General features: G+C 38.1%; 6 protein-coding genes and 1 long non-coding RNA gene across 16 annotated transcripts; 4 read left to right on the top strand and 3 right to left on the bottom strand.

The window, feature by feature from the left end:
* Positions 1-2,118: 2,118 nt before the first annotated feature.
* On the bottom strand, positions 2,119-5,800 carry LOC111193895 (uncharacterized). 7 transcript variants are annotated; one of them, XR_007439134.1, is made up of 4 exons: positions 5,206-5,800; positions 3,639-3,919; positions 2,331-2,496; positions 2,119-2,253 (listed from the first exon to the last, which is right to left on the bottom strand). It is a non-coding gene; the product is annotated as an uncharacterized LOC111193895 (long non-coding RNA). The 7 variants fall into 7 exon arrangements; XR_007439131.1 differs by lacking the exon at positions 5,206-5,800 and adding an exon at positions 4,468-5,136 and having other exon boundaries at positions 3,639-4,288; XR_007439133.1 differs by lacking the exon at positions 5,206-5,800 and adding an exon at positions 4,468-5,136 and having other exon boundaries at positions 2,331-2,461; positions 3,681-4,288.
* A 15,044-nt stretch (positions 5,801-20,844) lies between these two features.
* LOC103030782 (mucin-5AC-like) lies at positions 20,845-29,609 on the top strand. The gene is made up of 5 exons (XM_049479649.1): positions 20,845-21,177; positions 21,644-23,097; positions 23,203-24,109; positions 24,502-24,647; positions 25,450-29,609. Exons 1-5 carry the CDS (start codon positions 20,857-20,859, stop codon positions 28,811-28,813), a joined length of 6,192 nt encoding a protein of 2,063 aa, XP_049335606.1. The 5' UTR covers positions 20,845-20,856; the 3' UTR covers positions 28,814-29,609.
* Positions 29,610-39,414: 9,805 nt separating this feature from the next.
* LOC103022474 (inactive rhomboid protein 2) lies at positions 39,415-99,588 on the top strand. 4 transcript variants are annotated; one of them, XM_015606582.3, is made up of 20 exons: positions 39,415-39,737; positions 47,278-47,479; positions 51,704-51,820; positions 65,081-65,239; positions 67,067-67,194; positions 68,349-68,535; positions 68,821-69,042; positions 69,791-69,928; positions 70,171-70,286; positions 70,685-70,894; positions 71,620-71,731; positions 72,910-72,984; positions 73,378-73,539; positions 77,489-77,574; positions 78,040-78,103; positions 78,315-78,409; positions 78,741-78,816; positions 82,271-82,371; positions 84,808-84,961; positions 96,123-99,588. In XM_015606582.3, the coding sequence occupies exons 4-20, from the start codon at positions 65,099-65,101 to the stop codon at positions 96,540-96,542; spliced, it is 2,487 nt and encodes an 828-aa protein (XP_015462068.3). In that variant the 5' UTR covers positions 39,415-39,737; positions 47,278-47,479; positions 51,704-51,820; positions 65,081-65,098; the 3' UTR covers positions 96,543-99,588. The 4 variants fall into 4 exon arrangements, with proteins under 4 accessions (XP_015462068.3, XP_049335234.1, XP_049335235.1 ...); XM_049479277.1 differs by having other exon boundaries at positions 39,415-39,742; XM_049479278.1 differs by lacking the exons at positions 39,415-39,737; positions 47,278-47,479; positions 51,704-51,820 and adding an exon at positions 62,449-62,898.
* Positions 99,589-100,443: 855 nt separating this feature from the next.
* On the bottom strand, positions 100,444-106,359 carry aanat1 (arylalkylamine N-acetyltransferase 1). The gene is made up of 3 exons (XM_022675598.2): positions 106,025-106,359; positions 104,423-104,577; positions 100,444-103,118 (listed from the first exon to the last, which is right to left on the bottom strand). Exons 1-3 carry the CDS (start codon positions 106,185-106,187, stop codon positions 102,813-102,815), a joined length of 624 nt encoding a protein of 207 aa, XP_022531319.1. The 5' UTR covers positions 106,188-106,359; the 3' UTR covers positions 100,444-102,812.
* A 2,894-nt stretch (positions 106,360-109,253) lies between these two features.
* Positions 109,254-117,733, top strand: LOC103023085 (ADP/ATP translocase 2). Its single transcript, XM_007252142.4, has 4 exons — positions 109,254-109,401; positions 114,661-115,147; positions 116,431-116,571; positions 116,973-117,733. Exons 1-4 carry the CDS (start codon positions 109,300-109,302, stop codon positions 117,128-117,130), a joined length of 888 nt encoding a protein of 295 aa, XP_007252204.2. The 5' UTR covers positions 109,254-109,299; the 3' UTR covers positions 117,131-117,733.
* A 1,354-nt stretch (positions 117,734-119,087) lies between these two features.
* On the top strand, positions 119,088-175,224 carry ube2o (ubiquitin-conjugating enzyme E2O). Its single transcript, XM_022675599.2, has 20 exons — positions 119,088-119,679; positions 146,376-146,435; positions 146,688-146,798; positions 147,919-148,016; positions 148,255-148,318; positions 149,364-149,507; positions 150,789-150,898; positions 154,195-154,345; positions 155,193-155,301; positions 156,778-157,105; positions 160,843-160,997; positions 161,109-161,221; positions 162,592-162,714; positions 162,831-162,920; positions 163,693-163,969; positions 165,196-165,666; positions 166,404-166,540; positions 166,716-166,919; positions 167,448-167,505; positions 167,742-175,224. The coding sequence occupies exons 1-20, from the start codon at positions 119,155-119,157 to the stop codon at positions 168,503-168,505; spliced, it is 4,092 nt and encodes a 1,363-aa protein (XP_022531320.2). The 5' UTR covers positions 119,088-119,154; the 3' UTR covers positions 168,506-175,224.
* Positions 175,225-175,839: 615 nt separating this feature from the next.
* Positions 175,840-218,976, bottom strand: LOC103023393 (sphingosine kinase 1). The gene is made up of 5 exons (XM_007252143.4): positions 218,426-218,976; positions 197,052-197,201; positions 186,799-186,893; positions 185,948-186,063; positions 175,840-182,947 (listed from the first exon to the last, which is right to left on the bottom strand). The coding sequence occupies exons 1-5, from the start codon at positions 218,835-218,837 to the stop codon at positions 182,095-182,097; spliced, it is 1,626 nt and encodes a 541-aa protein (XP_007252205.3). The 5' UTR covers positions 218,838-218,976; the 3' UTR covers positions 175,840-182,094.
* Positions 218,977-231,804: the final 12,828 nt, after the last annotated feature.

Here is a 231,804-nt window from a genome sequence, read left to right as displayed (position 1 = left end):
ATGACGTGTCCACACGTAAAAAAATCACGTGTACAGGCGGTAAAACTGTTCGTGTATACACGTTTTGGCATCTAACATCCAATCGGTAAACGCGCCTATGCATACATTTGCATTGTAATAAGGCAGCCTGACAACACATGATGTCATGCAACGTATTGTATTCCATATTCATAAGACGCTTACGTGCGTTACAACGCAGTGTCTACGTACCGTGACATAGCCCCATACATACTCATACACACTCTGCACGCAAGGTCCACATAACTGAAACGTTGTAATCATGTGTCTATGATGTACCCCCTATTTCACATGATGTAACCCCCGCCATTTTATATCCATAGTGTTTACCCTGCCTTTAGGTCAGTGCAATCATGGCTCTGCAAAATTTTCTGTTGATTTGCTTTAGGACAATAAAAATGTAAAATAAACTAATAAAAGATACAGAGAAATTGTGACTCTAAATTTACTAAATTCAGTGGCTGAACACCGAATGTTGTTTACTAGGGCTTAAAAAAGCAAAATTACAATTTAAAAGTATAACATTTTAAAAGTTAAGACTTTAAGTGTGGACAGTTAGGACTGAAATATTGTGTTTATATTGATTGTAGTTCATTTTTAAAATTTTTTTTTAGACCTAACATTTTTAATAACAGCCTTGCTTTAGTGTTAATTGTGCCGCTATAATACGACTTGACTTAATATGACTTTCCCTGTGGGATCTGTCTTACACCTAGCAATAATAGTTATATTTCTTGTGTGTTAATGTAGGGAATGTTATGTTCCCTGAGTAGGGCACTGTGGCATTAAAAATACTTGTTTATCCACATTTTAATCTGTCCTAGCAGATATGAGGTGTTGTACAGGCATATTAAGACTGCTTCTACAGCTCAGTAAATGTTGCCATCTACAGGCTGCATATTGCAACTGCGGCTTTTTGAGATGGACAGTAAATCCCAAGACGTTAATTTTTTACGTCTGTACACGTAATATATCTATGGCAAGCCAACTAAGCCAAAACGTGTGGGAAAGAAACGCCTCCACGCGTAAAAATATGACGTGTCCACACGTAAAAAAATCACGTGTTGACAGATAAAGACGTTATCTTTTTACGTGTACAGACGTAATCTTTTTACGTGTGGAGGCGTAAATTTATGCCGTCTGTACATCACGTGCTTTTTTTCACCTGTACAGACGTGGATATATTACGTGTACAGCATACCTGTCAAGTTTTAGATTTAAAAATAAGGGATATTTTCCTCTGTACGCTTTAAGCCGTCCCACCAGCCCAACGAAGGTTCAGTATCCCTTACATTTTAAGACAGGTTTACAAAAAAATCTAAAATAACCACAAGTGAACCACTTACACACTACAATTAGATTATCAGAATCTAAAAAAAAATACGATTTCATATCTTTTTTGTAATAAATGCACTCTTTTATATGATATATTTTTTATTTATTTAATGGATTTAAAATTGAACAAAGGGTGCACAAATTCTGCAAAATTACTGTTGGTGACCTAAAATAGTATCATGAGCTTCCCACTAAACAAAGAGACGTTGAAACGACGTCTTTTCTAGGTCATTTTTGCACGTCCAATTTTGGTCTCCTGAAGTTGCAGACTGTGACGCCAGACGACGTCTTTTTTCTGACGTCTTCTGCACGTCCAGTATTGACGTCCCCCAGACCTCCGGATAAGGGCTAATTCTAGTTTAAATTAAGTCGTTGTGGACGTCTTTTCTACGTGAAATTTACATGTATACGTTTTATAGACCAGCTACTTTGAGGCTCCCTGCATAACTGTAGTGCCATTTCAGACGGTGGCAACTGTTCCATTGTTCCAGCTTCAGCAGTTAACTGGAAACGCATACAAAGCTAAGCCAAACAATTACTGGAACAGGTTCTGGAACTAGTTATGCATGTTAGTTATACACAATATGCTTTAGAAATAAATTGCATTTCAACCCTCTCATTTTTTCCAAAACATGTCAACCTGCAAAGAACCAGTAAAAGCAAGGGATAAATTAATTACCCCCATCTTACCACTGTTGATTTTAAATTGACCCTTTCTGTTTGGGGAAACATTAATATAATAATAAACATAATGAGTAAATCTCATTTGGGGTTAATGCCTTTATTTTACATCAACATAACATACACCTTAGATTCACACCATAACAATTTCACTAAACATTTACCTTCCCTTAAAACTATTACAGCTTTACATTACACCTTCCCTTAACAATATTATACCTTCCCTCAAAACTATTACACCTTTAACATTACCCCTTCCCTTAACAATATTACACCTTCCCTCAACACTATTACACCTTCCCTCAACACTATTACACCTTTACATTACACCTTCCCTTAACAATATTATACCTTCCCTCAACACTATTACACCTTTACATTACACCTTCCCTTAACAATATTATACCTTCCCTTAACACTATTACACCTTCCCTCAAAACTATTACACCTTTAACATTACACCTTCCCTTAACAATATTACACCTTCCCTCAAAACTATTACACCTTTAACATTACACCTTCCCTTAACAATATTACACCTTCCCTCAAAACTATTACACCTTTAACATTACACCTTCCCTTAACAATATTATACCTTCCCTCAACACTATTACACCTTTACATTACACCAGGGGTCTCAAAGTACCGGCCCACGCGGTTTCATACGGCCCCTCACGGGTTAACAAAATAAACATACATCTGGCCCGCAATTCAATTTAATTATTTATGCTTTATTATGTTCGTTTTCATATTTTATCTTAACTTGTATTTTGGTGTGTGTGTGTGGTTTTTGTTTTTTTTGCTTACGCTGCGTTGCCTGCTTTAGTAGTCTTCAGTAGCCTTCAACAGTCTAACCTTGCTGCCGTGGTGTGTCCACTAAACTCCGTAGTTATAAACATCCTGAGGTTAGCAGCGCGCTAACTGACCTGTTTATAATGTAATCCGAGCAGTGACTCCGTAACGCTGCTCTAAACTGCTGCTGTTAGCTGCTCGGGCTGAAAGATGAACTGTAGAGAGCTGTATTATCCGGTTGTTATTTTATTTCATACACAGAAGAACTTAAAAATTTCAAAACGCTCCAGACAGGCTCAGCTGAGTCCTGTAGCCCGTGGCTGGGCTGTAGCTCTGACTAAGCAAAGACTGCGGGCTTGTGGTGCTGCAGCTGCAGCTCCAGCTCCGACTAGTGGTTGGATGAGGAAATGCTAAATCTGTCACAGCTCACAATTTTTGATTTTATATTTATTAAGCCTTATTTCAGTATCAAACGTTTTGATCAAAGTTAATATAACTTGTACTTGATGTAATTTCTATTCACTTGAATAGTTTGGTTCTTGATTGATGGAGTTTTTGGATTTCATAACATGACAAATTAAAAGGATTTATGTTAATAGAGCAACAAGCAAACATTTTTCCATGCAACTGTAATATTTGATTGAATAAATAGTATATTGAGAGTTATTTAACATTAAGGAGTAATTACATTCATTTTATATTACATCTGGTTACATTTTCTTATATTTATAAGTTACATCTGGCCCTCAGAGGACAGCCAATATGTCAATGTGGCCCTCGGCAAAAATGAGTTTGAGACCCCTGCATTACACCTTCCCTTAACAATATTATACCTTCCCTTAACACTATTACACCTTTAACATTACACCTTCCCTCAACACTATCACACCTTTCCACTACACCTTCCCTTAACACCATTACAACTTTACATTACACCTTTCCATTACACCTTCCCTTAACATCATTATACTTTCATTAAGATTCTAGGTCCTGAGAGACAGCGGTGTGTCCTCCACGTCTTTGTGGTGCATGTTTGAGATGCTCCGAAGTATGAAGTCCTCGGTGGCTGTCCCGTCACATTTCATGACTCCATCTGCACAAGTAGAAAAAGACAAATTAGAAATCTCAGAAAATGTTGAAGATGGCCATTTATTTTTGTCCCACAACAAACTATTTTAAATTGCCTTATTTATGTAATATTCACATAAACTTACTTCTTCACACTATGGCTTAGCTAACGCTAAGCTAACGGCGGGAATACACATTTAACACCTGACGAGAATTATCGTGCTGTTTTAATTCTCACACATCATATTAAGCTATTTTAATTATTTTTTTCCCACAACAAACTATTTTAAATTGCCTTATTTATGTAATATTCACATAAACTTACTTCTTCATGCTATGGCTTAGCTAACGCTAAGCTAACGCTAAGCTAAAGGCGGGAATACACATTTAACACCTGACCAGAATTATCGTGCTGTTTTAATTCTCACACATCATATTAAGCTATTTTAATAAATGTTTTCCCACAACAAACTATTTTAAATTGCCTTATTTATGTAATATTCACATAAACTTACTTCTTCACACTATGGCTTAGCTAACGCTAAGCTAACGGCGGGAATACACATTTAACACCTGACGAGAATTATCGTGCCGTTTTAATTCTCACACATCATATTAAGCTATTTTAATTATTTTTTTCCCCACAACAAACTATTTTAAATTGCCTTATTTATGTAATATTCACATAAACTTACTTCTTCATGCTATGGCTTAGCTAACGCTAAGCTAACGATAAGCTAACGCTAAGCTAAAGGCGGGAATACACATTTAACACCTGACCAGAATTATCGTGCCGTTTTAATTCTCACACATCATATTAAGCTATTTTAATAAATGTTTTCCCACAACAAACTATTTTAAATTGCCTTATTTATGTAATATTAACATAAACTTACTTCTTCAGGCTATTCAAAATGCACTTGATATTGCCCCCAGTTGCCTAGGTTAATTGTGGGTGCCACAAACTTATATAACTTAACGCTAGCTTAGCGAATTTAGCCAAAGACGGTTCTTTGATTTAGCTTAGATTGGCTTATCAGCCTAGCTCTGGTTAGTGCATTGACTTAATGACCGGACAATGCTTCTACGTTAAAGCTTCGGTTACAGTAAATATTATTTGCATTACGGTCGTTCTCAAAAGTAATTCCAATTCCATTTTAACTATGGCCACTGTTTAGCTATCGTTAGCAAGCTAGCTAGTTAGCTAACTGCCTGGGAAGAGAGGCAACGCCAGCAGGTTCAGATGATTTAAGACCACAGAGCTAAAACTACTAACACTACAAATACATGAACTTATACATATCGTCTTACCTTATAGCTTGGCAGCTGAGTCCGGTCCGGAGCGGAGCTGAGCTGAGCGAGCTGAACTGAACGAGCTGAGCTGAGCTGAGCTACTGCAGCAGCCAAAAAATGTTTAGCGTGTTTTGCCTCGGCATATCAGAGTGGAGTTTATGATGACGTGCGGTCTCAGCAAATCAGAGTGGCGTTGACTGGTTGAAATCAACTTAACAATTTTCCACATAAATTGCATTTCCAAATAAAAATAAAAACATACGTAAATAAATACCTACATTCATTAATTAATTAAATAGATAAAAAAATATAATACTCAAATAAATAATTAGAAATAAATGATGCTTAATCATAAATAATCTATATTCATAGTGATTAACAATATTGATAACAACAATTTTGACATACATTTAAAAATAAATATATTCTTAAATAATGTTAATTTCCTGCACCTGTATTAGACGTCCCCATGACGTCCAAAAAAGTGACCTAGTCCGACGTTCAAATGTTTAACTGCATATTGACGTCCAAGTGGGGTCATAGTTAGACGTCCAAATAGCGGACCTAGTTTGCACGTCGTGTAGACGTACAGAATTGGTCTTGGACCGACCGACGCAATATAGACATGATCTTCACGTCCATAAGACGTCTAATGTTTAGTGGGTTTTACTAAAAGGACAAGGACCAGATATGTTTCATCAGTAAAAATTAGTCCTAAGGGGCCTACACAATAATTTTTAATTAATACTTCTTTCTTTTGATCACTCCACCCCTGATTAGTTCAGTTAATTTCGGTCCTCTCCACATTTCTCCACTCATTTTAAAAGGTTTAATCTGTGTGTTTTATTTCGGAGACGAGTATTTTTAAGCAGCTATCAGAAAAATATCATCACAGTTTACATGATTAGCCTACCGTTACCTTTCTTTTAGAAAAATCGCTGAATATCCAGATATGTTTTAACATCAGCAGCTCCAACCAGCTGCCTGAACTCACAGCGACGGGGGGGGGGGGGGGGGCTTCCCCACACTGACCCTCCTTTGCAAGCTGATTGGCTGTTTCTCCTGAAAGGCGGGACTTTCTCCTTGAATCGGCTCCACGATTGGTTAAGAGACACAGAGCGGTCAGTGCTCTGTCTCCTCAATAATATATATTTTTTTATTTTAATAGAATACGGGAAATTTACGGGAAAATACTAATACGGGAGGACGGCGGGAAAGAGGAGTAAAATACGGTAGTTTCCCGGCCAAAACGGGAGACTTGACAGGTATGCGTGTACAGACGTAAAAAATTAACGTCTTGGGATTTACTGTCCATCTCAAAAAGCCGCAGTTGCAATATGCAGCCTGTAGATGGCAACATTTACTGAGCTGTAGAAGCAGTCTTAATATGCCTGTACAACACCTCATATCTGCTAGGACAGATTAAAATGTGGATAAACAAGTATTTTTAATGCCACAGTGCCCTACTCAGGGAACATAACATTCCCTACATTAACACACAAGAAATATAACTATTATTGCTAGGTGTAAGACAGATCCCACAGGGAAAGTCATATTAAGTCAAGTCGTATTATAGCGGCACAATTAACACTAAAGCAAGGCTGTTATTAAAAATGTTAGGTCTAAAAAAAAATTTAAAAAATGAACTACAATCAATATAAACACAATATTTCAGTCCTAACTGTCCACACTTAAAGTCTTAACTTTTAAAATGTTATACTTTTAAATTGTAATTTTGCTTTTTTAAGCCCTAGTAAACAACATTCGGTGTTCAGCCACTGAATTTAGTAAATTTAGAGTCACAATTTCTCTGTATCTTTTATTAGTTTATTTTACATTTTTATTGTCCTAAAGCAAATCAACAGAAAATTTTGCAGAGCCATGATTGCACTGACCTAAAGGCAGGGTAAACACTATGGATATAAAATGGCGGGGGTTACATCATGTGAAATAGGGGGTACATCATAGACACATGATTACAACGTTTCAGTTATGTGGACCTTGCGTGCAGAGTGTGTATGAGTATGTATGGGGCTATGTCACGGTACGTAGACACTGCGTTGTAACGCACGTAAGCGTCTTATGAATATGGAATACAATACGTTGCATGACATCATGTGTTGTCAGGCTGCCTTATTACAATGCAAATGTATGCATAGGCGCGTTTACCGATTGGATGTTAGATGCCAAAACGTGTATACACGAACAGTTTTACCGCCTGTACACGTGATTTTTTTACGTGTGGACACGTCATATTTTTACGCGTGGAGGCGTTTCTTTCCCACACGTTTTGGCTTAGTTGGCTTGCCATATAAATTTACGCCTCCACACGTAAAAAGATTACGTCTGTACACGTAAAAAGATAACGTCTTTATCTGTCAACACGTGATTTTTTTACGTGTGGACACGTCATATTTTTACGTGTGGAGGCGTTTCTTTCCCACACGTTTTGGCTTAGTTGGCTTGCCATAAATTTCTGACGTGTTTCTATCTTGGCGGCTGAAAAACGCGTTGCGCGATTGATCCTGTGAAAGGACGTCGATATTCAGCTGTCTCTGGCGCACACCAAAAACTGAATCACAATCACCCTGCACTCCAAAATACCCCATACCATCACTTCCTTACCACAGTAAAAAAAAATCTTACCCAGAGCCTTCAGCAATCAACTATAAAAATAAAATATACTTAAAAATCTGCACGACAGTTATTGGGAGTTATATTTATGTTCAATACACAGACTGTGTACAACTGTAATTTAATTTCAGCAGACACATGCATTCTGCTGTTTGAGAATTTTAACAGATGCTTATTCTCACTCAAATGCTGGAGTTTTAGAAATAAAAAATAAACATAATGGACAAATCGACTAAACATTTATTTCACTTCGCTATTACTTAACTAAAAATTCACTTTTATTATTATTTATATATATATATATATATATATATATATATATATATATATATATATATATATATATATATATATATATATATATATATATATGGAAAATAAAGCACATTGTCACCCTGGCCTCTGGGTCTGTCCTTCAATTATATACAACTTAAAACTTTTAAAATGCACAGAAATATAAAGCTATATAAAGCGTTCGTTTCTTATCATCAGGGCAAATTTATAAAGATATTAAATATATTAATTCATTAACGAAAATCTGGTCCAGGGCTCAAAAAAGACCGCAGGCGCGAGTAGGGTTTGGCAGCAAGCGCGATGCGGGATTACCTCTGTTTTCTTAAAAAAAAAAGTCTTTTAATAATAAGGTCGTATCAAGTGTAGTAAAATTAATGGTATGAACTCACTACAACAATTAATCAAAAGAAATCAGGCAAAATGCGCTGCGTTCCTCTCTCTCTCTCGCAGCGCAGAGCTGAATTCAGCATGAGGCAACAAATAATATAAACTCAGTTTAGTAATTAAGATGAGTAAGGACCTGTAAAGTTAATCAAATATTGTCAAATATAAAGGATATGTTGAGGTTTTGATGAGCTGTTTTAATCATTTGAAACTGAAAATAACTAAAGCTGAAACTTTTATTATTCTGCGCATCAGAAAGCCTGTGATTGTTTTAAATTCGTTTTTTAATACGTTTATATTTTATATTCTTTATTTTTTAATTCATTTTAATTATTTTAATTATTTTATTGATCAAATTATATTTAAAATATATATATATACATTTATATATTTTTTCCCATGATTCCCATGTTCTTTGTTTATTCATATAAATTTTATAATTTTTCATCATTTTACTTTATATTCACTACTATTGTTTTTTCCTTCATAAGATATCAATTCTTTTTTATGTATCAATTTTTATGATCTTTTAAAAATGTCCTATTTTTTCTTTTTTACGTATATATTTTAATTGTCTATAGTAGAGACAATTAAAATGCTTGTAACAGTGATGCCTCCCTTCCAGATGCACTGAACTCCTTCTACGCAAGGTTCGAAGCACAGAACTACACGACAGCAAGGAAGACTACACCTCCTCCAAACGATCAGGTACTGTGCCTGTCCTCAGCTGATGTGCGGAAAACTCTACTCAGAGTCAACCCGCGGAAAGCCCCAGGACCAGACAGCATACCTGGCAGAGTGCTCAGAGGATGTGCAGAACAACTCACAATGTTCTCACGGACATTTTCAACATCTCTCTGAGTACTGCAATCGTGCCGACATGCTTCAAGACAACCACCATCGTCCCTGCGCCAAAGAAGTCTCAAGTGTCCTGCCTTAATGACTACCGTCCCATTGCACGTACTCCCATCATCATGAAGTGCTTTGAGAAGCTGGTCATGAGGCACATCAAAAACCAGCTCCCGTCCTCACTGGACCCTCTGCAGTTTGCGTATCGTCCAAACAGATCAACAGATGATGCCATCTCTACTGCACTCCACCTGGCTCTCACCCACCTGGACAACAAAGACTGCTATGTTCAAATGCTGTTCATCGACTTCAGTTCAGCATTCAACACCATCATCCCTCAGCATCTGATCGGAAAACTGAGCTTGCTGGGCCTGAACTCCTCCCTCTGCAACTGGGTTTTAGACTTCCTGACTGAGAGACCACAATCAGTCAGGATTGGAAACAACACCTCCAGCACCACCATACTGAGCACCGGCGCCCCCCAGGGCTGTGTGCTCAGCCCACTGCTGTTCACTCTGCTGACTCATGACTGTACTGCAAAGTACAGCTCAAACCACATCATCAAGTTCGCTGATGACACAACTGTAGTTGGCCTCATCAGCAAGAACGACGAGTCAGCATACAGAGAGGAGGTGCAGTGGCTGACGGACTGGTGCAGAACCAACAACCTATCTCTTAACGTGGATAAAACCAAGGAGATGGTTGTTGACTTCAGGAGAGCTCCAGGTGTCCACCACCTGCTGAACATCAACGGCTCTGCTGTGGAAATTGTGGATAACTCCAAGTTCCTCAGTGTTCACATTGCAGAGAACCTCACCTGGTCCCTCAACACCAGCTCCATAACCAAGAAAGCCCAGCAGCGCCTCTACTTCCTGCGGAGACTGAGGAAAGCACATCTCCCACCCCCCATCCTCACCATGTTCTACAGAGGGACTGTAGAAAGCATCCTGAGCACCTGCATTACCGTCTGGTTTGGGAATTGCAACACCTCAGACCGCAAGACCCTACAGCGGATAGTGCGGACAGCTGAGAAAATCATCGGAGTCTCTCTTCCCTCCATCACCGAGATCTACACCACACGCTGCATCCGCAAAGCCACCAGCATTGTGGACGACCCCACCCATCCCTCACACGGACTCTTCGCTCTGATGCCGTCTGGCAGAAGATACAGGAGCATCCGAGCCTCCACTACTAGACTCTGCAACAGCTTCATCCACCAGGCAGTCAGACTTCTCAACGCACAGAGACAGAACTGAACCCCCACCCCACCCACCACTCACCCAACACGCTCACACAAAACTAAACTGTACACCCCCCCCCTTTACACTCACAAAGAACTGAACTTCACCCACACACACCCAGTCAGCACACAGAGGCTGACATGACTTTGTTTGCTGCACTCTTAAAAACTATAAACTCTACCTCAGTAACTGCTGCGATTATATATGTTCTATATGTTACAGTATGTCACACATCTCTGCACCATATCCCCACTATACACTTATTATACCGTATCGGTACTGCACTGTCCTGTCTTTAAATTGTCTCGTCCTTTGTATTTATTGTATTTGTTGTTATTTAGTGTTATAATTTTATGTTGCACTGTCGTCACTCCTGCACTTTATGTTGTCTATTGCTTGTTGTTCTATGTTGCACCATGGTTCCGGAGGAACGTAATTTCATCACACTGTGTACCTGTACTCAGATGTAATGACAATAAAAAGCCTCTTGACTCTTGACTCTCTTGAAATGTCAGTTTTTATTTATATATCTTTTTTTTATATATTTTTAATCCCTTTTTTAACTGTTAATGCTCAGTGGCATTGTAAATGAGGGTCCCCCTCCAGTGTAAATGATGGTTGATTGCTTAATTAATATTTAATGTTGCAAACCCAGTTTTTACATAAACAATAAACAGAATAAAGAATAAAATAACATTACACTTCACTTATTTCAGCTGCTTCCCTTTTTTGAACAGCTTGAAGCACAGTCAGTTTCCTGTGCACTCTTAAAATAGGAATGAACAGAAGTCAGAGCAGCTGCCTCTTAAAGGTGATGGATACAGACACACTGATTGGTTTATTTCACGTTACGCCCAAAACACACCCAAGAATAATTAAGGGAATTAAAACACGCCCTTTGCGCCATTGGAGCTGCACAAAGGTATTTTTCGGCCCTCAAGATACCAAAGACACAGGCCACGCCCCTAAATCCAGCTGCGCAAAGCCAATTAACTAGTGCGCTATAGATCGTTAAAATAGGGCCCGAAGAGTCTTTATCATAACTGCAAATGATCTAGCTAGGCTTCACCACCTTATTTGTATACTGTTCAGTTCTAGGTGTTCCTTTGATTGCATAATTTTATTGGAACATTTTAAATAGGTACTATGAGATACCATTTACAGGAGGAGATGTAAACTTTTATTTTGATTGAGTGCTTTATCAGGGAGACATTTATAAGGGGTTTCTATGTCTTCTTATTAACAATCTGATTAATCATAATATTCTGTGAATGATTAAATGTGATTAATAGCAGTTCTTCTTAAGGCTTAAGCTTTTTAAAATGTATATTTACCGGTAAATTGACATTTATTGTTTAATGTAAAGTTGGCAAATGGATTTATTTTTATATTAATGGTGTCTGTCCCTTAAAAAATAATTGTATTAATTACAACAGTATTCTGTAATTAATCATAATCCATATTTGAGCATAAATAAAAGGAAATCTACCTTCTGAACTCAGCATCATTGACATCATTGAATGTGATTTATTTGCAATAAAAAAATAATATTAACCCTTTCATGCATAGAGGTCACTACAGTGTACAGCTGTTTAAAAAAATTTTTTCTTTAAATATGCTTGCAATTTTGGGCACTGCTGCATATAGTCCACTGTAGTGGAAGCTATTGCATCATCCTATACAAAAAAATCCCATTGGTTGGTCATTGTAATGGGAAAAAGAAGTCAATGAAATCAAGATGGCCGGCAGACAGGGAAAACCACCAAACACCTTGGCTATTTTTGTTTCTACCTTTTATAAAATTATATCACCGCAGGTAAAAAAATATATAATTACATCAAGTAACATCTAAGGTGACATATTATGTAAAGATTTTCGAAATTTTGATTTTATATTTGAGGGAATTGTAGATTAATCATCTGTCCACTTAATTGTACATCATGCATCATTAGCTATTTTTCAACTTTTATGCAATGTCAATTACTTCCAGTGTTGTTTTTAAAATAATTCATATTGTTTAATGTTTTGGCTGTAAATCAACTTCTTTAATTGAGGAATGTCTGCCAGTACAGACAGTTGCAAGCAGAGAAGTAGGGTCAAGCAGTGATAGTGAAGGTGAGTCTGGAAATGTTACTGAGGGAGTTGAGGCTGAGGAACGGAGATGAAGGAGATGAGGCTGTTGAAACTAAGGGCACCCCAATATCCAGTATGCCCCTGGAAACCACTGGCCCCAGCTCAAGAAAGTATAAAATGCCAGCACACGAAGAACCAAGTACATCTGCATGCAGTGTCTTGTAGCTTTGTGCCCTGTATGCTTTGGCAACCATCATAGAAAATAGTCTCAGAAATTAGCAACAAGCTTGATTTGACAGGAAATATGATACATGCTATAAAATACTATAAGAGAATATGCTCACTTAACAGTTCAGAGACTTGACAAGAAAACAGTATGATAATACCAGTCACAATCAAGATTCTATAAGGTTCTACGGTTCAGAGACATTTTCTTGTGTCACAATATCCTCCTCAGTTCCACTATTCCAACAGAATACCATATTACAACTGTATAACTGAATTACATTTGTGTTTTTTTTACAACAAAAAATGCATGAAGTACACTTGAGTGGACAGATAAATATTTCTTTATCGAATAAAGATAGAATATATATTTTTTTCAAACCTTGTTTTACATCCCTAAGGATGTATAAAAACACTTAGAAAAAAAATCCTGACTGAGTTTATTATAATTCATGCATGAGAGGGTTAATTACGTGTTGAAGTTTTCAGAATAATTGCATGCGTTAATGCATTAGGACAGCACATGCAATTTGTGTGACTGCTGTTGATGATAACCCTAAAAATCCCAATAGAAAAAATACCCTAAAAAATTAAAATGAAGTGAAGCACATTTTTTGGCGGGAGGGATTCAATCATGCTGCTGAAACTTTATCAGGTGTCTTTGTTGCCAGTGTAGACATTTAGTTGTCAGTTTATTTTTTTGCGGGGTCAATTTTAAACTATTTTCCCTTAAATGAAAAAGAAAAGAATGGCATCCCTGACATTGGTAGGGCACTAAAAAACTTATCATATTTGTCATATTTGTACTGGTCTATATAGAGAAAAAAACGCACTGTTTTAATTGCATACAAGCTCATAAGAAAGTTTGATTTCACTCACATGATTGTATGTTTTTTATATTTTGGCTACTGTTTGCAAAAAAAAATCGCAGTGTACTATATTTTTTTACAGTATCGCTATGTATTGCGCCACATTGAATCGTAACCCCTGTATCATGAGACGTGTCGTATCACCAGATACTTGCCAATACACAGCCCTGATAGTTATACAGGACATAACCAGAGAGTGTAATGCGGGTTTGCAGATGGGACTCAGCGGTCAGATTACAGGTCAGTGACCTCATCTAAAGCACGGGTCTGAGTTCTCTGCTATTTGGACTGTAAGTAAAACAGCTTAGATTTCAGCAGATAGGATAATCTCATCTGGAACATGAAGACCATATGTAATCGTCTGATTTTCAGCTTTCTGCCTGGTTTTTGTTTTTGAAATGAAACTGCACTGATTCAGATTTGACTCTGTGAACAAAACGACATAGAAATCTGCCTGTTTCTGCTTTTCAAAAAGTGGAAAGTAAAATACTGCTGATATTAGCACTTTGTGATGTAGAAGGCAACAAAATTGCAGCATGTATGTATTAAATATAATGATTTTTTTCCTACATGCATCTCAGTTCCGACTTTAGAAATTCTGAATTGATTCACAAATGCCAAAAATCAATTTCAGACTTGCCAACTAGTACCATTTTTACCTCCAAGTAGGCTTGTACAGTTCCATGTTCTAAAGTATGTATATCGCTTTATTATATACTTTGCATAATACTTCATTCATATGCAGATCAAAAACAGATCAGCCACAACATTAAAACCAGCTCTGCATATACATTACACTGGTCAGCCACAACATTATAATCACCTTCTTACTTGTGCTATCCTTGAAGCTGGTCTTAATTTTACCATAGCAACATTAATCCTAGATGTTTGTATTAATCATTTGATAAATGAACATAGCTATATTTTTCAAGTAAATAGAAATGGTGTCAAAGAGCCTATTAAATAGCAGGATTCCTTATGGATCCAAACAAATGCTTTACTTTAAAAGGACCAATTACTCATGCAAGATGCTTCAAGATGAATTGATAATTGTTTTATAATCGCATTGCGGACCCCTGAATCGTAACTGAATCGATTCACGAGGTGCCTAGAGATTCCCATCCCTAATTAAATCTTTATAAAAATATCTATTCTAGCTCATTCTAGTGCCAATAATTCAAAGGTAACCCTTAAGTAACCCCGCGTTCTTACTGGCAGGCGACAGAGCGACAGGAGTGCATTCATTTCCTATGGGATGATGAGTTTTTTAGCTGCTACACAGCAGCAGGCGGCAAGTTACAAAGGGGTTGAGATTATCTCAACTTTGTGCAAATTAATTCTGATGTGGTAAAGCAACTTTGTACACCGATTGATCAAAAAAATTCTTCAGACAAATCACAGACATGGTGTTACACCTTAGCCCATGTCTGTCTTCTGTTTCTCCCTTATTTTGTCTCTTGTGCTCCTGCCCCTCTGTTTACCTGTCATGTTTCCCAGCCATGTGCTTGTGTTGTTTTTGTACCTGTCTCCACCCTAGCTCCGCCCCAGCCCTGCCCTAGCTATTAGTGTTCTCACCTGTGTCTTGTCTGTAACCCCGCCCCCTCGTCATCCTAGCCCAGGTGTTTCTCACTCTGCTCATGTATTTAAGCCCGTCTGTTTGAATGTTCAGTGTCGAGTCTTTTGTATTTTGTATATTTTGTATGCTGTATCCTTCGTATCTTTGTATCCCTGCAGTCCGTTTGTATCCAAGTCTTAGTTTCTTAGTCTGTGTTTTTGTATCCTCGTCTTAGTTTCTTAGTCAGTGTTTCTCAGTTTATATTTATCCTATAGCCTTGTTTTTTTTTGTATGTTTTTTGCGTTACCCGCGTTTTGTTTATTGTTTTATTTTATCTTGTTTGTTTAATAAAGTATATATTGCACTTACGTCCATCCCTCCCTCCTTCATAACACATGGGAGTCTTTGGCTTTGTGAACCTTTGATTCCTACCGCACTTCGTTCATATTCCCAGGAGTGTGAACATTTATAAACACAACAAAGAGGATTGCAGCCACTGATTATTGCTTTCCTGTGTATTTGATGTGTATTTGCTCAAATATAGGAGCAGTTGGAAGAAAAATTATGCATGAATGAACACAGCTGATGACTTAATGTGTAGCTTGCTAGATTAGCCCCATGCTACCTGGCCAAGGTGATACACGCCCACACGTGACACCATGAGCCGCCATGACCACACCCACAAGACACAAACTTGTGGCAACACAAGCAACTTTAGCACTTTGAGATTTCTTTGAAATGTGAATTGCATTACAAATAAAATGCATTTTTATTATTATTGCCTGCCAGTGTGAACGCAGGGTAACATAGTTTAGAACAGTATAATGTAATGTAATGTAATGTAATGGTGTTACTCATATGTAACTCATTTTTAGTTTACTGAAACTAGTTGAAACGGCCTTTCCTCGAAAGAGAGACCTTGTTCTGAGTCATATGAGGTTATATCTGATCCTAACAACACACTTCTGCATTCCCAATCAGCGTTCAGTGTTATTCTCATTACTCTCCTTTCTGAACAAGGAAGGAAATCGTAGATTCAATTTCTGTTTTTAGGTTTGTGTTTTATCACATTTTTATATAGTGACTCGCTTGAGATAAAATTTTATTTTATTTTTGACGTAATTAAATGTTTATGATAGTTAACAGGAAGCTGATGAAGAGTTTATTGTAGGCTAGAGAGGACATTTATGAACAGTGTATGCTTTAACAGTACCAGTCAAACTGTTTGGACACACCACTTTTCATTCAAAATGTTTTCTTTCTTTTTAGAATTTTTTTGCAGTGTAAAAAGATAATATTGAAGATATTAAATCTATTCAAACCAGAATATGTTTTAAACTTTTAATTCTTCTATAGTGGCTAAATTTGGCTTTGATAACAGATTTGCACACTCTTTTTATTGGTATGTCAGTGGCTTCACGAGGTAGAATCACCTGGAGTAGTTTTTTCCAGCATCTTAAAGGAGTCCTTGGAGGTGCTGAACAATAGTTGCTGCTTTTCCTTCCAGCTCATCCCAAATAACCATCTCGTTTGGGTTAATGTCAGAGGATTGTGGAACACACACAGTTTTTTTTTTTACTACATACAGCTCTGGAAAAAAATGAAGAGACCACTTCAGTTTCTGAATCAGTTTCTCTGAATTTGCCATTTATATGTTTGAGTAGAATGAACATTGTTATTTTTAATTTATAAACTACGGACATTTTTCCCAAATTCCAAATAAAAACATTGTCATTTAGTGCGTTTATTTTCAAAAAAACAGGAAATGACTGAAATAACAAAAAATATGTAGAGCTTTCTGACCTCAAATATTGCAAAGAAAACAAGTTTCATATTCATCACTATTTGGTGGAATAACCCTCTTTTTTAATCACAGATTTTATGCATCTTGGCATGTTCTCCTCCACCAGTCTTACACACTGCTTTTGGATAACTTTATGCCACTCCTGGTGCAAAAATGCAAGCAGTTCAGTTTGGTTTGACGGCTTGTGATCAACTATCTTTCTCTTGATCATATTCCAGAGATTTTTTATTTAAGTGGTCTTTAATATTAATATATAATGAAGAAAGTAAATTAAATAAAGAGATAAAGAAAAATGTTGAATGAGAAGATGAGTTTGATTTTTGACTGGTAATATATGTCAAAGTTTATTCTATTTTACTATTTAAAGGTGTTACCCCTTTTTCTGTGTATTATATCAGCACACTGATATTTTTTTTCTGTGTATTCTTTTTCCTGTACTTTTGGTGTTTAGCTGACGGTCAGCCAGGAAACCAAGGAGGGGATGTATTCTGCTCAAAGCTGACGAACAGTTCCTCTTTCGGCCTTCAGCTGCACAGCCTGAGACAACGAAAGCTCTTAAGCAAGAAAAGTAAGTGTGAATGCAATGTAACAGCTTTTGTTTGTGTGTTTGTGTTTGTTTGTTTGTGTGTGTGTGTGTGTGTGTGTGAGAGAGAGAGAGAGAGAGAGAGAGAGAGAGGCAGAGAGGCGTGTTATTTTAAGGCTCAAATGACAGATTGTTTTTACTGATAGGAAAATGGGTGCTGATGCTCAAATACATTCTGATAAAGATGCTTTATTTTGTGCAAATTAGCTAAAATGACAGGAATATATGTTCTGTAGTAACATATAAACAGGATGTTTATTAAGGAAACATGTCGATTTTGAGCACTAGCATCTCTTATCAGCAGAGCCTCAGCCAGTATGTTCTTATTTGAACTGTCCGGTCAGTCACTATAATCTGTGTGGCTTGTAGCCAGTCCCATTTCCACACCCCATGTTGCCAGGTATAGGACACAACAGCATGAAAACAGTGAACTGGAGAAATGGAAATGTACAAGCTGGCTCTTTTTATGCTGAAGAGGTAGATTAATGACTGAAGCTAAGGTTGCTAACCATAGCTAGGTAATTTATAACTACCAGCAGCATAGTGAGTACAAGCATTTGAACTAATTTAAGCATTTGATTGCAGTTATAAAATATGCAAACAATAAAACGATTTAATTGGTTGACTCAGTGAACGCCTTTGTAATGCCCACATGGGACTAGGGGGGGCATTGCATTGCGTTTATGTGTGTTGATGCATCGGAGCAGTGAAAAATGCAACGTAAGGCTTTGAGAACAATGCTTAAATCTATAACCAGACAGGGTCACATAAAATAGCAGATACAACATAATTGATAAACTCTAATTTCTTCACAGTGGTAAATGAAACCAGTGGTCTTAAATACAACTCAATTATAACCGTTTGTTGTAGTGTACAGACCACCAGTGTATACATGCATGCGTCTTTTTGAGTTTCATATAATGAAATATTGCCCAATCTTGAAATGTCATTGACAATTCTGTGCAGCCAAATCCAGCAAGAGCTTTTGATTGTACTATTACAATATTAGTTACGTCTAATTGTGTTTTCATATCCAAACTATTTTTTTATTGTAAATCAAATATACATAAATGAACTGATATAGAATTAAATACCCAGCCTTGATATCAGATCACCCATTTCCACACCATTGTGAGAATAACAGAACTCTAGCCTAGTGGGTGTATGTCCAGAAAGTCCTAAAGTGTGTGTGTGTGTGTGTGTGTGTGTGTGTCTCTCTGTTCTGTTTTCACACTTGTGCATCATAATTTTAACAACCTTCTCAGACTGGCTCTCTCTTGCTTTGTGCAGTCTTACCAGCAGCAGTCTTACCACGAATACAACTCAGTTATAGCAATTTGTTTTTTAATATGTAGACCACCATGTGTGTTCTGAAGCTAATTTGGGGAAATCTTACCAAACCTATCCATTGTAAATGTTGTTCTTTTGTATGTAATATACACACTATATGTCAAAATGGGGCAGCAGGCTATTTATGACAGTCTTGATGGTTTAAAACCCAAACAAGGCCTCATATGTCACTGTATGCTCACTATGGACCCTATTTTTGGCGTGGCCTGTGTCTTTGGTATTTTGAGGTCGCGAAAAATACGCCTTGCACAGCTCCAACGGCGCAAAGGGTGTGTTTTAATTCTCTTAATTATTCATGGGTGTGTTTTTGGCGTAACGCAATCAGTGTGTCTGTATCCATCACCTTTAAGAGACAGGAGCGCGCTGACTTCTGTTCATTCCTATTTTAAGAGCCCATAGGAAACTGACTGTGTGTCAGGCTGTGAAGATAAACCATCAGCTTAGGGAAGAGTAAAGTTTTATTCTTTATTATGTTTATTGTTTATGTAAAAACTGGCTTTGCAACACTGAATATTAATCAAGCAATCGATTATTTCCACTGGAGGGGGACCCTCATTTACAGTTTAAAAGGGATTAATAATATACAAAAGTAGAACTAAAAACTGACATTTACTACAGACGAATAAAATATATACATATAAAACGAAAAATAGGAAATTTTAAAAAGATCATAAAAATTGACATAAAAAATGAAGAATTTATATCCTATGAATAAAATAATAATAGCAGTGAAATTATCAAATTTATACCAATAAACTAATATATATATATATATTTATATATATATACATATATATATATATATATATATATATATATATATATGTATATATATATATACATATATATACATATATATATATATATATATATATATATATATATATATATATATATATATATATATATATATATATATATATAAATAATTTGATTAATAAAATAATTAAAATGAATAAAACATGAATAATATAAAATCTAAACTCATAAAAAACTAATTTAAAACAATCACAGGCTTTCTGATAATAAAAGTTTTAGTTTCAGTTAGTGTCAGTTTCAAATCATTGAAACAGCTCATCAAAACCTCAACCTATCCTTAATATTTGACAATATTTGATTAACTTACAGGTCCTTACTTATTTGTATTTATCTGAACTGAGTTTTATATTATTTCACGCTGAATTCAGCTCCGCGCTGCAAGAGAGAGAGAGAGAGAGAGAGAGAAAGAGAGAGAGAGAGAGAGAAAGAGAAAGAGAAAGAGAAAGAGAGAGAGATTCGCTGCGCATTTTGCCTGATTTATCTTAAACTCGCGCTGCAAATTTTGCTTGCGTGCCTGACATTTTAGAGCGAGATTTTAACTAGATAAATTAATATATTTAATATTTTAATACATTTGCCCTGGTGAAAAGAAACTAATGCTAACACATATAACGTATCTTAGTTACTGTTCCTTTAGATGAATAAAGACATTTCTAAACTGCTGCAGACAAGATGCAAAATGAGGCTTAAAAATTCATAAGAATGCCATAAATGAAGCATCTGATTTTCTGATGGAGGACCCAGACCCCCTCACTTCATACGCAGGCTTCCACGTCTATATTTTTATGGTTAGACTCTACAAGAGTTGGTTTGTATGATTCCAAGCCGCTCAGTTTACTTCAGGTTACCGGTACAAGTAATCACTGTGAGGCTGGCTGACCATTTTAACATATATATGACAGAAAATAAGGAAAATCATAAATGTTTAAGTATAATATTTTATAATAATTTTTGTTTTCTCCTCTGACCAGATGATGCAGGGTCCAGCAATGTCATTACTGAAGCACCTCCTGCTTCTCCCTGCTCTCCTCCTTCTGTCCACCATTCCCACAGAATCTCGAGTGGTGACATCGATCACAGACTGTGATAACTTCTTTCTTCTGCAAACTCCACCACACATCCCGGGAATTTTGGAGGCAGGGAACATACTGGACCAGAACAGATACAAACTGATTTGCCAGACTTTACACAACACCACAACATTTGTGACACTTTATGACACCCGCAACAGGATTCCAGTTTTTTCTGCTGCAAAGTACAGAGGGAGCACCTCCGGGAGACCCACGCCTAGATGGATGATTGAACCACAGGTATCAGTTACAGTTGTGTGTAATAACTGTTATGTGTTACAGCTGTAAACTAAATCACATTGTAAACTATTCACAACTGCTGACAGTCCCAAAATTAGCACTGTGTATGGTGACTCCAAAAGTCTAGTGCTGATATAACCATTTTACTAATTCAGAGATCCTGCTTATGATTTGATGGCTCTACATATGTTTTCCATAACACTTTGATAATCAGCATTGTTCAGTATATTTTCCTAACAGTAGTCTTTAATCATGCACTGAGTTTGGCTGAATTTAACTTAAATGATCAGTCCAAGTTTGCTCTTTTAATTAAAACAAGCTATATCAAATAAAATAAGTTATGCTAAGCTGACCTGCTATTTTCTTTAAATTACACATCTTTGTGTAACAAGTTATTAACTGCACTGTTAATCTATTTAGCAGCAATGATGCATGGGTCACTAATCTGCTCTTTCAATTTTGACAGCTTGAAAACCTAACTGACAATCCCAATATGAGAACATCTAACGAGAAAATCATCTATGACCTCCAGGCTGGAAACCAAGACTACAGAAACAACTCAGAGTTTGACAGAGGACACTTATTTCCAAGTTCTTATGGACATGCTGTTGTAGAAAAAAATTCTACTTTCACACTGACTAACATTGTTCCACAAAGAAAAAAATTCAACCAAGGAAGCTGGAGCAAAATGGAGCAGTGCATCAGATGTATTCTGAATGAATACTGCATTAACAACAATAAACAAATAGAAGGTTTTGTAGTTATCGGAGCACAGCCCAGCAACAGAAACATCCTCAACAATAGGATTAATATTCCTTCAATGCTCTGGTCAGCTTTCTGCTGTTACAGTCATAGTCTTAACACCTGGCTGGCAAGTGCCCACTGGGGTGAGAACGTGGCGGATGGCCCCACATATCTGCAGACCAAGACCTTGGCAGAACTCCACAGAACCCTGGGAGGACAACTTAAAGCATTTCCTCGAAAAGAGTGTCCTGTTCACACAACTGTCACTAACTTGTACTCAGAACTTCCGCCTACCTGCACTTGCCCACCACTCACATCAACATTTCCTTCTCCTACAACAACCGCTACCCCTTCAAGTACAACATCTGGCCCTTTTACTACCACATCTGATCCACCTTCTACCGCATCTTCTACTTTTAGTACCACATCAGGGTTTTCCAGATCTGACTCTCCTAGTACAAGAGCTGACTCCTTTACTACCACATCTGACCAGACGACATCTGGCCCTTTTACTACCACAGCTGGCTTTTCCAGTACCACATCTGGCCTGTCAACTACAACATCTGGCCTTTCAAGGACAACATATAGTGTCACATCTGACTCTTCTAGTATCACATTTGGCCTGTCTATTGCAACATCTGGCCTTTCAAGTACAACATCTGGCCCGTCACAGACAACATCTGGCCATTTTAGTACCACATCTGGCCCTTCAAGAACAACATCTAGCCTTTCAAGTACAACATCTAGCCCCTCAAGGACAACATCTAGCCCTTTTATTATCACATCTGATCTGCCTTCTACCACACCTTCTACTTTTAGCACCACATCTGGGTTTTCCACATCGGACTCTCATAGAACGACAGTTGACTCCTTTACTGTCACGTCTGACTCTTCTAGTACCACATCTGGCCCGTCACGGACATCTGGCCCTTTTATTACCACAACAGGCCCTTCAAGGACAACATCTGGCCCTTTTACTATCACATCTGATCCACCTTCTACCATACCTTCTACTTTTAGTACCACATCTGGGTTTTCCACATCTGACTCTCATAGAAAGACAGCTGACTCCTTTACTGTCACATCTGACTCTTCTAGTACCACATCTGGCCTGTCAAGTACAACATCTGGCCCTTTTACTACCACATCTAGCCTTTCAAGTACAACATCTGGCTCGTCAAGGACAACATCTGGCCCTTTTACTATCACATCTGATCCACCTTCTACCATACCTTCTACTTTTAGTACCACGTCTGGGTTTTTCACATCTGAGTCTCCTAGAACGACAGCTGACTCCTTTACTGTCACATCTGACTCTTCTAGTACCACATCTGGCCTGTCAAGTACAACATCTGGCTGGTCATGGACAAAAACTGGCCCTTTTACAACCACAACTGGCCCCTCACGGACAACATCTAGCCCTTTTACTATCACATCTGATCTGCCTTCTACCACATCTTCTACTTTTAGTACCACATCTGGCCTGTCAAGTACAACATCTGGCCCTTTTACTACCACAACTAGCCTTTCAAGTACAACATCTGGCCCTTCAAGTACAACATCTAGCCCTGTTACTATCACATCTGATCCACCTTCTACCATACCTTCTACTTTTAGTACCACATCTGGGTTTTCCACATCTGAGTCTCCTAGAACGACAGCTGACTCCTTTACTGTCACATCTGACTCTTCTAGTACCACATCTGGCCTGTCTATTACAACATCTGGCCTTTCAAGTACAACATCTGGCCCGTCACGGACAACATCTGGCCCTTTTACTACCACAAATGGCCTTTCAAGTACAAAATCTGGCCCTTTTACTACCACAAATGGCCCTTCAAGTACAACATCTAGCCCTGTTACTATCACATCTGATCCACCTTCTACCACATCTTCTTCTTTTAGTACCACATCTGGGTTTTCCACATCTGAGTCTCCTAGAACGACAGCTGACTCCTTTACTGTCACATCTGACTCTTCTAGTACCACATCTGGCCTGTCAAGAACAACATCTGGCCCTTTTACTACCACATCTAGCCTTTCAAGTACAACATCTGGCTCGTCAAGGACAACATCTGGCCCTTTTACTATCACATCTGATCCACCTTCTACCATACCTTCTACTTTTAGTACCACATCTGGGTTTTTCACATCTGAGTCTCCTAGAACGACAGCTGACTCCTTTACTGTCACATCTGACTCTTCTAGTACCACATCTGGCCTGTCAAGTACAACATCTGGCTGGTCATGGACAACAACTGGCCCTTTTACAACCACAACTGGCCCCTCACGGACAACATCTAGCCCTTTTACTATCACATCTGATCTGCCTTCTACCACATCTTCTACTTTTAGTACCACATCTGGCCTGTCAAGTACAACATCTGGCCCTTTTACTACCACAACTAGCCTTTCAAGTACAACATCTGGCCCTTCAAGTACAACATCTAGCCCTGTTACTATCACATCTGATCCACCTTCTACCATACCTTCTACTTTTAGTACCACATCTGGGTTTTCCACATCTGAGTCTCCTAGAACGACAGCTGACTCCTTTACTGTCACATCTGACTCTTCTAGTACCACATCTGGCCTGTCTATTACAACATCTGGCCTTTCAAGTACAACATCTGGCCCGTCACGGACAACATCTGGCCCTTTTACTACCACAAATGGCCCTTCAAGTACAACATCTGGCCCTTTTACTACCACAAATGGCCCTTCAAGTACAACATCTAGCCCTGTTACTATCACATCTGATCCACCTTCTACCACATCTTCTTCTTTTAGTTCCACATCTGGGTTTTCCACATCTGAGTCTCCTAGAACGACAGCTGACTCCTTTACTGTCACATCTGACTCTTCTAGTACCACATCTGGCCTGTCTATTACAACATCTGGCCTTTCAAGTACAACATCTGGCCCGTCACGGACAACATCTGGCCCTTTTACTACCACAAATGGCCCTTCAAGTACAACATCTGGCCCTTTTACTACCACAAATGGCCCTTCAAGTACAACATCTGGCCCTTTTACTATCACATCTGATCCACCTTCTACCATACCTTCTACTTTTAGTACCACATCTGGGTTTTCCACATCTGACTCTCATAGAACGACAGCTGACTCCTTTACTGTCACATCTGACTCTTCTAGTACCACATCTGGCCTGTCAAGTACAACATCTGGCCCTTTTACTACCACATCTAGCCTTTCAAGTACAACATCTGGCTCGTCAAGGACAACATCTGGCCCTTTTACTATCACATCTGATCCACCTTCTACCATACCTTCTACTTTTAGTACCACATCTGGGTTTTTCACATCTGAGTCTCCTAGAACGACAGCTGACTCCTTTACTGTCACATCTGACTCTTCTAGTACCACATCTGGCCTGTCAAGTACAACATCTGGCTGGTCATGGACAACAACTGGCCCTTTTACAACCACAACTGGCCCCTCACGGACAACATCTAGCCCTTTTACTATCACATCTGATCTGCCTTCTACCACATCTTCTACTTTTAGTACCACATCTGGCCTGTCAAGTACAACATCTGGCCCTTTTACTACCACAACTAGCCTTTCAAGTACAACATCTGGCCCTTCAAGTACAACATCTAGCCCTGTTACTATCACATCTGATCCACCTTCTACCATACCTTCTACTTTTAGTACCACATCTGGGTTTTCCACATCTGAGTCTCCTAGAACGACAGCTGACTCCTTTACTGTCACATCTGACTCTTCTAGTACCACATCTGGCCTGTCTATTACAACATCTGGCCTTTCAAGTACAACATCTGGCCCGTCACGGACAACATCTGGCCCTTTTACTACCACAAATGGCCTTTCAAGTACAAAATCTGGCCCTTTTACTACCACAAATGGCCCTTCAAGTACAACATCTAGCCCTGTTACTATCACATCTGATCCACCTTCTACCACATCTTCTTCTTTTAGTACCACATCTGGGTTTTCCACATCTGAGTCTCCTAGAACGACAGCTGACTCCTTTACTGTCACATCTGACTCTTCTAGTACCACATCTGGCCTGTCAAGAACAACATCTGGCCCTTTTACTACCACATCTAGCCTTTCAAGTACAACATCTGGCTCGTCAAGGACAACATCTGGCCCTTTTACTATCACATCTGATCCACCTTCTACCATACCTTCTACTTTTAGTACCACATCTGGGTTTTTCACATCTGAGTCTCCTAGAACGACAGCTGACTCCTTTACTGTCCCATCTGACTCTTCTAGTACCACATCTGGCCTGTCAAGTACAACATCTGGCTGGTCATGGACAACAACTGGCCCTTTTACAACCACAACTGGCCCCTCACGGACAACATCTAGCCCTTTTACTATCACATCTGATCTGCCTTCTACCACATCTTCTACTTTTAGTACCACATCTGGCCTGTCAAGTACAACATCTGGCCCTTTTACTACCACAACTAGCCTTTCAAGTACAACATCTGGCCCTTCAAGTACAACATCTAACCCTGTTACTATCACATCTGATCCACCTTCTACCATACCTTCTACTTTTAGTACCACATCTGGGTTTTCCACATCTGAGTCTCCTAGAACGACAGCTGACTCCTTTACTGTCACATCTGACTCTTCTAGTACCACATCTGGCCTGTCTATTACAACATCTGGCCTTTCAAGTACAACATCTGGCCCGTCACGGACAACATCTGGCCCTTTTACTACCACAAATGGCCCTTCAAGTACAACATCTGGCCCTTTTACTACCACAAATGGCCCTTCAAGTACAACATCTAGCCCTGTTACTATCACATCTGATCCACCTTCTACCACATCTTCTTCTTTTAGTACCACATCAGGGTTTTCCACATCTGAGTCTCCTAGAACGACAGCTGACTCCTTAACTGTCACATCTGACTCTTCTAGTACCACATCTGGCCTGTCAATTACAACATCTGGCCCTTTTATTACCACAACTGGTCCTTCAAGAACAACATCTAGCCTTTCAAGTACAACATCTGGCCCATCAAGGACAACATCTGGCCCGTCAAGGACAACATCTGGCCCTTTTACTATCACATCTGATCCACCTTCTACCGCATCTTCTACTTTTAGTACCACATCTGGGTTTTACACATCTGACTCTCGTAGTACAACAGCTGACTCCTTTACTGCCACATCTGACCAGACAACATTTGGCCCTTTTACTACCACAGCTGGCTTTACCAGTACCACATCTGGCCTATCAACTACAACATCTGGCCCTTCAAGAACAACATCTGGCCCATCAAGGACAACATCTGGCCTGTCAAGGACAACATCTGGCCCTTTTACTACGACAACTGGCTCTTCAAGGACGGAAACATCTAGCCCTTTTACTATCACATCTGATCCACCTTCTACCACATCTTCTACTTTTAGTACCACATCTGGGTTTTCCACATCTGACTCTCCTAGTACGACAACTGACTCCTTTACTACAACATTTGACCAGACAACATCTGGCCCTTTTACTACCACATCCAGCTCATCCAGCACAACATCTGGCCCATCAAGTACAGCATCTGGCACTTCAAGTACAACATCTGACCCACCTTCTACCACCTCCACCTCTGGCTATTCTAGTACCACATCTACTCCTACAACTACAGAAACGCTAACTACTATACAACTAACAACCACTCTCCTTAGCACCACTTTTCCAACAACAACTGAGCTTCAAACTACCATTCCACCAACAACAACATTCCCTGCAAGCACCACCAAAAGAACTACAGCTGAAACAACTACTCCAGCTACAACCACTAGAACCACTACTGCAACCACCACATCCACAACTACAAAGAAGAAAGATGAGGACAAAGACAAAGACGAACGCAATACTAGAGGAAATAATGGAAGTCCAGGAGGAAATGTACTTTCACAACTACCTGTTTTAAAAGGCTTATTTACTGGAATTGGAAGTGCATTATTGGGAATTGGAGCAACATCGTTAAATTCACTATCATTGTTAGGAATTTTGGGTAGAAAATTCCCTCCAATCAGTGTCCCACCTGATGGTATTCCTAAAGCTACCTCTACTCATCATTCAAAAAATAAACATCCTTTTGCCAATTCTGCTCCATTAAACACTCATATATCTGATCTAACTCCAACAAGTCCCCACAAAACTGCAGTAATTCCAGAAAAAGACAGTACTATTCATCCAGCAACTACTAACCAACAACCATCTGTTGTTTCACTGACCCCCACTGAGAGTCCAACAACTACCACACCCCAAAAAACATCAAGCCATGCATACACAACTGTGAATGTTACATCAACCCTGTTTTCTAATGCAGCCACAACTACAACTCAAACATCAATCATTTTGGAGGAAAGTACTACCAAACCTTCTCCCCTTACCGCTGCAGTTTTGGCTAAAACTCAAATTAATGGCACCACTATCAGTGGCAGTGCTGTTACTCCAAACTCAACTGATAGTCTGATAACATTAGAACCAGTTACTACTTCCTATACAAAAGCAATAATTGAACCATTAACCTCTGCAACATCTCAGTATACTGCTCCTTCAGACACCTCTGCTGCTTCTTTAAGTACAGATCTTCCATTCAGCTTGTCTTCCAGTCAAAGTAGAACACCTGATTTTGAAAACGTAAATGCTTCTCATCCAACCACTAGTGTTTCTCCATCCGTTGCTTATGGTTTCAATGCCACTCACAGTCTGCCTTCCTTCTCAGCTCCTCCTCCAACCTCCAACCTCCAACCAAATCCCTCATTTCTTTTTCCAAATTCCTCTATACCATGCACATCCATTGCACAAGTCTTTCACCATTACCAGAATGTTCTTGCCTACTACCAAATGTTATATCAATACCAGAACAGCGGATAGCTTCATGCCAGAATATCTATATTAATCCCAAATCACATGATTATAACTAATGATTTTAATCGCTTAGCAATTAAGATAAGACATAAATATACACTAGAATCAATACTAATAAACATAATTACTTTTGTGATTTGTTTTGTCTTCAAAAATTCAATATGGTTATACTCCAAACATAGCTTGTAACTTTATTTTCATATAGCTCAAATACATGTTTTACCATATACAGTATGTTTTGAATGGCTGCTTTTTTATTTTAACATTTATTTAACCAGGATAACAGGACTATTAAGATAAAAAAAAAAATTAACACACAAAGACACACACAGTAAAATACATGAATGAATGTTGTTTTCTTTATACTAGTTTAATCACTCTTTAATGCTAAATTATGCAGTTTCAATTAATGTACAATTCAGACTAAAAAACATCTAGACTTTAATAATTGAATATGAGGTCATCAAATGTGGCTCCAAAGTACCACCTCATACACCACTTGTATAGTTTACTTTAGGAAGTATCAAATTATTGTCAAATCGCAGTAAATAATCTGGGAAACAAATAAAAAAAAACTAAATTTTTCGTTCTGATTTACTTATTATGTGTTGAATATATATTGCTTTTATCTGAACTTAAGACACAATGTAAGACTACAGCTGGCTTTCTCAAAACACTGCCAAAACACTGTCAAATCCAGTTTTATAAGTTGTAGCTATTTAGGTTGTAGTTGATTTTTTATATTCAGTCACAAGAAATCTTTTGGTATGTATAAAGATGGAAGCATCAGTGACAATTTATCAGTCATTTAAAAGCAATTTTATAGACTGTCTGCTTTGTGTCTCATATTTCACAGTGAGTGAATTAAATATAAAAAAAATAATAAAATGAAACATTGAAAATCTGCCTGATGTGTTTTTCTTTTATATCTAATTTAAATGTGACAGCAGCAGTGTGCATGTTCTCTCTCGCCCTTTCTCTTTCCCTCTTTTACTTAATATCATTTACTGAATTGCTCGATAGTATGTTATATTTTTAACACCATTATTAGGTCATTATTAGTGTCTCACAGCTTTTGTTTCTGACAAAAATAAAGCAGTGATCAACAAGGTCATGCAGAGATTTGGTTTGAGAACTGCAGAAGCCTTTTGGCTGAGACGGTATGAATGATACCTTTTTCTTCATCTGGTTTGGTGTGGATATAATTGAACACATCCACTAGGGCAGGGGTGTCCAAACTACGGCCCGCGGGCCATTTGCGGCCCGTTTTCTTTTTTGGAGCAGCCCGCGAGGTATTTTAGAAATAGAATGAAAGTTGGCCCGCTGTTAAGCAGGTTTTTATAATGTGAGATTCAGAGTTTGAACGCTAGGTGTCAGAAACGGGCCAAAGAGTCGGAGAGGGTGCGCATTTCTAGCGCAGAAAAACGGGGCAAAAGAGTCGAGTGCGCATTTCTAGTGCAGAAAATCGGGGCAAAAGAGTCTAAAAGTTGCCGTAATTAAGGTGTTTTATATTAAGAGACATCATGAAATTAAACATCAATTTGAAAAATCTTAATTTACACAACACTGTCAAAGATAAAGATAGTTAGTCAAGTAAAATGGTGTGTAAATGAAATAATCAGTAAAAAAGTATTATTTAAAGTGGTAGGTTTTATTTTTTGTTTTATTACAGAGTGTGACCCGTGACTTCAAATATATTTCTCCTTCTGGCCCCCCCCAAAAAAAAGTTTGGACACCCCTGCACTAGGGCATTGGCTGGGGGTATTTTGTGGACATTTTTTTTTTACTGCATTTATGTTTAGCTGCATCTGTTCTAACGTGGTCTGGAATTTTATTTATAGTAAAATGTATTTACTTTACAGTACTGTTAGTCTAAGTATAGATTTTATAGATATTGTTTAGGCCTGTCATGATAACCAATATTTTTTAACAATATATTATTCCATAAATAATTGCAGCTCTGGAAAAAAACAAAATACTAGTTAAAAATGGTGAGTTTGGAATATAATCAACAAGAAGATGGATGATCACAAGCCATCAAACCAAGCTGAACTTCACCAGGAGTGGCATAAAATTATCCAAAAGCAGTGTGTAAGACTGATGGAGGAGAACATGCTAAGACGCATGACAACTGTGATTAAAAACCAGGGTTATTCCACCAAATATTGATTTCTGAACTCTGAAACTTCATGAATGTGAGCTTGTTTTTTTTTTCATTGTTTGAGGTCTGAAAGCTCTGCATCTTTTATTATTTTATCCATTTCTCTTTTTCTGGAAATAAATGCTCTAAATGACAATAATAGCAAAATCAGAGAAACTGATTCAGAAACTGAAGTGGTCTCTTAATTTTTTTATACATATAAATTGTATAGTGTAACATCATAATGAATGTATGTATTTCTTAGAAGCAACTTTTAAGAATTAAGAATATTCTGACATTTGAATTGAAATCTATGGTAAGTTGATAACGTAATCATTGTGACAGACCTATCGATATGGACAAAATGGATGTAGGCCCAAATTAAAAAACTTTAAAGAAAAAAAAAATATTGAAGGACTGGCTGATTATGAACATCTCCTTCTTTCTTTCTAGCTCCATGCCCTTGCTGCAGGTTTGAAGGCCTTCACTACCTGGGTTACTAACACAGGTATAGAGGTGTGCCGGATGTCCTGTGGTGGACATGGCTACTCGCGCTGCAGCAGCCTACCAGACATCTATGTCACCTTTACTGCCACTTGCACCTACGAAGAAGAGAACACTGTCATGATGCTGCAGACAGCCAGGTAAACACACCTGAGACAGGTGCTTCAAATCTGCCGGTGTTCTAGTGTTTATTTTTTAAGGTACATGACACTATTTAGTTAGTTTTTCCTTTATCTGACTAGTCTAACAATCTAAGTCTGTTTTTAACATGTACTGCATGCAGAATTCTGGTTGTTTCTATGTAGAAATACACTGTACGAACAAAAGCTGATTCAGGACAGACTTAGTAAGTCACATTAGTGAGGTCAGGATGTTGAATGATGATCAATTTTGGTGTCTTTCAAGATGCGAACCATGTTCCAAATGTAGCCAAAAAGATACTCCCTAACACCCGTTATTTATTGGGGTATTTAGATATGTATTGCTTCCCTTTCATTTCGTTTCCCTTTCTTTTCTAAATAAAAGGGAGTCTGGTAACTTTTGGATCACCCTGTATATTGTTGTGTTGTATTATGTGGTTGTAGTCAGTGTAATAATTGTAATAATTTCCCCTTTCTCTGTTCCTGTATGTCTGTTGGGTCTTTATCAGGTATTTGGTGAAGAGTTACCGACAGGCACGCGAGGGTCAGCAGCTCAGTGGGATCGTATCTTACCTGAATGAACAGCAGCGGGTGCAGCCTCATCCCGTCTCCTCCAGGCCCACCGTTGTCAACATCAATGACCTGTCCAGCCTGGTAGAGGCATACAAGCTTCGTGCCGCCAGGTAAGTGCCAGGCATTTCGCTAAGAAAATCATTATTAAATTCCCTATTTATTAGGGGTGGATTTTCTAGGCATCTTATGATTCTGATGTCTGCAATTTGATTACAAAACGATTATTGATACATCTAGATGCATCGTTTCTTCTATAATGGATTTCTTTTTCCTCATGGAATGACCTCTTGGTACTTTTAAATAAAAGTATCTATAATTATCTGTAATGAATTTCACAATTTAATAAGCACTTTGCTTTTTTCAAGTAAATAGAAATAGTGTCATAGATATTTCAATTATTCAAATGATCAATACAAAAATCTAGGATTCAAGTTGTGGAAATATTAAATAGTATTTTACCATTATTATTATTATTATTATTATTATTATTATTATTATTATTATTATTATTATTATTATTATTTTAATATTAAAGATACCAGCAACAAGAAAAGCAGAAACAAGAAGGTGATTATAATGTTATGGCTGACCAGTGAAATGTATCTGTGTATGAATAAATATTATGCAAAATATATAATAGAAAGTTACTCATTTTAATAGGCTTGGTAATGGTTTATATAATTAAACACAGGAATGGCTTTCCGGATTGGCTTGACTGATATTTAAGTGCACATAAATTTGAATAATTTCCCTTACAAAAAAATATTGTCCCATCTTCATTATATTTCAGTTATAGCTAACGTTTAAAAATCGCTTTTTGTAATTTGTGAATCTGTTCAGAATCGTCCACATCCAAATTAGGATACATCTAAGAACCCAAAAATTCCCCAATTATTTACAATCCTTTTTTTTGGGATTAGATTGCTGTCACATATTTCCCACTTATCTTGTCCTGCAGTTTTTGAGATATCAACACAGTTTCAACTCCAAATGGTTCAGTTTGATTATGTGATGTGGGCTTTTTAATCAGACACATATGATTTCCGTGTAGCAATGGATTTTTGCTGATTCCCACATCAATTTTAATAAGACCTGTGAATCACCTAGATTTAGTGTTTTTCTATTGATCAGCTGACATGTTCTTATGACTGGCTTATTTTTAGGGATTGAGGTTTGGGCCATTTAATTCTGATTTAAATTTCAGATTTTTTTATATTATTATTAATATTAATATTAATCATATGAAACCACCCAAAAGTGAGCCATTTAATCAAGGTGAGATGATTTCCTTCTTGTGGCATTGTTCAGCACACTTGCCCTGCTGTACGCCCTGCAAGGGGTCGCCCTGAACTCCGGAGACTTCCTCCAGGTTAAACACATACATCCTTCAGACTTATTTAATGAAATAACATAAATAAAGACTCAGTAATAATGTTGAATGGAAAAAATATAGAACATATTATTTATTCATTTAAATTGGTGCAAACAGTTACGCCTTTACATTGAAAAACGTATATAAAACTTTTCTCTTTTTGGAGAATTCATTTATTTTATTTACTACTGGAAATTATTTTATTTTAAGGGCATTTGTAAATTAAGAAATATGTCTAAATTAAGCACATTTTATTTTAGAAAGAATATCTGTGGAAAAATTGCTGATATATGGTTATTTGTTGGAAGGGCTCAATTTACAGTTTACATGTCCTCTGTCTTTTAAAAAACTAAAAAAAGTCTTAAAGTCTAAATTTAAATTCTTCATACCACCAGATACAGTACGTTCATAAAAGGAGAGTTAGTCCAGTTAGAGTGTAGGGGTGGGCGATATGGCTCTAAAATAATATCACGATATTTCATGGTATTTTCACGATAACGATACTTTTCACAATATGACAAAACACTGAATTATTAAGTTTTACGCAGTCTGCAGTCTGCCTTTACAAATGTTAGTAAAGGAATAGGGGGTTCCAAAGAGCTCACTGAACTCCAGCGTGGTGCTGTAATAGGATGGCAACAAATTATTCATATATATATATATACACAGGTATGTGGATTACTGATAAGTAAAAGCAATTATGAACTATAGCAGCTCAGTCACAAAGGAGGCCATGTAAAGTTACAGAGTGGGATGGCAGAGTACTAAGAGACATAATCATTAATCCAAAATATATATTGGTAAATATTAATATATATATATATGAGAAAAAATAATTTTATCAGATTTGTAACAGAAGTCAATGATGCATAATGTCATGATACTAGTAAAGCACTCAAAATATCCCGATATATCCAGGAATAAAGTAAAATAAATGATACTGAACAGATATAATCTTCCTCTAGTAGATATATAATGGGAAATGAGAACAGTGTGAATTTTTCTTTAGCTAAGAACTACAAAAAAGAAGTACTCTGATGCGATAATTAGAGGTGGGTGATATGGCACGATATTTCAGGGTATTATATCGTTCACGGTATTCAAAGTTTCTGGCGATATTACGATACGATATGGCACACCCCTATTGGAGTGTTAGTTTCACTGCACTCTGTAACACAGCATTTACGCAATGTTGCACATTCTGAGTGCTCTCATGCTGACTAGAAATCGTGTTACAAAGAAATAGGGTTCTAAAACCTGTTTGCTAGTGTAGTTTCGTCCACTACAGTATTCAAGCTGCCACTCACACCATGTCGTGCTTTTTTGTTCATAAAGCTGACCAGACTGCTCTTTGAATCTTTCCAGGCTGGTGTGCTGACTGTTCCTCAGCTGGCTCAGGTCACTCAGAGGATAAAGGCTCTTCTGGCGGAGATCCGGCCAAATGCTGTGGCTCTGGTGGATGCTTTTGACTATCGTGACGAGATGCTGAACTCCGCTCTGGGCCGCTACGATGGGAACGTGTACGAGAGCATGTTCGAGTGGGCCAAAAGGTCCCCACTTAACCGCACAGAGGTAAGAGCTTATGAGAATTACATGTGTTTGTTTCACTGTTCCAACGATTGAAATATATTTATTTTTTTGGAAAAGCAAAACTAAGTTAGAGGATAAATGAAATGAATGATCTAAAAAGAGTGGTGCAGAGGTTCGACTCTCAGTCGTGCTGCTTGCCATTGACAGCCAAATGCATAAGAGAGCACTGGATGGGTAGATGGTGCTTTCTCTCCCATCATCACTCCTGAGGTGATGTCAGTTAGCACAAGTTGTTTTTAAGCTGATTTATTGGAGTCCACCGGCTACCCAGTGATGCTACATCAGCAGCAGTTATAAAAGAGGCAGAGTCTGGCTTCACATGTATTGGAGGAGGCATGTGCTTAACTTCACCCTACTGGTATTGGGGCATTGCTAGGGATAGGGGGGGATGCATCTGAGAGTGTGGGGTAACTGGTATAGCAAAAATTGGGGACAAAACAGGATAAAAATGATAGAAAGCTGTAGAGAATGTTTAAGGAGCTGTAGAATGTATAAAATGCAATTGACTTGACAACAGTGTTTTGAGGTGTCTAGCTTATAATAAATACAGTAGTGTTTGGAAGTTTGTGAACCTGTATTGTGACAGAGATTTTACTAAATTTAAGTAAATTAAGGACCAGGTCTAATATTTTTATCACATTCCTCTGATTTGCTTCTCCATACATTTTTTTGGATTAGAACTTTAAGTTTTAGCACAAATGTTTGCAGAAATATAGAATATTTTAGAGCTTTACAAACTTTTAAACACCACAGTAAAGCTACATTGTAAAACTAAATGCAATAGGAAGACTATCCAAATTAAATAAATAAATAAATATATATAAAAAAAAAATAATGAGTGCTGTCAGCAGTGTACTTTGATGTCTGAAATTGGAATATTTTTATATAAACAATATACAGTATCCTTAATACCTGAAAATGACAAAATCAAATTGCACCACTGATCTATTATAAAACTGTACTGCATCCAGATTTGCAAAGCATACCCTGGACTGGCATTAGGGCTTATAAATGAAAATTACTTATTTTCATTTTCCTTTTCTCTCTGTTTTTAGGTCCATGACGCTTACTACAAGTACATGAAACCCCTCCAGTCCAAACTGTGAGCAGCGGAGCCACCAGCTCCATGTCCATCCGAAAGCACTAATGGCACTAACTCATAGCCAGAGAACAATCCTTCAATCGGATCTCATCAATCAGAATTTCCAAACTGATCTGCTGGATTATCCAGGGCCTTAATTAATCGTAGAGCTGATCTAGGGTCAGTCTAATGTCTTTTTAAATTTTGATTAAACAGTTAATATAGATAAGGGAACCTGATCCCAGACCAGATGAGTGTGATCAGTTGATTGATGGATATGGTTGAACTAAAGGGTCTTGGGGTTAGAATGGGACCTGATAGTAAACTGAAGAGAGCTTTGCTATGAGATGTTTTGTAAGGTTTTTAGCTATGATTATCTATCTCTTTTTGATTTCCTACTGCCAATCTGTATTCTGAAAGATTAACAGATGAACAACTGGTTTTGACATATGATTATAGTAATATCATGTAATATCACTCGGGCTCAGGAGTCGATGTGAGGCCCTCACTTTGTTGATGGTAGCATCACAAATATCATGAATATAAATTAAAAAAAAAACTTTAAACAAAAGACTTTCCACCCATCCAACAACTACTTAAAGGACCATGTAAGCATCCAAATGGTTAATTAAGCTGCTGTAGTTTTATGTTAAACCATTGACTTTATTAAAGATTGCTCATAAAACCTGTTTTACACAGAAGACAGACTACAACCAGCAATTTACACTATATCTTATATAACATTTATGAACTTAAAGTCTAATGATTTAGCTGTTGATAGGAAAGCAAAAACACAAGCAATATTGTAATCAGAAGTAATCAATATCTGAAAAACAGATATTCCTTTTTTATAGCCTAACAGCATTTTTTTTATCGTTGACTGAAATATTTAGTCTTAGGGGAACCTGTTTGTTAAAGTGTACATAAGCACATCTACACGTACACAACTGAAACACATGCATAGGATCATACACACATAGGATCATACAAGCATAGGATTACACTTTTCTTGCAGTATGAGTCACTGTTTGGAAACTCTCTAGTTGTCAGACTGAGTCTATTGTTCTGTTCTATGTTTTTCATTTTTCTTGTAGCAGTTTATTACAGATTTTTTCACTACAGAAACAAATAGAGTGCAATGGTTTGTGCACCCTCCATATGTCATTAGTTCTAATAGTTCTAATAGTTCTCAGATTTACATGCATAGGATCACATTTCTTTTAATGTACCATTTCCAGGAATAAAAATAGTGGAATATTTGAGATGACTGAGGATTTTATTAATCAGTAGGTTCTGTAGCCTTGTGGCAAGAGCCGCTATTTCAAAAATCATGCCTTAATCTGTTAAACTGTGTGTTTTTATATATATATATATATATATATATATATATATATATATTGGAGGCCAGTTCATTTCTCTTTCTGTTCTGCATGAAGGGAAATAATCATCTGCATTATATTTCTTGATTAAATATTTCATAATTTTGCCTAGTGTTTTGATTCAAGCTCTTGTAGCCAGACTACTGTATAATTAAAAATGCTGTTAAAACAGTGTAACTGATTAATTATTAAACTTAATTCAAAATGAATGTTTTTTGTTTGTTTATTTTTTTAAATTAATAATATTATTTCTGTGCATTAAAAATCTCATCTTTTTTATAAGCTTTTGATACATGGTATATACTGATCCAACTTGGTCTTGTGTGATTCAGGCCGCATACGGTTTTCTTGTTGCAACTAATTTATTACCTTTTTTCACCTATAGGAATAAATGGGGCACAAATGTTTGTGTACACTTTTTATATCATGATGATACAAATATGCTTGAAACACATAACCAACCATATGATTTACCACAGCAACCACTGTGTCCTCTGTTGGCATACAACTCTGTAGCACTCATCTAGGAACCACATACTGTAGCAACCACATAGCAATTAATTGGAATACCATAGTAACCACATAGCAACTTCCTAAGACCAATGTAGAAGCAACAATCTAGCAAAACTGTCACCCCACAGACCATGTAGCAACTACCTAAACTATTATCACATTTCTTAATTATATATTTAACATTGCTAGAGTTATACAATTACTATTCTGTATAGCCCACACAATATATCAAAAAATGCTTAAAAGTCTTCAGAACATGCTGATTTGAATGGACTGATTTTGTGTCACAAAAGTATGACCATTGTTTGAGTATCATTATATTGAATTATAGTATAGTATAGTATAACAGGTTTAATATCTCAACTAGGATTTTTACAAAATAATTGTCTTATTATTTGTAGACAATTAATTATTTTTGTATATATTTTGCACTACTATCTGAACATTATATAATTTCTTCTTAATAATTACTGTGTCTGTAGATAAATAATTATTTTCTATATATTTTGGCTTACTATGTGACCATTACATATTTTCTTCCTGATAATCACAATATCTTTAGACAATTAATTATTTCCTATGTATGTTGGCTAACTATCTGAACATTATATATTTTTCTTCATAATTGTCTTATATGTACACAATTATTTTCTATATATTTTTCACTACTATCTGAACATTATATAGTTTCTTCTTGATACTTGATACTACTAGATTGGAATACTTGTTGTATTTGTAGACTATTAATTATTTTCTATATATTTTGGCTTACTATCTAAACATTATATATTTTCTTCTTGATAATTGTATTATCTGTAGACAATGTATTATTTTTCTATATTTCTCAACATGATTATTTATTTTCCTGAAAAAAATCATTTTAACTCTGTTTAACTGAATTAAATTAATATTATAAAACTACCCTGCAGAATGTGTTAAGTAGCCGATGGGTGAAGAACACTTTGAAGTGTGTATGAACAGCACAGCAGATGTCAGTATATTGCCTGCTATCTTGGTCGCAAGGTTGCCAGATATGGAGACATTCAGGTTGCCAAGTCGTTTTATTCCAAAACAGCAACATATTTCATAGTGCTGGGAGGGGTTTTTGCCTTTTCTAGGTAGATCTTAAAGCAATAATATTTAATTGGTCCTTTTTGAAGAATCATTTATCAGAAATCAGAAAGTATCGTTTAATTTTCTTCGTGTTTAGGTTACATAACCAGAGTTAGTTCGTTAATTTACCCCAGTTTTAACATATTGCTCTGAGTTAGAAGCAGCACGAGACAATTAATTAAAAAACTGCAGTGTTAAAATAGACTAAAACATTGCTGTTCTTGTTTTAGGAAGCTGGAAGTGAAGGCGTGTGCTCGGTGTTTGTGTTATTATTTCCTGTAGCTATATGTCTTTAATTCCTCCCGTCCCGTTTCCTTGGCTGAGTTCCTGTGGAAGTGTGTGTGTCTGTGTGTCTGTGTGTGTGTGTGAGAGAGAGAGTGTGTGGTAGTAGCGGCAGCGGCACGGGCAGCAGAAGTCTCCTGAAACGGCGGTAAATTCGCTTCTAAAGGCCACATAGAGGAAATTTTCGGGGCTTAAAACTACAGTGTGTCGCTTCTGGTGGATTTCTGACTGCGCTTCTTAGCGGTAAGGTAAGAAAAAGCCGGTTTAAGCTGCGATATTTCAGGTTTTATGTGACTGAAGGCTTTAGCTGAACGCTGCTTCAGAGAGAAAGTGCTGTGAGTTGTGTGTTCAGTTATCGTTAGCTGCTCTGCTGTGTCACGTTAGCGCCTGAGAGTGTGTTCAGTGTAGTATTAGACCGGTTCGTGTGTGTGTTGGTGTGTTTTAAGTGAATGTGTAACATGGTGTTTGGGTGTTTATAGATGTAGGTTAACAGGTCAGCCCGTAGAGAAGTCTGAAAGTTAGTTAGTTAGCGTTCTGTAGGTAAATGAAACACCTCCTCCAGGGTCCTGGTATTCCTAACAGATAACTAACTCTGAGCACTTTTACAGTGTTATGAATGGCCTCTACAGTCTCCACAGTCACTCTGTTGTTTCTTATACATAGAGTATAAAATCTCTGATTTTGCTATTTATAGGTATATGTTTGAGTAAAATGAACATTGTTTTTTTATCCTATAAACTACGGACACCATTTTTCCCAAATTCCAAATAAAAATATTGTCATTTAGAGCATTTATTTGCAGAGCATGAGGAATGGCTGAAATAACAAAAAAAGCTGATCTTTCAGACCTCAAATAATGCAAAGAAAACAAGTTCATATTATAAAGTTTTAAGAGTTCAAAAAGCATTATTTTGTTGAATTACCCTGCATTTTAATCACAGTTTTCATGCATATTGGCATGTTCTCCTCCACCAGTCTTACACACTGCTTTTGGATAACTTTATGCCACTCCTGGTGCACAAATTCAATCAGTTCAGCTTGGTTTGATGGCTTGTGATCATTCATCTTCCCCTTGATTGGTTTTCAATTTGGTAAAATTATCTTATGTTTTTCCAGAGCTGTATTTACACCTTGTAAAGAAGATAAAATATGCTCTGAATTAGGGAAATTAAGAAATTAACATGTGATAGAAACTTCGCTCATATCATTCAGCCCTTTTTGGACTGTTTTCTCCCCTCAGAATAATGGAATTTCTTTGAAATCTCTTTATGTAGCTATTTTCTTGAAAAATAATATGCCTTATTTTTACATAGTATGTACATTTCGTTTAATTGTGATATAAAAAAGTGACTTTTGTACTTAAAAACTTAGAATTTAGTTTAAGATCATAAATACTGCTGCCAGGAGGGTGTTTTTTGTTTGGAATTAGCGATGTGCAATATTGTAAAAAAAAAAAAAAAAAAAAAAATATATATATATATATATATATATATATATATATACATATATATATATAAAATATATGAGTGATTCTAGATTAATGATTATGATTTTTAGTTTTTTTATAACAACTTAAGCTTTTTTATTTTAACATTTTAAGAGCCACTATTCCTGCTTAAACATTTTATAACCCTTTACTAACCTTTAAAAAACGCTTTTGTTGTGGTCATTTCTGCGCCTTCACAGGTTTAATACCACCTGTCAAACCATATGGGTCTCACTGCTATCAGAGGTACACTGCTCCTGCTGCAGCTTAGCCAATCAGCTCTCCATCCTGCCCTGCCTCTGAACCCATACATCACCCAGTGCCCCTCCCAAACGTCCCCTCATATTTTTTTTAGCCTTTTTCAAATTTGAGCTGAGAGTGGAGTCAGCAAAAATCAGGAGGTTTTGTGCCCCTTTAAAGTGATGCACAAGCTATTGTTTTCTTTACTATCTGTTTATTTATTTATTTTACGTATAGTAAGCATCCCCCTCCATCCTCACATGCAGCTTTTATGTTAAACACGGTATAAACACATCTCCTTGTATTTCAGTTAAGGAAAAGTGTCAATGTCTATCTACTGAGATTTCTTCCCAGCTTCTATATGTAAAGATGTACAATCTCGATTATCCCATGAAAAAAAACAACAGTCATCAAATAGTCATATCAACTTGATTAACCTTCACGCCCTACCAGGTAGTAATACCCTCCAAAATCTTCTTTCTTATAATAACTCTGTTGTCCAGGGTCCTTGCCCAGGTTCCCTTTCTTTGGGAGAGTGAGACCTAAGAGTGTAGGGTGAGTTGTGAGGATGATGGTGCAATGTTGGCCGATGTTGAGAAACTGCAGGTTGTGTCAGTACAGCTTTGTGTTGCTTTGTTTGATAGTTTACACTCGGTGAAACACTTAAAGCAGGTCAGAAGAGTTAAAGCAGGGCCTGCAGGGATGGAACATTTTAACAGTTTGGTGAATGCATTAACACACCTATTGAATATACAACACTGTGCTGAAAGTGTTTGTCACTGTTGAACATTAGAACGAAAAAGCTGGCTTTATTTAGTCAGTAAAACTTTTTTCTTATTAAAATCAGTACACATAAAATACAGTTAATACAAAAAATAAGAGGTTTATATTGTGTGTTCACTAAAACATTTCCAAAGCTCTCTCATAAATATTGTGGGCATCTGATGGACTTGAACACATTCTCTGTGGTGCTGGGGAAATCTTTGTTTTTCTATATAGCTCACGACATCTCAACTACTTTTATTGTATTTATGTTTACCTTCATTGTTTCTTGTTGTGTCATCTGCAGATTTTACACTAAAACTTATACATCTGCACACCAATAGATCCAGCACAACATTATCCTTATTTCTACACCCATTATCTTTAATGGCATTTGGGTGGGTGGTCATTCTTAGCACTGCAGTGACACTGACATAGTGATGGTGTGTTAGTGTGTGGTGGTGCTGGCATGAGTGAGTTAGACACAGCAGTGCTGCTGGAGTTTTTAAACACTGCAGTAGTTTAAAACTGAGAAAAGTTCACATACAGCTTCATGTGGATGGGATTCAGTGGGCACTATCCTAAATCCAGTACCACTGATAAAGGACTACAGACAGGATGTGAATGACCAACACAAAAAACCCCAAAAAAGATAAATATATATGTTATTGTGCATAAGTAAAAAAAAAAAAAAGGAAGAATAGACTCTGTGTGTCTGCCTGCTGAAGCTATTTTAGCTGGTTTCGCTTCTGAAGTGCTTGTAAGGGAGTTTTCCTGTATTACGTAAGTAAGTAACAGTACCTTGCCACTGTTGGCATGACTGACAGGTTACTCTTTAGGCCACAGTTACACCACAGAGCACCTGCTGTGTTGCTGGCAGACGTTAAACGAAAGTAGACGGTTTTGTAGACATTACTGACATGGATGACTTGAATAAGCAAATTACTTTGTGTAGCCAGTTCTAAGTATATTACAGGGGTGAGATAGAGGACTACTTTGCATGTAACTGCCAACAGTGTTATCATTATCTTATGCAAAAGTTGATTTTAGGATAATAATAAACAGTTTACATTACAACAAAGTCTAATAATATTACAATTATATAATATAATATTGCAGTCATATAAAATGTTTCCAATGTTGTGCAGCCCTAATACTAATATAAAAGCTATTAAATCTAAAAATTGAGAGATAATAGAGCTACCCACCCAGAGATAGGGACTCCTAAATACGGATACTTTGGCATCTCGAGGGGTCAAAGTCATGGCCATCTGATTCATAGTACTGCACCACCTTTAAAGCAAAGGCAAAAATATGGTTTAAAAAATATGTAATGTTAAAATATATAAATGTAGTAATAAAATCAGGAGAACTATAAGGAATCTATTGCTTTGTTCTTGATGAAATATCATATTTCTGTAAATATAGTATGTTTTAATAAAGCATTTCTTTCATTTTTAAATGTAAGTATAATACAGTATAATAGAACATTAGATAAAAAACATATATTTTATATTTTATTTACAAAATAATAATTGCCTGTTCTTTTTACAGTTTTAATCATATATTCAATCAATTCAATTCAACTCAATTCAATCTTTATTAATTAATTTTAATCAGATATTGATCAGTTGCTTTACTATATAATTAAATAATAAATACATAATAATTTAAATAATATTTTTATCTTTCCTCTCTATCCAAAAAGTAGGCTTTAGCATCCTGGGGAAAGGAAGCTTAAATTGAAAATAGCTGTGTAATTCTTTGTAGAGGCCGACCGATCGATCGGCCAGCCGATTTAATCGGCCGATTTTTGTTATTTTTTTATCAATCGGCATCGGCCGATTTTCTTATTTGGCCGCGCCGATTTTAATCCGGCACATCTGCGGGCAGCTACTTGGAACGCAGCGCAAGGTTTCAAGAGTGAGCAAGACTTTCAACGGGTAAGGCATCCATTTTTACAATCCAGTGTCCCAAAGTCTATATTTTCTCTCATGATTAGTAATCTGTGATGTTGCTTCATTTACTGAAAAAGAATAGAATTTCAACTGCATCGGTGTTGTAGCATTTCTCTCCAAACGAAACTATGCTTAGCATTGATGGCAGGAGTGCATTTGGAATGCGCCCTGACTATGCAAGGCAAGCCCTATCTATAAGCTCTAGTATAAAATAACTGACGTCTCTTCTTCAGAAACGAAAATCTAAGTAAATAAAATCAAATTAACACTTGATATTTTCAGGATTTAAATTATTTTTAGACGAAATGAAAAAGGGCAGGACTAAAACTGTTTAAGGATATTCGCAGCATCAGCTGCGCTGAAATAATAATTACTGGTTAGTCAGGATTATTAGAGGACTGTACTTCTCCTTATATATAAACAGTGTTGGGCACGTTACTTTGAAAAAGTAATTAGTTATAGTTACTCGTTACTTCTCCAAAAAAGTAACTGAGTTACTAACGGAGTTACTCCACTATAAAAGTAATTAGTTACCAGTAAAAGTAACTATCGCGTTACTTTTTATTATTCGCCCGTCAAAAAAAGGAAATCAATTATGCATTTACTATTATTATTAGAAAAATAACAAAAAATAACAAACGAAAATAAACCCAAAATGTTGACAAAAATATAATCTAACGAATTTCAAAAAAATAAAACGAAATTCTCCACACAACCAAAGAAAATTACTAAAACTTGTAATACTGAAAAAAGCGGAAAAACGCGTCTGGGGATGAAATTTAACAAACCAAGCCACACTCAAAAGAAATATGTATATATAAAACAAAATAATGGACAAAAACAACAATTTAGTGCCCGTTAAAATGGTATTAATATAACAGCTTCACCAAAAGAGAATAGAGCTTAGATCGTGCCCAAAAAATCCGACCCAGCCGGAGCCCGTGCACATTCTGCCCAAGCCCGAACCATAAACTGTCATTATGAGCCTGACCCGATCCGCCCCATAAACTGTCTGTTTTCGGGCTGATTGAATGAGCGAAAAATAATCAGAATTATGTTAATTAACACTGTAACATATAAGCATAGAACTATTATTTAATTTAAATGATTTTTAAGAACAGCTACACACAATGCTGCAAGTCAAACGCGGAGGCGTTCACGTGCGCCCAGAGCTACGTGATTACAGTTTTCATTTTTATTATAGTTTAATTTTATTTTGTTTTTATTTTTTCTGTTCATTTTAGGGTGGGCTTGCTAGCGCGAGCGCTTTACACAAGAACTAACGGACCACGAGTGCCGCGCGCTCGGCACAACAACTCCCGCTGTACAACTCCGCTGTACAACAGCGCTTATAAATAAATTAAACACAAAAATGAGGGTATTCTATCAGTAATTTCAGTTCGTTTTAGTTAGTTTTATAAACACAAAATACAGTTCGAGATAGTTATGTTTTTCCTTTTAATTACCGTTTTTATTAGATTCAGTTAACACAAATGTTTTTCACTTTCAATTTTCGCTATTTCGTTCGCTTTAGTGAACAATAATAATTGGTTACTTAGCAACATTGTGATTATCACACCAGAGCTTTATATAAAATAAAAATAGGAGCCTGATTTCGGGTCGGTCCTCAGGTCAGGTGGGATTCGGGCAGAGAATCTAAGCTCTAAAATAGAAAGCAGCAGCACCACAAAAACCGGAGCAGCTAAAAAGAGCTTAACGTCCTTAATTCGGAACTTGGGTTGTCCACGGCAATCACTGAATTGATTAGAGCACGCAAATCGTCACAATTGTGCCTCACTTCACCACGCCAAAGCACAGGCACAGCGGCCAGAAGCTCAAGTTCACCGGACAGAGGAGGGGTTAACCAGGGCAAAGCGAAATAAAAAAAAAAGTTCATAGAGCTGCTAAAGTAACGTGCAGTAACGGGGTGTCGGAAATGGTAACGGCGTTATAGTTACAGTCATAGTAATTAGTTAGATTACTCGTTACTGAAAAAAGTAACGGCGTTAGTAACCGGCGTTAGTGCCGCCTCCTGCTGTTCTGCTGTAAAACTCACCCGTTTAAAGCGGTTTGCGCTGTTAGATATTAAATGAAACGATGAGCAGAATTTTCTGTTTTGTCGGGTTCTACTTTAGAACCCCCTCCAGACTTTTCTGATAAAAGCTCATTTTATCCTGAACCTATAAAGTCCGCGCTCTTCAGCTTTCTCAACTCATTTTCCGCTCACGCACCGAACCTCCAGTACAGCTGATGAGACGCGTTTCTCTGGCTAAGGAGCTCATTTGAAGAAGAAAAAAAACAGATAAAGCTATATTTAAATTACAGCACCTGTCTGTTTTTGCATTATTTATAATTTTATTCTTAATTTAAACGTCACCCATTTTTGTAAAATAATAGCTGCAGCCCTAATGTGAACATTTTATAACATTGTCCTCCCATGTCCATTCGTTTTCAACTGCATGGAGTTGAAGAAGAAATGAGCTTTGCCGTTTTGGAGTAACTATCTAAAGTTGTGACATTATGGAAGTCTTCTTGCACTCTGTTAAACATATTAAAATGAATAATTAATAGACTAACAGACTGCAACAAGTCATACATTTGTTAATTAGTAGGCCCCTACAGTAAATTTTATATAATAGCCAACATAATATTTCTACTATAAACATGAATATATAGTGTATATAGAACATATGTTATATAATGAATAAAATAAAATGTTATGGATAATACAATCTAAATAAAATTAATATTTTTTTTATTAACATATAGTGATATAGTAACATTAAAGTCATTATAAAATGCTAACCTTATTTTCAATAAATTGTGTGAAGTTTACAACTGTTGTTCCTCCTCTTACTAGTATGATTTTAAGCATGCCAAATAAATATAATACGATAGCATATCGGCCCTAAAAATCGGCAGGTCACATCGGCCATCGGCTGACTCTGACCACTAATGATCGGTATCGGCATCGGCCTTAGAAAAACCCATATCGGTCGGTCTCTAATTCTTTGTGTTTTATAGTTTAATAGTAAATAGTAAACTGGCCTGTTACCCATTTAACAATTCATTTAGTTTTTGTTTTTAATTTAAGCACAAATTTCAGGATTAATTGAAAAAGGCAGAAGTTGGAAAGCATTTATTTCCCTTATGAGAATACATGGGGGTGTTTGTATTGGCAACAGGGGGTGGTGGACGAGGCAGCAAGGCAGTAAGAGCTGGAGATCAGGTTCCAGGATTCTGTCTGCCGACAGGACTTTGTGTCTAGGGTTTGTAAATTAGGTTAAATTTGATTTATGTCTGCGTGAAATAGAAACAGATCTCTCTTCTTTTCCAGTTTTCAAAGGGTTAAGTGAAGAGAAGAGAAACAGATGTCTCCTGGCTGAGGTGTCTGTGCGTGTGCAGGAGGCCCTGTGATTTCTGCTTGGACACGTCCAGACTCGCTGCCTCTTCAAGAGAAGACGCCAGGTTTCAGAGAGAAACGGGGGAGGAGAAGATCTGCTTCAGGAGGACAAACTGATACACGATTCATTCAGAGGGTAAGTGTGCAGAAACACATGTCTCATATTGGATTTGGAAACTAAAAGTCCTGTGTATTACTCAAAAGGACATCTTTGACTCAAAAAAATAAGAGTCTACAAAGAGTCCTGTACAGTGGTCTCCATGGCCACCACTGGCATGGTGGTTCATGCCTGTATCTGGTGGAAGTTGAAGAGTCTTTATCATATCTGCAAATGATCTAGCTAGGTTTCACCACCTTATTTGTATACTGTTCCGTTCTAGGTGTTCCTTAGATTGCATGATTATATTGGAACATTTTAAATAGGTACTATGAAAAAACATCTACAGGAGGAGATGTAAACTTTTATTTTGATTGGGTGCTTTATCAGGGAGACTTTTATAAGGGGTTTTATGTATTCTTTGTATTTTTTTTAATACACATAATTGTGTTAATGTTGCAATCTACGATTCTATAAACATCTGTAGTTATGTGTAAAAAATAAATATGATTAATCATAATATTCTGTGATTAATTGTGATTAATAGCAACTCTACTTAAGGCTTAATCTTTTTAAAATGTATATTTAAATGTCAATTTATTATTTAATGTAAAATTGGCAAATCGATTTATATTTCTGTGTTTAATCATTATCCATATTTGAGCATAAATAAAAAGTAATCTGCCTTCTGAACTCAGCATCATTGACACTGCTATGTCACCCTGCTAAACTTGGTAATGTGATTTATATAAAAAATGAAATGAAAAAAATTAAAATTGAAGTTTTCAGAATAATTGCATGTGTTAATGCATTATGACAGCACTAGTTATATGCAATTTTATGTGTGACAGTTGTTGATGATTCATAAAGGAAATAACCCTAAAAATAGAAAATAGAAAAATAGAAAAAATACCCTAATAAATGAGAATGAAGTGAAACACAATTTTTGGCGGGAGGGATTCAATCATGCTGCTGAAACTTTATCAGGTGTCTTTGTTGCCAGTTTAGACATTTAGTTGTTATTGTCTCTTAAATGAAAAGAATGGCGTCTTTAACATTGCTAGTGCACTTTAAAACTCCTCATAGTTGTCATATTTGTACTAGTCTATATAGAGGAAAAAAACACACATTTTTTTTATTGCATACAAATAACATTTTATTTTACTCATAAGAAAGTTTGATTTCATTCACTTTCATTCATTGTATGTTTTTATATTTTGACCTACTATTTGCAAAAAAAGTCAGTGTATCATTGTGTACCTTTTTACAGTATCACTATATATTGCAGAACATTGAATCGTAACCCCTGTATCATGAGATGCGTCGTATCACCAGATACTTGCCAATACACAGCCCTGATACTTTTACGGGAAATACCAGAGAGTGTAATGCAGGTTTGCAGATGGGACTCAGCGGTCAGATTACAGGTCAGTGACCTCATCTAAAGCACGGGTCACATACTAGTGGCCATATAGTGAGCTGTTTCCTTCAGTGTTCCTTCAGAGTTCTCTGCGATTTGGACTGTAAGTGAAACAGCTCAGATTTCAACAGATAGGCTAATCTCATCTGGAACATGAAGACCACATGTAACTGTCTCTGAAGGAGCAGATACCGGCTGATTTTTAACTCTCTGCTTGTTTTCAAAATGAAACTACACTGATTTAGATTTCACTCTCTGTGAACAAAACCACATAGAAATGTGCCTGTTTCTGCTTTTCAAAGAGTGAAAAGTACAGGAAAATACTGCTGATTTTAGCACGAAAAGTCACATGTTCTATCAAAAATTGGTTATTTTTTATACATAAATATATGTTTGTGATGTAGACTTGCATGTTCCAAGAACTCTTCAAGGGAGGTCAACTGTTGCAAATGTGAACAAATGGCAACACATTCCCAGCATGTATGTATTAAATATAATAGCTGGGGAATTTTCTTTCTTACATGCATCTCAATTCCGACTTGGGCGATTCTGAATTGATTCAGAAATGCCAAAAATCAATTTCAGACTTGCCAACTAGTACCTGCATATACATTACACTGGTCAGCCATAACATTATAATCGCCTTCTTACTTGTGCTATCCTTGTAGCTGGTCTTAATTTTACCATAACATCATTAATCCTAGATGTTTGTATTAATCATTTGATAAATGAACATAACTATATTTTTCAAGTAAATAGAAATGGTGTCAAAGAGCCTGTAAAATAGCAGGATTCCTTATGGATCCAAACAAATACTTTACTTTAAAAGGACCAATTAGTCATGCAAGATGCTTCAAGATGAATTGATAATTGTGCTATAATCACATTGCAGACCCCTGAATTGTAGCTGAATCGAATCATATAGTGCCTATAGGTTCCCACACTTAATTAAATATTTAAGTATGTAAATCTTTATGCAAATAAGTTCTGATATGGTAAAGCAACATTGTACACCGAAAAAAAAAAATTCATACCAATCACAGACATGGGGGTCTGAGATTCCCACTTTCTACTCTGTGAACCTTTAATTCCTACCATTCTTCATTTATATCCCCAGCAGTGTGAACAGTTCTGAACACAACAGAGAGGATTATATCCACTGATTATTCCTTTCCTATTTTATATGATGTGTATGCTCAAATATAGGAACAGTCTAAAGAAAAATAAAAAAATAAATAAACACAGCTGATAGATAGATTGCTAGATGAGCTTCTGTGCTACCCAGCCACGGTCATACACCCCCACATGTGACACCACAAGCACCCATGAACACACCCACAAGAGACAAAGTTGGGGCAACACAAGCAACTTATTGCCTGCTAGTGTGAATGCAGGGTAACAGAGTTTAGAACTGCAGTATAAAGGAAGGTAATATACTGGTATTACTCATATGTAACTCATTTTTAGTTTACTGAAACTGGTTAAAACCGCCTTTCCTCGAAAAGGAAACCTTGTGATGTTTCATATCAGATCATGTACTGTGTGTGTACAGCTGATCCTAACAACACACTTCTGCATTCCCAATCAGTTTTCAGTGTTATTTTAATTACTCTCTTTTTTCTGAACAAGGAATTTGTAGATTAAATTTTTGTCTTTAGGTTTGTGTTTTATCACATTTTTATATAGTGACTCACTTGAGATAAAATTTAATTTTTCTGTTAATCTGTTATCAGCAAAACAAACAAGAGAATGGAAGTAAAAGCAATTCTGAACTGAAGGAGATCCGTGGACACTCCCTGCCTGGGGAATTAACAGTTTCTGTGTACATTGGGGGGATTTTTGTCATTACTATTTGTGGCAGCAGATGGGTTTTTTGGGACCACAAAAGTGTATGGGTGACGTAATTAAATGTTTATGATGGTTGACAGGAAGCTGATGAAGAGTTTATTGTGGGCTGGAGAGGACATTTATGAACAGTGTATGCTTTAACAGTACTAAACCAAATGTTTGGACACACCACTTTTCATTCAAAATGTTTTCTTTCTTTTTAGAATTTGTTTGGATTGTAAAAAAATATATATATATTGAAGCTATTAAATCTATTAAATCTAAAAAATTAAGAGACCACTTCAGTTTATTGAATAAGTTTCTTGATTTTGCCGTTTATAGGTATATGTTTGAGTAAAATGAACATTGTTGTTTTTTTATTCTATAAACTACGGACAACATTTCTCCCAAATTCCAAATGAAAATTATGTCATTTAGAGCATTTATTTGCAGAAAATGAGAAATGGCTGAAATAATAAAGACGCAGAGCCTACAGACCTTTCAGAAACAAGTTCATATTCATAAAGTTCATATTCAAAAATGTTTAGAAATCAATATTTGGTGGAATAACCCTGGTTTTTAATTACTGTTTTCATGCATTTTGGTACGGTCTTACACACTGCTTTTGAAAAAGTTTATGCCACTCCTGGTGCAAACATTCAAGCAGTTTAGGTCGGTTTGATAGCTTGTGGTCATCCATCTTCCTGCAATTTGGTTAAATCAAAGAAACTCATTATTTTTGGCGGTCTCTTATTTTTTTTTCCAGAGCTGTATTTTCATAAGTGTCCTTTAGTTGTTTATATTTCTGTAATATTAATCTACAATGAAGAAAATTAATTAAATAAAGAGATAAAGAAAAACGTTGAATGAAAAGATGAGTTTGATTTTTGACTGGTACTATATGTCAAAGTTTATTCTATTTTACTATTTAAAGGTGTTACCCCTTTTTCTGTGTATTATATCAGCACACTGATATTTTTTCTGTGTATTCTTTTTCCTGTACATTTGGTGTTTAGCTGACAGTCAGCCAGGAAACCAAGGAGGGGATGTATTCTGCTCAAAGCTGACGAACAGTTCCTCTTTCGGCCTTTAGCTGCACAGCCTGAGACAACGAAAGCTCTTGAGCAAGAAAAGTAAGTGTGCAATGTAACAGCTTTTGTGTGTGTGTGCTTGTGTGCTTGTGTGTGTGCTTGTGTGTGTGTGACAGAGAGAGAAGCAGAGAGGCGTGTTATTTTAAGGCTCAAATGACTCAGTGAATGCAGATTTTTTTTTTTACTGCTAGGAAAATGGGTGCTGATGCTCAAATACGTTCTGATAAAGATGTTATATTTTGTGCAAATTAGCTTAAAGGACAGAATTATATTTTCTGTAGTAACATATAAACAGGATGTTTATTAAGGAAACATGTTGATTTTGAGCACTAGCAGCTCTTATCAGCAGAGCTTCAGCCAGTATGTTCTTATTTGAACTGTCGGGTCAGTCACTTTAATCTGTGTTGCTTGTACCCAGTCCCATTTCCACACCACGTGTTGCCAGGTATAGGACACAACAGCATGAAAACAGTGAGCTGGAGAAATGGAAATGTACAAGCTGGCTCTTTTTATGCTGGACAGGTAGATTAATGACTGAAGTTAAGGTTGCTAACCATAGCTAGGTAATTTATAACCACCAGCAGCATAGTGAGGACAGGCATTTAAACTAATTTCAGCCTTTATAATGCCCACATGCAACCAGTTGATGGGGGGAATTGCATTGCGTTCATGTGTGTTGACGCATCAAAGCAGTGGAAAAATGCAGCGTAAGGCTTTGAGAACAATGCTTAAGTCTTTTACCATGCAGGGTCACATAAAATAGCAGATACAACATAATTGATAAACTCTAATTTCTTCACAGTGCTAAATAAAACCAGTGGTCTTACCATAAATACAACTCAATTATAACCGTTTGTTGTAGTGTACAGACCACAAGTGTACCTGCATGCGTCTTTTTGAGTTTCATATAATGAAATATTGCCCAATCTTAAAATGCCAAATCCAGCAAGAGCTTTTGATTGTACTATTACAATATTAGTTTTTTGTAAATCTATTGTCATATCCAAACAAAACCTTTTCATGTAACTCAAATATACATAAATAAATTGATATAGAATCAAATTGAAGCAAAAATCTAATTTGGGACTTTGGATTTGATTCTGCATATAAGTGGTGATACCAGACCTTGATATCAGATCACCCATTTCCACACCATTGTGAGAATTACAGAACTCTAGCCTAGTGTGTGTATGTCCAGAAACACACACACACAGTGTATGTGTGTGTGTGTGTGTGTGACTCTGTTCTTCTGTTTTCACACTTGTGCATCATAATTTTAACACCCTTCTCAGTCTGGCTTTCTCTTGGTTCGTGAGAGAGAAGCGGATTCGTAGACATTGGTTTCTGTGTGTGTGTGTGTGTGTGTGTGTGTATGTAGGATTCTGTTTTATAGAGCGTGAGAAATGAACCAACGCTTTCTAAATTGGTCACTTCTCTACACCATTATTTAAGGCGGCTGATCTACAGAAACTTAGCAACTCGAATTTCTTCACAGCGGGTTAACAACAACAAACCTATCCATTGTAGATGTGCTTTTGTTTGTAATATATACACTATATGTCCAAATGGGGCAGCGGGTTAATTATGACAGTCTTGAACAAGGCCTCAAATGTCACTGTATGCTCACTCTATGCCACTGTTTGTGTTGGTTTACTTCTAGTGGACTCTGTTTTTTCCGCTGCAGGTGTGGAAGTTCCCTGTCTCTGGTGCTTTAACTTTTCGTGGTATTTTACTTCCCATCGGTATTTGCCTCAGAATGCCACTTTCTTTACTGCATGGGGGTTTGTGTCCAGGCAGAATATAAAACATAAACAATTGGCTGAAGAATTTGCAAAAATGCGCAGAGAAAATTAATGGATGCATGGAACTGCTCAACTGATCTCCAGATGGATTTCTTGTGTGTGGAAGATCAGCCGTAATAGGACACTCCCAAAAACAAGCCCAGAATCTGTCCTGGGTTCAGACGAGTGTGAAAATGCCATTAATTGAGTGCATTCATCTATTTTGCACAACTTTCATTTCATGATCAATTTGACAGTATACTTTTTAGCTTGTATGGTTTTTGTCTCGGGGCCTCCAGTTTCCTCTCGCAGTCCAAACAACTGGTAACTGAATTGGTTACTGGTAGGGTGAGGTAAGATTAAAAAAAAAAAAAAAGAAATTATATATTGATACAGACCTGGCAACCTATGACTGAATCTTCATTGTCTAGCTCTGCATCTATGTTTTTATGACAGTGTGTCATAAAAAGGCATATGGGCAGATACAGATCGGTGTGTGTGTGTGTGTGTGTGCTCTCTCTCCCCTCATCACGCCCATGTGATGTCGGCTTTCCTTTTTAGGAAAATTGTTAGTGATGGGGAGAGAACATCACTGAGTGGGTTCAGGCAAGGCTGACACAAGGTTTTGCAGGTGATGAAAACGTGAATAAAGTATGAATGTTAAGTGTAAGTATTATAGTTAAGCTCGAATAGGAAAAGACCTGCTGTTTGCCCCCAAAAATGAACAAAAATTTGTTTTAGATACCTGTACATACTTATCACAAGACACATTTAAGACCTGACGAGAAATATTGTGCCGTTTTATTCTTGCAAGATCTCATCACACCTCTATTAACTTGTGTGTGTGTGTGTGTGTGTGTGTGTCTTTGTGTTATTTTGAATAAGTATGTTTATGTGTGTTAATGCATGTATGTCTGTATGACCAGATATGGACAGGCACTTGGGTGAACTCTCCTCTCCACTTTACTGAGAACTAAATGCAGGAACATTGACCAGCGCTGAACTCTATTTCTTGAGGAAGTGAAGCCTGACTGTACGCTCAGGCATGTGTATTGGGTTATGCTGCCACCCCTTGGCCAGCCACACCTCCAGGCCTGTCTGAACCTTGAGTTTGCTCTGTGAGTCTCTGTGGTTATGGGAGGAGGGGACAGCTGGCTGGTCAGGCAGTGGCATGTGTGGAACTGCTGGCACTCGTGCTCAGTAGGAATCACCCTGAACTGAATATAGGAGGCGAAGCTTAGCTGCTTGTTCCGTGCAGCATGCTGGATATATTTCTGTTCGGGAGAGAAATGGTGGGCATTGTGTTCTTCTATTGTGACCATAATACTGATCATTCACAGTGTTTAAAGCCTCCATGTTCTGCATTTTCTTGTAGTTTGAACTTTACTTATAACAATTGTGCGATTTTATGCTCAGAAAGGCTCTTTTTTTTTTTTTTTTTTACATACCATATTTATTGCACTATAAGGTGCACCAGATTACAAGGCGCACTATCAATGAAAGCCTATTTTCTGGTCTATTTTCATACATAAGGAGCACCGGATTGTTGCAACACTAGTAAGGACCAGGGGTGTCGCCATATTTTCCTTCTAATTCAGCAGGTCTCGTCACTGGGTGGTAGTTGAGGGGGTAGCTAATTAAGTTAAGTAAAGCTAAGCTTAGTAAACAAGATTGTAATTCTAAAAAAAAAAAACATTTTCTTTTAAAGTCAAACGAGTCAGATTTCTTTCCCGAAAACTGTTTATTTGGGTGAGTAAAGCGCTTCCGTTTATTTACAGTAAGCTTAGATTTCCCGATTTCCTCTATAGCTGGGTGCAGCAGCATTGGCATAAGAATTAGCGGCTAACTTTGCTAGCCGCAGTTAGCATTAGTCATTTTTTAAATCATTATGTCCTGTTTTCTCCCCCGTTTGAAAGGACAATTAACCCATTCTGCTTGTCAATAGCAGTGCCCCTAACATTAGGAGGAAGGAAGGGGCAGCAAACTCACCCTGATACATTGGGAGTGATAAGGGGAGAGAGAGCACCATTTACCCCCCAGAAAGAGCAAAGCCATTTGTGGTTTTATCCCAGTATAGAAAAATTACTTTATAAGATTTACAAGATATTCCTACTGATCATATTTGGGGTTTAACATTTATGACTTCAGAAAATACAAACCACTAAGTAGTCTGTTGGAAATTTATACATGGAGCTTATTTAACTCATTTAAATCGATACAATGTACCGGTACACCTGACAAGCTCTCCTCTGTGTGATTCATGTCCTCTAGTTCCCTAGTTAGGGACTTTTATACATTATTTCTGGTTCTGTCCAACACTGTCAGTGTTCTGGAGTCAGCCTACCTCTGATATGTCAACATTGATAGAGAAATACTTATCTTTAACCTCCAAGTCTTAAACTGTCATCATGTCAGCATCATACAGCTGCAAAACCTGTACTGAATAAACTATCTTTACAAATTTTTACTGGTCATGATCTCCATGGAAATATCAATGGCTTGTATGCCTTTAAGAAGATGAAGCTGCTCATTTACATAATTCAAATCTCATGACTGATATGATGTATTGTAGGAAAGTGCTTTCAGATATGACTATTTTGCCATGTCTACTGTTTGTGTGCTTTACCAGCAGCGAAAATGCTGTTACCTTAAATCTTAAGCAGGAGTTAAAGTCAGTGGAGTGGGTTTTTTTTATAGGAATGTAAGAACATGTTTTCTGACTGGTAGTCTGTCCCATGCATCACTGCTCATTTGCATGAAGTTAAGCAGAGTTTAACTACATCACCTCGCTAAAAACGTCCACTTTGCTTGGTATAATGCCGCAGGGTGTAGCTTACTCATTGAAAATAAATGCCATCCGGTCGCTGTGTCGCCTTCCTTGCTGTGCATGTGCATACATGGTTGAAATTAGAACAAGCTCTATTATGTTCTGGGCCTTTTAAGACTGATACTATAAACACTTCTGTTCGGACTGTCTGTCTTGTATTACCTGATTTATCACACAATTGATCACTGAGCTGCAGATGACCAGTCAAGACTTGTTTGGAATCTGATCTGTGCTGCTTCTGTGCTAGGCTAATTTTGCTAACAAACGCTGCACTTGGACTGCTACCAAACATTTTAACTTCAGTGTTTCCTGTTTTACTGTTTTTAAAATAAAGAACCAAACATTAATTATTAAACATATTTTTATTGATCAACTGCTTTTATATATCTGTATGGTACAATAAATGTGATCTTTAATCTTATCTGTTTGTCAAACAGGCATTTTTTTTCATTTGCTTTTTTCAACTGTCTGTGTGCTGTAAAAGCACATATTCAGATGGATTTGAGATAGAGTTGGAAAGATCAATTAGCTATGTATCAGTATCGGATAATTATTATTTTTTTTTTATGTGTTCAGTGATTTGCCGATATTTCTCTGTGCTAACAAACATCACTAACCACACAACAGCAAACATTCAAAAATAAATACCACTGGATAACAACTCTTTTTGGTTGTGTATCCATTTTAAGTTCCACAGTGTTGTAGGTTCAGAGGATACATAGACTCTCTCAGTTGATGTTTCACAGTGTTTGTAATGTGGTGGACTGTAGTAAAAAGTAAAGTAAATTTCATGTTGAGAGACAACACGCAGCCCATTACAGAAGCATATTAACAGCCTGAGATGCGTCTGTATAAATACGATTGGAATCACATTTCAAACCACCTTCAAATGTGCTTTGAAAAATCTGATGATAGATGTTTTCTGGTTGTTCAGACTTTAAGAAATCAGTCTGAATACATTATAGATGTTACAAAAATCTCATCTAAACATAGCCTCAGTGATTACATTGGTGACCATGTCCAGTCCTATGTTTGTTAGCATATTAGCTCACTTCAGTAGGGGTGCAGGAAAAAATTGCTTCGAGCTCGAATCGCGTTTCTAACATTGAACGTTTCAGAATCGATTCTCTTTTGAAAAAAAAACTTTTTTTTGCCGGTGCAGCTACTGTACCGCGGAGCTGTTTTTTTTTTTTATACTGTTGTGCAGCCTTTTTTAAAAAAAATTATTCTATATATTTTTTTTTACTGTCGCGCTTTTTTTTTTCTTTTTTATACTGTCGAGCAGAGCTTTTTTTTTTCTTCCCCTCTCCCCCTCTTCCCCCCACCACCCCAACCGATTTGAAAGAATCTGAAAAAAATCTAATTGTGACCCCAAGAATCGATTCTGAATCGAATTGTGGGATTCCCAAAGATTCACAGCCCTACACTCCAGATACCATATTGATAACAGATGTTTTCACTCAGGATATCAAGATTTAAAAGTAGGGCTGCAACGATTTGTCAAAATAAAAAATTGTCAACTCCAAAGGGCCATTGTCTTCTAGTTCATTTGTAGCACTACACAAATTACTGTGGACAGAAATACAATGGGAAACCCAAATCAAACACATTTCCTTACTAAATTGCAGCGCTTTCCACATTTAAATGTGATTTAAATGTTCTGGACATTTCTACAGCATTTAAATCTATTGTTTATCTGTTTCTATCATTGTGTCTATTTGAACTACCAAAATAATCATTAGTAGCAGCCCTAATTAAAGAGAGTGATAAATGGATTATGAATTGTGTGTGTTATTGTTTTTTTTTCTATACTTAGAAAAGACTTCCTAATCCAGACTCTGATTTCCTGTCTTGTGATCCTTAATCACTGGTAGCTCAGGTTTTCCAGTAACTGTGTGTTCTGGTCTACACAGATTAGCATCACTTCACCTTTCTGGTCTAAACACACTCACACAAACACATACTGTGATCTATATGGGCCAGCACATTTATTTAATTACTCTGTATCTCTGGGTATCCTCGGTCCAGCAGTTATAAATAGATAATAGAGTTTTGTGTCTGTAAATACTCATCAGTGGGATTACCTAAGAGGACCTTGTCCCAGAATTTGGCATAGGATTAAGGGAATTCCTCCTAAACACAGAATTAGCAACATGTTATTCTACTTAGAATGAGTCATTAGTCACTCTTCATAAGCTGCTTCTGAGTGACTGCTTGCTGGAAACTACGTGATCTGTTTTCCAATCTACACAGTTTAGAGCTGATGAGTAAATCAGCCAAGTCATTTTAGCAGTTAGTAATGCACTGTAAGGCTGTGATTATTGTATGATGTAATGTTAGGGCAGAAATATTCAGAGAGTTAACTTACATTTAATGTGATGATACAGTTTAAAATAAGAATTATTCTTATGATTAATTTAATTTTTTTAATTTTCATAGCATCTTTCTTAAACTAAGAGCTGTAAAGTATTGTCACACTGACATGGAAGAGCTTTAAGCTGTTATATAGAGTTATAGAGTCAACCCAGAGAAATCCCAGTTTTGATGTAGGATTCATTTGGTGGCAGACTAAGGGTGTTTTCACACTAGCCTTTTTTTCCAGACATGGGTGCGCTTTGTCTTTGGATCTTATATGCTTGGCCAAGTTAGGGATTGGTACTATAGTGCTCTTTAACCCTTTTAGACCTGAATTATTAATGGATATAATATAAAAAAAAATAATAAAGTTTTCTGTCTATAATGCACACAAAAGAAAGACTTTGATATTCAAATATAAAGTCTATACAAACATTAAATCCAATTAACTAAAATATGTAATTAAATTTTACGTCTATCGGATTGGAGGCCTGAGCTGAACATTTTTGTTTTAGATTTGATATTGACCTTTTTGTTCACAAACCATCCCTAAACATTAAAATAAAAAGGATGAAAAGTGTGATATAAAGATCACATACAATTAGTAAAAAAATGGCTCTAGTGCTGTTTTTGTTTTTGGCACTCTCTCCTCTCATTACTCCAACGGGTGATGTTTGCAGCACAAGGCGTCTGTGACCTGATGTATCGGAACCGAGTCGTTGCGATTTCCTTTGAGTGCGCTGGCTACTGGGTAATGCTACATCAGCAGCAGTTTGAAAAGAGGCGTGGGTGACTTTATATGTATCGGAGGAGGCATGTGCTAGTCTTCACCCTCCTGGTGTTGGGGCATCACTAGTGCTAATAAGTGGGTTGGGTAATTGGCCATGTAAATTGGGGAGAAAATGGGGGAAAAATGTGAAAAAAACATAATTTGTCTTTTCTACTTATCGCGGTATTTCCCATTCCACACCCAAATCCGTATTTTTTTTTTCCTTCAAATTTTTCTCATTTTGTTCCACCCATTCAGCTGCTAGTTAGCTGTATGTCACCCATAACAGGTGATGCCACAACACACATTCCTCCTTCAATACTTACTAAGTCACCTCTTTTCGAATTGCTTCTTAGTAGTGATAATGTAGAAAAGATCTTCCCACAAAGAGAGAGCAAGGCCAGTTGTGCTCTCTTAAGGCTCCTGCAGCTGATGGCAAGCTACATGAGCAGGATTTGAACTGGCGATCTCCCAAGCATAGTGGCAGCGCTTTGGACCACAGGACCACTTGGCACCCCCTCAAATCCATACTTTAATAAGACTGGAGGAAAGGCAATCTAATAATCTTAGGTGTGTTGAGTGAGTGTGTTAATGGTAGTGTAAACACTCATCTTGCTTGGTCTGCATGGATAAAAAATTATTTTATGATAATGATTGCTGATTTGGAGGGCCTCTGCACGGTGGAAATTCATCCACCCCAAAAGCTCACCGTTTGAGTATTTTTATCAAATAAAAATGGAAAAAGCAGCCAACAGCCAAAATGTTTATAAAATTTATAAATCTACTCACAGAAAAATTACCTATAAGATTGCACAATTGAGCCATAACCAAAGTTCTTGTATGTGAAAACAAACCCAGACATTCAAGCCGGAGTGAACTGTGGCAACATGAGGTTAATAATTTCAAGTTATTTTGGTTTTGGGCTGTGGGACCATCAGTGTCGCAATGTTGAGTCATTCTGGTGGCGGGCTGTGGAAACCGGGTTGTAGGGTCACAGTGGCAGCGGTCCAGAAAGCCTTATAGGTGCAATTTAGTTAAAAACCTGTGTGGAAAAACGTCACACTGTTCATTGTTGTTTCTGTTTAAGGCATACTGTTGAAAACAATGATTTCCAGGTGATTCATACATGGTAGAGTTACTTGGAAGTAGAACTTATTAAATCTCAACAGCACAATTTTGAACACACCTTTTCTCATACTAGAAAGTCTTGGCAGTCGTCTTGGTTTTAAATATTGCCCATATCTGCCAATTACCACCTAAAATCTATATATAATTCCAATATCATCGTGCAACCCTACCTGGCAGGTCACATGATAAGGAGGTGCTTTGTTATCAGCTTCATTTCATGTTTACATTTAGATTGTTAACACTGGACTGTAGCGGTGAGTGATATGGCCCTAAAATAATATTTAAATATTTACTCTTGGAGAAAAAGGTTTTCAAGAATACACTACCGCAACAAAATAAAAAATTCAATGTATTATTGCGCACAGTGTGATATGGCACACCCCAAACTGAGATATTAAAAAATACAAGAATCTTATCAGATTTGTAACAGAAGTCAATGATCCAGAATGTAATGATACTAATAATGCACTCCCAATATCTCCATATATCCAGGATAAAAATGTCCAGAAAAATGTATGATACAGGACAGATATAATCTGTCTCTAGTAGATATATAATGGGAAATAAGAACAGTGTGAATTTTTCTTTTGCTAAAAACAGCGAAAAAGTTGTACCCTGATGTGATAATTAAGGGGTGGGTGATATAGGAAAATATTTTAGGGTATAATATTGTTCTAGTATTCAAAAATGTTGGCGATATTATTGCGTACCATACGATATGGCAGACCCCTACTGGACTGTGCTGGGTTCAGTGTCCTGCATCTGTGGCTTTTTAACTTGTAAGGCAGTGAAATTGTAAAGTAGTTGTAAAACACCCAATAAGTGGCATCCCTTGTCTGTGTGTGCATGTTTTATTAACAGTTTAAGCCTTTAATACATTTTCAATTTCTTGAAAATAATTACATATTCAATAAAAACAACACTAACATTCACACTGGATTCAAATTAGTCAATATTACTGTCACATATAGCTGGGCGATATGGCCCCAAAAAAAAATCTTCGATTTAAAAAAAAAATAAAAAAAATTCAGATTTTCGATTTAAATCAATTTTTTTCCCCTACTAAAATCCCCTAAAAGTCGCTAGAAGTTGCAAAATGAAGTCATCGCCTAATTTGCATAATACATGTTTTTAAAGCTGTAAAGGATTAACATTGTGAGAGAGAAAAAAGTGAGTAAAAAACACTCTAAATATGTTAGAAATGATACAAATGAGCTTCAACAAATGAACAACTTCAATTGCTTTTTAAATTGGCAGTCACGTCTCAAAATAACTTTATTTTTTATTTTTTTATTTTTTTAAGCTTTCTTAAGTTTTCTTTATTTTCAAACCTATTATAGACAAATTGTTCAATAGCTTTTTATAAAGAGGCAGACACTGTGGACGAGGTGAGTGACAGGCTACGTAGTGAATGAGGTAAGTGACTGACTGAGACTGTGTGAGTTAAATTCAGTGAGTTTTTTTTTTCGTGTCACACTGAAGACACTTTTATATTTATATTTCTGCTCTGTAAATACGGGGCGGGGTCAGTCAGCACGCCTGGGGCACGGGAGGGAGGGAGAGAGGGGCGGGGCTAAGCTAAGGGGTGAAAATTAAAACTCGATTTTCATAAAAACACATCGTCCTTAACTGTAAATTCGAATTAATCGATAAAATCGATTAATTGCCCAGCTCTACTGTCACACTGTAAAACTACACACTGCAGATTCATACTGGATTAAAATCAATCCACAATTATTACTGTCCGGCTGTACACTACAGACTACTACGGATTCATTTTGGAAGTAAAATCTGGTGTAATTACAGAAATTCCCCAGATAAGTTTACCCAGCCTCCGTTAGACTGTGTTATTAATTCAAACAGTTCAATAAGCCGGACGGTTAATAACTGATTGAGGTCGAGGGGTTAAGAGAAAGCACATTGCTGATCTGAGGTCAGTGTGTTTTGCTGCTCTGTACCAACGAACACCTTGACATTGCGCTCGTGTCAGGTTTCCTCAGACATGCTGATGTTGATGTCTCTCTAAGGAATACCACTGAGGGCTTGCTATTGATCTCAGCTGAATTTCAGCAGAGCTCAGGAACAGCAGCTAGAAGATCTGAGCTCCGGGATTCACAGAAAATTAAAAAAAAAAAAAAAAAAAAACGCTTGTTAGTGAAAATGTGTCGAAGGTATTTCATAATTTGAGTTAGTCATTACAGTGCCTGGTCTGAACGGATCAATCCTGTATCTGATGTGATTTCTGGGGAGCTGAGTTTGGGTGAGTGTCTTCGGTGTTATACTTTGTTGAACTGTATATAAGGTTTCTCTTTTTTACTGCTTGAATATTAATTTAATTTCACTAAAGATTGCACTGAATATATTCAACTGTATACTGGATTAAAACACTTTTTTTTGTCAGACGTGCTTTCACTTTTTTACTTTCACCATACTGTAAAAAAGGCTGCTTGAATGTTAATAATCGAATAAGTGAAAATACAGAATTGTTGGTTTTTATAATTTAAACATTTAGATTTATGTTGTTTTTAGGAGTGTGACGAGACACTAATATCACGAGACGAGACGAGACACGATACTGGGTTCACGAGAACGAGACGAGACACGATACTGGGTTCACGAGAACGAGACGATTTAAAAAAATTTAAAGAAAACTTAAAAAATGAAAAATGGCTTGAAAACTAGAGTTTTGTTTGACAAAATTATATAATGCAAACTTAACAGATTGGTTTCTCTCAGACATTGATTTTATAAGAAATAGAAATAAAAATAAGAATAAAAAATAAAAATAAAACTTTTCTAGGTCTTATATAGTGCAAACAATAAGTGCAAACCACAACCAATCATATTAAGCCTATGTTTTGTGTTTTTTTCTCCTAAATTTCTTGTAATTTACTATGCATAACCACAATCAGTCATATTAAGACTATGCTTGAAGTGCAAACAGAGACAGAGCTACTGGGTTGCCAGATCCCTCTTAAAAAGTCCACACTAAACTGTTTTTTCCGGCGAGACAGGTTTACAATTGACGAGAAATATCGTCACGTTTTAATCTCGCAAGATCGCTTGCCACAGTTCTGAACCATTAAAAGGAGAAATGTTTTTCAAGGTTTCTTCATTGTCATCCTCCTCCTCATTCTTCATTCTTCTTCTGCCCATCCTAATTCTCCTACTTTGTTCTTCTCTTCTTTCTTTTCATGTTCTTTTAGTTCCTCTTCTCTACAACTCTCCTCCTTTTTCATATTTATTAGATGGTGGATGGATGAGCTGTCTGCATCTGGGATAAGAAGGCTTGTTGTCATTGATGGGACAATGAATTCTGAATTATTACAGTACATTATAATACAATCAATTTGTGAGTCATCTCACTTTCCTGTTTACTCTCACTTTCTTTTTACCCTCTATGTTTTCAGTATTCCTCAATGCTGTATTTGTTTGTGTCCAGTTAATCGTACTATTTTATCTCAATCTGTTTCATGGTTTGGGCCTGTTTTTTTCTGAATCTGAGCCAGGAAGGCTTGTTATTGTTGATGGGATAATGAATTCTGGGTTATATCAGCAAATTTTAAAGGCAAATGTCAGAAAACCTGTCAATGAGAGCTTGGGTTTCTTGTTGGATTAATATTTTCACCATTAAAATCATGTGTCTCATTAGTAGTTGCTTTAATTAGACCATTTTATACCCCATGCACAGTGTAAATCAGTTAGGTGACGCAGGTTTGGTAGCAACACTTTTGAGCAACTTGTAGAACTGTAGTGGCTCTTTTGTGTATTTGTTGTTGGAAACCTAATAAATGTACATACTGGCTGTTTATGCGGAGCAAAACCCACACATTCAAATGTTGTGGTTGGTGTGGGTGGCATGTGAAACTGACGGGTGTAAGCTAGTGGTGTTTCTAGTTAGAAGAGTTATGTTGTAACAAATATTTAGACATATAGTGTGTGTAAGTAAGTACATATGGCACTATACTAATGCTAATACCAGGCAGGGGCTAGAGTGGTAAAGAGTTCCTCAGTAACTGTGTTCTCTGTAATTATGGTGCTCCATCCAGTACTTTTGGGAAGAATTGAGGATGAGGTGAGGTGGTGATCAAAACAGTGCTAAAGCAGTAATCCTTCTCTACACAGTAGAGACTCTTTTTAATAACCTTGATGAGTAAATTAACACGTGTCCCATTTCTTTTGTCCATGTAGTGGTGTATGTGTCATTTTACCTTCCTGTTTACTTCCATGAGTCAGTATGACTTGTTGCTCTCTTTGTTTGTGTGGAGTTAATCACAGTTCCAGACAAAGAAAACTAGGCTTCTGAACGTCTGTGTGTGTCTGTGTGTGGGCGAGCTAGAAGAACGTATTCATCTGTGCTTGTGTTAGAGGAGCCTTTGTTTGAGTTTTGGATGGAAGCTCTAAAATTTCCTCTTTTGTCCTCGTTTTCTTCTTCGTGACAGAAGTAAGAAGTGGTCGAGATGGCATCGCAGGAAGGGGAGGAGCCAAATGGTAAAAGTGGCCAGTCGGACAGTAGGCTAAAGAACAAGAAGCCGCCCAGCCTGGTGATCGCCATTCCTCCATCTGAGGATGAGGAGAGCTCGACAGCACCAACCAGACAGGTGTAGAGCACAAACATTCCGTGAATGAGCTACCATTAGCTTATCATTATTATTCCTAACCCCATCTTCTTACACAGGTCCATGTCTGGGTGGCAGTGCCTTTTATATTGGATTGCTGGTAAATATAACACTGTGATAAGAGGAATGTTAAATGGCAGCACAACTTCAGACAAGGAATATCCCATCCATCTGGCACCCTCTATCAGGCCTCACTCCGATTCCAATCATTAAAATCGCCTTGTCATAATCTGCTTTACAGTAGCTTGCAAAAATATTCATGTCCCTTCATATGTGTTCACATTTTTTCACCTTCCACTAAATTAAATGTGTTTTATTGAGTTTTAGTGGTTTGTTAGAAAACAATTAGGAGAATCTGTCCACAGGACAACTGTACACTTCACAAATCTGGCCTTTATGAAGAGTAGCACGAAGAAAACCATTGTTACAAGAAAGACATAAGAAGTGCCTTTGGCAGTTTGCCACAAACAATGTAGGGGGACACAGCAAACATGTGGAAGTACGTGTTGTGTTCAGATAAGAGCAAAGTTGAACTTTTTGGTCTAAATGCAAGTTGCTATGTGTGGCAGAAAAGTAACACTGCTCATCATCTTGAATACACCATCCACTGTGAAACATGGTGGTGGCAGTTTCATGCTGTGGGATGCTTTCTTTTTATCAGCAGGGACAGGGAAGCTGGTCAGGGTTAATAGAAAGAGAGATGGAGCTAAATACAGGGAAATCCTGGAAGAAAACCTGTTGAAGGCTGCACTGCAAAGACTTGAGACTGCGAAGGAGATTCACCTTCCAGCAAGACAATGACCCTAAATATACAGCCAGAGCTACAGTGGAATGGTTTAGATAAAAGAATATTTGTGTGTTAGTATGGCCCACTCTTAAATTGCATTGAGCATCTGTGGCAAGACATGAAAATTGCTGTTCACAGACGCTCTTCATCTAATCTGCCTGAGCTTGAGCTGTTTGCAAAGAAGAATGGGCAAAAATCGCAGTCTCTAGATGTGCGAACTGTTAGACACAAACCCCAAGAGACTTGCAGCTGAAATTACAGTGAGAGGTGGCTCTGCTAAGTATTCATATAGAGGGGCTAAATACTTTTGCATGTCTCACATTTTTCAGATTTTTATGTGGTTACAATTTTGGAAACCATGTATCATTTTGTGTTCCACTTCACAATTATGTGCTACTTTGTGTTGGTCTATCACTTAAAATCTGAATAAAATACATTTAAATTTGTGGTTCTGAGGTGACAAAATGCAAAAAAAAGTACAAGGGTTATGAATTCTTTTGTAAGGCACTGTACGTATTTTATAGAAATTGTTGTTTTTTTTGCTCTCTTGAAGGGGTTTTGTTTCTCTCTGTCTCTGCAGGGTTTCAACACCCGGTATAGTTGAGAGAGCTGCTCTCCTCTCGTCTTTCTCTCTTTTTTCCTACTTAAATCAGCAGTAGTCCAGAGCTCCCCACTGACCTGTTATTCCACTCAAAGTGAGATTTCATGCTCCTGCTCTAGCAGAGCAGAATTATAACAGCTGCATTCAAAATTAAGGACAATGATACCAGAGTTGTTTTTACTCTGTCTATGCAAACATATTGACCAGACCAACCATTCACACTGATATACTGTTATTTCTCCTAAAGAGTGGCTTCATAATGGACATATCAGATAGAAAAGGCATTTAACAAAAATCTCCATTCAATATATCCATAAAAATAGTTTTTTTTTTTCACGTAGTTTCTGTTTGCAGTTGTATTTTATGTATTAAAAATGAAAATATGTAGTTGTACTTAATTGTGTGTGTGTGTGTTTTCCAGTTTTTGCGGCCATCGCTAAAAAAGAGTGTGAGTATGCAGCAGTCGAATGAGGCACTGTCAGACAGCGGGGCTAATGAGAGAAGAGCAGCATTCTCCAGACAGACGTCCCTCTCTCAGAGCATCCGCAGGTAATGCGAAACACGCGCGCACACGTGATATATGGTACTAGGGGGTGCTGAAAAAAATCTATCCTTTAAAGAATCGTAATTTCCAGTGTTGGTGTTTCAGAATCGATTAAGATTCCCCCGAAATACATTTAAAAATGCACTGCATTTCGCATTATGCGTCCACTTAGCCACCATAGAAGATGGTCGTCTAGGCCACTGTACAGCATGCTTGTTAGTTAGCCCCATTTATCTGAATGGAGTCCGCTAGCATAGAGCAGGAGAAGAGCATCATTCAAACCCACCCCATTGTCGCTAAAAGCCAATGTTTGGGCACACTTTGACATGATCACAATTTTTTGCAAGCCGTGTAAAATGAAGTTGAGGTACTTCGCAAATACGACAATTACCCTAAGGTAAAAGAAGCTGAAATCTGTCAAAAGCAGCAGCAGACCAGAGAACTCTGGAGCAATGCAACAAACTTCCCGCTGTAAAGATTTCCCACTCTATCACCTGCTGTATCGCAAAGTATTCACGACCATACAGCTCGAATACGAGGGGTTAAGGTTTATGTTTAATATGTTGAACCCAAGGTACATTTTACCTTCACAAAGCTTTTTTAGCGATAAAGCAGTGAAACAAATAATAAAGTGGGAGAAGCTCTGATTAATGCCGATAGACTAACACTTACGTGTGACTCGTGTGACATACTGTCGTATGTTTAATATTTAAGGTTCTGTATGTTTAATATTTAAGTTTTAAAAATGTAGCCACAGTGCAATATGGTTAAAAAGACTTTGACGTCTGTTTTACAAATTTAAGATTTACAAAAAATGAAATATAAAATGTTGCAAAAAGATTTGATACAGTAAGGAACCTAAAATGATTGATTTTATTTCATTCTTGATGTCATTTCATCTTCTTAATCACATAATTTAAACAAAATTTATAGACCATTGAAATCGAAAAATTGTTCCGAATCAAACCTTGACCCCAAAAATCGGAATCGAATCAAATTGCCAGGCACTGAGAGATTTGCACCCCTGTGTGGTGCAAATCATGCTGTATTAACTGGAGTTTGTGGGTTTTCAGCACAAATACCTCTTTGTCTGATGTTTATAGGCCATGTGCTTGTGTGTATGTTCACCTTTGTGTTCTGTGTGTGTGCTCTGTTGCAGGAGTACAGCTCAGTGGTTTGGAGTGGGCAGTGACTGTGAGAGTAAGCAGCAGGTGTGGCACAGGAAGAGCCTGCGGCACTGCAGTCAGCGCTACGGCCGACTAAAAGCTCAGTACAGAGAGAGCCATGAGGCAGCCAGCGTGGATCAGCAGGCCCTCGACTCACCGGGTGCTTTTAGAATGCCAAAGGTACTCCACTCTCTCACTGAGGACATGCATGCTCAGTGAGTTATTTTAAATAAAAGGCTGAGCAGACAAAACAAGAATTGAATTTAGACTGTCTGCAATCAAATAAAAGCCAAGGAAAATGTAAAAAACTAAGATTTTATTTTGTTTATATACATTTTTTGATTTGGAGTTGTTGCTACTTTCAGGTATTCAGTTGAGGTGTTGCACCTCTAGAGGTTAAAGGATTAAATCTCATGTATTTTTCTTTCTAAATTACAAGCATTTCTTTCTCTCTCTTTCTCATAGATTGTGGACCCCCTGGCACGTGGCCGCCAGTTTCGACACGATGATGCTGAGCGGCCCCGGACCCCCCATACCGCTCACCCTGTCCCCCCACCCCCCCTGACCCCAGGCGTGACCTCCATCTGCTCCTTTACAAGCCAGCAATCTGGGCACACTCGTTTTCCACGGAGAAAGAGAGAATCTGTGGCTCGCATGAGCATCCGTGCAGCCTCCAACCTGCTCAGGGTGTGTGTGTGTGTGTGTGTTTTGCTGTGCATGAGCATGTCAATGCCTCTACATATTTGTTCATATGTATTTTTTGCTGCATCTGTATGTTTCAAATGTAAATGTGAAACTTCCACAGTAATTCTTTAGTTATTGTTTTGCTAGGCCCATCTGAGCAGCATCAGGCAATAACTAGAGAGGAAGAGAGTGGCTTGGAAAAGTGCACTAATAACGTTGAAAAATTCAATTGCTTGCAAAGTGGTTGCTACGATGTTAACTTTTGGCTAAATGCTAATGTTAAAAAAGCTTTTGACTTAATGGATGAATGGTAATACTTTGATAGAGAAAAACTTTTGGTTAAAATGGTGGAGTGCTAATCCTTTTGTCTGATATAGCAGTGTCCAAAAAGTTTAGTCTAAATGGTAAAGTCCAAAAACTTTTGCCTAAACTTTTTCTGATGCCAATACTTTGGCTAATAGAGAAGTGTCCAAAAACTTTTAGCTTAACAACCTAATAGGGTATAGGTCCTACAATACTGCAAATGATTGTGGTTCTACCATAAAAGCTGTGGGATGAGAAGAAACATTTCAAATTTTGTGGCAATAATAATAATAGTAATAATAATAATACCATTAAGAAAAAGAAGAATAAGTCTCCCAATTCAGTATTCTCATAATATTTTGGAATATTGTGATTCGATATGTTCTTATTTTACTCATTAGTTAATATCATTCAGTATTAATTCAGAGTTAATTGTGTGTGTTCTTAGGGTCGTCCCGGGCTGCAGGGAGCACACACGTTTCGGAGTGTCCCGCGCAAGAGTTTCGTTCGGCCCAGTTGGAGGGAGGAGGATACAGCAGACACAGCAGACACAGCTGACACCTCTGACTCAGTCTTCTTCAGCAAGGTGAACATCTGATTCTGGAAATGTTACATATTTCAATACCTATATGCAGATAACTCCACCCAGATAGGGACTAATAATTCAATATTTTAATGTTCAAAAATTGTAACACACTTTATTAATACAAAAAAAAAAAAAAATAAAAATAATAATATTCTGGTCACTGTTTGTTGGGTCAGGCAAAAACTTTTTGTTATTTATTTTGTGTGTGTGTGTGTGTGTGTGTGTGTGTGTGTGTGTCACAGATGGATGCACATGAGGAACTGTATTCTATGGCTGATGATGTGTTTGAGTCTCCGCCCCTCTCTGCCTCGTGGGCCACAGATGGTGCTCCAGAGGAGCCGCCACGCTACCCCAGCATGTAAGTTTCAGAAAAATCTGCCTAGTGTAAAGCACTAGTGGAGCTGCACTAGCTGGTGTGATGTCATTTCTGGAGTTTCACTGGCCAGTTGCTTTAAGGAAGCAGTACCTGATAGAACACTCACAGGATATATATAATAATAAAACATCTGGATTAAGGCAGTTATCAAAGGCAAATATTTTTGTCAATCAGACTGTAAGAACTTCACGGGCTTCAGGTTCATACTGGATTAATTTATACTACAATTGTTATTTCAGACTGTAAAAATATTCATACTCGATTAAAGTTACTGATACTGCTGGTAATGGTTAAAATGGTTTTACCTCTTGCAAAAGTAAGACTGCGGGTTTGATCATTTGGATCTTTCGCTCTCTCTTTTTCTGTCTCTTTACTTGTAGTAAAGACATCAGCAAAGCTCCAGCAGCCGCTGTAGAAAAAGATGACACTCGTCGGGGAGGTCGGATCGCGTCTCGGGTGAAACACTTTGCCTTCGATAAACACAAGCGGCAGTACGGGATGGGTGTTGTGGGAAAGTGGCTGGACCGTAACTACCGGCGAAGCCTGAGCAGCCAGATCCAAAAACAGCTGGATGACTTCCACAGCCACAGGTGGGCCAAAAGCTACTCAAAATGTACTAGTAGTTCCATCAGATAAAACAGAAAATAGATATATGTAATGTACTTCATTTTATTAAAGGCACTCTGTATTGAAGCTGAGGTATCAGTACTAAAATCCCCCTAATCATTATGGCTATTTTCTAGCCTGTTTTCCCCTCATCTCATGGTGCTTTCTGTTCTGAGAGGTTAAAATAGATCATGTACTTTCTGCCATATGAACCTTAATGGAAGGCTTTAAAAAAAAAAAAAAAAAAAAAAAACACTACTAGATTTCAACACTCTTCTGTTTCAGTTACATCAGCTGACAACTTGCATCCCTCATGTTGAATAAGACAGGAATAGGAGAGGGAGGGCCATCCACATCTTTCATCCTACCCATCCAGAGAAAAAAAAAGGACAGTAAAACTGCATGTGGCACCAATAGTAAAGAAACTGATCAACTTTGCTGCAGTAGTCTATTGGATTAGGTGGTGGAGTAGGTGTAATAGCTGAATCAAACATTTATAGGATGGCAACTCTGTAACAGCAGCAGGACTTGAGAAACATTGGCGTAGATGGATGCAGAAGCTGGGTGCATGTTAAAACAGAAGTACTACAGCAGTACAAATGCAAAAGTGTGCAGTTATTAATTCTTAATCAAGTATTAATATAAATCTAAAATATTTTTTGTGTGTGTGTGTGTTTGTTTGTTTTGTGTGTGTTTGTGCACACCTCAGGCCTTACTTTACCTACTGGATCACGTTTGTGCACATTGTCATCACCCTGCTGGCCTGCGGCACATACGGATTTGCCCCTGTCGGCTTTGCCCAGCACTCAGTCACTCAACTGGTGAGCTACTGGAACTTCAGTTATTGGAAAACATTTTATATATACGACTTTGGATTTCAATTTTTTGGGTGAAATACATACTCTGAAAGGCATTGCACCTTATGAATTAATAATTTTTTTAAATGTAAATACTTGCAATTCTAATATTCCAAGGTTATGTCTTGGAGTGTCCTGTTTTCTTCCTATAGTTTGTTTGTTCCACACAAGTAAATGCAACAAAATGTGTCGCAACAAACCACGTGAACATGCTCTCCTATTGACCAGAACTGTCTGGGATGGTGCAGGAAAGTAAATACGGAAAAGTCTCCTGTTGTCTGGACTAGTGCTGTTAGTTTTAGTGCAATTTACCATGGAACAAAGGCTGAGAAGACATATTAGTTAAAGGCTGTAGTAATTGTCTGGGTAACAAATAAGTTTAATCTGCACCTGAAAAGCCAGTATATATGATCGGGTCACATGACATCATGTTCAGTAGCTCCTCCATTTCCAGTCATTCTGGACGAGAGTAAAATCACAGAGGGCCCCCCATAAAAGAGAAAATTACCCCAGAACCCCCTTAAAAACGAATTCCTCATAGGTCTAAGTCATAGTCCTGTCTTTGTTTACCTCGGGTTTGTAGTTAGGGAAGCCTGGATCTAGGAGTAGTCTTCAATCTTGTATGAATGATGGAGTTGGTGGAGGGGTGTAATGGGAGGATTCTCTCAGGCTGTAGGAAATGTGATCTGGGAGTCAGATGTTTTGTTTGGATCAGATGTTGCGTTCCAGATTCACTCCGTGACTTTAGCCCTCGTCTCTGGAGACTGTGGGATCAGACTGGTCCTGTTTCAGCTCCTTCAGCTCTACCAAACACATTTACCCACCACAATGTCTGTGTTTTCTGTCTTTCTTTCTTTAGTTTTTTGTTCTTTCTTTCTTTATGCCTTTCTTTTTCATTTAGTTCTGCCTTTTGTGTTCTTACATCTTTTTTTTAGTTTTATTTCTTTGTTTTAATCAGTTTTGCCTTATTTTTGTCTTTTATTAATTCTCTCTTTCTCTGATTTTCTTTGGTGTTATTCATATTACTTTCATGTCTTTTATTTGTTCTTTCAGTCTTTTTTGGCTTGTTCTCATCAGTGTTTTGTTTCTTTCTTTATTTCTCTTTCCATCTGTGTATCTACTGCTCTCTCTTTGTCTGCCAGGTTCTGAGGAATAAAGGGATCTATGAGAGTGTAAAATATGTTCAGCAGCAGAACTTCTGGATCGGTCCGGGATCTGTGAGTGATTTCATAGTTTTGCTTTTTCCAGACATTTCTCCTGTGCTGCGGAAACAGAGCCATGATCAGTATCAAAACTCACTGTAACAAAACACTTCAGAGCAGTTCACAGCTGAAAAATTGCTTTTTCAACATCCGCTTACAGTTAATTCTGTTTATAGCTAGAATTATTAGAATTAACATTAATATTTTAGTATCACTTTTAAACAAGATTCCTTAATCTTAAATAAAAAAAATGAAGGCAGTTTATTTTTGTTTATTTAGTAAATTGTGCTTTATGTGACAGTTATCATAAATTCTAAGCTTGGGTTATGCAGCTAACCTTGTAAATTACATCTATTTAGGGCAGATCCATGAAATCTCTCTCTCTTTGTGTGTTTGTGTGTTTTGCAGGAAGATTTGATCCACCTGGGGGCAAAGTTTTCCCCCTGCCTCCGAAAAGATGAGCAGATAGCGGAGCTGAGACGGAAAGCCAAAGATCAAGAAAGAATGTCTGGATGCTGCGTTCAGAACGACAACTCCGGATGTGTTCAGACGCTCCCAGAGGACTGCTCGGTACACACACACTACACACATAATGGGCTGGGCAATAAGTCTAAAAACTGATATCCTAATGTTTCAGAGGTATGGCAATATACAATTGCCATAGCTCCCATAAAGTTTTCATACCCCTTAATCTTTTTCACATCTTGTGATCTTACAACCACAAACTTAAATGTATTAGTATATAAGTAGCACACAAAGACGCACATAATAGTAAAGTAGAACAGAAATGAGGCATGGTTTTCAAAATTTTAATTAAAGAAAAGTCTGAAAAATGTTTTCTATATTATACTTTGGTCTCATCTGAACACAGCACCTTCTTCCATATGTTTGCTGTGTCCCCTACAGGGCTTGTGGCAAACTGCAAACAGCACTTTTCACGCATTTCTTTCAACAAGGGTTTTCTTCTTGACACTCTGGAGTGCAGGACTTATAGTTGTCCTGTAGACAGATTCTCCCACATGATTTTCAAAATTTAAATCAAATTAAAAACTGAAGAGGCCTGCTTCTCTGACCAGTGCTCTTCCTGCTTGATCTGTCAGTTTGGGTGTGCAGCCATGTCTTAGGTTTGCATTTGTAGAATACTTTTTCATTTTTGGATGAAAAAAGTTCTCAAAGCTTCGCATGTGTTTTTATAACCTAAGCCTGCTTTAAACGTCTCCACAACTCCACAACTATCTCTGACCTGTCTGGCGAGTTTCTTGGACTTCATGATGCTGTTTCTTCACTAGTGTTCTTTAACAAATTTTCGTTCCACTTCACAATTATGTGCTACTTTGTGTTTGTCTGTCACCTAAAATCTCAATAAAATACATTTAAATTTTGTGGTTGTAAGGTGACAAAAATGTGAAAGTTCAAGAGCTATGAACACTTTTGCAAGCCACTGTATTTTATGATACGGTCAGTATTTATAGTGTAACATCAACAACACAGCATGCTAGATATTTAAAGAATATACATGTGTCTAATACTTTTCTTTTATAATAAGTCTTAATTGTATGAATTTATGAATAAACATAACTCCAATTTGTTTGTAATATATTGCCCGGCCACACATACACAGACCGCTGATAGCCACATTGTGGAGCCAGAGAGCTAAAATTTATGGCATAAAGCTCCTTCAGTGTTGTTTTATTATCTAACTTATTATTAGAGTATCAGTAAGCCAATGCTGGATCAGAACTGGATCATTTTGTACAAAACATGTACTAGATAATAAGATATTATTTTTTTTAAAGAATCAAACAGTACACCCTGTTTTCATAAGCACTTTCTGGAAACAGAATAACCTTACAAAAGTTATTCACTGAATACCGTGGTTCTATTTAGTACCAAGGCAACCAAGATCCAAGAGAATGTTTTGAATGCTTACATGGGTTCTTCGTGTAGTTAAATTGTTTTTCAAAGAAGAGCGTTTTTTTTTTTTTTTTTTAGTTAAAAGTGTAAGCCAGAACATTAAAACCCCTGCTTAAGTTTTTTTCCAGTGCTGCCAAACATATCTGACCCTTCTGTTTTAGGGTAGATTTGTTGATGTACAGTTTAAAGAATCCCTCAGATATGAGGCGTATCTGATTTATCATCTCTAGTGGGGTTAAAGATCAACAGTTATTTGCTGCCACCTAGAGGATGTAAGGAAAACATTTCCACTGCTATTATGCATATTTGCATTATTCCTAGACTATTATGATGAATGATCCAATTAAAATGCTCTAAAATTACTTCATTTTGTACCTTGACTTCCAAGCTGCTGTTTTGATTACGCTATAGTGGATTGTTCTCATACAGAGTTCCCCAATGGTGGAACAAACTACCCTCCACTACCAGATCAGGAGAATCTCTCGCTATCTTTAAGAAACTCCTGAAGACAGAGCTCTTCAAAGAGCACTTACTCTCCTAACACCTCTAACACACTACTTCTAACCTCATTTCCTTCTTCCTCTCCTTCACTCCTCTATCCTATTATTCCCCTTTGTCCTCCTTTTATCCCTATCCAAAGATGTTTTTCCTTTAAACTTATTTTACATTGTACTTGACTATTGTAAGTCGCTTTGGACAAAAGCGTCTGCCAAATGTAATGTAATATAATGTAATGTAATGTAATGTAATGATTAATGGGAGATGCTACCTGTCTAGGTTTGTTGGTCTATTGAGAATTTAATACAGTCACTTCAGCATATGTTTATGTTTTTTACTATGTAATAAAATTTTGTATCTGATAGACTGTTTATTATCCATCCATGTACATTAATTATATGTACATGTACATTAATTATATTATATATAGTTATATATAATTATTAATTACCGTATTTTCCACACTATAAGGCACACTGAAAGTCCTTCAATTTTACCAAAAATCATCATTATATATGATTGTGCCTTATATATGATTTATATATTTTAACAATCAGGTTGTAAGGAGCAGTAAAGCCACTCTGCTGAAGTACAGTATTATCGGTTTAGTTCTCCAGCACCAAGACTGGAGCAGTATTAGCATTATCAACGCTAAGTGATAGCTCTTTTTCCATTTAGAGGTGAATATTTTCGGCCTGTAGTCTGCGCTTTCACAGTGTTAAAACAAGCTACATGGGATGAACAGGTAGCAAATATCGTCCCTGATTTACCAGAACATTCTGAGTTCCTCAGTGTATCTCTGTTGGGCAGCATTAATGGCTAACTGCTAGCGCTTAGTGGCTAATGCTAATACTCCAGGCTAGTGCTGGGAAAAAATAGGAATCTAAGCTTTCTGTAAATAAATGGACGCACTTTACTTATCCAAATAAACTGTTTTCAGGAGAAAAATCTGTGTAGATTAAAATCCAGTGCTTGTTTGATTTTAAGAGTTTTTTTTTATTTTTTTTTTAAGAATTACAGTTTTGTTCACTTAGCTTAGCTTTACTTAGATAACTAACTTAGATAACTACCACCACCACCGTCACCCAGTGGCAAGACCTGCTAAATTAGAAGGAAACATGGCATCCTCCCTGTTGCTAGTTACTAGTGTCACATAATACGCCTTATAATACAGTGAAAAAAATACAGAAACAGTAGTTAATCAATACAACTAGGGCTGCAACTTGCCATTATTTTGATAATCATTGAATCTGCCTATTATTTTTCAAAATAATTGATTATTAAATTAAAAAAGGAAACAAATTACCATATCTAAGTTAATATCTATTGATTAAAATGCAGAAAAGGCTAAATGAAATTAAATAAATGGACATTGGTTGAAGCTATCATGTGCTGAAAATAAACGCGAAATACAATTAATATATATATATTTGACCAGATAATGTTTAGATAGGAAACATTTTAGAGAACTAATTTGTAATTGTATAAGGAACACACAATGTACCATTATTAAAAATATTAGTGTTTACATAAAGGATTAACCAGACCGTGACATAAATTTTATTATTATCATTATTTAATAACACAACAACATTGTAAGTAATGAAAAATAGACACTTGGCTTTGATTCTCAAACACTGCATCAGAATCAGAAAAGACCTTGAAAAAGGTTTTAAATGTGTTATTTTTTGTTTAAATTGTTTGGATTGATTTTCTTTCACTCTGTAGCTAACTGCCACCACATTTCTGCTCTATTAGGCTTTAGTAACATTGAGTGAGAGAAAAATAGAACTTGTCGCTAAAGTTAGCTTGACTACAACTATGGCTTGATTTGGAACTGCTGGTCAAACTGCCACATTTAGTGTGGAATTTAAAACTCAGGGGAAAATGCACAGGCTAACTTTAAAATATAAGGTTATCAGGTATACATTTACTATGGTTTAAATTTATTAAGAATGAAACACCTTGTTTAATTACTCTAGCAGACCCTAGGAGAAAAAATTGACCCAACTTACTACAAACTTACTGTAAGTCTCCTTAATGCACAACTCCACTGTATGTGATCACTAGTAGTAACTACTTGTTGGTGTAATTTTTGTTATCACAGGAAACTTTGGCCACTTTCATCAAATGGAATAATGAGGAAGTGGACTTCCGTCGGTCTTCGGGTGCAGTGTGCCATCAGGACCCCAGGTACCAACGTGAACCCTGCAGAGACATATAACTGTGTATAACCCTGAATGTACAGGAAAATGAGGATACTACTAGAATTCACAATTAAGAAAATTACAGTACAGTAGACAATCTCACTGTATTTAATATTTCATATCTTACAAAAAAAAAAGAATTTTCTACACTTTTCTAGTGAAATATTTTTCTCCATTTGCCTGACTTTTATGTAGTATTAAATACCAATAAAACAAACAAACAAAAAACATTAGTTTTTACCTAACACTTTTCCATCTTCATTTATTCCTTTTTAACTAAACAGTCTGATTGATTGTGTAGTGCTTGGTTTATGTAAAAAATGTGTGTTAATTGGCTAATTGTATAAATAGAATATGCTGTTGATAGAATAGGAAGTGTTACAATCTGCTGGCAATCCAGAATACAGTTTTCAGTTTTTTTTTCTTTATGTGAATTGCATGCTGGGATAAGGACGTGTGAAGAGCCTGCATCAGCTGAGCCTCATGTTTGGCCTGATGACATCACGGAGTGGCCGGTGAGAAGTGTGAACTCTTGTTAGTTGTATTAGTATTAGAAGTTTTTCAAATGTATTTTTTCATTAATTTTATACTAAATTACAACAGTAAATAATAACTGAACAATAGTCCGGTATGAGGCTGGTCGAGCGTAGATCAGAATTTGAAACAATTTAAAAGACTTTTATTTTGCCTTTAGGATTTTTATTTATCTATTTAATGTTCTCTTAGATCTGCACTGAGCCACGGACGTGGAACCACACAGGGTATCGGCACATGGACTGCACCATCAGGGGTCGACCGTGCTGTATAGGAACCAAAGGGAGGTAATAAATATGATCACCACACTGGCTTGCTGGTGAAGCTTTGAGATGGATGTTTTCAACTAAAATAAATAGAAAAATAAATTTTTACTTTCTTACAAATAAAAAAAAACAAATATAAATAAAAAGATATGGGAAAATAGAGTAAAATGACATGCAAGGAACAACATCAACAACACATAATTGAAACACTGAGTACGATGTAAACTGAGTACAATGAGTAATACTGTAGTTAATAAGTGATTAATGAAGGATATTAATGTCTAAAAGGTGAGTGAGGTAATTTCCAGTTGCTTCCATTAATGATGATGATTATTTCTTCCTGTGTGTTAAGGTGCGAGATCGCCACACGTGAATACTGTGATTTCATGCACGGCTACTTCCATGAAGAGGCCACACTCTGCTCTCAGGTAACACACTTCTCTTACAATGGCTCTTGTTTTGTTTGACTTTATAGATTTCATTTGCAACAGCAAAATTATTTCTTGTGTGAATCCTTTTTCACACAAACCGTGTACTCTAAAGGCAGTGCAAAATATATTTTTTTTTCTTCAAATTGAAGTACCATGATTTATATTTATTATGGCTTCTATATCCTATTTTGTTATCGTCTTTGTTGAAAAGTCTGTAGTCATTATTGCTACACCAAAACTTTTATAACGTAATTAGTCTTATACTGATGTATTTTTAAAACGATCATAAACACTAAATACTGAATTAAAATGAATTTTATTGGGTAGAACCAAGAGGCTGTAAATAACTTTTCAAGCAAACAAGCAAAGCCTTGGTTTAAGATTGAATTGGAGCTATTAAGTTAAAGTTAACGTTTATTAAAAGCTTGCTCTAAGCAGGCTTAATGTTGAAAAAATATTTTATAAATTCTATTTTGTCACTATATATTCCACATATTTTTGTACACATTTTCACAAGGCCAATCCTAAAATAGTGAAAACGAATAGCTTTTGAATTTGTTTCAGTGTTAAAAGTCCTTTTAAGTTTTTTTTTCCATAAAGATTAATTGACTGAGGCCTTAAAATATTACCCAACATGGTCATACTTTAATTTGATTTCAAATAAGTTGTTTTTTCCTGGTTACATTACAAAATATTTAATTAAATGGACATTGTCGGACAACGTTTGTTTGTATGTGATTATGGGAATAAAACGCATTGTACTACCATATATAAAGACATAATTTAGTAACCCTAGTATAAAATACTATGTGTTTTTCGTTTCTTGAAGAGAAGATAACGCTTTATTAACCAAAGGCTTAATCCCGCTCCTCTTGCTGGAAAAAATATGGATTTGTCTTCATGTTGAAATTATTCGTTTTTGATGTGCTACCAAAATTTGCATCAACAATTGTTGAAATTATGTTTGTACTCTCTACCTACTTTCTGGTATTGTGACCTCCCTGATTACAAATATGTTTACAATTCTACATATTGAATCTGTATTCAGTTGTAACATGAGAACTAAAAGACCTGATGATAAGTATGCTCACAGATTTACTTATATACTTAATGAATTTTCCGCTAAGCTTATAAAGTAGCAAAACATTTTCTTTAGAGAATACATGTTAATCTTGCTTTAGCTTCTGTTACACTTGCACAGTTGTCCCACAATAATTCCTTTATAAGACTTACCCAAGGTTTCTCAACCCTGAGGCCTGGTAACCCAATGCGCAGATTCTATTTTTTACTCTGTTTTTACTCCTCCAATAACCTCGATTCACCTCATGAAGAGCTTAGTTTAGGATATTTTTCTTATTATTTAACAGGATCCTGATTTAACCTTTAGGCAGGGGGTGAGAATTTAATGCTGTACAGTTCAATAACTGTGGACTAGAAAAACACAGACAAAAGCAGGGTTTTATTCCCTTTCGCCCTGTAAAAATGAACCAAATCTGTCAATCATATTGTCCAATTTAAAACCTGAGTCTGCATATTAGACACATGGCTGGGCGATATATTGTAAATATTAATATAATTATATATCAGCATAATATCGAAGTATGAGTAGGATTTAATTATTTTAAAAGAATGTGTCATTTGTGTAGAAATACTTAACAGTTGACAATTAAAATAATAAAATAATGTTTTAAACAGTGTTTGGACTCTGCCCAGGCCATTTAATGTAAATGTGATGAGTGCTGTCTGAGACAGAGTACAAATTCTAGCTTCCAAATTATTCTAAATCATTAGCTGGCTGGCTAGGCTAACAGAACATTTTTATCAGATTAGCAATTTTACTGCACCAGACTGAAAAAAAATGCTTCATAGAGTCAACTTCATAGAATCAGAGTGTCGGTTCATTTAAAAAACAGCAGCACACAAACATCATCACATGACCAGTAATAATATTGCTTAGGTGATTCTATGGTATCTGTGGTGGTTGCTAAGGTGTTGCTGTGGTGTCCGTGGGGGTTGTTATGGTGTTGCTTTGGTGTCTATGATGGTTGCTAAGATGTTTCTAATCAATTGCTAAGGTGTTGCTATGCTCTCTGTGGTGATTGCTATGTAGTTTCTAAGTAGTTGCTAGGTGGTTGCTAAGTTGTTGTTATGGTGTAGCTAAGTGGTTGCTAGGTTGTTGCTAAGGTGTTGGTAGGTTGCTAAGTAATGGATTTGCATAAATTAGATTATAATGTGTTTGCATTTTGCTGCGCTAGGTTGCTCTGAACGTTCCCAAACGTTTGACCAATAGCTGCTTTATCCAATAGCTCCTCCATACACACACACAGCACTGGACAGCTTGACTTAGGGTGTTTTCACACCTGTAGTTCGTTTCTCTGGTCCGAATCAGTTAATGAGTTTGTGTACTTGGAGCGTTTTCTCGCACTGTTCGGTCTGGTTTCACATAGACATAAATGTAAACGCACCAAAATGCGCATCAATAAACCACGCGAGCAGCCGGTGTCCTCTGATTGGTCAGAGCTGACACGGGAGTACATTAAATATAAATATACGAAAAAGTAAATACAGCGAGAAGATTTTGTGTTCCAGCGCAAATATCTGTGCTTTAACACTGAACGCTGAAACGCTGCACTTTCAAACACAGTGTTTCTACGTGCAGCGCAGATTTATACATAATAAACAGAGTCACGCGGCTGTGAGCATTGAATGCAGCGCAGACGGCACTTGCATGGACACAGTGTTCACAGCTGTGGTAATTAGCGTTATCTGGCTAATATATCAGTTTAAACTGTGCTTGCTTTATCAGCAGTTTAGCTCAAATAAATGGCTTATATTTAATAGCTGGATCCAATCGAGACCCGATCACGTTCTCAACACAAGCGAACCGCTCCAGAGTTCGTTTGGTACCGGACCGAGACCACCTCCTCTAGCTGGTCTCGGTCCGGTTCTTTTGCACCGCACCCGAGTGCGATTACTGTTTTCACACCTGCTCAATCGAACCGCACTAAAGTTACAAACGGACCAGAGTTCGTTTTAACCGGACCAAACAGTGCTGGTGTGAAAACGCCCTAAAACTCAGCTACTCTGACCATCTGTTCCAGACAAGGTTTCAATCAGTTCTTCCAGAAATGTAACCCATGTCTTCTTACAGTATAAGGTTTCAAAAACTAAATTAAAAAATGCCAGTATTATCACTGTTAAAATTTGGACACTGGAGATAGAAGAGCAGATTAGAACAGAAAAATTAAAGCTACATAATACTTCAATGAGCCAGCCGAGGCACTAGACTTGTGATAGCATCACTTTAGAGATACATTGCACTGCCCATGCTTCCTTACTGCCATTGGTTTACTCAAATGAATGTGAAGTATAAAATAAAGGCTACAGTCAGTGAATATAAGCGGTTTATACTAAATAAGATTCCACTGCGGTACTCTTTGTGCTCCTACAGGTTCACTGTCTGGATGAAGTTTGTGGGCTGCTTCCGTTCCTAAACCCAGACATTCCAGATCAGTTCTACAGGCTGTGGCTCTCACTCTTCCTGCATGCAGGGTAAGAACACCACTAAACTTATTACAGAGCTGCATTATATTGAATTAGTGCTATTATACCTGCTGATGCCACAGTCTCCCTTGCTTTGGGGGGGCTAAAAGTGTCAGGCTCCAGTTTTTTTCAACAAATTTGTGCAAAATTCAAAACCCATTAAAAATAGTTCTCCTCAAAGAACGATTGGCAGAGATTTGCATATCTCTCCCTGTACAGTGCATAGAAAAAAGGGCAAGCTTACGTTTAACACTCGTGCTGTCATTCAGCAATGGATGATAAAAACACATGGGCAGAGAATTATGTTTTTTAAGCATTACAATACAGAGTTACATTTACAAATGGCACTTAAAACTTTACTCTTCGGGTGCTTTGTGGTCCAGCGGTCTAAAGCGCTGCCACTATGATTAGGAGTTCACAGGTTCAAATCCTGGTCATGTAGCTTGCCATCAGCTGCTGGAGATGGGTAGATAGCGCTCTTTCCCCTCATTACTCCTAGGGTGATGTCGATCAGCACAAAGCGTCTGTGAGCCGATGTATCGGAACCGAGTCGCTGCACTTTCTTCTGAGCACACTGGCTACTCAGCAGCAGTTCGAAAAGAGGCGGTGGCTGATTTCACATGTGTTGCAGGAGGCATGTGCTAGTCTTCACACTTCTTTTCTTGTGGTATCACTTGTGATTGGGGATATACAGCTGAGTAATAGCTGAATGGATGGGACAATGGGGAAAAGTATTAAAATAAATTTATATATAAAAAAACTTGCTCTTCAAAACATAAACCATATGTTATCCATGTCCAGAATCTGTGTTTACTTCTTTGAGGTTGCAAGCACCTGGGATCGACCATCTCGGACTGGAAACGTGTTTAGTAGTCAGACTACTCTTTTGTTTTCCAATCCTTTTTGGAAGAAATGGACGCCATAAGCTCTAGAGCCAAGTCAAAAAGAACCATCTAGATTGTTATCAGCCACATGTCTGAAAGCAAAGGTCTGTCATGGTATAGAGTTCTGTCAGTACACTTCTTTCCATTACACAGAAAAGTGCATTAAGATCTTAGAGCAGGGGTCACTAATAGGCGGACCGGAGTCCAGGTCCGGACCCAGACGGTGTCCAATCCGGACCCAAACTGATAAACTACTGAGAAGGATTTAATTCTGACTGTGTTCATTTAAAGCGGTGGTTTACGTGCTTTACAGCGCAGTAAACTTACAGACCAATCACGTGTGCTGTAAGAACATCAAACGCTCTCCTCTGCCAATCAGATCTGTGCAGATGCGAGCGCGCGGAGCCACACAGGCGAAGCAGGCGGTGAGAAGTGGGAGAATGAAGCGAGAAAAGCTAATACAGATGGTGCGCACCAGATAAAAACAATAAAATACTACACTTATAAAACATATTAACCGTAATGTATCCTCGCGGTGTTACTTGGAGGAATTAAAGAGAAACAACCGGAACAAGAGTGCAAAATATTCCACTTTACTCCACCTGATCAGAACTCCTCAGCAAGAAAAAAAAACTCCCTCACTCGCAGGCGCTCTCTCTCTCTCTACTCCCAAAACAACCCTACCTCAAAACTAATGCAACCCCCAGGAGACAAAAAGCATTGGCAGCTCCCCACATAAGTTTTACCCCAACATAATAAAGTATGCTACAGTAATAATACTAAATAAAATAAAACTGCTGTTTAAAAAAAAAAAAAAAAAGCTAATATTTTGGCCAAGTTCAGCAAACATTTCTCCATATATTGTACGATTTATCATTCATGTAATTATTATCATGACAGGCTGGCCTAAATCTAATATAAATAAAATCAAATAGAATAAATATAACATTTTGAAACAAAGTGAACATAGAGATTCACGTTATTAGACTCGATATGTTAAATTATTGAGGGTGTTTCCATTTATTTTATGATAGGTTGATAATGTAATTATTGTAACAGGCCTATTTAAAACAATAGATATTGTTGAAATAGACTAGTATGTGTAATCTGTTTTGTCTTTCAGTTGTTGATAAAACACTTACAGAACTACTATAGGCTTCTTCAGTAAACAGAATAAAACAAGTAACACAAGTTAACATTGGCGACGGTCCGGACCTTAGCCTGATGAAATTTTCTCTAGCTGGACTGAACTGAATTCTAATTAAATACCCCTGTCTTAGAGCAATATATGCTGCCTTCAAGATGACATTTTCTCTATGACGGCCATGCAAAACAATGCAAATAAAATACCTCTGTATTATGATTTATAGATTTTTTTGGTCCATTTTGATCAATAAACCCATAAATAAATATATATAAATATATAAATATAAATTATTTATTTAGTTAAATCCTGCACAGCTTTCATCAGTAAAGATGTTTGTTATATTTGTAGTTCACATCAGCCCTGGTGAAATGTGTTGTAATGTGTTGTAATGTGTTGAACCCGTGTCTCTTTCAGCCTCCTGCACTGCCTGGTGTCCGTAGTCTTTCAGATGACCATTCTGAGAGACCTGGAGAAGCTGGCCGGCTGGGTACGGATTTCCATCATCTACATCTTTAGCGGCATTACAGGGAACTTGGCCAGCGCCCTTTTCCTGCCCTACAGAGCAGAGGTATGACATGACCACATTTTTCTGTCCTGTAGATCTGCGGTATGACCTCACCAGATTCCTCTACCACATAGAGCAAAGGCATTGAAGCAATGACTGATGTTTTCACACTTTACACTTTACATTTTAATGATTCAAGTAGTCTCAGATCACTGAGTCATTGTTTTTTTTTAATGCATGTGAACACATCACATGATCTCAGACCCTGTAAACTGGTGTCAGTATGATTTTGTTTTGTGTGAGTAAAGTGTGTGAGTAAAGTGAGTGAGTAAAGTGAGAGAGTAAAGTAAGTAATTGTCACTGGTCATTGGAAACTCAATTGATAGTGCGTTCACATCGGTCAGGGGTAAGAAACCCAGGGCCAGATTCCAGCACAAGATTGGTGATTTATCTGCTCTAGCACACTAAATTAGCCTGATAATCAGCTAATCAGTTAAATCAGGTGCACATGAGCAGGAAAATCCATGCAAAACTATGCAGGAATCCAACCATCCTCAACTGAAGTTTATCAGCTCCGATGGTTCATTTACAATTACCGTAGTCATTTTATGCAGAATTTGGGCTATTTTTTTTCTGCATCAGATGTGTTTCGAATTTTTAATACAGTGATCTGTGTTGCGATCGAAGACATGACAAGACATGCTGACTAAAGGATTTGGAATGCAATTTGGTAATGCCTGAAATGATATGCAAATTTGTCTTAAAGAGTAACATATTTTTCGCGCTATAATTTGCACTTTAATTTTCCCAAAAATCATCATTGGGCCTTTTAATCCAGTGCATCCTATGTATGAATCTTACCAGTCAGGTTGTAAGGAGCAGTAAAGCCACTCCGCCACATTGCAGTGTTATTCAGGAGTTTCAGTGGAGTAACATTAGCATATATAAGTATGAAAATAGACCAGAAAATAGATGAGCATTGATAGTGCGCCTTAAAATACGGAGCGCCTACTAGTGCAAAAAACTATGCCCTATTACAACAGTTGACATCAATAACTGAAATATGTTGTAATAATAAAATATACCAGCATAAAATGCTTAAAATGAGCTGCAAATAGTAAGAGATGTTTAACCATATTTTGATCAAAATTTAATTAGTAAAGTCCAAATAAAATAAAATACTGGATGATGTTTATTGTTTTACTACATTTTAATATGATTTGCCACAAGACTGCACTGTGCTGGTTTAGTGGATTAAAACGCAAAAATTGAGCAGGATGAGATGTTTAGAAAGTGTGTCCCAGAGAGAGAGAGAGAGAGAATTCCAGTGTGCAGTGTGCAAACTGAGCCAAGTGAAAGAGCTTAGCCAGTTAGTTGAGGAGCTTTAGTGGATTAGAGGGCGTGAGGGCTCCTGTCTGGAGGGGAAGTGTTTTTCTCACTGGCCGCTCTAACGTGCACAGGGTCAGCGTGATCTCCACCCACGTGTAGGGTCTGGGTCACTGTAGCGTGAACCTTAACTAGCCACTGCATTTACAGTAAACATATAAATAAGCGAAAGCTTCGTGTAAGCCTATTGAGGAAAATCACAGTTAAACACACTGACACTGCTTGTGCTAATACATTGCTGTAACATTTACCTTTGAATTTGTGCTACGTTAGTGCCTGTCACTGTTAGCCTTCATAAAGATTCTAGTCTTTAAATCATATTTGTGCCTGTTCTGCCCTCGCTCTCCTCACTTGCCTTTGTGTTGATTAGCAAACATTTAAATGATCATGAGCTTTCTAAATCTCTCTTGCTTTAATCAGATTCCTTTGCTAAGTAATAATCTCCTCACTTTATCAATTCAAGGCTTGTTGAGGCTTACGGGATGTTCAGAATTACTTTTGGTCATTCGTCGACCGTTTAGCGCATGTGCTAATTGTATTTTTCAGAAACATTACCTTTTTTTTTAAGCAATGAAAACATTCTCTAGTGTGCTTGAATACCTTTTTTTTAGTTAGGTGCAGGTCATAGCATTATTAAGTTCATCTACATTGAATGTTTGCATGTGTGTTATATAGAACCGCAATCATCTCATTCTTTTCTGAGCAAAAAGAGCCAATTATACTGAGGGAGCCATTATGTTGACTTTGTTTTAAAAACCAGGTTTTTATTTAGCTCAATTGTTTATTATATTTATTTGTTTATTAAGGATATTAAACAAAAATCTCAATATTATAAAATTATTATGAAGAGTTCATCGCTCTTAAAAAGTTTGTAATTGCGTCATTATGCTAATATATTATTGTAATGTCTGTGACACAAAAAGATTTTAAAAATAACAATAATATTGGTTTATAATGTAATATAATGTTGTTGTTCAATTAAAAAAACATGTAATTCCTAAAGAAATTTCCTAAAGTAATTTACAGACGAGAGAAAAAACATTAATTTCAATGGAAGTCAATGTAAAAATAATTTGTTTTAGGTAAATTTGTAGAATCCCGTGTAAGAGACAGTTTGTGTGTTGAATGTTTGCAACAAAAATAGGGATGGATGGATGGATAGATAGATAGATAGATAGATAGATAGATAGATAGATAGATAGATTGATAGATGGATGGATATGATATTGTGATATTGTGCTTTTAGATATAGCAATGTAAGAGTGATATTGTTGTGGGTAAAATATTCAAATTTTATGTTTTCATACTCTTGTCACTGCAGTTTCACATATAACACACATACTACTACTACTATTACTATTTCCATCATGAGAAAAAAGCTTAACCTGAAAATGCAACTTGTACGAAATCAACATTTAAACCCTGTATTTTGCTGTCAGTCATGTTTTACATTAAGAAATTAAATACTTCAGAGCCACATAAGTAAATCTAGATCTTACTTAAAAAAAATGTTAATAAATAAAAGCTCTAAACTCATATTTTACCAGCGGCTGTGTGAGACAGTGAGACTCAGTTCTTCCTGGGTATTCCGGGAAGTGGTCTCATATTTATCTGCTCATCGTGTTCTCACGAGTGTTCTGCTCGTTCACCTCTAGCTAATCCTGTTTTTTATCTGGTGGCTGATGTGCTGATGGAAAGACCGGGGGATGGATTACATATGTCTGGATGATTGTCTGAGATGCTAAAAGCGGTCCTCCGTGCTGAGCTGACAAAAGCTAAAATAAGCCAGAACAGGAAGTGAGGTCATCACGCAAGTCCAGCAAGCCTCAAGCCAGCTCACCTGCAACTGGGATCAGACTTTCTAAAGCCTTTCTGGAGATTGATATCTGTGGGGCTGGGCTGGGGAGGGGGTTATAGTACAGTTAAGAGTACGTTTTAGAGGTTCCAACCTTTTATAATTTAACAATCTGCACCTAAAAGAGCCTAGGTATGTTATGAAGGCGGATTATGAAATCCTGCACCTTACATCTAGGGTTATACATAGGACCTATACTGTACTCTCCCAATCACTCACCTTTAACTACACAAAAGTGGCAAGCTCCTTCACCTGACAGCTAAGTTACTGTCGTTAACAATCCAACCAGCAACACTTCCATTGGGACGTGGAAAAATGACAGGATCCTACACCTTCCTTTACCTTCACCCATTTACTCAATCCACCTTACACTCAACCCAATACACCACAAGATCTTCACAAGGGTCAGTAAGGGTGTGACAATATATCAGTATTGCAATATATGGTATTGTTTTCATTTGCAATATGACTAAGTCTCACCCTCCAATTTGATTTACTGAAGTTACAGCTTCATTACTCCATATGGTGGCCCTAATCAAATGAATAGGGTAAATCTGCAATGCAGAATGTGAAACGGACACTATTAAATTATATTACTATTAAAGAGTATTTTATCCTCTTCAGTAACACAGACGATGTGAAGTAACGTAGAGATTTGACGCGCGATATATCGTTTTGTAAGTGTTTTGCTGAATTAGGCCAAATGGAGGCATCCCCCTCCAAGCTCTCTACATTGGATTTTCCATGACTTTACCCACAACCTCAATACTGGAGGTCTTTGCTGTAAACCAGCCAATACAAAAACACAGTTTCTTAAAATTTTATTTTATTGCTAATTGTATTCCCTTTTCTTCCTAATTTAAAAGGCCACTGCCTCTTTTACGCTGCCCTAATGCAACATCACTGGGTAGACAATGCACTTGTTCGAAAGCACAGAGACCCAGCTCTGATGCATCAGCTAACAGATGCCTGTGCTGACCAACATTACTTTGGGGAAAATATGGGGAAAGAGCACAATATAACCACCCAGGGAGAACAAGGCCAATTGTGCTCTCTCAGACTCTGGCTGCTGATGGCATGCAGCATGCCCAGGGATTCAAACCGGTGATCCTCGGATCATAGTGGCATACTTAGCTTGCTGAACCAGACATAAAGCTACAGTTATGAGCATTTATATAGAGCAGTCACCAGTAAAAGACTTCCAGGCCCCCCTACTGAGCTAATTTCACCAGTCAAACATAGTCAGGATGATTGGCTTTGGGGAGCCATGATTCATTACCAAGTTTGCTTTGATGTGTCAATGGTGGCCCCAAAAAACACTGATTGGTACAACTCTAGCCAAAACCTTCTAAATTATGCTCGCCAAAGTCAGAGGTTTTTTTTGTTCCAATACCAATCATCTTTCAGCTGGATATGGAGATCATCAATAAAGGCAGAGTTGGTAATGAATCATGGTACATGGCCTCTGTAATGGTCTGCATTGTCTTTCACAATTAAATGTACTTCACTTATTTAATCAGACATATTAAAGCACTGTGGAAATCTAGAGAAGCTTAGAGAGTTAGTAAATTCCAGTGAAGAACTGCACTATAGAACTTTAATGTTGGATCACACCCAAAAAGGGTTGCTTATCCAGTGCAAGAATCTCAATTCTCAGTCACTTTGGACACAATTCCTTTAGCTGTCTGACTGTTGCTACTCTACTTTGGGTACTGCATGGTTAGTGGTGTTTGTTAGCTTTGTTGTGTTCTGATACTCACTAAATGAGATTAGCTGATGCACTCTTGAAATCTTATTAGTGGGGATAAAAGTCACTCTTAATCGATAAGACACATTAGTTTTACACATTCTACAAATACTTGAGTTTGATATGATATTATATGGTTTAAGAAATGCCAGACTGCTTGTGTTCACTCAGCACATAGTCAGGAGTACAAGGCTGGCTTTGAATAAGTTTTTGTGGGTCATTTTGGGTCAAAATATGCAATCTGCGATGCATAGCCAATTAATTTTTTCCATCCCTAGTTTTGGCAGTTACTTTTGTGATTGGAGGTGCAAGATTTCCTGGGCTCCATGTGGCATTGTCACTTTGACCAGAGGGCCGATGGTTTAAATCCTGGACCATGCTGTTTACCATCAGCAGCTGTAGTCTAAGAGATGGTGATTGGTCAACTTAGCCAACTGTTAGCTGTCGGAGAAGGCATGTACTAGTCTTCACTGTCCTAGTATTGGGGGCCATTGCCTTCTCTGAGGGATGTGAAGTTAACCACAGCCTCTTTTCAAATTTACATTGATGCAACTTCACTGGATTGAGGATAGCACTGCGTCCCAGCTCTGACACATCAGCTAACAGATGGCTGAGCTGACCAATTACAATCTCTCTGACTCAAGCTGCTAATGGTAAGCAGTATGGTCCAGGGGTGCATAGTGATGTGAAAGGGGATTAGATAATTGGCTTCCTTACAAATTGGATAGACATCTCATAGTTGGTTCTTTTCTTGGGAAACTCCTCTCGTGAAGCCATTTCCATTTTTAAAGCAAATTAATGAATGAAGAGTTTACCAAGATGACGTTGGTCGCAGTCCAGGTTTTTGCGGAGTGTTTCCTTTAAGTCACTACAGATCCTTAAAGTAATTATGGCTAAATTTACCAGCTCTTCTATTTCAGTAATCACTTTGGGTGCCATACACACTGCAACTGACTCTAGCTGGACCTGGTCCAGGAAAAAAGATAGGGATGTTCCTTCTGTCTGTAGTAAAAGTGGTATTTCTGTATGTTAGTTGAGGAAGATTTACAAATAAAATCTAAATGCTTTCACATGAGAGCCAGAAGACCAGTGTGAGTATGTCAGTGCTACATAGTGCCTATAGTACATGGAAGTCGTGTGAGTGTGTACAGAAACGCACACTTCCGGTGTGGCTCCACCTTTCATGTCCTTGTATAGGTTTCTTAGATTAGCCATCTGCCCGAGCAGACCGCTCTAGTCATGACGTCAATCTAATCAGGTCAAAACAGCCTTCACGGCCAGTGCGAGTGCTTGGGTTAGTACTACTAATTCAACTTCAGCTGCTTTACACACAGCCTCAGTGTGAATCACAGAAAGCTGCCAGTTTTCATCAGATAGCCCTTAGAGTTGAAAGAGTCACTGAAGAGCTGAAGAGTGTGTTTGTAATTTGTGTTGTAATTTTGTCTTTCTTTGTGTACCTCCATAATGCCACCCAGAAGGTTACTTGCACAGTGACTTTGTAAATAAGAAAAAAAATAAATGTGCTACAAATGGTACTTGGAATTGGTATGGGTTTGGACTGAATTAAAACTGCAGGTCTACACCAAAGGACAGATATTTGGTTCAATCTAAATAGGAGGTCTTGATCTGCGTTAACTTAACCATGGTCCAGATGTTTGCACTGAAAAGTGGAAAAAAAATGATGTGCCAAAATCTGAGTCCCCTTCATTGTGCATGCATGTTATTGTATACAACATTATGGACACAACAGATTACTCTCTATTTCCATAACAGTAGATTAAACCTAACCAAAATTAAACAGAAATAAAGGAATTTATATATTTATATGATTCAGTTTTATTTGAATGTTATTATTTCCGAAATCTGCTATACCCATTCTGCTGTATACCTCATCTGTTTTAAGGCAGGCTAATACTGGTAGGAAGGCAGAATTTGACACTCCAAAGGGTGATGTAAATCAGCACGAGGCTCTCTGTGATCTTATATAACGTAACCGAGTTGCTGCGCTTTCCTACAAGCGTGCTGTGATGCTACTCGGCCATGCTGCATCAGCAGCAGTTAGGAAAGAGGCGCTGGCTGACTTCACATGTATCAGAGGAGTCGTGTGCCAGTCTTCACTCTCCTGGTGTTGGGGCATCACTAGTGATGGGGGGAGTCCTAATAAGTGGTTTGGGTAATTGGCCGTGTAAATTGGGGAGAAAATGGGGAAATTTTATATAAAAAAAGAATGCATAATTGAATATTTACAGATTTGTGAAAAGTAGTTAACACATCAGTCGCTAATGCCACCTATAAACTTCTCACTAAATCCAAACAAAATCTTAAAAAAACATTAAAATATGAAATCACTTTACCCATGCTCTGTTGTTTACTTTATAAATCATCTTATGTCATTTTGGCATCTTATTCAACCAGTTATATGCTCAGTTATATGCTTCTTGAAATCCTGGAAAATGCTTGAATTTTAACAATCTTTTTTCCATGCCTGGAAAGTGCTGGAATTTTGAAGAAAGTGCTTGAAAATGCTTGAAATGGCAACTGCGTTTACTTTACTACAAATAACTATCTGACTAAAAAAATTTGCTTATAGAAAAAATTGCAGAGTGTAAAATAAAAAAGCCTTCGCTCGCACCTCCACTTGTGTGACAACAAAGTCCGGTTCTTTCTCATAATCTAAGGGTGCTTTCACACCTGAAAGTCCGGACCGTGGTCCGAACCAAGGTTCATGTGTTTGCTACATTGTATATATTTGGTCCGCTTATTTTTGTTTTCACACTGCAGTTTAGGGAGCGCACCAAAGACATTTGTGTGATACTCCTACATCCTTTCATCATCACTTACGTATTGATGCGTTTTCCTTAACTTGACGCTGATTGGTTTTAGAAGGACATGCGTCTGACTTTGGCATGTCGACAATTCAGAGGGTGGTTCATTTGGTGGAAGGCCTTTCCAGGATAAGGATAAAATGAATGAACAGATTCATTTCGTCTCCATAGTAGTGCTGCTATTGTGGTTTTAATACCAGCAGCAGCAACTTCAGGCACAGTACTCTAGATTAGTTTACATTCGCCAAACGAACGTGCTTGTCCTGAAGCAGCTGTATCCACGGCTCATTTTTCCTGCTTTTCCAGTTATTTTGAGAGGGTACCGACTGCAGCCTGCAGGAAGGTTTGGAGTTGGACGTCCAGTGCATCCAGCTCCGCCCACTTTGTTAGCATCATGCCGTCCAGTCCCGCCCACTTTGTCAGTAACATGTCTTAGCTCCACCTCTGAACGGAAGTAAACAATGTACAGGGCAGTTAGTGGACTTTAAATATAATGTGCCGCGTCGTCCGGCTTAAATCTGTGTATACACTACAAGCTTGCGAGACTGACAATGCGTGGACAAAGCGGGTGGAACTGGACGCGCTGGACGTCCAACTGCGCCTTCCCACAGGCTGCAGTCAGTAGTAGTTGTTTTTTTTTTTCTCCTGCTGCCGTTGTTGAGGAACGCCTGCTCAGCTTCCTGTAATTGGTCCGAAAGTTTGAACCATCTAGAAAAGCGCTTTTACACTGCAGGCGAACCGGATCATTGTTCAGAAGATCCGGGCCGAGACCACCTCTCTTGGTCGGACCAAAATCTGGTCCTTTGGTCCGGACCGTGGTTCGCGGACCCTTTCTCACCTGCTACTTTGGTTCGGACCAAACTGAAAAGTCCGAAAGCCCGGACCAAACGAGGCAGGTGTGAAAGCACCCTAAGAGGAGTTGGCTCACGAGGAACCGGCTCTTTTTTCCCCAGATGCAACATATTTTTTGACAGCAGGAGAATTAGCTAGCTATGCTACAAGCCAAGCTTTGGATTTATCTAAATAATATTAGTAATAATCCGGGTACACGTACAATATACTATTACGCTAAACCCAGCCCGGCACTGTTAACGCGGTGTCACCGTCTTCCAACGAGCCGCAGTTGGCTCCGCTTCAGCACCGTGGAACGAACCGATCTCCGGCTGGAGATAGCCATGCTAAAAGCCGAAAGTCGTTCTAGGTACTGAATCGCGATGCAAGCCCCAGAGATCGGCTCGTTCCAAGCATTGTATCCAGGCAAACCCCGGATACAGCCCCGGAGATCGGAGGATGCTGACGCCGGTGTGCAGTGCCGGGCTCGGCTTAGCCTAATAATATGTATTACACGTGTAACCCCGGATTATTACTGTTATTGTTTAGATAAATCCAAAGTTTGGCTTTTAGCAAAGCTAGCTAACTCCTCTACTGTCTTTGTGTCTGAAGGCTGCTTGTTGTAGGCAGTCCATCACAAAGCCTGGAGATATCAGCCAATAGCGTTCACTGAGGGAGGTGATCCTGACTACGTCCCCAAACTGTCAAAACCACCCTAAAACCCTAAAACTTTTGATTTAATTTCTTCTTCTTCTGCTGTTACCAAACACAATTCTGGTTGTGTTTACATAAACATAATACTATCTCTTGAAGTGTGACAAAAAGCAAATTAATATTTTTGAGTATATGTATGTATAAATGCTCTCAACTCACCCCCAAATTTGACATACAGTATCTGGTCAATCTAATGAATAGGGTAAAGATGCATTAAAGAACATTGGCATTTAAATTGTGTGAAACTGACACCAAAAATCCATTATTCCTGCTATTTACCTACTTAGAAGTATTTTGTTTTTTTAAGTAGCATAGTCGCTGTGAAGTGTGGAGAATAGTTTTGCGGTATATTGATTATCGCTGAATCTCAGTTTTGAGATATCACCGTTATCATTAATTCACCACAGCTGAAAGGTGCTGGAAAAACTTGAAAATGGGTCTTGAAAGTGCTTGAAAAGTGCTTGAATTTTACCCTGTAAAAGGTGTATGAACCTTGTGCTTATGTTCAGTTTTATTGAAATGAATGGAACTTCTCTTTAAATGAGCTAAATCTAAATAATTCCATATATAGTTTGTTTAAATGGAGAGTTGAATTGTACATGTTTAATAGTCACTTATGACGTACTGAGGTATTTTATAGCAGTAATCCGTTTTTTTGGTTGTGTTTCAGGTGAAAGGCTCTCTGCATTAATTAGTATAATTAGTGCACGTGGTGAAAATTGTTGTATTTGTATTTTGTTGAAGCTCACTCTCCTGCCATTAGCTGAGGTTTCTTTTTTAAGGTGTAATTGCTGGCCGGTCTGTGAATTACTAATGCTGTTTGCCAAAAAAAAACATATAAAAAAAACAAAAGGATGAATGGCTTGTGTGACCCATAACCCCCACGTATGATAATAGCACCAGCTATTTCCTCCCCATTCATACTGATTGTGAGAAATCTGCAGCACCTGTTCTTCAGTTGAACCCTGCTCATGTGGTGTCACATTCTTCATGTGATGGCTGTAATAACAGACCCTCTGTTAGCGTCATGCTGTGTGATGTCAGGACTGATGCACTGCGCAGATGTTTGGAATCAATATTTAGAATAAAACCAGTTTGGTTGTTGAATTATGCAAGAAGAAAAATTAAACAAAGTTTAATAAGATTAAACGTAGGGTGATTTCACATCTGCCTTATTTGGTCTGGACTTGTGAAGGGGCAGTAAACCACGATTCAGCCAAAGAACCTGAGTGCTGTGTGAAACCAAAACTAACCGAACCCAATTTGCTCTAAATGACCTTATTTTTATTTGGAAATATATACCTATAAATAGCAAATTCAGAGAAACTGATTCAGAAATTGAAGTGGACAAATTTTTTTAGAGCTGTATATAGTATTATCAGTACTTTCTGATATATAATTTGTATTATTAGTACTATAGGACTACAACGTGTGTATTTCAAGTATTTTCTGAGTATATAACAGGTGCTGTCATTACTGTTTAGGTATATAATGAGGACTGTCATTACGTTGTAGTTACCGTTTACAATGTGGACTGTAAGTACCTCACAGTATATAATGGTATTGTCAGTAGCATTATAAGTACATTAGTAATACTGTCTGTATTTTCTGAGTATATAATGATTATTGCCATTTCTTTTTGGGTACAGTATGTAATAGGTATTGTCAATACTGTCAGAGTAATTTCAGTACATTCTGACTATATGATGGGTATTATCTTTACTTTCACAGTATATAATGGATACTGTCGATACTTTTTGAGTACATGATTGGTATTTTTATTACTTTCCGAATATCATGAATGTAAATCTTTATTTCTTTCTTTTTCTTCACTCTTTTTTTCTCCCTTTCTCAAATGTAATGCAGGTGGGTCCAGCGGGCTCCCAGTTCGGCCTGCTAGCGTGTTTGTTCGTGGAGCTGTTCCAGGGCTGGCAGGTGTTGGAGAAACCGTGGAAAGCCTTCCTCAAGCTGCTCGGCATCGTCCTCTTCCTCTTCTTCTGTGGCCTGCTGCCGTGGATAGACAACATCGCCCACATCTTCGGCTTCCTCAGCGGCCTGCTGCTCTCCTTCGCCTTCCTGCCTTATGTTACCTTCGGCACCTTCGACAAGTACCGCAAGCGGGTGCTCATCATCCTCTCATTGATTGTCTATGTGGGCTTATTCTCCTCGCTCATCGTCTGGTTCTACATCTACCCCATCAACTGGTACTGGCTGGAGCATCTCACCTGTCTCCCATTTACCAGCAAGTTCTGTGAGCGATACGACATTGACCATGTGGTGCACTAGCGTAGTAGCAGCTGTGCTAATGAGAAGCTTCCAGGTGCCATGTAGATACCAGAGTCCTGAGAAAGGACATCAGGAGAACTGGCTTTTGGAAGTGAGCATCCTGAAGAAAAACATCAGGGAAGAGGAACTATATCTTGTGGGTTCTAGTAGGTCTGTTGACCTATGAGTTGGTTCTTTTAAGGCATTATCGTGTCATTTTTGTTGGCACTCCAAGTGCCAAAGACTGAGATTTGCAAAATGCCTTTCTCTGCAGGTACAATACATGAAAAATAATTAATGTCAAACACTAATCTCTAAATCCGTTCAAACACTTGCTTTAAATTAACCTAATTTTTAATAGAGTGGACATGAGTGTCAGGTTAATGTTTAAATAACTTTATTGCACTAACAGATAACTTTGCTGCCTTTCACTAAACCTTTAATCATGGCAAACATGTAGGAAAATCATCAGTGGTTTGGTAGTTTCTAAAGAACTTATGGAATTTGATTGATGTCAAGGTTTTGGCCTCAAAATTGTTTTTGAGATCTATCCATAGATGGCGCTGTTAAACAATATAGTCTGCAAAGAAACTTTATGCAGGTTCAGACCTGGCATTGGATAGCAAATTAAAGAGACTCTCTTCCCAAATGGCGGCACGATCTTTGGGAAATTTGCCAGATTCAAGCTAAGGCCTGACTTTGCTCTCAATTGGTGGGTAGGATGGCTTTCCCTCTCCCCCTCCCAATTACACAGTGCAGTACTAACCAATGTGGGCATGTGTAAGTGGACGTTAGTGCAGAACAGGCAGTTAGTGTTCTCCTCAAAGCATGTTGAGCTGTCCAGTGAAGGGTAGCTTGCTTTGTGTGACTTGAAGGAATCATATGCTAGCTTCACCCTCCCCATTAAATCTTTAATAGGACTTTGATCTAACTAAAATGGTTCTGTGGTTTAAAGTCTCTGTACCACTATCATCCTGAGAGAGCATGATTGGGCTTGCTTTTTCAGCGGTGGGTAGATGGCGCTCTCTTCCCACATCACCTCTAACATGATATCGGTCACTTGCAACACTTGCTTCCATTCACTCTAAATTACTTTCTTCTAAATCTTAACAACGGAATTATACTTCTGAAATACAGACATTTTCATAAATATGTGGCATTTTCCTTAAATGCTTTATAATGCCGTCCTTTGTGTTCACATTGTAACATTCACAACACGTCATACTTTTTTTTTATATTTTAAGTGTTCCTCCAAGTCCGCCTTCGTGTTTGGCCGTGCCACGAAGACACCTTAAATGAACTGGAAGACTTGAGCCATATACTGTATGTGTACATGTTTGACTTTTTTATTTTTTGTTTTTGTTTTTTTTTATTAATTGGTGGAACTTGAGCTGTTTGTGTGTCCCTTTATCTTATTCAGTAATACCAGCTATCACAGTGGCCTAGTCTGCTTCAAACGTGCCTTGATAAGCAAATCTAATGCCCTTCTGCAACACTGTATATAACCTTTTACACAGAGTATAATTGCGGAACCTTACTTTGTATAAAAAAAAAGCAGAGAGGACCTCCAGAGGTCTCATCAATGTCCACTCTTTTAGTTTCTCTGCTCATTGTCTGCATACTGCTCTCTTTTTACTGCTCACTTAAATTTTCCTCCTCCACACAAGTGCTCATTAGCGAGGGAAGCTATAGTTCATGATTCTTTTTGACATCAAAGATGCTCCTAGACATACTTCGAAAATGGCTTCATAATGTGGTTTTCAACTCTGTTCTGCCAGAGATTTCAGTTTATTTACCAACCTGTATTTTTATGGTCCGTGTGTTGATCAGATTATAAGCTTCTGTTAGTTTTGAGCTCAGTGTGAAACAATATCAATAATATACCGACTGGTCACTTCATTAATACCACATTCTTGTTTCTACACTCATTATTCACACTATTAGCTTCACTTATCAGCCACAGCAGTGCCGCTGGAGTTTTTAAACACCTTAGTGTCACTGCTGGAATGAGAATAATCCACTAACTGAAAATATCCAGCCACCAGCGTTCTGTGACCACTGATGAAGGACTAGATAGAGGATGACCAACACAAACTATGCAGCAACAGATTGAGAGCTTCTGTCTCTGACTTTACATCTACAAGGTAGAACAGCTTTTGGTAGGAGGGTGTAACAGAGTGGAGGACAATGAGTGATTAAACATAGTGTTTAAAAACTCCAGCAGCGCTGCTGTCTGTTCCACTGTTACCAGCACAACACACACTAACACCTCATACACCACCACCATGTAAGTACAGTCACTGCAGTGCTAAGAAGTAAAAAATAGAACTGCATAATTCTTCTATACGTCAAATATAGATGACAAAATGAACAAAGAATGTAGAAACAAGGATGTGTTTTAAATGGAACGGTCTATCAGTGTGTACCAAAACTCGTCCGAAAAAAATCAGACTCTGTGTGAAAAGGCCTGTACTCTGTCCTTTTTGGTTTGTTCACACTATATTATAGAACACTCTGAAACACTGTTCTCCTCCTGTGGGCCAGCACTCTGCGCTGGAGATTAGAAGTAAAACTTCCTCTGTATGTGTCCGGCTTACGGAGAGAGAAAAGCGATGACTGACTGTGAAAAGGATTACAGTCTTATTGAGATGAACTGAGAATAGGAGGCTTTGATTAGTCATGTTCAGTCACCAGCTCCTAAATCTGCAGTAAAGCTGGTTTACAGTCCATCGTTCGATGTGTCCGTCTCCGACGCAGCCCTCCAGGCAGCATGGAAACATTAGTCTATAGGATTAGTCTATAAACGAAGCACGGAACATTGTTCAGGTTTATAGATTTGCATCGTGTGAAAGATTGTGAAAGAGAATGTATCTTTTTTTAATGCAGTTGATTATTATTGTAATTATTACCATCATTTATTATTGATGTTTTTTTGTGCTTATGCTACTTTTGTACATGTTTAAACCATAACGTGCCATTATTCTGTTGGAGAATAGGAAATGTTCTACGTTTACGGACAGCAGTGCTCTGTGCCTTAAATCAATTAAAAGGGAATTGTGGTCATGTCTTTATGGATTCTGAAATATGTTACTCCAAAAAAAAAAAAAACTTGTCTCTCCACAATAGCAACTTTACAGAAGAAGGAGGAGTTACAAAATCAAAGAATAAAAACTTTTCGAAATTTTGGAACATTTCTATTCTGTTGAACTATGATTTCTCATTAAATTTAGAGACAATAGTTCAAACTAATTTTATTACCTACCAGGTTTACATAGTCAACAATTCAAAAATGTCATTATAATGGAGATACAGGATTTTTACAGGATCAAATATCTCTTTGTCAAGTCATATTTTTATGTTTCATACAACCCTTCTTGCTGTCAGTCTGAAAAATAGAACTTCCTCTTAAATAATTCACAATAAATGGTAAGTATAGATTAATATATGTATATAGTTTAGTTTGTTGTCTATATCTACCCAAACTAGGGCTGGGCAATATGGTAAAAATATTGTATTACAATTTTTAAAGAAATGTTAACATACACACACAGTAATTATGCAAGTTTTTAAAATACATGAATATGATTTATAATATTAATGTTTTTTTTTAAACTTGCATAAATACTGTGTGTGTGCATCGTCATGATTTATCATATTTTCACACTCGGACAAAATGCATTAGTAGCAGCATCCTTAAAAAACACAAATTAAGTAATACAGGTTTTAATTAATTAATTAGTATGCTGCACATAATCCAGTTAAATATGACTAATTACACATTCTGTAATGAAACATGCAGTTGGTCAGTGTGTGTGTGTGTTTTTTAAGCTGATGATATGATATGATTTTAATCCATATGATAAAATGACAAACTGTCTAAACTGTGCTCACTATCCTACAATACACACAAAGTGGCAGGAAGTTGTGAAAAATACATTTATTGTGATTTTTTTTTTTCTATTTACAAAACATGTATGTACAAAATCATAGATGTCTTGATTCAAGACTCCATAGAGGCAAAGGTGGTCACTGTCTACAGGGAAAGGCATATTCATCTCCGCTGTCTCTCAGGTACCGTGTTCTACCCATTTTTTCCATTAAAAAAGGGAGGGTTTTCTAAACGTGTTTGGGTTGATGTTATTCCCGGAGTTCTGTGTTCTGCGGCAGCTTCGTAAACGGGTTTTGTGAACGTTACTTAAGTGCTGGGTGGTAAACAGCTGCTCTGCCAAACCAGACTGTGTTTATGCCCTGTAATGCGTCCTAATGCAGATAAAGAAGTCTATCACTCCACACCTCTAATGCTCCATAGACTTGAATGGGGTGTGACCCTGCAGAGGTCAGCGCTTAGGAAAACTGATCTGGGATCAGTTCTGGGAGTCCTTCTTTATACCTCTTTGAAGTTGTGCTGAAGTGGAGAACAATGACTGACTGTAGTTAGTTCAAGCATTGTCTTGTTGAACTAGACCTGGTACAGTTGAGTGGAGCAGTTAATAGGACTGTTAAAAGTATTCTTCAGTTTAAAATTGTGGAAGAACCCCTTAAATGTTTCTTGAAGCACCTTAAGGTAACCTCCAAAGTTTCCAAAGGATTTAATAATTTTACCAGTGTACATTATTAGAGTTTGATTGAAAATTGGAAGAACTACTTGGAATAAGCTTTAAAAATCTCATATGAAGATCAAATTTAACTCTAAACTTGTTATATTTGTGTTTCAAGGGCTTTTTAGATGATCCCACTCTCTTAAAAAAATACAGGTCCCAAAAAAGCATAAAGTTCTTAAAAAAAACTTTTGGTGGCTTAAAGAACCTTTCCTAACAATTCCACACCAATGGTTCTACAAGTTCACCATCTATTTAATTTTTTTTTCTCAAGAAACCAAAAGCAGTTCTTCTCCTTTTGGCATCTGTATTTTCATGAGAGCATGTTCCTCTCCTTGTCTGGGTCTTCGATCAGAAGAGACCACAGTAACAGGGTGTCAACTTGATGCTAATTTAATGCTTCCATTGAAGAGACACATCTAGATCAACGACAAGACAAAACAAGCAACAACGAGCCAAAGAACGAGCATGAAGAACAACAGCCTTCAACGCATAACCTTCAAAGCCCCCGCTTGAAACCATGTTTTGTGGTCCACATGTGAATTCAAACCGTGAAACGCATTCTTTAATCGGGGAGAAATGGATGCATGCCCTAGTACCCTAACCCTATGTAGAAAAAGGTTTATGAGTGATAGAAAAATAAAGAGTAATCAAATGCATTTACATTTAATATTCATTGACATAAAAATGTACAAAAAATAAATAACTTCATGCAGGAGTCTTGCTGAATGATTAATTAGCCTCTAAGCTGAAGCTCTACGTTGCGGCGACGTGTATTTAATCTGTCTATTGTAACAATCTAGAATATCTGAAGAATGCTCTCGTTAAAGGTGGTAAATCTACATGATTTTGTTAAGATGACAGTTAATGTTTAATGGTTCAGTCAGTTGAGAAAATTACCCAGTCCCAATTCTTCACAATGGTGATGAATAGAAATTTAAGAGTTTTAAAACTTAAAGGTGCTTGAAAGGAGTTCTGTGAATTCCCTGACTGATGCCTGAGACACTGTTTTAAAAAGGTTTTGGTCTGAAAGTGCTTTTCTTGTGGAAGGATATATGCAAGGTGGTTTAAGAAAAAGTAGTCCCTGCCCAAATAAGTTGGGCATCACATTCAGTGAATTTTTGTGTTTGGATAGTAAATAAAATGACTATATTAGTATTTTAACTTGTCATGTCAGGTGACGATTGCTTCCATTCACCACCACTTTGAAGACCTTAGAGTGAAAATTCGAGTGAAAGTTTCGAGACAGGGTTTAAGCCTAGTCTTGAACTACACAAGATTCTGAATGGATGTTTTCTTTTGAAAGGAAAATATATTCAGTGATGATATAGTACACGACTAGGCCTAATCCCAACCCAAGACCTGTTCATGTTTTAGCCCAATCCGCCCATCTCAACCCCTAACTTCTACAGAATTGATCCATCACTGAATCACCATCATCTCTTTCTTTCTTTTTCGTAAATTATGACCCTCCTGTACATTTGCAACACCAATGCCAAAAAAGCAGACAAGCACTCAGACACGCCACGACATACCTACAGCAATAAACTGCATAAAAGCTGCATCAAAACGTGCCCCCGGCCTGCCTCCCACAAACCACTCCACTCGGTCGACTTTGGTCTTCGGGGTCTCCAAAAGAAAAGAAAAAACAACAAACAGAACATCACGACTGAAGAAAGCATGGTGAGGATCCTCAGCAGCCGCTGTTGCGCCGCATGAAGGCGTGACCGCGTACGGGACACTGCATCTCGATGAAGGTCAGCGGCCCCACGGTGATCTTGCACGGGCCCTGAACCTTAAAGCCTGACTTCTGGTAGAAGGGCACGAGGAAGTCCTCGCACATCAGCACGGCCCGGCGGACGTACGGCAGACAGCGCAGGTACTGCAGGTACCGCCACATCAGGATGGAGCCTTTGCCCTGCTGACGGAAGGTGCGGTGGACGGCCAGGACGTGGATGTGGACGGTGGTGCCGTGAGGCTTGTGGAGGGTCAGGGCATCCTGGAGTGTGTGAGAACATAGGGTTATGAAGACATTGCTCATGGAATATGGGCAGGGTTTCCAGGCACAAGGATTATTAAGCCTAGTCTTTAACTGAATGGACATTTCTTATTGAAAGGTAATCCAGCCTTGATTAGGTTTGATTCCTGTTCTGGAAACTCCCAGCTCTACATTCTTAAAAATGTAAGAATACTACAAAGTAGGTTATTTGAGCTTTGCCAAGAATTTCCAAGAACCTCCTTTAGGGAAGTGGTTCTTCTTTGGCTTAAAAAACCCTTTTTAGCACCTTTGTACTGTATGTCACATTAATAGACCAATAGGAATGCTCCGATTTGATTAACGATTAAGATATTTGTCTTTAAAACACATCTTTATTTTAATGCTTTATCTTATTCTAGTCTGTTCCAACTTAAAATCCAAATATCCAAAATGCTTCTTCTTAAGACCTTTAAATTCTTAAATATCTAGCTGCTCAATATTAAGGGTTTTTTAAGATCAGACAGTGGTTCTGTGCTCAAAGAAAAGGTTAAAGGGTTCTTCAATGGTTCCTATTATTCTATAAAGAACTGTGACCATTTAAATAACCACTCCAAGGTTTAAATTATTTATCTGATTAAAGGGTGTTTAGTACAGTCAATAAATAGCTTTAAAGCTTGTAAAATGTACAACTACCATTTGGAGACACTTAAATATGTATTTATGGCTGTGGCACTTCTACTTTCTACTTTCAATATTTCTTCTGTCTGTCAAACCATCCCAGACTCCCCAACAATACATGCATCTCTAAAAGCATTTCTATTGGTCAATTCACCCAGGACAGTTGACCATGTAGAAAGCAGCAAAAGGGCTGTTAAAACAATAAAGAAATATAAAAAGAGACAACAACAGGCATTAAATTGACTCTCCCTCTCACCCCCACCAAAGTCAGTCAGCTCAGACATGTTTAATGCTCCAGTATTCAATGCTTTTTTTTATTTAGTTTAGAAGCTAAGATAAATTGAAGTCCTTTCATATGATCTGAACATCTACACTGACATGTAGAGACACTACTATGGTGTCCTATGTCTTTTGTCATGTCCTATGAAAGCTACAGAAAGATGCATTGACATGCATGTGGGTTCTACTTTACTAAATGTGGATGTAATTGCTTTTACAGTCACTTGTCTAGACCGGACAATTCTAGACCAATGCTGTCGATCATCATCATTGCCACTTACCACTGCACTACTCTGTCTTGACATGAAGGATTCTCGCAGTTCCACCTGCTTTAATATGAAATGTGTAAATGTGAGAGTGAGACTCACGTTGGTCAGGCGGTCCTGGTCCCATAGGGAGCCAATGATGAAGGCCACCAGCCTGCCCTCCACAAACCAGCCCAGAGAAAGCTCAGGACACAGGGTGAGGAAGTGGCGCACCTCGTCCAGGTGCAGGGGGCACTCTCCCGACACGGAGATGAAGGCTGCAGGGGGCACAGGAGAGAGAGTCTGAACACACTGAACTGCCCTGCTGCCCACCCAGCTGACCAGACCCGACCCAGCTCACCCAGATTTTTCACGGCTAGACGACTGAGAATAAATCTCTCCTACTGTTATTCAGATATGATTATTATAATTATGCTGTTGGCCATTTTAATATAGCTATATTAATCATAATATTCCTCAATATAATAATACTGTTTAACTCAAGAAACACACTAAATGCTTTACTGATGTGCAGTAATATAATATACATTTATAATAATTCAGCTTATCTTTATATACAACATTGTATAAGTGGTAATAATAGAGTTACATTAGTTGTAATCTAATAATACAACAAATCTTACTTATATTAACTTTATTTTACATTAGCCATTCAAAATAATTTAATATTAGATTAACAGAAAACTAATTTACACTTATACAAGTTAACATAAAATAATTCATTATTATATTAACAGTATTTAGCAGTAGTGTTTTACTATATAACAAATATTATTCTAATACTAATACCACATACATTATTATAATTATAATTTATGATTCTATAATGAACCCAATTTGTATGTAATTACAGTATAACTTAACTTACACTGATATAAGTAGTTAACAGTTGTCATAATTATCATTAGACAACTTATAATTAATATATTACTAGAGGAATACTATATACATTTTACATAATGCCAATAATAGTAATCTAGTTGAAAATAAATTATAAAAAGACTTGAATAATAATAATACAAATGTAATTTATTTTTAGCAAAAGTAATAGACAGAAATATGACATGATTCCTTTTATAATATGATATTAAATAACACTAGTTATACATATCTTATTTTATATTTTAGGAACGTCGATCTGGCATTAATATTAATATAGCACTTATATTAACACATCTAATTTACATCGACTTTATATCATCTTCAATATTTTCCTAATAATAACATTCACTTCATTTTTTTTTTTTGCATTTATAAATTTTACTTTACATCAATAATAATATTTATACTAATTAATGCCACTCTAATGTGAAATGTGAATAGAATTACGGTATAAAATATAACAACAATATATTAATTCATATATAACAAACATTTTAAATGTTAATGAACTGTATCTTGTATTAATATGAAGTGAATGTAAGATAAATCAGCTCTGATTAAAGGTTAATGAACACTAAAGTTATATAAACAGGTTAATGGTCAGCATTAGCGTATAAGGGTTTAATAGGAGAATAATATGAATGTATTATTAGTGTAATACGAATGTATTAGTTGTGTATTAGTGTAATAATAGTGTATCAGTGTAACAGTACTGTAACAGTAGTGTATTAGTAGTATATCAGTAGTGTATTAGTGTAATAATAGTGTATCAGTGTAACAGTAGTGTATTAGTAGTGTAATAGTAGTGTAAATGTCGCTCACCCTCTCTCTCTATCTCGAACACGCTGGTGGCGTCCTCGGTGTTGAGGGAGCGGAACTCGCTGGCGGGCAGTGTGTGTCTGCGCTGGCGGCCGGGGGACACCGGAGAGCCCGGGAGCCCGTGCAGCGGCTTCAGGAAGAACGGCAGCGCGCTCAATGTGGACATCTCTTCACTCTGTCTCTGTGCGTGTGAGTGCTGCTTTACCGAGAGTGACCGAGGTGTGTGAAACAGGACTGTGTGTGAAAGTGCGCCGCGCGCTGCGTGCACCGTATTTATACCCGCCGTCACGCGCTTAGAACCAACTCACCCAGCGCGCCAAACTCACACAGCGCGCGCACTAATTACATTTACATCATCAGCTGGAGAGAGAGAGAGAGAGAGAGAGAGAGTAAAAGAGAGAGACAGTGAGAGAGAGAGAGAGAGAGAGAGAGAGAGAGAGAGAGAGAGAGAGAGAGAGAGAGAGAAGGGAGACAAGACATAAATAGTTGGTGTGAGTAAAAGAGATAGAGACAGTGAGAGAGAAAGTTTGTGTAAAAGAAAGAGAGTGAGAGAGAGACAGAGAGAGAGAGAAAGGGAGAGAGACAAGACATAAATAGTTGGTGTGAGTAAAAGAGAGAGAGAGACAGTGAGAGAGAATTTGTGTAAAAGAAAGAGAGTGAGAGACAGAGAGAGAGAGTTGGTGTGCGTAAAAGACAGAGAGAGACAGGGAGAGAGAGTTTGTGTAAAAGAAAGAGAGAGAGAGAGAGAGATACAGGGAGAGAGAGTTGGTGTGCGTAAAAGACAGAGAGAGACAGGGAGAGAGAGTTTGTGTAAAAGAAAGAGAGAGAGAGAGAGAGATACAGAGAGAGAGAGAGTTGGTGTGCGTAAAAGACAGAGAGAGACAGGGAGAGAGAGTTTGTGTAAAAGAAAGAGAGAGAGAGAGAGAGATACAGAGAGAGAGAGAGTTGGTGTGCGTAAAAGACAGAGAGAGACAGGGAGAGAGAGTTTATGTAAAAGAAAGAGAGAGAGAGACAGAGAGAGAGTTGGTGTGCCTTAAAGACAGAGAGACAGGGTGAGATAGAAAAGGGGAGGAAGTTGGTGTGACTGAAAAAGAGAAAAAAAGAAAGAGAGAGAGAGACAGAGAGAGATAATTGGTGTGCGTAAAAGACAGAGAGTGACAGGGAGAGATAGAAAAGGTGAGGAAGTTGGTGTGACTAAAAAGAGAAAGAAAGAGAGAGAGAAAGGGAGAGAGAGTTGATGAGTGAAAGAGAGAGAGAATAGGAAGAGAGAGAGATTGTATGTGTGTGAGAGAGATAGGAAAAATAGAGGTAGGATAGAAGGAGAGAGAAAGGAAAAAGAGGAAAGAACAGGTATAAGAGAGAACAAATGAAGGATATACAGAATGAAAAGAGTGACAGAAAAGAAAAGAGAGCAGCAAAAAGATAGAAGATGGGAGAGAGTGGGAGGGATAAAATAAAAGACAGATATAGAAAATAACAGAACAAGAAAAAAGAAAGAAAGATAGATGGAGTGTGTGTGTAACTGAGTGAAAGGTGAATGTGTGTGTGTGTGTGTGTCTGGCCTGTGAGAAAACAGTAAAGAGGTTAAAAGGTAAAAATGATGTCACTCTGTGTTAAACTTCGTCGTTAATTCCATGGAGGTGTGTGTTATTAATAATAATTAACGCCTCCTTTAATATGTAGTAAACAAATGGCTTTATGTGCCAATATAGACATACTATAGAGTAATGTTACAGGTGCTGTTTTGTCCCATTTTTCTCCAAAACACATCGTAACATTACAGGCTTGTCTGTCACATTTTTCTTTTCGAAATTCTTCACACTTCATTTTCTTTTGGGGAAAGTTCAGGACTGCACATGGGCCAGTCCAGTATACATACTCTTTTCTTTTATAGTCACGCCTTTGTAATGTGTGCAGCATGTGGTTTGCATTGACAATTTTGCATTGTCTGTATTAATAAATGCATACACATCCTCTGAACAAATGTCATCTGGAAGACAGCATGTGGCTTTAAGAACATTTCTGCATTAATTCTGAATCACAGAAGCATACTACTGACACAACCCCATAAAATCAGAGATGCTAGCATTTGGACTTGTTGCTGATAATAGTGGGTGGTCCTTTTTGTATTTGGTTTGAAAAACACAATGTCCAGTTCTATCAGCTTTTCTTAGATGGCAATTCTTGATTCTGTCTGAGGTATCAGAGATGAAGGGTGTTCAGCTTTGGCCTGCACCCACCGTGCTCCAATTCACTGAAATTCGTCTTGATTCCCTGTATGGTTTAATTATATTATTCACTGAAGAGGGAGAAATATGCAAATCCCTTCCAATGTTTCTTTAAGGGACATTGGTCTTAATATTTTATTTCACACATTTGTTGACAAACTGGAGATCATTTTTTTTTCAAATTCCAAATAAAAGAAATGGTCATTTAGACTATTTAATTGCAGAAAATGTGAAATTGCTGAAATAACAAAAAAGATGCAGAGCTTTCAGACCTCAAATAATGCAAACAAAATATGTTCGTATACATAAAGTTTTAAGAGTTCAGTAATCAATATCTGATGGAATAACCCTGTTTTAAGTCTTTATTTCCATGCATCTTGGCATGTTCTCCTCCACCAATCTTACACACTACTTTTGGATTACTTTATGCCACTCCTGGTGCAAAAATTCAAGCAGTTCTGCTTAGTTTGAGGGTTTGTGATCGTCCATCTTCCTCTTGGTAAAATCTCTTTTTCAGAGTTGTATATTCTATTTTAGAATATATATAAATATAAAATACTGAAAAAAAAACATTTATTTGTATTCTTCAAAATATTTTCATTATGCATATAAAATTTCAAGTTTTTTGGTTAAGGTATGAATTATTATTAGAATTCATAAATGAGAAACAGCACCGCGCTTAGAGCCCCCTCTTTAGGCGAATTACCGTCACTGCAGGGTTATTATCACAGGGTTTCCCTCCTGCGTGTATCTCCACAGTTTCTTTCTGTTTATCTGGGGTCATTAAATCCTGCTAAATATAGACACCCCGCGTGGTTGTTTTATAATAATCTAAAGGAACGCCTAGTTTCAGTGATTTAAATTAAAGCTGCTATAGGTTAAAGTGCTCCCGGTTTTCACTGTTTTCTACAGGTTGCTACAGGTGACGGAAACGACTCCTCTCCGCTGTCCAATCGGCGTGCTGCGCGGGGGGTGGGCGGGGCCTGTGAGTGTTCAGGTGTGCAGGAGCGCGCGGGGTGCCGAGGATGCTGAGTTTGGGAAGTGAGGATCATGTCCGTCTCTCTGGCCAAAGACTTGGTGGCGGTCTGCGCCGCCGCCGCCGTGTCTGAGACCGCTGTGGCTCCTATCGAGCGCGTGAAGCTGCTGCTGCAGGTGAGACTCACAATCTTTCAGAGAGAGAGTTTTATTATCGGTTTATTATCACAGTGACGGTGACAGGAAACAGGGAGTCTCCATCTCTATAAATAATATGGACTTTTTATTTACTATCTAAACCCTCACCTGTGCTCTGGGTTGATATGGAACTCGGATTATTATAGTGGCAAATCTTATCGTCTTTAAGTTTGGGGACTATTTTTACTATGACTTTTTTGCATGTATCCTTTCACTGGATCAATATGAGTATAATGTGCTTTTTGTGCTTATTTAAATTACATCCAAGCACTGTGTAACAATACAGTATTCAAGATTTACAAATATAAAGGAATGTCAACCTTCATTTTAAAGTGCTTTTTGTACATTTTATCTGGAGGTGCATTTTAAATACACATTTTCAAGTTTTAAAGATATTTTTGTATTAATGTAGATATTTTAGACATATATTTTTTTCTATTAAAAACATTTATTGTACAAATTTAGACATTTGCTATGTTAATAAAAATATTAATCTTTTTCATACAATTAGACATTTTTGAAATTCATTTGCTATGTTTTTAGATAAAAAAACATACTTTTTGTACAAATGTTAGACATTCATTTGCTATGTTTATTAAAAATATAATTTTTTGTATACATTTTAGACAATTATTTTATATTTTTATAAAAAACATATCAAGATTTTTGGGAAGATTTAGACATTTTAGACATTCACTTAGCCATTTTTATTAAACAAGGTTTTTAAAATTAATTAAGACTATTTTTTATAGAACATTCAAGCTATTTAAACATACCCAAACATTCCATGTACACCCATATTCCCCAATTTAGGAAGTCATTTTTAAAATCAGTAACATTACAACGTTCTATTTTACTTTTAAAGGACTGATAAAACATGCTGAACGTTCAGCAATTTTTAAAATAACTTTACCTAATATTCATTATATTGTCTTCATATATGGCTGAGGTAAAGGTTAAGCTGTCCATACTGATGTTGTAAAATATTAAGGTAATTGAATATATATATATATATATATATATATATATATATATATATATATATATATTCAATTACCTTAATATTTTATATATATATATATATATATATATATATATACATATATATATATATATATATATATATATATATATATATATATATATATATATATATATATACATATATATATATATATATATATATATATATATATGTATATATATATATATATACATATATATATATAATATTTAAAAGAGAACAAGGTCATCATAAACAATTCAAAATTTAAGTGTAGGTCAACCATGTTTTCTTTAAACTGCAATATTTGCTAACATTATCCACCCTGTCATCTTCACACACATGACAGGAAATAAAAAAGTGATTAAGCTGGAAAAATATGGTCTATATAGCCTGAAGTCTTATAAATAAGATGAATAGTCAAAAGAATAAAAGTATTTTTTTTTAGTTATAAGAGCCAAAAGGCACAATTTTCTGATATTAAATTTTAAAATATTACAATTTGTAGACTGAAACTTTCTCTGAACAGTAATCCTGACATCATGCAGTGTTTCCTTGGGCATTTAATGTAATAGCTGTCTGTGAGGGAGCATTTAGAGGGTCAGATGTCTGAATCTATTTGGAGTGTTTCAAATCAAACCCACCCTATAACCCTATAACAGAATAATAACTTTGTTTACATCTTTATTTACATGGAAATTTGGAGTGATCTGGGTAATTCCCATTGTCATGCATTTATCACGTGTAAATAGAAGCAGAAAAAGAAGAAGTATTCTTCTGTATTTCACATCTGCTTTCACACAGGCTGGAACACCACAATAACTGTGTTAAAAGTGTTTTTGTCCATGTGACATATCTTTGTAAGATAAATTAGATCTAGAGTGTCTAAATGTTCCTTGGGGCCTAATTGCAGTTTTATTGGTGGCAACTTTAGTAACCCCTCAGAAATTAAATATACAAACATGCATATCTGTAAGATACATTTAAAACAAGTTTTTAAATTCAACATGTGTTTCAGAAAATTAAAGTGTACTGGTCATTTTCATACACATTAAAAATATTTAGAAATATATTTATTTTACATTTGCACTGAGAGAAAGCGTGTTTAAACAACAACAGCTATGAAGCCAGCTGTTCACTTCAGTACCCCTAAAATTCAGTGCTATTGTCCAAATCATGGGAGAATTTCAACAGTACAAATAGGTTGAAATAAAGACAGAAAGGTGTGTGGTATTCTGTACTGGAATAAACAGCCAGTCTCTGGCTAAACCATTCTGAAGGTTTTCTTATTCTGGCCTTTAACTAGCATTTATTGTAATGTTCAATTGTAAAACATTGTCCATGATCCATTGTTATTTATTATATATAAATGTATTATAAACCGACACCAGAAATCCACTCAAAGTTTTGTCCACCTTTAAAATATATGACTGCAAGGTAGTTTTCCTTCTCTTTTCTTTGGAAAATCAGCTGCAAGGGATGACTGGGATGGGAATGGGAAGGGATGGGAAGCAGCTTACTTCAGTAAACAGAAACCAAAATACAGGTTTAGATCACCTAGTTACACATAAACATGTAAACACTGAGACTAAGCAGATTTTTTGTTGGAGCTGCATGACCCTGTGACCCCTTTTTTACGTAGTAGACAAAAATGTTCAGAATTTCTGTTTCTTTGCACCACAAAATAAACATTAAAATCCAGTACTTTCTTAGAAAATGAACGTCTTCCATTAAAATTTCATTAATTTACATTAAATTACAATGATTATCAATACAATAATTAAGTAGCTTATTAAAATAACTTGTGTCCACCTTCTTTTTGAATACTTTAGATGAACTGTGCATGTTTTCCTTTAGTAACAGAAATATGGAACTAGATTTTTTATGCTTATATAAATGTTTATGTTGTTTGTAATGTATTTTTATTGTGGAAGCTATAAACCCGGTAGGCCGATCTGAAACACAAGAAATGATTTGATTCTGGCCCCTGCTCACAGAAAAGGCTGTATAATAATGATTGTATCTGTGTCCAAATCAAAAGACAAAAACATGTCCTGTCATTACCAAACCATGGACAGCTCACTGCTAGATATGAGCACTTAGCTGTTAGCATTTTCACTCTGAACCTTAAGGTTACATAAACTAAACTTAAACATACTGTGTATTAAATGGAAGAAGGGCTGTGTGAGTGCTGGATGTTAATCTACACAGATTTCTCTTCTGGAAACTGTTTATGTGGGTGAGCAATGTGCTTCAGTTTATTTACAGTAAGCTTACATTAGCGCTAGTAAATGCTGCCTGACATCGCTAAACAGAGAAACCCTAAATAACCCAGGGCACTATCAGCTAGCGGTTCATCCCACGTAGCTTGTTTCAACACTGTAAACACGCAGACTACAGTCCAATATACTAGCCCCAGAATATCAAAAGAGCTAGCACTGTGGTTAGCGGATAATGCTAATGCTGCTGCCTCAGTGCTGGAGAACTAAACTGAAACTCCTGTATAACGCTGCAGTTCAGCAGAGTGACTTTACTGCTCCTCACAACCTGACTGGTAGAACTGATACATAAGGCACACTGGATTATGAGGCGAACTAAAGATTTTTGCGAAAAATAAAGAATTTTAAGTGCCCCCATAGTGCAAAAAACAATTTTGCACAAAAAAAGTTTATCTCTAATTGAAAATTAAATATATGTCTCCTGAGACATCAAAGATCAACATTTGAGCAAAATAAATTTTTCTATGGGACGACCACTAGATGACCTGCATATATAGTTGTCTGTCTGCTTACTACTTAGTTTTATAAGATGTAACACTACATTATTTAAACCATCGTTTAGCGAGTGTTTAGGTATTTTTAAATTGAGTTTCATATATAATTGTTTGCTGCATGTTTATTTTAGGATTTAGATTTAGATTTACTCATCAGACACCTGTTGTAGCTTTTACGGTATAAGGTTGTTAGTAGGACATTGTGTTCCACCAGATGTAGTGAATTAGACACCGTTCCTCTCTGCGGGTGAGCTGATCAGGTGACTTCCTGGTGTTAGTCTTCAGGCTTCTTCCATGGGGAACAGCTTTTGTTGCCTTGGCGATGTGGGATGGGCGCTTACACACAGGGGTCACAGACTCGCTTCATCGCCTCTGATGCTGGTTGCAGGGCGGATCACATGTTGTATTATTACGTTATCTTGTTTTGTTCACTAATAACATATGATATATTGTGAATACTATAAACAGACATCCTAAGGTATTTTTAGCTGTTTCATTTAATATTTATTTATTATTTACATCAAGCAGATTGGTGGAAAACTTATTGGAATAATAAATGAATTAATGAATTAATGAATGAAAGAAAGAATGAATATAATATTAAGAGAAATAAATACATAATACACTTAATTATCTCATGACATAATTTCTCAGAATTTAATATATTGAAAAAAGAAACATAAAATGTATTGAGTACAAGTACCATATCAAATCTATATTTTTTATAACAGGATTTTTTTTATTTCATAATGTGAAATTTATTATCATGGTTCCACATTACAAAGCTATGCTATTATACAATTTATATTATAGTTCTTTTTACTTGTTTTTATTGTTCTTCATGGTCTTTATTTACAAATTTAATGTACTATTTGAGTGCAGGTGACTGAACTGTATTTCACAGTTATTCTGACAAGAACTCATCTATTTGCCATTTTATCATTCTCTTACTATTCTTTTTTTATTAATTCTCAATGCCTAGAGTTTCAATTGCCCCACAGTCACCACCAAACTGTTTGTGCAGGTCCCCAAGCTCTAATCCTCAGCCATACTGACCTGCACTTATTCTTCTGTCGTATTTTATCTCTTGTTCCTCACACATTAGCTGAACAACCATTCTACATTTTCTTCGATATGGAAAAAAACTCTTTTATAGCCAGCCAATCAAAATTTTCAAACTACTGCTAAGGTGTTGTAATTGGACACCTTGCTGCACTTCTAAAAGGCTTACTCTGTATTATGACACTATGCTGGCTAGCATTGCACTGAATGATGGGGGAGAGGGAGGGTCATCCTATATCCACTTAGAGAGAGTGAGACCAGTTATGCTCTCTACAACTCCTGGAAACCTGCAGCCTTCTGATAACAAGGCCAACGCTTAGACAGTTGCACCACAGATCTACCCCAAATCCATTCCAATCTTCACAATAATCTTAAATATTCTTCTCAAATCTTCTTACAGGTTCAGCATGCCAGCAAACACATCACGGCTGATAAGCAGTACAAGGGCATCGTCGACTGCATCGTCCGCATTCCCAAAGAGCAGGGCTTCCTCGCTTACTGGAGAGGCAACCTGGCCAACGTCATCCGATACATCCCCACTCAGGCCCTCAACTTCGCCTTTAAGGACAGGTACAAGACGTTCTTCCTGGCTGGAGTGGACCAGCACACCCAGTTCTGGAGATATTTTGCGGGTAACCTGGCTGCAGGGGGCGCCGCAGGAGCAACTTCTATGTGTGTAGTCTACCCGCTGGACTTCGCCCGCACTCGCTTGGCTGCTGATATTGGTAAGGTGAAGGTGGAGAGGGAGTTCACTGGGTTGTCGGACTGCTTCGTCAAGATCTTCAAAGCTGATGGACTCGGGGGACTCTACAAGGGCTTCGGTGTGTCAGTGCAGGGCATCATCATCTACAGAGCTGCCTACTTCGGCATCTATGATACTGTCAAAAGTGAGTATATGTCTATCTATGATACTTCGGTATCTATGATACTGTCAAAAGTGAGTATATACCTATACTTTCATATACCTAGGTAGACGTATACATTTATATCACTAGTTCTCAGTTATGGTCCTGTAGAACCTGTGTGATGCATATGTGTATCGTTATTTTATTAAAACCATATAATATTAGCTATTGAAATTAATATTCCTGGTCACCTTATTGACTAGCCTGTAACAGAAGCATTTGGACAGCTCAGACTCTTTAGAATTTTTTGCACCTCGTATCCAGAGTTTTATAGAGGTTTATCACTTGTTCTGAATAATTGATTTTGCACCGCGGACCGTTTCTGGGCTCGTCTGAGGGACGAGAGGAACTTTTTCCAAGCTGTGAATCGATTGCATGGTTCCATCCACCTCTTAGTAAATATTGCAGTTTGCGGTTGTTTTTCTATTTTACTCATAAACACTCATAATGCAAAGAACAGCAGCAGGAGCTCCTCAGATAAAGTGGTGTTCTCATTTTTCTCCAGGCAGGACAGAGTGAGACGAGCGTTTGACTCCACAGAGCTAAGCTACAATTACTCCAATGTGTTAGCTTGTTATGCTAACTGGCTAGCGTTAGTTAGCAAGCTGTGTCAGTATGCTTCTTTACCAGTTTTAATTTCCCCTCCGGTATAACATATGAACCGGTATACCGCCCAGCACTAACCGTACAGTACAAATAAACAAATACAAATGTGGAATATTCAATCATGATCACACACATATAGACCAGATGACATGACCCACACAATATTCCATGTGAGCCCCACATATGAATGTCAGTGATGGGCTCAGAAGGGGTTAACCATGGGCCCTATCTGGGCTGTACACTGCACACAGATCCTAGATGGGACCTGTGTGAGAATAAGATGGGCTATAGCGATAGAGGGCTGCAACCTAGATCATGTTCTACGCCTGTGAGCCCCACATGAGCATTTTGGCTGGAGAAAAGATATTTTTTTCTAAATAAAATACACGTTGCCATGCTTATATTAGAAAAAAAAACACTGATCGGACTGTCTTCATAAATGTACATACATTGTATTTAACTAAATTCAGCAACTCTCTGATTTTTCTTTCCTGTTAAAGGAAATATGTTGACATTGGTGTTTGGGGTAATTAACCAAATACTACAGACACAGCAGACAGAAATTTATACTTTGGGCTGGACTGTTTCGTTAGCGAGGTTAAAATGGGTGTATTTTGGAAAGCATTGGAATGTGCACTAAACACAACTTCTGTCTGTAGGTATGATGCCAGATCCAGAAAATATTCACTTCATGTTCAGCTGGATGATCGCTCAGAGTGTGACCACTGTGGCTGGAATCATATCCTACCCTTTTGACACGGTCCGACGCCGTATGATGATGCAGTCTGGACTGAAAGGAGGTAAGATCAACACTGATAACAAACCTAGCAACAAATTAAATTGCAGATGACCTATTTTGTTATGTGCCATAAGTTCTTCTGTAGTATCTGGACACTTTCAGACATAAGCAGCAGATCCTTCACGTTTTGTCCTTTAAGTTATGAGTTGGGGCCTTGATGACCTTGTTACCAGTTTACTGGTTGTCCTTTGAGCATTTTTGGTAGTTACACCCCACAATACCTTCCCAATGTTTTGGAGATGATCTGACCCAGTCATCTACCCGTCACAGATTTCTTGTCTCTCAGATTCTTACTTTTGCCCATTTTTTCCTTCTTCAACACAACAACTTAAACTCACTTTTTATTTCTTCACTTTTTATTCATTCTTGTTATATTTTCTTTTTTTTGTTGGGAATATACAGGGGATGCATTCTACACCGGCACAGTGGACTGCTGGAGGAAGATTGCTCGTGAAGAAGGCATGCAGGCCTTTTTCAAGGGAACCTTCTCGAACATTCTGAGGGGCGTTGGAGGCGCCTTGGTGCTGGTTTTGTACGACGAATTCAAGAAATTCACCTGAATGACTGCCGTCAACCTGTGTTTGTGTGGAACCTGCCAGCAGTGTGTGTGGAAAGATTTATTGGTAATTGATTGAAATGGGGTTTTATGAATCATTGATCATTGTGTTGCCTTTTTTAAAGAATATTTATATAAATAGTATAGAAAAGTCGCAGGACACTTTTTTAAATCAGAAACGAAAGGGAAAAGTAATGAAAGCAAAAATTACATATCTGAATAACCCAGGCTATGTCTGGAACATGGCCAGTATTTCAAAAGCCATATTACGCTTTGGAAATAAGAGTGTCCTGTGATTTTTGACTTACTCTGCACACTGAGGAGGCAAAACATTATGACCATTGAATATGGCAGCTAGTGCCTTTAAAGGTATTCTGTGGTATCTGTCACCAAGACATTATCAGCAGATCCTTTTCTATGTCCTGTAAGTTTTGAGGTGGAGTCTACATGATCTGATTCACCAGTTGTTCTTACTTAGTGTGCTGACCATTGCATACTGGGAACTCAGGTGCTATTGGAACATGTGAGTGGTTTTAATGTTATGGCTGACTGGTGTATGTGTGTGCGTGTGTGTATATATGTAACAAACCAATAAAATTTATAAAAAACCTGGTGTGTCTGTAGTATGTCTTTTTATCTGTTGATGCACAATTTATGTTAAGAAAGAAGTTTATTTTTCAATAGATTTCTTAATCATTTAATTACACAGATATATTAAGGCGGTTGGGTATTAGATCGCCTATTGTTACCCATTCCCCACTGCCCAGTGAACAATATCATGCCAGCAGTGATGAGCCTCTAACCCAGCCTGCCTGCCAACAATCTGCATTCACACACTGACACCATGCGGCGGGATGAGGTCACCCTGGCCGTGTGCAGTAACGCCTGTAGGCCTGTGGGTGGAGCAGCAGGCCACACTTCAGTCCCTGTGCTGCTCAGAAGGCCTGAGTCAGAGCTGAGCATGATGATGCTGGGGGCTGTGTCACTTTACAGAAAGATGCATGAGGCAGGCAGGAGTGAGACAGATCAGACAGGTGAAGTCACATAAACTAACCTCACTTTACATCTCAGGAAGCGTTAGAGGCAGAATCAACAGAAGTTCAGTATGGCATGTGAAATACAAATACAAATTAAAATATGATTCCAGGTGTAAAATATTTCTTAACTTCAAGCTTAAACAAAGAAGAGACTGATGTGTGCTTCTTATTGGCTCTGAATAAACAGAAATATAAATAAATAATTGGTTATTAAAACTTTTCCTAACAGTGCACATTTTTACATTTTTAACATGGATTAAAAAAACATTTATGCATATTATTAAGATAAAAATAATAAGAGTTACCAGTAATAATAACAATAATAAAAAATAATAATAGCAAAGTATTATTATTATTAGCTTCAAATAAATAATACCACTACTATTTTTACTACTTCTATTATCATTAATATTAAATAATAGATGTATAAATCATATTGTAAGTTTAAATATTGCAATAACATTGATTCATTTATGTTTTAAAAAGAATACCAATAGTAGTAATAATAATAATAATAGTTCTGCTTCTTCTTTTTCTTCTTCTTCTTATAATTCTCACATTAATAACTACAAATAAATGATCACTATTATTACTATTATTACTTAATTATACGAATTACTATTACAATTAAATAATAATATAAATGTTAAAGTTATGGTTAAATATTACAATGATAATCTGAATTATAGTATTACTATGATAATATCAATAATTATAAAATAATTCTATTAATGATTCTATTTCAAAAAGAAAATTAATAGGAACCTCGGTAATACACACTTCTACAGTAATTCGTTCCTATTATTGTAATAACTATGAACTGAATTCTAGGTGTGTATAAAGTGAATGAAATCACAGGCTGCTGCTGAATTCTCTCTTATTCGAGTTCAGCGACGTGCAGCGCTTTTTGCGTGGCCACGTTAACCACGTGCTGCTCGCAGCTCCGCTTTTTCGCTTCGTCTCTCCGCCGCCCGTCTCACTAACAGCAGCGATGGCGGATCCAGCAGAAGCAGCAGCGACGGCGGCAGTCCCGCCGCAGACCTCCCCGGCTCTCTCCCCGGCGCTCAGCCCGGGCTCGGAGCCTCCCTCCATGGCTCTCTCGCCGTCCGCAGGCGGCGCCCAGCGGCTCCTGTTCTCACACGACTTGGTCTCGGGTCGACACCGCGGCTCTCTGCGCTTCGGCCTGGTGCGGATGATTCACGGGGAGGAGGACTTCGAGGAGTCCGACTCGGATGTGGAGGATGGCGGCGGGAGAGGAGGCGGTGGTGGCGGCGGAGGTGTTGGAGGCGGCGGTGGAGGTAGCGGTGCTGGAGGAGGTGGCGGCGGCGGCGGCGGCGGTGGAGGTGGTGGAGGAGGAGGAGGAGGCGGCGGCGGCGGCGGTGGAGGAGGCTGCATCCCCGGGAATTCAGACACTGAGAGCGGGGCGGCTGACTCTCGGACGTGGCCTCTCGGGAGAGGCTTTGTACGGGTGCAGTGGTACCCTGAAGGGACGAAGCAGGATGTTCGAGAAACGAAGGTAATTTTATGCTCCGGTTATTCGATTTTTAATCCGTTTTATTGTCCTCCAGCAGCATCCCTCTCTGGTTCATCCCTGATTAGCCCGTGTAGCTAACCCAGCTAGCTAATAATGTCTTCTCCACGCCTGCTAACCTAACTAGCAGAGGCAGGTAATCGCTAGCAAAACGACGATTAATCGATTGTTCGTAGATGAATCGTACAGTTTCCCCGCTTCTTTGCGTAAAAGAAACATATAATGCCTTGACAACGGTGGAAGTGTTTTTGTTTTATTTTAGGTCTAATTACGCTACAATTGTCCCAGGCTTTTATGATTATTTTTCATTAATGGCATAAAATGAAGATAAGTAATCGATAATGTAAGCGCATAATCAGATTTGCATAAAGCATAGAATTACAGCAAACAGATGCAAACAAGTCACCATGGATGAATGGGTACAGATTATGATGAATACAGGTAATTCACCTGCTGCTTAGAAGGTTTATTGTTTTTTGATAGATTTTTGGTCAAGGTAACCATGTTTCAACATGATCTATCTCGTTTAGCAGACTGCTCTTGTTTTTTTTCTGTAACCTTCCATCAAAACACTCTCTCAATCCTGTTTTTTCAGGATTTTAAGATTTTCCCATGCACCAGTTCCTAGTCCCAGCTCCCCATCATGCAAACCTCAAACGACACCTCTGAGACCCTCCCTGTTCACAGTTTTTACTTATGTAAATACGTAAAAGAACAATAAATTATGCCACAAATCCATTTGGACTTGGGATCGTTATGTCAGCAGGTTGCCTGCTGATCCATGCACAAGAAAGCTGTCAATGGTGGTGTTTACTGTGGTGGATGCTTCTACACCCATCTCCAGATTCCGAAAGGCCAATTCAGTGCCCTGATCTAAACAACAAAAGTGTGCCACCGCTGTTGACTGTGGGCCACACGTTTTGACAGTTGTATTGGATGGCGTGGGCTGGGCAAGTATTCGTGTGCTCTGCCCTTTGTGTGAATCACACAAAGAATTGATTATTCCAGGCTGGGCCTCACTAGAATCCACCTTTTAGGTCACTTCTGAAGCTCATCAGCAGTGATAAATGCGCATGGCTGTGAATGACCTTAAAACAAAGATTGGGTGTTCTAGCAAAAGGTTTAAGCAATTTTCTAGGATAACTGCTCAACCCATCCATATCGGAACAAAGCCTAGGCCAGCCTCATGAACCTAGGTGTGTCTCAGCATTGATTAGCCAGGCTTTGCTGATTCGAGCAGTGACCCCTCGGCCTACTGATGTTCTGTCCTGCAAGTCGTAGTTTTTTAAAAATGAATGTGCAAAAATGTTTCAGGCTCACTTTTGTGAGGCAGGTTGTGAAATTTTCACAGTTATTTTGCAAATAATGTAGTCTAGAAGGGTTCTGTGGCTTAACGGAATTAAAGGATGTAGGTCTACACATGTTCGGGAATTGAAGGGCCATAACAAAATTAAAATATAGAATCCACTAGGGATGGGCGACATGGCCTTAAAATAATATCACAATATTTTGTGGTGTTTTTGAGATAACGATACTCTTGGCGATATGACAAAACACTGAATTCCAAAAAAATATTTAATAAATACAATACTGCAACAAAATGAAAGTTAAATGCTATTCTTGTATATGATATGATATGGCACACTCCTAACTGAGATACAATAATATAATAAAAATACAATAATTTGATCAGATTTTTTTTTACAGAAGTCAGTAATTGAGAATGTCATGATACTAAAATCCACTTCAAATATCTCCATCTATCCAGGATTAAAGTAAAATAAATGATACTGGACAGATTTAATCTGTCTTTAGTAGATGTTAAATGAGAACAGTGTAAATTTTTCTTTTGCTAAAAGTAGCAAAAAGGTAGTACCCTGATGTGATGATTAGGGGTGGGTGATATGGCATGATATTTTAGGGTATAATATAGTTATATTTAAATATGATATTTAAAAATGTTGACTATTATTGCGATACCATATGGCACACCCCTAGAATCCACATAGATCAGCATTAAAGAAATCCTTTACATGCAGTGCTCCAGTATCATCTAAATACACTGCATTGTTTTGTTTTTAGACAGTGGTCAAATTGAACATCTGTATTACAAGGATTTACATTACAAAACAGTTTGCTGATCTAAATGAACAAAAGTGTAACCTGAAGAAAAATGCTCAAGGCAGGAATTTCTTGTTTAATTATTGCTTCAAATAAGTGATTACACCTTTTAATAATTTATATTTGACCTGAGCTGCATATCAATTTTACAGCATAAATAACTTTGTTAAATAAGTGTACTAATACTGCATTCGAATTAATTTGGAACTGTGAACTTTTACACATGTTGCATGGTGTATTTGATTCATATTATTGAAATGGACTGTTATTTTTAGTTTTTTACTTGTAAAGGTCTTTTTGGCCCATTAAATAACAGATAATGTTATTTATCGGGAATCTTTGAAGAATAGAAAGTACTATAAATATATCAGTGTGTTGTTTGTTTATTTAATTCACAGAATTGTTATAATATGGATTTAATATTAATATTAATATATTAAAAATATGGCCATAAAAATGCATGATTGTTGCCTTGCTGAAAGCAGGTGCACACTTTAAAAGCAAACACATGATACTGTCCTCCAACAAGTAGTACTGTGTATTAGTAAGAACCTGACAGTGCAACACTAAGCATGATACAGGGGTTAGTAAATTAGTAAATTGTGATTATGTAGATTAATTAATTAAATTAATTAATACAAATCTATGCTGTGGTTTTGTATTACTCAAAAAAAGTATTATGGCATTGCAGAATATAAAATTATACTATTTCTCTATAATAACTATTTGAAAACATCCCTTATTTCATACATCCATTAGTATTTTTGTATTTGGAGGAATAGCATGAAGTGGCTTTCTGTAGCAGCTCTAAAATTTCATTGTGTCTCAGACTAAAGAGCAATCATTTGCTATAGGAATAACCAGAGGTGCAGTGAATCTCTGTGTAGATGAAATGACCTCATCTCTCTCCACGAAGCTATCTGTTCAGGATATAGGCTTGTTGGTGACTAATGATGGGTTTAACTATATGGCTGCCCTACCATACCTTCAGGCAGACTGGGGAATTGTGTGGAGTCACCATATTGATCATGCTTATGCAGGCTTTAAGCATCTGGGTGAGGGAAAAAAAAAACTTTGAAAAGGGATTTAGAACATGGGCATAAGCATCATCAACGTTTTAGGAATTTAAATGGAAATTTAATGGAATCTATTTCTGTTTGTTTTGAAAGAGCAATACAGTATTGTCCAAGTGCTTTACTAGCTTGGTGGATTTTTGAATGTATATAATAAGGTGTGTAGTAAACATCGATATCGCAGTATTATTATGATGTTTAACAATACGTGATGTAAATTCCATTTGGGCCTAACTGCCGCTATAGACACACTATGTGCAAAAAAAATCCATCCATCTTCTTTCTGTGTATCATCTAAGAAAAATTTGGGTATATCGTGAGCCATTTGGATCGCTCCCTTATTCTGATGTCACTATAAGAAAATGTGCATAGAACCACCTTGCCACTCACCCACCACCAGAACCCCGCCCACTAGATCAGTTTGGTCATTTTTGCTGAGAATTTCGGAAAGTACACAGCAGGGCTTGCCAGCAAACTTCGTCTGATGGAGGGATCTGTACTTACTGCCCGTGGCAACTTAACAAATGAGGGAGGGTTTTCTAATAATTGGGGACCTTTTTATTTTATTTTTTCATTTTGTATAGACTATTCAGGTATTAAGAAAACTCTAATATAAATACACCTAATACATATAACTTCAAATTCATCCAAAAATATTATTTCATTTAATATATACATCTTAATTAAAGACATGTTTGAGTAACCGAGGATAGCCGAGAATAACTTCAGGCATCTGTGTCTGTCTCCTTTTAACATTTTAATGTTTTTGTACTATGTAGGGGTGTGCCATATCATATCATACTCAAAAATACTGCCAACAATTTTTAATATCTTGAACGATATTATGCCCAGAAATATCGTGCCATATCACCCACCCCTATTTATCACATTACGTAGTACAATTCAAAAATTCACACTTATTTCCCATTATATATTATATTATATAAGTATTATTAGATTATATTAGTATTATTAGTATCGTGACATTCTGGATCATTAGGTTACAAATCTGATAAAAGTCTTGTATTTTTTAATATCTCAGTTAAGGGTGTGCCAAAATACCATGAAATATTGTGATATTATTTTAAGGCCATATCGCCCACCCCTAGTACTATGACAGTTTTCTTAAAAATGTCACTTAAAATGTTATATTTTATACTGTAAACCCTGTATTGACCGATTGTATTGCCTAAAGATGGACTAATTAGTGTTTTTTGGGCCAATTGTCTTTCACTCGATCAGCCAGCACGATCATTGATACAGATCGAAGGTGGCGCTAACTTGGTAACATGGTATGTGCTGTTTGTAGGTTTGTGTGGGTGGACTCGTTTGTAAGCTCTGCTGTGTTGCTTTGCTGATAGCTACTCGCTGCACACTAGAGAGGGGTATCCAGTTGGTGGTGTTAAAATCTTTGTGTTAATTTTACACATTCTACAAATGAGTTTAAGTCATAAACATAAAAAAAAACTGAACTGAGCCAGACCAAGCGTAGCTGAGTGAGGAGTGTGCCAGCTCTGTAGCTCCATCTAGCAGCTGAACAAGGAACTAAACGAGGATCTGTGGTCCAGTTCTTCAGCTAGCCGGCGAGCCTCCACCAGCTCACCCAGGCAGGCAGGCAGACAGGTTGTCCCAGAGGAGCTCCAGTGCTTTATGGGGAAGGGCGCAGGGTGCGGCCCTGCGGCACTCCTGCTGACTTCTCTGCTTAGCTGTGGGGCAGATGGCGGCTATGCTAATGATGTCTTTTTTTTTTTTGTCCTTGGCTGGTGACTAGCACCTCTTTCCTGTCCTGGCAGAGGCACTGACACCCCCCACATCCCCCCTAAAAATTACACCCACTTTTACCCCTGTTCCAGCAGTGCTGAGATTGAGCTGCGTGCACTCTGTGGAGATGAAGAACCTTTTCTATTATTCATCCTCAGCTTGGTTCGCGCCGCTGTCTCAGAGAGACGAGGGGGTGAAAGTCGTACGAGCTGCAGTTCTACGCTACGCAGCTGTGTCGTTTCGTTTTTAAATTTAGCCTGAGCCCTTACGTAACGTAATAAATATCGCTGTCCAGAGAAACGTGTGTGGAACTTGTGTGAGATGGAGTCTTTTACAGGCTGTGTAATTAAACCCTGCAAAAAGAGGATGCTAAAGAGAGAGAGTCATTATCAGAAATGAGACAGAAAGCAGCCTAGAACTTCTCTGTGTGTGTGTGTCCTCGCCCTCCAGATTGACAGCTAAGAGTGTGTGTGGGGTTGAGACATAGATATTGCTGAACATGTCCGACACACCTAAACTGCATTAAAGGTCTATTTCAGTGGATAGAATCAATATGTAATGGGTATTTCTTCATTGAATTTTTAAACACAAGTCATTAGGAAAATTGCAATTTATGATTAACACTTGTGCTGGACGATAAGAACATAATTTAAATCACAATAAATTTCTAAATATCAGACGTTACAAAATAATTGTGATATTGAAATGACCATATTTTCGCACTATTATGTACACTATCAATGAACGTCTATTTTCTGGTCTATTTTAATACATAAGGTGCACTGGATTATAAGGTGCATTTTAACAGACACTATAAGCAACTTCTAATTCAGCAGGTCTCGCCCCTGGGTGGTGGTTGGGGAGGAGTTGCTAACTAGGTTAAGTAAAGCTAAGCTAAGTAAACAAAACTGTAATAAAAAAAAAGACTTTCTTTCAAACGAGCACTGAATGTTAATCTACACAAATTTCTCTCCTGAAAATTGTTTATTTGGGTGAGTAAAGAGCTTCTGTTTATTTACAGTAAACTTAGATTACTGAATTTCTCCAGTACTAAGGCTGAAGCATTAGCATTAGCAGCTAACCGCTCCAGCAGTGCTAGTCGGGGTTAGGAGCAGACTACAGGCCGATAATACTCTCCTCTGATCATAGGGGGAAAAAAATCTTGTTCTTGTGAACCCAACAACGTGTCTTGTCTTGTCTCATGAGATGTGTGTCTCGAATTTACCATTTTTTATCAAAATATAGTGAAGTAAAGTATCTAAATAACGTGCCATAAGGTGCACCGTATTCTAAAGCGCACTATTAATGAACATCTATTTTCATACACAATGTACACTGGATTATAAGAGACATTTTAAGAAACACTGTAAGGAAATTAGCATTAGCGATTAACCTCTAGCGGTTAGTGGATAATGCGGCTCGATGGAGATACACTGAGAAACCCTGAGTGTTCCGGTAAGCCAGGGAAATATTAGCTAGCGGCTTACATTTAAATAACGAAAGAGCTAGTGCGGTTAGCGGGTAATGCTAATGCTTCACCAGCAGTGCTAGCCGGGGTTAGCAGCAGGCTACAGGCCAATAATACTCACCTCTGAATGGGGAAATATTGGTTAGCGGCTTATGGTAATGCTGCCACAAAGCATAGAACACACTTGATTAAAAGGCACACTGCCAAATAAAATAACAAAAGTGGGTGTTCTTTTAATAGCATGATCTGGTCAGAGGACGCATTAGCTGATCAGTGCTAGCTAATGGCTAACTGGCAATGCTTACTTTTTCTGAGCTGGATTAACCACTTATTGTTGAAAACTGATTGATGCCACTGTGGTTAGATAAGACCGTGTATTTATGTCAAACACTAAGTAAATTGTTGTGTGCATCTTCTATCAAAAGTAAGATTGTTTGAACGGCATTCTGGAGATCTATGTCGTTCTGGCACCTGCACAGGTTAATACCTATTGAAAAGCCAATTAGCAAATTACATGTTTGGCCTCACTTGACCCCATGAAAACTGCTGGAATTGCTGGGTCCAGTTTATATGTACTGTCAATGGTATACATAAACAATAGATACAAATCTGGAAGCAAATAACATAAAGGCCTCACAGTTCAAGCATTTTCACAAGGGTGGAAAGTTCAGAATTTTGCTGTATCATTCTCAATCTGTGTGCAGGTTCAGGTTGGGGTTGTCAGCAGCAGTGTGTGTTGCTCTGGCACCCTCCGCTGTCCCTGTCCCCTGGTGGCACCTCCTTTCCCCATAGTGGGGCTCGTCGCCGGAGTTCTGAGAATAGATACATGTGTTTATTTGCAGTGGTTTTGTTCTGATACTGATTGAAATCGTATTATATCATGCAGAGCTTGTTGAGACTTTTTTTGTCTGTATAAACTACCAAGGCCCAGTCCCATTTTACCCCTTGGCTCAACTCTTACTTAATAAATCATCAGGAGTCCTAAAGTTCAGCAGCCTAGCTAGCTGCTGGTTAACTAGATAATCTTAGGGCAGCTAGCTAGCTAGCTAACTACTGAGACAAACTACTAGAAATATTCTTTTGCTTGTTATGAAGAATTCGGTCATAAAACATTAAAACTACACTTTAAACTACGATAATATAGTGCCAATCACTTTTAACAAGGAATCTATTTACATTTGCCGGTTTCTTTGGTTACTTGTGCTGCCAACCCTTGGCTTGAAGTGTGCCTTTAAAAAAAATCTCTGTATAAAGGGCTAACAAGCCCTATCCCTTCCCCCTACCCCTCCACCCTAACAATGAAACGGAAAGGAAAATTCTCATTAGAACTACAAAAGTTTATGTAACCAAGGTCATATTTGTGTAAAATCCTGTTATATTACTCCACCGACTACAGTTGACATGCTTGACTGCACTTTTCATATGCTCCTGTATATCTCAGCTTCTCCAGAAACTGCTTGTCCTACATGAAGAACATTTGCTTTAGTGGTGGCCCAAAGCATGAATTATACTTCTTGACTGAAGAACTGTTCATTCTCTCAAAATACTGCTTTGAGAATTGGCGTTAATAATTCTCAGACTCCACCTACAGGTGAACAGGGTTTCAGCTTTTTCATCAAATCACGTTTTTAGATCAGCCTCACGAACATATATAAATGTGCATTTGTCTATGTGCAGAACTAATCTTACGGCAAGCAAATAGACTTCTACATGCCAGCAGGCGAACAAATTTAAACATTTAAAGAAAGATAAAACATGTACATTTAAAATAAACTGGTTGATCACATTAGTGTATACTAGATTAGGAAATTAATTAATTCTCCATTTGTTCCACTGTTAGTGAGTGTATGTTAACTCACAAAAGAGCATTCAAAACCAGAAGAGAGGGGCAGCTATATGTATAAACTGTGACGTAGTGCTGGGCGATTTTCACGATTAATACAGTTAATTTGAATTTCAGTTTTAATGCAATTTTCAACATGGAGTAATCATGATTTTGCATACAGACATTTCATCTTTTTAATCTAAAATAACCGAAAATGTTACTAATTTCTGAAGTATTTATCTGTCTTACTTTGGTTACCGACGCTTCCCACAGACCAGTGTGTGAGTAATTCCATGGCTGTGTGTACACGAGATCACCGCATGATAGGATCGCATGGGCTTGTAAACAATATTTTGAATCATTGATTCATTTAATGAGTCGACTCAACCCAAAGCGCCTGAACACCAAACACCAATTTTATTTATTTTTTTAACAGGTAAACATAGTTTTTAACCATTTCTTGGACATCTGTAGTTTAATTTTTACTAAGGGGTAAGAAAAATGGATTATAATCGAAAAACTAATTTTTTGAGAAACAATCGAAGACAGATGTGTGCAGATGATTTTCTGTTGGGGCAGCTGACAGAAAGTTCTGGGATGGTTCTGAGACGGTTGTGAAAAAAAAGTTAGTCTGGAGCCCTGCATAAATGACTATAATGAGCGAAACAGTATACTCAGAACCACAGTATTTCCATGTTCCACATGCTCTGTGCAATTACACATTTTCACCAGGGAGGTCTATAAAGCCATAAAACATATGATCTTCTGCTTTATTATTTTTGCACTATAAAGAAGTGTTTTTGTGCTATCTTTGGTTTGTCAGTTTATTTAAGATTATCCTGGAAAGCTGACCTTTTTTTTAAATGCAGGCTTTGTCATGTCATGTTATGTCAATGGCTGGTGGTCGTAAGTGGATAACGAGGTCAGACCATGTCTATATTTACAACATCGGCCTGACACCTGTGCGTGTGTGTGTGTGTGTGCAAAAGCTCAGTGAGTCTCTCAGCGTTTAAGAAACAGTTCCAGGTGCACCAGGTCTTAATCTTTGACAGGTGTGCCTGTTTTAACCTTTACTGACTGAATAAATATATAAATAGCTCTATAATCTCCTCAGTTAGGGGAGAAGTCCTGTTATACACTGCCACACATCCATAACATTAAAACCACCATCATGTGAAGTAAAAAAACACTAGTTGTATTTACTTCTGTCAAGATGAGGATATTATTGGCTGCAAGTATGTGTGCACCAAGATAAAATAAATATGAACAAAACTAAACAAAAATAATAATAATTTTATTTCTTATCACATATACAGTATTTTTGTGTGGATTTTCAAAATAAAATCTATTATAAAACTACAATTTGAAAAATATAATACACTGAGGAACCCTGAGGAGTGTTTTGGTAGGCCAGGGCGATATTAGCTAGCAGTTTGTCCCACGTAGCTTGTTTTACCACGATAAGAGCGCAGGCTACAGTATGTTAAACTCACCTCTGAATGACAAAAATCTCCTGTATAACTCTATAGTTCAGCTGAGAGGCTTTACTGCTCCTTAATACCTAAGTTCATGTGTAGGATGCAGGAAAAACACTTTGACAAATATCGAATTGTTCTGTCCGAGTCTTTTGGCCGTCTCATATCCAAAGCATTCTGCATAGTCTCTTATGCACCTGCCAAACCTAGTATGCCAGTTAAGTCAGATTTACTGGAGTTGGAAAAGCACAAACCTGTGCCCTCCAGGACCTAAATTGCCCACCCCTGCTTTCTCGATTAGTGTTACCAGCTTATTTCATTAATGTGTGATTTTGTAATTTTTAATGTGTTCGTGAGCTGTGTTTTCATAGGCTGTGCTGTTGCACTTTATTGAGAAGGCAGTGAGTATGCAGAATAAATCCACAAAACCGCTGTATACAAGATTGTGATGGAGGTGTGGTTTCCTATCTTGGAGTCCCTTTAATAGTGCCAGTTGCTTCAGTAGCCCCAGTTATTTAACACCATGCCTTCTGAGTGTTTGTGCCAGGGTGTGTGGAGACTCGTCACCAACACGTTTAGTTTCTTCCCACTCCTTTCACCTCTTCTCAGGTGTGACGGTTAGTCAGCAGGTGTGACGGCTGGGTGCGTGGGGTGTATTTTTGCAGAGCAGTGAGCTCCAGCTTCAGGCATGGACATTTTAACCCATGCTGTTATTTGAATATTCATTTTTCAGAACTTTCGTGTGATAAGAAACCAGTGATAAAAAGCTGTTCCCCCAAAATGAACATAGAACTGGTCCAGTTCTGTCTTCAAATGGGACTGTAACGTCTAGCTGAAAATATTTCCTATGGAAGTAGAATAAAATAGAATATAAATTGTTACTACAAATTGGTTATTTTATGTACTTTTCTAAATATAAAAAACTATTCTAATTAAGTTTAGAAACATCTGAAGCTATATTTAAATATAAAATCTGTCCCAATTAAAAGCTGCCAGCAGGTCTCTGAGACACTGTAGAAATTAGCCATCATCGCTGATCTGAAACAAAGCCATTATAAACCAGATGTAGCCTCATGCTGGTGTTGGGTTTGCTTTCGCTATGAAAAGCAGCCCCAGCTGTCTTTCCCTCCACTCCATCAGGCTGGTCTGTCCTGTCAGTGATGTAATGTGGAATGGAGGCCACTCCCTTGATAATGACTAATGGGCTTTTGCTTCAGTGAAGACAGACGCCTTTTACTGGCATCTGCAGCCTGACCTGCTGATCATTGATGAGTGTAACACTGTAGATTATTCCATACGTTTCTTTCTGGTTCTTCGTGCTGTTAGGATGGGTTTAGTTGAATAGGGGATGTGAGGCTGTTCTAACGGTTATTCTCCGTAAATGAACAAGGCCACATGGTTTGCACTGTTGTGTAATGTAATTTAAGAAATGGCAACTAACAGGAATGAGAAGGGATCAAGTTGATGCCTGATAGACCAAGAAAACCTTCTAGGAAAACTGCTAAAAGGATTGTTAGTAAGATAAATAGAAATCTGTATAACTTTTTAAAGGACCTTTAGGAAGATTGAGCAAACTGTGAAGTGGTAGTGCGCTATTTTACTGTGCAGCAATACCTGAACAACAATGAGCTTCATGGAAGAGTTAACATTATCATAAGTAGATTGGATTTGTTTTTAAGCACTTATTTTCTCCAGGCTAAGAAGTAGTTTGGTGTGTTTGGAGGTTCGTGTGGACCTCTACCTCACTCTACCTCCAGCCTTGTTTTGTCACATGATCACAGTCTGCAGCATGAAGAGCTCCCTCTGTTCCTACAAAGGGTATAAAGCAGTTTGAGTTTACTGTTATTTATAGTGCTGTCTAAGCTCTTTGGGTTTATCAAAAATACTCATACTGAAATAACGATAATATGTTTTATGTTACATAACAAAATCCAGTAAACACCACAAAAATCTAAATACATGTTATCTTACTTTAGAATGTTGCAGCAAGTGAGTTTACTTGTTTGAGTGGATTAGAATCATGTATATCTTTTATTAGCTTTTCTGGGTCGTTAAAGCAGGTTTCTGGATGCTGTTAGGCAGGATCAGCCTGTTGTTACTAAAGAAAATAAAACAATACTGTGGTTAAGAGGCTTTCGATGGGCGAGATCCTGGTGATGCAATATATCATAATGCAGGGCTTTTTTAAAACACAAATATATGTATAAAATCTTATATACATATACTTTTTATCTAATCAGGGTCTGAGGACTTTCAATGAGCTTTACCTGTAAATTGAATAATTCTCTCGCAATACTGTAATTTCGCAATACTTCAGTATATTGGTCCTTTATTTAAATCCATGTCTTTGTGTAGCATAGAGTGGACAATCTCAAAGTCTTATGCCTCCTGTTGTAGCATCACATGATTGTGCCAGAAATAGTCCTCTGCAACAGTAATGACTTGAGTTATCCCCTCTAAACAAGGCATCTAAGTGTGGGCGTGTCTGTTTGTGGGCGTGGCTCTGATTGTGCTGCAGTGAACTGCTGCAGTCCCTCCCTCAGCCCTCCTCTTCCTCCTGCCCAAGCTGAAGAGGCTCTGGGAGAAGCCTGGCCTGGCGTTTTGTTCGTTAACACAGCGACTCAAAACAAACACAGCCGAGCAGATTCTTATTGATTCTCTGTAATCAATCCTGCCTCCTAATTCTGAGCTCCCCCAGCGAAGGGTGTCCTTGTAAGCTAAAACGATTTCACCTACTTCCTCTCAGCAGGGCACCCTTCCTCCACACGAGGATGAGTGTATATGACCTTTGTTTGGATTCTGATTCTGTGGTTTGTGTTCTGGGCTAAAAAAGCTGCGTGTTTGGCAGATACAGCAGGTACATCACTATGAGCAACTGCAGTGAGTTCTGTGCAGAATTGCCAAATCACCAACTGTGTGTCTTATTCAGCTTAGCTCATCTAGTACTGATGGTATTTTTTAGGACTGGGGGATACGGTAGAAATATTAGGTCTCAGATTTGTATCAATACCAATAAAATATTGGCACTCATACAGTATTCTTTCCCACACTGCTGATGTCATTTTAGACACACGTTTTCTTTAAAAGGGACATATTATGCAAAACATTCTTTTAGTGCCTTTTTGTATTTCTTTTTGGGTCTCGAATGCCCCTATAAACACTTCAAGCACAAAAACAAAAATCTGTTTTCTGTGAAGCAGCTCAAAGAGTTTGGTGTCGGTAACCTTAAGCTTCGATGAGCCATTTGGATGATCTTTTATTGTGACATCATAGTAAGAAAACCTGCATAGAACCACCCTGGCGGCACCCCTCACCCGTCAACCCCCACCTACTAGATCAGTTAAAGATCTGTCGTTTTGGTTGAGAACCTCGGACAGTACACATCAGGATTAGCTAGCAGACTTCGTCTGATTGAGGGATCTGTGACAAGTCAGGGTGGGTCCGTGGCAAGTCAGCGGATGAGGGAGATGTAAGTACTTCCAAATAATGAGTTTTGTGCTTCTATCGCAGTTAAACATGAACTAGCATGTCCATGTTTTGCCATTTAGGTCAAGCTAACACTATCATGTGGTAAACAATTGGTAAACACAGCATCTACGTATATGGTGTGGCCAGCAACAGCTTTCTTGTATAAAAGTGATGGAGCCCTTAAATGGCTCATTTTTATAGATATTAAACCTGTTAAGAATAGAGCTGCTAAGATCTCTTTTATGTAAAAGTAATTTTGTGCAAAGAACTTCATGAACATGTTTTGTATAGCCTTTAGACCTATTCTAACTTGTGTAAAAAGAGGTAGAGTTTAGACTCTCTGCCCAAGCCTGACCCAATGCCCAATCTGAACTCAGGCCCGGTCAGGCCAAGATTTCCCACCTCTTTCCTTGGACCCTGTTGGGTTAGGCTTAAAAAATGGTCTGTGACGTTTTTTTTTTTTAATGCTATTTTTCAGGGGTGTCACGATTCTTTAAATCCTCGATTCGATTTTATTTCCGATTTTAGGGTCACGATTCGATTCGATTCGATTCTTGATTTTCTATTTCTTTTTTTTTTTACAGCAGAGAGGCCTATGCCAGTTTTAGATTAGTCTATGGTCAGTCATTGGTTTGATTAATCAAATTTACAATATCTTATTTCAAAAGGTGGGCTTGATATAAGTGATGCAAAGTGATACAAGTGATCTGTAATACACCACATTAGGCACTAAAGCTCAAATTTAAATAATTTAATTAAGATATAAATATAATGCCATCTAGTGGCTTTTTTGGTAGCAGCAGTGTGCACCATTAAAACAGTAATGTGCAACATAAAATAAATAATAAAAAAATACAGGTACAGCCATGTAAAAAATAATAGAACAATTAGAGCCTTAACAAACTGAACTCTATACTACTATAACATTTAAACATGAAAAATAAAACTTTAAGACTTTTTCGGTCCCTGAGAATGACAATTTTTTTTCTTTAACAAAGATTTATTATTAACTTTATCTGAGAGAAAGATGCTCCTTAAGGTACTAAAACAATTAACATATTTGAGGCTAGACAAAACAACTGTTAGTTTTTATTTTCAAGTTTTTCTTTAAGAAGATGAGAATGTCCACATTCTCTGGAGAAAGGGCTGCTCTTTGAGCATTCACAATGTCCGTGGCGTCGGCTACAGTGTGATGCGCCATTTGCGTAGCATGCTTCGCCATTTGTGTAGCGCGCGCGTGTGCTTGTGTAGCTTAGAGGGACGGATCGTCGATCCTCTTTTTGACTTTGAGGCTCGAGACCATAACATAAATACGATCGATTGAGATGAAATCTCAAAATTGTGACACCCCTTCTATTTTTTATTTTACTTAAAAGTTATGGTGTAATAATCACAATAAAGTAGAATGACAAATCACACTGTGATCTTAAAGTTAGAATTTTATAATCACTAGCCTGCGTTTTTATACACTCTAGCTTGTCTGCTTTGGATTATGCTTGATGCGTTCTTACGTGCGGCTAAAAGTAAAAGCTTTGCACATTGGCCAATCGCCGCTCCGCGCACCTCTGAATTTGTCTAACTACATGGGATAGAGGACGTGGCCCACAGGCGAAATAAAAGAAACTTCTGCAGGAAAAAATCAGTACAGGCACCTTAGACACCACAATAACAGTTTACACTCATTCAAATAACTCAGAATTGCAGTTTAATAGGACTGTTAACGCTTCACTTACTAAAAAATATCTGGCTGTCAAATATATATATATTTATATATAGATATTTAATTACTGACTTGACTTACTGAAGTTACTGCTTCATTACTCCATGTAGTGACGCTAATCAAATGAATAGGGTAAACATGCTGTCAAAAATATTGGTGGTCAAATTCTGTGAAACTGACACACATCCATAATTTCTGGATAATTGCGTAATTTCGTTATCATGGTAATATCATATAGTTGGATATAGTGGGACTATTCTTTACTGTGATGGATTTATAGCTATACTCATTGCACAACATTACACCTAATGTATAAACACAAACATTGAATTCACTCTAAAATATAACCTAATGCAATGCAAGTAGTACAACACAAAAAAAGCTGGACAAATGTTTCTCTAATGTTTATGAATGAAATTCTACACTACAAATTTCACAGGTTGGTCATTTTTACAAATGAGCTCAGGAATTCCACACTGAAACCTAACCTTCTTCAGGGCCAATGAGGAACAGAAATTCAAGGAAACAAACTCATGACTCAGGTTCAACACCCATCCCATTGTTCAGGCAATGTGGTGGAAGCACAAACGCATTAATAACATTAATAAATCAGATCATTTTCCACAGTTGTCTGACTAATTATCTGTTCATCTGAGTAATTGATTTGTTACAGATCTGGTCTCGCTGCACCTCCGATGCTTTAGAGGCTTGTTCTGCTGGGTTCTAGGTGTTAGCATCTGCTAATCTGGCTGTGTTGAAGCAGACAGAAGGTTTTGGTTGGAGACACTGCGCTCTCTTGGTGTCTGCTGCCCCTCCCTGTTTGCAACACTCTGCCTGACACTGCTGTACAAGCGCTAGCCAGCTGAGAGCGGGGGAGCTAGCAGCTTTTGTTATCCAGCAGGTTCTGTGCTCATTTGCACAAAGTGAAAAGCACTGTCTGTTCTGAGATCAGTGCAGTGTAACTAGCTTTGAACTGAAAGCTTTTTGTTGTGGGGTGGTGTTTACTGATTCTGAATCAAGAATTGTTTTAGCACTAGCATGCTAATAGATGAGTACATAATACATAATGCAGCTGCAGACAGATAAGGTGGATCTAGACTTGGCTCTTCTTCCTTGTCAGCATGTTAGCTTAAAGGGGAATTGTATTGATTTATACAGTTCTGCATATTTCAGTGGTTAAAATTTACAGTAAATGCGCATTTAGAATGGATCTTTTGTGTGAAATGGAAATAAAAGCCGTCAGTGACTGATTTCTTCATAGTGGTGGTGAATGGAACCAGGGTCATGATGACTACACAAAAAAAAAAACAATACAAACATCAGCAGCATTACACTGGTCATCTGAATTTGATTAAGGATTTGCTTTAGTTCATGAGAGAGCTTTGTTTTTAGCATTAGTCTGCCCTTGAAAATAACTAGATGATATTGCTATAATTGCTGCATGCAAGTACAATGTGTGTGTGTGTGTGTTGCAGTAGTCATAGTATGAAATGGGAACACCGCTAGCAGACTAGTGTAGAGCTCCTGCTTCATAACAGGCATTTTGTTTTAGTTTTAGTGTTTTGTTTTTAGATTAAGAGCTTTGGTTTTAGCCATAGCCTGTTCTTTAATAAGTCTGTGTGTAGTATAGCTGGTGTTGAGTACCGTATTTTTCACACTATAATGCGCTCTTAAAATCTTTAAATTTTCCTCCTATATCTTTTAATTTGCGTCCTATGTATTAATTTTACCAGTCAGGTTGTAAGGAGCAGTAAAGCCACTACACCAAATTGCAATGTTATTATTCAGAAGTTTCAGTTTAGTTCTCCAGCACCAGAGCTGGAGTACCATTAGCATTAGGGGTGGGTGATATGGCTCTAAAATAATATCATGATATTTCAGGGTGTTTTTGCGATAATGATATATTTGGCGATATAGGAAAACTAAAATAATTAATTCATTTCAGGAACATAGTGTAATAGTATAACAGAATAATCATAATGTGGCAAAATAAATAATATAGCATAAAATAATATAATGCAGCAAATAATATTGCAGAATATTTAGTGCATGCATATAAACTGCAAACTAAAACAATTATACAATAAATACACCTAAAGCTTCACAGTAAATAATAGACTACTTTTAAGACAGAACAGCCCTATTATCACGATATGGATTTTTTATATCATGATATTTCTGTGTCACGATATATTGTATACAATATAATATTGCCCACCCCTAATTAGCATTAGCTGCTAACCGCTATATCTCCGTTCAGAGGTGAGTATTATCGGCCTGTAGCCTGGTATTAACCCTGGCTAGCACTGCATTAGCATTACCTGCTAACCGCCCTCGCTATTTTCTCATTCAGAGGGGAGTATTATCGTCCTGTAGCCTGCTGCTAACCCCGGCTAGCACTCCTGGAGTAGCATTAGCATTACCTGCTAAACACGCTCGCTATTTCCCCATTCAGAGGGGAGTATCATCGGCCTGTAGCTTGCTGCTAACCCTTGCTAGCACTGCTGGAGCGGTTAGCCACTAATGCTAATGCTCCAGGATAGTGCTGGAGAAATTTGGGAGTCTAAGCTTACTGTAAATAAATTAAAGCACTTTGCTCACCCAAATAAACAGTTTTCAGGAGACACATCTGTGTAGATTAACATCCAGCGCTTGTTTCACTTTAAAAGAAAGTATTTTTTATTACAGTTTTGTTTACTTAACTTAGCTTTACTTAACCACCCAGCGGCGAGACCTGCTAAATTAGAAGTTCCTTATGGTGTCTCTTAAAATGCGCCTTATAATGTGGTGCAATTTATAGTGCGAAAAATATGGCATGTTTTAGAAGGATTGTACTTTTTTTATTTTTATTTTAGGTCAGACCTTGTTTTGATGCTGTGTTTACCTTGGATAACTGTGTTGGGAATTGTCAAACATAAGTTACTGTTTTAATTTAAACATGAGTATATACTATTTCTAATTGTGTTCAGAAATTTGACAATTATTTAATAAATGATTATTCATTAACAGTTTTAAGACAAATCCAACAACAAATATTTCCTAGGTCGTCACTAATACAATTTGATTTGATGAATTATGCAGGATGTTTTTGAATGCGAACACCATGCAAGGTTTCCTGCAGAGAATCGGTCAGTCAAGGTGGTGCCTATGGGACATGGTCAAGGAAGGGTATTTGTTGTCAAGGGGGACACCCTTAGTATAAAGTATTTCGGAAAACCGTGCAATGAAAACACATCTACATGCCTACATGGACCATACTGTGTGTAAACCCTGTGTACACAGTATAGAATATTATTAAAGTAGCAGTTTTTAAGAATCTGTCACTACTGCTGCATTTTGTCTGTGATCATGTGTGTTTTTACCATGTAGCGACGCTCGAAGCTGGTGTAGAGTTAAATGTTTTAGTAAGGTTTTCTGTAGTAATTTTACATCAGAGATATCTGACAGGGAAGGTGGATGGGAGCCTTTGTCTTATTTAATTAATGCTAGTGGTGAGTTTGTTTTATTAGGGTTTAGCTATCATTTTGACTCCAGGCATTGTTTTTGGCACTACAGTTCTCTGGAACGTGATTAGCATGATCAGTGCTGTGTAGTTGGTGTTAGAAAGCATGCTGCTGTTGTTGTAGGGTTGTTCTCAGTGATTCTAGTGCAGGCTTTGTTCTAGCACAGAGTGACTGTATTTGGCTTTGTATTACAGATCTGCTTGTTAGCATGACAAACACGCTGCTGTGTTATAAATCATTTCTTCTTTTTTTTGTAGCTCAGGATGAGTGAGAGCCAAATGATGATCAGTGGTCGTTTTCTGAGCTAATTTAACAAACGTGGGCTAGCATGAGAAGCACTGTTGATTGGAGCATTTTCGGATGATCTGCTGATCTGCCTCTGGCAGTGGGGGGCTTTTTTTGTTTCACTGCACATTTTTAGGTACACAAACTGCTGGCTGCTCGCTGCAGCAAAAAAAAAAGGATTGTTTAGCACAGCCAGAGAGGATTATTGGAAGAACGAGAGACATGGGGTTACTTTATATCTTGGCTGTATCCAACAGGCATTCAGGTAATTTGCTTATATCTTTTGGCTGTATATCAGTGAAAGCCAATGAAAATGATCAGAAACAAAACCACCTCACAGTCATTGTTTAAATCAGAGCCTGAAAGGAAAATAGATTCCTCACCCATCACCCATCAGACAGGCTGCATGAATGACATCATCTCCAACCAATCGCCTCTTTTTATCTAAAGCCGCTGACCCTCCAGGCTACCGTGGGACAGGAAGATTTAGACCTCTGCTTTGTCCACCAACTCCTATTAATAGTAACCCGATACCACTTCAGCAGAACAGGCCTGGCCACGGATTTATTAGGCCTCTTGGAGTAGTGAAGCTGGAGAGTGCGTGGAATAATTACATTCTTCAGGCTGTAAAATGCTTAAAGCCTACCTTGGCTGAGCACTCAGAGATACAACACACTGCATAATGGAGCAAATTCTGGGGGAGGGAGTCTGTAGGCGTCTCGTTATTCAATTAGATTTTGATTCAGATTAACAACAAAAAAACAGGACACTAGAAATGGTCATGTTTTGTCTTTATTTCTTTAGCGTGCCTTATCACTATATTCTACCCTTTGTTTGACATTTCCTCAATAAAATAAATTAGTAATTTATTATATAATGCTTTCGCTCATCTTCAGAATGAGTACACATAAGAGGGCAACTACTTATAAGTATGTGTGAAAGATTTTATCCCAATTATTTTTGGATCACTTCTATTGGTCCATTTATCATGAAATTGTGTGAGTGTACTGTTACATAAAATACTGGTAAAAAGAAAATGTATTAAACTAATGTGCTATATTGCAAAATAAAAAATAAGTTTTAGAAATAGGCCCCTTTTTGCAAATGACTGCATATAAACTCTAAAAATTACAATATTATAACCACCTCATTTTTTTTACACTTACTAAGTATATAGCAACACTTTGTAGTTCCCTAATAACAGATTGGCTTTAATGTAAGCTATCCTCTCTCACTCTGTCTGCAACTTACTAATTAGGTTTTTAAAGGTCTTATTCCATCGTTTTTTAATTCATTTTAAAATGTCTAGTTGTAGTCTCTAGTATGAATTAATGCCATGTGAGCTGTTTTTTGTGAATATAGCTCTATAACACTGCTTCAGTCCGGTGGAGGAGTGGGGGGCAGGGAGAAATTATAGGATTTTGTCTCTTGCTCATGAATATTCATACATGCAAACATATCACCCCTGATTGGCTAACAGCACTGCTAGTCAGCGAGATGGACCACAGTTAGAAACACTTTAAAAATGAAGAAATGTTTATAGTAATATGGTCTTTGCAGTGTCATATGTTACTTTACAACATGTGTAATACCCTGCTAAGTGCACATCAGCCACTGACCCAGTCTTAGAGTCTCTGTAAAACGCAAAATCTACCGGGGATCCTATGTAAACCTGTAGTTACACACAGAGGTGGGGAGTCCAGGTCTAGAAAATAAAAATTCTCTCTGTGGTTTTGTTGGCTGAGCCACAGCAGAGCCGCCCAGAAGGTTGGATTTTTACTTTTAAGTAATGTAATCAGAACTGTTTTAAACATACACCTACCTATCTCAGTTGAACTTCGTTGGTGGTGCTTTTCCCGATTGACTCATTTTTTTTTTTATATTTTCTTTTACTAGCTGCTGCAGACAATGGCAGTTGAGGAACAGTTTCATGTGTAGCATGCATATAAAACTCAGAGAGACCTAATTCTTTGTATTTCACAAAGAACAAGAAAAAAGTGGATTTTAATAGAAGGAGACCTTTTAACAATAACAATGAAAAGAATGTGTTTTTATAAAAAGGCTAGCGACACCCCTGGTGTTGGGTCAACCTCAGCACTGTGGTGACCCTGACATGTTGGTAGTGTTAGTAGTCTGTGTTTTGCTGGTGATAGTGAATCAGTAGTGTAGATAGTGTACCTCTGTGTGTGTGTTTCGCTTTTAATGTCGACTCATTCCACTGGAAATCAGAGTGTTTGTTAGAACTTAGGCTATAATTGTGGTTTTGGCTCTGAAGTGCTCTTCAGGATGCATGCAGGATGATCGTATCGTCAGTGCTTCTTTTAAAGGCCAGATTCTCTTTAGAGTTTCCTTCAAAGCGGTGCTCTGTACGCCGCTGTTGGTCAGCACAGCACGGAGATGTGTTCAGGATATTGGCTAATGCATATTCTCTGAGCGGCGACTGAAGATTGATGTCACCCATGTGATTTTTCTGGAAAAACAGCTCCATCAGGGCCCAGCATGCTCTCTGAAAACTCAATCACAGGCAGCGGGAAGCTAGACGCAATCTGTCTATCTGTCTTCTCTCTCTTCCTCTCTCTTTTTCCTCTTCTTTTATAAGTCAAGAGGATAGTAGCTTAAGTGTAAGGTATAAAACATCCCATTTTAGCTGAATAGTCTTTCCTTCTCAGTTTTAGAGCAGCACTGTGGAAGTTGAGAGAGGGTCTGTGCTATAGAAACAGATAGATAGATAGATAGATAGATAGATAGATAGATAGATAGATAGATACTTTATTGATCCCCGGGGGGAAATTCTTGGCATCCAGCAGCAGGTTACACAATACACAAAAGTTAAAAAAGATAAAATATAAAATATAAAGATACATATAAATACAATCAAATAAGAAATAGAATATACAGTGTAAATGTACAGTCTTCGTGTGTGTGTGTGTAATGGAGATGGAGAATGGAGGTAGTGCAGTTGAACACAATAGACAGTGAACACCAGTTGATGTGCATAATGTGAGGATAACTGATGTCAGCCAAACAGAAAGTGCAAATACACAGTTATATAATAATTTAAATTAAATTAAGCAGTGCAAAAGATACGTAAACAGTGCAAAAGATACGTAAACAGTAGATGAATTAACTAGTGAATGAACTACTAGTGCAAAATATGGTAGAACTATAAAAAGTGTTCTAGGCATCAGCAAGTCTGAGAGTGTGTCCATAGCTGGGGGTGTGTCCATGGTGTGGCCAGAGTGGCCGGAATGAAAAAGTTTCACAGAGTCTTTAGTTTGCTGTGCTGAGAGGAGTTGAACAGTCTTATGGCCTGAGGAACAAAAGACTTTCGGAGTCTGTCTGTGGAGCAGGACTGGGACAGCAGTCTGCCACTGAATGAGCTCCTCTGCCTGGTGATGGTGCTGTGCAGAGGGTGGTGAACATTGTCCATGATGTTCAGCAGCTTGCTGAGGGCTCTCCTCTCTGCCAGTGGTGTTAAGGACTCCAGCTCTAATCCCAGCACAGAACCAGCTTTCCTCACCAGCCTGTCCAGTCGTCCAGCATCCCTCTTGCTGATGCTGCCTCCCCAACACACAACAGTGTATAGATATAGTGTACAGATATAGCTTTTCATGACCGTTTAATGCAGTGTGTTTTTAAAGTTCTAAAACTACAATTAAACCCAAATAGAACATTTGGACTGAAACTGAACAAAATGAAATGTTTGGTTGAGGACAGTGCTGTTTTAGTTAGAAATTTACCTCAGCAATTGACCTTAATCCTCCTATTATGTTCATTTGTCAGAACAAATGGTGTTCCCGGGTCATATTGACCCGGAGCATAGTTAATTATCCAAAAGATATCTAAAAAAAATTCTAACAAGCAGTGTGAAAATATTTAATTACTAATTGCTAATTATTATCAATATAATTCATATTTAGTGCAATAGTGTTCCTTACCTTTAACAGGTAATGGTTCAGTTAGGATAATTCAATCGTTTTTTCATAAAAATACATGTTTAACCTTTTTTAAAGTTTCCCAACATATGAAACAGTAGTTTTACTTAACATTAAAACACAACATTGCAATTTTGTTGTAGTTTAGTTTTTACAAAGGGTGGTTGCAAATATTTGAGATTAACCATTTTCATATTATTCAGTTTGACCCGTAACATAACATGTGGATTAAGACCAATGTGAATATTTACACAACGAAATGCAGCCAGTCCTTTTGCATATAAACAAATGCTAAAGCTAGGTTAGCTCAGCTACTGTTAGCCAACCTAGCCCTGTACAACTTGTGTCTTTCAGATGAAAAACAGCCAGTTTGAGGTGAAAGTAGATAATAACTGAGATCATAAGTTATTAGTAATGCTATTTTTAGTAAACGCTCCTACATTAGATTTGTTTGAGTAAAAAATAATCCTTTCATTTCATCACCCTCTGTTATTATAGGAGCTATAGAAACAACACCAAGGCAACTTGGAGCAACCACTTGTTTCTTTTGACTCATGTCAAGTTTATATTGGCTCAGAAAAATATTGCAGCCCCCCCCCGAGCTATACATCACAGACTGTAATATACAGCACATATATCACTTGGACAGTCGTGGGTTTAAGCTGACAGCCCCTGGCCTGCACGTTTCACGTTTCAGCATGGTGCTCAGATTTGTCCTTCTTGTAAAGGTCCTGGACTTGGGTCTGAGGCCTGGCTTGAGTCTGCGGCATCTTTTAAAGGAGTAGTAGTGGCTGAGTACAGACTAAAGGTTTACACTCTAAAGTATTTTTGGTAAAAGTTCACTGTGGCTGGCTGAGTTTAAATCTTAGTGGAACAGTGAAGCTGAAGTATCTCAAGGATGTCCCACATATACGTGCTGAAGTGTCCCCGATTCCGTATATAACTCAGAGTTTAACCTGATAATTAAGGTTTCAGTTTCAGCGGAGATTTGCTCTGGTGGTATTTTTGTTTCTACACCTCATTCTTGTGAGCACTGATGCTTGTGTTTGATGTGACCGGCCTTTTAATGAAGCAGGAATTGAGCTGGTGTTTTGTATCTAAACAGCATTTTTCTTACCTCAGGAGAGCCGAAAGAGGCTATTCTCTCTTCTTTGGTCTCTCTGCTCTGACAATGAACTTATGAATTTGCCAAAGACGGTGTGTACAGTGTACAATGAACTGTGTGTAGTAGTGCTAGGTGGTATGACCATGAAAGTTCAGGCTCAAATAAAAAAAAGATGCAAAGCTTTCAGACCTCAAATAATGCAAAGAAAACAAGTTCATATTCAGAAAGTTTTAAGAGTTCGGAAACCAATATGCTGGAATAACCTTGTTTTTTAATCACAGTTTTCATGCATCTTGGCATTTTCTCCTCCACCAGTCTTACACACTACTTTTGGATAACTTTATTCCACTTCTGGTGCAGAAAAATAAAACAGTTAAGCTTGGTTTGATGGCTTGTGATCATCAGATTTGGTAAAATTAAAGAAACTCATAATTTTTAAGTGGTCTACTTTTTTCCAGAGCTGTATGTTTGTGGCTTATTCTACTGTCAGGAGTACATATGAAGGCTTTAAATTAAGGCTTTGATTAGTGTAGTGTTTACTTTGTTTTACAAAAGTACACAAAATCTGAAAGTCAGTTTGCATTTACAGAAAAACGGTGCAGAGCGTAAACAGAAGGAACATTAAAAAAAAAAAAAAGAGATATGCCAACAACTAAAACTGCTTCCTTATCTTTTTTTTTATTTTTTTTTTACAATTCTATAAATACTGCAAACTGGCCTAAAATACTCAAAGAATTCAAAGAAATACTTCCTGTGTTCAGACAGGCGAGGAACAGCAGCAGGAGCTCCTCCGATAAAACTGCTGTCATATCAGATGATGTTTCTCTATGTAAGACAGCAGTACATGAGCGGTAGATTAGCTAATGTCACTTAAGTCCAGACTGTTTTAGCTTGATTTGCTAATTGGCTAGTGTTAGCTAGTGAGAGGTACCCAGTGTGCTTCTTTGGCAGTGCTGTTCCACACAATGCCTTGTAGCACAACTAGCGGTATTTTGTTATATGAAAAATGCCTATAGGTAGGGAAATTAAAACCGATATACTGCATGAACCGGTGTACTACCATGCACTAGTGTGTAGTAGGCCTGACTCAAGGCTGTTTTGAGAGCAAGAAGGCCCTACCCAGTATTAACAAAGTGCTAATAAAGTGCTTCGTGAATACATTTGACTGAGTGGTTTGTTTACTGCTGCCTGACTGTCCCATCCCAGCCTGATTGAACCAGGTCCTGACTTTTGAATCAATGGACCATTTTAGGATGCAGCATTTTACTGGAGTGAGATGAGTTGGGCCGTGTGATTGGATGAGGCACTTAAAAAGAGTTTATTAAGGAATGCTAATTGGAAGCAACTGGAACCTTCCAGGACTTGAGGGTTGGCCTTAGTGTTTTCCTAGACTCAACAGATTCCTGAACAGATCACATGACTGAGAAACATCAGTCATCGCCATCATCCCATATCTGTTACCTGCATCAGACATATTCAGTTAGTGGTTATGTGAAGCCTGGAAGAGAGGTAGAGCTTCTGGATCATGGTCCTGATTTAGTACTACACCTTTTATTCCTAATTTGGAAGGTCAGTTACCCAACCCACTTCTTAGTCCTTCCCATCAGTAGCCTTGGTCACAACACTAGCCAGATCCCCAGGTCCAATGTATCAGCTAATAGATGCCTGTGCGGATAAACAGCACACTAGAAGTGTGTGGAGAGTGCAGTCTTTCCACTCAGAGAGAGTAAGGTCGGGTATGCTCTCTCGGTTGCTGATGGCAAGGAGCATAATCCAGAATTCAAACTGGTGATCCCATGGCAGCATCCCCTATTTAGCACTATGTAAATGCTGCACAACAGCAGCAGCATGAGGCAGTCATTATTAGGGCTGTGTATAGGCAAGAACTTGGTGATACGATACATAAAGCTAGGTAGGAGTCGTGATTCAATGTACTGTGATACTATAGAAGCTAAAGCTGCACGATAACGTAAAAATTTGGCATTACTCCCCCCACCCCCTCCCTCCTCTTGGTGATTGCGATATATATTGTGATAATAAACAATGCAGGATCCATAACAGCACCAGCCCCACCCCCACCCATGCGCTGTCTCACGACAGAGATCCAGACTGACCGAGAGCAGAGTCAGCGCTTTATAGTCAGCCAAGCACTCTAAACCAGAGGAAAATGGCAAAACAACAATAATCAAGCATTTAAATGGAATTTTTAAAAGGTAAAAACAATTGTTTTCCTGGGATTAAAAGCCCCCTCCCCCTCGCGCTTCCCCTCCCCCTTGTCCTTCTCAGGCAGCAGCAGACACGGAGACATAGCTGTGTATCTACTTTTTGTGTCAAGAATCAAAACGTTGCAACATGATGTGTTTGTTTTTATTGCCTTACGTGACATTGCACGTCCTGCGATGTGACTATTGTGCATACGCACATCGCGATGACTATGCTTAAATGATATATCGTACAGGAAATCGTTAGGAAAATTGTCATAATAAAACACCATGATATGCACATGAGAACACATGAGAACTGTTCCTTTAAAAATTGATTTCATTTATTTTTTAAATAATTGATGCAGTATTGCAAAACACACACACTATATTTTTAATATTTACCATAACATGTGCAATACAGTTTATTCATGTGTAATTGATGTAAATATTCTAAACAAATATTGTATTTTTTGATGCTTTAAAATGTATACCCTAATAACATGTTTTATTGTCTTTCGCTATCACTTTGCTGCTGTAACACTGTAAATTATCCCAATGTGGGACTAATTAAGGATTATCTTATAATATTGCAATGCTTTGATATATTTCCTACACCCGTAATCATAAACATGACTCCACACTGTGGGCAAGAGGAGTGCATGCAGTGATTACTAACACTGTTTCTCTCTCTCTCTCTCTCTCTCTCTCTCTCTCTCTTTCTCTCTCTCACACACACAGCTGAAACTTGAAGATCGATCCATCGTGCCTAGAGACTTTGTGCGCAGAATGAATTCAAATGTAAGTCTGTCCCTTATCTAAATCCATTAATTACGCCCTGCACAGTGCGCTCTCAGCCCCCTCACCCTGACTCGGTTCACGTGTTATTAATCAAACTGTTGAGTGTCGAGTGGTAATTGATCTTATTTAATCCTCAGGATCTAATAGATAACCTGCCGATTTAACAGCTGTTTAAAGACGCGGTTGTAGGTCAGTGCTGGTGGTGATTGTACTCGAGACTGTGAATAATCTCACCATGTTTGGGTCTTACAGGACAAGCAGTGCGGAATAGTGACCAACATCAACACAGAGTGTGCTGTAAAGCTGGTGGGGACCAACTGTTGTCTTTATCCTGTAAATAGTCGCGACCTGCAACACATCTGGGTGAGTTTTATATCTTTCCCTGCTTAAACTGTATCAACTGAGAGCACATTCATGCATATATAGTCACTATTGTATAACTGAAATTGTACTGTAGACAAACATTCAACACTTTGGGTTTATTTTCTTTCTATTATATCTTTATATTTCTCATTAATTGGAGCAAATGGCAAGAGTCACCACTTGTTAACACCAGCTTGTTTACATCAAAGTCACTTAACATGTACAAATGCTTTGTGTAATGAGTTACTTTAACAAGTTCCAACCAGGCTCTCTTATTTTTTGGCTTCTCCATAATAATGATAAGGGTTTTTATGTATTTACTTTGAATTCATTTATCATTATGTCTTAGTTTTAGGTATGTGTTTGTTTGTTTATATATATATATATATATATATTTTAAGGATAGTTATACTTTTTTGGGACTTTGGTTGGATCAAGCCTTCAATATCTTATTTGCCAGCTGGGCAGCCAAGTGTCTGTGTGTATGTGTTTTTTTTTTTTTTTTTTTTTTTCTAATTTTTAATCCAATTTCTCCCTGATTTATAAGCCCAATTTTCCAACACATTCATTAGGACTTCCCCTATCACTAGTGATGCCCCAACACCATGAGGGTGAAGACTAGCACATGCCTCCTCTGATGCATGTAAAGTCAGACTCCGCCTCTTTTTGAACTGCTGCTGATGCAGCATTGCTGAGTAGTATTACTTCGCACTTGGAGGAAAGGTTCCGATACATCAGCTCACAGACGCCTTGTGATGATCAACATCACCCTATGGAGTGGTGTGTGGAGAGAGCGTTATCTACCCACCCAGAGAGAGCAAGGCCAATTGTGCTCTCTCAGACTCTGGCAGCTGATTGCAAGCTACATGAACAGGATTTAACCGGCGATCTCCTGATTACAGTGGCGGCGCTTTAGACCACCAAGTGTCTTTCAACCAATATTTGAATCTGAATTATACATATATTTTATATGCCTGCCTATTTTGGTTATAAACAACTTTTACTTGTTTCGAAAATGTAAGAAATAAAAAGTAGCTTCTCTGTAATGATCTGTTTGTCACAGCTGTGTTAGACATTTTTTGACTTTGACTGTTTCTGTGTCGCTCTCTTTCCCTCATAGTCTTTTATGTACGGTGATTACATTGTGTATGACTTCTGGTTGGGGAAGGTGTATGACCTCAGCAATCACATCATCCTGAAACTCTCCAATGGAGCGAGGTAGCAGACAAACATGACACTATTTTTCTGTTTTTACTTTTATTTATTTATTTATTTGTTTATTTTTTATTTTGTAATATTAATTATGCTATTATTGAGAATGCACAAACATGGGCTGCCATTATTTACTGTACATATCTGATCATGGTGATGCATGTGCAGTTTGAGTAAAAAATCACAGGACAATCTTTTACTTTATTAACGTTTTTATGACATTTTTATGCTTGTTTTTCTGCAGATGTTCGATGAGTGAAGAAGACGGTGCCAAACTCTATGATGTTTACCCACATGTCAGTGATTCGGTAAGGCTGTGTGTGTGTGCGTAGAGGTGACATTCTCACAACTTTTATAGCTCTGTTGCCCGAGGCCACAAAAGACCTTTTTTTAATCAGTTTATTTATTAAGGTGCCTCCCTACTGTGCCTCTCATTTATTGTGTATCCACTTTGGCGGTCATGAGATGATCAAAGTGAGCTGGCCTCGAATCCATTTTCATATGATTATTATATACACAAAAAATAAATATAATAAATCCTCACAGTGATGATTTCAGATATCTTAGAAAACATTCCCTGGATAGTAGAGACAGTTGCTTAAGCAAACTATATACAGCTCTGGAAAAAAAATACGAGACCACTTAATAATAATGATTAGTTTCTTAGATTTTTATCAAATTAAAATGTCTGGTATGTAGTCAAGAGGAAGATGGATGATCACAAGCCATCAAATCAAGCTGAACTGCTTGAATCTTTGCACCAGGAGTGGCATAAAGTTGTCCAAAAGCAGTGTGTAAGACTGGTGGAGGAGAACATGCCAAAATTGCATGCCGCTGGCCGCAGTAAAGTTCACTTATTTCTACATGTAGTTCATTAGTGGGATGCTTATGTTTCTAAATAATGTAATGTAACAGTCTGAGATTACTCTGTAAACATCTCAGTGATTTTACTAACTTTTAATTCAGTGTTAGTTGATGCACAGTAATGATGAAGTAGCATCCAAATTCACTCATATTTACCTCTTAGTAAACGGAATAGTCTCTTCCTATATGGCACAGTAGTAATGAGGGAGTAGGGATCCATTTCAGTCATAGCCAAGATAATGATTTCCTCAGGAACAGATTTTAAAGTGATCAAGAGTCAAGAGAAATAAACTGTTCAAACTTTTATTATTTTTTTTATTTATTTATTTTTTTTTGGCTTCGGTTGTACAGGCTGTAATTAAATTTAGTTTTTTTTGCATGGGATTAACGAATCACTTTACAACACAGGGTTATAAATGTCACTGTAGTTGTCCTGGCTGCTCTCTGCATGTTCTGCTTCATTATTGTTTTCAATCATCTTCTCCGCAGGGTCTGTTCTTTGATGAAGCGTACGGCTTCTACCCGGGACAGGTGCTAATCGGTCCGGCTAAGGTTTTCTCCAATGTTCAGTGGCTGTATGGAGTAAAACCTGTTCTCAGCAAGAAGAGCAAGTTCAGAGTGGTCGTGGAAGAGGTAGGCAACGTCTAGAAATCAGCACCAAAACGTATGAACATTATTAATATTTATTTGCATACTCTGAATTCAAGTACTTGATAAAACTTGAACAAAAACAAATAAAAGTTTAAAATATCTTTAGGATCCTCTAAATTAAGAGCTTTTTTTTAATGAGTATGAATAATACTGCTACTATGCATGACATGGTTATCATAATATGTCAGCCATACATGCATAGCTGCTAGGGCTGCAAGATTTGGGGGGAAAAAATCTAATTGCGATTTGTTTTTGTTTTTTTGACAGAATATTGAAGATTGTGATTCAAATTGTGATTATCCATTAAACCCTAAACCTGTATTAGTGTGTGTGTATACATAATATGCATTTATGTATTAATATTAATTTTCTTTATTTTCCAAACACATTTATCAAAGTTTTACAGATTTTATTTATTATTAGACAGAACAATGATAGGACATAAATATTAAGACATTGTCACGCTGGCCACGGCTCACTCTGGGCCTCCTGTCATTCCCGCTGAGCATGGGAATGACTGAGCCCAAAGACTACAATCCCCAGCACTCTACGGACTACAAACGCAGTGACATCACGGCACGCGTGAAGCAACGTCTTGACGTGTCTCCGGAAGAGCAGGCTGCGTTTTCACACACACGCACTTGCAGGCTGTTGGCTAATTCAAATCGAAGCTCCTCCGATTAAAAAAATTGCGTCAATTCAAATCGCGATTTCAATTAAAAAAACAATTAAACATTAAGCCCTAATAGCTGCAAGCAGTTTATAGCCCACAATTGGACCCTATTTTTGCCTGGTCACTTCGTTCGACCTTTATATGGATTGTATTGTGAAACACATGCGATATTTTAGCTGCATGCTGAATGTCAAATGCACCCCCATTCAGACAGACTGAAACTTGATTGTTTTGTGAAATTAAAATATAATATACATTTGAGCAGCGATTATTACTTGTATTTCTGCTCGACTGAGTCTGACACACAGGCCTGCTAAAGATCTTCAGCCCTGATTTTTGTGTTTAAATTCAGGCTTTCCAGGGCTAATCAAATTCTACTCCACTTTAGTCTGAAATTGAGGTGCATTGGATTGCAGTCTGTCTCTTGAACTAGGCAGCTAAAGTGCCTTTGAATGAGGCTGTATATTGGACTGTGCTCAGTCCTGCATAACTAATCACAGTAGTCTGGAGTGTGGAATATCAGAACGTCAGCTAAGCTACTGTTTTGTTTTTTTTTTTTTTTTTTTTTTTTTTTCTTTTTCAAAACACAGGTCCAGGTTGTGGAGCTGAAGGTGACGTGGATCACGAAGAGCTACTCTCCTCAAGGCTCGGACAGCGTCTTTCCTCCTCCATCCACCATCACGCAGGAAAACCTCTGCAAGTACGTGTTCACTCACACATACTGAAACAGAAAGTTTGTTTTTTGAAACCGTCTGTGACCAGTGTTTTGGTGTGTGGTGTCCGTTACGGCACCTGTACAAATGTGTGTGTCTCTCTCAACGTCAGAAAACAGCTCTGATCCTCATCTTCCTCCTGTTATCTCTATATGAGTGTAGAAGTGTTGTATAGCTCTGTAACAATTAACAGTCAGCATCACTACAAACCCCCCTTACATCCTGCTGAAATCCCACTGTGTGTGTTCTCCGGGATCCAGTTTTTTTAGACTTAATACCTCAGGTTCAAGATGATAAACAGATGTGATGTACAATACCAGTCAAAAGTTTGGATACAACTTCTGATTTAATGTTTTTCCTTCCTTCTTTCTTTATTTTTATTTATTGATAGCTCAGGGTGTTCACCAATTGTAATATTACTGGAAAATTGGACTACAATTTTTCCCTGTTCATGTGAGTTCAGGTCACGTTTTCTGCCATGCTATCGCTAGCAGGAATTCGGTGTAGCTGTAATTATGGCTGTAGAAACGCAAAGCTTCCCGCACTGCTCTGCGGCAGCGGCAAACTGCTCTGGTACTGGGGAAACAGTTGAACCCAATAGGTGTCAATGTACAGCGGTGCCGTTAGTACGAAACATACTATTTTATATATATTATATATGCATTATATGGTCGACAGTGTACTTGGTGAGTTAGTTTTAGCTTAAAGTTTAAATAGGACCTTTCTCTTCTGTTTTTCATGAATTAAGAAAGAAACTAAATGTTTGCTTAGCTCAAAATTTCATCAAAATTACTGTCCTGCTTCTATTGGTTAAATTATGTGCCCCTTTCATGATCATTTGTAGAGTTTTTTTTAACTAGACAAGTGTGCTGTAGAGGCATGTCTAGCATTCAACAATCTCTCACTATGAGGTACACAACCCAAAAGTAGCACTAGGGAGTCTTTTTTATAGGGCAGCATAGGAAGCACTTTTAAACCCTTTTGTGTCTCCATTTACATATCTGAAGATTTTTTATGGAGAGTTTTTTTTTTGTGTTAGTCTGTATTAACCTGTTTATTTAGGGTAGATTTTTACTGTTCCCCCTCTCATCTCCTTCAGTAAATGTCCAGGATTTTCTTTTAACAGCATTAGAACAGCATGACGTTCAGTCACATTAGCTGCTGCTTTTGTGACAAACTCCGTAAAGCTGTTCTGTAACTGTTATTGAAGCCTCTAGAGCAAATCTTGTAGGCTGTGTCAAAACAAGCGTCGTAACAAATGAGCTGTCAGAGTCGATTCTGTGCGTCAGTCACTTTTAATAAGGTGCTGGTTTTACCCTTAACTGGTAATACTGCTGTCGCTGGAATACCTTCTGTCCCTAAGAGCTAAAATCAAGGAAAACATTCTATTCTCCCTTTCTTTTGCCTCCTACAAACCTGGTTGACAGATTTAAGATATTTTTCTGTACAGACAATGAGCTTAAGGATTCTGTGAGTGGTTTTTAATAGGAAGCAGAGTTGTGCATTTGTGCAGGTTCTCCTCTGGCTTTTTTTAAACAGAATTTTCAGTGATCAGTTGCAGTGCAGGTATATTCAGTGCCTTTTAGATCCATGCATTCATGCTGTTTGTGTGGAAGTGACTCAGAGTCTCTCGCTGCACTGCAGGTGTGTGTGACGGGGCTGTTATGAAGTTTATCACTGCAGTCTGTGTTTTAAAGGACGTCCTGCAGAAACATACGGCCTCTCTCTCTTTTTTTCTTTTTTTTGTTGCATAGATTATAAAATCTGCTATTAAAATTCCACCGCAGTACCATCTGATGGCTTTTTTTTTGTAGCTGGGCTGCTAAGACACATGAAAAGCTGTCAGATCTATTTGGATCAGAATGAAGCGTTAGCATTCGTGTGAACTTTTTCCACTGCAGTAAGCACAGGCTCTGATCTGCCTCGTGATGAGCACGACTGCAGGGTTGTTAAGTAATTTCTTACAGCTCTAGTGAAATGAAGTCATTTCAGATTAGAATTAAAAAAATAAAACTGGTAGCTGAATTGGACAGGACAATTAAATTTGTTTTTATCCCAAATTTCCAAGGAAGGCTTACTACTAGATTTTGGAGCGTTGCTTTGGATTTGATTGCAATTATTGGCAGAAAGTCACTGAGGTCAGTAGTTTCTGGTGGCCGAAAAATGGCAAAAATAAGTACTTGAACTTATACCTAAGAAGAATTGTTGTTTTAATTTAACTCATATGTGTTGTAATGGAAACTGATATGCTGGTATTCGGAGCTTTATAGCTAAGGCAGTGTTTAGTGGCCTGTCATTAACTATCTGTGAGTAATCCAGCTCAGAAAAAACAGTTAACATTGCGAGAACCCCCTTACACCCTGTTAAGGTGATGGGTGTGTCTGTTAGACAGGCACTGTGCTTCTGGAGTTAATAGTAGCATACAGATGTAATGTATAAAACCAGTCAAAAGTTTGATCTCAGTGTATTTCTTCTATTATTCACTTATTTTTTTATCTTAATATTAATATTAAAGACATAAAAACAATTAAAGGATACACTTGGAATTACTGTAAACAAAAAAATAATTTGACCTTTACAATCTTCTGATCTAAACCCAACTGAGATGGTGATTAGGGATAAGCTGGAGCTTCACAGCGTGAAGGAAAGCAGCAACTATTGTTCAGCACCTCCAGAAACTCCTTCAAGACGCTGAGAAAACGATTCCAAAATGTGGTTACTCATAAGAGTCTAAAGTATTAAACATATTCTGGTTTAACAGTTTTTTTTTATTATTAGGAAAATAATTCCATACGAGTTCCTGTTTAGCTTTAATATCTTCAGTAATAAATTTACAATGTAAATCATATCATATAAAGAAGAAAACAGTAAGTTGAATTGAATAAAGTATGTCCAAACTTCTGATTGGTTCTGTACATTTAATACCAAACGGCAAGCTCAAAGTCTCCGTTTTTCAAATTGCCCAAACACAACAGATTACTTGTTTACTCATTATATATCAGCGGATCAGATTTAAAGTTTAAATATCCTTTAAGTCATATTGTTATTTGCTGGTATGTCCAATTCCTGTGTATCTGTTCTAGAGAGTCTTATTTTATTGGCAGTACTTCTCTAATGTAAAAATGTGCAAAAAAAAAAAACCCTAATCAGATCAGAATGTTAATTTATGCTCAAACTATTTTTCAAGTAATCATATTTTAATATTAGGATCTCTATCTAATGATGCAATAAAAATGTAAAATTTACTTTTAATTTGACACACTTCCTGATCTCATGTGCGCAGAGTGAAGCGACTAGGCTACTTTGACCACACGCAGAGGCAGCTGGGCGAGAGAGCTCTGTACGTGTTTCCTGCTAAAAGTGATGCCACGCGTATCACCTGTGAGGGGCCTGAGGGAGCACCTGTCCTACCTGAGGACCCGGTCATCCGCAAGGTGAGCTTTGAAATATTAAGTGTTTAAGAGTGATGGTGTTGGTTGTCTTCTGTGTCTTTTTTTGTGTTGTTCTTTGTGGTCTTCTCTATTTCTTTTTCTTCTTTTAGGTCGTTGTCTTGTTACTCTTCTGTTTTTGTCTTTTTGTTGGTGGACTTTGTCCCCTTGTTGGTCTTTTTCATCTTGTTGGTCTTTTTTTTGGTCAGCATCATCTTTTTTTTTTTTTTCTTCCTCTTGGTCTTCTTGTTTGATGTTTCTTTGGTTGTTTGTCTTGTTGCTGTTGGTCTTAAACATGTGTCCAGGAAAGGCTACTAGATGTGATAGCATTGCTTTAGATTTGATTGCAAATATACATTAAAATTAATATATACCAAAATGCCAAAAATGGCATTTATTTTAACTCTTATTGGCTTATAATGCAGTGTCCAGTGACCTGTCATTAACTATCAGTAAGTAATCCAGCTCAGAAAAAAACGTACGCATCACTGCTAACCCCCTTACACCCTGCTGAGATTGACTGCTGTGTCTTGAGCTACAAGTATAATAAAGATAGTAAATAAAGTCAACTTTCTGTTTAATTGGCTCCTGTGCAATACATTATCATTGACTTTATCTTAAATAAAAGCTGAAGCCGTGTGATTTGTTTAACATTACCCAGCTGTTTCTTTAAGAAGTAAACAGGCAGAAAAGGTCTACCTGGCAACAGTCAAGTCGAATCCAAAAGCAAACACTTTCCTAAAGCGTTGAGGGTGAAGGTGTGATTATGATCAACACCTTCTATCAGCTGCCACACTCGGAGTGTGTGCACTTGATTTTGGTCAGTGACGTCACACTTTCCTTTTTTTCACAGGTAAAAAGAATGTTTAAAAAGCACCCTGGTAAGAAGACCACAGAGAGTGCAGACCCTCAGTCCAACAGTGTACAACCCACAGGGAAAACTGAGGAAGCAGAAATTCCAGGTACTGCCATGTTTATTTTTCTCCAATAGCTATTTTACACTTAATGTAAGAACTGTGGTTCTTGGTATGTTGTGTTTTCCTGGGATACAATGTTTGATTTATAAGTGAATAAATTGGAAGAGTTGTATTTGAGGTGAGAAAATACAAAAAATCATGCAAGTCCCATACATGTTGTCTAGTCCTGTCACAATAATTACATTATTGATTTATCATACAATATTTGGCCCAGTGATTTGATTTGAATTCATTATTTAAAAAATATATATATATAAAAGGGTATTCAAAAGAGCAATGTGCCTTAATGGGGTTTCACTGCATTATATCAAGTGATGTATATCTTTTTGGCATAAAATTGTGGCAAAAACTCATTTATTGCAATCATTTCTAATTTCCTATTGCCCTCTTGTTAAACCTTGCTCCTATCTAAAGTAGAATTTGGTGGAGAGTGTGACGTGGGTGATAAAAGTAAGTTAGTAACGATAAATGATTATGAAGATTAAACACAGTGAGCAACCAACCCATCACCCTTCCTCATACTTTAACTTGTGTCCTTAACCTTGCAAATTTGAAAGTTGGAATTACCTAGTTCCAAGTACCGTGTTTTTCGCACTATAAGGCGCACTTAAAATCCTTTTAATTTTCGCAAAAATCGCCAGTGTGTCTTAAAATCTGATGTGCCTTATTTATGAATTTTACCAGTCAGGTTGTAAGGAGCAGTAAAGCCTCTCCACTGAAGTACAGCGTTACACAGGAGTTTCAGTTTAGTTTCCCAGCAGCGAGATTCGAGACTCGAGCAGTATTAGCATTAGCCGCTAAGCGCTACTTTTTTCACAGTTCAGAGGTGATTATTATCAGCCTATTAGGCTACTGCTAACCCTGGCTAGCACTGCTGGAACAGCATTAGCTGCTAACCTGCTGAATTATAAGGAAAACATGGGGATACACCCGTTCCTTACTAGTGTCGCATAATGCATCTTATAATCTGGTGCGCCTTATGTGTGAATATAGACCAGAAAATTAGAAGACGTTAGGTGATAGTGCGCCTTATAATCCGGTGCTCCTTATAGTGCTAAAAATATGGTAGATAACTTTAACTTGATCCCTCTTACAGATCAGATTTCCTAAAAGGATTGTGAAAAGAGCCTCAACAGCTAAAAGTTCAGAATACAAGATGGCTGTACTGCACAGAAACCATAGTAAAGGCAATAAATACTACTTGTACAGTTTATTAGCTCTTCTGACGTTAGTGGACATGTTTACATAGTGTTTGTATGTGCAAGATATGACTGTGTTATTATTAACTGGTATAGCTTGCAGTGCTTACCTGATACAATGCTAGTGTTGATAGCTGGTGTCTAAATGTTTAAGTGGAATGAAGTAATGTTGGGTGTGAGGTCATTCAAGCAGCATGAGTGTACCCCATCAATTACAAAAAAAGCCCCTGACACTGTTTTCCTTTGTATATCCTTCATTCAGAGCCCCTGCAGGACTGTACTGAGGAAGACCCTGTGACGCAGTGTGCCAATAACGGTCCAGTCCCAACCCCTGAGCCAGCAGAGGATGGAGGGGATCAGGTAGATGTTCCGCAGGGCCAGTGGCCTCAGCTGGGCGAGCTGGAGTCAGATGAGGAGCAGGTGGAGGACACGGACGACACCAGCTCCATCACTTCCTCCGCCAGCTCCACAGCCTCGCTGCAGAGCGGCCCCAGCAGAAAGAAGAGCATCCCCCTCTCCATCCGAAACCTGAAGAGGAAACATAAGAAGAAGAAGACCAAGTTCTCTCGGGAGTTCAAACCAGGAGACAGGTGAGTCTATTGTGACAGGTGACCGTATAATCATTTTGAGGAAATGTGTGATGCATAGTATTGCTTACTGATAGCTAAAATATATTTTAAATGCTTATGGCAAGAAAATTATGTATATATTTTTAAAAAGATTAGATTCATATTGGATTTATCTGTTAGTCATCATGCTTAATGAATACTAATGTGAATGAATAACTCGTTCCAGGAAGTTATGCAAACATTACATGTTTATATAACTGAGCCTAGAAACTCATTGAGGGAAATCATGATATATTATCTGCAGTGGGGGTGGGCAATACGGCCATTAAATAATATCACGATATTTCATGGTATTTTTGTGATGACAATACTCTTGGCGATGATATAACATTGAATTAATTTTTTTTTCCAAGAATACACTACTGCAACAAAATAAAAATTCAATTTTATTATTACATACGTTATGATATGGTACACCCCTAACTGAGATATTTAAAATTACAATAATTTTATCAGATTTGTAACAGAAGACAATGACCCAGAATGTCATGATACTAATAACGCACTCCAAATATCTCCATATATCCAGAACTAAAGTAAAATAAATGATACTGGACAGATATAATCTGTCTCTAGTAGATATATAATGGAATTTTTTTTCCTTTTGCTAAAAACAGTGTGATATGGCACGAAATGGTGGCGATATTATTGTGTACAATGAGATATGGCACACCCTTAATCTGCAGTATGGAGTTGTTGTGATGTATGGTCTGCATTAGAAGTGATTTGCAGTAGTGAAATATTCAGGCAGCGTTCGTATATCTTATTTAATTAATAGTGGCTGTCTAATCAAATTGGCTGACGTGTATTGCACGGATATGTATCTTTCAACAACAAACTTAAAATAAAAGAGGAGTTAAAGGTGATTGAAGTGACGGTGGCTAGAAATCCTCACTTGTTCTGCGCAGTACTCTGAGATCTCACCCTGGGGCAGAGCAGGCCAGTGTTATTAGTGCTGCTCTTGTGTTCTCCCAGCTCTAACAGACTTAGTTCATTATGAGTTCATTCAGATGTGTTAAAGGAGGGAAGCTGAAGATGTGCAAGTAGAAAGACTGAGAAATGATGGGTCTGTTGTAAAGTTATTATTATTGTGAAATTGGCCTTTTGGCCTTTTGTCAATATTAATAGATGAAGCATGGGAAGAATTTTATTGTGAATCCTGACCAATCACAGCTCAATATACCGCATTTTTCACACTATAAGGCGCACCGTATTATAAGGTGCACTATCAATAAACAATTAATTTTTTCTGCTCTATTTTTATTTTTATTGCACCGGATTATACGGCACATTTTATGCGACACTAGTAACTAGTAGTAGGAACAGGGGTGTCACCATGTTTTCCTTCTAAATTCAGCAGTTAAGTAGACAAAACTGTAATTCTTACAAAAAAAAAACATTTCAGACGAGTCTGGTAGGTCATACGAGTGCTGGATGTTAATCTACACAGATTTCTCTCCTAAAAAATGTTTATTTGGGTGAGAAAGGCGCTTCTGTTTATTTACAGTAAGCTTAGATTTACAAATTTCCACTAAAACTGGAGCATTAGCATTTGCGGCTAACCGCTAGTCTAACAGAGCTACACTGAGGAAGTGTTCCAGTAAGCCAGGGTGATTATTAGCTAGTGGTTCGTTACACGTATCTTGTTTTAACACTGTAAAGTCTAAAGTCGCACGCCACAGTCTGATATACTTGCCTCTGAACAGCAAATCGGCTAGCACTGTGGTTAGAAGCTAATGCTAATGCTGCTCCAGCAGTGCTAGCTGGAGTTAGCAGCAGGGTACAGGCCGATAACACTCATCTCTGGACGGCCAAAAAGCTAGTGCTCAGCACGTTTAGCAGCTTATGCTAATACTGCTGTAAAACTAAACTGAAACTCCTGTATAATGATGTACTTTAGCAGAGTGGCTTTACCGCTCTTTACAACCTGATTGGTAAAATTCATACATAAGATGCACCAGATTATAAGGCACACTGGAGATTTTTGGGGAAAATGAAAGGATCTTAAGTGTGCCGTATAGTGCAAAAAATGTTAAGGTTTTGTGCACGTTGATTCAGTAATGATTCAGGGTATGAGTGCAAATCAGTGTGAAATTTTTAATTTCAAGTCCTTTTGGAACATTTCTATTGGTCTATTAATTATAAAATTCTGACACAAAATGAAGACCAGCTGCTAGTGACGTCTAAAAGTCAACATAGCAAAAGAGACATACAGGGTTTTTGTATGATGGTGATGATTATCATACTGTTCTGATCTACACCCTAAGAGTTGTCACTAGGGGACAGAAGTACAGGGCAAGTACCGTATCGGCTGTTGCCGGGGACATTTAACACCCTGCACACACACACACACACACACACACACACACACACACACACACACACACACACACACACACACACACACACTCACACTTTCAGACACTCAGACGTGTTTATTGATCGCTCTTGCTCGGGATTTTGTACAATGTCTCCAGCCTTGTTTGAAATATCAGTAAGTGTCTTCACTCCTCGTCCACCTGTGGCCTGAGCTTGATCTGCTGCAATGCTGCACACAGTAAAGTGTTTCTCAGGGGTCTAGATCACTAATTCTACTTTGAATTTATCTGTCTTTTAAATAAAAGATTCAGTGCATTAACATGAATTACGCCACAATTTGGTTCAATTTACTTAAGTTCAGTTAAATTTATTGATAAAGCATTTTACAGTAAATGTTGGTACAGAGCAGCTTTATATGTAACAAATATATGGGACCAATTCTTTTTTGAGTAAGCACAATGGTAACAGTGGGAAGGAAAAACTCCCTCAGACAGAGGAAAAAACCTTGAAAGGAAGCAAGGCATGGTTTAAGGTGTGGTTCAAGAATTTTAGAATAATTAATACTTGAAAAAATCTGAAAAGGTGTTCATTTCCATCACATGCAGTCATTCAAAGACAGGTTCTAGTAGATGATATGTGTGTCTTTTGTTAACAATGTGTGATTCTAGGCTAATGTTGCTAACATACACAGGACTTCTAGCAGTTTCTTCTTGATAAATACATGTTAAAATCCTACATTTGCTCAAAAGCATGGATAGTAGAGATTCACTGTTATAATTCACATTATTGCACTAAGCATACTAAACACTTCTATTATGTGAGTTGTGGAGCCGTCTCCTTTAAGATTGGATCTATCTGGTGATTTTAACGAGCACTTGTTGCACTCAGTTTTAATTCTGCGTTTCTTTGGATTAAGGATGTGTGAATCAGCAGTTAATTACGGAGTTGTCTGTTCTGTTCTATTAGCAGCACCATGGTTCTCCAGGTGACCAGCAAAAGCTGTTATAGTCTGAAAAAAGTTTCGCATGACCTCTCAGATACCCTTTTTTTGGTGAATGTATGTGAAATAATAACGTAGGAAAATTGATGCAATTTATTATAATATTATATATGTCCCCACCCTACTCAGTAATAGTACTGCTTTCAATTTTAAAGAAAAAAATATTAATCCAAAACGGATCATAATAAAAAATTTGCCTAAATTCCACATAGAGAGTACTTAACATAAGTTTTCACAGGTTTTCGTTAATTTTGCCAATTGCTACAAAAAGCTACTACACTTTTATTTATTATCCCGTTTTATTTATTTTTTTGTTATCCCATCGAATACACTTAAAAAGCACAGATTTTTTTTTTTTTTCCCGTTTTTGTGTTTGTAGGGTGGCTGTGGAGGTGGTTTCCACTGTTACTTCTGCTGATGTCATGTGGAAGGACGGGCGACTGGAGACGGGAATTCGTTCTAATGACCTCATCCCGATCCAGCACCTGGACAACCACGAGTTCTGCCCTGGAGATTATGTAGTGGACAAACGGCGTGAGTATCAGCCCATCTGCTGCACCCAGTACCTGATGTGCATGAACAGAGTGTGAGGAGAAATGTAGACAGCTGAACAGTTAACATTAATTGTATGTGATTGATTTGCAGCTCAAGCGCTGCAGGACCCTGGTGTGTATGGTGTCATTCAGTCAGGTGACCACAAGGCCAGGACGTGTGCAGTAAAGTGGATCAAACTGAACTCTGCTGGAGACGACGTGGAGGTAAAGCCCTTTCTTATAAAATGCAGCGCAGTCATCACAGTGCGAGCATGTGCAGCATTTACATCACAAGATTTAGTATACAGTAAGGCAAATTAATTCAAAAACGTTATCGTGTAACTTGCTTAAATCAAAGGAATATTCTAAACATTTCTATGCCAGATATGTAAATATGTCTACTTAAAATCTTCTTTTTACACTCTTTTACATTCTGTCTTTCTTAATCATACACTATATCGCCAATCATATCTGCTTGCCTGCATTGCATTTAGGCAAGCTCTCTACGCAATGTTCTTGAGCTAATTTGAAGGTCACATGATGGTTGGAGGTCTGTAGTCATTAACTCTGCAGAACGTTGGTGATCTTTGCGCACTGTGCGCCTCAGCGAGTTGGTTTCATTTCCTGCTGCTTCCACTTTGTTATAATACCACTATCAGTTGGCTGTGGAATATTCAGTACTGAGGGATTTTTATATATACAGTTCAGAAAAAAATTAAATAGACCATTTCAGTTTCTGAGTCAGTTTCTCTGATTTTGCTTTTTAGAGGTGTATGTTTGAGTAAAATGAACGTTGTTGTTTTATCCTATAAACTACAAACAACATTTCTCCCAAATTCCAAATAAAAATATTGACATTTAGAGCATTTATTTGCAGAAATGGCTGAAATAACAAAAAAGATGCAGAGCTTTCAGACCACAAATAATGCAAAGAAAGAAAGTTTAAAGTTTTAAGAGTTCAGAAATCAAAATTTGGTGGAATAACCCTGGTTTTTAATCACAGTTTTCATGCATCTTGCCATGTTCTCCTCCACCAGTCTTACACTCTGCTTTTGGATAACTTCATGCCACTCCTGGTGCAAAAATTCAGGCAGTTCAGCTTGGTTTGGTGGCTTGTGATCATCTATCTTCCTCATCTATCTTTTCTCACTAGTTTGACAGGTCTCATGACATGTTTTATGACGTTTACCAATATGTAAATGTTGTTTTTGAGCCATAGAAATAGTACCTCTCATCGGGGAGGTACAGTACCAAGTACTGAAAGATAAATATTATTTTTCCCTTCTGAACACACAACTGCTAGAAAATCTCACAGAACTGCTCTAACAGTGATTGACAGATGGTCCAACAAACTCAGGCAAGAACATGAGCAATGATTGGTCGGTGTCCAACATGTAATGTTGCCAGTTTCCTGATCTCAACTTGATCTATTGTATTACAGTCATCATCCAACAGATGCTTTGATAAAAAGAACTGTGAAATGTCCAAACCTAAGAATGGAGATTTTCCTGTTTTTAATTCTCCATTTGTCTATCTATGTATAAATTAATCTGTATAATTCATTTTTGTGGGGTTTCTTTCTTCTCTTTGCTTAGGTGATTGGCGAAGAGGAAGACGTCAGTGTTTACGATATTGCAGATCATCCCGACTTCCACTTCCATACTACGGACATCGTAATCCGGATAGGCAACTCTGACTCCGAAGACTTCAATAATGAAGTAAAGCTTTGCCCTTATTGATCTCTGTAGTTTAGTGTTCACATCAGCATAAAGTTACAGTTCAGCTGTTAGCCAAAGTGCAGTGTCTGATTTGGTTGTTGATCTGTTGTGTACAGAGGACCGTGGGCCAGGTGTGCAGAGTTGATGTCAGCAGTAAGGTGGAGGTGGTTTGGGCCGATAACTTTAAATCCGTTGTCCTGCCTCAGGTATCTGTTCCACCACCTAACATATTTTTTGTACATGTAATGTAAACATCTATACAGCTCTGAAAAAATTAAGAGATCACTTTAGTTTCTGAATCAGTTTCTCTGATTTTGCTTTTTATAGGTATATGTTTGAGTAAAATGAACATTGTTGTTTTATTCTGTAAACTACAGACAAAGTTTATCCCAAATTCCAAATAACAATATTGTCATTTAGAGAATTTATTTGCAGAAAATGAGAAATGGGTGAAATGGCAGAAAAGATAGAGATTTCAGACCTCAAATAATTAAAAGAAAATAAGATCGAATTCATCAAGTTTTAGGTGTTTAGAAATCAATATTTGGTGGTTTTCATGCATCTTGGCATGCTCTCCTCCACCAGTCTTACACATTGCTTTTGAATAATTTTATGCCACTCCTGGTGCAAAAATTCAAGCAGTTCAGCTTGCTTTGATTGCTTGTGATCATCCATTTTCCTCTTGATTATATTCCAGAGGTTTTTAATTTGGTAAAATCAAAGAAACTCATAATTTTAAGTGGATTCTTATTTTTATTCAGAGCTGTATATTCATAGTTCCTGTATTAAATACTTTGTACATTTAAAAAGTGCAGTTTGGACACACCTTCTCATTCAGTGTATTTCTGTTTCTTTATTTAATTTATTTTCTTCATTGTAGATTAAGTTCAAAATGGATAGATCCATGTGATTAGTATTAGAACGTTTTATTTAAATTTCATCATAATCATCATAAACCATGTCCTCCTGTTCCATCAGCACCTGTATAACGTCGAGTCGGAGATTGAAGAGACGTACTACGACTCTGCGGAGGGCAGCACCAGCGGGGCTTCGTCAGAGGAGTGGGAAGATGAAAGTGATAGCTGGGAGACGGATAACGGGCAAGTGGAGGAGGAGACTGGTGCGGGGGGAGAGGAAGCCCCCAATGCTTCCACCCCCGGCACAGGGGCGCCAGCCGAGGGCAAAGTCTCCACGCCCATCAGCACTGCGGCCAGCGGTGAGGCACTGGGGACGCCCACAGCTGACCTCAATGCAGGTACTGGAGGAAAGGGTTCTTTCTACATCAATCAAAAACACACTGACATATTGTTCCCTGTAATCACACACAGAAGTACAGACCAACGTCAGCGGCGATACGGACAAACAAGTACTGCTTTTCTTTATGTTAATGTACTTCAGATACTACTTTAACATTTTTGTTAGATTATTAAAATACTTCCACGTGGTTTAGGCGAATGTGCAGCAGCTAGCACCATGCCAGTTTGTATACAGTGCCCTCCATAAGTACTGGAACAGTGAGTTTGACATTAAAAGATTGTTTTGTTGCTCAGGTGCTATTTTCTGAACTGTGTATCAGATCCGGATGTGAATACCTGGAAATAAAAGCTCATAATTTGTTTCATATTAATCTTTTAACATTTAAACCCAAATGTTTTTAGTCTGAAGCAAAAACAAGGGGATCGGCCTTACAGTTCCAATACCTTTGGAGAGGACTGTATATGAGCTTTTTTCACTTATTAGCTACTAAAGCAAAAGTATTAAGCCATCAGCACCTCTTGGCTTCTGGATTAAGGGTAATATATAGGTTTTAATTGAATGTGTTGGTCGATAGAGTTGAGACTGCACTTGTCAAATTGCGTTCCTGCCTCCCCCCTCCTGCTCAGTCACATCATTCACATTAACTCAGGAAGGGCTTGATTTTGAATTTGCTGTTGAGATTAATTAGGTGTGTTATAGCAAAGAGCGCTTTAAAGACGGCTAGTCCTTTAAAAAAGGCAGTTAGGCTTGTCCCGTCAAGTTATGTTCTTTCATCTTAGCAAAGACTCTATTACTGCACTTCACCTTTCTGACCTCTAATTCTTCTTATCACTGCTAAAACTGAGACTTAGTCCAATGTTCAGCTAAGCTAAAGGCTGGTGTTGCCATGTGGGTCAGCCAGACCTCCTACTGTACCAATTTCCTCTGGTTTTATTTTTATTTTTTTTCTATACTAAAATAACTTGTTTTTAGTTTATTTGTTTTTCTTTTATTTATTTTCTTTCCAGTTATTGACTACAGCTGAAGAGCCTAAATGGCAAAAATAAAGGGGGGTTCTAAAGAGGAGTTCTAAAACTTTTGACCAGTAGTGTGTGTTATTTTTATTGTACTATTTTTTGGTTGTTGTTGTGGACAGGATTTGAGAATTTCAGTAAAACAGAAACAGAAACTGAGGGGTACACTGCATTGCCATGCAATTCTAAGCTAAAATCTGCTGTCGTCTAGGTGGAGGCGGACCGCCTGCGTCCGAAGAGAAGCCCAATAAAGAGACGTCGCGCCTGGCCTTCCGTGAACTGAAGGAGGCTCTGAAGATACTGGAGAGTTTGAAGAACATGACTGTGGAACAGCTGTGGACCGGCTCCCCAACCTCCCCCACTGCAGAGCCGTCCGCCGCCACGGCCGCGACAACGCCAGCCGATGCCAAACCCACCAAGGAGAAGCGCTTTCTGGATGACATCAAGAAGCTACAGGAGAACCTGAAGAAGACACTGGACAACGTGGCCATCGTGGAGGAGGACAAGATGGAGGCTGCAGCGGAGGAGGAGAGGGCGTCGGCTCCCGCTGAACCACAGACGCCTGTTCGGTCTGAGTGGCCCAGCGACACCCCTGTCCTGTGCCAGCAGAGCGGCGGCAAACCGGGTGTCACCTTCACCAGTGCGAAGGGAGAGGTTTTCTCAGTGCTGGAGTGGGCACCAGGTACATCTCTACACTGTCTGAATCAAACATCATCAGTACACACAGAACATCTATTATGGTGGTTCCTATAGCTGTGTGTTTAGGCCTGTCATGATAACTGTATTTTTGTATAGTTAGCAGACCTGCCAACATGTATGCATTTTGGGGATTTGTACTCTTAAAATTGTTTCAAGGTTGGCAGCTCAGTTAGATTTTGTGCAATAAATAATTGTGATACAACTATAATATAACATTGCTGTATTTTTCACACTATTAAAATCCTTTAATTTTCCCAAAAAGTGAGCCTTTTAATTCTGTGCACCTTATGTATAAATTTAACCACTCAGGTTATAAGGAGCAGTAAAGCCAATCCGCTGAAGTGGAGCTGTATACAAGAGTTTTAGTTTAGTTATCCAGTACTGAGACTGAAGTAGCATTAGCATTAGCTGCTAACCACCATTTCCCCTTTCAGAGTTGAGTATTATTGGCCTGTAGCCTACTCCTAACCCTGTCTAGGCTGGAGCTGCATTAGCATTAGCCGCTAATGCTCCAGCCTTAGTGCTGGATAAAGTAACATAAAGTATTTTTCTAATACCGCATAGCTTTACTTAACTTAGTTAGTAAGATCTTTAATCTGTGACTAGCAGAGACTAGTAGTGTGTGCATTTTGAGTCAGCAGTTGGTGCAACATAAAGTAGCTGAATGCATTTATTAGAACTAGATGTTTGATGTATGACGTTTCTTTTTATGTTCAACAGACACCCACACGTTCAAGAAGATGGAGTTTCAGCCGGCCGAAGCGAAGAAGTTTTTTAGCACGGTCAGGAAAGAGATGGCTTTGCTGGCCACGTCACTGCCAGATGGCATCATGGTCAAGACCTTCGAAGACCGAATGGTGTGTAATCTAAAACAATCCTTAAGGCTGCAAAAATGGAGTAGTCAGAGTTACTGGAGTTACTGAAATTGTTTGAGTTGTTAGTGCTAGTTCAGTGTTAGTTAATGGGTAATTAATTGAAGGTACCAGATTATTTTTATAAGGCTATCTGTGACCCATGTATCTTGTCTTGCAGGACCTATTCTCCGCTTTGATCAAGGGTCCCACACGCACTCCCTATGAGGACGGACTCTTCCTCTTTGACATCCAGCTTCCCAACATCTACCCTGCTGTTCCCCCTCTCTTCCGCTACCTTTCCCAGTGCAGTGGGCGGCTCAACCCCAACCTCTATGACAATGGCAAAGTGTGCGTCAGTCTACTGGGCACCTGGATTGGCAAGGTAAGCTCCTTTAGTCCTCCTGCTCTTTGCCCTGGTGCATAGGAACACTAGTCCATTGGTTATTGTAGAATTAATAACATAGTGTAATTACATAACATAATTACATGTAATCTAAAAACTGGTGGAACTGTAGGTGGATTTGAGCAATGCATGAAGAACCACTGTGTAAGTGTGAAGAACATTTTAACCCCTTAACTTATTTCACTGCAGAGGAAAAGGGTTTTGTATCATTACACACATATATGTGCCAAGGCCTGTTATTTCCATTATGAAAAAAGGACTTTGGAGACTCAAACAGTACACTTGAAGAGGCTCCCTGTTCATGCTCTAGTCCAGTTAATAATTTCAGAGATAGGAATTAACCCCAAATTCTTACATTTGAAAACTAGACAATCATAATGAAACGCAAGGTGTTGGGGACAAAATATTTTTCTTTGTTGAGTTTTTGCTTTTTTGTAGTCTTGATAAAATCATGCTGACATTGATTGATTGTATTTGCAGTCACAATCTTCTATTTTGTTTCATTAGGGCACTGAGAGATGGACCAGCAAGTCAAGTCTACTGCAGGTGCTCATCTCCATCCAAGGTGAGCAGTATAATCTATGATGGTGTACAAACTATTTGCAAAACAGGGATATTCTGAATCTGATCTGGCTGTGTCTGGGGTGTGTTAGATTTGTGTTTTCTAGTTGAAACCTGCAGGAAGGTGTGCACATATATTTAGTGTGGCTAAGAAACAGCTTGCCAAAGCATCCAGTAGACCAGCAATTTCATAGTGCTGTGTAAAAAGGTTTTATTTTTTACTTTTTGTCTTTGTTCCAGGCCTAATCCTGGTCAACGAGCCCTACTACAATGAGGCAGGCTTTGACAGCGACCGCGGCCTGCAAGAGGGCTACGAGAACAGCCGCTGCTACAACGAGATGGCCCTCATAAAGATGGTGCAGTCCATGACGCAGCTGCTCCTGCAGCCCATCGAGGTGTTCCAGCAGGAGATCCGGGAGCACTTCGTCACCAGTGGCTGGAGGCTGGTGCACCGGCTGGAGGGCTGGCTGGATCTGGATGGCTCTGTGTCTGAGCGAGGCCCACGCTGCTCTGCAGGAGGCCTGCGGGAGGAACCGCTGGAGGAAATCCCACAGGCTCTGGCCCACAGCAGCCCCAGCAAACAGGACCTGAGGAGCGAGGAAGAGCTGGAGGACTCGGGCCTCAGCCCCTCCACTGTGGGGCCCAGTGGGCCTCTTGGAGCAGGTGCGCAGCAGGACCTAAGCCAGAGCTCAGACTGTGAGGGAACTGTTGTGGCTGGAGGAGCTGGATCGGAGCCTCCGGAAAGCTCGGAAGGGGCATCCTCCGCGTTCGGAATGACCCAGCAGGCCGGGAAAACTCTCCCGGATTCCCAGCCGGCCGTCAGACCAAAGAAACGAAGGAAGAGCTACCGGAGCTTTCTCCCGGAAAGGAGCGGATACCCAGATATTGGCTTCCCGCTCTTTCCTCTCTCCAAAGGCTTTGTAAAGAGTGTGCGGGGCGTCCTGCAGCAGTACCGCGCTGCACTGACCGCTGCCAGCATTGCAGAGCGTCCCGAGGACAAGTAATCCGCAGATGTAAACCACCCTTTTCTCATCTTTCTTGTCCTTTCCTTGCCTCAGCCTTTCAGGAGCTGCACTCTTAACCCCTTTAACCCTTCTGCCAGCAAGGCTACACCCACTCCGCTAGCCAATCACTTCTCCTCTTTATAGACAGACAGTGTTACCCCAGCAGCCTTTTTTGGAAATGCTTTGTTCGTTTGCTTTTGTTTGTTCGTTGGTTTGTTTGTTTTTGTTTTGTGTTTTTTTTTTCAGCTGGCCAGTTGCTGGATTCTTCAGTTTCCTGCTAGCAGTTGGAACTGTAAAACACTAGCTTCCGGTGGATCGTAGCATCGTTGCATACACTCCCCCACCCCTCCATCACTCTGGTCTCTCAGGGAGATATAGACGCCTGACGCGCTCAGAAAATGAAGATGATGGCTTTCCTTTTTTTATTGTTGTTTTCCTGGTTTTGAAGACTTCTAACGTGGATTTTTGCGAAAAACGGGAGTCGGAGCCAGATCTTTCGTGCCATTGGAATGCTTGCAGGTGTTGTCTCTGCTGCCCGAGACCTAAATCTGACCAGCCAGCCATCTGTCAACTGTCCAACTGCTGAGACACAGAGGGTTCACAAACTTTTGCACAAAGTTGCCGTTGTCGTCATCCTTTGTTGCTGTTGACTGCGTCGGCTGCTGGGCAATATGAAAAAGTGGGAAAAAAAAAGAAAAAAAAATGATATAAAAAGGTTTCGGAATCCTTATCACCATCATCAGTTACAACCCAAGACTGATTTTTGTAGTCCTCTTAGTCACTGGAGAACTACACTTCCCAGCATGACTTGTTTTCCAGATACAGTGCTGCATCATATTGCTTTACCATTCCTCTCCTGTTTAATCAGAACTACAATCTTATTAGAAAGAGAACTGCTTTCTGCTTTCTTTTAGAGTTGATTGCTGGTTGCTGACTGCTTTGATTTACTCTTTTGCCCCAACACACACACACACACACACACACACTCTTATACATGGATTCAGAATGTTTTAAAACTGCCCAAACATGTGGCCATGGGCCTAATAACTCCAGTCTTTTCAGAGCTGGGTACCAAGTTTACATGCAGAAACAAACAAGACACATTAAACTCTCTTGAACTCGTAAAGCTCAAGGTGGTCCGCCGTGGAGACCACTCTGTACAGTGGCTCATTTCTACCTGATCATACGCTTGCACACTTCGCTCACTTCTTATCACTTCATTTTTCACTTTTATAAGGAAAAGGTTGTTTTTTTGTGTATATATACACTCCAGGAGGAACTGGGGGGTGTTCTGGTGTTTTCTGTTACAGCAAGTCTGAGAAGCTTGGATTTTCAAATAAACAGTAAGGAATGAAGCTTTGAGCTTCATCATCACAGTTTTAGAGCGTTGACACAATGATATGTCTATCATGCTCTTTCTTTCACAACCTCTTTATGACCCTCCCACTATAGCTACTCTCTTAGTTGAGAAGGGTGAGAACTTCAGAGCTTTGAACTTCAGCAGCACAGTTCTGAAGCTTTGGCACAATACTGCCCCCTATCGCACTTCCACTGTTGTCCTTAATGGTTTTCTTTCTACTGGCCTCTCACTCTTACTTTCTCTTTTGCGCTCTTGCTTTCACATTCTTGCTCTTTTAAGTGCTCATTCTTAGGTCACTCTCGTGATGCCTCACGCTCTCACGCCCTTTTACATTCCTGCTTTCACTCTTTTATGGCCTTAAGCTCTCTCTCTCTTGATCTCACTCTCACAAGAAAAATCAAGCTCTCTTTCTTGGTCTCACTCTTAAAAGGTCTAAAAGGTCTTTTATTTGGTCTTTATTTTTCTTTAGTTCTCTTCTCTTTTGCTTATCTGCTTTGCTTTTTTTCATTCTGTTTTCCCCTTTGATGCTTTATTACTTGCTTTTCTTCTTTTCCTGTTTCTTTTTTTCTTGCTTTTACTCTTCACTCCTTTAATCCCTCAAGCTCTTTCTCTATATTGGTCTCAGTCGCAATCTCTCAAGATCGATCACTTTCATTTTTTTACACTTCCTCTTCTTTTTTGGATTCTATGCTTTTCTTTTCAATATATTTCCCATTTAATACTTTGTTTGTACTTACTTTTTTTGTTTTCCCAGTTATTTATTTCTTTATTTTTTCTCACTTTCACTCATTATTTTAAACCTTCAATCTCTCTTTTTATTGGTCTCACTGTCTCAAGATATATCACTCTTTTACTCTTGTGCAGCCTTTTTTGTTTCCTATTTTCCATTTGAATACTTCTGTTTTTCCTGTTTTTTATTTCAGTACACCTTATAAGCTTAAGATCACACTATCCAGTGTATCCACTTTTCTATGACACTACACTGACCCACTTTGGGGCACTGACACTACAGGATGTTCTAGTTTGTTCCTCCTGCTCCTCGTTCTTCTCGTTCTTAAGAGAAGAAGCTTTTCCCCTGTTTTTTTTTTTTTTTTTTTTTTCCTCCAGACTGAGGCACACAGTGTGCCGTACACCTCATTACTTTCCGAAGCACAATTCTGAACCTTTTCTCGCACTGTCAGAACAACTGTGAAGTACCGGATTATTTCATTACCATTAATTAATCTTACTACGTCTTATTTTAACGATTATGTTCAGCACTTTATTCTAATTTAATTTAATGTAGTTTGTTTGTAGTTAGTTTAGTGACTTCTCTTAAGAGCGACCAGTTTTCTACTAATGTAGCACAAACCTAATGGAGGAGAGACTGATCTTCTGATGCTGGGACTTTGTGCACTTTATTGTTCTGACCACCAGGGGGCAGTGGTGACATACGCTTTCGCTGATCCCGGTGTGTGTGCACAGACGAAGCTGATACGACCAATCGTTATGCTTATCCGCCATCCTCCTCAAATCCTGATTCTTCTTTATAGAAGATCTGATGACTACCTATTGGCTTAGAACCTCTCAGAAGATCAAAGGGAGGGGCCTGTGGTGCAGTTTGGCTCCTGAATCACGTTTCTTTTTAAAATATGCTTTTTCTTTTTAAGCATATTTGTGTCTACGTATTGTTTACATTAGCTTGTTGGACTGCTGCTGGATTGTTCTAGGAGGAAGTTAGAATTAAACGTTCCTTGAGGAACTTCAGTTTTCAGTGGAGTTCTTTAGTTTGAAAGTGGAGAACCCTTTGAAGATGCTTTAAGGAACCTTCCAAGAAAGCTTAACATGCTTTCAGGAACATTTGTCTTCTAAAAATCTTTTGTGGTAAGTTCTTCAAAGCACCTTAAGAGGTTCTTTCTGTTTCAAACCGAAGAAACCCTAAAAGTTCTCCTAAAGGTGCTGTAAGGAACTTTTAGGGGGTTGTCAGTTTGAAACTGTGGAGAACCAACCCTTTAAGGTGCTTTAAGAAACATTTTCTTTAAAAAAAAAAAACTAAAAACTTTTTTGTAGGTTCCTCAAAGCATTTCACACAAAGTTCCTTCACTCTTTCAAATTAAAGAACCCCTAAAGGTCCTCAAGGAAATGACACTTTTAACAGTGTAGTAATACCATACATTGTTAAGTGTAATTTCCTTAAGGAACTGTGGCAGGAATATTTCTTCTAAAAACCGTTACAAACTGAAGAACCTTTAAAGGCTCTCCAAAGTCCAAAGTACGGCTTAACTCTAAGAACTCTTTCTAGCACCTTTTATTATTTCAAGACTTTAGTGACCATTTCTAGAAGACTTATAAAGTTGATAAAGCCTATTTTCCCAACCTTTTCTTGAAGGTTCCTCAGAGCACCTTAAGTGTTTCTTCCACAGTTTCAAGAACTGAAAAAACCCTAAAAGTTCTTAAAGGAACATTTATTTATTTAAAAAGTAAAATGCGTGTGGCTGGATAGGGATGCTGTGAACTTCTATACTATACACTACCTGTTTGCTTTTGGTGTGCTGTAGCATATCTGTGCCACTTTACTTTTTATTTAAAAAATAACTGGAAGTGATCTTTAAGAAATGCCACAGACGACCCATTTTTTACCAAGTACCATAAAGAGCCATGCTTGTAAAGTTCTTTAGCATTATGCGTCTCTGCTGTAACCATGGTTCTTTATTGAAGAAAAAGTGTGTTTTCTTTGGCGCCTCTCAAAAAGCTCTGAGATAAAGTGAGAAAGAACTGTGAAGAGAACGTGAAAATGGAACTAAGCAAAGCACTTTTTTCCCTTTTATTACAATTTTTTCCTTCATTACCTCTCCACCTTTCCACTCATCCATCATCTCCATCACAGGTGTAAAAAAGCAGTACATACATTCTTGAAAAAAAAAAAAACACTCCAGTGGTTTGTTTTTCATCTTGGATTCACAATGGCAGTGATTTGGGGAGCTTAACTCTAAGGTGTTTTTTTTCCATATCTATAAAGACAACAGGATGTGAGATCATTGTGAGATTATTGAGGTGTCTGTCGTTATGCGCTGAGTTGAGGACGAGCTGGAGTGAAGAAATGTATATTATTACGGGAAAGATTCTTAAAGCTTTCTGTGTGCGTTTTAATGCAGCCACACATCATCTCATTGCTGACTGTACCACACCATAAATACTCTTAACTGCGAATTAATGACCCGTGTGATTCTGCTGTATGAGCAAACATGCTGTGTGTGAGCTGCTGATTCCTTTCAGCTTCTTAAGGACCGCAAGTGCAGCTTTTATCATCATAAAATGGAGATTAAATGTGAAAATATTAGATTTTTCTTTATTTCCTAAGATGTCCTCTTTAATTGGGTTTCTATGGCTTTGAATATTGAAACCTTTGGTGGTATCAGTATTGCAAAAATCACCAATACCATGATACCCTATGCTTAATTATATATTGTGCTGCTTTAGAAATCTACCCTTTGCTTAAAAAAAAAAGTAAATCCAAATTTTCCTGCATTGTTTTGAACAAATAACTTATTTTTGTTGACTTGAACAATTTTTTTTGCTAATTAAACCCCTTATATGGTGCATGTTTTGCGAAACACCACCAATATCGTAATACCTAATACCAAACAATGTATTGTGCGGCTCTACACTCTCAAAAATGAAGGTGGGACAAAGAGTTTTTACTATAATGGTGTGATACTAGACATTGTTAAAAGTATAAGTATAAATTTAGTGGCTTTAACTGTGGAGGGATCCCTAATGTTTCTTTGAGGAGCGTTTATAAAAGCTTAAGGTGCTTCAAGAAACATTTTCTTAAGAGTTTCTCTTAGCAGCTTAAGGGGTTCCTGCACAGTTTCAAAAAAAGAAATGGCTTTTAACACCGTCAATTTTGATCCCCTAAATAATCTTTTTTTTTTTTTTTTTTGAGGTTCCTCAAACCATGTCATGGAGTTCCTTCACTCTTAAAGGTTCCTCAAGGATTTTTTGCTTAAATGTCCTTTGTCAGTTGAAATTGTGGAGGAACCCTTAAAGCTGTTTGAAGGAAACCTTCAGGAATCTTTCTTCTAAAAACTTCAAACTTATAGGTTCCCAAAGGGACTTATACATTTAAGTGTACATCTTTACTAAGAAAACTCTTTTTTTCACCTTTATTAGTTTAAGACTTTACTGACCATTTCTATATTACATTAATTATGCTTATGAAGTTCATAAAGCCCCTTTTTGCCACCTTTCCAGGCTTTTTGGCTTTTAAACTCATGTTTAGCCTCTGCTGAAGGAAAATGCTGAACTGTGCTGTTGATTTGACTCCAGAAGAAAGTTCTCTTCTATCTTTTTTTGAATTACTTCTTTGTTACGACTGTGACTGACCCTGCATTATACCACCTGCCTGCTTATTGGCCCCTTGCAGGCTTTACATGTGAATATATCTGTCTTATATCTATGTATTAACTAATTTAGTAGCTTGTGTCATCATACATTGGGTTGAACAGGTTTTCTAGAGCTGCACAAAATAGACAGAGTATTCATATTTCAGTTGTATTGCTACTTATGGTAAATGATGACTTTTCACTGAAATTTTGACCAAAATATTTATGAATTGTCCAATAAAACCCATTTTCACCATCTTTGCAAACCTGTGTAGCTTTAACAGCTAGCTAATTAGCATTCCCTCTGAAAGAAAAAAATGCTTAACTGTAGTGATTACTTTGTGATTTTTGTTTATTTTTTTATTAATACTACTGTGACTGACCCTGCTGCTGACCCAATGCCCCTCTTACCGCTCCTCTGGGCCCTCGTAGGGTTTTTGCGGCTCCTAATCAAATGTGAAGCTAGATGTGAAAGAAGAAGCAGCGATGGGACGTGAAGCACACAGCTCTGACCTTGTTGTTTTCTTTTTTCTTTTTTTTTGTTTGTTTTCTCGTGTACGTGTATAATATTCAATTCAGCGTTAAATCATATTAAAGAGAGACAGCCAAAGCATGTAAACATGTTGCTTTAAGCCTTAAATGGCTACTCACAAGACTTGACTGTACGATGTAAACATTTCCACAGTGGCCTGTTATTGGTAAACGAATAAAAAACAAAGTATGATTTGTAGCCTGATTTCTCTGTACAGACGTCATGACTATTATAAATATATAGATTATATATTTAACAGAAACGTGAGTTCTAAAGTGGTAATGTGAATGCTTGGGGCATATAAATTGCTGAGTGTGCGTGTTGTATTATTATTATCATTATTATTATTATGATTTTCATTTTCTTTTGGTTCATTTGTAATTTTTTAACGATTTATTTTGGTTGCATTAAAAAGACAAATGTATAAAAACTAAGCATTAAACTCTTTGCGAGCAGAACCTGAGAGTTGGACTGGAAGTGATTTTTGTTTTTTGCTGTTTTTTTATGCATATTGCTCATAGAAGGAGCAGACAAGCTTCTTTCAATTGCTTTTATTCAAACGCCCCTAAAGAACGATTAAAAAGTGTGTATTTTGCAAAGTTAAAAAGTTGACCTCCATCTTCTCCCTCCATAAAAAAGATTACAAGTCATCAGAGTAAAGGATGGACAGCAGCAGTGAACTGGAATTATTATAAAATAGTTTACTGACAGAAAGGCAAGCTGTCTGTTTTGGGCTAAAAGACAGTTCAGTAAAGTTCAGTTTGGTTTGGAGGTGGATATTTAAAGGGCCGGTTGTGGCCCCGGGCTGTAAAATGCCCAGGTCTGCTCTAGAGGGAACACTGGAGCAGAGGGCTGAGGGTGTTGTTCAGGGGCCCCAACAGTGGCAGCTTAGTGGACCTAGATATTTAACCTGCAATGCTATGATCAATAACCCAGTGCTTTAACCACCACGACACCACTGGTCTAAACAGAAGCCAATAAGATGCTGATCTCTGCTTCCCATTGATTACTCTGTGTGTGACAATAACCAGTAGGTACAGGAAAGTGTAGACAAAAAAAGCACAGAAACAAAATGTAATTGATTTGCAACACAAGCTGTCTTTAATCACAGTGACGGCATAATTAAATTATTATTAATATCAGTTATAAAAAAAAAACATTCAACGTATTTTTATTTAAGACAGGCCAGACCTGCCAATCGTCCTTCACCACTTGGGGTCACAGCAGATTTATACAAGGCCCTTTTTGATATGTGACCAAACATTGCATAGCTGATTTTAAAAACACACAGCAGCACTACTGAGCTCAAAACCAACATCATATAATCCAAAACTAAAGCAAAATGGCTTTGAAAGGGAAAACAATGAGCAATTAAAGTGACCATCAGCCTTACTAGGAGTACAAATGAGCAAAAGCATTAAAAAATAAAGAGCATTATGGGGTTTAATTAATTGAGTGACAAGATCACCGTGCTGCCTCTCTAAGCTCCTGCTTACTTTTTTTAAAGGAGAACTTTGTTTCAAACTACAAGAGGTGCTGCCCTGGACTATAGAGTATAATCTTAAACATAGTCTTGGAACTAGATTTAAAGACAAATTACATTTTCTGAAGAATTATTTTAACAGGAGGAGAACAGTGGGGAATTACACATGTTTTTGAGCAGATGGTTGGTTGATAAATATTGTAAAATAGTATTAATGAAAGAAAACACAAAAATGATGTAACATGGAGAATTTATAAAGCAGAAGGCTCAGTTATGTACTATTAAACAACAGAAAATAAGTTTTAGGGTTTAGGCCGGAATGTCCCTTCAACAACATACAATTGTTTGATTTATGCCCTTATCTCAGCATTAATTATTATGATTAAAATGCAGAAGATATAAAATTACAATGCTTTAGAATAATATTGCTATACATAGCACACCAACCTGCTGAGATGAAAAAAACAAACAAACAAACAAAAATATATATATATATATCAAAAAGAATTTGCAAACGATATTTATACATTCCTTTTATACATACAGTACATCTATTAAAGGTGCATTTCTGTGCAAATCAACAGTATCAACTACAACTTTTTGGTCATCTCTAATGATTAAGTGACAGGAGTTTCTGAGGTGTTCTCTTTTTAGATTTTTATATAAACGTACAGAGGTATTTATTAAAGCATGATATGAGGGGAAAATGGAATATCCCTTGGAATAACCGTATATCATATTCTGAGGCTACTTTCAACCCAAACCCCAAGGCCTTCAACCTCAGAGGAAAAACAGACCACCACAAACAACACACACACACACACACACACACACTTCTTTTAGACACAGGCTTTTAGACTTGCATACGTATATAACCTTAAGTGTCATTCTCAAAGGAAATTCATAAGGTCATGAACTCTGGTCGATTATACTGACAATGCTTTTCCCTGGAACAGAAACACAGGCTAAGCTAAGCTAAGTCTCTAAATCCACACCAGTAAGTATTCAACTGCTCCCACTGTGCTAAGGCTTCTCTCAGACACACTGTGACGGAGCTGGTTCAGTATCTAAATGTAACAATTAAAGGTTTACTCTGAACGAACACATTATTACAAATATAGAGGAATGTTTTCATTCACTTAATAGTTAAAGTAAAACAAACTTTTTGTACATTTTATGCTGTTGTCTTTAATATGAGTGTTTTTTTGTTTTTAAGTTGAATTAGTTTTTTTAAAGTGTTTTTTTCTTTTTTAAAAGAATTAAGCTATTTCAATAAAAATAGCAAGCTGAATAAATGGGTAAATGTATTCCTTGTACACCCTGCTATCTTGGGATAACCACCCATCACTTTAAGAAAATAACCTTTAACATCAGTAAAATCCCAACCTTCCTAATGTCAGAGCTGATCTGCTCCGAATCGCCCCTTATTACAGAAATAGTGCACTATATAATGTATCAGTCATTTTTTAGTGCTGTTAGAAATCTCAACAGTACATTTAATTTTTATCTATACACTACCAGTCAAAACTTTTAGAGCACCCCAATTTTTTCCACTTTATTTTTGCCATTTAAGCTCTTCAGGTCCAGTCAATAACTGGAAATGCTACAAAATCCTTTTGCTGTAAACTGTCAGGGTCCTTCAAGTAAAACAAATTAACTAAAACCTGAAGAAAATTAATTATAGGTTAGTAAAAAAAGAATTTAAAGTATATTGTAAAAAAGGTGAAAAACAAATAAACTGAGCTTTGGAAATGGAATTTCCAAATGGATTTTTTAAAAAATGTCAATTTACAATGTCTCTGTCGGTAGTAAAGCAGTGCTGGAACAGATTGTGTCACTGAACTCTCCACTGCAGCATTTACACACACTTACACACAGCACACTCACACTTTCACCATAATAACTAGAAAAAGAATGATCCAGTGTAAGACTAATGAAACGGTTATGATTAAGGCAAAACTCAAAGTCTTCCTCACCCAAAGCTAACAGTCAATACTTGCTAAATATTAATTGTTATATTGTAGTTGTCTTAATATTATTATATTAACAAAAACTCATCTGCAGAGTGTAAACACCTAGCTTTAATGTATGTTATCACAGGTAGAATTTGGACCATTTCTATTGTCTACTGGTTATGAAATGTAATGGGCAAAAATAAATAGGTTTTATACAGGTCTTTATTACTAAATTGTACTTAAATACTATGATAATATATCATATTACAGGAGCACTATACAGTATTACTATATTACCTTTAATGGGTCCACATCATGAAAAAACTTTGCTAATTTTTTTTAAATGTGATTTATGTAGTATGTAAACGCTTAACTGTTTATGCTTTTCATTTTCAAATATGTAAAACAAAATGTGCTGAATTGTTTTGCTGTTTTTGTGATTTTTGTAGTTTAGCCCCACCCACTCACACTGATGCTATAAGGAATGTTTCAGCCTACACTGCATTATAAATGAGTACCATTCACCATATAGGCCAGCCATTTAGAACAGAGCTTCAAGTCTTAAAGGCACAGTGGCAAAAAGCAGATTTATTTTTTACAAATAAAATGAAGTGGGAAAAGTTTGTGTAAAAAAGAAGTATGACTGTTTTGGTGCAAAATCCATCCAGATGTTAAAAGTTATGGATATTAAAATTAAAATACAGGCACTTACAGAGTAATGATGGTATATTAAAAATGCTTGCTATTCTATTACTAAAGTGCTACAGCACTGTACTCCATTATCACAGTATTTTTAACACGTTTTAAGGCTATCTGAAATCAGACTCAAAATTAGATGCAGTAGGTCAGAGGTCAGTGTCTGTTGGGGGTGGCAATCAGAATACAGCAGCTGGGTTTTTAGAAAGGGGTGGGTTTGTGTGAGTGTCTGTTTGGGGGCAGGTGTTATATGTGGACTACTGCAGTGCTGAGTGATGGATAAAGGAGTGTGTGTGCGTGTGTGTGTGTGTGTGTTTGAGGGAGAGACCTCACAGTCTGCAAATCAATGCGAGCATCCTGCATCAATCCTTTAGCCACGCCTTCTGCAGCATCATCAGCTGGCTGTCTGAATAAAGCAGTTTTCATTAAAGGAAATTTTAACTTAAAAAAAAGGTCAGAACAGTGTGATTCTGTAAAGAATGTGTTTGTAATAAGTGGGGAATGTCTCTGGAGCGCAGCGTGTCCACACACAGGCTATTAACAGTGCATTTATAATGTGCTGCGTCCACTTAAAAGACTGCTGTTAAAACAGCCTTGGCCAGTGATGGACCCAATCGAAACGAGCCGATACGAGGGAGATAACTCACATGACGTAAGCAACGAGCTCAGTGCTGTCAGGCATGAAGGCTAAGACCAGCTATTAGGTGGGGATATCCAAGCTAAAATTTAGTACTGGTTGTTACTGGTATTGGTGTTATAAAACAGTCTAATATTAATTATTATTTTTATCAATACTGATGGAAAATGGAGACGTAGAACTGTCACAATAAGTTTGCCGCATTCAGTTCAGGAAAAAATTAAGAGACCACCTCTTCTGAATCAGTTTCTCTGAATTTGCTATTCATATGTATAAGTTTTAGTAAAATTAACATTGCTGTTTTATTCTAAATACTACGAACAACATTTCCCCCAAATTTCAAATAAAAATATTGTCATTTAGAGCATTTATTTGCAGAAAATAAGAAATGGCTGAATTAACAAAAAATATTCAGAGCTTTCAGACCTCAGATAAAAAAAAAAAACAAGTTCATATTCATAAAGTTTTAAGAATCAGAGTTCAAAAATTAACATTTGGTCGAATAACTCTAATTTTTACTCACATTGTTCATGCATCTTTGAATGTTCGCCTCCACCAGTCTTACACACTGCTTTTGGATAACTTACGCCACTCCTGGTGCTAAAATGCAAGCAGTTAAGCTTGGTTTGATGGCTGTGATCATCAATCTTCCACTTGATTATATTCCAGAATCATCATTTTGAAGTGGTCTCTTTTTTTTCCAAAGCTGTATATGTAAATATCTGTCTGCTCTGTGTGTAAGAAGGCATTAATGATGCACAGTTGGCTAAAATATTGGTGACATTCAAACACACTAGTAAACACAATGATGATATTGAGGTCAGCAAAACATTTTGATGGCATGTCTATTTATCGCATGATATTGGTTGATAGAATAATTATTGTGACAGGCCAACTGAGATGCATTTTATTGGGTTAAGATCTTAAGATCTGTACAACCTAATTTACAGGTTTTCTTCACAAAAGTTGGTTTCTGTCTGGTTAACCTTCAGAACAGAACAGCATAGAGTTTCAGCATATAGTAGCAGCACTCTCATTCATTCAGGCTTACTGTGACAACTGCTGGGCCACAAAACTAAAAGAGCCACTTGCAATATACGCTAAGCAACATTTGCCAGTCACAGGAACTGTAAGTGACTTGGTATCCACTTTCCACAGGCTGTTTCCTAGGTGAAACATTGTAACATAAATCAACTGCAACAATCTATGCTCTAATGTTTCCATTGTGGTTTAAAAGATAAGGCATTTGTTCTTGTTGGATGCGCTATGTTTTTCCCCTCAGCTCATACATAGTGCAATTTAAATGGATTAAAAGTGCTTAATTTTGCAGTGTCAATCAAAGAAACTACAAAATGTAAGTGGTTTGTGGCTTATACTTAAAATATAAGAGTCGGTCAATATCAAAATAGACATTTAATAATGCTGGGCTTTGTTAGATCATCCTCTATACATGCCAAGTAAAAGTAGCAACTAAATAATTGAGGATAATATTATAAATAAAAGGAAATGGTGCCCAATACTGGCCATGCAGAAAGATGTTAACACTTCCTGCATGAACTCGTGTAAAGGACATTCTATTGCCCAGCTTGAGAACAAAATAAAAGCTAAGGCTGCATGTGTTTGTTTTGTTTTTATTGGGCAAAAATAAAATATAATCAGTTTTCTACCTAGAAAAATATGTGAAGTTCTTTCTTTGTCCTATTTTTCATTAGCAATGTTGTCTCTGAGTTTTCTAAGTTACTGTAAAAAGTAATAACTTAACTGTACCACTTGAGTTATATTGTTGTAGCACTCACTGCCAGAAGCATCTAAACAGTGTTAAACTGTGGGCCAACGTTTTAAACTGGGGTTAAACCTACAATTCACAGTGATGGATATCCAGATGGACACCTTTGCTTTTGCTTTTTCAGAAAACAAACCAACAAGATCTTTGAAGTATCGTAATCAAAAGACTCTTAATCCAAACTCATCCAGTGATGCACCATTTCTTGTAACAAGACAAGTAAACTGGGATGTTCATATTGTATATATTAGCAGTGTTAGAACTTTAAGTAAAAAAATAAAATTACTCTCAATTAGTTTAAATACATTCTGTCGCATTTTTAAAATTAGCATCAGATGTTGTTCAAAAGGTAGAAATCATTGCTTTCCAAAAATCACAGAACCTGCTCTTAGTATATTTCATGATTCTAGGACCAGCTTGAAAATCTTAAAAAAAAAAAAGAGTTCGAGCCATTTAGTTAAACCATCAAAATAGAATCATCTTTAAAGGTTCATGCTAGCTTTTGTTGTTAGCAGCGTTAGCAAAACTTTGGGGTCTCACCAAAACTCACATCTCACATCAGTTCAGTCATGTAGCTTCTGCTAAGAACCTGTGTTTCCAGTAATTCATATTAAGTCATCTAAGTTCATGGTATTAACTACTTTTAAACTGGACAACAATAAACAAAAGCTAGCAAAGCATGGCATCCAGCAGCTAGCTTCATGCTAACTGACCTTGCTAGCTCTTGTCTCTTGTTAGCTGTAATTGAGGTTAGCACTTATGGTTCTGTGTAATACTATCTATCCAGCTATGAGTCTAGCCAGGCTGCTGTGTACTTGTGCCTGCACTGGGCCGTACTCCACCAGCTCCCCGTCCACAGTGATGGTTCCTTTGGGCGAAAGGGGTTCTAGCCGTAGCGCCCGTGCTTTTACGTACACCACGTTTGGGCAGTTTGTGCTCAGGTGGGTGCCTTTTTCCATGGCCAGAAAGAGCCGCAAGAGAGCTGCCCGTGAGATGCCTGCTGTAACGTAGATCAGGTGTATGACACCGTCCTCCAGTCTGGATGCTGGGGCAGCTATCAGGTCTTCTGCGAGGTGGGACTGGTATGCAGCTAGCACCAGCACAAAGTTCTCCTCATTGACCACCGTCCAGTGTGCTGGCACTGGCTGGTCGAGGGGCACAAGGAGCGAGTCTGGAGGGCCCAACACAGAAGGATGAGTCCGTTTGGGTTTGAGTGCGTTGTTGGAGTTGCAGGAGTTGTGGAGAGGGTGATTCTGACACTGTAGGTCATTAGCGTAGTCTAAAGATGAGCTAATAGACTGGGGAACATTGGTCAAGGATTCTGTTGACTCTATTGAGCATGGATGTGTCCCAGGCTCCTCAGCAGGCAGGTAAGAAAGCTTGCCCTGGTAAATCCTCAACGAAGCAAGGCGAACGAGTGTACCCAGAGTGAACCTGGCTGCCCCAACGTGACGATACTTCTCACTTTCAATGTCCACATCAGCCACGAAGCCCCAGGCAAGAGAGAGGAAGGAGAAGAGCCGCTGACTGGATGCCATGCAGACAGAGGTGAGATCCAGGCGCGACACCAGGCCTTTACACAGCATGAAGCCACAGTTTACCAGCAGCTCCTCACCAGACACTGGCTGCAACCTGAGAAAGGAAAAGACCTTTTAATTAAACCTCAAATGCAATTTAGCACTAGCAATCTTTGACTTGGTATATTTTTTTATACATCATTGTCCTTAAAGATACAGTATATGGACAGAAGTATGGACAGACACTTAATCTCCTAATTATTGAATTCAGGTGTTTAATTAAGTTCCAAACCAGATATTACAGCAGCCAAATGGAATCAAATTCTAATCATTCTAATGCCTACACATTTTAGAAAGAGATGTCAAAAAAGCTTGTGTGTCTGTTTTCCAATATTATTGTCCACATAGCGTAAGTGGTATGACATCAAAATGAGGATTAATTTGTTATTTTCAAATATTTTACCAATTTGTGGACCATTTGACCTGTGCAGATGAACAACCATATTGACCATACTTTAGCCAGGAAACACATATAGAGTTTAGCTTCTGCCTTTAACCTATCCATGCATTAAACACTCACATACACACCAGTGAACACATACAGTGACAGGGCATTGCTTAAGGGCCCAATAGTGGCATTTGTGGGTATTTAACCAACAACCATTTCGAAATGATAATTCTATAATATCCCTCATACAACACTTCGGGGCCTTGATTTAGCTTGATTTAGCAGCTTGATTTAGGGTGTGTCAGTGTGTCTTTGCTATTAATAATGATGGGAAAAGTATGCCTTGCCCGGCTTAAAATGCTCATAAAGCATGTACTAATTCTCTTAATTAATCATGGGTGTGTTTTCAGCATAACATGAAATAAACATTATGTGAGTGGTCCACCTGTGTTTGCCTTTCCCCATATAGCAATATATTAAAAAATGTACCCGAACACACCTCACTTCCAGAACACCACAACCATCGGTGAAGATATATTCATAAGCTCTATCGCTATTTAAATAGTGCAAGGCCTGAAAATTAAGTGTTTACAGGGTATAAGGTAGCAATAAGCATTAGGACACACCTTGCACAGGGTGTAAGGTTTTTAAGACTGTACAACCATCTATTTATAAGCTCAAATGTGAGATGTAGGTGTAATGTGGTGGGAGGTGTAATCTGAAGCATCAAATTTGAAGCAAGGAAATTTGTATTTTTGACAGCAGATAAAACTTTTACTTTTGACTTAAATATGTTTTTTTGACAAGAGAGCAGCATTTTTGCGCCAACTTGTGGTTAAATCACAACCTGTCCTGCCTGATATTATGCCTGTAAGCTTCCTTTTATAACTTTTAATCCTGAACTCTAACCAGAAAATTTTAATTCTGTAATTATCTTATTTTCTTAAAGATTGTTCAAAATAAATAAACAGCTTTATAAATGATTATAATTAGTTTTCTATGAAATTCAAATCTGTATGTATTTTTCTGGTGCCTGGAGTGTACAAGTAATTCACTGAACCAGGATGAATTATTCTTGTGTGTCTTGAAGTATTACACATTACAGTTATTACATAAATATTATTTACAATTATTTCAGATAATTCATTACTTTTTATCTGTCTCTCTAATATTGCACTGATCTTGACTTGTTCATGAGTTCTGTTTTTAAATATGATCTAAAGTGATATATTTAATATATTATTTAACACAAGGCCAACCCAAAGCCAGCTGAACAAAGACACTCCGTACAGAGGAGGTGGGGAACTTTCCCTCCCCCTGATGTCAGTCAAGCCAACAATCTGCTGCAGGAACAATTAGACGTGTCTCTGTGGGGTTCCACTCAACCTGTCATCACAATGTTATTAACTGATTCCTGATCTGGTCTAGCAAGCATTGTATTAAGCATTGTATTATTTAACATTGTATTCTGTGTATAGTTAATAATTAATATAACTCACTATTTACACTTGCAGCACCAGCAAGGATTTTTAGTGGTTAATGGTGTCCAGGGTGCTGCATTACAGTGTAGTTAGCAATAAAAACATTTTATCAGTATTTCACATAGAAGGTATCACCCCTATTTGATAAAGAATAGCAACACAAGAAGGGGTAAGAAGCATATTGAGGGATAATAGAAGCATGAATGTGGAGTAAGCCTGAATTATTAATAGCAGATTCTGTATTAATGTCTCTAAAAGCCTTAAATGTGTTTGGCCTGAAAAGCAGTATCAGGCTGACTGAGCTTTGGCTTGGTTTTCTCTCCTCAAATCAGACAGTCCAGAAAGCAGTGGCTGAATTCCATCACCCTGGCGATTACTGGGATGCCGTGGGGGTGGGGCTAAAGCTGATTCTCCTCTGGGTCCTTTCACATCTTCCAGGAATTACTAACTGGGCAGCTTGTTAAAGTGTATTGTCTCGGTCAGTAATAACGACCAGTTTTAATAATCCAGTTTTTAATGGATGATAAATTAAATAAAAAATATATAATTTGCCACTAACATAATAATAACATAAAACAAAGTCAGCTTCTTCTCATTGTAGGAAACCAGTCCCTTATCTTTGATATTCAGGAAGGAGAGAGGACAGATTTAAAGGAAGAAGAAAGGGCGGTGGAAGGATGTGAAGATTCATCCTCCTCTCAAAATTTAGTTATGCAATTACATCCTTACAAAAAGCAATTAACTTTAGATAATTAAGAAAATTAAGCCAGTGGAAGTGGATAATAAAAAAAAGCTGAAAAATTCTAAATAAATAAAGCATACCAGCTCGATTATGATCACAGAACCCATTGTTCAAAAAGGATCCTGGTTTTACGACTCAAGGTTGGGATCATTTTTCAAATAAGTAAATATAAAGATTGACCAATCACCTTTTGTACTAATAGTGCTGCCTGCTGTATTGATAGTCTTTCTGTGTTTTTTAAGGCCAGTATTTTTTATCAAAATAATAGTGAGTGACACTGACAAACTGGGAGCATCTGCATAAAACACACACATCCTTGGATTGAATGGATCTTATTGATCTTGGGGTCCCAACTGGGATTTTTCCATTGTGCTAGCTACCATAGCAAATCTCCCTGTAAAAATACTGTCTGCAAGCTCCCCACAGATGAAGCATGAGTCTTACCCGCAGTAGTGGTGCATGGAGGCAGCTACTGCGTTCCCTGAACCCCCAGGCAGCACTCCCAGTGGAGTCTTAATGGCCTCCTCCCAGTCGTCTCGTTCCATGAGGCCATTCACTACCTGAGGACAAGCAGAGGTCAGATTATAGGCTAACAAATCATTTATCTAATTACTTGTGGTGTAAAAGTGAAGGCTAAATTTGTTGATGTGTCAAACTGTGGTGGGGTGTGATTGTGGCCAGCATGGATGAAAAGTGCATGGGAAAAGATACCAAATCATGTTTTTTGATGGATGATAAAGAATACTGGAGGGTCATTGTACAGTACACCAATCAGCCTTAACAATAAAATCATGTATGTTCAATCCAAAACAGCTCTGAACCACTGAGGACTCCACAAGACTTTTGAATGTGTCCAGCAGATACTTTTGGATAATTAATATTTTCCACTTCATCTGACTGTGGTGTTAATCAGTGTAGAAGATTTATCCTGTGATTAAAGTATGATCTTTTATGTTTGTCTCAACATTCCTTCTTTTTAAACACTGGCGTACTGGTCAACCAGTTCCACATAACTTTACCTTTAAGCTTAAATCAAAATGGAATTCATTCTAATCCCCACTCCTTTTTTAAACATAAATCAGATCTGTTTGTGACTTTGAGAGCAGTTCTGAAACTTCTGTTCATGCTGGACCTGAAGTTTAGCTTGACCTGTCTGTCTCTAGACATTCCATTGCTGGCTGCCAACAGAGGAATGCTGCTGTTTGCTGAGGTTTTAGTCGGCAGGGTGTGTAGCCTCCGCCGGCTGAAGAATGAGCTAAGCTACAGTCTGCTAGCTAGAGTGACACCCAGCTGACCTCGAACAGAAGCCCGTCTCCTGACATGATAGCCAGAGCGTCCCACTGAGATAAGTCTGCTTCTCTCACCAGTTCCCGGGCATGGTTTTGACGCTCTAAAAAGACAGAGAAGAGTTCACATTAGTTTAAACTCCAGTCCATATTTTTTTTTCATGAGCATTCATGAGTGGGGAGGGAACACAATATTCAAAGCCAAAGCCAAATACATTCCTTCAAAAAACAGGGTTTATGGTATGTCTTCCCAGGGGTTTTGCTGGTTACTTGAGCAGCAGTGGTGCTGCTAATGATGCTAATACAAAAACTACTGTCACCATGAAGATATCACAATAGAAATCTGACTCTTCAGCTGCTTAGTCATGCATTGTTGCAAAGAATAAGAACTGAGGACATTTTCACTAGAGAGATCCAGAAACACTTTAAAGTAGCATCTAGCTTTTAGAATGACTTATGTGCTTAAAGTGGATGGATTTGAGGCCACAAGTAAAATGCTAATCTAGGAAATAGATATATTGAATCACAATATATATTAAAAACTTACTACAGGGCTCGGAGTTGAAACCTTATTACCAGCAGAGGGAGCTGTCTAATGTCTAATATCTGTTTAAGCATCATAAAGAGTGTTCCTGTCAAGTGATGATTTATACCAGTGCTAAAGCCCTTTGACTTTAATTATTAGCTGTGGTAATCAACAGTGCAACAAAAAAGTTTCAGATGAAGATTAGGGCAAAAAATTCATTACCGTATTTTTCACACTTTAAGGTGGACTTAAAATCTTTACATTTTCCCAATAATCGTTGCCTTATATTTGATTGAAAATGAGTTTCAGAAAAGTTTCTCCAGCACAAAGGCTGGAGCAGTATAAGCATTAGCCTCTAACAAGCTACGAGGGACAAACCGCTAGCTGATAGCGCTCTGTGTTACTGGAACACTAAGTGTTTGTTGTGTAGCATTGTCGGGCGGCATTTACTAGTGCTAAGCGCTGCTAACTGCAGCTAGCGCTGCTGCTAACCAAGGCTAGCACTGCTGCTAACCGAGGCTAGCGCTGCTGCTAACCGAGGCTAGCGCTGCTGCTAACTGAAGCTAGCGCTGCTGCTAACTGAGGCTAGAGCTGCTGCTAACTGCACTAAAATACTGTAAATGTAAGATCACTATAAGTAAACAGAAGCACTTAACTCACCCAAATAAACAATTTTAGTAGAAATCTGTGTTAACATCCAATGCTCATTTGACTTTATAATATATTTTTTTAAAGAATTACAGTTTTGTTTGACCGGCTGAATTAGAAGGGAAATATGGCAACACCTTTGTTCCTTACTAGTGACACTTATAATCCAGTGTGCCTAATGTATAAAAATAGACCAGAAAACAGACTTTCATTTCCTTTCATTCCCTTTACCATTTCCCTTAAAGACTGACGAAGGCTCCAAAACGAGAGAAGTATGTCGAGTATTTGAGGATTTAAAGAGGAAATGCCTTTGACTCTGATACAATTACAATAATACTAATAACAGAAAAAAGGTCTAATGTCTAATTTTAAGTCTTTTAAGGGTGGGTGGATCAAAAATAGACAATCCACTACTGACAGTTTCTAATTACATGCAATGACATGAAAACAATTCCTGACCCATGATTTTTGTCACACCCCATGGAAGCTAAAGAATGCTGCATTGACATGCAGAAAATGCATGTGGGGACTCCTGCATTGAATGTGATTTTCTATGTGAGTCGCTTGACAATTCCAGACAGATGACACTGGCGTGATCATTACCACCCACTGCACTGTAGATGGACAAAAGTAGCCAACCACCACCAGTCATAATCATTACCTCCCACTACACTGTCCACCGTGGGTGGTAATGAGACCAACAATTTCTGGCTAGAATTTTTTATGTGAGCAGACAAGCAACTCTGTCAGAAATTTCTTACATCCAAATTCAAGTCTTTAATGATGTTTTTTTTCTATACACGTTACACTGTGGATTGAGGAATTTCCCATCCATCTGCACCCACTATCAGGCCTCGCTTCAATAATTCATGTCACCTTGCCATAAACACACTGCTCGCTCTGCCAGCCTTCAACCCCACTCACAAGATAACACCTCCCAACTTAAACAGGTGTGGGCGTTCTCAAGACGTCCCCTTGGAAACACTTCATGATCAATTTACATATTGGTGTCCCATTATTTTAGCATGCAACTGTCTACATAATTTTCTTTTTATCTAGTGCTGTCTTGTACAAGTCTTAACAGAACTGAAAGGATATCTAATGCTAAAGAAATGCAAGCAAAACTGAAAGATAAACAAAAAGAATGAGAGAGAGAAACTTAGCATAATAAAAACAGAGAGGCATGAATGGAATGGGGGTGATTATATGATAATACAGACATGCAAACTTATTAAGAATAGAAGCCATGTTAGAATTTGAGTATTTACCATATATATTTATCATTTAAAATGTGGTCAGGTAAAACAAAAACCTCCTGAGTGAATCAAACATAGACTGTATTATATGTGTGGTCATACAAAAGAGGCACCTCTGAATCCTGTCAGAAATAAAGCTCAACGCTATTTCCATGAACACACCAGTAAAACAGATGCTCACAGTAAAATGAGCTAATCCAGACTCAATTTCAAAGAAAATAAGATAATCCTAAATGATAGAGGGAACGTTTTATGTAATGCTCGCTCTATCATCTAAGATCAATCTTTATGGATCCTTATGTGCTTAGAATTAGCAGATTAATTCATAATAAAACTGATCTGAATACAGATTACAAAGTGCTCCACCAATTCAATGCTAAAAATGTGCTTATACAATTATAATAATAATTTAATGAGATAAAATTAATATTTTTCTTTATTATGCATTTATGCTTTTAATGCTTTAAGTACATTTCCATAGTGATGCTTACATAATTTTAGACATTTACAATGCAGGACCTTCACTTGTGACAGAGTACATGTACAGTATGGTATCAGTACTTTTACTAATGTGAAGAATGAACATTTTCTCTACTTCTGGTGCCAACATGCAAAATAAAATAGAGTTATATGCAAACTAATTTAGACATTTGGTTAATGCCTAAATAACGTTACACTGTGATAACCATAAAACTTTAAATAAATAAAAATCTTAAAAAGTATAATGCTCGAGTATAAGTGTTTATAAAACACTACATGCTGTGAATTCATATAATGAATATCTAACTGTGGATCTGTGTAACATTCAATATATTGCCAACTAGCCTTGCGTTTAATGATGAGGCTTGGATGGAGCTGCTCGGCTGTTCCTAAACTAATCTGAAGGCCACATGAAGTTTGGAGGTTGTAGTTCCTCAGATGCTCCTATCACGGTACCACACTGAAATTCACTGAGCTCCTGAAAACGACCCGTTCTTTCACTAATTCGTTTGTAGAAGCAGTCCGCATAACTAGGTGATTGGTTTTATACCCCTGTGGCCATGAAAGTGATTGGAACCTGAGTTCAATGAGTTGGATGGGAGAGTAAATACTTTTGTATTAATAATATAATGTATTTATTTATATATACATTATCATTATAAACATTTACCACAAATTTACATTACGTAAATTTGAAAATGAGTTGTGCCAGCCTAGTGGCCAACTTTCATAGCATTATATATGGCGATGAGATGGATTTTTTTGGGTCAATTTTGATCAGTTTATTTCAATAATAATAAGATTAGTAGTAATAGCAGTAACAAATTAATTCATTTATTTGGAGCACCTTTTTCACACATTTTCACACGTTTAACATTGTAATTCAAAGACAAATAAAAGCTGAAGCTGTGCATAAGAAAACTGTTCTGTTTCATCTGAAGCGTACTGACATAATCTATGCCCAGTACCCATCACCTCTCCTGCTGGGAATCACTCCATCTTACAGGTTCAGAGGAATCCTGCTACAGAGCGCAGCATGTCAGCACAAACACACTTCAACACTGACTGCGTTTCTTTCTTTTTCAGAAGCATCACATCCCAGATTTCTTTACTGTATCATGTTAAAAGTATCAGAGATTTTTTTAGAGCTAAAGAACAGTCAGTAGCTTAAGTATAGCACTGTGTTGTTTATCATAGGCTATTAGGTAGGCCTATGTCATTTGCTTCTGAGAAGCCAGTAAAAGCAGCTGGGCCTGAACGCTCCTCCAGCTCTAAATGCAGTGCTGGAGCTCACAAGCTGATCCAGGTGATGCTATCAGCTAGAAACTGATACTACAGTAAGCCTGATAAGAATGCAGCCAGATGGGTAGCTTTTCTTACTGTATGCCCCGACTCTCAATAGCCAGGGCTCTTCTCCTCTTCTTCTTCTCTTTTTCCTTTAACCCCAGCCAGAGACTCTGTTCTTCCAGCTTGCTTGGTGTGCAATAGAGGCTCTCTGCATAGGGAAATGTGATGTGACTGGACTGATAAAGGCCGTATCGATTCCCTGCCTGCCTTCACACAGATGAGGCTAAGGAAATGCTGGGGAATCTGATGCCTCCCCTGAGGCTAACACTGTGGAGCTAGCAGAGGAAAACACGGTCAAGCCTACTGGCAAACTGTATTCTCTCAGATGTAATGAGCTGAAATGGATCAAGGCTGGACACATGATGGTTCGGGATGGGATGTTTCTATACAGGAGACAAACCTGGCGTGTTTGAGATAAGAGAAACAGCAGGGAGATGAGGGAGATGTTAGCTTGCCCATGCAGACACTGCTAAATATGCATGTGTTCATGCATCTTTAAACAGGTTTGATTTTCATAATTGTATTTTTTTTATTTTGAATCATTTTACTTAACTCGATCACCTTTAAAGGACTGTTCATCAGAAAAGTGCTACTGAATAGCAACAACAATCATACAGTGTTAGTATTCTGGGTAAAGTTTTCAAATAGTGAGTGTGTATTTACATTGATATAATATTTCAATATGTACTAACAATATATGAACTCCAGTACCCATAATTAAAGTAGTTATAGTTTACATTCAGTCAGATATCAAACAAGTATTCTTTGGGGAACTGTTCAATATTCAAGGATAATTTAAATGGATGAATAGAGGGATCATGGTAACTACAAATTATAAATCAATGTTTTGTGTAATGCTTACTCAGAAAAGTATTTTGATTAGTGGAACAATTTATTAATATTATGAATTTTTAAAACACTTAGTCAAATTTCCTGGACATTACTAGAAATTTTATTTTGGTAGTACTATTTCAAAAAGTAATGAGAGTTCATTTTGTCATTAAATTATCTGTCTTAATATACAGCTCTGGAAGAAATTAAGAGATCACTTTAGTTTCTGAATCAGTTTCTCTGATTTTGCTATTTATAGGTATATGTTTGAGATAAATGATCATTGTTGTTTTATTTTATAAACTATGGACATTTCTTCCAAATTCCAAATAAAAATATTGTCATTTAGAGCATTTATTTGCAGAAAATGAGAAATGGCTGAAATGACAAAAAGTTCGCAGAGCTTTCAGACCTCAAATAATGCAAAGAAAACAAGTTTTAAAAGATCAGGAATTATTATTTGGTGGAATAACCCTGGTTTTTAATCACAGTTTTCATGCACATTGGCATGTTCTCCTCCACCAGTCTTACACACTGCTTTTGATTAACTTTATGCCACTCCTGGTACAAAAGAAGGTTGAAAACATTCAAGCAGTTCAGCTTGGTTTGATGGTTCAATTTGGTAAAATCAAAGAAACACCTCATTTTTAAGTGGTCTCTTATTTTTTTCCAGAGCTGTATATAATTCTTATAACATAATTCCAGTTACATTACAGAGTAGCTCTTCACATTTTTAAGCGTTTCTGTGCACATATGTTTAATTACTTGAAGGGATGCACAGGATATTTGGCAACCAATATGATTTGGCCAAACAGAATAAATTGAAAAAGTGAAATATGTGAAAAGACAGAATAATTTATACTAAACAATGACTTGTTTATTTAATTCATACTGAAGTGTTTACTATTCAGACTTAGAGTAACATCAGCATGCCCAAACTCCATCCGCTGTTTTATTTTATTTAGTTTTGGTCAAAGTTTTCCCTAATTTCTTGCAAATAACACTATTAAAACTGAATGCAGACACCAAATTAGCAGAAACTGATTTAGTATTACATACACAAGAAAACGAAAATAAACATGTTTTCAGTTTTTTAAATACATAGAAATTCAGTTATTAATAAAAACATGCCCAATATTGCCCACCCATACCCCAACACCCTCACTCCAACACACTACTTTAGGAATGTGTGGGGTCTAGACACTGTGTTAGAAAGCAGTACTCCGTGCTTAAGCTACATACAAAGGCTTGTTGACTTTTAATTATGGAGAAAGGCTGATGATTTAATAGTGTCGTATAAAGTGACCCAGGTTTTACAGCCTAAAACAAGAGTTATATTGTGCTGCTCCTGGAGTTCTGCACTAAGGCAGGGTTTGGTTGTAACCCTATACATGTTCAGGTATTTAGAGGCCCTTCAGTATTTAATGAACTGAGATAGGGGGGTGTGTGTGTGTGTGTGTGTGTGTGTGTGTGTTTGACTGCCACTGAAATCACCTCTTCTAAGCACGGCAAAGAAAGTATTAAAAATATGTATTGTCAATATATTTAATTTCTTTATACAAGATAAGAAAACCATACTGCAATACATAATAAAATGCAACTGTTATACAAGTTGTCATCTGTATGATTTAATAAAACAAAATTCACATACTGCCATTTTATACCAATTCTGACTGTGCTGAATAGTGTTGGGCCCTGAAAACTGCCACTGACTGCCATATATTTCCTTTTTTGTATCTAATATTATTAATGAGGGAAAACAGAATTAATTTAAACAGATTGAATGCAGTGTTTTTCTAAATTATCAGCGAGTTCAGAATATGCGTTTAGAAGGAACCTGAAATCTCTGAGGGTGAACAAACTTCTGCTTGTCTGCAGTGAGGTGAAAAACACCTTCACTGAACAAAAATGTCACAGTGTTACATCAGAGTTTGTGTTGGCTTAGAGAGGTGTGACCTGGTCAGCAGTGAACCAAGAGTTTCTGAGATGAGGACGCAGCAGCCGGTACAGACCTTCTGCTGTGTCCTGTGGGTTAAATAAAGTACTGTACTAGAATCCTGATGAGCAGGGTAGAGCTGTCACGATTAATTATATGAAGGATCTGGTTATTTAATTTTATTAAATTTATTAATTTATTAATATATATATATATTTTTTTTTATAATTTTATTTCTAATTTTTCCCATTTTCTCCCCAATTTACACAGCCAATTAGGACTCATTAGGACTCCCCCTATCACTAGTAATGCCCCAAAACACCAGGAGGGTGAAGACTAACACATGCTTCCTCTGATACATGTGAAGTCAGCCACCGCTTCTTTTCGAGCTGCTGCTGATGCAGCATTACCGAGCAGCCAGCACGCTCAGAGGACAGCGCAGTGATTCGGTCTCGGTACATCAGCTCACAGACGCCCTGTGCTGCAGACATCACCATAGGAGTGATGTGGGGAGAGAGCGCCATCTACCCACCCAGAGGGAGCAGGGACAATTTTGCTCCCTCTAACGCCGGCAGCTTGATGGCAAAGCTGCATGAGCCGGGGTTCGAACCTGCGACCTCCTGCTCATAGTGGCAGCGCTTTAGACCGCTGGACCACTCTGCGCCCTATTTATTAATAATTTTGATTGATTTTCACGCACAATGAGGCATAATGCAATTTTTCTATTTAATAAAAAATATATCAACACACAATAAGCCCAGTAAATCAAAGACAGAAAAAAGAAAGAAAGAAAGAAAGAAAGAAAGAAAGAAAGAAAGAAAGAAAGAAAGAAAGAAAGGCTTTAAATATTGTTGATCATGAGCTGCTATGTAGGCATAATGACATTGGCATAAGTGATAAAGCCTTGCCTTGGTTCAGGAATTGCCTTCCTGATACCGTCCTGATAGATCTCAGTGTGTATCTACAGATGGTTATAAATCAGAGGCTCTGGAGATCCCCACTGAAGTTCCCCAAGGCTCAGTCTTAGTCCCTGTAAAGTTAGTTTTATAAATTACATTGGAAAGGACATTTTTACAACTGAAGTCCGTCTCTACGCAGATGATACAATAGTCTACTCAGTTGCTTACTGTCTGAGTCAGGCTATAGACGAGCTACAGGTTGCCTTTCGAATGGTTTCAAGTCTCATTTTATGATCTAAAAGTGGTTCTTATTTTCTGAGAAAACCAACTGTAATCTTTTCCAGAGGTAATCCTCAGATCTTAGACTCTGCTGAAATTCACTCTGAGAGGAGACAAATTTGAATGTGTTTCATCCTTCAAGTACTATACTTGGGCGTTTGGTTAGATAACAGGTTCTATATCAGAGTACATTCTGAGTCTCTAGTAAAGAAATGAAAGGTAAGACTATTTTTTTTATTATCGTAATAGGAGACTTGTACAAGCTACAGTGACACTATTTATATGCATGCCAATTCCTCTTTATCTGCAGGTTAGATCCATTGCTAGATCCATATCACAGTGCTTTGTGTTTTGTATCTAATTCATTGTTTGGCACCCATCACTGTGTGGATTTGGTCTCTTGGCCTTCATTAAGTCTAATGAGACAGCAGAGCTGGTACATTTTTATTTATAAGGCTCTGTTGGGAAAACTCCTGTTATATTTGTGTAATCTGCTCTCAGGTCGTAACAGTTGCTATGAGTCTCGATCTTTCAGAATTTTGCTCTACATAGTCCCCAAGATTAATTTAAAACTGAGCAGGAATGCTTTCTCCTACTTTGCACCATGGTCTTGGTCTTGGCCTTACATTACATTACATTAAATTACAGCTTTATAAGTTGGTTTCCATAAGTGAGTTTAAAACTTTGTTAAAGAATTCTGTGATGGAACCATGCAAATTGCTACTCCTAAATGTATAAATGTATTCTTTGTCTGTTTTGTACTTTCATGTTGATTTATATTTAATTTATATATTTTTGTGTGTAAACACTTTGTTGTGGTTTTCTGTAACTGGAAATGCTGTGCTGTCTTGGCCAGGTCTCTTAAGCGGCAATCTGTGGGGTCCAAGGCCTTTTTGTGCACATTGAGGCACAATGCACCATTTTGTTTCAATTTAATTAAAGATACATAAAAAACACTGTATACCAAAACTGATGTATAGATTGGTATGTGGCTATTGGTATTATTATTCTGTCTTAAAGTTAAAAGAAAGAAAGACTGGCTGTGCTATCAGTAAAGCTCTCAGGCAGAACAGCTGATCATAAATGACTGCCTACAGCTGGCACCAAGCCAGAAACAAAATAATTTACCTGAGTCTTAGAATGGAGATTAATGGAGGAGATGAATAACCCACCCTCATCTCTCTGTCTTTATTACTCTTCTGCTCCCGGTTAGTACTACACTTCAGACAGAACCAGCATTTCCAGCAGAACTGTGCAGCACTAGTTCATGCTGTAATTTGGGGCTCAAAGAAAAAAGCAGAAAAAAAAACAGAAATCCAGAACTAAATGTCTAAATGTTGACGAACACCATTTTAAATAAATGCATTCAGCTAGTGTAAATTGCACAAATTACTGACGAATTTATCCAGTCCCTGTAGAAAAGTACTATTAACATGATTCGCGCTTAGCAAGAGACACTTATGAACTTATTGGCATCACAAGTAGGATAAACACTTTTTTATTACGCTTAATTTGTGTGACAGTGCTGATAAGCATGCTATAATAGGTTTCTAGAATTTTCTATTAAAGATGTATACAAGCAATGGCTGTAATGAGCTGGAGTCACACCCAGGTTGACTGACTTCCAGTTAAACATTCAGATATCAGCTATCATTGTTAGCATTGTCCCAAGTTAACACTGCTTGTGATATCAGTGGATAACAACACAATATACAGTATTTTGCACAAACAAACAAAATAAAAACATGTCCACAGATAAAAGTTGAATACTTTGTGTGTACGACTGATCTAATGAGACATAAAGAGCTAGAAGTGCTAATAAACGGTATAATACTACTGCTACTAATGCTGCTAATTTTGATGTGCAAGGCATCCTTCTTGGATTCTGAGGTCATTTAATTCAATTAATGAGCGAATTTCTGAAGGGTAAATCAGACCTGTAGGAATGTTCCAGTTAAAACAGTCTAATTGGAACTTGGAAAATCTGACCTGATTTCAAATGGACTAGACTAGCTACCCAAAAGTGTGTGTGTGTGTAGGTGTGCACGTGTGTGTTTCACCTGTAATGGTAAGTGTGTAGGGTATGCTGGCCTCCTGCAGCATCTGCTGTACATGGCTGGTGAAGAGTGTGTGAGCCTGGCCTTTGCCACTAAGAGGATTCAACAGCAGCAGAACTCTACAAGGGCTCTTCACCTCCGCACATACACCACCTGAGAGAGAGAGAGAGAGAGAGAGAGAGAGAGAGAGAGATATTGAGTGTCATAAACATGCTGGACTATGTCAACTTATACAGAGACATTCCAAAGATCATCTGATTAAAGCACACTGATATGATCTGAACGATATTCTGAAGCTTTGCTCCGGATGTCTGTCTGTTAGCTGACAAGCTGATTCTTTTGAATGGCTTCAAGTTTAGCAAAGCTATGTTGAATGTTCTGTCCTTAATGTTTGTAAAAAAAAATGTATTAACATCTGAATTATAAAAAAATGAATGCATTTTATTACAATGTAAATATACTAAAGAAGCTTAGTTGGGACATTTTGCTCGAGTTCTCCAGAGTCTCTACACAGATCATCTTCATACTACACTACATATGTCTGCTATGTTCTTGCAGACAAGATGGAGTGTGATGTGATTTGCAGGTGTGATGGATCGCGTGTAAACCAATAGGGTGTCGGATATGGAATGATATATTTTATACTTCTCATCCAACCACAATCAAATTTACTGTATCTGGGTGAAGAGATTCATCTGGATAGGGATTTTTTGAACAATAAGAAGCTGGACTGAAAACAAGCTTAAATGAAATATGAATAACAAGGTGTTGTCTGGATACTTGTATACTGCTGCTAATAGGTTAGCTAAATTAGCAAATCAGTAAAGGGTCTTACACAGCCTATCACAATAACTATTTTAGTTGGCACAATATATTGTTCCAGATTTTTTTGCTAATATAATAGCATAACAATGTAACTACACGCTGTTAGAAAGCAGCAAACCTTTTATTATTCTGAATTCATGAAGTATTTTTCTAAAATATTAATATAATAAAAACACTATTTTAAATAATGTCGACATGCACCCAAATGGGCTCCCCTTGCTGAGAAAAACATAATGGGCAATACTGAGGTCAGCTAAAAGACTGTCACTATCATATATTGTATGATAATTTGCTAATATATTTTTTATGACAGGTTTACTGTAGGTCTTATCATCCCTAACAGTTCCTGAAGTACAGTATCATAGTGCATCAAACTTGAATATATATACAAGTACAAACAATCGGACTGAGCTGCAGTTAGCTGCTGTTCAGAACCAGATTAACAAAGCTAATTGAAGTTCATACCAGATAGCATAGTTAGCACTAACTGACGCTAAAATCATCTCAATAACATCAATCATATCTTTAACAGACTCAATGAGGGCAAAATACTAAACATTACACAGGTGGTTTTAATGCTATACCCTGTTTAAATTGTTCTATGAATATCCATTCACAAAATATTTGCCACTAATCAGAAGCATGAGGCAAAGTGCTTAGACAATGCAAAGAGCTGCTGATTCTATAAGCTGTCATGTTTCTGTACATACAACCTACACCTGATGTACTGTTTGTATTGTATCACTAAGTGTGCAGAGTTGAATATCAGACCCTAGCGTGAGAAAAACCAGAAAGCCAGCTCTACCAGTCCATCCACAACATTCCTGCCGGATGGAGTGGGCGGAGCCGGAGAGCTTCACATTCTCAGGACGTGTTAATTCTCACCCATTAAACGTTAATTGGCAGGTTCGGTTGCCCAGAGCGACTGCAGGCCTTTGAAACTATGCGTCAAACAGTTAGAGGCTAAAGAATGGTAACTCGTTAGCACCAGGCTAATGGGACACATGGACTTCAGGAGAAGACTGAGGGACCGGTGTTCTCAGAGTGAATGCTGAGGTATAATGACCTCTGTGGAAGTCATTAAATTATATTTTCTCCAAAAGCCAGCAGGTATCTAAAAACCCACAAGAACTGACCTCTTCTACTGCAGAACTGGACTCTTCATAACCTGGGTCAATTTAATGGGTGGAGCTAAAATCACCAGGGCAGTAAACATACCAACCAATGGTGGCTGCTGTCCTTTAAAACAAAGGCATTTGTTTGGGACCACACCTTTCTAAGGAATCTTATTTTTGGAGAACGTTTTAGTCCCTGTCAGTATTGGAATTGGAAATTCACCAATCTGACATAAAATTAAATCCAAATAGTTAACATATTGGATATATATGGATATAATAATAGGGCCCTATGCTTTTCATGATGTGGAGAATAAAAACAGAATTCAGATATAAACATTGAATAATGCACGAAAATACAACGAATTAGAAACTCAAAAAAATCTGCTATGCCAAAAACTACCAATTTGTTCTTTTAGTATTTGTACTTACTACAAATCACAAAATGCTTCTGTTCTTAAGTGTGTGCATATCGCTAGCTGACTAGCTGATGTGGGAATGACCAAATGACTAGCTTTCAGAAGCCAAAAGCATTAAAATCTCAGGACACTGCTATATAAATGTGGCACATTTGAGTAATTGTACACATTTTTAAACAAATTTGTTTATTTAATGAGAAACGGAGTATTGTTGTGGGCATTTGCAGGTGAATTTTTGTTCAAATTTCTCATGTTGAACGGGTGCTACTTCCACCCTCTTATGGAGACACTATTAAGGGGTTTACAGGCATTATTAAACAGATCTTTAAGAGATTTGCTGCAGTTGGACAATTTGGGCTACAAACTGCACTGTTATTTACAGTTAAAATATATGTGCCAATCTTTCATTTATGTTTTTTCTATTGCTTAATGTAATTGCAAAGGAAATTAAAAGGAATTTACTAAAAAATAAAACAGATTTCACAGGGACCTATATTAGGTAGAACAGGCAGCTCCAAGTAAATGTGAGACACTTTAAAAAAAGCAAACTGTGACGTCTAGATGACTGGGTCAGAACATCTCCAAAACATCAAGCAGGCCTTGTGGGATGTTCTCAGGATGTAGTGGTCAGTAACCTTCCAAAAGTGCTCAAAGAAAGGACAGCCCATGAACTAGTAACAGGGTCATTGAGGCCCAAGACTTACTGATGATCATAGTGGCCCGACCTCACAACTTAAAACATCTGCGCTTCAAGTATTTGATTCATCTTTCTGTGTTTAATAAGACAGTGACTTTTTACTGAATCCTGAATTTCAGGTTCTGGATTAATGTATGTTTCAGTAAACAGTAGGAATCTTCTGATTAACCTCTCAGGTACTCAAAAGCCCTAGCTGGACAGGATTAGTTTCTCAGGGGGACATCTGCAAAAAAGATTTCACACTTCTACTCAGTGATAAAACTCTTGCATCCAGACTGCAACTGAAAAAAACAGGAGGACCAGTGAGTTTTTGGCTTAGCTCCTCCATTTCCATTCACTGTTGTGTTTACGTGGATCTCTGTGTAAACAAGCACCCAAAGTGTAATTATGGTGCATGGCAGTGGACAAATAGCGATTTTATTAAATGTGAGGTGATGACTCTAGGTAATTCAGCCTGTAATTTTCTCAGAGGTCGTCTGAGAAAAACACGTACATGATCGTTCCAGATGGGAATAAATTCATAGAGAATCCCTTATAAATGAAAAAATTATCCCAGAACCCCCTGAGAAATTAATTTGGTCCAGATAGGGCTAAAGCCTGCCTGGAAATTATCATTAATGGTTATGAAACTGATAAATATGTTAAATAATAACCAGCCCTAGCGTGTTATATGTGTTGAACTGTGCCAGAATTAAGGTACTATAAAATACACTCTTATACCAAAAGACACAGACACACATATATTATGTAAAAAAACCACACCTGTCTGTGTCAGTTAGCAAACCATAATGTCAGTAAACATAACCTTTACCCATTCCAACACACATATATGCACACACACACAAACACACACCATTAGCCCAACCCTCAGACCCAATTAAAGTAATAGTCAGTGTTTTTTCCATCCCTCATAATCAGCAAAACTCTTTCAGCTCCTCAAATCCAGTGGACAAATAAAGTGACACCAGAAACCCATCAGTTTCTCTAGAACGACGTTACGTCCACATCCATCATTGTTCTCCCACACCCACAATGCCCTCTTTTGTGCAGCCCTGGATGAAGAGCTGTGGATGCTGTTCTAGAAAGCTGGGAGTAGAGAAGATACACACACCGCTGTTCCACAAACAACACTGCAGCTCCACAATCGGCTGGGAGCATGCTCAGTAGAGTGCAGGAGAGCTGAATGAAAACACTGGCATGACCATATAAGGTGACAGTGTTTTTTTTTACCAGTTCCAGTAGTTTCAACAGCAGGGTCACAGGAAGGCATCTGCATCAACACATGATAACCATACAATTAAAATAATCCTAAATAAACATAAAGTCAATAATCGTTTAATGTTTATACCTGTAATACACTCTATATAACATTAGAATAAACTCAGATAAAAATAAAGTTAGTGGTCAGTGAGAGTGTCTACCTGACATATACTTTATTTAACATTAAAATAAACCCAAATAAACATACAATCAGTGGTGAGTAAGTGTGTTCACCTGTAAACAGCTCTATATAATATTAGAATAACCCCCACAAATAAGCATATAATTTGTTTATCTCCACCAACAGGTAAATTATAATGGTTGCCAATGTGCCATGCAATAAATTATTCAATAAAATCACCAGCACCAAATGTGTAATTAGACAGACTGTTTATGATTTTCCTATCCCAGCATTATTCCTGTAATTTGGCAATTCTCTGGCCCAACTTTGCGTAATACTGCGTAATGATAATGATAATAATAAGTTTTACTGTGTTTACCAAGAACAAGTTTCACATATTATACTCTGTGTAAAACAAGTGTCAAATGATGTGTCATCATGTAAAAACAAAAACAGCACTTATGGAAACATGCTATGCAGTCTAGTGTCTCATAAAAGCAAAGAAAAAATACATAACTGCAAATAAATTACACAACCATAACCATAAAACAATGCAGTCCAAACCAAACACTGTAAATATTTCATGCTGTATTTCATCTGTCAGTAGAGCAGGTTATGAAATTAGTATGGGTGCATAATATTGGCAAAAAATGTGATGTGCAATAACACATATGCTGACATAGATGTGATTATTTACCTCACGCTACCTCACTCTGCCTCCCGCCTTGTGAAGAGCTCCCTCTGTTGCCCCAGAGAGGTAAGAGATTTAGAGTTTGTTGTTATTAACGTACCAATGTGTTTAACCTGAAAATTCATATCACTTTAACAATAAAAATATAATTTATCTTACAAACCTAGAAAGATTAATGCAGGGAAAAGGGTCTATGATGGATGGACAGATGGAGAAATGAATGGATGATGCAGGACAATGCTTCACAGTACAAACAGATAATAAACCAAAACATAGTCAAGTCAAGCAACTAAAGAGCCTCTTAGAGCATAAAAAGGTAACATTCTTAAATGGCAGTCAGTCACCTGACCTCTGAAGACAAAGCTGAACCTAAAAGAACCACAAACCCGCAGCAACTAAAAGCAGTAGCATTAAAGGCCTCGCAAACATCTTAAACATTTAATGAAGTCCGTGGAATCTAGACTCCAGGCAGTCATTGACCGCAAAAAATTTGATGTATTAAAAAGAATCTCCTTTTTATAATTAGGCTATGTGTTTGCCTATTGCTTCTAATCCTGTAAAAAATAAACTAAAGGAATTAAAGGGACTAAAATGGCTCGCTAAATACCAGAAAGGGTACTACAACATTTTTTGTTAAATCCCTTGAATAGATGTGGGCGGATGGAGATGAATCAGTGAAATTTGAGATGTCCCTATGTAATTCCTCTTATTAGCAGTATTCTCTTTCTGTTCAACCTGTTTGTGCTTTGTCATTGGTAGAACTGATTCCACATTGAGTAATTCAGGACTGAAATGACATTCTTGTGCAATATCCGCAAAAAAAGAGAACAGGAATTTCAGCAAGAAATTAACTGTGTTAATGTGTTACTCTGAGACAGCATTCTTTTCCGGATAGACTTACTGTCACACTCTCTACTGAAACTGTTAGTCAGCATCCTGTATTCGAGGTGACTAGTGAAAGCTGACTACACATGGTTTAGACATCATTGCAGCAGTAAACTAAGAAACTATTGCTGTATCGAAGATATTGTTCACAATATTGATTTTAATAACAGTAAAAATGGATATTGGATATTGAATAAAGTGAATAATAGTGAAGAATAGTGTAAAAGTGTTTTACTTAATTGTCTTGCCTAAAGAATCCAAAAATATAACAATATACTTCACCATAACCCCTGTATTATGATTTGTATGTATTGCCAAGTTCATGCCAATACACAGCCCTAAGTAGAACTAATAGATCCTAAATCCCATCTAATCCAATCTCTAAAAAACACATTTAGCATGTATTACAGCAGCATCAGATTTAAAATTACACTATTGGAATTTTATCAATATGAAAAGTGTAATATATAAATGTAACTAAAAAAAAAAAAAAAAAAAAAAAACGACTGAAAACCAAATGATCTCATTATTACTGGAATTTCGGTTGAAAGAACACTGGTTTCAGTCTAATAAATCTTGGGTCCACTACCCGAAGTGGTTTAAAAAATATGATAGCCGAATTTTCAGCATGGATCACTGAACAGTTTGAAGTGTTGGTGTTATCAGCTCCAGACTAACAATAAACTTGTAAAACTGTCTGCTTTTCCTTTTGTTGTACAGTGTTTAGAGCACACACTGTACACACTTGCCGTCTGGAGAGTTACATCATGATACTGGTCACCTAGAAACTGAGATTTAGTCCAAAGGTTCCACTGTAACAACACGTTTTGTGCTTACTCAGTATATCAATATTGCATAGATGGTCATTTAAGCATCCATAAATGTCAATCAGACAGTAGAGTCTTCCATTAGCAGCAAAGCATGATCAATAGGAGATAAGATCTTTGCTTGGTCAGATTTACCAAACTGTATTTTCCAGTTCAGCACGCGTGGGGTTTACGCCATCAGTTCAGCTTCAACTTTCTTACTTTAACTGGATGTGTCAAAGTGAAATTTAATGTCAGTATTATCCAATATTGTACAGCCCTACAATGTACACAAAGTACCCGTATTTTAGTAGTATTTTAGTATGCGCACTATAAGGCGCACCTAAAATCCTTTATTTTCTCAAAAAAATTGCTTTTTAATGCTTTTTAATTTTGTAAGGAGCAGTAAATACATAGAGGAGTTTCAGTTTAGTTCTAATGGAGTAGCATTAGAATTAGCCGCTAACTGCTATTTCCACATTCAGAGGTGAATATTATCGGCCTGTAGCCTGCTGCTAACCCCGCCTAGCACTGCTGGAGCAGCATTAGCATTACCTGCTAACTGCACTAAGAGCTGGCTCTTTAGCCATTCAGAGATAAGTATTTTCAGCCTGTAGCCTGCTGCTAACCCCAGCTAGTATTGCTGGAACAGCATAACCATTAGCTGATAACCACGCTAAGCGTTAGCTAATTCGCTGTGTTAAACCGAGCTACGCTAATATCACCCTGGCTTACTGGAGCACTCAGGGTTCCTTAGTGTAGCGCTGTCGGGCAGCATAATGCTAATGCTCCACACTGGAGAAATTCGAGAATCTAAGTTTACTGTAAATAAACAGAAGTGCTTTACTCACCCAAATAAACAGTTTTCAGAAGACAAATCTGTGTGGTTTAGCATCCAGTGCTCGTTTGACAATTCTTTTTTTATTACAGCTTTGTTTACTTAGCTTAGCTTTACTTAACTTAGTTAGCAAACCCTTCACCACCACCACCACCCAGCAGTGAGAAGTTCCTTTTTGTGTCTCTTTAAATGTGCTTTATAATCCAGTGCGCCTTCTGTATGAAAATAGACCAGAAAACAGATTTTCATTGATAGTCCGAAAAATACGGTATGCAGAGTGTAGGTTGGGTATATCATGCTCCTAGCCAGATATTTGAAGGGTTAAACATTCTCTAAATTTCCCCTTACAGAAACATACTATACCAAATAATTATGAATATGCTGTTAATTACAAGAGACACTGCTTTACTACAGTTTTAGAAAGATCTTACTTAAATAATAATCTCAGCCTTTTTTCTAAAAGTAATCATGTTTATACCGTACTTAAGTAATAATGACATAGCTGTGTGCTTCATCAAAAATGACCAGTGCCATTTAAAACTTTATGCAAAACATTAAAAAGACAAAGGGCCAGATGTATGTATAAATGTAAAAGTATTTATTCAGTGCAGTGTTTGTTGCATTGCATTTCCCTAGAACTGTGTGTTACAGCCTCATACAGCAAACCAGCCTCAAATCCCACACAGCAGCCGACATGTAATGATACTGTGAGATACCCACTTCAAACACACAAATACAGAACTTTCCCTCCACAGACTGTTCATTATTCTGAACTTTTCATTGTTATAACTGAGGGAGGCAGATCTTTGCTAAATAAGTTCATTCTAGATTAAACCTAAATAAGTTAACAATAAATGATAATGAATGAGACTTAAAAGGCTGAACTGTGTATGTGATACATTCTGTGTGTCTGAGTGTACAGAAAGACTGGGACTTCCAGTCATTCATAATGATTTCAGCCCTACTGAGCTGCATTGAGGTTTTTTTCAATTCACAGTTTTTGAGGTGTCACTTCCTAAAGTCACACATTGTAATGAGCTGATCTGGTTCCGCTCATTATTTGCCTTACTCGACATTGCACATTGCAGCCCGAATGTGCATCCTTATGCTAGTCAGCTCTGACAATAGATATTGAATAAAGCATTAAGTGACAAATCAGGCAAACCTGAGGCCACCAGATAGTACAGGGAGTTTCATGTAACTGTTCATGTAACTGTTGGTTTCACCACTTTAGTCAGGAGAGTAATCTATATAAGGGCTTTCAGACTTACCCTAGCTCTTAGTTAACTCAGTCTGAGCCAGTTTTTGAAATACAGTGCTACATAAACACTAATTTATTTGCCATTTAAAAAAAAAAGGTTATTCAAGAAGAGACAATCTGTAAACAGGTATATTAAAGTATTGCAATATTTTCTTTTGCAATATAATAAAAAATTATTTTCAATCTTTAGTTTAGATGTAAAGTTTGGTGTCAGAAGGGGGTTATTTTTTACATTACATTACATTACATTACATTACATTTGGCAGACGCTTTTGTCCAAAGCGACTTACAATAATGAAGTGCAAATAATAGAAGAGGTTAAGTACAAAAATAATAGAAGTTAAAAATAAAGCATCATAGATAGGGGAGTAGAGAAGAGGAAGAAGGAGATGAGGTTAGAATTAGTTAGTTTGTTAGAGGTGTTAGGAGAGTAAGTGCTCTTTGAAGAGCTCTGTCTTCAGGAGTTTCTTAAAGATAGCGAGAGATTCTCCTGATCTGGTAGTGGAAGGTAGTTTGTTCCACCATTGGGGAACTCTGTATGAGAACAGTCTGGATTGCTTTGTGTGAGTGTTTGGCAAAGCGAGGCGACGTTCATTGGAGGAGCGCAGCGGCCGGGAGGTAGCGTAAGCCTTCAGGAGCGAGTGCAGGTAGGAAGGAGCCTGTACTGTCATCACCTTGTAGGCGATTGTAAGCGCTTTGAATTTGATGCAAGCAGCAACCGGTAGCCAGTGGAGCTCAATGAGCAGCGGAGTGACATGTGCCTGTTTTGGTTGGTTGAAGACCAAACGTGCTGCTGCATTCTGAATCATCTGTAGTGGTTTTACTACACAGGCCGGGAGGCCAGTTAGTACGGCATTGCAGTAGTCGAGGCGTGAGATTACCACAGCTTGTACCAGGAGTTGGGTGGCCTGTTGCGTCAGAAACGGTCGAATTTTTTCCGATGTTGTAAAGCGCAAAGCGGCAGGATCGAGCAACTGAGGCCACATGGTGCGTGAAGAGAAGCTGGTCATCAACCATGACACCCAGGTTCCTAGCAACCTTTGTCGGTGAGAGAGAGAGAGAGTCGATGGTTATGGCAAAGTTGTGTTGAATAGAAGGTTTTGCTGGTATGACCAGAAGTTCAGTCTTTGAGAGGTTTAGTTGGAGGTGATGTTCCTTCATCCATGTGGATATGTCTGAGAGACACTGTGATATTCGTGCAGAGATTGAGTGATCATCTGGTGAGAACGACAGGTATAGCTGAGTGTCGTCAGCAAAGCAGTGGTAGGAAAAACCATGTGAGCGGATAACCCGACCTAGAGAGGTGGTGTATATTGAGAAGAGAAGAGGTCCCAGTACCGAACCCTGGGGAACCCCAGTGGGTAACGAGTGGGCTGGGGACAGCCGTCCTTGCCATGACACCCTGAACGAGCGCCCAGTGAGGTACGATCTGAACCATGACAGCGCATTGTCTGAGATCCCCATGTTCGAGAGTATAGTTAGGAGGAAGTCATGGTTGACTGTGTCGAAAGCAGCCGAGAGGTCCAGCAGAATGAGCACTGAGGACTGTCCTGCAGCTCTAGCAGTTTTTAACGCTTCTGTCACAGACAACAGAGCCGTCTCAGTAGAGTGCCCTTTCTTGAAACCAGATTGGTTCTGGTCCAGGAGGTCATTTTGGGTGAGGAAGCCAGAGACTTGATTGAGAGCTGCTCTTTCTAATGTTTTAGAAAGAAAAGGCAGTAGTGAGACCGGTCTGTAGTTATCAACCTGGGCGGGGTTGAGAGAAGGCTTTTTAAGCAGTGGTGTGACCTGTGCTTGTTTAAAAGCAGTCAGGAACACACCAGATGTTAAAGAGGCATTGATCGTATGAGTAATAGCCGGAATGATTGCAGGTGCAATGGTTTGCAGAAGGTCTGAAGGAATCGGGTCAAGTTAGGAGAGCCAGTGTCTCGTTCTCAGTGAGAGGAGCGAACGAGGAGAAAGCGACGCCTTCGGTAGAGGGATACCGGGCAGCAGAGCATGATGTAGGACTGCTACATGTCGCATCAGTAAACTGTCTGCTGATAGCTGCCACTTTCCCAGTAAAGAATGAGGCAAGAGCTTCAGCCATAAGGCAGGTAGCCTGAGGAGGAGGTGGAGGGTTGAGTAGTGTTTTGAATGTAGCAAATAGTTTCCGGGAGTCTGTGAGATTTTTTTGTGATAGAATTCAGCTTTAGCAGCAGTGAGACTGGCTGAAAAAGAAGCCAGGAGCAGTTGGTAGTTTTTTAGGTCTGTCTGGTTTTGCTTTTTTTGCCATTTTCTTTCAGCAGCTCTGAGTTTGGAGCGTAGTTCCCTGAGCGTGTCATTTTTGAGCCATGGCTGCGGTTTGCTTGGTTTAATGGCTCGAGATGTTTGAGGACAGAGGTCGTCCAAACAGGAGCTTAATGTGGAGCAAAGAGTATCAGTGGCATCATTAACATTGAGTGATGAAAATGAGCCTAATGGAGGCATATTGTCAGTCACCAGCGAGGAGTACTGGTCTGCTGGGAGATCTCGAAGATTTCGGCGGAACGAGACCATAGTAGGAGTAGCTGTGGGTTTTTTCGAAATGCGAACGTTGAGTTGCATGAAGAAGTGGTCTGAGAGGTGTAGAGGAGTGACAGTTAAAGAGTCGGTGTCACATTTTGCACTGTGTTTAAACCCAGAGCACTAATAGTAAGAGCAAATGAAAATTAATGTTGATTAATGAGTGTTGTCCCTGTCAACTAAATAAAGAAAGAAAGATAAAGAAATAACAGTGTTTTACTACATAGCAAAGTTCAGATCAGTTTTTATAAATATGGTTGTGTGCTTTTATACTATGAGTTTTCCTATAATTTGATTGCATATAAAACGATCGAAATATATCTATATATACCTTGCTTACAGTATCACAATGTTGTATCAGTATGTTGTGATTTACTGAATTGTAACTCCTGTATTGTGATATGTGATTGAGTGGGACTGTGTGTGGCCTGATGTGGATGCTGATGTAAACTGAACGCACTTCATTATGTATTTATATGACACAATAATGTGTGTATAGATAAGAAACAAACCACACAAAATACAGAATGTAAAACACGAGGAGAGCGATGCTGACAGGCAAACGGTGATGCTTTAGAAAGTGTTTAAGAGAGAGGGTGTTTTGTGCTGAAAGGTTCCTGACAGTCTGTCAACCTCTGTCTGAGGGAACAGCAGCTGATGGCCCTGAGGAACACACACATGCAGACACACAGACTCTGTGGTGAGTTCCAGGAGCCACGCTGAGTTTGTAGCCTCAGGAGACCTTCAGAGGTCTTGCAGAGTCCATGCCTCAAGTGGTCAGATCTGTTTTGGCAGTATGAGGGATTCAATACTAAATATTAGGCAGGTGGTTTTAATCTTATGGCTGATTTTTGTATAAGAAATGCCAAATGATAAGATTTATATGACCACAAGAACACTGTGATCATTTGATCATTGACATCAATGAAATAGACTATAGAGTTCACATAACCACATATTCTACACTGTTGACACAGGTTTCTGTTTCCCTTCACCTGCTTCACCAAGAAGGCACAACCATGCTTCTGGCTTCTGCATTTGCAGGAAACCACCTGATTTGGTTTTAACCTCAAACGGTTTTTAGTATCAAGGGGCTTCAGGAGACCTTTAGTAACTATAGTCACACACATATCTTTGTCAGTATGAGCACAAACACATGCTCCACTGTTTGGCATACATGCTAGCAGGAGCACTCCCATAGCTAGCTTGCACTCCCATGCAAAACTATACATTTTACCAAGTAGTAAGTCTAACAGACAGGAAAGAATGATCAGAAATAAATATATATAAACGTCACTACAGCACTTCCACAGTCTTCTCCTGAATAAGACTTTTTGTCTGAAGACCAAAACACCCTTCTAATGATTTTTCTTTGAGGAATATTAGAACAAAACATTGGATTAAGTGTTTTTTTTTCAGTATTTCTTAGCTTATAGATCAACATCTAAGCTAATCAGCAAACCAATTCTGGTCAAGCACCGTAGATTTGCTCAATGCATCCTGGGTATTGTAGTAAAAGAACTTAAAATGGGAATGCTAAAAAACAATGAGTTCTGTCAAGCTGTCTTTTATCTAACATGATGAGGGGGAAAAAGATTGTTTAAATCATGAGGTGCTACTACCTGAAAAGTGATCTCTAGATATTTAGATCTCTTCAATCGCTTAGGGCTACATGAGCCGTTGAACAGTTCCAGGGTCATATTTCATTAGGTGGGACCAGAAAAAACTCACCAGAGTGTGCATTCAGCAAAGGTAAGGTGACTAGTTACTGGACCTTATTAACATGACACTGGGCTATCAAAATGCCTGTAGTAAAGACCCAATGTGATCTGGCATTGTACGCATTTGAACAGCAGGCCATTTGTAAGAACCTACAACCAGTAGGTGCAACAGTGCATACACAAGAGGACAATGCATGTCAACATACTCCTCAAGAGCTTGCCATAAAGAAACAGATGCTGTGGCATTTCTTCTCCAGGCACAACTGAAAATGAATGGGATGCTATTTGACTTGCTATTAAGAACCTCTACAACTTAAAGCCAGAAGTCTGGTGTGTTGTATGTTGTTACATGTGCATTACGCACTACTACTGTATGTGTAGCGCATTACGCATTGCTCATATCAGTCTAAATTTATGAATCATTGTTTGTTCCTGGAAACATTTATCTTTCTGCTGAAAAGCAGCATTGCAGTCTAATACTTTCTTCTGGGCGCGACTATATTTCTTATGACAAAATGATGAGAACCATCAAAAATGTTTGTATGCATCAATAATAGCTTAGCGCTTATCATATTACGGTAATTTTTTAAAATTGCACTGGCAGAAATTAGGATTAACATAAAGGTGGGAACAACTGGAATGTATATTTTAGCATATGTAACAAAAATGATCTGAAATTCCTTTGGCCAGAAATTACTTTAGATGCAACACACTGATATTATATTTGCCTTTCATTCATTTGATGGATTTTGTCTTGTAGTTTTTATCAAGAAAACATGTCAGTATGTCAGTACACACTGTAGTAACCTGATAAGTAACAATACAAATGTGGAAGTGTGTGCGTGTACCTATACTGGGCGTGTCAGCAGTGCTAGATCTGACTGATTATGGCCATTCATTCATTGTATACGTCTGTACGAGTGTACGCATGTGCTTGCAGCAATGTATTATTAATAACTGCTTAATGACAGCCTGCCAGAGTGTGACCTGTTTTCTGTTTCTAAGTAAAGATCTCCACAGAGACACAGCAAAAGCACACATGCATTCACCATCCTCACCACCAATGGCTGCTGAGTCATATAGGTATCTCTTTCTTAATCAGAGCAAAAGGTACACAGAGGTGTACTGTTGTAGCTGATTTGCTGCACATGATTCTAATTTACGATGTTTTTAAGTAGTAATACTTTTGGGGGGCTTCCTAACTGTTTTTATTCATTCCATTTTAAAAATTCTGTTTAAAATGAATGTATATAGTTTTATTTGTTTAGTTATATATAATCTTCACCTCTTAATACTGTTCAAATTAAGCACAAAATGTCTATATTATTTATGCTGAACTATGTTCAAAAAGACAATATTATTCTTGTCCTAATTTTCCTGCCTTAGATCAATAATAAACCTTTCAACAGTAACCTGTTTTCATAGTGTGAAATATGGTCAGAAGGTATCACAGTACATCCAACAATGAAGGTAGCACAGAGCTTCATTTATATAGTAAAAGAAACACGATAGCACACAGAAAGCTCCAATTCCAAATGCTCATCCACTGGGACACTGGAGGCAGATTTTAATCACTTAAAGTGGGCAAACGATCTGAATATATTGAGTGTGTTCATAAAGACAGGGTTAAAAGGTCTCCTCTAGAAACAGGAAGTTCTACAGGAACTTGGTGGTAGGTAGAAAGAATAGAAATCCACAGTCACGCATACCAAAAAAATTAACTTTGACATTCTGCTTTAGGGGGAAATATGATACTAGCCTTCACACCACTTGCTGAGCTGTAATTTAAATGTATCTGTGTGAACGTGGCAGCCCTTGGTGGGTGCATTTAAAGCTGAAAGGGTAATGCTAATTTGTATACTGAGGTCAGGATCTGCCGACACTGGAGAGAGCTGAGCGCTCTTATCTTCTGGCTCACTTTCATGAATGAAAGACTACAGTGTCGCGGCGGATAAAAATATCACACAATTTTTGCGAGGATGAAAATATCCTGTCTTGTTTACATCCGTCTCCCTTGGCGGTCGCTTTTTTCCAGGCGTGGAGTGAGGCCCTAAATGAGTACTGCAAACTCACTCTGCGGAATGGCTTTCATCCCCTTTATAGCACATCCATAAATGCACAGCAAACAGTACTGCTGCACATCAAACTCTCAACTCAAACATAGGCCTGTCACAATAACTATTTTTGTTTGGAGCGGGGGTTCTAAACCCTTTTTATGTACCCCTACTTAATGTTTACTCAATTAATGTGATGGCTTGGCCTGCATTGAGGCACATGATGTTCCACATGTGACTTAGTATAGCTCAGGAACAGCCACATATTATCTTTTCCAATGAGATGGGATCTGGATTTGTTGGAAAATCCTGGTTTCTGGAATTCTGGAGTCTGGAAGTTCTGACCATTATCTTTCAATTTCCTGCCTTCAATTTCTTTCTAAAAAAGTGCTACATTTTTAGGCAAACCTTGCATAGGTAGAGTTGAAGAGTTGAGTAAAACGGCGAATGAGTCAGTAAAAAGATGACAATAACAATGAAATTAAACCTTTTTAAAAAGCAATTCAACTAGAATTATTACGGTTACTCACATCAGATTTGGAATACAAACTGCTTAAATATCATTAACAAATAAAACAAGGAAAACAAAGCGCTTGGTTGAACAAAGTCAAAACTCCACTCCTGTCAAGTTAACAGGCTCTTGCTGCTAAGAAAAACACAGTATTTAATATTAAACATGACTTCTGTCATGTCTAAATACTGTTCGTTAGGCCCTAATTTCACATCACATCTCTACCACTACAACTACAAATGAGGTTCTTTATGGAACCAAAAGTGGTTCTTCTATGGCATTTCTTAAAGTACTATTTGTATCACCTTTATTTTTAAGTGAGTACTTCTGCACAACAAACCAGCGTACTGCATAAATATCCAACCTCAAACACCTCTTGAGGCGGATTCCACAGATCTAAAAAACTGAAAAGCCACGATGAGAACAGTGACATTAAGAGATCTGATGTCACAAGATCTTTGCAAATCGATTTCCACTGAATAGCAAACTAGTTGTCACCAAACTTGCTGTTCCTAGAGCCTTACATGCCCTGTCACCTTTCTCTCCAAACTTAATCCACCACAGCTGATCCTGCTAATCTAGCTCTTCCGGAGTTTAAGTGCATGTAGTCATGTTAAGGCTGGGAGCGAACAGTGGGTCTCCTCCTTGTCCCCACAACACTTGTCAAATGATTACATGGTTTAAGGAGTGATGTATTTTACATGTTCTGGTGTCAAAATCACAGAGTAAAAGTCCACAAGAACTTTTGGAGGTCTGTGAGAAATTCAGGAGATCTATAGGAACTTTAGAACTTCTATAGGAACACTAGATTGTCTACAGGAACTTTAGAAAGTCTATAGGGACATTATAATGTCCACAGGAACTTTAGAAAGTCTAGAAAGTCTCTTTATGAGTTCTATAGAAAATGTGAGATGTGTACATGAACTTTAGGAGGTCTTTAGGGATTTGACAGAATTCTGTTCTGTAAATAGGAGACTTGGCTTCAGCAATATGATACTGATCACAGGGCAGTTCTTTACAGTAAACAACTACAGCTCAATGTAATTTGTTTTGTTAAGGGATAAAACTCAGTTTTACTGTGCTTTGTTAAGGTCTGTGCAGCTCTATAGCACTGACAGCTCTGACTGAAGGCAGGTTTTAGGGAATCTTTGGTTAATGTTGGTGACAGCTGAGGCATGCTGACCATCCGACAGCAGCAAAGCTACAAGGCCTTGTGAAGATACTGCGCTTACCTCAGCACTAAACATGCTTAAATTCAGCTACAGCTCGGCTCTTTGGCAGACAGTGTCTGCTGCACGGTGCCAGTTGTGAATTTAAAAAATGTGTGGCCACTTGTCTTAAAATTGAATATCCAGTTTCAATGGCACCCGTCATGGGGTCAACGTTTAGGCAGCAAGTGAACACCCATTGCCTGTTTTTGATGTGATTTTTTAACATTGTCCCTGAAGTTGATGTGCAGTGGAAGTGCCTACTAAAAGGGCCCCAAGGAAGAAAGTAGAACAACAACTGGTGAACCAATAAAAGGGTCATGGACACCCAAGGTTCATTGATGATCATAGAGGCTCTACTTCACAACTTACAGTACTTCATTGATCTGCTGAAGGTGTCCGAAGGTGTCCAGATACCACAGGAAACCTTCAAAAGTCTTGTGGAATCCATGTCCAAGGGTCAGAGATTTTTTGGCGACACAAGTGTGAACTCCACAATATTAATGTTCTGGCTAATGTTCAGTGTATCAATACTGCTTCTCCAAGTAAACAGTGTAGACTACTCTTTAACAGCTTCTGTATCAGCAATTTTACAGATTATTGCCAGATCATATCATAAATACTTTACTGTGATGTTACTTAGTGGCAGATAAAGAGCAGGAGCTTATCCTGTCCTCCCGTGATCTTTCAGAAGACAGATTAGACACCAGAAAAGGCAATGGCCATCAGGTAATGTGAACCTGCATACCCAACACCCACTGCTTCAATTAATTTATTTTGTTTGTTTTTTTCTCCCCGACCACCATCCCCTCCTTTAAAAGTCCTGTGCTTGAATATTTTTAGTTATTTCTATGTTGTTGACAAAGGAGTTCTTAGCAGTGCAGACTAGGCTAAAATGAAACTGAAATCAGGCTTTTAAAAACATAAGGATCTGAGAGAGAAAGCTACACTAATAAAATGCTGTATTGTATGTGGGCTAGCTAGCTAGCAGATAAGCTAAATTTGTACATATCTAGGTGAAGAACTAACTTTTCTCTATGCTGTATTTGTTACTGTTTATAAAAGCAAGTACAATAAAAAAACATATAAGGTTTCTTCGTATTATACTTAACAATGCCTTTGACTCTTTACTGTATTATTGTAAATTAGCTTGCTTGCTAACAAGCTAAATGTGTGTCCATCCCTATAGTTAAAGGACAAGTAGTTAGCTGAAAAACAGCAATTTAATTCAATACAGTAGTATTTTTTGTATAGCAGTGTTTATCTATGCTGTATTAATGTAAGCTAGCTTGCCAGCTAGCTAAAATGCTAAATCTGCAGCCATCTACATAGCTAAAGAACCAGCTGTATAAAACAGCAATGCCATTCCGTACAGTAATATGTTTGTATAACAGACAGTGTTTCTGCTGTCAAAACCCAATGAAGTTAGTTTCAACTCACAACTAGCTAGTTAAATGATCACTGTTACTTTTAGAAGGTAATTTCCCAATCATCAAGAGGAAATGAACAAGGGGAACCTTTTTAAAACTTCTCACAGGACAGTGGTTTAGGAATTACAGATGGAACAGATTATTTTGCGACAGATCTGTTTACATGGCTCCACCAGAAGCTCTAGACAAGAGGATATTGCGCAATTCCACAACGCTGGAATTGTCTACTAAAGACACATAAAGGAAATTGCTTTTAAATGCTTGGTTAGAGAGATGTTTTCAAAAATACACTGCAGAGATACAACATAAATTATGGTACACTTTCTGAATCCTCCAAGAATTCCTGTTTTATCTACTCCAGCACAGGTGATTCGACTCAGGGAAGCTTGGAAAGACAGCTAAAGCTAAGTCCAAGCCAATAAGTTCTTACCACTCATTAAAGCCCCCCCGAGATCGTATGGTGCACACTGAATCAAAAGTCAATGAAGGTAAAAATTTAATTTTAAGTTTTAAAGACTGATGTTAGCTACTATTTAGCAGCGGCACTCTGAAGCTAATGAGGCTAACAAATTTTAGAGAGCCATAGCAGGTAGTAAGGTGCGGCTTAAATCATCACACACTTGCCTCAAACCATGTAAAAGTGTTTAGTAACTTCTAAAAGACTCACTTCTGTTATTTCCAACACTGTGAGTCACTGTCTTCTAGCACATACAAGAACAGCACATTTGCAAAGCAACGATCATTAATCAGCCATAACAGTAAAATCACTAAGTTTAAGTGAATAACATCAGGCATGTCTTGTGGGGTGTTCCCAGCAGTCAGTTCCAGTGTCTACCAAAAGTGCTCCAAAGAAGAAGCAAGAAAAACAATAAGTGAATCCAACGAAAGGGTCAGGGACACCAAAGGTTCACTGATGCTCATGGAGGCCCCACCATACAACTTACAGGATTTAAATGATCTTGTAGAGTCTATGTCCATGGGTTAGAGTTTTTTTGGTCAGAGCTGTTTTAGTAGAGTTCAGGCAGAATTCATACAGAATGATATATGGACTGTATGGGTCATGTATTTGACAGCGTACTGGGTGACCCTCGCATGGCATAATAAATGAATAGTTTTCTAAAGAATCATAGTGGAAAAGAATCATTTACACACCTACAGAATCAATTATGGACCATGTTCTTACAGGCTTAGAGCTGGGAAACTGGACTAACATTGGACCACCAGCAGCCTTACTGGTGAAAGGTGTTTGATTTCAAAGTCTTTGTCTTCTTCCATTACAAACACAGTCCAGAAGGTTTTGAGTTGCAGGCCTTTTGGACTTCCTCACTCAACAAACTATAATTTATGCTTCCCTAGAGCTGAAAAGAAGAGTAATTTGGAGAGAAATTCAAGTGAGTGAATGAACAAAGCTCTTCAGACTCAATGTTGAAACCAGATATCTCAGAGGAACTCTGACTTCTAGTCTTGTTTTTGTTTTGCTGTCACCAACCTACAGACTATGCCTGCTTGAGACTAAAGCAGTGGCAACCAAAGCCCTCTTCAGGAGCTCCAGCCTACAGCTAACACAACTGATCCAACTGGGTCTTCTGAAGGGATTAATTACCTGGATTAGGTGTGACAGATTGGAATTGGGACTAAACCAAAGGTCAACAGCCACTCTCCTGAAGATCAACCTACTTCAGACCCCGCATTTAACACATTACCTGCCTGCAGTCACAATCTCTAGGCGTTACCCTAAATGTCAGAACACAGTTAAAAACAGAAACTTCACAGGAAAAAAATGGAACCTTCAGTAGAAGTCATTATAAAAATTATATTTTATTCCAAGTCATGTTAAAATCTTTCTGTTGGTCAATAAATTGTGAAATGCTAACAGTATGTAAATAACAACTGCCATAAAAATCTGTCAAAAATTGATGAAATAAAGTTTTTGTGTGACAGTGATTATATGTATGTATCAAAACAATGAATAGCACTATAGATTATTCTAAGTGAATCTCCATAATGTTTTCTATTTTTGATACCAAAAATATTTATAGAAAATTACAGTTATTTATATTTGAATAACTACTTATTGCCACAATATGTTAAACATAAATATTTTTAATTTATGTTACAGTCTTTATGTTACAGTCTTCATGCAGAATTATTGGAGACATTAAAGCTATACAGAAAAACAAAAATAAAACAAGAACAAAATAATTCTCTTTAAAAGAAGTGTCAAAACTTTAGTTCATATTTGTTATTATATTATTTTTGTTATATTTTCATTTTGCTACACTATTATTATTTTATACAAAATCAGGGACTTGGGAAGATTGTTAAGTTTTTTTTTTAGATTTTTGGTTTTACTTAATATATGACATATTTATTCTAAAACATTAATATTTATGCATAAGTATATTATTTAAATTAATAAAAATCACCATCAGTTGGGATTACCCTGTGAATTGTAGAGGCCAAACACTTCTTAACTCCATAACTACATAACTCCATAAGTGTCCCTTTATTGTTTTCACACATTTTATATTAATCTGCAATGTATAAAATATATAAAATAAAGACATGCAGAAATATATTGAATAAGAAGCTGTGTCTAAACGTTTGGTACTGTTAATAATTTAAAATGTAGCATAGATTTAGTACAGAAACATTAAAACATTATTGTACAGTAACATCTTTACAATCCTTTCAGACTGTGTGTGAAAAGCTGAAAACAGCAGAAATAATGCTGTGTTGTAATAAAGCAGTTAGTGAAACAGTGAGGATGCTGTAGAATGTGTATTAATATGTTTTCAGAGGATGTAAAATACTATTCTTTACTAATATACGTAACATTTCACTTAACCATTCATTTAATCAGACGAAATCTTACCCAGCGTATAGTAAGTGGCAGATAAACCGTAAAGTGAATAAAAAATGGATAAAAACTATAAAATAATGATAATAAATTAAATAAACCTGCCTGCAGGTAAAACCGGAAGCGCTCACCTGTTCTCGACAGCCGGTTCCGCATGGAACCCTCGCGTATAGCTCGCGCCCACCGCCTGGCCTCCTCCAGGTTCGCGCGCGCGTCTCCGCCGCTGTTTACACGGAACCGCTGCTCCACGCGGTGTCTCGCGGCGCCCGCTCCCGCCCAGCGCCGCCGCCGGAACGGGTAGAAGTACGCGGAGAAACTAGCGCCGACGCTCGCGCCCTCCTCCTCGTCACGGTGCGCGCGGCTCCCAAGACAGTCCGCCAGGCTGAAGACGGCGGGGGCCGGTTTCCCGCTCGCGCACAGCTTGCGGACGGTGAGCTCGCGCTCCGACAGACTCACAGCGTACCGGACCCCCTTCCCCATGAACTCCCCGTACATCTGGACCGGGCGCGAGGCGCCGTTCCTGACGGGCTCGAGCGGCTCCATCCAGCCTGCGGAGGACGGAGGGTGCCGGAGGGGTGCTGGTGGGGCCGCGCGGAAGGGCTGAACTCTTCTGAGGTAGAGTGAGAGGGTGCGCGCGCGCTCACCGGCTCACTGACTGACTGACCGACTGAGTGAATGAGAGTCTGAGCGCTGAGACACGAGGGGTAAACAGAACCACGACTCCCCCTGCTGGAGAAATACACCCGCATTCATCAAGTGAACACCTCACCACAAAACAGCGCTGAATACAACAGCACAGAACAGGACTGCATTAACCAACACCGGCCACGCCCACTCCAGAAACCACCAGTTCTGCAGGTCTAACAACTCTTAAAACATCTAAATACTGTATATTATTACGATCTCCCTCTGGACTTTTCCTATAGGAATGAATGGGGTGCCAGTGTGTACAGCTTTCCTACGTCGGATACAGATACACTAAAAGTTCCCAACCACGTAGGGCCCAAAATCTGATATTATAATTTTTAACAATGTGTTTTGTATTGAACGTGTGAGGGAAAAAAAGAGACAACTTACGGGTTTAAAATAAATTCAGATGTTTATATCTATCTGTTTCCAAATTGAGAAACAGTTTTTTTCAGGCAGCTGTAACCGAAGATGGTTACATTTTTTCATTCCTATTACCAAAACACATAAAAAAAAAGTTTAAAAACAAGTCCACTAAAGTATTTTAAATAATATTATTTTAAAGAAATGGTTGACTGCATGTTTAAATAATTGACATTTATGACAAAAAAATCACTATATATGCATGCACATATTTTTTGAAAATATGCAAAAGCGTTTTTATCAACAAGACCCAAACCTGAAATTGATCAAATGTATTATCATGTAATGTATTAAACAAATGGATAAATAATGAACAAAACACAATTGAAAAAGTGGTTTAAATTAAATAATATTCACATTAACAAATCAATAAACCAATTTCTTGGGGACAGAAGTGGCACTTATTCGGTGGAATATGCCAAAAGTCTTTTTCAGTTAGATAATGTTCCATAAGTCTGACAAAGTTTCCTTTTCATGAGAATCCTGGATGTTTCACCTCTGAAATTCGTGTTCCTGGGTTTTGAATCAGATAGATGAGAATATATGGATCAACACTTTAGAAGTCACATGACTCATCACAGTATTCACACTAGCAAACAACAGTGTAGAACCTAGCGTTAATTATTTTTGGAGTGAACTGTTCTTATAATTATATCTGTGGAGTTTGATTGGACAGCTCTGAATTTGACCTTTTTTATACAGTATCTGTGGAGTTTGATTGGACAGCTCTGAATTTGAACTGTTCTTATACAGTATCTGTGGTGTAGGCACGGACAGCTCCAGATGTGAAATGTTTTTATAGATCTATTATGAATGAATGGGGTGCAAGTTCGTGTACATTTCTTAAGTTACAGTGATACAAGTACACCTGAGCAGGTATATCGTGTTCCAAAGTAACCACTTGGCAACACAGTAGCAACCACCATTCTCTTATCCACAGAGGTCTGCAGACTTTTGTTGCAGTCAATTAGTAGTACACCCGATTCCACTGATCAAATCAGGTGCTCTCAGTTTTCACACAGGTGCTCGAGCTTGCAGCCTCGTCAGCCATTTGTGGATGAGACTATACCCTGACCTTGACCGACTGGGTTATTTAGGGATTGTTCCGTTTATGACGACAATTTGTACATGCATATATGCCAAAACTCTGTGTTTTAAAGGTTATTGCTGAACAACGCCCATTCTATAAATGTGGTCTAAGCCTGGACTAGGTGTTAAAAGTGTTTAAATGTGAACAGTCCAGGGATTTGTTTGATATACGCTGCCTTATTTATATGTGCTTACGTAAACAATGTTCTTAGCTGCTGTGCTGCTGTTTGCCACCATGGATGTGAGTTAGTCAGACTCGCTGTGGTGAATTCAGGCCCTTCCCCCATCCAACCTTCTTCTTGAGGAGATAAAGACGTGGTAAAGACGTCTTTGGCCCTGGCAGAAGACAAGCCTCAGTGTGGTTCCCCTGCCTAACCGAAGACACCACTGGAGGGGGCAGGGTGGAACCCGCTGGGGTTATTTTTATTTGGTCAAGGCTGTAGGCGGGCGAACGCCCTGATGCAACTATGTGCCGTGATTAGAGCTTTAGGAAAAGAGGTGGCAGAGGTTTGATTTAGTGTACATGTTGCAACACCGAAGTGTGCCACTTTCTCAGGCTTGGTTTCCAAATGGTAGTTAAAGTATGAAAAGAAATATGTTAACATATAGATTTGAAAAAGAAAGGGATAATGGAGTATTTGTAAATATACAGTGTGCATGCAGATTTTGTACTTACAGTATATAACCTTGTGCAGGTTTTTGAAAACAGCTCTGACTGGTTAACTCATGGGATGGTGTCCAAAAACCATAAACGTTACTGTTTCTTCCTACTGATCCAGCTTCATGTCCTAGAAACTGCTTTTTTGACATTTTTTGACACCATCATAGCAGACGAGACAAAAGAGGTGGACTAAGGATCTCTCACTATGCTCTGAGGATCACTGGTTTAGATCCAGAATCACACTGCTTGTTATCAGCAGCCAGGGTCTAAGAGAGCACAGTTGGCCATGCTCTGTATGGGTGGGTAGATGGCGCTCTTTACCACAGACGACTGTTAGCACGTGTCAGAGCTGTTGGTCTGGTGCTTTTCTCAGAGAGTTCTGGCAACCTAGTGATGCTGCATCTCAGTTCAAAAAGAGATGGCGGCTGACTACACATGTGCCAGTAACTTCTCCAATTGTACAGCTCCAAAGGTTTTTGGATGTACCATCATGGACTTCTCTCTACATGTCCTTTGATATCTGGGGCCAAGACAATGTAAGCAGATCCTTTAAATCTGTAAGTCCTGTAAAATGGTGAGGTGAAGGTTTCATTAATCACAAAATGAGCCTTGGTGCCCATTGCTCTATTGTCAGTATATCATAGAGCATAGAGTACTGAACACAGAGCCCTAGGCAACATGCAGGACCAGCTTGGAGATGGTGAGGAAACTTAGGGTAAAAAAAAAAGGAAACATCACATCTGAAAGCAGCAAAAAAAAAAAAAGGCAGGTGAAAGGATGATTGATTGATGAGAGATGAAGACAGCATTAGAGACTCCTGGTAGAACTTGCACTAAAGCTTTCATTTGTTAAAGTGAAGCATAAGAATCTTAGGCTACGTTCACATTAAGGCTGAAGTGACTAAAATCTAATTTTTTCATGGCTGTGTTAACGTGCCAGATCTGAGCCATTTCCATATGTGGTTCTAAATCGGATACGTGGACCATGGACATGCGACATGATTGTGAACAATCAAATCAGAATTCATGCATCTCTTTGCTTTTACGCATGCGCTACGTGCTTCTCTCTCACACCCACACATCTCTTGGTGCAGCTATAGCTGCAAATACAGCAAAAGCAAGTCCCCTAGCCTTTTTTCACCTACTCTACGTGAGCATGTACTTCAGACCAGCTGTTTGCTCTCACAGGTAGACAAGTGTTAGCAGTATGTAGGGGTCAGTACCAACCAAAAGTGCTCCTAGGAAGGAGAACATGTGAACCAGCGTCAGGGTCATGTATGCCCAAGGCTAATTTATGCTCATGGAGGGCTCACCTCACAACTTGAGCAGATTTAAAGGATCTGCTGCTAGTGACTTGGTACCAGATACCACAGGCAGTGATGGTAAAGTTACTTTGAAAAAGAAATCCGATTACTGATTACTCCTATAAAAAGTAACTTAGTTACTTTATGGATTACTTGATTTTAAAAGTAAATAAGTCACTTTACAAGCTACTTTATTAGTTACTTTCAGCAGCTGCAGACACCACCTCCCGCTGCCTTAACATAAAAATTATAACCAGTTTTGCCAATACTCCTTTTATTGGAAAATGCATTTTTAACAGCAACAATGTATCTCTTGACATTTAAAGTTGAACTATTTCCGGAAAGAAATACGTTTTTATGAAAATAAAAGACCATTAAGTAACGTGTTACTGACATCACTGACCACAGGACACCTTCAGAGGTGTTGTAGAGTACATGCCTTGAAAGGTCAGAGCTGTTTTAATGGCAGAAAGGGGACCGACACAACATTAGACAGGTGGATTTAATGTTATGGCTGGTTGTGGTATATGCTGTATGTATGCTTATTTATTTAAGGCCAGAGAAAAAGGTCCTAAATGCATTTGTTGCTGTTTTCCACATTATGTCTGTTTGTTTATATCCAAACATCTCCACATTTTCTCTACGCTTTGATGAAACCCCACTTCCAGGCGGTGGGAAGGCACATGGTGTGGTTTGAGGCTGTGAAGGAGATGTGGAGATGTTTTCAATTTTCTGTAATTTCCTGTGGTCTCAGGTTTGGATTCCAAAGCCGCTTTATCATCATCCTGGAATATCCATTGGCTAACAATTACAACCACATGGAGTCACAACTTAAGTGATATGTACTGAAATATGAAATGCTTAGTAAATTAGTTAAAAAAATTGTATTTGGTTGTTTGTACAGTATGTTTGTCATGTTAATAATTTTCTGACTAGTCATCCTCCACTGCAGGTTTATACTGACCTACAGTTTTCTGTACTGATTATAAACAGTGAGTGTATATCAGTAAAGTTACTGATATGTTAGTCACAATTGAGGATCTTATCTTCAGATGCCTAATTAACTTTTATAAAGTTTAAAAGTAAAAAAAAAGTTTCCCACATATTTTGTTCCTGTAAAAGTACATTTTGTTTATAGTTTTTACATTTGTATGTAATAATTTCCATAAGATAGGAATAAATGGACCAGAATTTCTGCAGTGAGCTGAGAAAAGGCTTAAATATTAACTATTAATTAATGTTGCTTAAAAGTTGAATTGTTTTGAACAGTTTTATTTAATTGCACCTGTTAAGTAGTGTATTGTGAATCATAAATGGCTTTATTACCTTTTCTAAACTGATAGCTTTCAGTTACTTTCTTTCTCATTTGTTCCTGAATTACTTTTGAGTATCTTTTGGTCTACTTCGCTTGCTTTTCGCTTCTTCGGCCTGGGTGTGGCTAGGGAAATTAAACATTATGGAGTAAATTATAAACAATTATGGCATCATATCAAAGTCAAAAATCCGAGGCACAAAAATACTTAGTGAAAAAAATTAACCAGCATGTTTTAACATTTTGTGTGTATAAATTAACTTCTCGCAATCGCAAAAGTGTAAGTCACAAACAAAAAAAAGGGAATCTAAACAAAATAACGGTCCGACTTAAATTTTTCTTCATTTTCTGTGTTTTTTCCTCTCACATTCAAAGTTGTCCTCGCGCGCCATGCGAATTGCCTGAGGCTGATCTTTTTTGAGGCTGAATTTTTGTGCACTGGAGTTTTGAAAGGGGTGGTTTTGAAAGTTTGGGGACCTCCCTCAGCGAATGATATTGGCCGATATTTCTTTTGGGTTTGTGATTGACCGCCTACCTCTTTCTCCACCCCCTAGAGGAGGGTGGAGAAAGAAGGACAGCAGGATAGTTAGCCAGCTTTGCTAAAATCCAAACTTTAGCACCATGGAACCAGCCTCTCTCCAGCGCTGTTTTCCTGTGTTCAGTGCCTGAAGTGAACCGCTCTCTGGAGGCTCGTTCCACTGTGCTGAACCTGGGCTAACAGCGGCCAGAGAGAAGTTTTCTCCAGGCATTCTCTGACGGAGGTCACCCTGACTTTAAAACCACCCCTATTTACACTTGAGAGCAAAAGCCTCACTCGAGTAAAAAGACCAGCCGCAGGTATTTCGCATAATGCATGACAAGAGGAAAAAAAAACACCCGAGAAAGAGAAAAAATAAGCCCTGGAACGATATTTTGTTCAGTGTTCACATGATTCCCTTTTAGAAGTAAATTTACACACAATTTTTTAGTGCCCCCAACTTTTGACATTGATGTGACACCATAGGTATTAGATCATTCTCCGAGCTGCAGTGACACTGGCATTGTGGTGGTGTGTTAATGAGTGTTGTGCTGGTAGGAACAGATGGAGTTTTTAAGCAACTTAGTGTCACCGCTGAACAGAGAATAGTCCACCAACCTCAAATATTCAGCCAACTGCATCCTGTGGGTAGTGTGCTGTGACCACTGATGAAGAACTAGAGGATGACCAACAACACAAACTGTGCAGCAACGGATTCAGAGCTTCTAGAGGGGGCTGTTGGTGTTGCTTCTGATGATGTCCTTAAACACAATGACCTGATAAAGCACGGCTAAATGGAGCAGCGAGGCTTGTTTTAGATTAGATCTGCAGTCTATTAAAGAGTTCCTTTGGCCTCAGGCCTGTTCAACATTCACATACACCTGTAATGAGAGCATTAGCTTATAATCTGTTTCAGGTCATCATAAAGGGCAGATTTCAAACGTTCTTTCCACCTCACTCACTCTACCAGCTTTTTTTTCAATGCAAGAGCTTCCAAATTCAATTTGGCATGTGCTAATAATACATTCCTGGCAAAAAAAAAATTCTATGTTTAGATCCTAAAAGCTTACCTTGGAGGTTTATATATTGAATATACAGTACTGTTTTATAGTTCCAATATAAGGCTACTTTTTCAGGCAGTAAGTGTTGTTTTTGCTCAATAAAACATTAATATTAGAATAAATATGAATAACATTTATATAGCAAGTGCTGCTTTTACATCACTGAGGAAGTCAAGCATTATTTACAGTTATTATCACATCAGCAGCTGGTTTGGGAAAGCTGGGGATGGAACATGTGCTGGCTGAGGGGGTCCAGGAGAAATTTGGAACTAAATTTTGTTCTTCAGATTCACATGAGATGCCCTAAGAATTTAACATATCAAACATATTCTGGTTAGTTTACCACTTTTTGTGTACTAGAGAAATTCACATTTTTGTTCTAAGACTTGATTCATTACTTTAAAATGGTCTACATTGCAGATTAATATTAAACACTGAATTTTAAGGTGTGTGCAAACGTTTGATAGATACTTTCTCTCTATATATATATAGTTTATGCACGCCAAACCTCCTCATTCCATCTTCCTCTGTATTACCAGAAGAGTTTGACCCTACAGGTGCATTAAAAAAAAATCAGAATATCAGTTGACCAAAGCAAGCAGATGACATGACTCCCAAAACCATCACTGACTCTGGAAACTTCACAATTAATCTCAAGCAGCTTGGACTGTGTGCCTCTGCACTCTTCCTCCAGACTCTGGTCCTTTGATTTCCAAATGAAAAGTTAAATTTATTGAAGGTTAGTGCTGATTATTGAAGTCATGTGATCTGCTGCTGTTGGTCCACTGTGTTCTATCAAGTATAAAGTCAATGCAGTGCTTACCACAGTCATTTTACAGCACTTTATGCTTCCCTCTGCTGACAACTTTAATGCAGATGCAAAATTCACACTGCCCAAACTTTGTGGTTTTATATAATGCTCTAATTGAGATACAGACTTTAGCTGTAGGTCGTAATCATCGACTTTCAAATAAAATAAACAATTGCAATGTATAATATGCAAAGTTTTTTTTCTAAACTGCATTACTGAAATACCTTTATGTTTATATATTTTTTGATGCACCTGTCCTGTATATGAAGTCTAACAGCTTTAGTTGTAGTTGCATTCACCATCCACTAGATGGCTGTAGATTATTTTAAACAGAAAGATGAGAGAGTTGAGAAACTTGATTTGAACTGTCGATGAACCTCCTGTGCTCCTCTGAGGCATGAATGCATAATACAGCACACAGATAAGAACATACATGGTTCAGCCAGAGGTTTCAAAAGATTTAGCAGGCAAAGTTATTCAATAAGTAGGTTAACCAGTGATAACACAAAGAGAACCTAGGTTCTACACAGCAAATTCTGTTTTTTGGAATAAACTCCCTGAGAGTTAATTTCAACTCATTTTAATTGTATATGAGTGATCATCGAATACACTCTATAACAGAGGGGGGTTGACCTTTTAACTCTGTTCAGGAATTAAATCTGAACTGTTGTGGGAGTTAAAATATTTATCCCATCTACAGTAAAATACAGATCTCAGCTGGAGTTAATTTTACCATAAACTCCTTCACAGTGTTAACAATTAATGCAAAAAATTGTGTTATTAAACTAATATTATTAAAAAGCATTGTAATATTTTAAAACCCTGAAACATTTGGGAGTAAAAATGACAACAAAAAGCATCATTACTGATTGCAATAACAATTTTATCCTCAACAAGTGTATGTCAGTGTATATTTTTTCACTGCATGGCAACTTTAATCCTGCATTGCAGTTCTCAGTGCATTGCCAGCACTTTGTCACACTTAACAGTGCAGAAAATGGTAACTTGTTCTCATAGCCAACAACAACATTATATGAAATATCATGAGACACCCCATGGAAGGAGCCCTAGTGGGCAAGACTACAGACTGATGGTAAGCTAGGACTGGGGGACACACCCATTATGCAAATAAATGATGCTCAGTCACACTCCTCAACACCTTGGAATAAACTCTTCGTTTCCCTCAACTCAACTTGTAGTTTAAGTTGGCCATTTGTACTCTGCCTCCTTGTTACCTGGTCCCAAGTGCTTCCCATTTCCTGTTCTTGTCTGTCTGTATAAACAGTTATCTCTGTTCCTGTGTTACTTGTTTGAGGCTTTATGTTGTCAATCAGGTTTTGTGTTCCTGCGTTATCTATGTCATCAGTTTTTCCTTTTGTTTCTGTTTTTTGGTTCTTTATTTGTTTATTCCTTTGTTTTCATTCCTGCTCCAACCTGACACTATCAATAATCATTTGGGTTATTTGTCTTATGCTTTGTCCTGCTTCCAACACATTATCTTCAAGAACATACTGTTTACTTGCTGCCAAATATATCCACTCCCTGACATCATGTTTTATCTGAAATTATATACCATGATATTTTGTTTTGCAAAACTGTATTGACTCTCAAAATCATGATTGACTTTAAATTAATGATTTACATCCAAAGATTAGGTTATAGACTTTGGTTCAGTTGAAAACAAATTTACTGCTACATCTGTCTTTAGAGCCCACTGTTCTGATTGGATAAAAATTGGATTAATGGTATTATGGCAGGTTGTATGTCAAACTACAGAATACCAAGAAGGAAATTATGTCTCGAGAAGTGTATATCTTAAATGATGTAGACCCCTCACTGGACAAGGATACCATTAGTCTTTTACATATTTACATTTTGTAAGGGCTGGTGCCCGATCGAGGCGTCCTCCAGGGCATCGGAGGGCGCGCCAGGCCAGCGCCGAGGGTTAATTGTCTAATTATCAACACCTGCTTTCAACAGCTTATAAGCAACGCCAACTAGCCACTCGGTGCTGGATCTTTGAAGCTCGTGAGAATGAATCTATGCCGGTTTTCCGAGCGAGCCCCGGCTCTCTATCTCTATCCCTTTTTCCCTTCGAGTTTGGTGGAGCTGTGTAGAGCAGTGAGCCCCACAGCCGCCATCTATCTGTCTCTAGTTTGGTGGAGCAGAGCAGTGTGCTCTTTCTGCCGCCCCTCTCGAGTCTCTGTGTCTGTGTGTGTTTCTCACCGCGAGGCACGCGGTTTGTTTACCTTCCCTCTCCCGCGCTGTTCCTCCCCTCTCTGGTGGAGCAGCATTTAAATCCATAAGCACCTCAGTTTAGTTTTGTTTTCGTCGGAAGCCCCTTTTGTTTAGTTAATCCTTCACCTCGTCTCATAAGAGGTAGCCGCTTCCAGGCAAGCCTTAGTTTACGTTTTCTCCCCCTCTCTTTCACTCACGCTTGGCGTGAGGTTTGTTTTCACTCTCGTTTTCACTCTCCGCCCGTTTTCGTTGCTCCGCCCCTTTCGGCGGAGGCCCTTTTAAAGAGTGATTAAAGCAGTCGCATCCCAATCCGCTCACTGGTTCAGCGGTTAGAGCATTGGGCCGCGACCGCGACAGCCTGAGTTCGATCCCTGCGTGGAGCGGGGTTTAATAATAATAATAATTATATATATATAATATTATTATATAATATTATTATATATCCTATTAATAAATAAATAAATAAATATATATATATATATATATATATATATATATTATATTTATATATTATATATTTATTATTATTATTATTATTATTATTGTTATTTTCCTTTTTTCTTGGGTTTACCTGCTTTTTACCTGTAGCACTCCACCCCATTACAGAAAGATCCAGCCTAAACATGGATCCAGCAGAACAGTTAGGTCTCAAGCAGGTAAAGGCTGCCCTCGGGACTCAAGAGGTGGCTATCGAAAGGCATGAACAGACCCTGCAGCAGATTTTAGCCCAGCTGCAGGGGCTGGTTAATATGGTAGCACTCAATCCACCGCATGTCACCGAGCCAGACCCCCTGAGTTCTGAACCACCCCACCAGCCGCCACCAGTAGCACCTCGGGTCGAGCTCTCACTACCAGCCCCAATGCGCTATGGTGGTGAACCAGGAGGCTGTAGGGGATTTCTCCTACAGTGCTCACTTGTTTTTGAGCTGCAACCTTCCCGCTTTCAGTCAGAGCGTGCCAAGGTGGCATACATTGTCTCCCTCCTCTCCGGAAGGGCGTTGGGTAGCATGGGCTACCCCAGTCTGGGAACACCAGTCTGACGTCTGCGCCACCGCAGCACGGTTTGCAGCCGCTCTGTCGCAGACGTTTGACCTTCCGGTCCGAGGAGAGGAGGCTGGGACCCGCCTCCTTAGCCTGCGTCAGGGTAGGAGGTCGGTGTCTGAGTATGCCATCCAGTTTCGTACGCTCTCGGCTGAAAGTGGGTGGAACTCCAGTGCTCTGGCTAAAGCGTACCACCATGGGCTCAATGAGGATCTCAAGGATGAGCTTGCCCATTGTGACTCTCCAGCATCACTGGAGAACCTCATTGAGCTCACCCAGAGACTGGACAACCGCCTCAGGGAGAGGCGCAAGGCGCGGGATACAGGGGATGCCCCTCTGGGTCCTTGTGGTGGATCACCTTGGAGGACCAAGGAACCACATGACCGCAGGGACCAACCGATGAAAGTAGGGCACACCCGCCTTCCAAGGCAGGAGCAAGACGCCCGCATGCGGGAGGGTAGGTGCCTCTATTGCGGGTTATTAGGGCACCAGCGCGCTGCCTGCCCCGAGTTAGTGGTGAGAGGCCGACATCAGTTAGGGGAGGTGAGACCCCTAACAGACCAACCAGGGCCCCTTCGGACGCAGAGGATGTTCCTCAATGCCACACTAGAGTGGGGGGCTTCTGAGGTTCGCCTTCCTGCCTTCCTTGACTCGGGGGCGGCAGGGAACTTTTTGGATGCTGCCACTGCCAGGAAGCTCCTCCTGCCACTGGTTCCCCTACAGGAGCCCCTGCCTGTTGCAGCAGTAGATGGGCGGTCACTGGAGCCAGGGGTAGTGTCTTACCAAACACGCCCCCTCACGCTGCGAGTCGGGTCCCACTGCGAACAGATTTCGCTATACATCATAAGCGCCCCCGACTTGCAGCTAATTTTGGGTTTCCCCTGGCTTCAGCGACACAACCCCCATGTGGACTGGCTGACCCGTTCAGTGTTGGCATGGGGGCCAGCATGTCAGTCCTCTTGCCTTCAGCCTCCCAGAGCTCCCAGAGGCAAGGACTCTGATCCTGGAGGGCCTGATCTTTCCTAGGTGCCCACTGAATACCTGGACCTCCGGGAGGTGTTCAGTAAAAGAAAGGCCCAGATCCTGCCCCCCCACTGCCCTTGCAATATTGCCATCGATCTCCTCCCCGGAACAAGCCCCCCCCGGGGAAGGTTGTTCTCCATCTCTGGTCCTGAATGCAGGGCGATGGAGGAGTATATTCAGGAGGCCCTAGCTGTGGGGTTTATCCGCCCGTCTACCTCCCCAGCCGGCGCAGGCTTCTTTTTTGTGGGGAAGAAAGAAGGTGGGTTGAGGCCCTGTATTGATTACAGAGGCCTCAATAAGATAACAATAAAGAACCGCTACCCCTTACCCCTCATGTCATCCGCCTTTGAGGCACTGCAGCAGGCCACCATCTTTACCAAGCTGGACCTGCGCAGTGCCTACAACCTGGTCAGGGTCAGGGCGGGTGACGAGTGGAAGACGGCGTTCATCACCCCGTCCGGGCACTATGAGTACCTGGTTATGCCGTTCGGTTTGATGAACGCACCCGCCGTCTTCCAGGGGTACATCAATGAGGTTCTCCGGGAGGCCTTGGACCGCTACGTGTTCGTCTACCTGGACGACATTCTTATCTACAGCCGGTCCGTAGACGAACACGTCACCCATGTCCGACGGGTTCTCCAGCTCCTCCTGGAGAACCACCTCTTTGTCAAGCTCGAGAAGTCCCAGTTCCATGCGCAGACCATCTCCTTTCTGGGTTTTGTTGTATCTCACAACACACTGCGCATGGACCCCACCAAGATCAAGGCAGTGGAGAACTGGCCCCAGCCCACCTCGGTGTGCCTGGTCCAGCGCTTCCTGGGCTTTGCTAATTTCTTCCGCCGATTTGTGAAGAATTTTAGCTCTGTGGCCGCCCCGCTGACCGCCCTGACGAGGAAGACGGCGGGACGGTTCAGCTGGTCCACAGAGGCCCAGGAGGCGTTTGATGACATCAGGCGCCTGTTGACCAGGGCCCCAGTTCTCCAACTGCCTGATCCGGGACTTACGTTTGTCGTCGAGGTGGATGCCTCCGAAGTAGGCGTAGGGGCAGTCTTGTCCCAGCGGTCTGGGCCAGGGGGCAGACTGCACCCATGCGCCTACTACTCCCACCGTCTTTCCCCTGCGGAGCAGAGGTACGATGTGGGAGACCGGGAGCTTCTGGCTGTGAAACTCGCCCTGGAAGAGTGGAGGCATTGGCTTGAGGGGGCTGAACACCCCTTTCTGGTCTGGACAGACCACAAGAACCTGGCCTACATTCAGCAGGCCAGGCGCCTAAACCCACGCCAGGCCAGATGGGGGTTGTTCTTCACCCGGTTTGACTTTATCTTGTCGTACCGTCCCGGGTCC

The sequence above is a fragment of the Astyanax mexicanus genome, chromosome 5 (genome assembly GCF_023375975.1).
Source record: "Astyanax mexicanus isolate ESR-SI-001 chromosome 5, AstMex3_surface, whole genome shotgun sequence".
Lineage (NCBI taxonomy): Eukaryota > Metazoa > Chordata > Actinopteri > Characiformes > Acestrorhamphidae > Astyanax > Astyanax mexicanus.
This window is presented reverse-complemented; position numbering and strand designations above follow the sequence as displayed.

Coding starts and splice junctions, on each gene's coding strand:
- LOC103030782 (XM_049479649.1), top strand. CDS start 20,857: ATGTCATTACTGAAGCACCTCCTGCTTCTCCCTGCTCTCCTCCTTCTG. Junction 24,110..24,501: donor CGACAGCTGACTCCTTTACT/GTCACATCTGAC, acceptor TGACTCTTCTAG/TACCACATCTGGCCTGTCTA. Junction 24,648..25,449: donor TACCACAAATGGCCCTTCAA/GTACAACATCTA, acceptor TTCTACTTTTAG/TACCACATCTGGCCTGTCAA.
- LOC103022474 (XM_015606582.3), top strand. CDS start 65,099: ATGGCATCGCAGGAAGGGGAGGAGCCAAATGGTAAAAGTGGCCAGTCG. Junction 67,195..68,348: donor CTCTCTCAGAGCATCCGCAG/GTAATGCGAAAC, acceptor GCTCTGTTGCAG/GAGTACAGCTCAGTGGTTTG. Junction 77,575..78,039: donor GTGTGCCATCAGGACCCCAG/GTACCAACGTGA, acceptor TGCTGGGATAAG/GACGTGTGAAGAGCCTGCAT.
- aanat1 (XM_022675598.2), bottom strand. CDS start 106,187: ATGTCCACATTGAGCGCGCTGCCGTTCTTCCTGAAGCCGCTGCACGGG. Junction 104,578..106,024: donor GTTCGAGATAGAGAGAGAGG/GTGAGCGACATT, acceptor TGCCCCCTGCAG/CCTTCATCTCCGTGTCGGGA. Junction 103,119..104,422: donor ACCAGGACCGCCTGACCAAC/GTGAGTCTCACT, acceptor CACACACTCCAG/GATGCCCTGACCCTCCACAA.
- LOC103023085 (XM_007252142.4), top strand. CDS start 109,300: ATGTCCGTCTCTCTGGCCAAAGACTTGGTGGCGGTCTGCGCCGCCGCC. Junction 109,402..114,660: donor GCGTGAAGCTGCTGCTGCAG/GTGAGACTCACA, acceptor ATCTTCTTACAG/GTTCAGCATGCCAGCAAACA. Junction 115,148..116,430: donor CATCTATGATACTGTCAAAA/GTGAGTATATGT, acceptor TTCTGTCTGTAG/GTATGATGCCAGATCCAGAA.
- ube2o (XM_022675599.2), top strand. CDS start 119,155: ATGGCGGATCCAGCAGAAGCAGCAGCGACGGCGGCAGTCCCGCCGCAG. Junction 163,970..165,195: donor CACAGCTGACCTCAATGCAG/GTACTGGAGGAA, acceptor GCTGTCGTCTAG/GTGGAGGCGGACCGCCTGCG. Junction 165,667..166,403: donor AGTGCTGGAGTGGGCACCAG/GTACATCTCTAC, acceptor TATGTTCAACAG/ACACCCACACGTTCAAGAAG.
- LOC103023393 (XM_007252143.4), bottom strand. CDS start 218,837: ATGGAGCCGCTCGAGCCCGTCAGGAACGGCGCCTCGCGCCCGGTCCAG. Junction 186,894..197,051: donor CTACACACTTACCATTACAG/GTGAAACACACA, acceptor CTGTCTTTTTAG/AGCGTCAAAACCATGCCCGG. Junction 186,064..186,798: donor GAGACGGGCTTCTGTTCGAG/GTCAGCTGGGTG, acceptor GCTTGTCCTCAG/GTAGTGAATGGCCTCATGGA.